General features: G+C 42.9%; 16 protein-coding genes, 1 long non-coding RNA gene and 2 pseudogenes across 31 annotated transcripts; 14 read left to right on the forward strand and 5 right to left on the reverse strand.

The window, feature by feature from the left end:
• Positions 1 to 4528: 4528 nt before the first annotated feature.
• On the forward strand, positions 4529 to 10460 carry LOC146752575 (titin-like). Of its 4 annotated transcripts, XR_014940567.1 has the most exons (6): positions 4588 to 4913; positions 6193 to 6283; positions 7001 to 7115; positions 8409 to 8577; positions 9201 to 9295; positions 10193 to 10441. XR_014940567.1 is itself a non-coding variant. In XM_085531730.1 (4 exons), exons 1-3 carry the CDS (start codon positions 6143 to 6145, stop codon positions 9290 to 9292), a joined length of 402 nt encoding a protein of 133 aa, XP_085387856.1. In that variant the 5' UTR covers positions 5409 to 6142; the 3' UTR covers positions 9293 to 9295; positions 10193 to 10440. The 4 variants fall into 4 exon arrangements, 1 of the variants encoding a protein (XP_085387856.1); XR_014940566.1 differs by having other exon boundaries at positions 4529 to 4913; positions 7001 to 8577; positions 10193 to 10460; XR_014940568.1 differs by lacking the exon at positions 7001 to 7115 and having other exon boundaries at positions 4613 to 4913; positions 10193 to 10434.
• Positions 10461 to 11195: 735 nt separating this feature from the next.
• LOC146752576 (obscurin-like) lies at positions 11196 to 14227 on the forward strand. The gene is made up of 4 exons (XM_085531784.1): positions 11196 to 11446; positions 11657 to 11923; positions 12909 to 13175; positions 13811 to 14227. Exons 2-4 carry the CDS (start codon positions 11755 to 11757, stop codon positions 14143 to 14145), a joined length of 771 nt encoding a protein of 256 aa, XP_085387910.1. The 5' UTR covers positions 11196 to 11446; positions 11657 to 11754; the 3' UTR covers positions 14146 to 14227.
• A 496-nt stretch (positions 14228 to 14723) lies between these two features.
• Positions 14724 to 23832, forward strand: LOC146752577 (kinesin-like protein KIF20B). Its single transcript, XM_085531718.1, has 7 exons — positions 14724 to 14984; positions 15614 to 15880; positions 17644 to 17911; positions 18407 to 18468; positions 18672 to 18791; positions 20002 to 20197; positions 22638 to 23832. Exons 2-7 carry the CDS (start codon positions 15848 to 15850, stop codon positions 22997 to 22999), a joined length of 1041 nt encoding a protein of 346 aa, XP_085387844.1. The 5' UTR covers positions 14724 to 14984; positions 15614 to 15847; the 3' UTR covers positions 23000 to 23832.
• A 1407-nt stretch (positions 23833 to 25239) lies between these two features.
• On the forward strand, positions 25240 to 29272 carry LOC146752578 (kinesin-like protein KIF20B). Its single transcript, XM_085531773.1, has 6 exons — positions 25240 to 25417; positions 25661 to 25786; positions 26050 to 26189; positions 27386 to 27541; positions 28470 to 28660; positions 29101 to 29272. Exons 1-6 carry the CDS (start codon positions 25378 to 25380, stop codon positions 29270 to 29272), a joined length of 825 nt encoding a protein of 274 aa, XP_085387899.1. The 5' UTR covers positions 25240 to 25377.
• Positions 29273 to 31603: 2331 nt separating this feature from the next.
• Positions 31604 to 36502, forward strand: LOC146752579 (kinesin-like protein KIF20B). Its single transcript, XM_085531731.1, has 6 exons — positions 31604 to 31764; positions 32399 to 32518; positions 33461 to 33541; positions 34270 to 34396; positions 34934 to 35076; positions 36090 to 36502. Exons 3-6 carry the CDS (start codon positions 33503 to 33505, stop codon positions 36168 to 36170), a joined length of 390 nt encoding a protein of 129 aa, XP_085387857.1. The 5' UTR covers positions 31604 to 31764; positions 32399 to 32518; positions 33461 to 33502; the 3' UTR covers positions 36171 to 36502.
• Positions 36503 to 40153: 3651 nt separating this feature from the next.
• Positions 40154 to 57518, forward strand: LOC146752580 (pre-mRNA cleavage complex 2 protein Pcf11-like; annotated as a pseudogene). The gene is made up of 16 exons (XR_014940559.1): positions 40154 to 40379; positions 43566 to 43691; positions 45783 to 45971; positions 46388 to 46573; positions 47475 to 48583; positions 48855 to 49044; positions 49132 to 49771; positions 50265 to 51640; positions 52584 to 52671; positions 53349 to 53471; positions 53997 to 54102; positions 54400 to 54583; positions 54982 to 55104; positions 55603 to 55695; positions 56368 to 56403; positions 57102 to 57518. The product of XR_014940559.1 is annotated as a pre-mRNA cleavage complex 2 protein Pcf11-like (transcript).
• A 2186-nt stretch (positions 57519 to 59704) lies between these two features.
• On the reverse strand, positions 59705 to 86997 carry LOC146752581 (ankyrin repeat domain-containing protein 42-like). Of its 5 annotated transcripts, XR_014940560.1 has the most exons (9): positions 86577 to 86703; positions 85255 to 85294; positions 84876 to 85022; positions 84479 to 84588; positions 84052 to 84175; positions 72914 to 73040; positions 71843 to 71987; positions 61259 to 61393; positions 59705 to 60246 (listed from the first exon to the last, which is right to left on the reverse strand). XR_014940560.1 is itself a non-coding variant. In XM_085531727.1 (8 exons), the coding sequence occupies exons 5-8, from the start codon at positions 84095 to 84097 to the stop codon at positions 61346 to 61348; spliced, it is 366 nt and encodes a 121-aa protein (XP_085387853.1). In that variant the 5' UTR covers positions 84098 to 84175; positions 84479 to 84588; positions 84876 to 85022; positions 85255 to 85294; positions 86577 to 86703; the 3' UTR covers positions 60371 to 61345. The 5 variants fall into 5 exon arrangements, 4 of the variants coding, with proteins under 4 accessions (XP_085387853.1, XP_085387849.1, XP_085387852.1 ...); XM_085531727.1 differs by lacking the exon at positions 59705 to 60246 and having other exon boundaries at positions 60371 to 61393; XM_085531723.1 differs by lacking the exons at positions 59705 to 60246; positions 61259 to 61393 and having other exon boundaries at positions 70268 to 71987.
• On the forward strand, positions 61448 to 69143 carry LOC146752582 (ankyrin repeat domain-containing protein 42-like). The gene is made up of 4 exons (XM_085531728.1): positions 61448 to 63401; positions 63833 to 63968; positions 67056 to 67256; positions 68802 to 69143. Exons 1-4 carry the CDS (start codon positions 63339 to 63341, stop codon positions 68933 to 68935), a joined length of 534 nt encoding a protein of 177 aa, XP_085387854.1. The 5' UTR covers positions 61448 to 63338; the 3' UTR covers positions 68936 to 69143.
• A 2233-nt stretch (positions 86998 to 89230) lies between the features above and the next one.
• LOC146752583 (kinesin-like protein KIF20B) lies at positions 89231 to 95205 on the reverse strand. The gene is made up of 7 exons (XM_085531719.1): positions 95089 to 95205; positions 94531 to 94692; positions 93130 to 93249; positions 91421 to 91621; positions 91127 to 91253; positions 90447 to 90589; positions 89231 to 89434 (listed from the first exon to the last, which is right to left on the reverse strand). The coding sequence occupies exons 1-7, from the start codon at positions 95200 to 95202 to the stop codon at positions 89354 to 89356; spliced, it is 948 nt and encodes a 315-aa protein (XP_085387845.1). The 5' UTR covers positions 95203 to 95205; the 3' UTR covers positions 89231 to 89353.
• Positions 95206 to 95906: 701 nt separating this feature from the next.
• Positions 95907 to 104756, reverse strand: LOC146752584 (kinesin-like protein KIF20B). The gene is made up of 7 exons (XM_085531774.1): positions 104494 to 104756; positions 102471 to 102738; positions 101903 to 101964; positions 101581 to 101700; positions 100166 to 100361; positions 96519 to 97722; positions 95907 to 96078 (listed from the first exon to the last, which is right to left on the reverse strand). The coding sequence occupies exons 1-7, from the start codon at positions 104524 to 104526 to the stop codon at positions 95907 to 95909; spliced, it is 2055 nt and encodes a 684-aa protein (XP_085387900.1). The 5' UTR covers positions 104527 to 104756.
• A 633-nt stretch (positions 104757 to 105389) lies between these two features.
• LOC146752585 (obscurin-like) lies at positions 105390 to 109178 on the reverse strand. Its single transcript, XM_085531720.1, has 5 exons — positions 108928 to 109178; positions 108451 to 108717; positions 107199 to 107465; positions 106293 to 106562; positions 105390 to 105655 (listed from the first exon to the last, which is right to left on the reverse strand). The coding sequence occupies exons 2-5, from the start codon at positions 108617 to 108619 to the stop codon at positions 105477 to 105479; spliced, it is 885 nt and encodes a 294-aa protein (XP_085387846.1). The 5' UTR covers positions 108620 to 108717; positions 108928 to 109178; the 3' UTR covers positions 105390 to 105476.
• A 734-nt stretch (positions 109179 to 109912) lies between these two features.
• On the reverse strand, positions 109913 to 115539 carry LOC146752586 (titin-like). 6 transcript variants are annotated; one of them, XR_014940564.1, is made up of 6 exons: positions 115461 to 115534; positions 114091 to 114181; positions 113259 to 113373; positions 111797 to 111965; positions 111079 to 111173; positions 109932 to 110181 (listed from the first exon to the last, which is right to left on the reverse strand). XR_014940564.1 is itself a non-coding variant. In XM_085531729.1 (4 exons), exons 1-3 carry the CDS (start codon positions 114229 to 114231, stop codon positions 111082 to 111084), a joined length of 402 nt encoding a protein of 133 aa, XP_085387855.1. In that variant the 5' UTR covers positions 114232 to 114347; the 3' UTR covers positions 109934 to 110181; positions 111079 to 111081. The 6 variants fall into 6 exon arrangements, 1 of the variants encoding a protein (XP_085387855.1); XR_014940562.1 differs by having other exon boundaries at positions 109913 to 110181; positions 111797 to 113373; positions 115461 to 115539; XR_014940565.1 differs by lacking the exon at positions 113259 to 113373 and having other exon boundaries at positions 109936 to 110181; positions 115461 to 115531.
• Positions 115540 to 122865: 7326 nt separating this feature from the next.
• LOC146752587 (obscurin-like) lies at positions 122866 to 135322 on the forward strand (annotated as a pseudogene).
• Positions 135323 to 135914: 592 nt separating this feature from the next.
• On the forward strand, positions 135915 to 138786 carry LOC146752588 (uncharacterized). Its single transcript, XM_085531776.1, has 3 exons — positions 135915 to 136161; positions 136551 to 136720; positions 138481 to 138786. Exons 2-3 carry the CDS (start codon positions 136688 to 136690, stop codon positions 138784 to 138786), a joined length of 339 nt encoding a protein of 112 aa, XP_085387902.1. The 5' UTR covers positions 135915 to 136161; positions 136551 to 136687.
• Positions 138787 to 139496: 710 nt separating this feature from the next.
• Positions 139497 to 146088, forward strand: LOC146752589 (kinesin-like protein KIF20B). The gene is made up of 5 exons (XM_085531717.1): positions 139497 to 139628; positions 140846 to 141041; positions 143479 to 144680; positions 145121 to 145259; positions 145988 to 146088. The coding sequence occupies exons 1-3, from the start codon at positions 139512 to 139514 to the stop codon at positions 144171 to 144173; spliced, it is 1008 nt and encodes a 335-aa protein (XP_085387843.1). The 5' UTR covers positions 139497 to 139511; the 3' UTR covers positions 144174 to 144680; positions 145121 to 145259; positions 145988 to 146088.
• Positions 146089 to 146534: 446 nt separating this feature from the next.
• On the forward strand, positions 146535 to 151827 carry LOC146752590 (kinesin-like protein KIF20B). 2 transcript variants are annotated; one of them, XM_085531721.1, is made up of 6 exons: positions 146535 to 146926; positions 148435 to 148635; positions 149074 to 149154; positions 149883 to 150009; positions 150555 to 150697; positions 151712 to 151827. In XM_085531721.1, the coding sequence occupies exons 1-6, from the start codon at positions 146702 to 146704 to the stop codon at positions 151790 to 151792; spliced, it is 858 nt and encodes a 285-aa protein (XP_085387847.1). In that variant the 5' UTR covers positions 146535 to 146701; the 3' UTR covers positions 151793 to 151827. The 2 variants fall into 2 exon arrangements, with proteins under 2 accessions (XP_085387847.1, XP_085387848.1); XM_085531722.1 differs by lacking the exon at positions 149074 to 149154.
• A 6175-nt stretch (positions 151828 to 158002) lies between these two features.
• Positions 158003 to 162021, forward strand: LOC146752591 (kinesin-like protein KIF20B). The gene is made up of 6 exons (XM_085531777.1): positions 158003 to 158129; positions 159520 to 159606; positions 159729 to 159845; positions 160038 to 160176; positions 161481 to 161665; positions 161950 to 162021. The coding sequence occupies exons 3-6, from the start codon at positions 159795 to 159797 to the stop codon at positions 162019 to 162021; spliced, it is 447 nt and encodes a 148-aa protein (XP_085387903.1). The 5' UTR covers positions 158003 to 158129; positions 159520 to 159606; positions 159729 to 159794.
• A 5800-nt stretch (positions 162022 to 167821) lies between these two features.
• On the forward strand, positions 167822 to 169268 carry LOC146752592 (uncharacterized). The gene is made up of 3 exons (XR_014940583.1): positions 167822 to 168102; positions 168598 to 168659; positions 169245 to 169268. It is a non-coding gene; the product is annotated as an uncharacterized LOC146752592 (long non-coding RNA).
• LOC146752593 (kinesin-like protein KIF20B) lies at positions 169268 to 183156 on the forward strand. Its single transcript, XM_085531778.1, has 10 exons — positions 169268 to 169290; positions 174445 to 174583; positions 175310 to 175432; positions 175829 to 175990; positions 176941 to 177105; positions 177740 to 177859; positions 179369 to 179569; positions 180840 to 180966; positions 181512 to 181654; positions 182666 to 183156. Exons 1-10 carry the CDS (start codon positions 169268 to 169270, stop codon positions 182699 to 182701), a joined length of 1239 nt encoding a protein of 412 aa, XP_085387904.1. The 3' UTR covers positions 182702 to 183156.
• Positions 183157 to 279939: the final 96783 nt, after the last annotated feature.

The following is a 279939-nucleotide window of genomic DNA, read 5'->3' on the forward strand; positions in this document are numbered from 1 at the left end:
TTCTGCTGCCCTTTCACATTGCCCTGAAGGTGGGCCCGGGGGCCTGGGGAGGTGGGCTTTGTAACTGAAGGAGCGGCTGCAGGCAGGCAGAAATATAGCAAAGACATTTAATAATTGAACATAGCAAACAGTCAAGAAATGACAGTATTCCCAACCATTTCCCACCCTAACAATCCTTTCTGATCCCACCCTCTAAAACTCCCACCCCCAATCAACTTCCCTCCCTCTGCCAAAAACCTCCCAGCCCCCTGTTGTAATCCAAGAAGAATGGCAGCAGCCATGGATCAAGAGAAGGACTTGACAGAGCAGCAGCTGTGGAGCAGGATAAAGAGCAAACCGTGTTGGTGGTGGATGCGGCAGGCAGTGCCAGCAGGGCATCCCCTGCTTCAAAGTGCACCTTTCCTCTTTCACCCACCACACATTCTCTCCTGCATTCAGGGTCTGAGGGATTTCTTCCAGTTTTACTCCATATCCGCATGGCCAGTGCGTGATACAGAGCCCAAGTGGAACACCTGCTTGGAAAATGAAATCAACTCTCCCATTCAGTTCTATGAGCGTGCGCCTTCCTCTCAAGTGATGCGTGGTCATATTTGAAAAATCCAAATTAGTTGGATATAAGAGAGGTAATAGCATCATAACCGAGCATTGCTAATACATTCAATGATTATCCCGCAGATTCCAGCACCATTGGTAACATCAGACCCCATTGGATTCACATCCAATCTATTAACATAGTAGAAGCACAAGATAACCTGGATAATGCCTAATAACTCTGGTTCCTGAGACAGTAGTTGGCAAACCTGAAGGCAAAAGGTCAGCGTGCTAGGACAAACAGCCAGACAGCAGTATGGTTAAATATGGCTGCGTCCATCGACTGCCCGAAAAGCCATGCTTTTATAGCAGACAGACGAGGGTGTTTAAAAACCACAGACACCAATTGGAGGAAAGCTACCGCAATAACAACCCCTGGTCAAAGATCCCCCTTGAAAGCCACAAGCTACTCATTCTTTTCCTAGAGGTGTCCTTGGTTCTCATGCTGTTTCTCCCTCCACAGCTGCTGCTCTGTGAAGCCCTTCTCTTGATGCATGGCTGCTGCTCTGTAAAATTCTTCTGGTATTACAACGGCCCCCCAGATTCCCACCCCAATAATTCCTTCCTCCAAATTGCAACACTGAATTTCAGAGTGTAACATTATCAGAGTACAATTTCTCCCCCAGAATTGCCACTGCACCAAGTTCCTTCCTCATCTCCCTTTCTGCTCTTCTCGTCTGCGCGTCTTCCTTACTTTCATCCTGTCCTTTTTCTTCTGGTGATGGATATCTTCAGGCTGGAGGAGCTCTTGTCTTGCTGCAGCCACCCCAGCATCCCTTGCCAGCTGTGCTGTGCCCAAACTCATCCTCGCTGATCCATGCCAGCCGATCATCGATGTCAGCCATGTCCTCCGGGCTGCCTGCGCTTGTTGTCACTGCTGGAACAGCAGTCTGGAAAAGGCAATCTGGAAAAGTAAGTTCTTTGTACTTGAAAACTTCTCAGTTCTTTCTGATCTCGATATACAAAGAAGTTCCAAGTCCCTGTAGCTTTTGTGTTTTCTTTTGCAGAAGGATTCTGTGATTCTGTGTGATTCTGGATGATCTTTGAGATCCTTTTCAACCCAGGCCATTCTATGACTGTACAGTTCCATACTGGAACAAATATAAAATGCTAACTATGTAAAACATGGAGTCAAACCTGTGTGATTTGTCCACACCAGGAGGTGATTAGAAAACAATTTGTAAGCTACAAAGCTGCTTGCTGGAAAGGAAAAGAAAATAAAACTACAAGAATAAGGGAAAACATTTCTTCCTGAAAATAGGAAGAATAATGGACCTGCCATGAAATTTGGGTGAAGCTGCCTGATTTTATGAAGCTATTCACATTATTTTCTTGGTGCTGTGTTTCCCAAATGAGTGGTTTCTGGCTCTGCTTCAGCACCAGTCTGCATGTGAACATCAACTCTATTCACCATCTGGGAAGATTAGGACTTCCCTTCTCCCACCAGCACCACTGAATTACAGTTACTCAGTGGTTAAACAAAGGAATCCTTAAAGAAGGGTTTACAGCTGTCCTGTTATCTGAAGTGCTTGGGGCATTCTGATACTATTAAGCTCTATGTATTAACAAGTTAAAAATTAAAGGTAGGCATCTGATTGTTGTGACAGTTTCTAAGTTATTTGGAAAGCTGTACCACCCAACCACATCTATTTGATGGAGGTGACAAAGCTCAGTTTAATTTCTGACTGCTGTTTAAATTCTGAAGCTCGAGCTGGTTCCTGGAGCAGAAAAAGCTCGGAAGCTGTCCCTCCTACAAGCAGGCACCTCTGAGCAAAATATGACATCTCAGTTTCTGATGGTAAGGTCAGGAGATCTGATACCAGCGTCTAGCTTTCGGCTTCATGCTATGTTAGTGGGACCTTTGGCATCTAGCACTTAATGATCTTGAAGGTTTCTTCCAACCCAAGCCCTCCCATGATCCTATGATTCTGTGATTTCATTCAGGTTTATTAAGATGAGATGAGTTCTCCTAAATGTGCTGTTCTCCATATGATTATAATTGGAGTCTAGATGGGTGACTGAAACCAGACACCAAACTTTCTGATGGCCAAAATGAAATGAAATCAATCCTTTACTGTGTCAGTAGTCTGTAACTAGAGCCCATCAGGTAATTCCCAGCCTCCTGCCTGTATCAGTGGCTGCACACAGTGAAAAAGTCTGATGGGATTTTAACCTGTAAAATGTTCCAAAGCAACCAGAGGGTGAATATATTCACTATGCAAATACCTACAGGGATAAGCTTGTCATGTATGTCCTCAGGAAGCACAGTAGTTAATGGTGGGACTCAGTAGGTCATGCTGAAAGTTGAGTCTGCTGATCTTGAAGGTCTTTTCCAGCCTAAATGACCTTATGCTAATATTTCTGTATTTATTTCTGTTCAGCTCCCAGAAAACCTCCCACCCAGCCCCCAGCTGACCCCGTGGTGAAAAATAAAACAGAAACCTCAGTGACGCTGGCATGGTCCCCTCCGAAGATGCACCTCCCCATTCCAATCCATGGCTACATGTGGAACCCAATAAACTAACTGGCTTCACGTGGGTGAGGTGCCACGAGTCTCATGTCCCCGTCCCAGAGTTCACGGTGAGCAATCTGTCTGAAGAGGCTGATGATCAGTTCCGAGTGTCTGCAGTCAATGCGCATGGACAGAGCCCGTCTCTGGAATTCCCAGGGAGCGTGCACCTTGGTAAGAACAAAAACCCCAATGGAAATGGGTCAGTGTGTGCTGAGCAGCTGTGTTGGCTCCCTAAAGATGTTTCCTTTGACTTTAAGGATAGTAGTGCATTAACACACCAAAGGCTTTCCTTTATTCCTAGTTCTCCTATCTCATATCAACCTCCAGCTACCACTAAAGTGATACAAGTTATGTTTCTGTGACAGAGAGATGAATATCCTTATCTTTTGATATCTCACATGTGCAAGAGGCAGAACTTTCTGTAACAGACCTTAAGCACAGAAGTGCTTCTTCCAGCACTCATGCAAAGGGAGAAGTAGAAATGTACCTATGATTTAATCTTCCATCTCTAAATGAGATACCAGACTTGCATCTAAAGAGCATTAAGACAAACATGTTGTTCTTCCTCAGACCCAGTCCTGGCTGTGAAATCCCCCCTAACAACTGGTGAAGCTGTACCTGGAGGGGATGCCATGTTTACTATTGACCTTACAACAACGTGTTGCGGCACTTGGTACCTCAATGGTAAAGTCTTACAGGAAGGTGAGACCTGCATCATCAAGAGAACCCAAACTACTCACAGCCTAATCATAAAGAACGTCACCAAGAACGATGATGGAGCAGAAGTGAAATTTGTTGCCAAAAATGTTGATGTCAGCACCAAGATGAGAGTGAGAGGTATTTGCTTTGATCCTTCTCCTTTCCTCTTACAGTCAATGCATAGTTGCTGTGATCTGATGATTAGAACTGGGGCTGCAGGCATTCACTGACTGTACCAAATACCTGAAATTGCATCCCATGGACTGACGTGAGTCCTGGTAATGACCTAAACATGATAGCACTGAGTGTAGGGTAAGCCAGTCTACCCAGCTGCTTGGTATCTGAACCAGATTGCTTCATGCCAGCTGATGAATGTCTGCAGTTCACAGCTCTTGGCCAGTGCATTCAGTCAGCAGGTTTACCACTGCATCACCATGGAGCAGTACTTTCAGCTCCAGGTTCAGACAGCCTTTCTGATTGCACTGGAATAGTTTAGAAGTAGGGGAGCAATCATTCCAATAATAACTCTTTCAATCAGATTTGCGTGACCAAATAGAACAAATAAACATTCATGATGGGAGGAGCTGTTTGTCATTGGGTGGAAACCTCTGCAGAAGCATGTTTAGAGCATTCTTAATCAGTAGAAGGAGATGTTTGGTTGATTTTTACTTACTAAATCCTGCAAGAAGACCAAATGAAATATCTTGAATTGCTCAGCACTGACACAATGATGAGTGCAGGAACAAAAGGTGATACTTTTTCAGAGATGTTGCAGCAAACATTGACCACGTTAGCCTGATATCAATTGAAATAACGAGGCCTTTGCTCCTGACAGGTGCTGCAGTGAGATTTACCAATAAGGGCAAAGATGTAGAAAAGATCTCCGCTCAGCTGCGTGAGGAAGCCAAACTGCAGGCTGAGCTTTCAGACACAGGTGCTACTGTGGAGTGGATGAAGGATGGGAAGGAGCTCAAGGCCAGTGAAAAATATGAACTGCACATTGTGGGGAAGAAACACACCCTGAAAATTCACAATGACTCAATGGATGATGCTGCAAGTTATCAGTGCATCTGTGAGGGGGATAAAATGCTCTATCAGCTTTCAGTGAAAGGTATGTGACAGTCTGGGCTGTCCTCTTCCAGCCCAGGGCCAGCAGACTGCATTCACCTGACTCCCCGACAGTCCAGCTGTTGTCAGACAGCATCTGGGGTGTTTTCAGTGGCTGTTTTGACTTGAACTGGCCAATCTGCTTTGTAGAGCCATTTGATTTCTGTGTTCTGTCCTGTGATTCGTCCCTAAGATATAGAGGAAGTCAAGGGAAAGATAGGAAAAAGAACATCCCAGCCTTCCTGCTCTTCTGTCAGGGTGGCCATGAGAGATGATGTCAACAGCTCTTTTTGTAGCAGTGATCCCAAACGTAGAAGAGACCTGTGAAGAGTCACAGGGATGTTTACTTAGCTGTCATTCCATGGTGGGCTTTTTCTTACACAGATGTAGAGAGAAACTGAACTTTCCCACGCAGGGAAAGTCTGTTTTGCTTCAGGGTGTAGGTCTGATCTCTGAGATCCACACGCTTGGCCTTGATTGCAATAAATGAGAGCCCTTTGTTTGCTCCAGTGGAAGACTTTCCATTTCTGCAGTACCCTCTGCAGATGACACAAATGCAAATGAACCTTCTTCCCAGCAACAATTGCCTTTTTCTTTTTTACACTGAGTATGCATGAGGCTCTTCATCATATTCTCCTTGCTTGTCACACTTGTTGATCCATGGAGAAAAAACAAATCCCTAGAGTAGTGTATGCACTTTGACACTGGAGAGCTTACTTAATTGCTTCTTCTCAAAGACCAAACTCCAGAGAGGCATGGAGACAGCTCCAAACAGAATTGAATAATGGGACTAAATTTATGGAGAAAAGAATTTCCTGCCAAGGCTTGTCAGCTAGTCTTAATTTTGCTTTTCTTCTCTCTCTTTGTCATGTTAGCATAATATTTCATAATGGCAGGTCTGCCCCCAGAATTAACTGGCACAGGCTGCCCAGGGGTAACTATCACATGTTTATGTGTTTTGATGTTTCACAGTGGGTCTTAAGTAAAAGGAACTCAGGTTTTGGTTGCCTGCAGGTCAGATGTTCTTTTGGGTTCAATATGTTTGCATAGTGACTTGCAACCATGGGACTGGTGTTCAAGGACCCTCTTGGTTCCTTCAGTTCCTAGGTTCTTTCTTGCCTAGATTTGACACTTTGTTTCAACAGAATAGCTGATATTCTCTAGTGAAGGCTATTAGTTTGGGCACAAGTGGTAACCTAAACCTGTTCCAACCTGTGCATACAAAGCTGCAAGATGGTCTCATTTCAGTCCCTCAGTCAATACTTTTTCTTTTTTTCCCTCAGAGCCAAAACCTGTGTTTATAAACCAGTAGCAGGTGCTGAAAGAGGTGAGTGTCAGCTGTCCAGGCTCAACGTGGACGTCAAGTGGTTCAAGGTATGGCATGTAATGGTATTTTCCTTTCTGACTTCTCTGGAAATGAATGAGAGGCTTTAATTTCACTTCCAAGGGATGCGAGTCTGAGCTTTTGCTTGATAGCTTTTGCACTGCCCTCTTCTCTTTATGCTCTTTTACTTGCCCAGATCAGCACTCTTTGTTATTATGTCCTGAGTTCATTTATCAAGTTGAAATGGAAGTTTGTTTTGGGTTTCTTGTGAACTCCTGAGGTCTTGCTGCACAAAATATTGTTGGTTGGAGTACAGTCTTGAGCTTCAACTCTAACACAGAAATTCTCAGCCAGGATTTTGTAGCCTTGTTGTGAACTGGGTTTTTGGGTGAAATCTCAGTTTTCTTTGCACCTGACAGTGTGAGAATTTGCTCTGGCACTTTGTGTACCTCCCCGGTGCTCAGCTGTTCCTTCCCTTACTTGAGGATAACGTCATTTATTCAAGGTGATGTCCAAACGGGCTTGTTAACAGTCCTCCGCAGTGCTTTAAGCTGTCATAGGTCAGCCAGAATTTCTGCATGTTCTATAGCCATTCCTACATGTTGAAAACACTGCACTGTGCTTAAGCTTCAGCATATGTTCCAGTAAGCACAGTTCCATTAATTCTAGGGGAGTGGGTGAATTAAGCATTGATCTGAAGGCTGCATTTGCTCAGTGCAGAGATGGAAGGACTAATGTAGATCTGACTTTGATATTTTCCCTTCTAGGATGGGAAGGAGCTCCGTCAAAGTAAAAAAGTGAGCATTACTTCCCAGGGAAATAAGAGAAGTCTCATTATTCACAAGTGGTGAACTCTCATTTTCTCTCTCAGTCTGCAACCAGGTTGGTTTGCTGTTTCAGTCCTGGCTGTTTTATGCAGGAACTCTGCTCCTGAGGTTAATCCAAGTTGTATCCAGGCCCTTCAGAAGGAAAGGGAAATAGTAGAACAGAAATAAGTTCTGATTCTGACATAAATAAGTGCAGACCTGGAGAGTTAAAAGGGATTGTGTGATGTTCAAGGGATTTTGAAGCAAAGATGTCCCCTAGGTAAGATTTGTGGCTGACATTCCCCATACATTGTGGGCACACAAGCTAAGGAGAGACTAGTGATGAGCATGCAGAGAAGCCAATGGTTCAGACAGGTTTGTAGTGACACGACATTGTAGAGTTCTGTCTAGTTCTCCTTGGCATAGTTTGGAAAATAAAGATGAGGTGATTGGTGGTAACCAATATGGCTTCCTCAAATTCAAGCCATGCCTGACAAACTTGGTGGCCTTTCATGATGGAGTAACAGCATCAGTGGATAATGGGAGAGCAACTGACATAATCTACTTGGACTTGTGCAGAGCATTTGATCCCGTCCTGCATGACATCCTGGTCACCAAAGTGGAGAAAAATGGTTTTGATGGATGGACCAGTTGCAGGATAGGGAACTGTCTGGATGGTCACACTCAGAGAGTTGCAGTGAGTAGCTGAGTGTCCAGGTGGAGGGTGGTGTTGGGACCAGTGTTCTTTAACATTTTTGTAGGCAACATGGCCAGTGGAATCAAATGCAGCCTCAGCAAGTTTGCAGATGACACCAAGCTGAGCGGTGCTGTTGATGTGCTAGAGGGAAGGGATGCTACCCAGAGGGACCTGGACAGGCTGGAGAGGTGGGCCCTTGGCAGCCTCATGAACTTGAGTGTGGCCAAGTACAAGGCCCTGCACCTGGGTCAGGGCAATCCCAAGCACAGGCACAGGCTTAGAGGAGAATGATTTGAGAGAAGCCTTGACCCTGAGGAGAAGAGTTGGTCTGGAGGGAGGTGTCCCTGCCTATAGCAGGGGGATTGGAACTAAATGACCTTAAAGATTCAGTCAGTTCTATTGTTTTTCTACCCTTAATTTTGCTTGGAAGGTTTTAGAATAAATTAGATTCTGGTTTCCATGAAGACTGTTTGCAGGGAGCTCCGTTGTAGCTAGTAAGTCTGTCTTTAAGTTCAAGGGCAATAATGCATTGACTGTGTTGAAGACAGAAAAGACTCAGGAATGGATGATGGTTTAGAATAAAACAAAATCCTACTTATTTTCTATGCAAATATGTGTAAGGAAAAGATGCTGCACTCAGTTCTGGAAATACCCTGACAAATATATCTCTAGTGCTTCACAGCTGGAGATATCAAGATTGTTAAAGCACTGGAAGATGTGGAAGTGAATGAATATGGGAGTGCATCTTTTGTCTGTGAGATTTCACTCGATGAGGTTCAGAGCCAGTGGTACAAAGAGGACAAGCTGAAGGCTGATGACAACATCAGAATGCGGCAAGATGGTAGGGTGTAAGAGGGGGATTTTTCTCCTGAGTGGGGGGTGGGTTGGAGATCAAGCATATAAGACATCTGAAATGAAGTGAAGATTGTTCAGAAGGGAGTTCCCCTTTTGTTTTGGGACTGAGGTTAGGGTGGAACAAGTGACAGGTGGGAAGCTTAGTGTGGGAAGTGTGATGCTATCCCACCATCCCACACTGTCAGGAGCAGGTAGGAAATGAGTGCAGTTCTTTCCAAAGTGGGGGTGACCAGGGCAGTCAGTTCACCTCTCCAAAGAGGTTTTGTCTGACAGTGAGTGTGATCCTTCTGTCTCAGGTACTTTAATGGTGACGGTGGCCGCATTCGGTCAGTCCTTGTAGAAGCCATGTTTAGATTCCGCTTTGGTGGGGATGTGGATGTGGGGGAATGGGTGGTTTCATTGACATGAGAGAACAGGCAGTGATGCTGTGAAACCAGATGGATGATGCTCAGCCTGGCCATGTGCCTCAGAGCTCTTTGCTCAAGGAAGCCAAGTGTAGTTGTGGGTTTGCTCTCAAGAGCACAGTTTGGTAGGGATGAGTTGGAGGTTGGACTAGATGACCTTAGTGGTCTTTTCCAGCCTTAGTGACTCTGTGGTTCTCTGCTTCAGGAAAGACCTACTCGCTGACTTATACACGTGTCCAAGTCAAGGATGCAGCAGAAATGAAATCTGTAGCAGAAAAAGTGCCCATCTTACAGTGAAAGGTACTTATGCTTCTGATGACGATTTTGCTTAAATTATCTTATGTTATAAACCAGCCAACAACTTTTGCTTTAATGTCAAGGAGGTTAAACACCACCAGAACCTTTCACAGAAATTAAAACTCCTACCTACCTACCTTTCTGCCCACAAAATATGCAGCTTCTCTTTTGGAATTTACTTTTGCTAAGTAAAACAGATTATTTTCTTAGGTGGTGGATTTTCTACCTCTAGACTTCAGATTTGTGTTTGAACGTTGAGGGATAAAAACATAGCTTGACTTTTTCTTCATTTTCTCTGTATGTTTGAAAAGAGCACAGGGTTTGTTTTTTTTTTAATATATACAATGCTAGGTATATATATGATGTTAAGTGTGATAAAGAAAAGGGAGACATTTGAGTTAGCACACTACTCAAGAGTTCAGTCCCCACCTTTGCCACTGTTACAATTATAAGGGCAAGAAAATCCTGGAAAATGAATTTCTCCTAAGTAGAGTTATTACATTGGACCTACAGAGACCTTTACTAGGAGAAAACTTGTTGTTCAGAGCTAAGTTGCTGTATTTATCCAAAATAATTATCAACGTCCGTGTTTCATTGAACCTGTATTCCATTTCGTAATGCGAGGATTTTGATAGCGGTATGGGAAGGTCATGGTTTGATTTGGATGTTGGACTGGGAATCAGAAGATCTGGGCTCTCTTCAGGTTGTCAGTCTTATTGTCTGACTTCTTAACAACATTCCTTTCTTTCTATTATTTTTAATGACGTTTTAAGGCATTTTGTGCTGATAGGTGTAGTGTTCTTTTGCAGTAATGCTGACGTGAGTAAGTAGGGTGATAATGTAAGGGTATTTTACATTCCTTCTAAATCTCTGCTTTCTCTTGTTCCATCCTTCTTAAAGAGCAATCCATTAATCTAGTAAAGGAGCTGTGTGATGAGGATGTGACTGAGCCTGAAGAAGCCAAATTTGAATGCGAGATATCCATTCCTTCTGTGAAACCTCCCAAGTGGTATCTACGTGGGGAAGTCTTACAGGCTGGCAGAAACTTGATTATGCAGCAAGAAGGCACCATCCTCCAGCTGACCATACTGAAAACCACCACTGATATGACAGGCAGCATTCAGTTCTCAATTGGCAAATCAAAATCCACAGCAACTCTGCTCGTCAGAGGTAACATATCCAGGCTTGGTTTACATCATGAAGATGAAGAATTAATTAACGTACAGCCTTCCTTCACTGGGGTCTTTGAAATATTGTGTGTGTGTCTGGAGGGTCTGCTCCATTTCCAGTTCAAAGTCGTTGGACACTAAATGAGACAGCTGCATCTCAGTAAAAGATCTGTTTGAATAGCTGTGATGTGCTTACTATTCAGATCTACAGAGCTGAGGTTTTGTCCTTGGCTATACCAAAGAGGTCAAATCAGGTGAAATTAATTGTATTTCAGAACTAGACAAGTTGAAGTTTGGTAGGACATAAGTTTGATGCCATTTCTCATTGATTTCATCTGAAAGAAACTTCCAGGCTTTTTGTCCGCTGTTGTCCCCAGCGTAAGATTATCCATTCACATCCTAAAGTACTTGTTATATTTTTAACTCTCTCTTATTTGAATAAAAGCCTCAACAATTTGGAGCAATTTAATAAGCACAGAACAAGAGCTGGACCTTGCATTTGGTAGATAATATACAGTATTACTTTATAGAAATGTAGTCAATGGCATTCCCTATAGACAATCGTTTTTTTTATCTTTAGTTCAAATAGTTCAATATTCAATAATAGTTCAAAAAACCATTGTGAACATGAGATTAATTGAAATGGAGCAGACGCAAGAGACTTTCCTCTTCTTCCAATTGTCCTCATCCTTTCTTCTCTTCCATCCCTGCTTTGCAGATTACCATATACAAATCACCAGGAAGCTGGAGGACAAGACAGCTTTGGAACGTCATTCTGTCATCCTGTCCTGTGACTTCAGGCCTTCTCCAAAGGTTGTGAAATGGTTCAAGGGCCACACACCCATCGTGCCCTCTGAGAAGTACAAGATCAAGAGGGATAAGCATTCAGCAGAGCTCAAGATTCTGAAGCTGAAGCCCGATGATGCTGGTGTGTACAAGTGCAAGGCAGGAATTGCAGAGACTGAAACCACGCTGACAGCTGAAGGTAAGAGCAGGGGGGGTGGTCTCTTACATGTCCTATTTCACCTCAGATTTCTTTTCTTGAGGTTGATTTCTGCCGTTCTCTCCTGCTAACTTTATAAATGTATAATCTTCACTGAGAATACTACACAAAGATCGTCTAGTCCAACCATTCTACCACATCCCAGTATGATTTATAGTAACAGTGGTAACAGTTCACCTTGTTTCCCCACAGCCCGCAATGTAGAAGTAACGAAGCACTTGCAGGATGTAGAAATTGAAGAAGAGAGCTCTGCTGTCTTCTCCTGCGAGCTGTCCCATGATGACGAGGACATGGAATGGTTCCTGAATGGCAACCTCATTTACACCAACAATTACAAGGACATCAAGAACGTTGGCAATTGCTGCAAACTGACAATGAAGCAGGTTAAGCCTGAGGATGCTGGCACAGTGACAGTGAAGTCAGACAAGGTGTCAGAAAGCACGTGCCTGAAGGTGATAGGTGGGTCTGATCACACCCCTCCTGGATATAAGAGATGCTAAGGAGCCCCAGTTCATTCTATTGTGCAGCAGTCCTGCTTCTAAAGCTCACCTCTCTGGGGTGACAAGACATCAGGGGCTTTCTTCCAGTGGAAGGTTCCATTGCAGCAGATATCAAGGAAGGAGGATGGTTTTGGTGTCCTGCCATAGCATTCCATTGCTTTTTATCATCATTTTCCTTAACACAAGAAGAGTTACAAGAGCAATTTCTTTTACTGCTTCAGTGCCATGCAGTGTCAATGCTGTTGTCTCCAAGTATTTATGACTGCAGGGAGAGCTCATTCAGTGTGTGTTTTGCCTCTGGGATGACTAATGACCAGGCTGTGAGTAACCTGATCTAGCTGTGAATGTCCCTGTTTATTGCAGGGGAGCTGGGCTAGATGGCCTTTAAGGGTCTCTTCCAATTCTAAGGATACTATGATTCTAATCTGATCTCCCCAGCAATTAAGCTCTTTTACTCTATGCACTCCAGAGTTTGAAGGATTTCATTTTTCTCCTTTCTTTTGCATTTGGTGGGTGTTTTTTCCCCATTATAAACATCTGATGTGTGAAATAGAAGATAGATAAAAGGAGTCAATAAAACAGGAAAATCAAAATTGTTCAGCAGCTCATCCTCTTAATCCTGAGGCCTGCTGTATGAGCTCTGCTGTACGTGAGGGCAATGCCGGCTCTCCAGCTTTAGAAGAGCTGCATCCCAATTACTTCATATGATATCAGTCCCACCCAAGGCAATGCAGGCTGTCCCTCCTGTTCCCTGTATTCTCCTACTGATTAGTTCAGAATTCCATAAAGTGCATTCAGTCAACAGACATGAAACCGCTTTAGGTTCTATATTGGTGTCGTCAGTGCTGGTAAAGATTTATTTATCCCTCTTTAAAAATCTGAAAGCAACTGGAAATGTCTCAACTTCTGTATCACATTGTTCTGTTTTGCCCTTTTAATTGCAGAGAAGCCTGCTGTCTTCATGAAGTCCTTGGATGATGTTTTTGGTGAGGAGCGGGGTGTGATTAAATTGGAATGCGAAGTCTCTAAAGAGAAGGTCAAACCAGTGTGGAAGAAGGACGGTGTTGTGCTCACTTCTGGCAACAAGTATGAGCTGGTACAGTCTGGGAAGACCCTATGTCCCCTTATCCATGACTTCGAGAAGTCAGATGCAGGTTTCTATACCTGTGATATTGTCCGTGATGTTGCCAAATCAAAGGTCGGCATTCAGGGTAAGTACTGTGGAAAGTAAAGGAGTGCTGAAAGCACATTCAGTGTCTTACACCTATTCCCCCACGAGCCTTAATAGTTTCTACAATAGAAGTGTATTACTGCAATTTAGCACAGTGATGTCTGGAAAATTCCCATTGCTTTTGATGTAAATGTATCTCATTTTACCATGAAAATCACCAAACACATCAAGAATGTCCTGGAAATATTTCCTTTCTAAACATCCCTAAAATGGAGAAATGGTTTGAACACCAGTAGGGGTAGGATGGTAACAAATTAGCTAATAGAAACATTTAATTTCTTGTCATAGGCAAAACCCTTTTTCTCACGCAGCATCCTAGAGTTGTCCTCTCTGTTAGGTTGTTCCCTCTGTAGCTCATTGAATCTTCATTCTGCTCCATGGACTGAGCTGCTCTAATTGTAGTTCTTCCAGAGCAAAGACAAGAGATTCACGTCTCTTTTTTTTTTTATAGCTTTCTGGTAATTCTGAGTGGAGAATGTCTTAGAGAATACATCAGTAAGGAATGCAGCCATGTTCTGCAAATCCTGAGTTAAAACACCAGTACTGCTACTCATGTCAGTCACAAATGCCTTTTCTCCATATAAACCTCATACTAACCTATCTCTTACCTTCCAGAGCTGAATAGTGGCATTACCAAACGGCTGAAAAACACTGAAATCCAGGAGGGAGAAGATTGTACTTTTGAATGCATTCCGTCCCATGAAAGCATTGATGAGTTCAAGTGGACACTGAATGGAAGCAGAGTGGAAAGTGGTGGGCAATTTAAAGCTTCTAACGTGAGTCGGAAATATACTCTCCTTATCAAAAGTGTGACTCCTACTGACGCTGGGGAAGTCGTTTTTACTGCCCGTGGTCTAACCTCCAAAGCCTCTCTGTCTGTGAAAGGTAATGAGATGGGAGAGATTCTGGGGTCTGATTCCTTCAACTGTCTTCTGATAAGATTGTCATGAGAGCTAACTCATAATATGGTTAAAGTGAATAGCAACCTTCTACTTGAACCTCGAAGCACTGAGAATTTCTCTTAAAAATAAGTAAAAGGAGGAAACATTTTACACAAATGTGAGAACTACCCAAAGCACTGGGGTAGTGTTGGAAATGGGCATCTCACTACAGCTTGTTCCATTAACAGTAAATCAGGAATGCTCTGTTGAGGGAACTGTGGGAGCAAATATCCTCTAAGTATAAGCTGAAGGGATGGCCTTCACATCATCTAGCTGTACAACAAATTCCTATCTAGAACATGTGCATCTGAGAGCATCATCCGAGGCTCCCAGTGTGATGAGTGGAGAGAAGAAAGAGGCAGTTTTCAGACATGGTTCATCATCCTCAATTGGGTAGATTTAAGAGAGAATAAATGCTGCCTGGAATTCTATTGTCTGTACTTTGCAGATTACTGCTGGCTGTAGGATGGCGTCTGTTGCAAGTGCCTCTCTAACTTATCTCCAGCATGTAGATGCATGTATTTTGAGAGAGGCATCCTACCCTAACTGTATGTTACTCAAAAAGCAATGTTTTCTTCCAGGAAAACCTACTGAGGTTTCAAAAGAGCTGGAGGATAAGACAGCAGCAGCAGGACAGGACATCAGCCTGAGCTGTGAGCTGTCAAAACCGGATTTGAACATCAGGTGGTACAAGGATGGCAAAGCAATCAGAAAAAGCCAGAAGTACGACTTGCAGCAGGAGGGAACTGGGGCCATTCTGATCATCCATGACTCTACTGCCAAGGACAGTGGGGAGTACCCCTGTGAGACAGAGGACTCCATAACAAAAGCCAGGGTCACTGTGCAAGGTGAGTTGAAAAGCACACTGGGGATGGCATGTAGAGAAGTCGAGGTAAATATCTGCAGCCTGTGGGTGATGTTTTTCTCTTCTCTTTCCTTGAGCAGGATCAATTCTTAGTTTTCAGAAAATATGATGGATTAAAATCTTTTCCTTAAAATAATCTGGAAACCGAATGATTCTCCAGTGTGATGTGGATCTGGGCAGCCTGGTCTAGTGGTTGGTGGCCCCTTGACAGGGGGTTTAAAACTAGATGCTCTTTGAGGTCCTTTTCTTCTCAGGCCACTATATGATTCTGTGATCATTCTATGGTTCTATGATCTTGGTTGTTAGTGAGCCAAGAAAAGATGGCAATCTGAATTAGTCTATATTGAATATGTGTAATCAAAACTATATGCAGTTGATCAGATGAGATCCTACCAGCGCATGTATAATGGTATTGAACTTTCCAGATATCTACTGGAATTATCAAACCTATGTAAATGGGTGGACTCTGTGGTCTTCTTAGACTCTTTGCATCTCTATGTGATATTCTGAAATGAGGGCAAAGGAGATTCAAGACACCTCTGTATGCTTGGGACTTGTTGGGGTAACAAATCCCTTTGTCCTACACCCACATCCTTTTTTTTTTCCTTCCAGAAAAACCTAATTACTTTATCAAGGAACTTTCAGATGTGAAAATTGAAGAAAGTGGAAGTGCACTTTTTACATGTCAGAGCGAGAAAGCCGCATCCTTCGTCATATGGAGGAAAGGCATTGCTGAGCTCAGGCCTGGCAGGAAATACAAGAGGGCACAGAAAGGACGAAACCTGCAGCTGTGCATAAAAAATCTGGAGAAAAGTGACAGTGACGTGTACACCTGTGACATTGGTGATGCCCAGTCCAGAGCCAAGCTGGTTGTACAAGGTATGTGTGAGAGCCATATGACTGCGCATCCTGTTTCTCCACTACCAAGCCATTATCCTGGTAGAATTTGTACATTTATGGCAGGTCTTTGGGGCTGCAGCTGTCTGACCTGAATAGCGGTTCACAAGCCATGCACAGAGCAAGCTGCACGGAAAGGGAAAGAGCTACCGACTAGAGCAGTGCCATTGAGAACTTTATGTATCATTTAAAAACCAAAAATGCTGATGTACGGTGAGGCTGGTGACCCAGAAATCAGTGTGAACTTTCTATCTCTGACCTTTCTGAGTTACAAATAGTCCTCCAGAGTTCTAGGCAAAAATTCCCTTATGCTGCATTCTGGGTAGTTGTCACGGTTTAAACAAAAATCTACCTGTGTCCATGACAGGGGGGCCACAGGCAAGCGAGGTGCTAGAAGGAGCTGAACCTCTGTCCCAGCTACTTCAGAAGCAGCCCAAACCCCCTCATACACAGCTAAGATCTCCTTCTCAGTTGGAGTGTAGCACTCCTCAGACCCTTTATATGCTCGACTCCAAAGTCCCGGGGGTTGGCCTTGGGTTTCTCCTGAAGCTCTTTGCCACAAACTCCAAGTGGGACCTTTCTCTCCAGCAGCAGTGTAGAGGATGTTCTTCACATCCTGTCCCGTCCGTACTGGCCCCAAGGCCACGGCACGGGCTATCTCTTGTTTTACCTGCTCAAAAGCCTGCTGCTGCTCAGGACCCCATGAGAAATTATTCTTCTTCCGTGTTACCTGATAGTGGGGGCTCACTATGTGGCTGTAGTTTGGGACATGCATTCTCCAAAAGCCCACTACTCCCAGAAAAGATTGGGTCTCTGTCTTGTTGGTGGGAGGAGACATAGCAGTGATTTTGTCAGTCACATCTGCTGGGATGTGTCGATGCCCATCTTGCCATTTTACACCTAAGAACTGGATTTCCTGGGCAGACCCCTTCACCTTGCTGCGCTTAATGGCAAAACCAGCTTGCAAAAGAATTTGGATTATCTGTTTTCTTTTCTTGAAAATCTCTGCTGCTGTATGGCCCCACACGACAATATCATCAATATACTGCAAGTGTTCGGGAGCAGTAACATTGTTCATGCTTTATATGATGTTATGATGTGGAATACTGATAGCAAAATTACAAAATTATTAAACCATGACACCCTGGTATTTTTCTTTTTTTTTTTCTTCAATATTTTTCTTTTTTTTTTTCTTAAATATTTTCCTTTTTACTATTTAAATGTTATGGGCACATCTTATAGAAACACAAGGCTGTTTACAAAGAAGTGCATGCTGTGTTGCTGTATGATGAGCAAGATACATCTATTCTTCATCTAGCAGGAATAGTTGCTGAGCCTTAAGAACAGTTTCAGAAAGCTTTGGGAATTTGGGCATTTTCCTTGTTTCTGCAACACAAAATGAAAATTTACGCTGTATACAAAGAAAAGGGGAGTCCAAACTTGTACGTTAAATTTGAAGGAGATCAATCTGGGGTAATATTTAAAAAAAAAAAAAAAAAAAAAAAGGGGAGCGTGGTCATCAAATACTATAAAATATATTAGCTGTTACTAGAATGCCACTTATCTTCCCCCCATACGAATCACTGTCATGTTGTATGTGAATTTGTGAGGTGGGTTTTGAAGCTGAAATTAAAAACTTCTTGTATGGCTGTCTTCATAGTGGCTATCCAGACTATGTGTAGAAATAACAGCTATTATGTAGTCAGCTATTCACCAGTTTTAACTGATTATAAATTACGTTTCAGGGTGGAGAACATAGCATAGTGCCTGACACCTGTGTTGATCCTGAGGGCATTCTTGATTCTGTGCATTATGATGTCATGGATATTAAAGAGCAAGCTGAGGCAGCACATAGTTCCATTGTATCCCTGGAGGACCCGAAGGAAGGTATTGGCTGGTTTGAAAAGCATCTGGAGAAAACTAACTTTGAACTGATGGAGACCAAAGAAGAGCTAACAGAGAAAAACACCAAACTACTTAAAACTGAAGAAGAGCTGATGCAGAAGAACAGAGGTGAGTTATGTGATGTGAAAGGTAGAAGACAGAAATAGTTCATTAATCTAAAAGAGAAATAACCAGTTTGAGTAGGAATTAGAGGAGATGTTCTACCTTTGGAACCATAGCCTGTAGATAAGTGATAGTTTGTTCCTTGTGTATATTCAGGTTCAGCAATTCCACGGTTTTTGGTTATTTCTTTTCTTTTTTTCCCCCCCTCCTTTAAACTGCAACTAGCAGCTTTACGCTTTTGTAAGTATGGGGTTAAATGTCTATATCTTGATTTTTACTTTTATATTGTAATCTCTACTCTTCTTTATGTCTTGTTGATGCAATGTTTTCGTTCCAAGAAATATAGAAAACTTTTGAATCACTCCCAATAAGTGAAGACCACATGCAAATTAATTAATCTGTTCAAAAGCTACCTAAACGTTAGAATATCTGGAAAAATTGATTACTTAATAAACTATCTATTGGCTACTTATGTAATACAACCTTTTCTGTGTGTTACAGACTTTGAAATGCAGGTGATTAAATTGGATGAGTCTGTTGAGCAACTTAAAGAAGCAACTGAGGTAACTTTATCAAGAAGATGTTGTGTAAAATTGTTTTAATACCAACTTGTGGTAGCTTAAAATGCTATTCCAGTAGGCTCCATTAATAGATTTCTTACCGAGCTTAGCTTAACTGAATTTGCCTTTAATGCATTGTGTAATTCAGCTACTTAACACTACATTAGAAACTGATGACTGAATTTTTTTTATTTTTTATTTCCAAGAAAATGAATGCACAAAATGAAAGGATTCGAGAGCTAATGGACATCGTGGTGCAGAAAGATGACATTATTACAGAGCTACAAGACTTAAAATCTCATTTAGAAGAAAAAGTAAAAGATTATGTGAGTTTTACACATCTCCGTATCCTTATACAAAAAAAGGAAAACACTAATTCTATGCTTGTAATCAACACATTTTTGGAAAACTGATTTTCTGTATGTAGCTGGTACTCGCTTGAAATTGTAAACAATTCAAATTTATCTGAAGGTAGTTGTTGTTAACACAAACAACAAAAATATCAGTGTGTTCCACTATCTCCTGCCTCACACTCCTACATCAGAGGAAGAGCAACAGTAAAAGTATGTTGAGTAGAGTTGGAAGTACAAGTATGAATGGTCAGGATATCTCCACGTTCTATGCAGTCCATAAAACTTTATCCTGACTAATGTACTGCGAGCTACTGAATATGTGAAGACTAGCTTGATTAAGTATGTGTGCATACCACTTCTGGTGGTTTTTGTTCATTTTTTGATGTTTGGTAGCCTGAAGTAACATTTATAGTTAATTCTGTCACTCAGATCTCTAACCTTGTAAGCTTAGCAACTTGACCCTTCTTAGTCTTTGACTGTCTGCATCACTGCAACTTAGTATTTCCATGGTGTTAAAGCTGACTGTGATGAGTAGTCATGTCCTCACCTATTACTTCTTCCAAGAACAAGGCTCCAACTCTATCTGTGAGATTGTGTGGCCTGAACACTTCTGGGGCTTTTCTTTTCATAAGTTACTAAAGATGAATAATCAGTCCTTGGCAGTGCCAGCATGGCTTAACAATTGTCATCTTGTAAGTAAGGAAGCTTCACTTGTGGTCAAGGACACAATCTAAAATATGCGTGACAGAGCTGACTAAGCTTTAAGGTTGGATTCTATCTGTCACGATGAAAGTGATTTTAGCAGCTTAGCAGAAGTGTGATGTGATGAACTTGTATGAGAGCTGACCATTTGCTCTTTGACCGTGTTTGTAATTTTGTTGACTTCTTGGAAACAGGAAATTCTTTGATAAACTGGTAAACTCTTGATTGTGTGCAAGTCTTTTACTTTGTAACCTGCTAGGCTCTTGCTTTCCCTTGTATACTCTACCGAGTATTGCACTTGTCATTATCTGAAGGTGTACTTGTTCTGTCTGCTATTGAAATTTGTAACTGATGTCTATAGAGTCACCGGGTAAATATTTTAGCTGTATGGTTTTGTGTAAATATTTGCCTACAGAAGATTACTGAGACTTAAGTGCTCCTTTTGTTAAGCTTCAATGTAACTGATCTTATATCAATACAGGAAAAGACTACCTACCATTTAACTACCATTAAAGCAGAACCGGCAGAAGAGAACACTAATAAAGGAACTGAAAGCAGCCAATTTTCAGTGCTTTCAGTTAAAGCACTGAAACAAGAGAAAACTGAGTTGGAAGTGGGAAGAAAGCGCAGTAATGATGAAGATAAGCCTACTGTGGAAGAGCCACCTCCAAAGAAAGGTACAGTTTCTTCCATCGTTGAACAGGGTGTCTTCCAAAACAATAAATTGCTTCCTATTCCGAATCGGAAGCAAAAGGCTGTGAAGCACGTTACCTTATGGTATAAGGAGAAAAGCCACTGTGTTAAACTGTAAATAGAAGTAACTGTTATGTAAATATCCCTTTTTCAGAAGGTCCTATGCTGTTCATTTTTGAATGCTTAAGAATAAAAGTTTTTTGCACTATTTTTTTACTTTTTTGCTGCTTTTTCCTCATCTGTTGATGAACTTGCAGATTTGGTAATAGTTTTAAAGCAGTTTCTTTAGGATTGTTTCAACTGCTGTTGCTGATCTTCTGAGTAGCATTAGCTGCTCAAGTGCTTTTGTTTGTTTGTTTGTTTTGTTTTTCCTGAAGCAACTATCAAAATTGTTGACGACCTGCTAATTGCTCGCTCATGGGCAATATTTGAGCAAAATGGTTTGGATAAGCTCTGATGCATTTAACTTCACTTCTGGGCACAGCTGAGCATCAGTGTTCCTAGAATTACGGAAGGCATATACAATGTAGAAGGGAAAATCTAAAACTTAGCTGTAGTCCCTTCCTTTCTTGTATTCCTCTTGCAAAATATGTGCAAGGGAGAAAGTCAAGGCCTTCTTTGGATGAGATGCTGTTCTTGGATGATTTGTCCCTGCTGCCTTTATTTGGCATAAATATTGAATCCTAATGTGACCACTGAATGGCATCACATATAAGCATCTTACCAGAGACTGAGGGAGGGATGTGGACTCCTCCATACTCCAAATAGTAGTGGGTTTGTTCTAATCATATGACCAAAGCTCTCATTTAAAAATTAATGACAGCAATGCTCCACATAGGAATTAAAATGGGTAGCTGATAGTCACAATGTCAGCATGAAGTTTTCGGTTAAGAAGTACTGAGTATTCAATCATGTTAAAATTTTCTTCTATTTGTGAGTATTAATAGCGTCCAATTTCAAAAAACTCTTAATATATATTCTTTAGCTGTGTTAAATATACACAGTAGAACAATGAGCACAGGTATGTTGTGCTGGTTCTTTTGTAGAATTAGTTATATAAGTAGCACGAGCAAAAGTGTTTTAGGAGATGCTAGGTTATCTCAGCTTCAAGTTCAGGGTATTTACACCATTCTCTGAGCTTTTAGGTCTTGTTTCCTATGCTCTGTAATAATGCTTTTTCCCTACTTCCTGTGTAAGGTGCTTCTAGACTGAACATTACAAATCTTCTCCCTAGTCTTATTTATCTTGCTTTAGTGCTTGCTTGTTGTTTTCAGCATAAAGTGTTTAGATTACTTATAAATCATATTCCCCTCACTAGTGTTGCTGGGAGCAGCAATCAAAACCAAAACCTGGTTTGGGGTGGAATATGCCACTGCTGTTTCTTCATTATGACTTTTAAATCAGTTGAGGGCTGTATATAAAACTCCTTAGATGAGTTAAGAGGCTGTTTCCATGCAGTACATGTGAATCTGTATGTAATGCAGGCTGCACGTGGGCACTATAAAATTCTGCATTGTAGTAATAAAAGGACTGTACAAGAATCACCATTGAATATATTGTTGTGGTGACCCAATCCCTAGTAAGTCTTGACTTATATTTATTTTTTTTAATACTTAAAGTATGCATATTATGGAATGGACATAACTGGATTCTAAAGCAATGATGAAATACAGCAGAAGTCGCTTTTGATAGAAAGAAAATGCATGTGATTTTAGCTAATTGCTCACCAGTTAAAGAAAAAAACAGCCCCAAGCTAATGGAATATTTATGGAAACTTGAATCTGCAAATTTGTACAACTTTATGCGTGAACTTTATATGCAAAAGAGTAAGTGTGGACAGAAGTAGGAATCCTCATATTTTGTTTAGAGATCAACTGAATAAGAGAGACAGATATCAACACTTAAGTGATCAACTTGTCCAGGGTTTTATCTTTCTTTTGAAAGTAAGAGGACTGTGAGTTGGAATGAAATTTCTTAGAGAACTGTTTATCTACCATTTAGATGTAGATGGAGTGATTCCTGGCTGCCTTATAGGGATTGCTGAAGCAGGGAAGATAGAAAGAATATAGCTGTGAATTATCTATCTCGTTCCCATGTTTCTTAAATCTAATTAGATTTTCTACTGGTGTGGAGTGGAAGGTTTGAGTAGTGCCATGGTAAAAGTGATCTTACAGACTGAAAACCTTTTGCTGTTAATTCTGTATAGAAATCTGAGGCACCTGATTACGTGTTCAGAGGACTTTAATTCCTTCACTAGTATCAAATACTATGTGATGTGAGGGCATAGCTTGCATATTACGACAGTGTTTCACTTAGAAGTTGCTACTTGGTGTTGTGAACTGCTATGTAATAATGATTTTAATCAATCTGAGCTACATTCCTTTTCCCTTTTTTTTTTGGTTTGTTTGTTTGTTTGTTTTACAGTAGTTGTAAATGAGAGAAAGAAAAAGAACACTGTAGAGCAAAAGAAAATTGAACACATGAAACAAAAGTGCTCCGCGTACCGAAAGGAAGTACTAGCACTGAGGGAAAGAACTGAAATCTTGGAACATCATTTAACTGTGCTTGAAGAACAATGCAGAAGAGTAAAAAATAAAAAAGAAGATTTCAGTAAGCAGGTAACAAGCCTGCGTATTGAGCTTTCTTTTTCTGAAGAAACAGCTGATGCCCTCCGTGAACAAATTCTGCAGGGTCAAGCTGACTATCGGGAAATTGCTTCTGAACTGGATGAACAGAAATCTATAAATATGACACTAGAAGACAAAAATGCCCAACTAACAACATAGAAGTTGCCAAAGAATGTATAATTGATAAAGTGTCACAAGTAAAAGAAATGCGGACCAAATTAGATGAATTATACAAATGTCACTTAGAGTTTCACGCCATCGGTACTGACTTTGTCAGTGTAAAGGATTCCTCAGACTCTGAAAAAGATGAGACAGGGACATCTCAAATTAGTTCTGCATGCATTCAGTCACAGACTTCTTCCATCTCAGATCTTGTGCAGGACCTCTCCTTTAACTATAGTCTTGAAAGGATTTGGGAAGTATGCAGAAGTATTGTTGATGTTTCCTCACAAAAAAGTCAGCACATCAAAGCACTGCTTCAAGACAATGAAAACCTAAAGGCGGGACTGAATAATGCTGAAAATCATAATCGTCAACTTGTAATGAAGCTATGTGAGATTACAACTCACACTAGTCAGGAAGAAGATCTTGTGAATCAGTTACATGAGCAAATAGAAAAGAAAACTCAGGAGTTTGAAGAAAAGACTGCAGAAGATCAGAGAGTGATTGCAAAACTTCAGGAGGAAGTTGCCAACTGTGAGGTAAAAATAAGAGAGCTTGAATATCGCCTGGAGGCTTCCAAGACAATTGAAGACAATGTGTCAAAACTCAATGAATTACTTAAAGAAAAAGAATCTATTATTGTTAATCTAGAGACAGTTACAGCAACTCTGCAGGAGAAGTCTGCAAATGCAGACAAAAAGTTTGAAGAGTTAAGTAGCAAAGAAGCAAATCTGATTCAAGAAGTTCTGCAGCTTAAAAACAGATTGGAGCAGATGAAACACTCTCTTCGGGAAAAGGAAAAGAGTGAAATGGAGAAAGTGCAACGTATAGAATCGTAAGTAACCACTGAGTTAACTTAGAGCCCTTTGAGAATGAACTAGAGTTAAAAATAGTTAATGGGAACATCCCTTCGACTTAATGCATCTGCATGCTTATCAATGGCCAAACTACTACTTTAGGATGCTTTGGTATGCTACTTGAGTTCCAAGGGAAAACAGGAGTGTGCAAGGAAATAAAGAATAATATGGGGATTTCTGGTGGTTTTGTTGTCCATCCCTCAGAATAGCATCTGAATAATTTATTGCTTCAGCATCTGATTATGAGAAGCAAGCTGAAATTCAAAAGTAATTGTTTAAATCTTGTCACTGGTCTAGATAGATTTAAGAGTCTATTTACAAATAGAAACCAACAGGCAGGGCATGGATTAAGCTGTAATTGATGTTTCCATGAGATGTGTAACAGTAATGTTCTTTGTCTCTTTATTTTTAACATAAGGCTAGAAAATATTCTTTCTGAGAGTTCTGCCCTTGTACTGAATTTGAAAAAAGATTTGCAGAGGAAAGAAGAAGAGTATGCAGATCTAAAAGACAAACATTCTGATGCCAAGAAACAAATTCAGCAAGTACAAAGCGAGGTTTGTAACTCCAAAGCCTAAAACCTAAGTCTTGTGAAAAAACGCTGATAACTGGGAAGAAGAATGCTATTTACTTGAAGAGAAATAGACTAATTTCCAGAGGCTCTTTAATATAAGCATGTATATTTTTTTTCTTCAATTTCAGCTTCAGTGATGTTAATAGTTAAAATTTAATTATTAAACAAGAAGATATCTTAAAACCCATTTTTCAGGATCTTAGTCTGAAACTTTATTGGGTGTGCTTGGGGTGGAAAATTGAAGCTTAAAAATGAATTCATGTCTTCCTTGGTAACCTTGCACTTGCTGTCGTTTTCCTACTCAGCACTTGTTTGTGAATTCCTCTTTATTTAACAAAGAAGTATTTGGCCAGGTTGGATTACAGAAGTCTTTTAATGAACCGTGAGCTGTGCTTACATTACAGGTGTCCACGATGCGTTCTGTGGAGGAATCCCTCAGGAACAGGATGGATGAACTTGAAAGGATTAATAACCAGTTTAAGGATGAGCTGGATTATAAAGACTATACTATCCAACAACTTAAACAGGTATTTTTCATGCTCTTATTTTTTATTAAATGAATGATGCAGGTTTTCCAAGCAACAGGAAAAAGGTCAAAAAAAAAAAAAATTGGAGCAAAATGAAAGTGGCCAACTGAAATTAGCGGTAGACCATGAAAGATATTCAAATAATTAGTCACTACAGAGCATTGGCAGATTGCTTTAAATACAATAATCTGCATAGTAAATACATATGTAATACATGCATGTAACCTGATCTTGTTGAGTGACATCACGATATGTTAATTGAAATGTCTTACCATAAACTCTTTATATCAGCTTGAGTCCTTATTTATGCTATATGAAAAGCTTATTAATTCTAGGCTGTCTTAAAGATTCTGCTTGTTTTTACTGTGTATGCTTTTCTTTCAACATGAAATATAGGAGCTGGTGGAAACTGAGAGGATGGAAGATATCTCCAAAGACTATGACCAACTATGTGACGGTCAGCCATTATTTGTGTGTGTGTGTGTGTGTGTGTGGAATATCCGTGTAAATGTTGTCACATTGCTAATGACTTTGAGTCTTCTGTGTTTCGATTTTAAAACATGTCTGCATATATTTGTATGTAAATATTTCAATGGAGATGCTCTATTTCTTTTAAAAGAGCTTTTGGTCATGGGAGAATCTTGATTTGAGAATAATGGGAGCTAGTAGGGAGTTCATCTGTAAATTTTCAAACCTTCAGATCTGTGTGCAAGGGATAGAACAATTGAAGTTATGCGGATGACATTAGAAGAACAAGAGGAAATGCAGCTTGAACAAGATGAAATGCTTCAAGCTCAGTTAGAAGAGAACCAAAAATTAGCTTCAGGTAATCTTTCCAGGGAAAGGGAGCAGGGATGCAAAAGGGGTTTAGACGTACTGTGATAACCACTTCCATTTTCATGTGACTGTTACTTAGGCATTAACGTTCCATAGTAAACAACAAATCTCTTGTAGTTAAAGGCTTCTGTTATTTCTTTATGTCTGTAGCAGATAAAACTGAAGCAGCTTTAGTAAAAAGTCATTGGTGTGGTATTTCAAATATATATTTGAAATGATATGCTATCTAACCTCATTTTGTGTATTGAGTAGAACTGATTGCATGGAAACACAAATACAGTGAACTGGAATACCAGAGCAATAGTGACTGGCAGCAAAAGAACAACGAAAGTGATGAGGCAAATTTGAATGAAAACAATACAGAATTAATAAAGCTGCAAAAAGAGCTGGAGGTAACTTAACTTCAAAGTTGTAACTTGATAAAGTAAACTGTTATATTGATTACAGAAACTTCCTGTAAAAGCTGCAGTGCAACATGCAATAGGGACCAGGTGCAGCTTTTTTGTGGTACGTTAAGAATGGCATCACTGATGCCCCCATAGTATAGGAAGTGTAGCCTTCCCTACATTATGCTGCCATGAGCAGTGCTTCTTTTGCTGGCCTCTGAACAGTTAGTTGTCTTATCCCATCTGATCATATTTTTTGTTGTTGATGTTTGTTTGTTTTTTTAAATAAAAGTAATGGGCTGGCAGTGGGAGTTTTCTAAGTGAGTATACAATAGGTTACATTCACTCTGTTAGTGGAATGGTTCTGAACTTCTTTCCTCCTTCACCTTGAGTAAGCTTATTCATGATATTTTTTTTAATGCGCAGAGCCAATTCACTTTTTCAAGAAGAGGGGAAAGTTGAACATTCATTGCTTCATTCTATACCACGTCAATGTGCTATAAGCAGAGTATGCTTATACAATTGTTGTTTGCAAGAAAGGAATACTAACTCAAAGCAAATTGTAACTTACAATGTATTTGTCAAAACTGTTTTCTGTTAGTTGCTCGGGCAACTAATATAAGCTATCGAAATCATCATCTAACTTTATCACCAGGAAGCCTTTTTTGTTGGGCTGCGGGTCTACTAATTTTCCTTGGTTAAAAGACTTTTATTTTTTCCAAGCAGTTTCTCAGGTGCTCTGTCCTATATATGAGAATGTCTGCCAGTAGGTTTGATAGGAAAGGAGACTACTCCTACAGTGTAAACTGTGTTGCTTTTCTTTGTCTTTCAACCCTAAAGGAGCTGCAAGTTTTTCTACAACTGCTGCAAGGCAGCGTAAAGTGTTAGAAGTTTTTAAGTTAAAAGAGTTTTTCTTATACTGACTTTTGGTGTAAGTTCTGTAAAGCTTGTGTGAACATTTATAAAGAAAAAGAGATGTTTTATGGAGGCTCTCCAGTCTGAATAAGAAATACTGGAAATGATTATTTTTTAATGGAAAAGAACTAATGATTATCCAATACCTGCCTTTGGGAATATTCTGTAGTAAAAACTGCTAATGTTTCTGTTATCTTGCAGAAACAAGTCTATTTAATGATGACCTGGCTTTTAAGACTTTTATTCCTTAATGACTCACTATTTCATTTTTGGTTTCTTTGAAATAGGAAAGTGAGACTAAGTATCAAACTGATAGAAAAAAGTGGCTGGAGGAGAAAGAAGAGCTTCTAAATCAGATAAAAGAAGCAGAGAATCTTCGCAACAAAGAAATGAAACAATTTGCTGAGGACCGACAACATTATGGAAAGCAACAAGCAGAAATCGTAAGTGATGAGGTCCTGGCAGAGTTGTCTGGTGCCTGTAGTTTGGAGACAACTACATACCAAGTATTAACAGTAAGGGTGCATAAGAGCAGCTTGTCCAAGTCCCCTTGCTTTCTTATGTGGCAAAGCCCATATGAGAACTGCTTGATTTGGAAAAGGAAGGAATGGGGGGGCCACAAAAAGAAAGATCTTTCATAAGTGCATAATGAAATGTCACGTATGTGGGACATCAATAAGAAAATTACAGTTGAAAAATAGATCACTATTTAATGAGGCTAAGAAAGTATTTTGTACAATAGCTTTTGTTTGTTCTCTTTTCTGCAAAGCAGAAGGCCTTTAAGCCTTTATAAGGAAGAAAAGGCAATTGAGTTTCTAAAGAAACCCCACAAACTTCTCTCCAGATACTGAATAAAAATACTTGGTCAAACGGCCACAGTTTTGCTCCTTTATCACTTTCCAAATAGTGACTGATAACAAAGTCACTAGACTTACTTGAGCTGTTTGCTGGGCTCTTGTCATGTAACTTCTTAAACATGTGAATCTGTACATTCTGCAAAGCTTTTTTTACATCTGGAAGTAGTTAGTCCCGACTTTCTGGACCTGCAAGCAGCATAGAAGGATGTGAGGAGCTTAGTATTATTATCACTTTGTGACTTTATTTTCCTAAAGCTCATTAGTAATCATTAAATGAGCAAATTGAAGTTCTTAAATAATACTAATATTTTTTCACAAGGAGAGTAATGTAGGTTGTCTAATAGAAGCATGGTTTTGCTTCTGTAAGATTGTAGTGCAACTAGTTCTAGAGCTCCTGTGGATCTTGAAGAGATCATACATTTACTAAGACTGTAAAACGGTGCTAACTACCGAAGTGTTAGAACAGTTCAGTGTGTAGTAGGTGATGTTCACTGTTCATCTGTTCTTCTTTTAGGAAAGACTTGTTGCCCAGCTGGAGGAAAAGGACCATAATCTTCAAAAGTGGCGTGAGGAGAGAGATCAGTTAGTAGAAGCTTTGGAAGAACAGCTCAAAAGTTTGGCTTTAAATGAAAGCTTGGAGCAGATGAAACATTCTCTTCGGGAAAAGGAAAAGAGTGAAATGGAGAAAGTGCAACGTATAGAATCGTAAGTAACCACTGAGTTAACTTAGAGCCCTTTGAGAATGAACTAGAGTTAAAAATAGTTAATGGGAACATCCCTTTGACTTAATGCATTTGCATGCTTATCAATGGCCAAACTACTACTTTAGGATGCTTTGGTATGCTACTTGAGTTCCAAGGGAAAACAGGAGTGTGCAAGGAAATAAAGAATAATATGGGGATTGCTGGTGGTTTTGTTGTCCATCCCTCAGAATAGCATCTGAATAATTTATTGCTTCAGCATCTGATTATGAGAAGCAAGCTGAAATTCAAAAGTAATTGTTTAAATCTTGTCACTGGTCTAGATAGATTTAAGAGTCTATTTACAAATAGAAACCAACAGGCAGGGCATGGATTAAGCTGTAATTGCTGTTTCCATGAGATGTGTAACAGTAATGTTCTTTGTCTCTTTATTTTTAACATAAGGCTAGAAAATATTCTTTCTGAGAGTTCTGCCCTTGTACTGAATTTGAAAAAAGATTTGCAGAGGAAAGAAGAAGAGTATGCAGATCTAAAAGACAAACATTCTGATGCCGAGAAACAAATTCAGCAAGTACAAAGCGAGGTTTGTAGTCAACTGAGATATTTTTTTCTGTAAGATTATGCTTGGCTTTCTGCTGTTAAAACTTCTCAAACTTTAACTATGAAGCTGGAAATTTCACACTAGTGTGGCTAGCAGCAAATCTTAGGTAAAGTTGCCATTGAAGCTCTAGAGGGGACCAGAAGTTAAAACATGGTTTCGCATAGATAATGAACAGAGGAAAGTAAAGTTGGTTGGTAGTCTGGAATAAGGTTTGTGAAGAGAATAGCTAATCTGCCTCTGGAGGGGACTTGTTATTATCTCTACGTTACTGGTGACTTGCCATTGGTATCCGTGGTAACTCCAAAGCCTAAAACCTAAGTCTTGTGAAAAAACGCTGATAACTGGGAAGAAGAATGCTATTTACTTGAAGAGAAATAGACTAATTTCCAGAGGCTCTTTAATATAAGCATGTATATTTTTTTCTTCAATTTCAGCTTCAGTGATGTTAATAGTTAAAATTTAATTATTAAACAAGTAGATATTTTAAAACCCATTTTGCAGGATCTTAGTCTGCAAGTTTATTGGGTGTGCTTGGGGTGGAAAATTGAAGCTTAAAAATGAATTCATGTCTTCCTTGGTAACCTTGCACTTGCTGTCGTTTTCCTACTCAGCACTTGTTTGTGAATTCCTCTTTATTTAACAAAGAAGTATTTGGCCAGGTTGGATTACAGAAGTCTTTTAATGAACCGTGAGCTGTGCTTACATTACAGGTGTCCACGATGCGTTCTGTGGAGGAATCCCTCAGGAACAGGATGGATGAACTTGAAAGGATTAATAACCAGTTTAAGGATGAGCTGGATTATAAAGACTATACTATCCAACAACTTAAACAGGTATTTTTCATGCTCTTATTTTTTATTAAATGAATGATGCAGGTTTTCCAAGCAACAGGAAAAAGGTCAAAAAAAAAAAAAATTGGAGCAAAATGAAAGTGGCCAACTGAAATTAGTGGTAGACCATGAAAGATATTCAAATAATTAGTCACTACAGAGCATTGGCAGATTGCTTTAAATACAATAATCTGCATAGTAAATACATATATAATACATGCATATAACCTGATCTTGTTGAGTGACATCACAATATGTTAATTGAAATGTCTTACCATAAACTCTTTTTATCAGCTTGAGTCCTAATTTATGCTATATTGAAAAACTTATTAATTCTAATCTGTCTTAAAGATTCTGCTTGTTTCTACTGTGTATGCTTTTCTTTCAAAATGAAATATATGAGCTGGAGGAAAAGGACCATAATATTCAAAAGTGGCGTGAGGAGAGAGATCAGTTAGTAGAAGCTTTGGAAGAACAGCTCAAAACTTTGGCTTCTATTGCCATACAAAAAGAGACAGAAATAGCAGAACTGAGACAATCTGCCTTAAAGGATTCAAGCAAGGTCAGCTCTCCTTTCCTCCTACCTGATTAGCTACCCATAAATTCTGTAAAACTCCTGTACCTGCTCTTTGTATTCTGGGTGTGGTTCTGTTCTTGAACACTGTCGTATTGACATCATGTGCAACTAACCAAAAAAAGCACCAGCTTTTATTTTTGTTCTTCAGAAACAGAATTTCTGTTAATTACTAAAATTTCAATTTTTTCAGTAGTTCAGATAAGCAGATGTCAGTTTGATGCTTATGATCCTACAATCATACTGGACATCTGTAGCTTTTTCTGATAATTCCCAGCATTTCCGGATCCCAAGCTAGGCTCAATACTCAGACAGTAGTTCTGTCTCAGGTTTCTTACTTTCTTTGCTTTCTCTGAGGTAGTATCTACAATGGCATGAAAAGACAGAAGGGGACGTGGAGAGAGATTAAGGGAAGCATCAAAAAGCAGAGGGGGGATGATCTCTGGAAGTTGCATTTCTTATTTCAACATCCAGCTTTTAATCAGGATAGCCAATCTAAGCCGTAGCATAGAATTTCAGAAGCTAAACAGAAGACTAAATGAGTTGTGCTCTTTTGAGAATGTTTGGATTCACTTTCTCTGAGAAGAAAGATGTTCTCATAGCAAAACTTCCCCTACAACTGCTGACTTTCTCACAGTACCGAGGATTTGGGAACAAATAAAAGCTTGGATTATTATATCTTAAGAGAGATGAAGGCTGAAGCACATAAGTAAAATAGAAGAATCAAAATATATTGTATTACAACTTCCCAGGCAATTCTGTGACTACTGCACTTGTAACAGTGACCGTACAAATCCGTGAAATGTTACTGTTCTTGAATAGTTAAGTGTTCTAGCCTGCAATTCTAAAACTGATGCTACTAAGTAATTGCAATACTGCTTGTGTGTGTTAATTCCTTTTGCCAATCCCATAACTCAGCAGTTTTTACTGTTTATTAGGATAATGCAACTGTGATAGAAGAGTTAAGAAAAGAACTGGCTGACAAAGATGACTTTATAAAGGAATTAAAACAACGCATTAACCACAGTAGCCCTCAGTGTTTGCCAGAAATACCTTTACTTGAAGAAAGACAAAGTAGAAGGAATGACTCTGTAAATGAAAAGGTATGATTATATTTATAGAAAGTCAGTACTTAACATCTTGTTAACCCCTTTTTGTTCTTCTGTTTTCCTAGGAGATACTGGAGCTAGAATCATTTTTCTTAGCATATAGTCCTTTAACTACATATTCAGTGATGAGTACTTGTTGGTTCTTTTTGTCTTCCACTCAAACATGAGCTCTCATCTTCTCAAAACTATTTTATTTACTAGAACACCATCTCTCTGTGTACATTATGGAACTTTTCCATGCAGTTTTCCATGTATTCGTATGTGGATGCTGAAGATTAGGCAGAGGTTTAGCCTTTGGTGTTCTAACATAGCAGCTGTGAGCGTGCAGAGTATGGGGGGAATGGATGACAAAACGACCAGCGTTACAGATTTTGTCCCTAAATAATGTCTCGCTTTCTCTCTTTTGGAGGCAGAATACTGCCTGAGACTGTTAGTGAGACCCAGTAGGGTGTATCTGAAGATCACACAATGAATAGATGTTACTACCTTCCCACACTTGTGCTGTGTTTCAGCTTACGTGTTCATGTGGCGTCTGAGCTTGAGGTTTTACACTGTAACTTTAGAAACCTCGAGATATTTTGGAGGTCTAATGCATAGCCTAATCTTTACTCCTTTTAAATATTTACAGCCTAGGAAACAACAAAGCAAAACTAAAACTGGAGAAAGTATTCCATTAAGATGCAAAGCTGAAGACAATTATTTGTCACGTCGATGTACTAGGAGCCTCACTTCATTAAATGAATCTGAGGTTAGTATGAAACTTCAGATCTGAAAATGTTGTGATTGTATTGCTTTTGATAAGGAATGAGTAGGAAAAGATCTCATGTTCTCTAAACAATTCCCAAGTTTTAATTTATTTATCCCTTTCAAGGTGATCAGATCACCTGTTTTTATAGCCTTTGATAGGAATAAAAGCTGTTGAAACAATTGTGTGATGCATTTTTGTCAGGTGCTGTTGAAAACTCTCCTCATGTTAATGCTTATGAAGTGGCTCATGATTAGATAAGTTACTTGGAAAAAATTCATAGAGCCACTGAAACGGGCACAGCAAATTGAACTTATTTTCTTCCTCTGCAGGATTTCTGGATATTGTTTTGTTAGCAGATGATGTTAATCATTCCTATATAAGTTTTTAATTGCTAACTTTCATAAAATAGCAGTTACATATATTTTAAAAACAAAGTATTTATTAACCAACTTAATTCTTGGAAATACAGTGGGTGGTGATACTCCATTCAGATTCTTAGCAGAGCCTGATAAAGTGGCTCTGACTACTTTTTGTCTTTCTACAATTAAAAAAAGCATTAAAAACAAGCATTAAAAATGCTATTTCTACCTCAGTAAAGTAGCTGAAGAATTTAATTAATGAACTGCTTTAATGAACAAAACTAATAGCCAAGCTCAGTGATAATGGTTTAAGAGAAGGGAATTTCTCTTAACTCCATTGTGTATTTTCTTTGAAACCTGTAGACATAAATCAGCTTTTTAGACATCATGAGATGTCTAATACTGATATCTTCATGTCCTGTTTTTATAATTGAATGCTTATTTATTATTTGATTTACAGTGGAATAGTTACTACTAGCAAATACTTCCCTACTATTAGCAAAAGTGTTTAAAGTGTTCACTTTTGTGACATCAATTGTTCTTTCCAAAAGAATCATGGCTGAAACTTGTCTTATTTTCCCAGGATTCTGTGAAAAGTGAGAACACGAAAAATACAAAATCTGTCATGGCTTTTAATTCACCCTCTGCAAGTGACGAGAAAATGGTTGTTTTTTGTTCAAGTTTTGAAGCTAGCTTGGGACTTCCTGTAATTGTGTGGTCACACGAAAGAAGCAGTGTCTTATCCTTATGTGTATACCTGAATGGGAATCTTACATGCTTATGAGCTCTTCCTATTAAATTCCATAAGCTAACCAAAGGGCAAGTCAGTCTGTCCCCAGAGCGTGTAATGGCTGTACTGTGTAATGATTTGGAGGGAAGGATATTGCACACTGAATAGTTGGGAAGAGAAGCTTTAGTGTATTATCGTGTGCTTTTGTAAGTGAAGCCCTTGTATTAAACTAAGGTTCATATCATTAATATGCATGGCAGTTATTAAAAACAGATGCTCACATGTGATAGCAGTATCCTTGGCATGGTCAGAGTATGAGTAGTAGATTTTTCCCATCTGTTGTCTTCTGTTTTGTATGTTTGTTTATTTTATGTAATTAGAACAGCTTATGTAAGAAACAACTCCACAGCTTGGGAGCTACTATAAAAGAAACTACTGCCTTATTAAGAAACTTTAAGAAACGTATGCCTTGAAATAGCTGAGATTTTGACAACTCCCTAAAGGGTATAAAATTGTCTACATTACTTGCCATTGTGGTATCATCAGCATAATGAACAGAGGTGTCAGTAGTAAAGCTCAAAATGTCAACTTAAAATAACGTTGATCTAAAATGAAGTTTAAACAATGCTCTTGTTTCACATGTTCACATCTCTGTTGAACAGAAATCCGGAAAAGACTACTTCCTGAGAAAGCGAGTACATGCTTCAAGACTGACTAAAAAGAAGGATGAAACACTGCAAAAAGTTGGAGATTTTATTCAAAGCTCTCCTTCTATTATACACTCTAAAGGTTGGTGTAGAATAAGTTTTATTCCATGTTTTCTAGACATTGTAGAATGGCTTGTTTCTGCTGTAGGCTATTAATGTATGTGTTCTTAGACTTGTCTGCCATGTTAAGTTGTCCTTTGATTTATGAAGTAAATGCATTTATTCGTCTCTTCAGAGATTCATTATTACATTTGTGAAAACCTACAAGTATACAGAGAAAGTTGGTTCTGTCTTGTGCTTCTGTCAGCACGAAAGTTAGGCCTGTTGTTTAACTCCTGCTGAAGTTTCTGACTTCCAGCGACTTCTGAGCCATGATTGTCTTTCATACTCCATTTTAACGCGTGCTTTAAGCTGCCGTACCTGAAACTATAAACTGTTTCAGCTATAGAAGCAATAAAGAACCTCGACGAACAAATACAATTTCTGAGTATTTTCACTTAAATGTTACATGTCATTTATAAACCAAGTTTGTTACGATGCTTTTTTTGCATTCATTGATTTAAAGACTCACAAAACCAGTAAGTTGATTGGTTTATGTATCAAAACAAATTTATTCTAGCCAAGAAGCTGATGTCAGCAGTAAGTTCTCCTAAATCAAATGAACCTGAAAGTCTCGAAGAAGGAGAGACCAAGCCAAAACGATCCAAAAGGAAGCTGTATTCCACTGTCGTTTCTGGCCCTCTAGATATACCTGCTTATTCGGTAAGCGATTATACTGTAGTCTTGGCTTAAAATAAACTACTAAGGAGTCCAAACAGACTGGAGGTTTCATCTATTTGCAGGAGGAGGTTGAAAGTACTGAGGTATTTCTTTATTCTACCAAGTCATTCTTGTTGGTCTTCCTGCTGTTCTGTTTTAGTTTGTCCTCAAAGATCTCTGTGTTTGGCTGGCTTACAGTTTACTAAGTAGGTGATGTAGCAATCACGGAGATGTCTTCTAATTTGGAATCATAGATAATTTCAATGTGTTGGAGTGGGATTATTCTACTACACGCTTTTCTAGAGCACAACGTAGACAGCTTTTTAGGTATGCTTAAACTATGATCTCCTGTCTAAGCCAACTTGCAAAGGATCTGATGTGCCAGTTTCATGACTCTGTCGGCAGCTATTGTGCTAAGAACATTCTTGCTCTGTTGGAACTGCATCTTTTAATTATATTAGAGTCCTTTTTCTGTTCAGCATAGTGATCATTTGCCCATACTGTAATATCCTTCTGAATTCTTTGATGATTTGACGAATGATAGGGGCAGAAACCAAAATGTTATTTTTTTTTGTTAGAGGATGAAGAAGATGAGACAATTTCTTCTCTCACTGTAGTTCTGAGAACATGGAACTGAACCGAGAACTGAAATTCTGGGCAAGTCATAGCTACAGGGATTGAGGCTAAAAATGTTTTCTGAACGCTTCATGTTTCACAAAACAAGTATTATAATACTCTTTTGAAAACAAGTATTTCAAAATGAAAGCTGCCTTCAGGCTTTCCTCAGATGTGTGTGCTTTTTTAAGATAAACAGGATTTTGTACATTCTCCATATTTGTTCCTTGTGATTAAGCTGCATTAAAATGATCTCGGTATCCCATAGTTTTCTGAATAAAATATAATAAGCAAATTCCATTCTGAAATCCATTTAGGGGAAGAAATATGTTTGCGTGTGTCAAGAAGAGCTTGTCAGTCTTGTGTGAAAAGATGAGTAACTTTTGAAATGTTTTCTTCAGGAATCTGAGGAACAAAAGAAGGAAAGTGATCATCTGATCATCAAGCGACGGCTGAGATCCAGAACAGCTAAAAAACCTTGAAGAAGCGTGTTTGTTCCCCTTTCTCAGGACATACTTTTTCGTAGTATTAAAACTGGTTGTTAATAAACAGTAACAGTTACTCCGTTGTGTTCTTAAATTTGTATATAGGTGTTTGTTGCAGAACGGCGGGAGAAAAGCAGACGACCACACCTGTCATTGACATATGATCAGCTATTCTCGTTTATTCCTTGGCTGCGTGTACCTTTATAATACGGATAATTAGCTCATACATATTACAAATGTGGAGCTCATCATTGGTTCCCAATTACATACCATCCCCGAGTATCTTAACAGCTTGTTGTTATCAACTGAAAGCTACTCCCTTGCTGAGTTCCCAGAACCATGGCTAGTTTCTCACCATCCCAGGGCATCCTGTTGTTCTTGCTGTCCTTGCAGGTGTTATGGCTGCTTGCTTAGCTGCGCCGTGTTTACGACCCTTCTCAGCTAACTAGCTGTAAAAAAAACACTCTACATTTCCCCTGTTTTCTTTTAGGCTGAAAAAGGGTTTGATTTAACGACCGATTAATCATATTTAACAAGCAGTTCAGTTCATTTGTTCAATCAGTTCTCATGTAGTTTTATCCTGCTTCGTAGCTGCTGTTCTGTGAACTTCTCATCTGGATCCATGACGGACGCTCCGTAGAATTTTTCTTACAATACTGCCTATAGAATAGCAACACTACTTAAATTAATAACATAACTATTATAACTCAATCAAGGCCTCGATTGACAATACTCTAAAAGTGAAAAAAGAGACAAGTCAAATACAACATAACAACATTACTGTTAAACCCACTAAAAAGAACAAACATGTTTGTACTGCAACCTAAGTTTCTGTAACCTGAAAATAAATCCATGAGGGTCCCATTGTGTTAATCTGTAACTGATCAGGAAAAGTCTTCAATTTTCATATACTCTGATATATTGATTTTAATGACCACTAAAATTTGTGCAATAAATGCTTTTAAGATGCTCATAACCATGCTCTACTGACTGAGTTATCCGGGCTAATAATTGATTAATGATCGTGCAATTTTATGAAGTAGCATGTCAAATAGAACCAATTTTAGAGGACAAACGTACTAGAGTATCACTAGGGGCATTATTACTTATTGACCCTTGAGAAACAGCAAGCCATGTTGGTGGTGGATGCGACAGGTAGTGCCAGCAGGGCATCCCCTGCTTCAAGGTGCACATTTCCTCTCTCACCCATCACAGATTCTCTCCTGCATTCAGGGTCTGAAGGATTTCTTCCAGTTGTACACCATATCCGCATGGCCAGTGCGTGATATAGAGCCCAAGTGGAACACCTGCTTGGAAAACAGAATAAACTATCAAATTTAGTTCTATTAGCATGCACTTTTGTCTAAAACGATGCATGGTTATATTTCAAAAATCCCAATTAGTTGGATGTAAGAGAGATATCTATTCTATGTTACAGGGTCATCTCTTTGTCTGGGATTCCTTTCCAGGTTTTGTCTTTGCAAATTAAGAAAAGCTAACTAATAGGCTAATAACATCATAACCAAACAGTACTAAAACATTAAAAGAGCTATTCCTGTAGATTCTAGTATTGATTAGATCAAATCCTGTTTAATATACATCTGATCTATTACTAAAATAGAAGAAGCACACAACATCCTAGCTAATGCCTTAAACTCTAAATCTTGAGACTGCATTGGTAAAACAGAAAATCACACACTATGTCAAACTATTACTAATATTATCTATAACACAGCAAGTTACAAAGCAATATCACTAAGTAAGAAACACACAATTACAATTACTATGAAAGCTGGATGCTATTTTCTGCCTTCAGATGAGACCGAAGATATCATGCTGGAACCCACATAGGGCCAGTCCCTGTGGAAATATGAGCATATTCACAACCCCAAGTTGTCAGTGGTAGGGAACAGTCCCAAAGTCCTGTGGCCATATTCCAAACATTAACCATAGGCTGTTCCTTGAGCACTGGGGAAGCCTCAAAATGACAATCCACATAAGGCGGGAGAAAAGCAGACGACCACACCTGTCATTGACATATGATCAGCTATTCTCGTTTATTCCTTGGCTGCGTGTACCTTTATAATACGGATAATTAGCTCATACATATTGCAAATGTGGAGCTCTTCATTGGTTCCCAATTACATACCATCCCCGAGTATCTTTGCAGCTTGTTGTTATCATCCTGAAAGTTACTCCCTTGCCGAGTTCACAAAACCATGGTTAGTTTCTCACCATCCCAGGGCATCCTGTTGATCTCACTGTCCTTGCAGGTGGCATGGCTGCTTGATTAACTGCACTGTGTTTACGACACTTCTCAGCTAGCTGTAAAAAACACTCTCTACACAGGGCTCCTTTTCCAATTCTGTAATGCTTTTCTCTTTCAGGGCTGCTTTTCCTTGCTCTTTTCCCCTTGCAGGGCTCCTTTTCCCCTTGCAGGGCTCCTTTTCCCCTTTGGGGAAAACAGTATTTCCTCCTTTGGGAGGAAATTTTACTACTCGGAAAGGGTAGTCAGGCATTGGAATGCACTGCCCAGGGAGGTGGTGGAGTCACCGACCATGGGAGTGTTCAAGAAACGCTTGGATGTGGTGTTGAGGAATATGATTTAGCCAGGAAGTATCGGTGATGGTTGGACTGGATGATCTTCCAGGTCTTTTCCAGCCTTGATAATTCTGTGATTCTGTGAACCACAGAGAAACACCGTCTGCTTCCTTAAGTGAATCTGGGCTGGAGAACAAAGGACTTGTACATGTACAGTGAGGTGATCTACATGTAATTAAACTGATGTTCAAAAACCTACAGTACAGTGAGGTAATCTACATGTAATTAAACTGATGTTTGAAAACCTACGGTGTTTTACTCTGGTAGTATCTGCAACCTTAGATGTTTGGGAAAGTACTTAATTCTTGAATGGCTTCTTACCACGGTTTAGTGGGCAAATACTGGTGGTAGGTGGATGGACTGGATGATGCTTTAGGTCTTTTCCAACCTTGGTGATTCTATGATAGTATTTCTATCTACCTATCAGGCCTGGCTGCCCTGCCTGTCTCATAGAGGCATCAAGTTCAGTTTTGTTTCCTCATAAAGGAGCAGCATTTTGGAAGGGCTGTGGAGAAAACACTTCGCCACTGAGTTTATTTCCACAAGCTTTATTATTATCTTTGGGAGAATATCATGAGCAGGCTTTGTTACTACGACTACGGAAAGCCGCGTTACCACAACAACGGCTGGCCAATAGCGAACCTGTTCTAGTAAAGATCTATGTTTGATCTAGTAAATGTGTATGTTTGATCTAGTAAAGGTTTATGTTTGGTGGCCCTGCTAGGCAGGGGGTTGGCACTACATGATCCTTGAGGTCCCTTCCAACCCGGGTCATTCTGTGACTGATTCTGTGTGACTCTGTGGAGGGTGAGGAGGAAAGGCGGGATCGCAGCGGAGCACCAATCAGAACTGAGGGCTGAAGGGGAAGGCGGGAGGGATTGGCCCGGGGAGTTAGAGGAGGGGAGTGGGGAAAAACAACCAATCGTAAGTCTGAACGCAGAGGTGAGGGCGGGTTTTTGGCCATAGCAACCAATCATCTGTAGATTGAGATGGTCCAGCGAATCACATTCACGTTCTTCAGGTCGAGCCAATCGCATGCGGAGCGGTTGAGCGTCACCCAATGGGGACGCGCTGAGCGAACAAAAGGGGCATTCCAAGCTGCCGGCCCCTTTTTTCCCTCAGCCCAATTTCACATGACGCAACGGTTGGAGGAAGCGGTTCACGAGCCGTAGCCGCCGCCGCCATTTTGTGAGCGTTGAGACTTGAGCTGGCGGTGGTCGGAAGCGCATCGGCGATCTGGACGGCACTAGCAGCGTCATTAAGCAGCGGAGCCGCAGCTCGGAGGATGCGGTAGAGGAGCCCAGCAGCAGCGGAGGGGGGGAAGCGTCGCTCGGCGGCGGAGGCGGCAGGGGAATCGCGGAGAGGGGGCCGTTGGTCGGTGGGTCGGGTCCTGGTGCGGGCCCCGGTCGGAGGAACATGTCGGCCCCGGAGAGCAGCGCTGGTAGCAGCGAGGCCCGGGAGGACACGTGCCGCGATTACCAGTCATTGTTGGAGGACCTGACGTTCAACAGCAAACCTCACATCAACATGCTGACCATCCTGGCCAAGGAGAACGTGCCCTTCGCCAAGGACATCGTCTCCCTGATCGAGGCGCAAATCGCCAAGGTTTTATATTCAACCGCCTACTACTCCTACCTATACTGCTGGGGGGACTGGCCGGTGTCAGGAGAAAGGGCTGAGGGACGGAGGAGGCAGGGAGAGAAGGAGGGCCCGAGAGAGGGAGGCAGCGGGGCCGAGGCTGGGAGGGGGAGGGAAGGGGAGCAGGGCTCGGGGCCTCGAGTGAGGTGCTCCCAGGGTCAGAGATGGCAATGGGGGGAGCAGGGAGAGCTGAGGGAGGGGGTGTGGGGGCAGCAGGCCCGAGGGTCGTCGTTGGGAGCAAGCGGAGGACAGCGTGGCTCGGCAGGGAGCATGGCCCTCCCCTAAGCGGCCTTTTACCCCTCCCTTCCTGGCCAGGCTGAGGGCTGCCCCTTATTCCCACACCCCGTAGGGAACAGGGGACCCGAGGGCACCCGGACGGGTTGGGGTCCCTTGGGTTCGGTAACAGATGCAACATGGCGGCCCGGCCGTGACTGGGCAGAGCCTCGCCCTTGGAACTGAGTTTTCCCCTTTAAACTGGTGTCGAAACCGTTGAATTTAGCAATTTCTAACGTAGATAACGATTTTATAAGTCTCGTTAGCGAGAGCCTGACCTTGTGCAGGTTTGTTGTTTCCCCCCCCCCAATTTATATCCAGGTAGCGTGAAGGAATATAAATAAGGTTGAGTTTATAGCACAGAAATCATCTGCTTTAGAAAGGCTAATTATAATGATTTATTTTAAAGTATTGTTTGTAGTTTGAAAGATAAGGTTATTTTCCCAGTGAGATATTAACTGGAGGAGTAAGGGTGGGGGACTGATCTTGCAGGGAAGTTTTGAGGTGAAAGGCGATCATCTGCTCTTAGTAGGGAAGTGTGTGTGTTGCTGGTCGGGTGATTCTTGTGTTTTCTGCTTAGAGAAAGCGATGTGGGCTTGGGGTAACCCATTTGGCTTGCAGGTGGCTGTTTGCCCTAAGTAAAGCAAGTGCTGTGTTATCTTCACGTGTCTTGGTTAGCGAGTTTGATTTGGTGAGGATGGGAAGAAGAAATTCTCCCCGACTGTGTAGAAAAGCCTGTAGGATCCTAACATGGCGTCTGAAAGGCACGTGATAGAAAAGGAAGGGAAAGAGGAGGCTCCCTCTGAGCCCAACCCAGGCAGTTGCTGACATCAGTCAGCCTCAGAACACGGATGGGGGCGGGGTGGGGGGTTACTGTACCTTTCTATTGCAGCTTTCTGTAAGAAAAGGGTTATTTCTTCAATCCACTGTGTGTTCTTGCCAGTCACCCCTTCCCCATTGTCTCCCTTGCTCCCTCTAATACCAGGCTCCCTCTAATATAGGCCTTTTTTTCCCCCCTTTGGCTTTAAATCACTGTTTATAATGGTGAGAATTGTATTGTCTTAATGCTGGGGAGGGAAAGATCTCTTACATTATTTAATCTGTCTTTCTACCAATGCAGGATGGCTCTTTAGCGTTCCACAGACCTCTTCCAGTCTAGTTTTAAATGCTACCAGTGGCCAAGCTTTGCCATTCCTTGGGGAGGTGACATCATAATCGAATAGATCTCACCATTATATCTCCTAAAGGGCAGTGGTGGATGTATATAACATGTGATAAATATCAATGCTGTCAAATTTCTTCATTTCTGGGTGTTTTAGAGCCTGCCCTGAAGTGTGTTTTTAATTTTTTTTTCCTCCTTCTTTTGAAAGCTGTCTTTAATCTTGTATCAATGGTTAGTTTTGCCTTAGTTACTATTTGTGACTGTGGTTTATTCAAGGCAAGTTTTCTTACTTGTTTTTTTGGGGGGAAAGTGCTCTCCTTTGCGTAAGCCACTTTTAAAAAGTGTTGCCTGGAGGCAGTTTTGTTTAGTGTAAAACTGGAGTGCTCTGCTTTACGACTGAATTAATGGCTCTGAGATGCGTGACTGCTATGATAAAAAAATATGTAAATAAAAAGTGTGAAATATGTATTTGTCTTTTTATTTACCATTGTATAGTGCAGAGTTTGTTTCTGAGACCCATTTTGTGTACAAAGTTGGTTTTTAAAGTCTTTTTTTTCTTTGCAAGTTTGTGACTCGGGGTTTGATTATGGTTTGATTTTCAGTTGTTTTTTTTTTTTAAGTTTTTTTTAGGAAACTAATAAAAAAAAAACCAAAGCCGCACATTTCCAACAATAGCTTTCATACGTTATTTGAAAGAAGAGTGGGAATTCTGTGGTGATGAGCTCAGCGTTAGCATTCTGTGTGTTCTGGTGGTATGCGGAGCCTCCCTGCTGTTGGTTTAGCTCTGTGTGGGTCTCTTTCTTTGCTTAGGGGGTACTGTCTAGATCACCTGAAAACAAGAGGTTCAAATCTGGGATTCCATTTGTGTGGTTATTGGAACGTGGGCTAGAGAACATAATAAACATTACCAAAAAATGAAGACTTAAATAACCCAACTCTTTTGAAGTCACGGTTCTTAGACTGTGCCACCTGAGTAGCTGATGTTGGAAGGAGGGCACTGCTAAACTAATGCTGTCACATTTTGAAGTAGGCTTCCTTAATTTCTGTGTGATTACTTCTAACTACTCCCAAACACATGAAGTGCCAACAGAGACTGGGACTGCTTGCTCCGTTCCCTTGGATTACAGTGATATAGTTGTGACCTTTTCTGCGTGTGGCTTGTGAAAGGACTGTGATGTTCAACGTATAATCTGCTACTACCGAAGTTCTCTAACTCGGGCTGTTCGCAGGAAGTCTGATTTGTGTTCCGTGAGATGGAGAAAAGCAGCATTCGGGAGGTCCAAGTGATAAAATATTTTTTAGAAGTTCCTTGAAGTGCTAGCGATGGCTTCCTGCTCATTTCAAGTTACTTTCTCCAGTGGGTTTTGAAAGGCTGCACTCAGTACACTAGCAGTAATACTGTCTTGTGGGCTTCTTTTTTCTTTTTTTTTTCCCCTTTTTTCACCCCAAAGCTTTGAGACAAACAGGATTAACCCAAGTTGTTCCTTTTCTCTGTGGTAGACCCACCGCATTATACTTTGAACTGAGTATTGATTTTCCAGATTTAAGTTTTTAAGTTTTTGTATAAACCAAAACCAAAATCCCAAGCAAATCCCTTGGTGTGGATAGTGGCAACCCAAAAGAGAGGTCTGTATTTCTGGGATTGGTAATCCCTTTATATATAGTTTAACGTATGTCTTTGTTGTACTAAACTTCTCAGTTTCTTCTTATTACTCCAGGCTCCTGCGTCAGAGAAGCTTCCTGTTATGTACCTTATGGATTCAATTGTCAAGAAAGTTGGAAGAGAGTATCTTACTGCATTTACTAAAAACCTAGTTGCAACATTTATTTGTGTATTTGAAAAGGTATATATACACTTTCAGAAAAGTTCTGTATTTAAGCAAAGTTGTTCCTGGTAAAATAAATACATGCTCTCAGCTTTGGGTTTTCTTGGGTACCGAACCAGAAGAACTAATTGCTTTTTATGAATGGCAAATACTGTATCTATAATGTGGAAGGGCATTCCTGCTGTTGTCAAGCCTGTAAGTTAAGTTAGTAGAACAGTTAATTATGAATTGCTGATTTATTTTTTAAGGAAGTAGTTAGTCTTTGTGTCAGGAATATATTGAGAATCAGTTTCTTAGAGGTTTTCTGAGCTCTCTGAGTTAGATTTGTCTGATTCACTTAATTTTTGGTGTGAAAAATGGGTGCTTAAATTGCAACAAATACCACTAGCAGCTGATATTCTTCAAGTGGTCTGTGATTAAAAAACATGATGGGCGAGGGGGGGAGGTTGTGAGAGTATATTATTGCTTTGTTACGTTAAAGATACCCATTTTAATTTCATTCAGTGTTGAAAATTGCTGCCAAATGTATTCACTTTTTTTTTTTTTTTCCTAAGTCTTTAAACCCAGTGAAGTAATTGTGCTTATTCCTCAATGAGAATGGCAAATCCAAGTCCGGCTTTTGAAAGACTGGACTTGAGTGGGTTTAAGTTGAATTAATGGTTAATTTCTGTGGTTTCCTGTATGCCCTAACATAACAAAGTGGCACTGCATCTGAATGAGATAAGTGGAGCTTTGGTGTATTTGTTATTGCATAGCAGCGAGGATCTGTGATCCCAGAATGTTTTATATCTGTTTTTCAGGTGTACAATGAGTGACTAAATAAGGGGTAGATTGTAATAGTGAGCTCAGAGATATTGAACTCCTTTGTATAGAGTAGATAGGCAGGCATTTACTTATTTTTCCAATATTGGTTTGTGTTCTTTCACATAGTTGCATTTAAACTTGCAGCTGAAGCTCTGGGTAATTCATTTGCTGAGTTTTGTAGCTAACTGTCCAATAAGCTAACTAGAACTATTAAATTGATATTAAATATGTAAAGTGTCAGTCACTTTAGATAACTCATGATATCGCAAGATGAAATTCTCACCCTGACATTGCTAGAGATTCTGTTTTATCAGTAAATGATCACTGAAGGTATCTTTAAACACTTAGCGATGTCAGAAACTGGCTCAGTCATGGCAGCGGTGAACTTGATACCCTCACACTGAAAGTTGTGTAGAGGCACCTCCCACCCATATTAGCTAAGTATGAGTTACTTTTATTGAAGTTCCTGCCCTCTTTTTCAAAGAACTTCTGAACTTTCTGGACAACGTGTCTTAATGTGACACCTAAAATAAAACTGTAGCCCGAAAAAGGTTGAAAAGCCAAAAAAAAAGGGTCAATGTGTAATGGTTGAGCTAGCAGCAGCATGTGTTTTGTCAGCAGATGTTTTCCATTTGTTTAAATTAACTACTTGAGTTATGAGATTAATTGAATTTTTTCTTTAATGTGAGTTTTGAGCTTAATTGCTACATCTGATTGCAAAGAGAAAATGGGTTGTAGCACTATTAGTGCTTGATTTATGGGTCTGATTTTGCAGTTGAACGGAAATGTACTTGAGTTCGTTTTGACTCATACACCTTTTGTTGGATTTATTAGGGGGAAAAAAACCTTCAGTGATTAAACAGCTCAACAAAACACTGTCTCTGTTCAGAAAGTTTGTTGTTCTCTGATTTGGTTGTTGTTGCTGTGTGCCGCTCAGCACGAACATTTGAGTTACTGTATTGTTTCAGAGGCATTTTCTTTGGATATTTTTGTCGCTGTATTTTTTTTGACAGAAATTGGCCAAGTAAAATGAGAATTTTGGTAATGGAAAAGCTGAAAGAAAATTCTCAGAGAACGGTAATACACAATTAAACCTTCACATGTCCGCATTTGAACTTCTGTTACCGATTCTGTTGGTGTAGATGTATCAATCTACACCACTTACAAGTTCTTTGTAGCCAGTTCGTTGTGTTAAAATGATAACTTTGGTAAGAATATAAAGCATATGAGATCTTAAGTTCTACAGAAAAGTATAGGTTGTTTTATATTAACTTAACAAGCCATAGAATTGTTTTATTGTTTTAGGTGGATGCAAATACTAGGAAAAGTTTATTTAAATTACGCTCCACATGGGACGATATTTTTCCTTTGAAGAAACTGTATGCACTTGACGTCAGAGTCAACTCATTAGATCCTGCTTGGCCAATTAAACCTCTGCCCCCAAATGTGAATACTTCTAGCATCCATGTGAATCCTAAGTTTTTAAATAAATCGGTAAGTCTCTATACCTACTGTATGAACAGATGGCAGTACGTGTTGTTTTTGTTGTTTGTATGCTGCTTTTGACAAACGTAGTGTGATAAGAATAAAGCATCTGATCTCTGGAGACAGGCAAGAGGAATTTATGGACTCAGTATTTAAGGGGCTTATTGAAAGTATTTATAACTTGAATTCTAGATTTCCAAACATTTATGTTAAATGCCATATTCTGTCATGGTGGCACAGTTAATCCTATGACAGTAGGCAATTCCTAGAGGAGCAGAAATTGTTTTGTTTGTATTTTGCATAAAAAATGCAGTCATTAACTTGTGCAAGCTAAGTCCCAGTTTTGTATCACACTAGCAGTTAAGAGAGATGGAGTTAGCTGGATCCATTAAGATGTTGAATGTAACCTTATGTTCTATTTTTAGCCAGAGGAATCTACTGCATCTACCTCTGCTGTCACTTCTGGTGCCTCTACTCCTCCAGCTGTTCCAGAAATACAAAAGAATTTGACACAGGAGCAACTGATAAGGCAGCAATTGCTTGCGAAGCAAAAACAGTTGTTAGAACTTCAGCAAAAAATGCTGGAGTTGGAACAGACTAAAGCACAGTTGGTGAGTAGGATAGTTGGTGAATGGTCCATAGTTCGGTCTCACTTTGTTTGGTCGTACCTTAGCGTCTATACTGGTAACTGCAGTTAAGTTTAGACAAGAGGAGCTGTTTTAGGACTAGAGTAGTGCAAGTTGATCTGGTCCTCTAGACCAGTAATTGTTACATAAAAATCTTAAGGATTACATTCAGAACAGGTTAAAAAAGGTTTGTGGTCTTTTGTTCTCATCTTGAAAATTATGTCTGCCTGTGATGTGTCTTCCACCTCTTTTTGTGGCTCACCATAAACAAGGCTTTTTTTGAATACATTTGCGCTTAGAAAATTGAGTATTTCCATAAGGAACGGGGAATCCTGATTGTTGGAAATGTCAAGGCAGTTTCTGTCTTCATTACGTCAGGTTGGTTTGATGTCACAATCTGAGGGTGACATTGAGGGTGGTGGCTGTCACAATCTGAAGGCGGTGGCAGTTAAACCTGTTTTGTTTTTACATTCATAATTGAAAGTCATCTTGTGTTGAAAGTTGATGATACTAAAGTGAAATATCGTAGAAGTGTAGAAATGAAAATATATAAACATGCTTGGCCGTTTAGTTGTCTTGGAAATGAGGAATGTATAGAAAAACTAAAGCTGTATTGAGGTGTGCTTTTGTTGATTTTTTTGCTGCGTTGACCTTGTAGTATTGACTTTGTACTTGATCTTCGCCTTTTGTGTTGGTACTATGTTATTTTAATTGCTGCGATGAGGAATGAATGGGTCATTTTCAGTTAAATGGATTAGTCTGATAACTACTTCAAAACATTTCTATTTTCATCTTTCTTTTCAAAACAGAACACGATCATCTCTGTGCAGGTGTTGTATCACACAGATTAATGCTAGGTTTTTTTTTTCTTGTCACCTTATTTCAGGCTGTTTCTCTTAGTGTTCAGCAAGGATCATCTTCTATACCTTCAGTTCCAGCGCCTTCCAAGCCACATGTGTCCCAGACACCTCACGTGGCCGTTAAGACGCCTACTCAGGCTTCGTTACAGTCTGAGAAGATCAAACCATCCTCAAGTCCTCCACTTCACGATGTCAAAATAGTAAATAGAGATCCTCGACTTAATAGAATGTCACAACATTCTTCTCATGCTAAAGATCAGTCCCATAGGAAAGAATTTCCACCAAGCGCATCTGGTCAGTCTGATACCAAGGCGAGCAAAACATCCCAGTCTGAAAAACAAAGCTCAACAAAGCCAGAGAAAATGAAAGCAGGTGAAAAACCACAAAAGAAAGAACCTGATCAGTTGGAAACAAAGTCTAAATCTCCATCTCCTTTGAAAAACAAGCTTCCCAATACTAAAGATACTAAAACCCAAGAATCTGAAAGCACAAAAGTATCTGAAATGAGTAAACGGGATCCAAGACTGAAAAAACATCTTCAAGAAAAGCCAGAGAGCAAAGGGGATGAGGTGAAAGAAAAGAGGAGAAATACAGAGAAAAAAGAAAAAGATGAGCATAAGACATCTGAGCATAGACCAGTAGGCAGCAGGAATAAAACAATTAATGGTGTTGTCCAGAAACAAGACGTGACTACAGAAGAATCAGAAAAACAGGGTGGAAAACAAGGGAGATCCAGTAATAGAAAACGGTCACGATCCCGTTCTCCTAAGTCACGGTCACCATCTACACATTCTCCAAAACGAAGAGAGAGGAGACCACCCAAAAGAAGACTCAGGAGTTTATCTCCCACTTCTTCAACTCCTAAAATTGGAAAGATATGCCTGATTGGCGCTAAACAGTCTCATGCTGAAGAAGCCTCACAAGGGGCAAGAGATGAAAGAAATTCTAATAAGTGAAATGTTAAACAAGAGGTGCAAGATCCAAGGAGGGTGAAAAAAAGCCAAGAAGACAGGCCCCAAGAAACAGCAAGCCAGCATTCTACAAAAGGTTCTCCTGATCCAAAGGAGAATGCAGAGAATTGGCAGGGATCCAAAGCAGGCAAGAGGTGGAAACCTGGTTGGGAGGAAAATAAAAAGTAAGTTACCATATTTCGAACAAATTCTCTCTGAAGTAAGTGGAAATTCTGCTCTTGGCTGAAGTACAGTTAGGTTTGGGAGGAAACATTCAGACAGCCCATGCTGACAGAAGTTCTTGATTGAGATTCATAATTTGCTTGTAGTAAAAAATGGCAATTATGCATACTTTCTAAATCGATAGTGATGTTTTACCATGATCGGTTCTGATAGAGATGTAATACATCCTGAATAAATAACTAACTTGTGTTTTAAACGTGTTCCTATTCACAGCTCTCAGCAGACTGAAGAACACCAAGCAGTTGGTAAATCCCCTCACCAACAACACCGAGAAAACTGGCCTGCTGCTAAAGGAATTCTGTCACCCCGAGCACCGAAACAGCAACACCGGTTAAGTGTGGATGCCAATTTGCAAATTCCCAAAGAACTGACGTCTGCAAGCAAGAGAGAATTACTTAAAAAGGTAATACTGATTGATTGATTTGTAGAGGTGTCTTGGATATAGTTGTGCTTTGCTTTTCTTCTTAGAAATCCAAACTTTATGTTACAGGCCAATGACCGCTTAGCATCTGGTGAAATAACACAAGACGAGTTCCTTGTGGTAGCTCATCAGATTCGACAGCTGTTCCAGTACCAGGAAGGAAAGCACAGATGTAATGTGTGGGATAGCCCTACAGATGAAAAAGGCTCTTTGAAAAGGAAGCCTCTTCTGTCGGATGCGGAGTTAACATACTATGAGCATAAAACTAAACTGAAGAGGACACAAGTTCAGCATTCATTGTCAAGACTTGATCTCTTGGATCCTGATGATATTTTGGATTATCATGTACCTGATGCATTGCTCTCTGTGGACTGTGAGCAAGCGAAAGCAAAGTGTGGAGTGCAGTTTGAAAGAAAAGAACCCTTTGGAGAAAGATCAAGACGGCACTCTCCTGTAAGTGGCACCAGCAGACCCTTTGCTGATAACCTTTCACCTCTGGAGGGTCGACAAAGGCTTGAGGAACAAAATGCTACTAAAGGAGGAAGAGGTTCAAAAAACTTCGACCCTTACGACAACTGGGGAGAATCAGATGAATTCAGAGATGCTCTCAGACAGCAGGGAAAAGGTACAACAGAGTTCCAGAAGATCGATGGTGATGCAGTCTGTAGGTTTGATAACCGTGAAGAAAGACAGCTGCTTGGGAAATCTGGTATGCATTTTTGCCTTATTTTACAGATGTCAAATAATTTGCAATCTTTTTGCAAGTAGTTATTGTTGAGTTGTAGGAGATACATAGTCCAACGCCCCAGTGCTAAAGCAAGTACCTTAGAGTAGGAAAGTGTCTGGGCAGATTATGATTATCTCTGGAGAAGGAATACCTTTCTGGGCAGTTCGTTCCAGTGCTCTTTAACCCTCAGAGTAAAGTGTTTTGTCTTTTTTATTTATGTTTTTATGGAACTTTCTATGTTACAGTTTGGTTCCCATTGCACCTTATCTTGTCGCTGAGCACTGCTGAAAAGAGCCTGACCTCATCTATTATTCCTTTGACCTGCTGGCCGTGCTCTTTTTAACGCACTCTAGGTTTATCATTGGTCTCGTTGGCCACAAGGGCCTACTGTTGATACATGGTCAACCTTTTGTCCACCAGGACACCTAGGTCCTTCTCTGTACAGTGCCTTATCTTTTATTTTCTCCTCTTTCAGGTGTTCGAGATGAACCAAGATCACCATTCAATGAACGTTTCAAAAGAGCTAGATACGAAGATCCAGATAAAGAACCATTTCCTGACAGTCCAGGGTCAAGATTTGGAGGCATAGAAGCAAAGCCGAGAATAAGTGCACTAATGGAAGACAGACCTTTATTTGATGGCTCATCTAGACCATCTGCTGCAAGAGTTGGGGCAGATGGACAAGGAAGTCCTTTTATCGATAGCCCTACTGCTGGTTCAAGTTCTAGAATTGATGGACCGACTGGACAAGCTGCTCTGAGATTTGAGGGCCCTTTGGTGGGGGCAGGTGCTTCTCAGTTTGATGGGCCCCTGGCAGGAGCAGGGGGAGCTGGATCCCTAAGATTTGATGGGCCACCAGGGCAGCTGGCAGGGGCTCTCAGGTTTGAAGGACCTCACGGACAGGTTGGTGGGGGAGGTCCTTTGAGGCTTGAGGGACCTCTTGGACCATTGCGGTTTGAGGGGCCTGCAGGCCAGCCTGTTGGTGGTCCTAGATTCAAAAGACCTGGAGTTGGTCTCAGGTTTGAGGGACCCCGTGGTCAGCCTTCAGGTGGTCTCAGGTTTGAGGGACCTCATGGTCAACCTCTGGGGCCTCGAGGTCAGCCAGGAGGTGGTCTCAGGTTTGAGGGAGGACCACATGGTCATCCCTTGGGGCCTCATGGTCAAGGTGGTCTCAGGTTTGAGGGTCCGCATTTACAGCCATTGGGGCCCCATGGTCAACCTGGAAGCGGCCTCAGATTTGAGGGGCCACATGGGCAGCCAGGTGTAGGGCCCAGGTTGATTGATGGACCAGTGCACCAGGGCGTTGGTGGACTTAGATTTGATGGTCCTATGGGACGGACCGGTCCGAGATTTGATGGCTGTCATGCTGGCTTTGATGGTCAACCTGGACAACTGTCTCTTTTGCAAAGATTTTATGGAATTCATGGACAGCCCGGCCCAAGATTTGAAAGGGCTCCTGGCCAGCCCGCACAGCCACGATTTGATGCAGCCATACCTCAAAGATTTGATGGCCCTCACCAGCCTGCCTCAAGATTTGACCTGCCCCTTGGCCTTCATGGTTCACGTTTTGAAAATATAGCTAGCCATCCTGCCTCACGATTAGAGATGTCACCATATGGACAAAGTGGTCCGTTTGTTGACCATCCCGGACAGGGCTACAGCGGACCAGCTCATGGAATGCAGTTCCAAAGGCCTGAAATGTTTGACAGTTCACTAGGACCAAATTTCAGTGGGCCAGCTGGCCCAGGAGCACAGAATTTTGCATTGAGAGCATCCGGACATTACTTTGACGACAAACTTCAAGGTTCACAATACGGAAACTTCAATATTATGTCAATGGGAGGTCATCAGGTAATAACTGATTCTAGTAAATAATTTACTTTGAGGAGTATTCTTGTGTAGAAAATTAGCAGTTTTTCCTCTAAAAGCATTTTTTTTGCAGACTAAAAATACCCTTAAGTAGTATCTGGATGATTCAAGGAAAAAGGGGCAGGCATTGCTATTTGTTAAGTCTTTGTTTTTAGAAATTAAAAGCCAGTTCTTTGCAACCATTTTATAGCTGAGGATATTGCACTGACATCAGTATCTTTTATTTGAAAATGAATTAAGTAATAGGAAGAATGCAATGTTTTCTCTTACACAAAGCATGTTACCTACAAATCATGACAGATTATTGAAGCGAATATATGTAATTACTTTTTCTGAGAGGTTTAGAATTAAAAAGAACCAAAATAATTGCAGTCTTTTTGGAGACAACCATAACTTGGGAGCAGCTGAGAAAGATGCAGACTTTTAAGCTATAGCTTCTGAAGAATGATCATGGCACTGGCAGGCTTTATGGTGTCAGTTGTCCTTGCTGTTGCTTCTTGGAAGCGCTCTCTTCTAAAGGAGAAAGTAATTGTAAATCAGTGAAAACAATGTCTGTTCTCCCAGTAGATTGGAGGTTGTAGGGGACATACTACAAGCGTGCTGTAAAAATTTATTTTCTTTCTGAAGTTTCTTGCAGCTGGCTTGCTGAAAATCCATCTTTCAGGATGCATTTCATGTCATGGGTACTATCTCAGTTATTAGATAAAACCTCATTGTGATCTTGGTGAACGTTTACCAGTTTCTTTTGTTATTAGCCCTTTTTTTTTGGTGAAAAGGATTGCTTTGAAATACTTTAAGTGGAAAATGTGCTTGAAGGATGCGCAAGTAGAAGAAAAGTTTGTACTGAGAAGTGTGTAGAGGTTAATGATGGAATAATTAAAAACAAATTGCCTTGCCAAGATTGCATAAATGCTTAATTTTACAGGTTTCGCACATGTCTGCTCAGACAGGACCTTATGGCCAAGGTCAACAGTATCTACCAAATCCTGGAAGCTTTGTTCAGAACCCTGCAGGTACTGTAATAGTTAACTTCCTTCTGTGTCCTTTGGACTGTTCTCTGTTCATGACAACAAAAATTAGTGCTGTACGGTGATGGTGCCGTGGGTCCTTGTACACTAAAGGGCATCCTTCTCTGTGAGATGGCAGTAGGTGGGGTTTCAGGAGTACTGTCATCTCTCCAGGGGTTTCTCTCAAGCAGTGAGTGCTTTAACTGCGTGGTTTTGGTATGTAGTTACACTTTAAAACAAAACAAAACCACTGAAACCAATTTTTGGATTGCTTTTCACATAGCAGAAGGGCACCTCAATTGGCCAGGCTGAATACACATTCCCACTATATTAATTGTTAGTAATAAAAGTCTTGTATCAAGTTGTAAATGATACAAGTAGATGGATTCTCATGAGATCTTTAAGCACAGAACAAGAAAATACTACGTTTTCCATGGGAATTTCAGTAGAAAACAGGTAGATGGCATTTCAAAACACATTAGGAAGGAAGTTGTAGGGGCAGAAATGAGGCAAAGGCTGCGTATGAGGCAAACTGAAGTGGATGAGTAGATTGAAGTTAAAAAATGGAAGTAAAAAGGGGTAGAAGGAAAAGAGTGTTGTGAAATGCTGATGGAGGTGATTATTTTTTTTTATGCTAACCTTTGGTTTCCTTGAGTGTTGTGACCTTATTTCCCCTCTCCTAGGAGGAGCAGTTCCACATTCATATCCTGATAACCACGTTGGTCAGCTCGATGTCAACGAATTGTTTGCTAAACTGTTGTCGACAGGAATCCTCAAACTGTCAAAAACGGATTCCACTTCAGCACGTATGTAGCTTTCATTACATTCTGACTCTCCAGTTTACGCGTAGCTAAAGTGTAAAGTGAAATGTAAGAACTATGTGAACTATTGCATTCTTTTTTCTTAAATGGATCTTTGTGGGAAACCATTTGGTGCGTGTGATAAAGTGAATTATTAACTTTCTAAATGTATCTTTTAAGCTATTTAGAGCCTCCATTTCTTTTTTTTTTTTTTTTGGTGCCCCACCTCAATAACTTGTCAGTGATTCTAATCAGATTCCTGTCAGTCTCTGAAATATTTGTCTCTCTCTAAATACTGAATTTTAGTGCCAGAAGCTTAGATGAAGTAGAGTCATGTTAAATTGCCATTTGGAGTTGCATACTGTCTTTTGTACGCTTTTTAAAGCTATGAGACTGACTCAGCTCTTATACACATTCAGGTTAACGTAGTCAGGTTATATTTATTAGTATTTGAATAAAAATAATATCCAGGTGCACCTTATTTTGTTCTGAAAATGAGCTGAAATTTTGATGAAATTCTTTCTTTTAAAGAAGCGAATGAAACATCGGCACAGCCAGCAGCTGAAGAGGAGGATGATGACCAGGGTGATCACGATGTCCCAGACCTCACGAACTTTAAAGTTGAAGAACTCAGTCAGTGCGTATTGCAGCATGAGCTTACTCTGCACTAGGAATAATGGCATGGTGGTATCTAGGCGGTTAATCCAAGGCGATTGAGTAGGTGTGATATAACAATGCTAGTGTGTTCACTGTGAGTAGTTCATGCTTATTTGAATGCTTTTTAATGTACTTACATGAATGCTTTGACTGTCAAATGCTTTAACCTTATAGGACAATCATGCTTTTCTTCTACTCCTGAGGTCACTTGAAACAACTTACTGAGAAACTTCCAATTTCTTTCCAAAGAAATGTTAACTTCTTTTTGTTTTTCTAGGCGTTATGATAGTGTTATAAATCAACTATACACTGGAATTCAGTGCTGCTCGTGTGGAATGAGATTTACTACTTCAAAGACAGACGTTTATGCAGACCATTTAGATTGGCACTATCGCCAGAACCGTTCGAAAAAAGACGTTCGCCGAAAAATTACACACAGAAGGTGGTACTACAGCGTAACGGTGAGCAATGCAGGACCTGGGCCTTGTTAATTAGGGCTGGGTTTGGTGTTTCACATACATGGAGTGGGATTGAGATTGAAGTTGTATTACCATTGGAGTTTGGTGATCAGTGATGTATGAAAACTACTTGATATATCAGAAATACTTGCCAAAAGAAAAGGCTGTTATGTGGTGAACAATAAGCAGCTTGGAGTTATCCGTACTGCTTTGGTTGGACTAAGAATGAAATGGAAGTTGAAGTATAATGGCCTTTCGCAGACTGTTTCAGTTTAACAAACTAAGGCTGATTATATCTGTTACTTCAGGGATTCCATTTTTCTTTTCTTTTTTTTTTTTTTCAAACGTATTTTTTAATGATTTCTGGCTGTTTGTGATTGTGATTGAATTATTGTCCTTAGGATTGGATTGAGTTTGAAGAAATAGCTGACCTAGAGGAGCGTGCAAAAAGCCAGTTCTTTGAAAAAGCTGCAAAAGAAAAGCAGTTTCAGAGTGTGCCTGCTGGACCAGCTGGAGCAGTTGAGGTGAGTTCCAGTTTTCCTGCTGTAACCCATATGGTCTGTAAGTAGATTCAAGTCTTGTGCCTTGTTCTCAGAGGTCGCTGTTTATTTTGCAGAGGAGTGTGAAGGGTGTTAATGCTTTGTGCAGTTCTCACTCTAACTCAGAGTTGAGTTTTGGAAGATGCCATGAAATAAACTAAATCCCTGCACCAGATTGTCTTAATTGACAGTAAAACAGCATTAGATTGTTACAGAGTGTCTTGCTGAGACTTCCTTGTTAAAGGGAAAAGACTTAACTTTTTCAATTGACAAATGTTGTTGCTCATTCTACCAACTGTACTCAAATAATTTCTATTAACATTTTCTTAAAGATATTTTGGAAGCGTGGAGGTAAAATGTAGTTTTCGTGTTATCTTAATGTATATATATTTGTGACTGTTACTAGCCAAGTTCTTGATGTTGGTGTTCAGTAATGGCTTTAATAACACCATGTATCTATCATGTTACTTCAATAACTTTCAGAGGTGTGAAATCTGCCGGGAGCAGTTTGAGCAGTACTGGGATGAGGAAGAGGAAGAGTGGCATCTAAAGAATGCTATCAGAATGCATGAGAAGGTAATCCAATCTTGTTACGTGGCACTCATTTATATTAAAAAGCAAAACAAAAGCGTAAGAGAAGAATTACAGAAATAGATCACAGTGACCCATCTTTTCTGAAGGACTCCCCTGTTAGTTTTCCTGCTTCTAGTTGTATAAATATCTCAACCTTTGGACATGCTTGAAGTCCTGGGATCATTAGTACAGGCTCAATAGGCTTCCATCGTAATATGTTGCTAAAAGATAAATGAAGGTGATCTTCTCTACTTAGCATTGTTGAGTCTGCCTGGATTACTGGGTCCACTTCTGGGCCCCTCATTACAAGAGAGACCGTGCTGGAAAGAGCCCAGTGGTGGAGCCTGTTTCTCTTTGGAGGCCTTCAAAAGCCAAAGGATGTAGTGCTGGGCAGCTTGGCTCCAGATGTCCCTTCCACCCATTCTGTTCTGTGAATGTTCTGTGAGTGTAGGTGTTGGTTTTGGTCCAGTTATTTCCCTGTGCTAAACAAGGTTTTTATATGATGGCTTTTCCTAACTAAGCATACACCAGATATCTTCCCAGTCACATTTGACACCATACTTGTTCTACACATTGTTGTCCTGGAGGAATAGTGTGATTTGGATTTGTTCTGTTTATGACTGGTGCTTTTACTGTATCCCTAATGTATTTAAATGGTTAACAATTATTTTGCAGATTTACCATCCATCCTGCTATGAAGATTACCAAAACGTAAGAAAACCTTTACTTTCATATATATATATTTTTAAACTATTTTGCTTTCAGTTTGTTTGCTTGATCACTGTCTTTATATAGAGCAGGTCTGCAGAATCAGTTCCTCTTGCATGTGCCTAGGCAAAGAATCAGAGGGAATGCCTTGGGAATGGCAAGTTTGTAATGTATAGTTAGAGTTAGCTATGATGTATCCATGACAGCTTTCGTGTTATATAGGTGAGACTAAAGTGAAGCCATTATGATTTTATTGTTAACATGTGTAATCTTAAGAATTTTAAGAAACGGAAAAAATGAGTGTTAGTATATGTTAAATTTGTTATGACTTGGGAGCTAACAGTGGGGGGAATAGTTGGGAATATTTTACAGTAACATATTAAGCATTTCATCACTGTGAGGATAATACCGTTTGATAGTAATTATGGAAAAGTAATGCTATGATATAGTAACTTTGTATTATTAGATAAAGTAGAAAGTAATAAGTGGAAGTTTGGATTTTGAGTGCTCTGCTTGCCCACATGTTTGCGCTTTGAAAGAGACAGAAAGGAAAAGAAGGTAAAAAAAAATGGTTGTTTGAACAATGTGTTAATGCTGTGTGAATGTTTGTTTTATAGACATCATCATCTGATTGCACACCCTCTCCCAGCAAGACCCCTGTAGAAAATCCCCTACATATTATGTTGAACATTGTTAAACAGGAAACGGATGAGTCCTGTGACTCACCTCAAGTGAAAGAAGAACCTGATGGCACCCCTGCTGCCTGTGCAGAAGAGAGCACACCTGCCTCTATAGATGTTAAAACAGAACCAGATGAGTCTGTTTAGAATGAGGTTTGATTTTTTTTTTTTACAGAAGAGCTCCTGTGTTAATTCTGGAAAGCAGATACTTTTTATAGGAAATAAAAGCACTCAAATTGAGGCAGGGCCTCAGCGACTGTTTGGTTAATAAATACATTTTTGTATTTAAATTTCTTATTGCCTGCACTGTTTCAGGTGTCATTGTGTGAAAATTCTGTAGATGCGTGAAAATTTAATGGAATGAAATTGTATATGTAAAAAATGTACAATTTTCACTTGTGGAAATGTAAATTATAAATAAAACCTATTTTTGCTATATACGGGGAGTGTAATGTTTATGCACACCATCAAACAAAGACAGCGTTTCTGTACTTTTTTCAGTTTAAATGGAAATAAAAAGACCTCAGTTTTAAACCTGTTGCTGAATCAGATTCAGAAAAGTAAAAGCAAGCAACTTCCTTCAGTTATTTCATAAGCGGGTGATCAAGGGAAGCAACGCTGGGACTTCTCAAGATAAAATCCTAGATTTCTTCTTAACCTTAACTTGAACAATCTTTTACATATCCAGATGTTAAAACAAGTAACCATAAGACCGTTTTGGGTAGAAATGCCAGAATTTAACAAAGCAACCAGAGTTGCTCAGTTGTGAACACAAGTGCCAACAGACCATTAACAAACCAGGATGCCTGGTAGCTGAGACATCTTCAATGATATATTTTCCCATTAGTCACACATAAGAGTTTAATACAGCTGGACAAACTTTTCTTTACAGGGGAGGTATGAATCTAAGAATGCTCATTTGAAGTTTTTTTAAAATTTTTTTTTTTTAATTTTTTCGTTGCTTATGACTGAATTTAGGTGATAAACCAGATATCCTGAGATGTTAATACTTCTTAAATGTAATAAATAAAATTGAAGCATATGTTTGTGTCAGTCTCTTTCCTTTCTGTAGTGGGTTTGTGTGGTTGGGTGTGTTTGTGGGATGGGCAGTAAGCTGCATAGGTATGTATGCATGGAAGTGTAAGTGTGCATAAGTCATAGGGTGTTTGTCTTGGGATAAAAATGCATTTTGCCAGGTGTGGATTTCAGGGGCAGGGGTGGATTTCATCTAAAAGTCAGAGGAAATGTCACTGTCTTAGGATAGATGGCTCTTGCAAGGTCGGGTACTCAGAAAATCCAAATTCATCCCAGTGCATGTTGTAAGTATCAGCTGTGAACTTTGACAACCAGACCTCAAGCAATAACCCACACCTTTATGTAAGGCTGCAGTGAGAGGTTTGATATAGGGAAAATCTGGTCTAAAAGCAGTGATGCATTGGCACAGGCTGCTGGGGAAGTGCTGTGGCACTGAGGGATGTGGCCTTCATGATTCTGAGAGGAGCCACAGCAACCTCCCGCATCACTGTGGGGCAGGGCCCGTCCCCCTGAGCCGCCATGGCCGCCCGCCATTTTCCTCCCGCGAGGACTGCGCCCATAGCAACCCTGCTGCGGTGTGGGGGAAGGACTGGAAGAAGAGGAGAACGCGGCTCCAGCCCTATTCCGGCCAGTGAGACTGCTCCGCCCGCAGCCTTATCCCCGCGTCCTCCCCTGACGGCCGGGCCGGGCTGTGCTGCTCCTTGTCCCGCTTCCCCCCATCGGCCGTGAGGGGGACGCCCGTGGGGCGGCTGTGCCCGCGCTTTCCGGCTCTCCTCAGTTGTTTTGCCCGTTAGTTAACTTCATATTTCGTATTGGGCCCACCTAAAATACCCCAGACTAATCGATATTTGCCAAACACGTGGAGAAAGGTGGCATAACCCCCACGGGCACTGCCGGGATGGGGTTATAACCCCACACAGGGCTCAGGATCTCGGTCTTTGCCCACTGTGTGGTTTTGTGCCTCATCCCCTTCAACTGCTGCCAAAAAGCACCACAATGGCTTATTTTTGTGTGTTATGGAGATGTAGGGAAAACCTAACACTGTCTCCTTCCCTCAGGCTGAGTAATTTCTTGGGTGAATTCTGGCTAAGTACCATTGTAACACTTACTCTCTTATCTACTTCTTTCTACAGGGCAACTAGGGAACAAGCATTTGATAACAAAGTGCACTGAAGTTATGGAAAATATCACTTGCTCTCAAAACTGGTTGTGTTTTGTAGTGAGTTTGTGTTAACAGCTGTTCATTAAACTCCAGTCCCAGCTGTGCTCGTGGTGCCTGAGCCATGGGGCTGCAGCTTGGCACCCACCTGCACACAGCTGTAGTTCATTGCCCCTTCTGGAAGAAAAAAGAGGGCAAAATTGTTCTGGATTAAAAAACAGTAAATATTACCTTGAACCCATTGCACTGGTACGTGGTGTTAAGCACATTTGTGCTCTGGCAAGCAGTCTGGTTGGCTAGATATGCTTCTGATGTCAGCCTGCATCACCGTGCTGAAGTCTGTAACCCTCACCTGGCATCGTGAGAAGTCTCTCCCTTGGGGGAAAATCAGGTCCTAGTGATGCTTTGTTTAGAAAACACAACACGAGAATGCTGCATGTACTTAAGTTCTATTTAAAAACATGGACCCCAGGAGGTCCCTTCCAACATGAGCTGTTCTGAGTTGCAGCTGGTGTTGGTTCATGCACTGTTTTGCTGCCTCTGTGCAGGGCAGTGGTACAGCCTGGCGCTGGGGGGAGTGGGAGTGAAGTGATGGTACACCAGGGTGTGATACAACACTCAGCTTTGCTTAATGAAACAGTTTAACCCCCTCTTTTCCTCTCTGTGGCAGTGCTGAATCTGGCCAAGCATTACTTTCATGCTACAGACTACATGGGAACAGGTATAAGTACTGGTAAACAACGTCAGCTGTTTTCATCATAATTTCTGCTTTTATGTACGCCAGGCACCTTTGAGCAGCAACTCATTGATATGCTTTAACATTTTTGATCTCACATTTATAACTATTTGAACTGTTGCCTCAATTTCTTCTCCACGGGCAGGAAAACTGAGGCTCTAATAACTTAAGACCAATATTTCTGTGTATGCTTGACTTGCAGAACAACAACCTGCCTCTTCAAGACTTCTTAGAGCCTGAAATTTAATCAAAGAGTGTTGGTGCGTTTTGGTTCCAGAATGATGACTACTCCAGAAGGTGATTATCAATTGTTTTGGCTTACTCATATGCTTAGCTATCTCAAGTTAGCCATCCCAGCCATTAAAACTACTTACATCACTTATTTTTATTGGCAAATATAGGCAAAATGCCAAAATGTTGCAAGAGGATTTAGATATCCAGCTCCCATTGTTTACAGTTACAGTGTCAAACAGTAACTAGGCCTGAAGGAAAATACAGACTATTTGATCCCATGGCCTGGTGATGGTTTTGTTTTTTTTTTTGGACCACGCTGTGTCTACATTCAGAGTTTGATTCTGAGCCACTGAAGTCCACGAAAACACTATTGACTTTGGTGGGAGAAAAATACTAGGTTTCTAACAAAGTAACCTGTGCCAGAGCAGTGCTATGGGTATAGCAGCAGAACAGAGCAGGATGACTAACACATTGTATAAAGCATTGCTTTTATGTAGCAGCTTTAACTGATAGGTTCAGCTCAGTCAAGAGCATCTGCATGACCTTATGTCCTATTAGCAAGGTTTGCCTACTTAGCGAAGGGCCCTTGGTGTGCCGTGTCCTTGGGTGGCAGTAAGGAGTGTGGCCATGCAGAGCCCCTGAGGAGCAATGGCTGAACACCTGAAGGCGTGATTGATGAAACAGTTTAGGAAGAGAGCCAGCATTGGGTTGGACTTGATCCAGCATCTGTATACATAGATGGAGTTTCTCTGCTGTCCTGTTCTTTATCTGTGGCTGCAGGGGACGTGGCTCTTTCAGGTTCTTGAATATTGGTTTGCTTCTGGGAAACACAAAGGGCTAAAGACTTGTGCTGATACAAGTTACCCTCTCATAGGTTACACTATTGTCTGGTTCTTATAAACTGTCACCCTGATGCTTATTTGATTCATCACTTCTTTCATCTCTCTGAAATGTGACTGAGCTGGCTAATGCTTTTATTATCCCTCACTAGATGTCAGGAAGAAGCAAACTTACACCAGTGTACATGAGGCAGTGAAAGCTGGTGATGTAGAACAGCTTGCATTAATGATAAAACGTGGAGCCTCTATCGACGAGGTGGATTTAGTCCACAAGTTCACACCATTGCACTGTGCTGCACACTCTGGAAGCCTGGAGGTAAAATCATAAAATCATAGAATAACCTGGGTTGAAAAGGACCACAATGATCATCCAGTTTCAACCACCTGCAGGGTTGGCAACAACCAGACCAGGCTGCCCAGAGTCACATCCAGCCTGGCCTTGAATGCCTGCAGGGATGGGGCATCCACAGCCTCCTTGGGCAACCTGTCACCACCCTCTGTGTGAAAAACTTCCCTCTAATCTCTAACCTAAACCTCCCCTGTCTCAGTTTAAATTCATCCCCCCTTGTCCTAAAAATATCTACCCTTGAAAACAGCCATTCCTCCCCTGTTTATGTTAGTGTTTGGACACAGCAAGGTTTTATGGGTTAACGTTTTCCTCTGGGGAGAGGCTGAACACAACATTGCTAGCTTTGATCAAGCTAGATCTATAATCTCTGCCTGCTCTTTTTTTCTGATTTAAGGTATTCACTAAGGAAAGATGTGCAGTTTGTTAGGACTACATTTTACCTTTCTGAAGCCCCAGGCAGTTTATGTAATCAGTGTCCTCAGATTTTACAAAATCAGAGCTTTTCTAACACCAAACAAGGTGTGCCTTCTGGTCTCCCCTTCTAGCCTCATTACCTTCTTTTGTCCTTGTGTTTTCCCCTTCACTCAGAACACTTGGAAAATCCATAAGGATATGTTTAATATTCTGAAAGTGACTGAGCCAAGCGAGAAGTGACACAGAAATGTTTGTTCATTTCCCAGTGTTCTGTCCCATGCCTCATTCTCTACAGAAACAGTTCAAATACAGTTCATTTTCATAAGCAAGAACACTGACTGTTGATGCAGAAATGATTTGATTTCCAGAAGGACTGAGCTGCTGCATTCAGCACAACATTCACCTTCCTGTTACAGCCTCCTTGTGCAATGTTTATAGCGATCTTACTTTGAAACAGCAAGGCTGTAAATAACCGTATAAAAAATGAAGTCCCAAAGGAAAGAGAGCTGGAGACTAGCCTAAAAGAAGACAGTAAATAGTAATGATGTGTAACAAAAAGCTTTAACTAGTTTTGTAGTTTATTATTTTCTTAATTGTTCTTTAAGCTTTCCATGGAAAGCAATAACACCTGCTGAAAAAAAGGTGAATAAAGTTAAAATAATCTGTGATGGGTGAGAGGAGAGATGGGATTACATATACTCAAGAAAGCCTAATAAATGAACTGAGGCTTTACATTTGATTCATGGCATCTTTCCTGCTGTTCATTTTAGCTGGACTTCAAATGAGCATCTTTGCACCATTTTTCCCCAGTGTTTTTACCTCATGCCACATGAACGCTCTCACAGTCTGCATTTTAAGTATGGAATTGTAAGATAAAGAAGGCACACTGCAAGTCATTGCAATTAGTAGGTTGGTTGTGCTTTTTGTGCCCTTGGATGAAGCCTTGAGACCATGTCATTTCCTAACACTGTTTGAAATGTAACATCTACTGTTGATTTATAGTTAGCATTTGCCTCAGATGAGTTATAAGAATTGTTATGGAATAAGAGTTTATTAAATGAATAAGAGCTTGTTTTTGGTTGTGCAGTGCCTTCACTGGTTGCTCTGGCATGGAGCTGATGTGACACGTGTGACAGTCAGAGGCTGGACAGCAGCTCACCTTGCGGCAATCTGTGGGCAGGATGCTTGCGTGCAGGTATGTAGAGATATTCACTCTCCAGCAAAAGGAAGGCAGGCCTTTGGTTTGGACACTTCCTCATGAAGATCAGCTGAAAGTGTTCCTACTGGAGCTGGCTCTGTGTCTTTACAGCTGAAACCAAGTCACTGGTAAAATGACTGCACTCGTTTGTTCCCTCTGTGCTATCAGATTTATCAGAGGAACCCAGCTGACCATCTCAAGTCACCCTGTGAGACAGTGTTTGCTCTTTCAGCCTGTGAGCTTTGCATTTCTTGTAGGCTTTGTTAATAAATGGAGCAAACCTAGAAGCTCGAGATGACCGCGGGTGCAGCCCATGGGCAGTCGTACACATTGCAAACCATACTGCGAAGTGGAGCGGTGAGAGCCTTCTACCTGCAATTCCCTAATGCAGAGCCAGAGTCTGGTATCCTTTTCCATACCAAACCCCTCACTAACTGAGGTTTGGGACTATAGATTAACCTCTGTTGGTACATTCTCATTGGTGACGCTGTGAATTTATTTGTAGTGTAAATTTGCATTTTTTTAATCGTAAGATGTTAAAAAAATCCAGTTGTGTATTATATAACGACTAACACGGTGGTAGATGTCTGAAAACACAACTTTTATGTGTGTTTTATTTCAATGAAGCCACGAACCTGTGAGAAATACGTCTTATGCCGCTTTCGTGGCTTGAATTTGGAGAAATATTTGATTTTGTTTAAATAAAGTAGCACAATGAACTGTTGATACTTATTTATAGAATGTCTCATGTCTAAGCTTCATAAACTAACCTGCAGCTTTTGTTTTAGAATGTAAACGCAGCAGACAGGAATGACTGGAAGCCTGTTCATTATGCTGCTTTTCATGGTCGCTTGGGCTGTTTGCAGCTTCTTGTTAGATGGGGAGCATGCATAGGTGATGTGGATACTGATGGAAACCTTCCAGGTATGTCAGGAATAATCATTTGGTTTTTCAGCCCTTGTTGTGGATGTGATAACTCTAGCACATCATATATAAAACACACCAGCAGCACTGATAGGACAATAGATAATGGTTTGGTAGGACAGAAGGGAACCACTTAAAACTAAAAAAGGAGATTAAATGGTAGGAATAAATTCTTTACTCACAGGGTGCTGAGGCCCTGGCATGGCTGCCCAGAGAGCTGTGGGTGCCCCATCCCTGGAGGTTCTCAGGGTCAGGTTGGATGGACCCTGGGCAGCCTGAGTTGTTGGGGGGCAGGCAGCCCATGGCAGGAGGTAGGAACTGGGTGATCTTTGAGGTCCCTTCCAACTGAACATGTCATTCTGTGATTCCAAGTCTCTGGAGCTGTTCAAGGCCAGGTCAGGTGGCATTTTGGGCAGCCTGGTCTAGTGGGAAGCATCACTGCCTCCCTGCCCATGGATGGTCTCTAAAGTCCTTTCCAAACCTAACCGATGACTGTATGATTTGTTCCATGCTATCAACCTCGTTATTCTATTTTTATAATGATGGGGGAATACATAAATCCCAAAGTACTTGTTGGTTGGCAGCAGTATCCTGTTCAGCTCCCACTGCTGCTGGCAAGGCTCAGAGCTCCTGGGAGCTGGCATAACTCACATCAGAAGCAGGCACAGCCTGACTGAGTGCTGTGTAGGTGGGCATTCCCTGTGCCTGTGCCAATGGAGATCATAGGAGGAGAAGGGCAGGTGGGGCAGCAGGCAGGTTCTGCTGCTATCTGCTCCTTTTTGAATGTATGCCAAGCTTGAACAGCTGTGCCAGTGTGATCAGATTCTGGCATGTTCATATGCAAGCTTTTGCATCCAACTACTTCTTAACTGGCTTGGTAAAACCCTTGTTCTCATTTACCTCTGATTTCTCCATCTTGATTTATGGCATACCAGTATTTCTGTGTTATCTATAGTCTGTACTCTCTTCAAAATCCTGTGTGTAGCCACTTTAGCACAAAAAATGAGCACTCTTTGTTTCTTGCCCTTCATAGTTTCTCCACTGTCCCTTTGCTTACCACGCTACTGCCTCAAATTACTCTGTAAGGTGAATGCTGTCTTTCAACCCTTTATTCTTGTTACATCGTTTCCCCTTTAACATTTGCCTTCTTAAGGTTTGTCATATTATTTGTTCTAAATAGCCTATTTTCTTACCTCTATAACTTGTTTGCAGGTTTAGATTTATTCTTTAAATCCATTTTAAAATATTTTATCCTCTGCCGAGTGCCATTTACCCAGAAAACTGATGTCTATGTTCTGTTCTGCAAACCCAGGCTTTGTTAAAGGACCTGGGGCTCTTACATCCCAGCAGGACATCTGGTGTAGTGGCTCAGGCAATAAAGAATCATGATGCTAGGTGCTCTGGTGACAACATAGAAGGTAGCTCAGTTTGCACTTGCTTCTGTTATCATCCAGAAGAAAGAAAATGCATTGTAACACTGTTAATAAAAGATTAACAGAAGTGCTGTGCTCTACATACCACTGTCAATTTAAATCATCTCTATATAATTCAGCTTCAAGATTAGCTGGCCAGTGCTATAATTTAATCTGAAAGTACTGACAGGAATTTACTGAGGTTGCAAATCTATGCTCCTAAAGCTCAAGAATTGTAACACTGCAACTTTTGCATGTTCAGCCTGGAGAAGAGGAGGCTCAGGGGAGACCTTATTGCTCTCTTTAACTTCCTGAAGGGGGGTTGTAGTGAGCTGGGGGTTGGCCTCTTCTCTCGTGTAATCAGTGATAGAACTAGAGGGAATGGTTTTAAGCTGCGCCAGGGGAGGTTCAGGCTGGACATTAGGAAGTATTACTTTCTCGGAAAGGGTGATGAGGCATTGGAATGCACTGCCCAGGGAGGTGGTGGAGTCACCAACCATGGGAGTGTTCAAGGAATGTTTGGATGTTGTGCTGAGGAATATGATTTAGCCAGGAAGTATTGGTAATGGTTGGACTAGATGATCTTCTAGGTCTTTTCCAACCTTGATAATTCTGTGATTCTGTGATTCTGTGATGTGCCAGAAGTTAGCTTAGGGGACTTGTCCTGGATACATCATTAGCAACTATGAAGATAATCAGAAATACATAACTCTTTTGCCCACAGAATGTCAGTCAGAGCATTTTGATGGAGTGATAATGCATACTGAGTTAATACGTGGGGTGATAATCTATATTATGTTAATACATGGGGTGATAATACGTTGCATAATAACTGTGTTTATTTTGCAACTTCTTCCCATTGATGGGACTGGAGACTATGATTTATTACATAATAACAAACATATATTTTGTACCTCTTACTTTGCTACAGGCCCGGCACTCTACTGGTGTTGAATAACTAAAGCTCAGAGTAGCCTAAAGGACAGGGGAGGGAGCACTTCTGCCATATAGGGAAGCAGTCAGTGCTGCGCTGGGTCAGAACAGCTCCTGCTCACACAACTCTCCACAACTGTAAATGTTAAAATTGTAATAGAAGTGCATTGAATACATCTACATATTAATGGGAATATCAGGGGACGTACCTCCAAAGCTCTTCCCAATAAAGTGAATGTCACTGTCATTTTATAAGGTGAAGTAATGGAGCTGCAGAGGTGTGATGCAGTTTGTTGGGAGTGGTGCAATGGATGTGGGACTGAAACAGGTGCCCTAACTCCTAACCAAAGACTCCTCTTTCAATCCCTCTGTTGTCTTATCTAGGAGAGAGAGGCCAGATCACAGCTGCTAAGGAGTAAACATTCCATGGGAAACAGAAGACCCCACCAGTGCATCCCTAGTTGTTGCTCTGGGGTCTCTTGGCAGTGTCATGATGTGTTGGCTGCAGTCAGCTCTGACAGGGCATTTTCTTTTCAGATCCTGTTTTTGACAGCTTTCTTTTACCTCCTTTGCCTATAGCTGAACTCTGTCCTGGATAGGAGCTGAGCATTCCGTATCCAGCTGCCTGCTCCCTCCCACTGTGCAGTGTTGGACACTAGATCTAACAGTTGGTGGAAACACTGCCTTCCTGGTGGTCAGCAATACCCTGCTCTAACATACTTGGTTTCCCCTTGTTCCATAGCTCATTTGGCAGCAGTGGAAGGACACCTGCATTGCTTTAAGTTCCTGGTCAGTAAAATGGCCAGTGTTATGCACACTTTAAAAGCAAGGAATGACCATGGAGAGACTCCAAGGGACTTGGCTGAGAGGTTCTATAAAGACAATATTCTGCAATATATTGACAGTGTGGAAAAAGAGGGGGAGCATCCAGAGACACAGGAAGGTGAGTAGGTATCAAATCTTAAAAGTTGATTAAAATTTACTGTTAAAATAGACATAGTAATTCTATGAAGCACTCGATTCTGAAATCTTGTATGAGCAGAACTATAACCTTTATATATTGCTATTGTAAGGTATGACTGTTGCTTAGGATGCTTGTGGCTCTTACTGACAGCTAGACTGGGATACTCTGCTCAACTTCATAAATAGTATTTACAATAATCAGAATAAAGCTTCTCACATTGTGTTGCAATATGAGTTGTTGTACCAAGTTGCCCATGTTCTGCCTAGACTCCAGCAGAGATCCAGAATCAATGAGTTTGCAGATTTGCCTGTTCATGATTCTCAATAACTGCTTAGCCTGGAAAGATCCCACTGAAATTAAGGTTACTTGCTAACCAGGAATACTACTGCAGTCAGCATAGCAAAGGACACGAGGGTGGTGAGGTTTCAGAGGAGGACGCTGAACAGAACAAGGATATGAGCACTGCACCTTCACCTCTCTACTATTCCCAGACACATGATTTCCCTATCTGCTAGTCTTTTGTCATTGTGCTTACAGGTATAAACACTAACACGCTCCACCTATAAAAAATAACCAGAAAAATCAAATGGCCTGCATGAATAGTTTTTAAACAAGAATCGTAGAATCATAGAATGGCCTGGATTGAAAAGGACTGCAGTGATCATCCAGTTTCAACCCCACTGCTATGTGCAGGGTCACCAGCCACCGGACCAGGCTGCCCAGAGCCACATCCAGCCTGGCCTTGAATGCCTGCAGGGATGGGGCATCCACAGCCTCCTTGGGCAACCTGTTCAGTGCGTCACCACCCTCTGTGTGAAAAATATCCTCCTAATATCTAACCTAAATCTGCCCTGCCTCAGTTTAAAACCATTCCCCTTTGTCCTATCACTGTCCACCCTCATAAACAGCCATTTCCCCTCCAGTTTATATGCTCCTTTCAAGGACTGGAAGGCCACAACAAGGTCTCCCCTGAGCCTTCTCTTCTCCAATCTAAACAAGCCCAGTTCCCTCAACCTTTCCTCATAGGACAGATGCTCCAGCCCTCTGATCATCTTAGTGGCCGTCCTCTGGACCCGCACCAAGAGCTCCATGTCCTTCCTGTACTGGGGACCCCAGGTCTGGATGCAGTACTGCAGATGGGGCCTCACAAGAGCTGAGTAGAGGGGGAGAAGTAGTATAGTTTATGTATTTGTTTAGACTATGGAAATCTGAATAGGTAGATGACTACTGTTACCGCCAGTAATAAACATTAGCTATAAAATAAAGGTATACTTCTTAGTTCAGATTTGTGAAATTAATCACTCAGCTGTATAAGATGCCTGTAGACGTAACCAAGTGAAGTTTAGTCAAGTCTGTGATGAACAATCCTAGATATGCAGCTGCATTTTAGCTAATTAAAGGTGCATTAACCTTGCTATGGAATGCCTGTGAGTGAGTTGTTATCAAAGATGCAAATTGAGACAAATATGAGCAGGTTTTGTGGAATTACTGGCATCTGCTCAGAAACATGCATTTCATTTTCAGTTTTAGATTTCCCAGCTCATGACGCTGCTTTCAGAGGGGACTTGTTAGAACTCAGAAGATTAGTGAGTTGTGGAGCAATCAATATTAATGAGCGGGATGATAAGGGATCCACTCTCATGCACAAAGGTAAGTAATTATGATCAGTGTTTGAGCTTTTTACTGTTTATTGCTGGCTTCTTTACTTAAATTTTCAACTGGCTGCTCATTAGATAAACTTAATGAAAACCAGCATCTCATTTTCTGAAGGCCTGAAGGAGCAACCTTGAAAAACATTTAATGACATATGCATATGCAGGGGTCACTTTAACAACAAAATAACCAAGCTGAAGTCAAGATAGAACACAGAATCACAGAATCACAGAATCACAGAATGACCCGGGTTGGAAGGGACCTCAAGGATCATGTAGTTCCAACCCTCTGCCTGGCAGGGCCACCAAACATACACCTTTACTAGATCAGGTTGCCTAGGGCCCTGTCCAACCTGGTCTTGAACACCTCCAAGGACGGGGCATCCACAACCTCACTGGGCAGCCTGTTCCAGGCCCTAACCACTCTCCTAGTGAAGAACTTCACCCTAACATCCAACCTAAATCTTCCCTCTTTTAACTTAAAACCATTTCCCCTAGTCCTGCTATTAACAGTTTGTTTTAAAAAGAAAACAATTTGTATCCAAATAGAAATGGCAAAGAAAAGATAGAGGTATTCCTGTAATATACTTTTAACACAATTTCCCATAATTCGTTTTGCTCAGAGAAAAAATGGCAGAATTTTTTAAAACATGTAGAGAAAAACTTTACATTCCTTCACATTTCTTCCCACTACCTTTTCTTGGATAGTTTCTAGCCAACAATTGTTTCACCCCCAAACTTCACCTCCAGTGTTTCCGTTACGGAGAACTTTTATGGCTGATTATCAGTACATTTCCTTGTTTTAGTCTGACACATCTCCCAATGGGGTGCTGTCAGAGGCAGATCTGTTTTACCTTAAGAAAAAGGCTCGCTGGTTTCAGACAGACATGCCAAGGACAATCTTCCATATGTGAGACATCATTACTGGGGACCATGCAGTGTGGGCAGTAGCCGTGCTGATGCATGGGACTGAGAACATTTAGTACAGAAAGCTCACGTACAGAAAGAGTTGCACGTACATTTCAGGGACCAGAAAAAGGTTCAAACCCACTCCGTGTGATATTCCCTAAAAATCAATATACTCACATATTCTCTGAAATAGCATCTCTCCTTTGTGGTCTTAATGAACCCAAATTATGTCATGTTAAACCATGACAGAAAGGGGAAGTAGGAAGTTCAAAACGCTGCTGTACATGGCTGACTTGTGTTTACCTTTCTTCCCCCAGCTGCAGGACAAAGGCATATCCATTGCTTGCAGTGGTTGATTGAAATGGGGGCTGACTGTGACATTACAGATGATGCTGGAGAGACTCCAAAGGACGTAGCCAAGAGGTAGCAGTACATGCCACAGCTCTTTTGTTCAACATTTATTTTACTATTTAAATATCAAGTCAGCTTTGTTGTAATTACTCCTGATTTTTGGTGATGAAGCAAGAACTAATCAAGCCCTTGAACTACACTGATAAGCAAAGCCACATCGTAGCTGTAAAAGTCTGAACGTTTATTTTTTACTTATTTATTTTGAGCAAGGTCAGGCATGAAAGATGAAAACTATTGGATCTGCAAAAGGAAAATTGCGAGCCTGTGTGCTCCAGCTGTACAGAGCAAATGGGAGCTAGAGAAGGCTGGTTGATTTTTATTTGATAAAAGTAATGTAGTTGCTGATGAGATTCAGTTAAGAAATCCTACAAAGCAAAACATGTTTCTGAAGTGGGAGTCGCTGTAATAAGATTTCAGTGAGGCAGAGCGCTGTGGAAAGGAGATTGCTGCTCATGGTTTGTGCACTAATGCTTCCTCAGATCCTGAAACACTGTCCTCTGGACAGGAACACAAAGTGTTTTAGAGTTTCTATCTCATGTGGGGGGCATGGCTGTGTGCTTATAGGTTACAGGGTTATATCAGTGTAGGTTAACTGTTCTCTGTGCAGATTTGCCCAGCTAGCAGCTGTGGAACTTTTGACCCAAAGAACTGGAGATGGTAACTCTAGTGATGAAGAACTGGATGCAAGCAACATAGCATTTTTTGAAAGACATGGTGTGGAAGGGAGTACAGATAGCAAAGAAGACTTAATCCTGGATAAAGAAGAGAAAAAGAATGCACGCAGTAAGCACTGTCTTTCTTCACTCCTTATTCCAACAGGCAGAAGAATTAGTTCTGTTTTCTAAGTAAGTCAACCTATCTGCACCTGCTTTGCTGTCAGTGGGTTTGATAATTAAGATGACATGAGACCAGTTGTTGAATTCAGCCACTGCACACAGCAATGCTGTAATACAGGCCTCCACTAACTCTATTTCCAGCCTGGGACAAAAGGGGGGAGAATAAACCCATTCTGAAGGAGAGTTCTGATGCAAAAGAGTGATCCTGCAATATGCGTGGTAGCTGCTATGACCTGTGGCAGCTGGGGAATGGGGGGACAACTCCTAAAGTCCCCAGTCCAGTCTGAACTGGGCATCAGCTACCCAGCAAGATGAACAGCCAGCAGCCAGTCACCATGGAAGCATTCAAGGACCATTTCACTCCCTTTTCTAAATACAGAGAATTCATATTCTCTGTCCGGGACAAACTGATAACCTCTCAGTTCAGAATGTAGCAAAGGCTGCAGCTCACTTCAGTGTCCCAAGCTGAAAGCTGTTAACATACTCACTCCAGAATTTCCTTGCACCACACCTCACAATCTTAGCGAGATCAAGCAGCAGGGCTGCCATCTATCCCACTAACCGGAGGCAGAGCAGCAGGGCTGCCATCCATCCCACTAACCGGAGGCAGAGCAGCAGGGCTGCCATCCATCCCACTAACCGGAGGCAGAGCAGCAGGGCTGCCATCCATCCCACTAACCGGAGGCAGAGCAGCAGGGCTGCCATCCATCCCACTAACCAGAGGCAAAGCAGCAGGGCTGCCATCCATCCCACTAACCGGAGGCAGAGCAGCAGGGCTGCGGGCTCTATCCCGGCTCTCCCTGAGGCGGCCGATCTCGGCTCGGCAGCCATCCAGCTGGCTCTCCAGGTTTTCCCTCCTGACTCGCTCGGATTCCAGCTGAGCCTCCAGCTCCCTCACGGTCCTGCAAAACACAAAGGGGACAAACAGCATCAAGAACAGCCAGCCGTGCCCAGTCCGCTCCAAGAGTGTTTTAAGGAGCAGGCTAGTGAGAGCAGAAAACAGCTCAAATGCAGCGTACTCCTGGCTCGGGACCCTTTGTAAAAGCTCCTGCGTCGACTGCTTTGACTACCATAGAGTCAGCTGTGCTTGACTCTTCTGACCGCGAGATGGAGACGTCTCCCTGCGCAGCGAACCAGCGCCGGGCTCCGGATGGGACGAAACCCAGCTCCGCCCCCAGCAGCAGCTGGCTCCTGTGCACACTTTCCGAAGTGATTTGGAACAATCAAATGAGAGACTGCATGACACTTCTAAAAGGAAGCTGAAGCACTGGTTGAGCCAGTTGCACAGGTCACATCAGTCACATTCACAGTGGCTATTAAATTAACTATTAAATTCCCGAAACTGCTTAGCTGAGACCTAATTCTGATCTATACCTATATATAACAGCAACTGACCACCTGAGAACCACTACTTCAGTTTCAGAAGGTCCTAGGGATGGACCTAGAGATGATGCTCTCTGGCCTCCACTAATTGCACATCACTTGTGACATGGGTTTGAGGAGGCCCAAGCACGTTAAGGACATGTTCATCTACAGTGACTAAGAACAGCACATAGCCAAATGTTTGACAGGCAGAGGTAGAGTTAGGGATGTCTTCTTGTGCAGGCTGTCATCCTGCACAAGCACAAGAAGAATGGAGCCATCAGTCATTTGTGTTGTACTGCAGTGTTGATCCTCATGGCAGGAGCCCACAAATGGCCTGAAGTCCTTTTCTTTTAAGCCTGGCTAAATTCACTAAGTGAAAAAGGCAGAATGGCCAAAGCAATCTGAGTGTAAAGTACCCTTAAAAAATGCACTAAAATGGAACACATTATAATGTTGGCCTTACTTCTTAAACTCCTTTTCCTCTTTTTTCATCTTCCTCTCCTCCTCAGTTATTCCTCCCAGCTGTCTGTAGTTGCTGTAGGAAATTTCCAGAAGTTGCTGAAGTTCCTGAATCCTGCGATAGGCCCTTACTGTAAGACAGGATTCAACAGGTAAGTAAAATGCATGGAAATAGCTGAAGACATTCATGCTGATGTTCAGCATGACAAAGAGTCACACAAAGAGCAGTAACCACGCTCAGCAGATGCTGAGATACACCTGCACAGTACACTGCGCTCAGAAAAAAAGAGCATTCAACTGTGGTTTCACTGCAGGGATTATAACAGTCTAACAGTCAGAATGTCCTGTGCCACAATTCTCTAGAATTTACTGAAGGGAGGATGTAGTGAGCTGGGGGTTGGCCTCATCTCAGTGCTTACACTGAGCAAGTGCAAAAAAGGAAAAGCAAGACTGAAAGTGAAAAGCAAGACTGAAGGGGAAAAGCAGCAGTGAAACGGAAAAGCAAGACTAAAAGGGAAAAGCAGCATTGAAAAAGAAAAGAAAGACTAAAATGGAAAAGCAGCAGTGACAGGGAAAAGCAAGAATAAAAAGGGAAAAGCAGCAGTGAAAGGGAAAAGCAAGAATAAAAAGGGAAAAGCAGCAGTAAAAGGGAAAAGCAGCAGTGAAAGGGAAAATCAGCAGTGAAAGAGGAAAGGAAGACTAAATGGTAAAAGGAGCAGTGAAAGGGAAAAGCAAGACTAAAAGGGAAAAGCAGCAGTGAAAGGGAAAAGCAAGACTAAAAGGGAAAATCAGCAGTGAAAGGGAAAATAAGTAGTGAAAGAGAAAATCAGCAGTGAAATGGAAAACCAGCAGTGAATGGAAAAGCAGCAGTGAAAGGGAAAAGCAGCAGTGAAAGAAAAAAGCAGCAGAGAAAGGGAAAAGCGGCAGTTACAGGGAAAAGAAAGACTGAAAGGGAAAAGCAAGACTAAAATGGAAAAGCAAGACTAAAATGGAAAAGCAAGACCAAAAGTGAAAAGCAAGAATAAAAGGGAAAAGCAAGAATAAAAGGGAAAAGCAAGACTAAAAGAAAAAAGCAAGACTAAAAGGGAAAAGCAAGACTAAAAGGGGAAAGCAGCAGAGAAAGGGAAAAGCAGCAGTGAAAGGGAAAAGCAAGACTAAAGGGAAAAGCAAGACTGAAGGGGAAAAGCAGCAGTGAAACGGACAAGAAGCAGTGAAAGGGAAAAGCAAGACTAAAAGGGAAAATCAGCAGTGAAAGGGAAAAGCAGCAGAGAAACGGAAAAGCATCAGTGAAATGGAAAAGCAAGACAGAAATGGAAAAGCAGCAGTGAAACGGAAAAGCAAGACTAAAAGGGAAAGGCAGCAGTGAAAGGGAAATACAGCAGTGAAAGGGAAAAGCAGCAGTGAAAGGGAAAAGCAAGACTGATAGGGAAAAGCAAGATTGAAAGGGAAAAGCAAGACTGAAAGGGAAAAGAAAGACTAAAAGGAAAAAGCAAGAGTAAAAGGGAAAAGCAAGACTGAAAGGGAAAAGCAGCAGTGAAAAGAGAAAAGCAAGACTAAAAGGGAAAAGCAGCAATGAAAGAGGAAAAGCAGAAGTGAAATGGAAAAGCAAGAGTAAAAGGGAAAAGCAAGAATAAATGGGAAAAGCAGCAGTGAAATGGAAAAGCAGCAGTGAAATGGAAAAGCAGCAGTGAAAGGGAAAAGCAGCAGTGAAAGGGAAAAGCAGCAGTGAAAGGGAAAAGCAGCAGTGAAAGAAAAAAGCAGCAGTGAAAGGGAAAAGCAGCAGTGAAAGGGAAAAGCAAGACTGAAATGGAAAAGCAGCAGTGAAATGGAAAAGCAGCAGTGAAAGGGAAAAGCAGCAGTGAAAGGGAAAAGCAGCAGTGAATGGGAAAAGCAGCAGTGAAAGGGAAAAGCAAGACTGAAAGGGAAAAGCAGCAGTGAAAGGGAAAAAGCAAGACTGATATGGAAAAGCAGACTGAATGGGAAAAGCAAGACTAAAAGGGAAAAGAAAGACAAAAGCGGCAGTGAAAACGAAAAGTAGCAGTGAAATGGAAAAGCAAGACTGAAATGGAAAGGCAAGACTGAAAGGGAAAAGCAAGATTAAAGGGAAAAGCAGAAGTGAATGGGAAAAGCAGCAGTGAAAGGGAAAAGCAGCAGTGAAAGGGAAAAGCAGCAGAGAAAGGGAAAAGCGGCAGTTACAGGGAAAAGAAAGACTGAAAGGGAAAAGCAAGACTGAAAGGGAAAAGCAGCAGTGAAAGGGAAAAGCAGCAGAGAAAGGGAAAAGCGGCAGTTACAGGGAAAAGAAAGACTGAAAGGGAAAAGCAAGACTAAAATGGAAAAGCAAGACTAAAATGGAAAAGCAAGACCAAAAGTGAAAAGCAAGAATAAAAGGGAAAAGCAAGAATAAAAGGGAAAAGCAAGACTAAAAGAAAAAAGCAAGACTAAAAGGGAAAAGCAAGACTAAAAGGGGAAAGCAGCAGAGAAAGGGAAAAGCAGCAGTGAAAGGGAAAAGCAAGACTAAAGGGAAAAGCAAGACTGAAGGGGAAAAGCAGCAGTGAAACGGACAAGAAGCAGTGAAAGGGAAAAGCAAGACTAAAAGGGAAAATCAGCAGTGAAAGGGAAAATCAGCAGTGAAATGGAAAAGCAGCAGTGAAAGGGAAAAGTAGCAGTGAAAGGGAAAAGCAGAAGTGAAAGGGAAAAGCAAGACTAAAAGGGAAAAGCGGCAGTGAAAGGGAAAAGCAGCAGTGAAAGGGAAAAGCAGCAGTGAAAGGGAAAAGCATGACTAAAAGGGAAAGGCAAGACTAAAAGGGAAAAGCAAGACAAAAAGGAAAAAGCAGCAGTGAAAGGGAAAAGCAGCAGTGAAAGGGAAAAGCAGCAGAGAAAGGGAAAAGCATCAGTGAAATGGAAAAGCAAGACTGAAATGGAAAAGCAGCAGTGAAACGGAAAAGCAAGACTAAAAGGGAAAGGCAGCAGTGAAAGGGAAATACAGCAGTGAAAGGGAAAAGCAGCAGTGAAAGGGAAAAGCAAGACTGATAGGGAAAAGCAAGACTGAAAGGGAAAAGAAAGACTAAAAGGAAAAAGCAAGAGTAAAAGGGAAAAGCAAGACTGAAAGGGAAAAGCAGCAGTGAAAAGAGAAAAGCAAGACTAAAAGGGAAAAGCAGCAATGAAAGAGGAAAAGCAGAAGTGAAATGGAAAAGCAAGACTAAAAGGGAAAAGCAAGAACAAAACTGAAAAGCAGCAGTGAAAGGGAAAAGCAGCAGTGAAATGGAAAAGCAGCAGTGAAAGGGAAAAGCAGCAGTGAAAGGGAAAAGCAAGACTGAAATGGAAAAGCAGCAGTGAAATGGAAAAGCAGCAGTGAAAGGGAAAAGCAGCAGTGAAAGGGAAAAGCAGCAGTGAATGGGAAAAGCAGCAGTGAAAGGGAAAAGCAAGACTGAAAGGGAAAAGCAGCAGTGAAAGGGAAAAAGCAAGACTGATATGGAAAAGCAGACTGAATGGGAAAAGCAAGACTAAAAGGGAAAAGCAAGACAAAAGCGGCAGTGAAAACGAAAAGTAGCAGTGAAATGGAAAAGCAAGACTGAAATGGAAAGGCAAGACTGAAAGGGAAAAGCAAGATTTAAGGGAAAAGCAGCAGTGGATGGGAAAAGCAGCAGTGAAAGGGAAAAGCAGCAGTGAAAGGGAAAAGCAAGACTGTAAGGGAAAAGCAAGACTGAAAGGGAAAAGCAGCAGTGAAAGGGAAAAGCAAGATTAAAAGGGAAAGGCAAGACTAAAAGGGAAAGGCAAGACTAAAAGTGAAAAGCAAGAATAAAAGTGAAAAGCAAAAATAAAAGGGAAAAGCAAGACAAAGAGAAAAAAGAAAGACTAAAAGGGAAAAGCAAGACTAAAAGGGAAAAGCAGCAGTGAAAGGGAAAAGCAGCAGTGAAAGGGAAAAGCAAGACTGATACGGAAAAGCAAGACTGAATGGAAAAAGCAAGACTGAAAGGGAAAAGCAACAGTGACAGGGAAAAGCAAGACTAAAAGGGAAAAGCAGCAGTGAAAGTGAAAAGATTGACTAAAAGGGAAAAGCAGCAGTGAAAGGGAAAAGCAAGACTAAAAGAGAAAGGCAAGACTAAAAGGGGAAAGCAAGAATAAAAGGGAAAATCAAGACTAAAAAGAAAAAGCAGCAGTGAAAGGGAAAAGAAGCAGTGAAAAGGAAAAGCAGCAGTGAATGTGAAAAGCAGCAGTGAAAGGGAAAAGCAAGACGAAAAGGGAAAGGAAAAATTAAAAGGGAAAGGCAAGACTATAAGGGAAAAGCAGCAGTGAAAAGGAAAAGCAGCAGCGAAAGGGAAAAGCAGCAGCGAAAGGGAAAAGCAGCAGCGAAAGGGAAAAGCAGCAGCGAAAGGGAAGAGCAGCAGTGAAAGGGAAAAGCAAGACTAAAAGAGAAAGGCAAGACTAAAAGGGAAAAGCAAGTATAAAAGTGAAAAGCAAGAATAAAAGGGAAAAGCAAGAGTAAAAGAAAAAAGCAAGTCTAAAAGGGAAAAGCAAGACTAAAAGGGAAAAGCAAGACTAAAAGGGAAAAGCAGCAGTGAAAGGGAAAAGCAGCAGTGAAAGGGAAAAGCAGCAGTGAAAAGGAAAAGAAGCAGTGGAAGGGAAAAGCAGAAGGTAAAGGTAAAAGCAGCAGTGAAAGGGAAAAGCAGCAGTGAAAGGGAAAAGCAGCAGTGAAAGGGAAAAGCAGCAGTGAAAGGGAAAAGCAGCAGTGAAAGGGAAAGGCTAGACTAAAAGGGAAAGGCAAGGCTAAAAGGGAAAGGCAAGACTAAAAGGGAAAGGCAAGACTAAAAGGGAAAGGCAAGAACAAAAGGGAAAAGCAGCAGTGAAAGGGAAAAGCAGCAGTGAAAAGGAAAAGAAGCAGTGGAAGGGAAAAGCAGAAGGTAAAGGTAAAAGCAGCAGTGAAAGGGAAAAGCAGCAGTGAAAGGGAAAAGCAGCAGTGAAAGGGAAAAGCAGCAGTGAAAGGGTAAAGCAGTAGTGAAAGGGAAAACCAGCACAGAAAGGGAAAATCAAGACTAAAAGGGAAAAGCAAGATTAAAAGGGAAAAGCAAGACTAAAAAGGAAAAGCAAGACTAAAAGGGAAAAGCAGCAGTGAAAGGGAAAATCAGCAGTGAAAGGGAAAAGCATCAGAAAGGGAAATGGAAAAGCAGCAGTGAATGGGAAAAGCAAGACTAAAAGGGAAAGGCAAGACTAAAAGGGAAAGGCAAGAGTAAAAGGGAAAGGCAAGACTAAAAGGGAAAAGCAAGACTAAAAGGGAAAAGCAAGAATAAAAGGGAAAAGCAGCAGTGAAAGAGAAAAGCAGCAGTGAAAGTGAAAAGCAGCAGTGAAAAGGAAAAGAAGCAGTGAAAGGGAAAAGCAGCAATGAAAGGAAAAAGCAACAGTGAAAGGGACAAGCAAGACTAAAAGAAAAAAGAAGCAGTGAAAGGGAAAAGCAGCAATGAAAGGGAAAAGCAGCAGTGAAAGGGAAAAGCAGCAGTGAAAGGGAAGAGCATCAGTGAATGGGAAGAACAGCAGTGAAAGGGAAGGGCAGCAGTGAAAGGGAAGAGCAGCAGGGAAAGGGAAGAGCAGCAGGGAAAGGGAAGAGCAGCAGGGAAAGGGAAGAGCAGCAGGGAAAGGGAAGAGCAGAAGGGAAAGGGAAGAGCAGCAGGGAAAGGGAAGAGCAGCAGGGAAAGGGAAGAGCAGCAGTGAAAGTGAAAAGCAGCAGTGAAAGGGAAAAGCAGCAGGGAAAGGAAAAAGCAAGACTAAAAGGGAAAAGCAGCAATGGAAGGGAAAATCAGCAGTGAAAGGGAAGAGCAGCAGTGAAAGGGAAGAGCAGCAGTGAAAGGGAAAAGGAAGACTAAAAGGGAAAAGGAAGATTAAAAGTGAAAAGGAAGACTAAAAGGTAAAATCAGCAAGGAAAGGGAAAAGCAGCAGCGAAAGGGAAAAGCAGCAGCGAAAGGGAAAAGCAGCAGCGAAAGGGAAAAGCAGCAGCGAAAGGGAAGAGCAGCAGTGAAAGGGAAAAGCAAGACTAAAAGAGAAAGGCAAGACTAAAAGGGAAAAGCAAGTATAAAAGTGAAAAGCAAGAATAAAAGGGAAAAGCAAGACTAAAAGAAAAAAGCAAGTCTAAAAGGGAAAAGCAAGACTAAAAGGGAAAAGCAAGACTAAAAGGGAAAAGCAAGAGTAAAAGTGAAAAGCAGCAGTGAAAGGGAAAAGCAACAGTGAAAGGGAAAAGCAAGACTAAAAGGTAAAAGCAGCAGTGAAAGGGAAAAGCAAGACTAAAAGGTAAAAGCAGCAGTGAAATGGAAAAGCAGCAGTGAAAGGGAAAAGCAGGACTAAAAGGGAAAAGCAAGACTAAAAGGGAAAAGCAAGACTAAAGGGAAAAGCAAGACTAAAAGGGAAAAGCACGACTAAAAGAGAAAAGCAAGACTATTAGGGAAAAGCAAGAATCAAAGGGAAAAGCAAGACTAAAAGGGAAAAGCAATACCAAAAGGGAAAAGCAGCAGTGAAAGGGAAAAGCAGCAGTGAAAGGGAAAAGCAGGAGTAAAAGGGAAAAGCAAGACTAAAAGGGAAAAGCAGCAGTGAAAGGCAAAAGCAGCAGTGAAACAGAAAAGCAGCAGTGAAAGGGAAAAAAGACTAAAAGGTAAAAGCAGCGGTGAAAGGGAAAAGCAAGAATAAAATGGAAAAGCAGCAGTGAAAGGGAAAAGCAGCAGTGAAAGGTAAAAGCAGCAGTAAAAAGAAAGGCAATACTAAAAGGGAAATCAGCAGTGAAAGGGAAAAGCAGGAGTAAAAGGGAAAAGCAAGACTAAAAGGGAAAAGCGACACTAAAAGGGAAAAGCAACACTAAATGAGAAAGGCAAGACTATTAGGGAAAACCAAGAATAAAAGGGAAAAGCAAGACTAAAAGGGAAAAGCAAGAGTAAAAGTGAAAAGCAGCAGTGAAAGGGAAAAGCAGCAGTGAAAGGGAAAAGCAAGACTAAAAGGTAAAAGCAGCAGTGAAAGGGAAAAGCAAGACTAAAAGGTAAAAGCAGCAGTGAAAGGGAAAAGCAGCAGTGAAAGGGAAAAGCAAGACTAAAAGGTAAAAGCAGCAGTGAAAGGGAAAAGCAGCAGTGAAAGGGAAAAGCAGCAGTGAAATGGAAAATCAGCAGTGAAAGGGAAAAGCAGCAGTGATAGGGAAAAGCAAGACAAAAAGGGAAAATCAGCAGTGAATGGGAAAAGCAAGACTAAAAGGTTAAAGCAGCAGTGAAAGGGAAAAGCAGCAGTGAAAGGGAAAAGCAAGATTAAAAGGGAAAAGCAGCAGTGAAATGGAAAAGCAGCAGTGAAAGGGAAAAGCAGCAGTGAAAGGGAAAAGCAGCAGTGAAAGGGAAAAGCAAAACTAAAAGAAAAAGGCAAGACTATAAGGGAAAAGCAAGACTAAAAGGGAAAAGCAAGAATAAAAGGGAAAATCAAGACTAAAAAGAAAAAGCAGCAGTGAAATGGAAAAGCAGCAGTGAAAGGGAAAAGCAGCAGTGAAATGGAAAAGCAGCAGTGAAAGGGAAAAGCAGCAGTGAAAGGGAAAAGCAGCAGTGAAAGGGAAAAGCAAGACTAAAAGGGAAAGGCAAGACTAAAAGGGAAAGCCAAAACTAAAGGGGAAAAGCAAGACTAAAAGGTAAAAGCAGCAGTGAAAAGGAAAAGCAGCAGTGAAAGGGAAAAGCAGCAGTGAAGGGTAAATGCAAGAGTAAAAGAATAAAGCAGCAGTGAAAGGGAAAAGCAGCAGTGAAAGGGAAAAGCAAGACTAAAAAGGAAAAGCAAGACGAAAAGGGAAAATCAAGACTAAAAGGGAAAAGCAGCAGTGAAACGGAAAAGAAGCAGTGAAAGGAAAAACAGAATTGAAAAGGAAAAGCAGCAGTGAAAGGGAAATGCAGCAGTGAAAGGGAAAAGCAGAAGGGAAAGGGAAAAGCAGCATTGAAAGGGAAAGGCTAGACTAAAAGGGAAAGGCAAGATTAAAAGGGAAAGGCAAGACTAAAAGGGAAAGGCAAGACTAAAAGGGAAAGGCAAGACTAAAAGGGAAAGGCAAGAACAAAAGGGAAAAGCAGCAGTGAAAGGGAAAAGCAGCAGTGAAAAGGAAAAGAAGCAGTGGAAGGGAAAAGCAGAAGGTAAAGGTAAAAGCAGCAGTGAAAGGGAAAAGCAGCAGTGAAAGGGAAAAGCAGCAGTGAAAGGGAAAAGCAGCAGTGAAAGGGAAAAGCAGCACAGAAAGGGAAAACCAGCACAGAAAGGGAAAATCAAGACTAAAAGGGAAAAGCAAGATTAAAAGGGAAAAGCAAGACTAAAAGGGAAAAGCAGCAGTGAAAGGGAAAATCAGCAGTGAAAGGGAAAAGCATCAGAAGGGAAATGGAAAAGCAGCAGTGAATGGGAAAAGCAAGACTAAAAGGGAAAGGCAAGACTAAAAGGGAAAGGCAAGACTAAAAGGGAAAGGCAAGAGTAAAAGGGAAAAGCAAGACTAAAAGGGAAAAGCAAGAATAAAAGGGAAAAGCAGCAGTGAAAGAGAAAAGCAGCAGTGAAAGTGAAAAGCAGCAGTGAAAAGGAAAAGAAGCAGTGAAAGGGAAAAGCAGCAATGAAAGGAAAAAGCAACAGTGAAAGGGACAAGCAAGACTAAAAGAAAAAAGAGGCAGTGAAAGGGAAAAGCAGCAATGAAAGGGAAAAGCAGCAGTGAAAGGGAAAAGCAGCAGTGAAAGGGAAGAGCATCAGTGAATGGGAAGAACAGCAGTGAAAGGGAAGGGCAGCAGTGAAAGGTAAGAGCAGCAGTGAAAGGGAAGAGCAGCAGGGAAAGGGAAGAGCAGCAGGGAAAGGGAAGAGCAGCAGGGAAAGGGAAGAGCAGCAGGGAAAGGGAAGAGCAGCAGGGAAAGGGAAGAGCAGCAGGGAAAGGGAAGAGCAGCAGGGAAAGGGAAAAGCAGCAGGGAAAGGAAAAAGCAAGACTAAAAGGGAAAAGCAGCAATGGAAGGGAAAATCAGCAGTGAAAGGGAAGAGCAGCAGTGAAAGGGAAGAGCAGCAGTGAAAGGGAAAAGGAAGACTAAAAGGGAAAAGCAAGATTAAAAGTGAAAAGGAAGACTAAAAGGTAAAATCAGCAAGGAAAGGGAAAAGCAGCTTTGAAAGGGAAAAGCAGCAGTGAAAAGGAAAAACAGCAGTGAAAGGGAAAAGCAAGACTGAAAGGGAAAAGCAGCAGTGAAAGGGAAAAGCAAGACTGAAAGGGAAAAGCAGCAGTGAAAGGGAAAGCAGGATTGAAAGGGAAAAGCAGCAGTTAAAGGGAAAATCAGCAGGGAAAGGGAAAAGCAGCATGAAAGGGAAAAGGAAGACTAAAAATGAAAAGTAGCACTAAAAGGGAAAAGCAAGACTAAAAGGGGAAAAGCAAGACTAAGAAGGAAAAGCAGGAGTGAAAGGGGAAAGCAGCAGTGAAAGGGAAAAGCAAGACTAAAAGGGAAAAGCAGCATTGAAAGGGAAAAGCGAGACTAAAAGGGAAAAGCAGCAGAGAAAGGGAAAAGCAGCAGTGAAAGGGAAGAGCAGCAGTGAAAGGGAAGAGCAGCAGGAAAAAGGAAAAGCAGCAGGGAAAAGGAAAAGCAGCAGGGAAGGGGAAAAGCAGCAGGGAAGGGGAAAAGCAGCAGGGAAGGGGAAAAGCAGCAGGGAAGGGGAAAAGCAGCAGTGAAAGGGAAAAGCAGCAATGGAAGGAAAAAGCAAGACTAAAAGGGAAAAGCAAGACTAAAAGGGAAAGGCGAGACTAAAAGGGAAAAGCAGCAATGGAAGGGAAAATCAGCAGTGAAAGGGAAGAGCAGCCCTGAAAGGGAAAAGCAGTAGTGAAACGGAAAAGCAGCAGGGAAACGGAAAGGCAGCATGAAAGGGAAAAGGAAGACTAAAAGGGAAAAGCAAGATTAAAAGTGAAAAGGAAGACTAAAAGGGAAAAACAAGATTAAAAGTGAAAAGGAAGACCAAAAGGGAAAATCAGCAAGGAAAGGGAAAAGCAGCAGTGAAAAGGAAAAAGAGCAGTGAAAGGGAAAAGCAAGACTGAAAGGGAAAAGCAGCAGTGAAAGGGAAAAGCAGCAGTGAACGGGAAGAGCAGCAGTTACAGGGAAAAGCAGCATGAAAGGGAAAAGTAAGACTAAAAGGTTAAAGCAAGATTAAAAGTGAAAAGGAAGACTAAAAGGGAAAATCAGCAAGGAAAGGGAAAAGCGGCAGTGAAAGGGAAAAGCAGCGGTGAAAACGAAAAGCAGCAGTGAAAGGGAAAAGCAAGACTAAAAGGGAAAAGCAGCATTGAAAGGGAAAAGCAAGACCTAAAGGCGAAAGCGAGACTAAAAGGGAAAAGCAGCAGTGAAAGGGAAAAGCAGCAGTGAAAGGGAAGAGCAGCAGGAAAAAGGAAAAGCAGCATGAAAGGGAAAAGGAAAAGCAGCAGGGAAAAGGAAAAGCAGCAGGGAAAGGGAAAAGCAGCAGTGAAAGGGAAAAGCAGCAGGGAAAGGGAAAAGCAGCAGGGAAAGGGAAAAGCAGCAGGGAAGGGAAAAGGAGCAGGGAAAGGGAAAAGCAGCAGGGAAAGGGAAAAGCAGCAGGGAAAGGGAAAAGCAGCAGGGAAAGGGAAATGCAGCAATGGAAGGAAAAAGCAAGACTAAAAGGGAAAGGCAAGACTAAAAGGGAAAGGCAAGACTAAGGGAAAAGCAAGACTAAAAGGGAAAAGCAGCAGTGAAAGGGAAAAGCGGCAGTGAAAGGGAAAAGGAGCACAGAAAAGCAGCACTGAAAGGGAAAAGGAACAAGAAAATGCAGCACTGAAAGGGAGAAGGAGCCGTGAAAGTGAGAAGCAGAACTGATAAAGAAAATGAGCCCTGAAATGGAAAAGGAGCCGTGAGAGGGAAAAGGAGAACTGATAAAGAAAAGCAGCCCTGAAAGGGAAAAGCAGCCTTGAAAGGGAAAAGGAGCCCCGAAAGGGAAAGGAACAGCATAAAGTAACACTGATAGGGAAAAGGAGTACATAAAGGGCAAAGGCAATACTGAAAGAGAAAAGGAGCCCTGAAAGGGAAAAGCATCAAAGCAAGGGAAAAGAAGCACTGAAAGGTAAAAGGAACAAGCACAGGGAGCAGGCAGGTAGGCACAGCAATCAAAATTATATCATTCATGACATAAGAAACTCACTTTTGCCTGGTGGCAACGACAGTCCATTCCCATCCTGTCCCTCCATGTAATGAACATTGCATTTGGCCTTCTAACAGCCTCCTGGATGAATCCACCAAAAGCAAGGAAGCACCCTGCCCTTACTCTGAAGAGAGAAAGAAAGCAAAGTTCATGGAAACAGGCACACAAGGCTCGCAACAAGACACGGTGCTCCAGATCATGACAGAGATAGGGCTACCACAGTGCCAGAACATGATTTACCACTAAAGGAAACATCTGGGGGCACATTCACAACTTCAGCACAAGCTGTAACGGCTCAGCATGTTTAGCTTTATCGTTCAGCTGGAGAACGAGATACTTCGAAGTATCAGTCAGCAAGCACTCGGATGAGCCTGCCCTCTGGTTTTAACGATGACAGACATCATTACTGCCACCTCTGACACCTTACCAGGAGATGCTTCCATTTATTAGCTTGGTTTTGATTCCTTCCATCAGCAGCTGCTCCTAAACTGACCTCCATTCATACAGTGATACCATCAACTTCCAGCACGAGCTGACCTGCAAGACAGAGAAGAGAAAGAAGGATGGCAACAAACACTGACATAGCACAATCTAATATTCTTGAACAGCCACAAAAGAGACAAAACAGGAGATAAGTGCATCTGCAGCAACACCCCAGTTCATAAAGAAACGCAACTCCAGCCTGGCCTCAGCAGCCCTTATATATTTCTTACACATTTGATTAAGCCAACTGCAGTTTGAACCAGGAGAATTCACAATCTCTTGCAAATGAGCAATACAAAGAAATATAAAAAAAAAAAAAAAAGGAAAACACACAAACACACCTCCCTGACATGACATCTTGCCTCCTGAGCAGGTCACAGTGTCCCTCACTCAGATGTAGAGCAGGGAGGAAGATGAGACCCCATGTGTTCCTTGCTGCGCACTCCCATCTAAAAGGTCCATATGCTCCTTGGGAAGCACAATGCCACCTGGGGAAAAGAGAAAGCAAGAACAGGACATGCAGGCGGCTATCACCCAGCAGAAGGCCAGATCCTTCCATCTGTTATCCGCTCCTCTTTTTAGTCCTAATAGGGCCCCGAGGATACAGAAATAGCAGTGCTTAGCAGAAGGACTCGGAGAAGGACCGGTAGAAACTGTCAGGAGGACAACTGGCATCGTGTGGACACAAACAGGCTGTTGGTGCAAGGAAGGAAACAGCACCTGAGCATTTCACCAGACAGGTTCCATCCTCTCTGTCTTCCTGCAAAGATACAAGGATAAAAACTTCATTTCCTCTGAGCAACAATTGGAAACAAGACCAGAAAATTATTCATTCAAAGGCACTTTTAGGAGATGTATAACAGAGTCCTTCCCAGTTACACGAGCTTACGCTGTGGCCTTTGGAGAAACAAGCTGCCTTTGTGGTCCTGAGGACTCCTTTTTGTCATCTGTTGGGCACAGCTAGAGAGCTTTTCTTGTACAAACCTATGCCCTGTGTACCTTTCTCCATCCCAAAACCTAGAGTTGCGGTGCAGACACTGGAGGCTGACCAGAGCAGTAAAAGAACAGAAGAGGGGAAAAGCAGATACAGGTAAGACACCTAAAAGAAAGGAAAAGAGCAGAAGAGAAGGAAGGATACGGTTAAGAACAAAGGACAGAAGATGGAAAGTGCTATAGAGGATTGGACTGGACATGAGCAGATCAGAGCTACACCAAGGTGTGGCTTCTCCCTGTGTCCCTATCCACCACTGGCAACATCCCCCAATGACAGGGATGATGCTGCTCCAGCAGCTGATGGGGTTGTGGTCTGGGGTTACGTTCTATGCAGAGCCTCCACAACCTGCTACAGACCTCCAGTTCCCTGCCACTTCTTTTTTTTCCAGGTGTCTGCACACAAGGAACAGGTGTTCTCTATGCCCTGCATACTGGTAATTAGTGTGGGCAATTACTGTGTGGGAATTGGGGGAGGGAAATTCAGGGGTGAGATAGTGAGGAGGAATTGGAGGGGGCTGGGAAATTGTTTGGGTGGGATTGTAGAGATCAGATATGACTGTGAGGATGGGGGATATTTGGTTGGAAATACTGTCATTTCTATTACTCATTGCTTTGTGTGATAAGTTATTAAATGCTTTATGTTCCCTCTGCTACATCTCTGCTTGCAGTCATTTGTGCAGTGACAAAGGTCCTCAGCTCTACATGCCCCTCCAGGGTAGGATGGAGCACCACAGATGGCAGTGTTCCACAGCTGCCACCAGCAGCCCCAGCTCGTCCCTCCACACCTGAGGTGTGAGTGGCTGTGAGAGGAATGTCTCTGTGGAAGTGCAGCTCATTCCTCCCCTCTGATGGGGGCAGAAGGCATCTGCATTTCCCTCATGGCTCTTATTTCCTGCGTTACTGTGGGAAATGAGCTGAGCCACTGTGGCTCTCTACTATGGCAAGCTCTGCAGCTCTGCCACTGTCTTTATACTCAGCTGTTCCTGTGTGTAATGCTCCACACTTGGACCCTGCAGAGCCCAAAGGCCTCCTTGGCTGCTGTTACTCACCTGGACATTGAGGGTGCTGTGTCTCCAGTCTGTACCTGCTTCCAGGTGTCACTTGCAAGACACTGCGAGTCCACCTGGTTGGAACTGCAGTCAACAAACACAAATGTGAAAGAAATAAGAAAGGATTCTTTCATTTCACAGGCTTTCATCTCCATTGAAAGATGTTCTGCTGTGCAGCACAGCTGGGAGCATTTCATATGTGCAAAAAAGGGGGATAGGCCCTGGCTGTGCCGGGCCCCCTTCCGGCCCAGGCCCCAAAGCAGCCCCGACTGTGCTGGGTTCCCCTCTCACCTGGGCCCTGCAGTGGCCTCAGCTGTGCCTGGTCCCCCTCTGCTCTGGGCCCTGAGCTGGCCCCAGCTGTGCCTGGTCCTCCTCCATCCTGGGCCCCAAGGCCCTGCCTCTGCCTGCTCCCCCTCTGCTCTGGGCCCTGAGCTGGCCCTAACTGTGCCAGGCCCCCCTCTGGCACAGGCCCTGCCTCAAGCCCCGCCCCCTGTGGGCAGCAGTGCTAGTGCCTGTTGGTTTTGCTCTCTTCCCTCTTCTTTCCCTGTTCTCTTCACAAATGCTTTCAGATCCCCCAGGATGACATGCACTGACACTGCTGCCTTCTTCCTGCACAAACTTTCTGGGCAGCTCAGCTTTTTCTACAGAGCAGCGTGCCTTTGGAAGTGCTTGGAGGATGTAAACTAACAGCAAGAGAACACTGAGCTCTTCTGGGTCTTCCTAGGCATGGCAAAGAGACAGGAGAGTGTGCTCAGCCTCGAGTGGTTGCTTGTATGCAGAAATCACAGTTGTCAACATCTGTGCTGTTTTGCTGTAGGCAGTAGTGTGTGACAAGAAGCCTACAATTACCAATTTAGTGAACGTAATTAATTGTAACAGTTCCCCTTTCTTCTTCCCTTGACACTTGGGTTATGGAGTTCTCCTATGCTATGTGCTGGTGTAATACCTCTGAGCCACAGCACTGTTGCGTTTACCAAAGCTCATGGCAACAGGCTTTGGCCAACCTCAGAGCTACGTAGATGATGATAAGATATCCAATGATAGGAGGGAAAATGAACAAGCTCCAAGGTAAGTGTTGTTTTTTCCTTCTAGTCAGCATGCCTTCGCTAAATCTTCCATGCTATGACTTTTATCGTGACAGTGATGATCCCTTAACTTCACACCTTTAGCACTGCACTTTCTATGGCTGTACGATTGTATCAGACCTCAGGGAAGTCACGTGGAAGAGACAAGCCTTTGAAATTAAGCTTGATTCGCTTTGCCCCTCATACACCTGATCACTGCATCCCTTACTTGGCAAATGGTCTTTCTGCGGGGTGTAGATGAGGAAAGGGGAGGAGGAAAATAAAGCAGCTGCTTTGTTTTAGAGCTCTTGTTTCGTTGGGGTCTGGCCATATTTTCTGAAACTAAAAGACGATGTGTGAAAGAAGGACAGGAAAAGGCACAAGGAGGTTTTGGGTTTGGTGCTGACTCCAGCTCGCTGCTTGCTGCTGGGAAAGGCACACTTAGCTCCAAGGAAGGATGCATGCGGGGAAATCCAGTGGCCAGGGGCAAGGGGTACCCAGCAATAGAGGGCAACAAGAGCTGGGGTGATTTGCTATTAAACTGCAGCCAGTGAAGTCCTGTCCCATTGGATCTGACATATGTCTCCCCATTCCTTTCCAGTTTGTGCAGAGATGGCATGAGACAGAGGGCATTGCTTTCTGCCAGACTGCAGGAGCAGAAGCATTTCAGGTGCCTAAATGGTTTGGTTTCCTCATTGTGGTGGAATGGGGTACGCATAGAAGGAAGACTTCCATTCTTGGGGTGGATATGCACATGGGAGGCTGCACAGGGAAGGCTCCATCCTGGCCAGTTCAGCCAGCAGCTGTATCCAGCTGGCAGAAGCCCCAGCCCATGAGGCCGGCACTGGCCCTGGGCCATAAAGCCACAGTAAGGGAAGCCAACATCAACTCTGGAGCCTAAAGCCACAGTCAGAGAGGCGAGCACCAGCCTCGGGGCATACAGATGTGAACCCCTATTCATTCCCACTATCTCCCCTGGGACTCCATTGAGCGCTATGAGGCCACATTAGTCTTCACTGGTTTTTAATGAAAATTACAAAACCATGACATCTGCACAAGAGTCACCTTCACTTCCCTGTTGTCTTTTAGTCTTGCTTTTCCCTTTCACTGCTGCTTTTCCCATTCACTGCCGCTTTTCCCTTTCACTGCCGCTTTTCCCTTTCACTGCTGCTTTTCCCTTTTAGTCTTGCTTTTCCCTTTCACTGCTGCTTTTCTCTTTTAGTGTTGCTTTATCCTTTCTCCTGAGAGTGTTTTTTACAGCTAGTTAGCTGAGAAGGGTCGTAAACACGGTGCAGCTAAGCAAGCAGCCATAACACCTGCAAGGAGAGCAAGAACAACAGGATGCCCTGGGATGGTGAGAAACTAGCCATGGTTCTGGGAACTCAGCAAGGGAGTAGCTTTCAGTTGATAACAACAAGCTGTTAAGATACTCGGGGATAGTATGTTATTGGGAACCAATGATGAGCTCCACTTTTGCAATATGTATGAGCTAATTATCCGTATTATAAAGGTACATGCAGGCAAGGAATAAATGAGATTCGCTGATCATATGTCAATGACAGGTGTGGTCGTCTGCTTTTCTCCCGCCGTTCTGCAACAAACACCTATATACAAATTTAAGAACACAACGGAGTAACTGTTACTGTTTATTAACAACCAGTTTTAATAATACGATAAAAGTATGTCCTGAGAAAGGGGAACAAACACGCTTCTTCAAGGTTTTTTAGCTGTTCTGGATCTTAGCCGTCGCTTGATGATCAGATGATCACTTTCCTTCTTTTGTTCCTCAGATTCCTGAAGAAAACATTTCAAAAGTTACTCATGTTTTCACACAAGACTGACAAGCTCTTCTTGACACACGCAAACATATTTCTTCCCCTAAATGGATTTCAGAATGGCATTTGCTTATTATATTTTATTCAGAAAACTATGGGATACCGAGATCATTTTAATGCAGCTTAATCACAAGGAACAAATATGGAGAATGTACAAAATCCTGTTTATCTTAAAAAAGCACACACGTCTGAGGAAAGCCTGAAGGCAGCTTTCATTTTGAAATACTTGTTTTCAAAAGAGTATTATAATACTTGTTTTGTGAAACATGAAGCGTTCAGAAAACATTTTTAGCCTCAATCCCTGTAGCTATGACTTGCCCAGAATTTCAGTTCTCGGTTCAGTTCCATGTTCTCAGAACTACAGTGAGAGAAGGAATTGTCTCATCTTCTTCATCCTCTAACAAAAAAAATAACATTTTGGTTTCTGCCCCTATCATTCGTCAAATCATCAAAAAATTCAGAGGGATATTACAGTATGGGCAAAAGATCACTTTGCGGAAAAGAAAAAGGACTCTAATATAATTAAAAGATGCAGTTCCAACAGAGCAAGAATGTTCTTAGCACAATAGCTGCCGACAGAGTCATGAAACTGGCACATCAGATCCTTTGCAAGTTGGCTTAGACAGGAGATCATAGTTTAAGCATACCTAAAAAGCTGTCTAAGTTGTGCTCTAGAAAAGCGTGTAATAGAATAATCCCACACCGACACACTGAAATTATCTATGATTCCAAATTAGAAGACATCTCCGTGATTGCTACATCACCTACTTAGTAAACTGTAAGCCAGCCAAACACAGAGATCTTTGAGGACAAAATAAAACAGAACAGCGGGAAGACCAACAAGAATGACTTGGTAGAATAAAGAAATACCTCAGTACTTTCAACGTCCCCCTGCAAATAGATGAAACCTCCAGTCTGTTTGGACTCCTTAGTAGTTTATTTTAAGCCAAGACTACAGTATAATCGCTTACCGAAGAAGCAGGTATATCTAGAGGGCCAGAAACGACAGTTGAATACAGCTTCCTTTTGGATCGTTTTGGCTTGGTCTCTCCTTCTTCGAGACTTTCAGGTTCGTTTGATTTAGGAGAACTTACTGCTGACATCAGCTTCTTGGCTAGAAGAAATTTGTTTTGATACATAAACCAATCAACTTACTGGTTTTGTGAGTCTTTAAATCAATGAATGCAAAAAAAGCTTCGTAACAAACTTGGTTTATAAATGACACGTAAAATTTAAGTGAAAATACTCAGAAATTGTATTTGTTCATCGAGGTTCTTTATTGCTTCTATAGCTGAAACTGTTTATAGGTTCAGGTACGGCAGCTTAAAGCACGCATTAAAATGGAGTATGAAAGACAATCATGGCTCAGAAGTCGCTGGAAGTCAGAAACTTCAGCAGGAGTTAAACAACAGGCCTAACTTTCGTGCTGACAGAAGCACAAGACAGAACCAACTTTCTCTGTATACTTGTAGGTTTTCACAAATGTAATAATGAATCTCTGAAGAGACGAATAAATGCATTTACTTCATAAATCAAAGGACAACTTAACATGGCAGACAAGTCTAAGAACACATACATTAATAGCCTACAGCAGAAACAAGCCATTCTACAATGTCTAGAAAACATGGAATAAAACTTATTCTACACCAACCTTTAGAGTGTATAATAGAAGGAGAGCTTTGAATAAAATCTCCAACTTTTTGCAGTGTTTCATCCTTCTTTTTAGTCAGTCTTGAAGCATGTACTCGCTTTCTCAGGAAGTAGTCTTTTCCGGATTTCTGTTCAACAGAGATGTGAACATGTGAAACAACAGATGGGAAAAATCTACTACTCATACTCTGACCATGCCAAGGATACTGCTATCACATGTGAACATCTGTTTTTAATAACTGCCATGCATATTTTTTTTTTTATTATTTTGTTTTCTGTTGGGTCTAGGTCATACCTCATCCATGTCATCACTTCTTTTCTTTTTTGCCTTAGGCATTTTCACTCCTAAAGGTATCATGCTGCCGTGCTGCTTTATCTCCGTCTTATCAGGTTGCAGAAGTGTCAGTGGGATTTCCAGCTCCGGTTTTGGGAACCGACTAGTTTTGCCATTTTCTGCGGACACTCCAGAAGAGTCGAGGACAGTTTCCAAATGCTCCTGATAGCACAGAAGAATTTTAAGTGCAAGTGTTAAGGTAGCCATGAGATTAAAAAGCTATAAAGCATCTGGAAAAGGATATGTAAGCATTCGATTTTCCTGCTCTAAGAACACTTGTAACAGAAGGAGTCTATTTCAGTTTCAGCAGAGTTTTACCCCTCTTTCCTAGAACTTGTTACATTTAAAATTATTTCCAATCTATGATCACAAAAAAAGTTCTCCATGTTAAACTGAGCCTGATACTTTACAAGTCATTTTTTCTCAAGGGCACAGACAACTACACTTTTTTTTAATAGAGAATGGTGGTAGAACTGACACGATTTTCTTCATCTCAACTCTGCTGCGTCAGAACTGGGCAGGAACAGGAGCATTTGATTCAAGTGTTCGATTAACTTCCAGCTTAATCTTAGGGAATTTGCCCTTCCTCTTCTACACTAGAGATGTTATTTACATAAGTAAGGTCCAGCTGGCAAGGTGCAAGCCCAGTACAAGTCATTAAAGAACTCCATTGCTATCTTTTCCCTGGAGAGAATACAGACATTCAAGCAATGACACCGTACTTAAGCTGAAGGCTATCATGTACCTGCTCATGGTCAAATGGCAGCAAATGCACAGCTAAGTGACAGAGAAATGTCAGTATGCATTTCCCCAGCAGCACTTACTGTCCACAATCCACCCAATCCTGTTTTTCTCAACAGGAACAACAAAGTCAGAACTGAGATCACCTGGACTCCTCCTTCTCTATGGCAGGAATTCAGCTAGCATATCAAAAATGAGTTCAGATGCTGGTTGAACACATGGAAGACAGGCTGCTGGGGACATCAGAAAATGGTAGATGGCTGCTTCTACTGCTGCTAGTAACTAGCAAACTCCAGTGTCCCAAACACAGACTAGCAGCTTTTACTACTTACACTGTTCCGACCCCCTGAGGGGAGTCTTCTTCCTCTCAAAAAGTTACCAAAGATTGTAGAAAGACAAAAAGTAGTCAGAGCCACTTTATCAGGCTCTGCTAAGAATCTGAATGGAGTATCACCACCCACTGTATTTCCAAGAATTAAGTTGGTTAATAAATACTTTGTTTTTAAAATATATGTAACTGCTATTTTATGAAAGTTAGCAATTAAAAACTTATATAGGAATGATTAACATCATCTGCTAACAAAACAATATCCAGAAATCCTGCAGAGGAAGAAAATAAGTTCAATTTGCTGTGCCCGTTTCAGTGGCTCCATGAATTTTTTCCAAGTAACTTATCTAATCATGAGCCACTTCATAAGCATTAACATGAGGAGAGTTTTCAACAGCACCTGAAAAAAATTCATCACACAATTGTTTCAACAGCTTTTATTCCTATCAAAGGCTATAAAAACAGGTGATCTGATCACCTTGAAAGGGATAAATAAATTAAAACTTGGGAATTGTTTAGAGAACATGAGATCTTTTCCTACTCATTCCTTATCAAAAGCAATACAATCACAACATTTTCAGATCTGAAGTTTCATACTAACCTCAGATTCATTTAATGAAGTGAGGCTCCTAGTACATCGACGTGACAAATAATTGTCTTCAGCTTTGCATCTTAATGGAATACTTTCTCCAGTTTTAGTTTTGCTTTGTTGTTTCCTAGGCTGTAAATATTTAAAAGGAGTAAAGATTAGGCTATGCATTAGACCTCCAAAATATCTCGAGGTTTCTAAAGTTACAGTGTAAAACCTCAAGCTCAGACGCCACATGAACACGTAAGCTGAAACACAGCACAAGTGTGGGAAGGTAGTAACATCTATTCATTGTGTGATCTTCAGATACACCCTACTGGGTCTCACTAACAGTCTCAGGCAGTATTCTGCCTCCAAAAGAGAGAAAGCGAGACATTATTTAGGGACAAAATCTGTAACACTGGTCGTTTTGTCATCCATTCCCCCCATACTCTGCGCACTCACAGCTGCTATGTTAGAACACCAAAGGCTAAACCTCTGCCTAATCTTCAGCATCCACATACGAATACATGGAAAACTGCATGGAAAAGTTCCATAATGTACACAGAGAGATGGTGTTCTAGTAAATAAAATATTTTTGAGAAGATGAGAGCTCATGTTTGAGTGGAAGACAAAAAGAACCAACAAGTACTCATCACTGAATATGTAGTTAAAGGACTATATGCTAAGAAAAATGATTCCAGCTCCAGTATCTCCTAGGAAAACAGAAGAACAAAAAGGGGTTAACAAGATGTTAAGTACTTACTTTCTATAAATATAATCATACCTCATATAATCATACTTCATAGGGGAAGTTTTGCTATGAGAACATCTTTCTTCTCAGAGAAAGTGAATCCAAACATTCTCAAAACAGCACAACTCATTTAGCCTTCTGTTTAGCTTCTGAAATTCTATGCTACGGCTTAGATTGGCTATCCTGATTAAAAGCTGGATGTTGAAATAAGAAATGCAACTTCCAGAGATCATCCCCCCTCTGCTTTTTGATGCTTCCCTTAATCTCTCTCCACGTCCCCTTCTGTCTTTTCATGCCATTGTAGATACTACCTCAGAGAAAGCAAAGAAAGTAAGAAACCTGAGACAGAACTACTGTCTGAGTATTGAGCCTAGCTTGGGATCCGGAAATGCTGGGAATTATCAGAAAAAGCTACAGATGTCCAGTATGATTGTAGGATCATAAGCATCAAACTGACATCTGCTTATCTGAACTACTGAAAAAATTGAAATTTTAGTAATTAACAGAAATTCTGTTTCTGAAGAACAAAAATAAAAGCTGGTGCTTTTTTTGGTTAGTTGCACATGATGTCAATACGACAGTGTTCAAGAACAGAAGCACACCCAGAATACAAAGAGCAGGTACAGGAGTTTTACAGAATTTATGGGTAGCTAATCAGGTAGGAGGAAAGGAGAGCTGACCTTGCTTGAATCCTTTAAGGCAGATTGTCTCAGTTCTGCTATTTCTGTCTCTTTTTGTATGACATTAGAAGCCAAAGTTTTGAGCTGTTCTTCCAAAGCTTCTACTAACTGATCTCTCTCCTCACGCCACTTTTGAAGATTATGGTCCTTTTCCTCCAGCTCCTATATTTCATGATGAAAGAAAAGCATACACAGTAGAAACAAGCAGAATCTTTAAGACAGCCTAGAATTAATAAGGTTTTCATATAGCATAAATAAGGACTCAAGCTGATAAAAAGAGTTTATGGTAAGACATTTCAATTAACATATCGTGATGTCACTCAACAAGATCAGGTTACATGCATGTATTACATATGTATTTACTATGCAGATTATTGTATTTAAAGCAATCTGCCAGTGCTCTGTAGTGACTAATTATTTGAATATCTTTCATGGTCTACCGCTAATTTCAGTTGGCCACTTTCATTTTGCTCCAATTTTTTTTTTTTTTGACCTTTTTCCTGTTGCTTGGAAAACCTGCATCATTCATGTAATAAAAATTAAGAGCAAGAATAATACCTGTTTAAGTTGTTGGATAGTATAGTCTTTATAATCCAGCTCATCCTTAAACTGGTTATTAATCCTTTCAAGTTCATCCATCCTGTTCCTGAGGGATTCCTCCACAGAACGCATCGTGGACACCTGTAATGTAAGCACAGCTCACGGTTCATTAAAAGACTTCTGTAATCCAACCTGGCCAAATACTTCTTTGTTAAATAAAGAGGAATTCACAAACAAGTGCTGAGTAGGAAAACGACAGCAAGTGCAAGGTTACCAAGGAAGACATGAATTCATTTTTAAGCTTCAATTTTCCACCCCAAGCACACCCAATAAACTTGCAGACTAAGATCCTGCAAAATGGGTTTTAAAATATCTACTTGTTTAATAATTAAATTTTAACTATTAACATCACTGAAGCTGAAATTGAAGAAAAAAATATACATGCTTATATTAAAGAGCCTCTGGAAATTAGTCTATTTCTCTTCAAGTAAATAGCATTCTTCTTCCCAGTTATCAGCGTTTTTTCACAAGACTTAGGTTTTAGGCTTTGGAGTTACCACGGATACCAATGGCAAGTCACCAGTAACGTAGAGATAATAACAAGTCCCCTCCAGAGGCAGATTAGCTATTCTCTTCACAAACCTTATTCCAGACTACCAACCAACTTTACTTTCCTCTGTTCATTATCTATGCGAAACCATGTTTTAACTTCTGGTCCCCTCTAGAGCTTCAATGGCAACTTTACCTAAGATTTGCTGCTAGCCACACTAGTGTGAAATTTCCAGCTTCATAGTTAAAGTTTGAGAAGTTTTAACAGCAGAAAGCCAAGCATAATCTTACAGAAAAAAATATCTCAGTTGACTACAAACCTCGCTTTGTACTTGCTGAATTTGTTTCTCGGCATCAGAATGTTTGTCTTTTAGATCTGCATACTCTTCTTCTTTCCTCTGCAAATCTTTTTTCAAATTCAGTACAAGGGCAGAACTCTCAGAAAGAATATTTTCTAGCCTTATGTTAAAAATAAAGAGACAAAGAACATTACTGTTACACATCTCATGGAAACAGCAATTACAGCTTAATCCATGCCCTGCCTGTTGGTTTCTATTTGTAAATAGACTCTTAAATCTATCTAGACCAGTGACAAGATTTAAACAATTACTTTTGAATTTCAGCTTGCTTCTCATAATCAGATGCTGAAGCAATAAATTATTCAGATGCTATTCTGAGGGATGTACAACAAAACCACCAGCAATCCCCATATTATTCTTTATTTCCTTGCACACTCCTGTTTTCCCTTGGAACTCAAGTAGCATACCAAAGCATCCTAAAGTAGTAGTTTGGCCATTGTTAAGCATGCAGATGCATTAAGTCGAAGGGATGTTCCCATTAACTATTTTTAACTCTATTTCCTTCTCAAAGGGCTCTAACTTAACTCAGTGGTTACTTACGATTCTATACGTTGCACTTTCTCCATTTCACTCTTTTCCTTTTCCCAAAGAGAGTGTTTCATCTGCTCCAAGCTGTTTTTAAGCTGCAGAACTTCTTGAATCAGATTTGCTTCTTTGCTACTTAACTCTTCAACCTTTTTGTCTGCATTAGCAGACTTCTCCTGCAGAGTTGCTGTAACTGTCTCCAGATTAACAATAATAGATTCTTTTTCTTTAAGTAATTCATTGAGTTTTGACACATTGTCTTCCATTATCTTGGAAGCCTCCAGGTGATATTCAAGCTCTCTTATTTTTACCTCACAGTTGGCAACTTCCTCCTGAAACTGTGCAATCATTCTCTGAGCTTCTGCAGTCTTTTCTTCAAACTCCTGAGTTTTCTTCTCTATTTGCTCATGTAACTGATTCACAAGATCTTCTTCCTGACTAGTGTGAGTTGTAATCTCACATAGCTTCATTACAAGTTGACGATTATGATTTTCAGCATTATTCAGTCCCGCCTTTAGGTTTTCATTGTCTTGAAGCAGTGCTTTGATGTGCTGACTTTTTTGTGAGGAAACATCAACAATACTTCTGCATACTTCCCAAATCCTTTCAAGACTATAGTTAAAGGAGAGGTCCTGCACAAGATCTGAGATGGAAGAAGTCTGTGACTGAATGCATGCAGAACTAATTTGAGATGTCCCTGGCTCATCTTTTTCAGAGTCTGAGGAATCCTTTACACTGACAAAGTCAGTACCGATGGCGTGAAACTCTAAGTGACATTTGTATAATTCATCTAATTTGGTCCGCATTTCTTTTACTTGTGACACTTTATCAATTATATATTCTTTGGCAACTTCTATGTTGTTAGTTAGTTGGGCATTTTTGTCTTCTAGTGTCATATTTATAGATTTCTGTTCATCCAGTTCAGAAGCAATTTCCCGATAGTCAGCTTGACCCTGCAGAATTTGTTCACGGAGGACATCAGCTGTTTCTTCAGAAAAAGAAAGCTCAATACGCAGGCTTGTTACCTGCTTACTGAAATCTTCTTTTTTATTTTTTTCTCTTCTGCATTGTTCTTCAAGCACAGTTAAATGATGTTCCAAGATTTCAGTTCTTTCCCTCAGTGCTAGTACTTCCTTTCGGTACGCGGAGCACTTTTGTTTCATGTGTTCAATTGTCCTTTGCTCTACAGTGTTCTTTTTCTTTCTCTCATTTACAACTACTGTAAAACAAACAAACAAACAAACAAAGAAAAAAGGGAAAAGGAATGTAGCTCAGATTGATTAAAATCATTATTACATAGCAGTTCACAACACCAAGTAGCAACTTCTAAGTGAAAAACTGTCACAAATATGCAAGCCATGCCCTCACATCACATAGTATTTGATACTAGTGAAGGAATTCAAGTCCTCTGAACACGTATTCAGGTGCCTCAGATTTCTATACAGAATTAACAGCAAAAGGTTTTCAGTCTGTAAGATCACTTTTACCATGGCACTACTCAAACCTTCCACTCCACACCAGTAGAAAATCTTATTAGATTTAAGAAACATGGGAACGAGATAGATAATTCACAGCTATATTCTTTCTATCTTCCGTGCTTCAGCAATCCCTATAAGGCAGCCAGGAATCACTCCATCTACATCTAAATGGTAGATAAACAGTTCTCTAAGAAATTTCATTCCAACTCACAGTCCTCTTACTTTCAAAAGAAAGATAAAATCCTGGACAAGTTGATCACTTAACTGTTGATATCTGTCTCTCTTATTCAGTTGATCTCTAAACAAAATATGAGGATTCCTACTTCTGTTCACACTTACTCTTTTGCATATAAAGTTCACTCATAAAGTTGTACAAATTTGCAGATTCAAGTTTCCATAAATATTCCATTAGCTTGGGGCTGTTTTTTTCTTTAACTGGTGAGCAATTAGCTAAAATCACATGCATTTTCTTTCTATCAAAAGCGACTTCTGCTGTATTTCATCATTGCTTTAGAATCCAGTTATGTCCATTCCATAATATGCATACTTTAAGTATTAAAAAAAATAAATATAAGTCAAGACTTACTAGGGATTGGGTCACCACAACAATATATTCCATGGTGATTCTTGTACAGTCCTTTTATTACTACAACTACAGAAATGCAGAATTTTATAGCACCCACGTGCAGCCTGCATTACATACAGATTCACATGTACTGCATGGGAACAGCCTCTTAACTCATCTAAGCAGTTTTATATACAGCCCTCAACTGATTTAAAAGTCATACTGAAGAAACAGCAGTGGCATATTCCACCCCAAACCAGGTTTTGGGTTTGATTGCTGCTCCCAGCAACACTAGTGAGGGGAATATGATTTATAAGTAATCTAAACACTTTATGCTGAAAACAACAAGCAAGCACTAAAGCAAGATAAATAAGACTAGGGAGAAGATGTGTAATGTTCAGTCTAGAAGCTCCTTACACAGGAAGTAGGGAAAAAGCATTATTACAGAGCATAGGGAACAAGACCTAAAAGCTCAGAGAATGGTGTAAATACCCTGAACTTGAAGCTGAGATAACCTAGCATCTCCTAAAACACTTTTGCTTGTGCTACTTATATAACTAATTCTACAAAAGAACCAGCACAACATACCTGTGCTCATTGTTCTACTGTGTATATTTAACATAGCTAAAGAATATATATTAAGCGGTTTTTTAAATTGGATGCTATTAATACTCACAAATAGAAGAAAATTTTAACATGATTGAATACTCAGTACTTCTTAACAGAAAACTTCATGCTGACATTGTGACTATCAGCTACCCATTTTAATTCCCATGTGGAGCATTGCTGTCATTAATTTTTAAATGAGAGCTTTGGTCATATGATTATAACAAACCCACTACTATTTGGAGTATGGAGGAGTCCACATCCCTCAGTCTCTGGTAAGATGCTTATATGTGATGCCATTCAGTGGTCACATTAGGATTCAATATTTATGCCAAATAAAGGCAGCAGGGACAAATCATCCAAGAACAGCATCTCATCCAAAGAAGGCCTTGACTTTCTCCCTTGCACATATTTTGCAAGAGGAATACAAGAAAGGAAGGGAATACAGCTAAGTTTTAGATTTTCCCTTCTACATTGTATATGCCTTCCGTAATTCTAGGAACACTGATGCTCAGCTGTGCCCAGAAGTGAAGTTAAATGCATCAGAGCTTATCCAAACCATTTTGCTCAAATATTGCCCATGAGCGAGCAATTAGCAGGTCATCAACAATTTTGATAGTTGCTTCAGGAAAAACAAAACAAACAAACAAAAAAAAACACTTGAGCAGCTGATGCTACTCAGAAAATCAGCAACAGCAGTTGAAACAATCCTACAGAAACTGCTTTAAAACTATTACCAAATCTGCAAGTGCATCAACAGATGAGGAAAAAGCAGCAAAAAGGAAAAAAATAGTGCAAAAAACTTTTATTCTTAAGCATTCAAAAATGAACAGCATAGGACCTTCTGAAAAAGGGATATTTACATAACAGTTACTTCTATTTACAGTTTAACACAGTGGCTTTTCTCCTTATACCATAAGGTACGCGCTTCACAGCCTTTTGCTTCCGATTCGGAATAGGAAGCAATTTATTGTTTTGGAAGACACCCTGTTCAACGATGGAAGAAACTGTACCTTTCTTTGGAGGTGGCTCTTCCACAGTAGGCTTATCTTCATCAGTACTGCGCTTTCTTCCCACTTCCAACTCAGTTTTCTCTTGTTTCAGTGCTTCAACTGAAAGCACTGAAAATTGGCTGCTTTCAGTTCCTTTATTAGTGTTCTCTTCTGCCGGTTCTGCTTTAATGGTAGTTAAATGGTAGGTAGTCTTTTCCTGTATTGATATAAGATCAGTTACATTGAAGCTTAACAAAAGGAGCACTTAAGTCTCAGTAATCTTCTGTAGGCAAATATTTACACAAAACCATACAGCTAAAATATTTACCCGGTGACTCTATAGACATCAGTTACAAATCTCAATAGCAGACAGAACAAGTACACCTTCAGATAATGACAAGTGCAATACTCGGTAGAGTATACAAGGGAAAGCAAGAGCCTAGCAGGTTACAAAGTAAAAGACTTGCACACAATCAAGAGTTTACCAGTTTATCAAAGAATTTCCTGTTTCCAAGAAGTCAACAAAATTACAAACATGGTCAAAGAGCAAATGGTCAGCTCTCATACAAGTTCATCACATCACACTTCTGCTAAGCTGCTAAAATCACTTTCATCGTGACAGATATAATCCAACCTTAAAGCTTAGTCAGCTCTGTCACGCATATTTTAGATTGTGTCCTTGACCACAAGTGAAGCTTCCTTACTTACAAGATGACGATTGTTAAGCCATGCTGGCACTGCCAAGGACTGATTATTCATCTTTAGTAACTTATGAAAAGAAAAGCCTCAGAAGTGTTCAGGCCACACAATCTCACAGATAGAGTTGGAGCCTTGTTCTTGGAAGAAGTAATAGGTGAGGGCATGACTATTCATCACAGTCAGCTTTAATACCATGGAAATACTAAGTTGCAGTGATGCAGACAGTCAAAGACTAAGGAGGGTCAAGTTGCTAAGCTTACAAGGTTAGAGATCTGAGTGACAGAATTAACTATAAATGTTTTCAGAGCTACTTCAGGCTACCAAACATCAAAAAATGCACAAAAACCACCAGAAGTTGTATGCACACATACTTAATCAAGCTAGTCTTCACATATTCAGTAGCTCGCGGTACATTAGTCAGGATAAAGTTTTATGGACTGCATAGAACGTGGAGATATCCTGACCATTCATACTCGTACTTCCAACTCTACTCAGCATACTTTTACTGTTGCTCTTCCTCTGATGTAGGAGTGTGAGGCAGGAGTTAGTGGAACACACTGATATTTTTGTTGTTTGTGTTAACAACAACTACCTTCAGATAAATTTGAATTGTTTACAATTTCAAGCGAGTACCAGCTACATACAGAAAATCAGTTTTCCAAAAATGTGTTGATTACAAGCATAGAATTAGTGTTTTCCTTTTTTTGTATAAGGCTATGGAGATGTGTAAAACTCACATAATCTTTTACTTTTTCTTCTGAATGAGATTTTAAGTCTTGTAGCTCTGTAATAATGTCATCTTTCTGCACCACGATGTCCATTAGCTCTCGAATCCTTTCATTTTGTGCATTCATTTTCTTAGAAAAAAAAATAAAAAAAAATCAGTCATCAGTTTCTAATGTAGTGTTAAGTAGCTGAATTACACAATGCATTAAAGGCAAATTCAGTTAAGCTAAGCTCGGTAAGAAATCTATTAATGGAGCCTACTGGAATAGCATTTTAAGCTACCACAAGTTGGTATTAAAACAATTTTACACAACATCTTCTTGATAAAGTTACCTCAGTTGCTTCTTTAAGTTGCTCATCAGACTCATCCAATTTAATCACCTGCATTTCAAAGTCTGTAACACACAGAAAAGGTTGTATTACATAAGTAGCCAATAGATAGTTTATTAAGTAATCAGTTTTTCCAGATATTCTAATGTTTAGGTAGCTTTTGAACAGATTAATTAATTTGCATGTGGTCTTCACTTATTGGGAGTGATTCAAAAGTTTTCTATATTTCTTGGAACGAAAACATTGCATCAACAAGACATAAAGAAGAGTAGAGATTACAATATAAAAGTAAAAATCAAGATATAGATATATAAGATATATTTAACCCCATACTTATGAAAGCGTAAAGCTGCTAGTTGCAGTTTAAAGGAGAGGGGGGAAAAAAGAAAAGAAATAACCAAAAACCGTGGAATTGCTGAACCTGAATATACACAAGGAACAAACTATCACTTATCTACAGGCTATGGTTCCAAAGGTAGAACATCTCCTCTAATTCCTACTCAAACTGGTTATTTCTCTTTTAGATTAATGAACTATTTCTGTCTTCTACCTTTCACATCGCATAACTCACCTCTGTTCTTCTGCATCAGCTCTTCTTCAGTTTTAAGTAGTTTGGTGTTTTTCTCTGTTAGCTCTTCTTTGGTCTCCATCAGTTCAAAGTTAGTTTTCTCCAGCTGCTTTTCAAACCAGCCAGTATCTTCCTTTGGGTCCTCCAGGGATACAATGGAACTATGTGCTGCCTCAGCTTGCTCTTTAATATCCATGACATCATAATGCACAGAATCAAGAATGCCCTCAGGATCAACACAGGTGTCAGGCACTATGCTATGTTCTCCACCCTGAAACGTAATTTATAACCAGTTAAAACTGGTGAATAGCTGACTACATAATAGCTGTTATTTCTACAGATAGTCTGGATAGCCACTATGAAGACAGCCATACAAGAAGTTTTTAATTTCAGCTTCAAAACCCACCTCACAAATTCACATACAACACGACAGTGATTCGTATGGGGGGAAGATAAGTGGCATTCTAGTAACAGCTAATATATTTTATAGTATTTGATGACCACACTCCCTTTTTTTTTTTTTTTTTTTTTTTTTAAATATTACCCCAGATTGATCTCCTTCAAATTTAACGTACAAGTTCGGACTCCCCTTTTCTTTGTATACAGCGTAAATTTTCATTTTGTGTTGCAGAAACAAGGAAAACGCCCAAATTCCCAAAGCTTTCTGAAACTGTTCTTAAGGCTCAGCAACTATTCCTGCTAGATGAAGAATAGATGTATCTTGCTCATCATACAGCAACACAGCATGCACTTCTTTGTAAACAGCCTTGTGTTTCTATAAGATGTGCCCATAACATTTAAATAGTAAAAAGGAAAATATTTAAGAAAAAAAAAAGGAAAATATTTAAGAAAAAAAAAAAGAAAAATACCAGGGTGTCATGGTTTAATAATTTTGTAATTTTGCTATCAGTATTCCACATCATATCATCATATAAAGCATGAATAATTTTACTGCTCCCGAACACTTGCAGTATATCGATGATATTGTCGTGTGGGGCCATACAGCAGCAGAGATTTTCAAGAAAAGAAAACAGATAATCCTAATTCTTTTGCAAGCTGGTTTTGCCATTAAGCGCAGCAAGGTGAAGGGGTCTGCCCAGGAAATCCAGTTCTTAAGTGTAAAATGGCAAGATGGGCATCGACACATCCCAGCAGATGTGATTGAAAAAATCACTGCTATGTCTCCTCCCACCAACAAGACAGAGACCCAATCTTTTCTGGGAGTAGTGGGCTTTTGGAGAATGCATGTCCCAAACTACAGCCACATAGTGAGCCCCCTCTATCAGGTAACACGGAAGAAGAATAATTTCTCATGGGGTCCTGAGCAGCAGCAGGCTTTTGAGCAGAGAAAACAAGAGATAGCCCGTGCCGTGGCCTTGGGGTCAGTACGGACGGGACAGGATGTAAAGAACATCCTCTACACTGCTGCTGGAGAGAAAGGTCCCACTTGGAGTTTGTGGCAAAGAGCTTTAGGAGAAACCCAAGGCCAACCCCCGGGACTTTGGAGTCGAGCATATAAAGGGTCTGAGGACTGCTACACTCCAACTGAGAAGGTGATCTTAGCCATGTACGAGGGGGTTTGGGCTGCTTCTGAAGTAGTTGGGACAGAGGTTCAGCTCCTTCTAGCACCTCGCTTGCCTGTGGCCCCCCTGTCACGGACACAGGTAGATTTTTGTTTAAACCATGACAACTACCCAGAATGCAGCATAAGGGAATTTTTGCCTAGAACTCCGGAGGACTATTTGTAACTCAGAAAGGTCAGAGATAGAAAGTTCACACTGATTTCTGGGTCACCAGCCTCACAGCATTTTTGGTTTTTAAATGATACATAAAGTTCTCAATAGCACTGCTCTAGTCGGTAGTTCTTTCCCTTTCCGTGCAGCTTGCTCTGTGCATGGCTTGTGAACCGCTATTCAGGTCAGACAGCTGCAGCCCCAAAGACCTGCCATAAATGTACAAATTCTACCAGGATAATGGCTTGGTAGTGGAGAAACAGGATGCGCAGTCATATGGCTCTCACACATACCTTGTACAACCAGCTTGGCTCTGGACTGGGCATCACCAATGTCACAGGTGTACACGTCACTGTCACTTTTCTCCAGATTTTTTATGCACAGCTGCAGGTTTCGTCCTTTCTGTGCCCTCTTGTATTTCCTGCCAGGCCTGAGCTCAGCAATGCCTTTCCTCCATATGACGAAGGATGCGGCTTTCTCGCTCTGACATGTAAAAAGTGCACTTCCACTTTCTTCAATTTTCACATCTGAAAGTTCCTTGATAAAGTAATTAGGTTTTTCTGGAAGGAAAAAAAAAAGGATGAGGGTGTAGGACAAAGGGATTTGTTACCCCAACAAGTCCCAAGCATACAGAGGTGTCCTGAATCTCCTTTGCCCTCATTTCAGAATATCACATAGAGATGCAAAGAGTCTAAGAAGACCACAGAGTCCACCCATTTACATAGGTTTGATAATTCCAGTAGATATCTGGAAAGTTCAATACCATTATACATGCGCTGGTAGGATCTCATCTGATCAACTGCATATAGTTTTGATTACACATATTCAATATAGACTAATTCAGATTGCCATCTTTTCTTGGCTCACTAACAACCAAGATCATAGAACCATAGAATGATCACAGAATCATATAGTGGCCTGAGAAGAAAAGGACCTCAAAGAGCATCTAGTTTCAAACCCCCTGTCAAGGGGCCACCAACCACTAGACCAGGCTGCCCAGATCCACATCACACTGGAGAATCATTCGGTTTCCAGATTATTTTAAGGAAAAGATTTTAATCCATCATATTTTCTGAAAACTAAGAATTGATCCTGCTCAAGGAAAGAGAAGAGAAAAACATCACCCACAGGCTGCAGATATTTACCTCGACTTCTCTACATGCCATCCCCAGTGTGCTTTTCAACTCACCTTGCACAGTGACCCTGGCTTTTGTTATGGAGTCCTCTGTCTCACAGGGGTACTCCCCACTGTCCTTGGCAGTAGAGTCATGGATGATCAGAATGGCCCACTTCCCTCCTGCTGCAAGTCGTACTTCTGGCTTTTTCTGATTGCTTTGCCATCCTTGTACCACCTGATGTTCAAATCCGGTTTCGACAGCTCACAGCTCAGGCTGATGTCCTGTCCTGCTGCTGCTGTCTTATCCTCCAGCTGTTTTGAAACCTCAGTAGGTTTTCCTGGAAGAAAACATTGCTTTTTGAGTAACATACAGTTAGGGTAGGATGCCTCTCTCAAAATACATGCATCTACATGCTGGAGATAAGTTAGAGAGGCACTTGCAACAGACGCCATCCTACAGCCAGCAGTAATCTGCAAAGTACAGACAATAGAATTCCAGGCAGCATTTATTCTCTCTTAAATCTACCCAATTGAGGATGATGAACCATGTCTGAAAACTGCCTCTTTCTTCTCTCCACTCATCACACTGGGAGCCTCGGATGATGCTCTCAGATGCACATGTTCTAGATAGGAATTTGTTGTACAGCTAGATGATGTGAAGGCCATCCCTTCAGCTTATACTTAGAGGATATTTGCTCCCACAGTTCCCTCAACAGAGCATTCCTGATTTACTGTTAATGGAACAAGCTGTAGTGAGATGCCCATTTCCAACACTACCCCAGTGCTTTGGGTAGTTCTCACATTTGTGTAAAATGTTTCCTCCTTTTACTTATTTTTAAGAGAAATTCTCAGTGCTTCGAGGTTCAAGTAGAAGGTTGCTATTCACTTTAACCATATTATGAGTTAGCTCTCATGACAATCTTATCAGAAGACAGTTGAAGGAATCAGACCCCAGAATCTCTCCCATCTCATTACCTTTCACAGACAGAGAGGCTTTGGAGGTTAGACCACGGGCAGTAAAAACGACTTCCCCAGCGTCAGTAGGAGTCACACTTTTGATAAGGAGAGTATATTTCCGACTCACGTTAGAAGCTTTAAATTGCCCACCACTTTCCACTCTGCTTCCATTCAGTGTCCACTTGAACTCATGAATGCTTTCATGGGACAGAATGCATTCAAAAGTACAATCTTCTCCCTCCTGGATTTCAGTGTTTTTCAGCCGTTTGGTAATGCCACTATTCAGCTCTGGAAGGTAAGAGATAGGTTAGTATGAGGTTTATATGGAGAAAAGGCATTCGTGACTGACATGAGTAGCAGTACTGGTGTTTTAACTCAGGATTTGCAGAACATGGCTGCATTCCTTACTGATGTATTCTCTAAGACATTCTCCACTCAGAATTACCAGAAAGCTATAAAAAAAAAAAAGAGACGTGAATCTCTTGTCTTTGCTCTGGAAGAACTACAATTAGAGCAGCTCAGTCCATGGAGCAGAATGAAGATTCAATGAGCTACAGAGGGAACAACCTAACAGAGAGGACAACTCTAGGATGCTGCGTGAGAAAAAGGGTTTTGCCTATGACAAGAAATTAAATGTTTCTATTAGCTAATTTGTTACCATCCTACCCCTACTGGTGTTCAAACCATTTCTCCATTTTAGGGATGTTTAGAAAGGAAATATTTCCAGGACATTCTTGATGTGTTTGGTGATTTTCATGGTAAAATGAGATACATTTACATCAAAAGCAATGGGAATTTTCCAGACATCACTGTGCTAAATTGCAGTAATACACTTCTATTGTAGAAACTATTAAGGCTCGTGGGGGAATAGGTGTAAGACACTGAATGTGCTTTCAGCACTCCTTTACTTTCCACAGTACTTACCCTGAATGCCGACCTTTGATTTGGCAACATCACGGACAATATCACAGGTATAGAAACCTGCATCTGACTTCTCGAAGTCATGGATAAGGGGACATAGGGTCTTCCCAGACTGTACCAGCTCATACTTGTTGCCAGAAGTGAGCACAACACCGTCCTTCTTCCACACTGGTTTGACCTTCTCTTTAGAGACTTCGCATTCCAATTTAATCACACCCCGCTCCTCACCAAAAACATCATCCAAGGACTTCATGAAGACAGCAGGCTTCTCTGCAATTAAAAGGGCAAAACAGAACAATGTGATACAGAAGTTGAGACATTTCCAGTTGCTTTCAGATTTTTAAAGAGGGATAAATAAATCTTTACCAGCACTGACGACACCAATATAGAACCTAAAGCGGTTTCATGTCTGTTGACTGAATGCACTTTATGGAATTCTGAACTAATCAGTAGGAGAATACAGGGAACAGGAGGGACAGCCTGCATTGCCTTGGGTGGGACTGATATCATATGAAGTAATTGGGATGCAGCTCTTCTAAAGCTGGAGAGCCGGCATTGCCCTCACGTACAGCAGAGCTCATACAGCAGGCCTCAGGATTAAGAGGATGAGCTGCTGAACAATTTTGATTTTCCTGTTTTATTGACTCCTTTTATCTATCTTCTATTTCACACATCAGATGTTTATAATGGGGAAAAAACACCCACCAAATGCAAAAGAAAGGAGAAAAATGAAATCCTTCAAACTCTGGAGTGCATAGAGTAAAAGAGCTTAATTGCTGGGGAGATCAGATTAGAATCATAGTATCCTTAGAATTGGAAGAGACCCTTAAAGGCCATCTAGCCCAGCTCCCCTGCAATAAACAGGGACATTCACAGCTAGATCAGGTTACTCACAGCCTGGTCATTAGTCATCCCAGAGGCAAAACACACACTGAATGAGCTCTCCCTGCAGTCATAAATACTTGGAGACAACAGCATTGACACTGCATGGCACTGAAGCAGTAAAAGAAATTGCTCTTGTAACTCTTCTTGTGTTAAGGAAAATGATGATAAAAAGCAATGGAATGCTATGGCAGGACACCAAAACCATCCTCCTTCCTTGATATCTGCTGCAATGGAACCTTCCACTGGAAGAAAGCCCCTGATGTCTTGTCACCCCAGAGAGGTGAGCTTTAGAAGCAGGACTGCTGCACAATAGAATGAACTGGGGCTCCTTAGCATCTCTTATATCCAGGAGGGGTGTGATCAGACCCACCTATCACCTTCAGGCACGTGCTTTCTGACACCTTGTCTGACTTCACTGTCACTGTGCCAGCATCCTCAGGCTTAACCTGCTTCATTGTCAGTTTGCAGCAATTGCCAACGTTCTTGATGTCCTTGTAATTGTTGGTGTAAATGAGGTTGCCATTCAGGAACCATTCCATGTCCTCGTCATCATGGGACAGCTCGCAGGAGAAGACAGCAGAGCTCTCTTCTTCAATTTCTACATCCTGCAAGTGCTTCGTTACTTCTACATTGCGGGCTGTGGGGAAACAAGGTGAACTGTTACCACTGTTACTATAAATCATACTGGGATGTGGTAGAATGGTTGGACTAGACGATCTTTGTGTAGTATTCTCAGTGAAGATTATACATTTATAAAGTTAGCAGGAGAGAACGGCAGAAATCAACCTCAAGAAAAGAAATCTGAGGTGAAATAGGACATGTAAGAGACCACCCCCCCTGCTCTTACCTTCAGCTGTCAGCGTGGTTTCAGTCTCTGCAATTCCTGCCTTGCACTTGTACACACCAGCATCATCGGGCTTCAGCTTCAGAATCTTGAGCTCTGCTGAATGCTTATCCCTCTTGATCTTGTACTTCTCAGAGGGCACGATGGGTGTGTGGCCCTTGAACCATTTCACAACCTTTGGAGAAGGCCTGAAGTCACAGGACAGGATGACAGAATGACGTTCCAAAGCTGTCTTGTCCTCCAGCTTCCTGGTGATTTGTATATGGTAATCTGCAAAGCAGGGATGGAAGAGAAGAAAGGATGAGGACAATTGGAAGAAGAGGAAAGTCTCTTGCGTCTGCTCCATTTCAATTAATCTCATGTTCACAATGGTTTTTTGAACTATTATTGAATATTGAACTATTTGAACTAAAGATAAAAAAAACGATTGTCTATAGGGAATGCCATTGACTACATTTCTATAAAGTAATACTGTATATTATCTACCAAATGCAAGGTCCAGCTCTTGTTCTGTGCTTATTAAATTGCTCCAAATTGTTGAGGCTTTTATTCAAATAAGAGAGAGTTAAAAATATAACAAGTACTTTAGGATGTGAATGGATAATCTTACGCTGGGGACAACAGCGGACAAAAAGCCTGGAAGTTTCTTTCAGATGAAATCAATGAGAAATGGCATCAAACTTATGTCCTACCAAACTTCAACTTGTCTAGTTCTGAAATACAATTAATTTCACCTGATTTGACCTCTTTGGTATAGCCAAGGACAAAACCTCAGCTCTGTAGATCTGAATAGTAAGCACATCACAGCTATTCAAACAGATCTTTTACTGAGATGCAGCTGTCTCATTTAGTGTCCAACGACTTTGAACTGGAAATGGAGCAGACCCTCCAGACACACACACAATATTTCAAAGACCCCAGTGAAGGAAGGCTGTACGTTAATTAATTCTTCATCTTCATGATGTAAACCAAGCCTGGATATGTTACCTCTGACGAGCAGAGTTGCTGTGGATTTTGATTTGCCAATTGAGAACTGAATGCTGCCTGTCATATCAGTGGTGGTTTTCAGTATGGTCAGCTGGAGGATGGTGCCTTCTTGCTGCATAATCAAGTTTCTGCCAGCCTGTAAGACTTCCCCACGTAGATACCACTTGGGAGGTTTCACAGAAGGAATGGATATCTCGCATTCAAATTTGGCTTCTTCAGGCTCAGTCACATCCTCATCACACAGCTCCTTTACTAGATTAATGGATTGCTCTTTAAGAAGGATGGAACAAGAGAAAGCAGAGATTTAGAAGGAATGTAAAATACCCTTACATTATCACCCTACTTACTCACGTCAGCATTACTGCAAAAGAACACTACACCTATCAGCACAAAATGCCTTAAAACGTCATTAAAAATAATAGAAAGAAAGGAATGTTGTTAAGAAGTCAGACAATAAGACTGACAACCTGAAGAGAGCCCAGATCTTCTGATTCCCAGTCCAACATCCAAATCAAACCATGACCTTCCCATACCGCTATCAAAATCCTCGCATTACGAAATGGAATACAGGTTCAATGAAACACGGACGTTGATAATTATTTTGGATAAATACAGCAACTTAGCTCTGAACAACAAGTTTTCTCCTAGTAAAGGTCTCTGTAGGTCCAATGTAATAACTCTACTTAGGAGAAATTCATTTTCCAGGATTTTCTTGCCCTTATAATTGTAACAGTGGCAAAGGTGGGGACTGAACTCTTGAGTAGTGTGCTAACTCAAATGTCTCCCTTTTCTTTATCACACTTAACATCATATATATACCTAGCATTGTATATATTAAAAAAAAAACAAACCCTGTGCTCTTTTCAAACATACAGAGAAAATGAAGAAAAAGTCAAGCTATGTTTTTATCCCTCAACGTTCAAACACAAATCTGAAGTCTAGAGGTAGAAAATCCACCACCTAAGAAAATAATCTGTTTTACTTAGCAAAAGTAAATTCCAAAAGAGAAGCTGCATATTTTGTGGGCAGAAAGGTAGGTAGGTAGGAGTTTTAATTTCTGTGAAAGGTTCTGGTGGTGTTTAACCTCCTTGACATTAAAGCAAAAGTTGTTGGCTGGTTTATAACATAAGATAATTTAAGCAAAATCGTCATCAGAAGCATAAGTACCTTTCACTGTAAGATGGGCACTTTTTCTGCTACAGATTTCATTTCTGCTGCATCCTTGACTTGGACACGTGTATAAGTCAGCGAGTAGGTCTTTCCTGAAGCAGAGAACCACAGAGTCACTAAGGCTGGAAAAGACCACTAAGGTCATCTAGTCCAACCTCCAACTCATCCCTACCAAACTGTGCTCTTGAGAGCAAACCCACAACTACACTTGGCTTCCTTGAGCAAAGAGCTCTGAGGCACATGGCCAGGCTGAGCATCATCCATCTGGTTTCACAGCATCACTGCCTGTTCTCTCATGTCAATGAAACCACCCATTCCCCCACATCCACATCCCCACCAAAGCGGAATCTAAACATGGCTTCTACAAGGACTGACCGAATGCGGCCACCGTCACCATTAAAGTACCTGAGACAGAAGGATCACACTCACTGTCAGACAAAACCTCTTTGGAGAGGTGAACTGACTGCCCTGGTCACCCCCACTTTGGAAAGAACTGCACTCATTTCCTACCTGCTCCTGGCAGTGTGGGATGGTGGGATAGCATCACACTTCCCACACTAAGCTTCCCACCTGTCACTTGTTCCACCCTAACCTCAGTCCCAAAACAAAAGGGGAACTCCCTTCTGAACAATCTTCACTTCATTTCAGATGTCTTATATGCTTGATCTCCAACCCACCCCCCACTCAGGAGAAAAATCCCCCTCTTACACCCTACCATCTTGCCGCATTCTGATGTTGTCATCAGCCTTCAGCTTGTCCTCTTTGTACCACTGGCTCTGAACCTCATCGAGTGAAATCTCACAGACAAAAGATGCACTCCCATATTCATTCACTTCCACATCTTCCAGTGCTTTAACAATCTTGATATCTCCAGCTGTGAAGCACTAGAGATATATTTGTCAGGGTATTTCCAGAACTGAGTGCAGCATCTTTTCCTTACACATATTTGCATAGAAAATAAGTAGGATTTTGTTTTATTCTAAACCATCATCCATTCCTGAGTCTTTTCTGTCTTCAACACAGTCAATGCATTATTGCCCTTGAACTTAAAGACAGACTTACTAGCTACAACGGAGCTCCCTGCAAACAGTCTTCATGGAAACCAGAATCTAATTTATTCTAAAACCTTCCAAGCAAAATTAAGGGTAGAAAAACAATAGAACTGACTGAATCTTTAAGGTCATTTAGTTCCAATCCCCCTGCTATAGGCAGGGACACCTCCCTCCAGACCAACTCTTCTCCTCAGGGTCAAGGCTTCTCTCAAATCATTCTCCTCTAAGCCTGTGCCTGTGCTTGGGATTGCCCTGACCCAGGTGCAGGGCCTTGTACTTGGCCACACTCAAGTTCATGAGGCTGCCAAGGGCCCACCTCTCCAGCCTGTCCAGGTCCCTCTGGGTAGCATCCCTTCCCTCTAGCACATCAACAGCACCGCTCAGCTTGGTGTCATCTGCAAACTTGCTGAGGCTGCATTTGATTCCACTGGCCATGTTGCCTACAAAAATGTTAAAGAACACTGGTCCCAACACCACCCTCCACCTGGACACTCAGCTACTCACTGCAACTCTCTGAGTGTGACCATCCAGACAGTTCCCTATCCTGCAACTGGTCCATCCATCAAAACCATTTTTCTCCACTTTGGTGACCAGGATGTCATGCAGGACGGGATCAAATGCTCTGCACAAGTCCAAGTAGATTATGTCAGTTGCTCTCCCATTATCCACTGATGCTGTTACTCCATCATGAAAGGCCACCAAGTTTGTCAGGCATGGCTTGAATTTGAGGAAGCCATATTGGTTACCACCAATCACCTCATCTTTATTTTCCAAACTATGCCAAGGAGAACTAGACAGAACTCTACAATGTCGTGTCACTACAAACCTGTCTGAACCATTGGCTTCTCTGCATGCTCATCACTAGTCTCTCCTTAGCTTGTGTGCCCACAATGTATGGGGAATGTCAGCCACAAATCTTACCTAGGGGACATCTTTGCTTCAAAATCCCTTGAACATCACACAATCCCTTTTAACTCTCCAGGTCTGCACTTATTTATGTCAGAATCAGAACTTATTTCTGTTCTACTATTTCCCTTTCCTTCTGAAGGGCCTGGATACAACTTGGATTAACCTCAGGAGCAGAGTTCCTGCATAAAACAGCCAGGACTGAAACAGCAAACCAACCTGGTTGCAGACTGAGAGAGAAAATGAGAGTTCACCACTTGTGAATAATGAGACTTCTCTTATTTCCCTGGGAAGTAATGCTCACTTTTTTACTTTGACGGAGCTCCTTCCCATCCTAGAAGGGAAAATATCAAAGTCAGATCTCCATTAGTCCTTCCATCTCTGCACTGAGCAAATGCAGCCTTCAGATCAATGCTTAATTCACCCACTCCCCTAGAATTAATGGAACTGTGCTTACTGGAACATATGCTGAAGCTTAAGCACAGTGCAGTGTTTTCAACATGTAGGAATGGCTATAGAACATGCAGAAATTCTGGCTGACCTATGACAGCTTAAAGCACTGCGGAGGACTGTTAACAAGCCCGTTTGGACATCACCTTGAATAAATGACGTTATCCTCAAGTAAGGGAAGGAACAGCTGAGCACTGGGGAGGTACACAAAGTGCCAGAGCAAATTCTCACACTGTCAGGTGCAAAGAAAACTGAGATTTCACCCAAAAACCCAGTTCACAACAAGGCTACAAAATCCTGGCTGAGAATTTCTGTGTTAGAGTTGAAGCTCAAGACTGTACTCCAACCAACAATATTTTGTGCAGCAAGACCTCAGGAGTTCACAAGAAACCCAAAACAAACTTCCATTTCAACTTGATAAATGAACTCAGGACATAATAACAAAGAGTGCTGATCTGGGCAAGTAAAAGAGCATAAAGAGAAGAGGGCAGTGCAAAAGCTATCAAGCAAAAGCTCAGACTCGCATCCCTTGGAAGTGAAATTAAAGCCTCTCATTCATTTCCAGAGAAGTCAGAAAGGAAAATACCATTACATGCCATACCTTGAACCACTTGACGTCCACGTTGAGCCTGGACAGCTGACACTCACCTCTTTCAGCACCTGCTACTGGTTTATAAACACAGGTTTTGGCTCTGAGGGAAAAAAAGAAAAAGTATTGACTGAGGGACTGAAATGAGACCATCTTGCAGCTTTGTATGCACAGGTTGGAACAGGTTTAGGTTACCACTTGTGCCCAAACTAATAGCCTTCACTAGAGAATATCAGCTATTCTGTTGAAACAAAGTGTCAAATCTAGGCAAGAAAGAACCTAGGAACTGAAGGAACCAAGAGGGTCCTTGAACACCAGTCCCATGTTTGCAAGTCACTATGCAAACATATTGAACCCAAAAGAACATCTGACCTGCAGGCAACCAAAACCTGAGTTCCTTTTACTTAAGACCCACTGTGAAACATCAAAACACATAAACATGTGATAGTTACCCCTGGGCAGCCTGTGCCAGTTAATTCTGGGGGCAGACCTGCCATTATGAAATATTATGCTAACATGACAAAGAGAGAGAAGAAAAGCAAAATTAAGACTAGCTGACAAGCCTTGGCAGGAAGTTCTTTTCTCCATAAATTTAGTCCCATTATTCAATTCTGTTTGGAGCTGTCTCCATGCCTCTCTGGAGTTTGGTCTTTGAGAAGAAGCAATTAAGTAAGCTCTCCAGTGTCAAAGTGCATACACTACTCTAGGGATTTGTTTTTTCTCCATGGATCAACAAGTGTGACAAGCAAGGAGAATATGATGAAGAGCCTCATGCATACTCAGTGTAAAAAAGAAAAAGGCAATTGTTGCTGGGAAGAAGGTTCATTTGCATTTGTGTCATCTGCAGAGGGTACTACAGAAATGGAAAGTCTTCCACTGGAGCATACAAAGGGCTCTCATTTATTGCAATCAAGGCCAAGCGTGTGGATCTCAGAGATCAGACCTACACCCTGAAGCAAAACAGACTTTCCCTGCGTGGGAAAGTTCAGTTTCTCTCTACATCTGTGTAAGAAAAAGCCCACCATGGAATGACAGCTAAGTAAACATCCCTGTGACTCTTCACAGGTCTCTTCTACGTTTGGGATCACTGCTACAAAAAGAGCTGTTGACATCATCTCTCATGGCCACCCTGACAGAAGAGCAGGAAGGCTGGGATGTTCTTTTTCCTATCTTTCCCTTGACTTCCTCTATATCTTAGGGACGAATCACAGGACAGAACACAGAAATCAAATGGCTCTACAAAGCAGATTGGCCAGTTCAAGTCAAAACAGCCACTGAAAACACCCCAGATGCTGTCTGACAACAGCTGGACTGTCGGGGAGTCAGGTGAATGCAGTCTGCTGGCCCTGGGCTGGAAGAGGACAGCCCAGACTGTCACATACCTTTCACTGAAAGCTGATAGAGCATTTTATCCCCCTCACAGATGCACTGACAACTTCCAGCATCATCCATGGAGACGCTGTGAATTTTCAGGGTGTGTTTTTTCCCCACAATTTGCAGTTCCTATTTTTCACTGGCCTTGAGCTCCTTCCCATCCTTCATCCACTCCACAGTAGCGCCTGTGTCTGAAAGCTCAGCCTGCAGTTTGGCTTCCTCACGCAGCCGAGCGCAGATCTTTTCTACATCTTTGCTCTTATTGGTAAATCTCACTGCAGCACCTGTCAGGAGCAAAGGCCTCGTTATTTCAATTGATATCAGGCTAACATGGTCAATATTTACTGCAAGATCTCTGAAAAAGTATCACCTTCTGTTCCTGCACTCATCATTGTGTCAGTGCTGAGCAATTCAAGATATTTCATTTGGTCTTCTTGCTGGATTTACTAAGTAAAAATCAACCAAACATCTCCTTCTACTGATTAATAATGCTCTAAACATGCTTCTGCAGAGGTTTCCACCCAATGACAAACAGCTCCTCCCATCATGAATGTTTATTTGTTCTATTTTGTCATGCAAAGCTGATTGATAGAGATATTATTGGAATGATTGCTCCCCTACTTCTAAACTATTCCAGTGCAATCAGAAAGGCTGTCTGAACCTGGAGCTGAAAGTACTGCTCTATGGTGATGCAGTGGTAAACCTGGTGACTGAAGGCACTGGCCAATAGCTGTGAACTGCAGACATTCATCAGCTGGCATGAAGCAATCTGGTTCAGATACCAAGCAGCTGGGTAGACTGGCTTACCCTACACTCAGTGCTATCATGTTTAGGTCATTACCAGGACTCACGTCAGTCCATGTGATGCAGTTTCAGGTATTTGGTACAGTCAGTGAATGCCTGCAGCCCCAGTTCTAATCATCAGATCACAGCAACTATGCCTTGACTGTAAGAGGAAAGGAGAAGGATCAAAGCAAATACCTCTCACTCTCATCTTGCTGCTGACATCAACATTTTTGGTAACAAATTTCACTTCTGCTCCATCATCGTTCTTGGTGATGTTCTTTATGATTAGGCTGTGAGTAGTTTGGGTTCTCTTGATGATGCAGGTCTCGCTTTCCTGTAAGACTTTACCATTGAGGTACCAAGTGCCGCAACACGTTGTTGTAAGGTCAATAGTAAACATGGCATCCCCTCCAGGTACAGCTTCACCAGTTGTTAGGGGGGATTTCACAGCCAGGACTGGTTCTGAGGAACAACAACATGGATGTCTTAATGCTCTTGAGATGCAAGTCTGGTATCTCATCTAAAGATGGAAGATTAAATCATAGGTACATTTCTACTTCTCCCTTTGCATGAGTGCTGGAAGAAGCACTTCTATGCTTCAGATCTGTTACAGAAAGTTCTGCCTCTTGCACATGTGAGATATCAAGAGATAAGGATTTTCATGTCTCTGTCACAGAAACAGAACTTGTATCACTTTAGTGGTAGCTGGAAGTTGATAGGAGATAGGAGAACTAGGAATAAGGGAAAGCCTTTGGTGTGTTAATGCACTACTATCCTTAAAGTCAAAGGAAACATCTTTAGGGAACCAACACAGCTGCTCAGCACACACTGACCCATTTCCATTGGGGTTTTTGTGCTTACCAAGGTGCACGCTCCCTGGGAATTCCAGAGACGGGCTCTGTCCATGCGCATTGACTGCAGACACTCGGAACTGATCATCAGCCTCTTCAGACAGATTGCTCACCGTGAACTCTGGGACAGGGACATGAGACTCGTGGCACCTCACCCAGGTGAAGCCAGTTAGTTTATTGGGTTCCACAATGTAGCCATCGATTGGAATGGGGCGTTGCATCTTTGGAGGGGACCATGCCAGCGTCACTGAGGTTTCTGTTTTATTTTTCACCACGGGGTCAGCTGGGGGCTGGGTGGGAGGTTTTCGGGGAGCTGAACAGAAATAAATACAGAAATATTAGCATAAGGTCATGTAGGCTGGAAAAGACCTTCAAGATCAGCAGACTCAACTTTCAGCATGACCTACTGAGTCCCACCATTAACTACTGTGGTACCTGAGGACATACATGAAGCTTATTCCTGCAGGTATTTGCACAGTGAATATATTCACCCTCTGGTAGCTTTGGAACATTTTAGAGGTTAAAATCCCATCAGACTTTTTCACTGTGTGCAGCCACTGATACAGGCAGGAGGCTGGGAATTACCTGATGGGCTCTGGTTACAGACTACTGACACAGTAAAGGATTGATTTCATTTCATTTTGGCCATCAGAAAGTTTGGTGTCTGGTTTAAGTCACCCAATTATAATTTAAAACTCCAAGTATAATCCTATGGAGAGCAGCGCATTCAGGAGAACTCATCTCATCTTCATAAACCTGAATGAAATCACAGAATCATAGGATCACGGGAGGGCTTGTGTTTGAAGAAACCTTCAAGATCATCCAGTTCTAAACACCCTGCCATGGGCTTGCTGCCCACTAACCAGCTCAGGCTGCCCATCACCCATCCAGCCTCGCCTTCAACACCAAGGACAGGCATCCACAGCTTCTCTGGGCAGCCTGAAATGGAAGCAATGAGCCACATGTTGAAGATACTCAAACATTCATGACTGTAGAGAGAGCCAAATACTCCATACATATTGCCTGACTGGTAAATGGTATTAAAATGCCAACAACAGACTCATCCAGCTCACTGAAAATGGTGTGAACATGGCGAAAAACACCTTCCTAAGATCCAACCTAAACCTCCCCTGTCTCAGTTTAAAACCATTCCCCCTTCTCCTATCACTATCCACCCTCATACACAGCCATTCCCCCTCCTGTTTATATGCTCCCTTGAAGTACTGAAAGGCCACAATGAGGTCTCCCCGCAGCCTTCTCTTCTCCAGGCTAAACAAGCCCAGATCCCTCCACCTTTCCTCATAGGAGAGCTGCTCCAGCCCTCTGATCATCACAGTGGCCCTCCTCTGGACCCACCCCAACAGCTCCACATCCTTCCCAGGCCTGGACACATTGCTGCAAATATGGCCTCACAAGAGCTGAGCAGGAGGGGACAATCACCTCCCTCTCCTGCTGGCCACCCCTTTTTCAGTGCAGCCCAGAACACGCATGGATCTATCTTTTTCATACGGATATTCCCATAGATGTACATATATATACCACACCTACACACCCACAATCTGCTACAACTCCATAGAATTATCAAGGTTGGAAAAGACCTAATAAGATCATCCAGTCCAACCATCACCAATACTTCCCAGTTAAATCATAGCCCTCAACACAACATCCAAACTTTTCTTGAACTTCCCAGGGTCGGTGACTCTACATGAGAGAAAAGGGCACACAGATAAGGGATTCTGCATTTGCTATTAGCAGGGGTGGGATGAGACCGAGCACTGCCCCAGCTCCTGGGATAACGCAGAAGGGCTGAGACCTTCCAGCTGTTTCCACCCAGGGTCACACAGCAAAGCCGACCCTGCAGGAGTCTGCATCATTCTTTGCATGGCATTGCTAAGAGGAAGATCCCCCCCCTACCCTTGGCTCTACACTCCAGCTGCTGTCTGCCATCTGTAAAGCCACCACAGCTCTCCTACTGGAGTTCCCATCTGCACAGTGACAGCTTGGTTTCTTCTTACTGTCAAAGCAGCCACAGCCTCAGTGCTTCTCAAATCTCCCCTTTTCAGCTGATTTCCTCTTTCTAGTGGCTGGGCAATTCCTCCCTCTCACAGTCATCCCTCTGCCCCACTCTGTGCCCACAGACCCACAGAGGGCACACAGAGCCAGCCCTGTCCCAGCAGCTGCTGCTTCACATCTGACAGTCTCAGGAGCTGAGATCCAGGCCGAGACAGCACTGCCCAGACATGGTTTGTAGGACGTTTGTGAGAGGAAATAGGGAGGTTTGTGATTAAACCTGCCCCCTAAGGAGGAAGGCAATGCTGCCTGCAGCCCCAGCAGGCATTACAAAACATTCCCTAGAGTCCCCATAAACTCCCTTTACAGCCCCTGCACAGCTCTATAGAACAGTCTTACAGAACTACCTCTAGTAGAAGCAATCTCCACACAGAGATCCTTTCCCAGTGGCACTCAGCCCTTCAGTGGGGTCTAAGAGAGCTGCAGCCAGACTCAAACACAACTGCTCACACAGCTCAGCTGCCTTCACCTGTGCTCCAGACGCTGACACATTGCAGCCCCACATCCCCCTCTGCCCCCCCACAGCCCCACACCCCCCTGTCCTCCCCGCACTCCCCATCAGCCCATCCCACCTCAGTGCTGCCTCTGTCTCTTCTCTCCTCTCCCCGTCCCAGCGCCGGCCTCCCCCGGCCTCCCATTGGGCAGCGGCAGCTCCGCCGGCTCCGATTGGCTGAGCCGCAGTGCGCGGGAGTGGCCGTTGACAGTCTGTAAGACTGTTCTATAGAGCTGTGCAGGGGCTGTAAAGGGAGTTGAGGGGGAATCTAGGGGGCATATGGGGCTGTGGTGGGCCATAGGAGGACTAGGGGCTCTAGGGGGCTCTGAGGGTGTGTAGGGGTTGTGGGGAGCTATTGGAGGATATGGGCAGGTCTGGGGCTTGAAGGGGTGGTGTATAGACAGATAGAGGGTTGTGGGGGCCTTAGGGTGATATGGAGCTACTGGGGGCTGTCGGGGGCAAATATGGGGAGAATATGGAGTTGTAGCAGATTTGGGGGTGTAGGTGTGGTATATATATATCTATATATATAGATCTGTCATTGTCTTCATTCGAAGAAATCTGAAAATTAGGAGTCCCAGCTGATAGTAAAGACTACCCAGAGGGATGGGATGACCATATGGACTGTAATGAGGATGCATTAGAATGTGTGATAAACACTGTAAAGCAGTGTTGCTCCGGGAAATGGCCCAATACGACACAGAAGCAGCTTTAAATGTCTTCCAGTCACAAGCTGTTCATATCTAATGTCTGTTTTACCCAATGTTTTCCAGTTCCAGAAGCAGAGGATGCCTTTATCAACAAGCAGAAGGTGCAGAAGGAGGTGAAGGCTGCACCAACAGAAAATGCCACGCTGAGCTGCGAAGTGGCCCAGGAGAAGACGGAGGTGAAGTGGTACAAGGAGGGGAAACTGATCACCTGGAGCAAGATGTTCAAGGTGGAGTCAGAGGGCAAACAGCGTCGGCTGGTGGTGAGCCAGGTGGAGAAGAAAGATGCAGGGGAGTACAGCTGCGAGGCTGCTGGCCAGAAACTCACCTTCAAGATTCATGTCACAGGTAAGACAGGTGTTGTATGAAATACAGCAGAGAACAGTCAAGTAAAATCTAGTTTCTATTATACAGTGATCCAGTTGCAGTAGTCTGTGCTGAGGATTTTTCCCTATACTTGATTGCCTGGCTTTGTAGAAAGTATTTGGTTTTAGTATGGCACAACGACCTGTTTCAGTCTGTCTGTAGAATAATAATTACTGATATATGTACAATGGAAGCAATATTCAAGATATTATTCAAATCTCTCCAGTGCCTGAGATCCCAAACTGTAATTCCTGTTCACCGAAACATTTGACTAAGCTAAGTATGTGCAGTGAGGCTGGAGTGCATGTTGTACGTGCAGCCTTTCATGGCAGGAGAAGCAGGAACTTCTCCTAGTAGTACACTGCCTTTTTACTATGCCTTTATGTTGGAGGCTGCATCTGGATAGGTGAGTCTGCTACTCCCAGTAAGAGACCTGGTAGAGCTGACTATTCCCAGAGCTCAAAGTAAAATAGATATCTGGAAATCACACACAAAGAACAAAGGACTGCGTTGGTGAGCATATTTCCTTTGTGCCTTTGACAGTCACAGTTGTGGCAATGGTAGAGGCCATGAGGAGTCTGTTCAGGAAGCCAGGAGTACTGTTCTGGGTCATGAAAAGGCAGCCAGTGGTTTGACTATCGCATGTTTATGTGTTTTGATGTTTCACAGTGGGTCTTAAGTAAAAGGAACTCAGGTTTTGGTTGCCTGAAGGTCAGATGTTCTTTTGGGTTCAATATGTTTGCATAGTGACTTGCAACCATGGGACTGGTGTTCAAGGACCCTCTTGGTTGCTTCAGTTCCTAGGTTCTTTCTTGCCTAGATTTGACACTTAGTTTCAACAGAAGAGCTGATATTCTCTAGTGAAGGCTATTAGTTTGGGCACAAGTGGTAACCTAAACCTGTTCCAACCGGTATAAAAAGACCTGCAAGATGCTCACATGTCAGTCCATCAGTCAATACTTTTTCTTTTCTTCCCTCAGAGCCAAAACCTGTGTTTATAAACCAGGAGCAGGTGCAGAAAGAGGTGAGTGCTGCCCTGACAGCAAGTGCCTCCCTCAGCTGTGAAGTAGCACAGGATCCAACCGAAGTAAAATGGTACAAGGATGGAAGACTGCTTGCCTCCTCCAGAAAGTTCAGAATGGAATCTGTGGGCAAAACACGGCATCTGGTTGTGGAGCAGCTGGAGAAGAAAGATGCTGGAGAATACATCTGCGAGGCTGCTGGCCAGAAGATGACCTTCAAGTTGGAAACAACTGGTGAGCATTCGCTTTGGGAGCACTAAGCAGCTGTTTATGTGGCTTAGAGGAAGAGGAAGTGAGCCATGCCAAAGGGAAGGTGTTGTGGTGCAGGAATGCAGTTGAGATCAAACCCAGCAAACGTTTCCAGATTGATGAGGAAGGGGTCAGAAGAACTCTGGCAATAAGAGGGATCCAGGCTGAGGACGAGGGAGAGTACTTCTGTGAGTCCAGAGATGACAAGAGCAGCATTAGCATCACCCCCAAAGGTATGTCTCTGGAAATGAAGGCTGACAGTGTGGAAGGATCCTTGGCTTCCCTCATCAGCCATTACAACACTGCAAAGCTGAGTTCATTTGTGTGTTTATGCTGTTCTCTGTGTTAAGAGCCAAGTACAAAATTTCTTTCTCTCAAAATAACTGTGGAACAACTGCTTCTGAAGAGCACAGCAGTTAAGTGGGCAAATCAGCCTTCAAGGCTGGAATTAAGCATCCCAAATGTAAGATGGGATTTTTTTTACCCCTTCTTTGCCTCTTTTCTTCTTGCATCTTTGTAGATGCAAGGAGGATCTCCTCTACAGACAGGGGATGTGAGTGTAAGTTATGGTGATCACTTCCTGCGAGTCATAAAATCTGATGCTTCCAATAAAATCATTGACTCTGTTGGCTCTTTGAAGGTGCTCAAACATAAACGAGCTCATACACTTAGGGACACATCTTTTATGTGCTCCTAAGTGGTTTCTTCTTCTCCATCAGCTCCCAGGGTGGTGAAATTTGTTACGAGCCTCAACCACGTGGCTTCTGAAGAAGGCAAAGAGGCTGTGTTCAAGTGCACTGTTTCTCCCAGTGATGCTGTGGTCACCTGGTTCAGGAATGGTGTCAAGATTGAAGCCAGTAAGAAACTCGTGATCTCACAGAAGGACACCAACCACAGCCTCACCATCACCGATCTGACACTGGAAGATGCAGCTGAAATCTCTGCCAGTGCTGAGGGCGTAGAAAGCACAGCCAATCTCAGAGTCCGAGGTAAGGGGCTGTAATGCCCCATTGATAGGCTGTCACTGGTGCTGTGGTTTGTGGGTTTCATATTGCCTTTCCTCTGGTTATGGTGACGATATGGAATTTTGCTTCCTTAAGTAGGGTTCCCCTGAATGCACTGGCACTGGAACCACCATTTAAATTCTTTATAAAAAAACTGTTTTGTGGATTCTCTGTGTTCTTACTGTTATTTCTTCACATTGATCAGAGGCCTCAGTCTCATTCAAGAAGAAACTGGAGCCTAAAACTGTTGAAGAGAGAGAGACACAGTGACCCTGGAGGTAGAGCTGAGCAAGCCTGCAGAAGTCAAGTGGATGAGGAACAGCATTGTATTGAAGGCCAGTGAAAAAACAGAGATCAAAGCTGAGGGAACAAAGCATATCTTGATAGTTAAGGACATCTCCTTTGCAGACAGGGGCTTTTACTGCTGCAAGAGTCCTGACGACAAGAGGCAAGCCAAGATCAATGTGGAAAGTAAGTGGAATGATTGCAAGGTCTGTAAAGACACTGGATGTGATTTGAACTTGGATTCAGGTCTTCTCTATTATCACAGTGGCTACTGCCAGCCCTACATGCCATGGGGGCAGGGAGACACAGCCCTGGGCTTGGACACCATTGTAATGCTTGAAATAAGGTGAAAGAGAGGGCGGTCTTCCCAGCAGCCCTCAGCCATGTCATTGACATAAGCTCTTAGCTGATTCTCCTCTGGAATTTCTCACTCTGGTGCAGTCTGTTTTTCTTCATCTGTAAGGCTATTAGCAACCTATTCCCTGCTTATCCATCTGTTCTTCTCTACAAAGCATGTCTTTCAAAGCATCTCTTTATAAGCAGTCAGAGTTAAATGAAAAAATAAAAATAAAAACACAACAGTGCATCTATCTATGGATGCTTTCCTTTCAAGTAAGCTAACGGTGTCTCAGCTGTAGCCCTGTACTTCTGTCCTATTTCCTGCATCCTTTAGTCATGTTTGCTACGGAATGGACAAGGACAGAATTGAAGGTCTATCTGATTTTTGTCTACAAAGCCCCTGCCACCAATTGCTGCTGTGTAGGTCATCAACAGGTACTGAAAGGCTTGATAGCAGGCTTTGAGTACATAAAAGGCTCTTAGAAAGTGGAAGCAAACAATCTGTTCTCTGTGCAGAAATAATGGACTTCAATAGCAATAACAAAGATGCAAGTTCTACAACAAAAAAGCTTTTTAATGGTTGGATGAGTGGATAAGTCATTTGGAGGGGCTTTGAAGCCTTCACTGTGGGTTTCAGGAAAGGTTAGTGAAATATCTGGGGCACAAAGAGCTGAGCATGTCCTGGAGCAATGGAGAAGGGCTGGATGATTTTTGCGGGTATTTTCAGCCGTAGAATTTTGTGTTCTGGTGGTGTCAGTACATTCTGTCGTACAACATGGACGGGTTGGTTTGTTGCATTGGTTCAGACTTTTGTACTAGGAGCTCAGCAGTGGTTAAAGCTCACACTTCTGCAAAGTAAACAAGCTCCTGCAATTCGTCTCTACTCTGTTTTAGCTGTGGATTAGCTTGACAGTTCCCTTCCATAAGCTTTATGGTTCCCTTCTGTAAGTCTACTTACACAGACTGAGTTGCTTAACTTGAAGTCTTGCTCCAGGATTTTGAGCATATTATTACCAAAAATATCACAAATAATTTCACCAACAATTCTCCCCACCTATATGTAGCTTTCCTTTTTTTCACTGGCAGGTTTTACACTGGCAGGTAGGGTGGGCATGTAGAAACAACCTCACCTTAATTCTGACGAAGCTCTGATTTCTCTGACTGGCCTTTGTTTTGTGATTCTGCATGCATGCCCTGTACCTAAAGCCTGGATGTCTTCCCCAACACCTTCAGTCTCCCATCCTTACTTCAGTTACTCCATTGCAAATCTCTCTGCTAGTCCAAGAGAGTTTTTATTTTACCCCTGACCTTTAACTGAGTTAGTTCCATTAAGTGGCTGAAGCCCTAAGTGATCCAAGGTGAAGCATGATCCAAACTGGAATTTAGCTAATTGTAGTAGGGAATCCAAGCCTTAATGAGACGAGTTATTTAAAATATGTGTCCTCCATCTAAAACAGCATTGAACTCTTGCCCTGGTTTATGATAGAAGTGAGAGTTTAACAGCAGAAGTCTGAAGTTATGCTCCATATTTCTCATCACTCAAGAGAATATTTGAATATATTAATTTCTTTGGCTGTGTTAGAGCTCATAATGAGGTAAGCTGATGTTCTTTAAATGCTCGGAGTCTAGCAATGTGGGGAAGTGGACTGCTATTTGCTGTTGAGCTTTAGGCTAAGAAGCCTGATATTAGAGAACCGTGGACTTCCCCTTTCACTTCCCCTCTCCTCTCCTTCTTCCTGGACTGATCCCTCATGGTTTGAGAATGATTTCAGAGCAAGGTAAATGAGGAATAGCCATGTGAAAACCTGTTGTTTTATTGCACTATAAAAGACACTTATTCAAAAGACAAGTGTGTGTTCCAAGCTTAAGTTTGCAGGAGATCCTAGAAACAACTCAGATGCTCAAACCTGTAGTCTGGCTGAATATTTTATTGTCAGTTCTGGTCAGGAGGAGATGCTTGAGTAAGACAAATAAAAGGTCATGGGTAAGTTGGTCCTTCTTGTGATATACTTCTAGGCTTTCATCAGGGAAAAGCTTAATTAGTCCAAATAATTATAGGAGAAACCACACCAAGAACATGAGAGTGAAATTTCAAATGACGTGAAGGTAAATTTTACCTCGTTCTGCCATTCCCCAAATGTTTGTTTCCTTATGACAAGAAGAACTTTGCAAAAGTAATTTTTTTTTCAGTCTTGTGTGCAACACAAAAAGGGGTAAAATCTAGGAGACCACCTGAAATCTTTTTTCCATCTGGAAGGATCGATTTAAGAGCACCCATGGACCTGGTTATGAACAAGATTTCTTCTTTGCAAAGGCTGTTGCTTAATTGGCAGATAGTGTACCTGGGAGAGGAAGAGGGAAGTAACTTGTTTTGGAAGTCCTGATGCTATTCAAGCATTCAAGGCCAGGCTGGATGGGGCTTTGTGCAATCTGGTGTAGAGGGAAGCATCCCTGCCTACAGCAGGGGGTTTGGAACTGGATGATCTCAAAGGTCCCTTCCAACCTAAACCTTTCTCTGATTCCTTTGATGATTCTATTTCTCAGATGCTGGTGTGAGATCTCCAACCTCTCCCCATTGTCTTTCAGTGCGGCAGATGAAGCTGGTGAAAGGTCTGCAGCCCCTGGAATTCCCTGAGAAGGGAACTGTCACCTTTTCGGTGGAGGTGTCCCATGAGGATGTGGAAGGGACTTGGCAGAAGGACGGCGTGCGGCTGAAGCCTGCACCAAATATCACAATGGGTGTCCAGGGGAAGAAACATTCCTTGACACTTTCTTCTGTGACCCTTGAAGATGCAGGACTCATTTCCTTTAAAGCAGAAGGCATTAATTCATCGGGGAGGCTCACTGTGACAGGTATTGGTTGGTGCAAGGTGTGATTATCTGCTCCTGTCCCAGATGACTTGAACAGCAGAACCAGCTTTCCTTCCAGCTGCAAAGAATGTTATGCACTGGGCCATTGCCACCAGAGTATCCCTCAGATATCAAGAGGATTGTTGTAACATGATTGTCCCTAGCACAAGTAATGATAATGTGCTCAAAACAATAGGTTTTTTTGTTGTTAATGACATGTTCTAGTAAGCATGGAGAGTAGGCACTGCCTTTCATTATTCCTTATGCCAGATGCTCCTAGAGACCTAATTCCCAACTAAATCCACATCCTTCTTTCTCCTTCTCAGAACTGCCTGTGAAAATCAGCAAACCATTGGCAGACATTAGCGTCACTCAGAAGGACAAGGTCACATTTGAGTGTGAGCTGTCCAGGCCCAAGGTAGACGTCAAGTGGTTCAAGGTATGGCATGTAATGGTATTTTCCTTTCTGACTTCTCTGGAAATGAATGAGAGCCTTTAATTTCACTTCCAAGGGATGCAAGTCTGAGCTTTTGCTTGATAGCTTTTGCACTGCTCTCTTTTCTTTATGCTCTTTTACTTGCCCAGATCAGCCCTCTTTGATATTATGTCCTGAGTTCATTTATCAAGTTGAAATGGAAGTTTGTTTTGGGTTTCATGTGAACTCCTGAGGTCTTGCTGCACAAAATATTGTTGGTTGGAGCACAGTCTTGAGCTTCAATTCTAACACAGAAATTCTCAGCCGGGATTTTGTAGCCTTGTTGTGAACTTGGTTTTAGGGTGAAATTTCAGTTTTCTTTGCACGTGACAGTGTGAGAATTTGCTCTGGCCCTTTGTGTACCACCCCGGTGCTCAGCTGTTCCTTCCCTTACTTGGGGATAATGTCATTTATTCAAGGTGATGTCCAAACGAGCTTGTTAACAGTCCTCCGCAGTGCTTTAAGCTGTCATAGGTCAGCCAGAATTTCTGCATGTTCTATAGCCATTCCTACATGTTGAAAACACTGCACTGTGCTTAAGCTTCAACATATGTTCCAGTAAGCACAGTTCCATTAATTCTAGGGGAGTGGGTGAATTAAGCATAGATCTGAAGGCTCCCTTTGCTCAGTGCAGAGATGGAAGGACTCATGGAGATCTGACTTGATATTTTCCCTTGTAGGATGGGAAGGAGCTCCATCAAAGTAAAAAAGTGGGCATTACTTCCCAGGGAAATAAGAGAAGTCTCATTTTTCACAAGTGTGAATATGAAGATCAGGGAACATGCACGTGCCAAGCAGCTGAAGACAAGACATCAGCTACCCTAAAGGTTCATGGTATGTTTACCTGAATGAGCAAATAAACTGTGTTTTGCACCACAGGAAAAAATGCTTCCTGGGCAGTTTGAGCATTTCTTCGTTAGTCCTTTTGGATACCTTTCTCTTTCTTCTTTATGCTCAAGACAGATTTTCCCTCCTTGTGTTGCACTGGTTAAACCCCAGTTTGTAGCTCATCACCAGGCTCTGAAGCATCAGACTAGTTACTGAACACACGGGTCTGCTGTGCCCTGGTAAATGTCACCTGCCAAAGGGACTTCTGAAAGGATGCTTTTTTCTGATTTCCTACTAGATGCTGTCCTCATGTGGCCACTTGGGTTCAGTGTTAGCATGAACATGAACATGTGTCCTGTCCCATGACTTTGGTGAACTCTCATTTTCTCTCTCAGTCTGCAACCAGGTTGCGTTGCAGTTTCAGTACTGGCTGTTTTATGCAGCCATTCCATTTGTTCTGGTTTAGGTTCTTTTTTTTTTTTTTTTCTTTTCTTTTTTCAGGCATCATTTCTATACAGTAGACAAAGCCAGCTTATTACATTTGATTTACAGTTTTTAGCTTTTGCTGGTAAGCATTTCAGCTCTCAGGCAGTTTTACCGACAGGTTTGAAGAGCTGAAATGGACCAGCCTGGACACGATGGTCTGTTTTTGGTGGTGTAATGAATTTCTGAGGTTAAACTGATAGACCCTGTAAGGTTTTACAGTGTATGACTCACGTCTGGCAGAGCTATCACTGCAAGGAGTGTTTATGTATTTAGCATTTGGGGAGGCAAATGGTTGGGGATACTCTTTCATTTGCTTGCGTCTCAGAGTGAATCACCAGTATGTGAACCATCCTTCATCTCCTTTGTATTGCTTTTGTGTGTGTCTGTGTGTGGTTTCCCCTGTGAATTTCATCCTTTCCAGTTATATGGAAGTTCTCTTTTGAGCAGTGAAATTAGATGTTCCATCAGCAGTCATAATGGTAAAGCTGAGTTGCCACGTTATCTGTGTCCTTTCTGTCTGGCGTCTCAATAACTGCTGCCCCACCACAATATCTGCCTAATACTTCAGCTCCATGGATGCCTCCTTGTGCAAACTGAGAGCCTGGATTTGGTGTGCATAGATCTGGGCTTACATCTGTGCTGGTAAATGCACTAGTGCATGGGCTAAGCAGTCCTGCCTCCTGTGCTGTGGGCATTGAGATGGGGCTCCTACAAGCTGCCCATTGCAAGATATTTAGAAACTAATTTCTGCGGAGGTTTCCATCCTCTTTTCAGACTAACTAAAATTTGGTTAGTGGGATCAAAACAGAAGGGGCAGGGAGGGAGAGCTGACCAAGGACTACTGATGGAACAACTATGAATCCTTGGTTCCTCAGGATTCCCTGCATCAGCAGTTGGCAACAGGAGTAAGGGGGCTCAGGAGGACACTGTAGAGTAGTGTGAAAAATGAGCGAAGGGAGTTACTAATTGATGCCTCTTGGAAAGCAGTCCAAGAGTGGTCCTCTTCATAAACTCTCCCCTTGTGTGTGGTTTTATCTTTATGAGGTGTTCATAACGAGTGATGTGTAGATCTCCCTTATCTCATAATGTCTTTGCCTGCCTGCAGTGAATATGCAGGATACAGGATCATATACGAGCTTCTTTGAATTACTGCTCATGTCAGGAGATAAAATCTGCCTATTCTTTGAACTAACACTGGCGAGGGTTAGTTATTCTGGCTACCAAGAGAATGACACAGCAGACTAAACTTTTTCTTTTCCTTCTTTGTCAAATGCCTTTTCATCCAACGACGTGTCCCATAGAAATTCAGAGCAGTGTTGGCTGAGGGAAGTGGAAATATTTATCTCCTGCGTGTATCTGCCACCCTATTTAGACATGTCCCTCCTGGCAGAGCACAGAGATTGGAGGAGTTGTATTAGGCACAGGAAAAGAGCACAGGGTTGTTTTTTTTTAATATATACAATGTTAAGGTATATATATGATGTTAAGTGTGATGAAGAAAAGGGAGACATTTGAGTTAGCACACTACTCAAGAGTTCAGTCCCCAGCTTTGCCACTTCACTGCTGTACAGTGCTGAGAAAATTACTCCTTACCTCTGAAATTTAGCCATCCAAGTGGTAAAATAGGGATAACAGGTCTTCTTTTAATTAGCTCTTTATTTGCTGTGCGTTAGATCAAGTGCTTAACAAAGCGTCACCATCTAAGTAATCATTCATAGAAGAACTATCACTACTGAGTTAGCCTCTCTCACAGAAACTGTGCTGATCATTATATATATATATAACATATATATATATATAAAATATATTGATCAATATATATATAGATAATATACATATGTATATATATACATATGTATATATATAATGTGTATATATGTATGTATATATATAATGTGTGTATATACATACATACATACATACATACACACATATATTTGTTTGTTTGTTTTCCTCTTTTTAGAGCTGCCTGAGAGAACTGTGAAGCCTCTGCAAGATAAGATTGCACTTGAAAAGCATCGGGGATTCCTGGAGTGCCAGGTGTCTCGTGCCAATGCTAAAGTGAAGTGGTACAAAAAGGATCTTGAAATTCATCCCAGTGACAAATATGAAATTTTGAGCGATGGCGTGTATCAGAAACTCATCATCAACGATGCGAATTATGAAGATGAGGATACATACACTTGTGATGTTTTTGATGATAAAAGCAGTGCTCATTTCTTTGTTGAAGGTAAAAATAGTAATAATAATAAAATAAAATAAAGGCAGTGGAATGCAGATAGATTTATACAAAAGCCATTCTTGCTTACTTTGAAAACAAAGTGCAGATTAAATGAATATTTAAATTCAGAGGGTTTTTTGTTTTCCCAAAGTCCACCGATATTTTTCTTGTTACAATTATAAGGGCAAGAACATCCTGGAAAATGAATTTCTCCTAAGTAGAGCCATTACATTTGAGCTACAGGGACCTTTACTAGGAGAAAACTTGTTGTTCAGAGCTAAGTTGCTGTATTTAACCAAAGTAATTATCAATGTCCGTGTTTCATTGAACCTCTATTCCACTTCGTAATGCGAGGAGTTTGATATCGGGATGGGAAGGTCATGGTTTGATTTGGATGTTGGACTGGGAATCAGAAGATCTGGGCTCTCTTCAGGTTGTCAATCTTATTGACTGACTTCATAACAACATTCCTTTGTTTCTACTATTTTTTTAATGATGTTTTAAGGCATTTTGAGCTGATAGGTGTAGTGTTCATGTGCAGTAATGCTGACGTGAGTAAGTAGGGTGATAATGTAAGGGTTTTTTACATTCCTTCTAAATCTCTGCTTTCTCTTGTTCCATCCTTCTTAAAGAGCAATCCATTAATCTAGTAAAGGAGCTGTGTGATGAGGATGGGACTGAGCCTGAAGAAGCCAAATTTGAATGCGAGATATCCATTCCTTCTGTGAAACTTCCCAAGTGGTATTCCTACGTGGGGAAGTCTTACAGGCTGGCATAACTTTTATTATGCAGCAAGAAGGCACCATCCACCAGCTGACCATACCGAAAACCACCACTGATATGACAGGCACCATTCAGTTCGCAATTGGCAAATCCAAATCCACAGCCAATCTGCTCGTCAGAGGTAACATATCCTGGCTTGGTTTACATCATGAAGATGAAGAATTAATTAACATACAGTCTTCCTTCACTGGGGTCGTTGAAATATTGTGTGTGTGTCTGGAGGGTCTGCTCCATTTCCAGTTCAAAGTCGTTGGACACTAAATGAGACAGCTGCATCTCAGTAAAATATGTGTTTGAATAGTTGTGATGTGCTTACTATTCAGATCTAAAGAGCTGTGGTTTTGTCCTTGGCTATAGCAAAGAAGTCAAATCAGGTGAAATTAATTGTATTTCTGAAGTAGACAAGTTTAAGTTTGGTAGCACCTAAATTTGATGCAGTTTGTCATTGATTTCATCTGAAAGAAACTTCCAGGCTTTTTATCAGCTGTTTTCCCGTTGCAGCGTAAGAGTCTCCATTCACATCCTAAAGTACTTGTTATATTTTCAACTCACTCTTATTTGAATAAAAGCCTTAACTGGGAGCAGTTTAATAAGCACAGAACAAGAGCTGGACCTTGCATTTGGTAGATAATATACAGTATTACTTTATAGAAATGTAGTCAATGGCATTCCCTATAGGCAATCGTTTGTTTTATCTTTAGAGTGGTTCAAACAACCATTGTGAAGATGAAATTAATTGGGATGGAATACACACAAGAGACTTTCCTCTTCTTCCAATTGTCCTCATCCTTTCTTCTCTTCCACCCCTGTTTTGCAGATTACCATATACAAATCACCAGGAAGTTGGAGGACAAGACAGCTTTGGAACATCATTCTGTCATCCTGTCCTGTGACTTCAGGCCTTCTCCAAAGGTTGTGAAATGGTTCAAGGGCCACACACCCATCGAGCCCTCTGAGAAGTACAAGATCAAGAGGGATAAGCATTCAGCAGAGCTCAAGATTCTGATGCTGAAGCCCGATGATGCTGGTGTGTACAAGTGCAAGGCGGGAATTGCAGAGACTGAGGCCACGCTGACAGCTGAAGGTATGAGCAGGGAGGGTAGCCTCTTCCATGTCCTATTTGACCTCAGATATCTCTTCTCTTGGTTGATTTCTGCCGTTCTCTCCTGCTAACTTTATAAATGTATAATCTTCACTGAGAAGATTACACAAAGATCATCTAGTCTAACCATTCTACCACATCCCAGTATGCGTTAGTAGTGTCACATACATAGTGACAGCGCTGCTTCTAGCCTCAAAATACGAAGAGATGTACTCTCCTGATGTAGCAGACTTTGTTTATATTACTGATAATACCTACAGCAGTGCTGATGTTAGAGAAATGCAGATCACGATTCTGAAAGAACTGAACTTTGATTTGGGACGGCCTCTTCCACTTCACTTCTTAAGAAGAGCATCAAAAGCTGGGGAGGCGGATGTTGAGCAACATACACTAGCAAAATACCTCATGGAACTGACGCTGATAGACTAGTGGTAACAGTTCACCTTGTTTCCCCACAGCCCGCAATGTAGAAGTAACGAAGCACCTGCAGGATGTGGAAATTGAAGAAGAGAGCTCTGCTGTCTTCTCCTGCGAGCTGTCCCATGATGACGAGGACGTGGAATGGTTCCTGAATGGCAACCACCTTTAGACCAACAATTACAATGAAATCAAGAACGCTGGCAATTGCTGCACACTGACAATGAAGCAGGTTAAGCCTGAGGATGCTGGCACAGTGACAGTGAAGTCAGACAAGGTGTCAGAAGGCGCGCGCCTGAAGGTGAGAGGTGGGTCTGATCACAGCCCTCCTGGATGCAAGAGATGCTAAGGAGCTCCAGTTCATTCTGTTGTGCAGCAGTCCTGCTTCTAAAGCTCACCTCTCTGGGGTGACAAGTCATCAGGGGCTTTCTTCCAGTGGAAGGTTCCATTGCAGCAGATATCAACGAAGGAGGATGGTTTTGGTGTCCTGCCAAAGCATTCCATTGCTTTTTATCATCGTTTTACTTAACACAAGGAGAGTTACAAGAGCAATTTCTTTTACTGCTTCAGTAACATGCAGTGTCAATGCTGTTGCCCCAAGGATTTATGACTGCAGGGAGAGATCATTCAGTGTGTGTTTTGCCTCTGGAATGACTAATGACCAGGCTGTGAACAACCTGATCTAGCTGTGAATGTCCCTGTTTATTGCAGGGGAGCTGGGCTAGATGGCCTTTAAGGGTCTCTTCCAATTCTAAGGATACTGTGATTCTAATCTGCTCTCCCCAGCAATTAAGCTCTTTTATTCTATGCGCTCAGAGTTTGAAGGATTTCCTCTTTCTCCTTTCCTTTGCATTTGGTGGATGTTTTTTCCCCAGTATAAACATCTGATGTGTGAAATAGAAGATAGATAAAAGGAGTCAATAAAAGAGGAAAATCAAAAGTGTTCAGCAGCTTATCCTCTTAATCCTGTGGCCTGCTGTATGAGCTCTGCTCCATGTGAGGGCAATGCCAGCTCTCCAGCTTTAGAAGAGTTGCATCCCAATAACTTCATATGATATCAGTCCCACCCAAGGCAATGCAGGCTGTCCCTCCTGTTCCCTGTATTCTCCTACTGATTAGTTCAGAATTCCTTAAAGCGCATTCTGTCAAGAGACATGAAACCGCTTTAGGTTCTATATTGGTGTTGTCAGTACTGGTAAAGATTTATTGATCTCTCCTTAAAAAGCTGAAAGCATCTGGAAATGTCTCAACTTCTGTATCACGTTGTTCTGTTTTGGCTGTTTAATTGCAGAGAAGCCTGCTGTCTTCATGAAGTCCTTGGATGATGTTTTTGGTGAGGAGCGGGGTGTGATTAAATTGGAATGTGAAGTCTCTAAAGAGAAGGTCAAACCAGTGAGGAAAAAGGACGGTGATGTGCTCACTTCTGGCAACAAGTATGAGCTGGTACAGTCTGGGAAGACCCTATGTCTCCTTCTCCATGACCTTGAGAAGCCAGATGCAGGTTTCTATACCTGTGATATTGGCACTGATGTTGCCAAGTCAAAGGTCAGCGTTCAGGGTAAGTACTGTGGAAAGTAAAGGAGTGCTGAAAGCACATTCAGTGTGGTCACTATGTCTTACACCTATTCCCCCACGAGCCTTAATAGTTTCTACAATAGAAGTGTATTACTGCAATGTAGCGCAGTGATGTCTGGAAAATTCCCATTGCTTTTGATGTAAATGTATCTCCTTTTGCCATGAAAATCACCAAACATGTCAAGAATGTCCTGGAAATGTTTCCTTTCTAAACATCCCTAAAATGGAGAAATGGTTTGAACACCAGTAGGGGTAGGATGGTAACAAAAGAGCTAATAGAAACAGTTAATTTCTTGTCATAGGCAAAACCCTTTTTCTCACCCAGCTTCCTAGAGTTGTCCTCTCTGTTAGGTTTTTCCCTCTGTAGCTCATTGAATCTTCATTCTGCTCCATGGACTGAGCTGCTCTCCTTGTAGTTCTTCCAGAGCAAAGCCAAGAGATTCACGTGTCTTTTTTTTATAGCTTTCTGGTAATTCTGAGTGGAGAATGTCTTAGAGAATACATCAGTGAGGAACGCAGCCATGTTCTGCAAATCCTGAGTTAAAACACCAGTCCTGCTACTCACGTCAGTCACAAATGCCTTTTCTCCATATAAACCTCATACTAACCTATCTCTTACCTTCCAGAGCTGAATATTGGCATTAGCAAACGGCTGAAAAACACTGAAATCCAGGAGGGAGAAGATTGTACTTTTGAATGCATTCTGTCCCATGAAAGCATTGATGAGTTCAACTGGACACTGAACGGAAGCAGAGTGGAAAGCGGTGGGCGATTTAAAGCTTCTAACTTGGGTTGGAAATATACTCTCCTTATCAAAAGTGTGACTCCTACTGACGCTGGGGAAGTCATTTTTACTGCCCGTGGTCTAACCTCCAAAGCCTCTCTGTCTGTGAAAGGTAATGAGATGGGAGAGATTCTGGGGTCTGATTCCTTCAACTGTCTTCTGATAAGATTGTCGTGAGAGCTAACTCATAATATGGTTAAAGTGAATAGCAACCTTCTACTTGAACCTCGAAGCACTGAGAATTTCTCTTAAAAATAAGTAAAAGGAGGAACCATTTGACACAAATGTGAGAACTACCCAAAGCACTGGGGTAGTGTTGGAAATGGGCATCTCACTCCAGCTTGTTCCATTACCAGTATATCAGGAATGATCTGTTGAGGGAACTGTGGGAGCAAATATCCTCTAAGTATAAGCTGAAGGGATGGCCTTCACATCATCTAGCTGTACAACAAATTCCTATCTAGAACATGTGCATCTGAGAGCATCATCCGAGGCTCCCAGTGTGATGAGTGGAGAGAAGAAAGAGGCAGTTTTCAGACATGGTTCATCATCCTCAATTGGGTAGATTTAAGAGAGAATAAATGCTGCCTGGAATTCTATTGTCTGTACTTTGCAGATTACTGCTGGCTGTAGGATGGCGTCTGTTGCAAGTGCCTCTCTAACTTATCTCCAGCATGTAGATGCATGTATTTTGAGAGAGGCATCCTACCCTAAGTGTATGTTACTCAAAAAGCAATGTTTTCTTCCAGGAAAACCTACTGAGGTTTCAAAACAGCTGGAGGATAAGACAGCAGCAGCAGGGCAGGACATCAGCCTGAGCTGTGAGCTGTCAAAACCGGATTTGAACATCAGGTGGTACAAAGATGGCAAAGCAATCAGAAAAAGCCAGAAGTATGACTTGCAGCAGGAGGGAACTGGGGCCATTCTGATCATCCATGACTCTACTGCCAAGGACAGTGGGGAGTACCCCTGTGAGACAGAGGACTCCATAACAAAAGCCAGGGTCACTGTGCAAGGTGAGTTGAAAAGCACACTGGGGATGGCATGTAGAGAAGTCGAGGTAAATATCTGCAGCCTGTGGGTGATGTTTTTCTCTTCTGTTTCCTTGAGCAGGATCAATTCTTAGTTTTCAGAAAATATGATGGATTAAAATCTTTTCCTTAAAATAATCTGGAAACGGAATGATTCTCCAGTGTGATGTGGATCTGGGCAGCCTGGTCTGGTGGTTGGTAACCCCTTGGAGGGGGTTTGAAACTAGATGATCTTTGAGGTCCTTTCCTACTCAGGCCACTCTATGATTCTGTGATCATTCTATGATTCTATGATCTTGGGTGTTAGTGAGCCAAGAAAAGATGGCAATCTGAATTAGTCTATATTGAATATGTGTAATCAAAACTATATGCAGTTTATCAGATGAGATCCTACCTACTGAGCTCAGGCCTGGCAGGAAATACAAGAGGGCACAGAAAGGACAAGACCTGCAGCTGAGCATAAAAAATCTGGAGAAAAGTGACAGTGACGTGTACACCTGTGACATTGGTGATGCCCGGTCCAGAGCCAAGCTGGTTGTACAAGGTATGTGTGAGAGCCATATGACTGCGCATCCTGTTTCTCCACTACCAAGACATTATCCTGGTAGAATTTGTACATTTATGGCAGGTCTTTGGGGCTGCAGCTGTCTGGCCTGAATAGCGGTTCACAAGCCATGCACAGAGCAAGCTGCACGGAAAGGGAAAGAACTACCGACTAGAGCAGTGCCATTGAGAACTTTATGTATCATTTAAAAACCAAAAATGCTGATGTACGGTGAGGCTGGTGACCCAGAAATCAGTGTGAACTTTCTATCTCTGACCTTTCTGAGTTACAAATAGTCCTCCAGAGTTCTAGGCAAAAATTCCCTTATGCTGCATTCTGGGTAGTTGTCACGGTTTAGACAAAAATCTACCTGTGTCCGTGACAGGGGGGCCACAGGCAAGCGAGGTGCTAGAAGGAGCTGAACCTCTGTCCCAACTACTTCAGAAGCAGCCCAAACCCCCTCGTACATGGCTAAGATCTCCTTCTCAGTTGGAGTGTAGCACTCCTCAGACCCTTTATATGCTCGACTCCAAAGTCCCGGGGGTTGGCCTTGGGTTTCTCCTAAAGCTCTTTGCCACAAACTCCAAGTGGGACCTTTCTCTCCAGCAGCAGTGTAGAGGATGTTCTTTACATCCTGTCCCGTCCGTACTGGCCCCAAGGCCACGGCACGGGCTATCTCTTGTTTTCTCTGCTCAAAAGCCTGCTGCTGCTCAGGACCCCATGAGAAATTATTCTTCTTCCGTGTTACCTGATAGGGGGGGCTCACTATGTGGCTGTAGTTTGGGACATGCATTCTCCAAAAGCCCACTACTCCCAGAAAAGATTGGGTCTCTGTCTTGTTGGTGGGAGGAGACATAGCAGTGATTTTTTCAATCACATCTGCTGGGATGTGTCGATGCCCATCTTGCCATTTTACACCTAAGAACTGGATTTCCTGGGCAGACCCCTTCACCTTGCTGCGCTTAATGGCAAAACCAGCTTGCAAAAGAATTTGGATTATCTGTTTTCTTTTCTTGAAAATCTCTGCTGCTGTATGGCCCCACACGACAATATCATCGATATACTGCAAGTGTTCGGGAGCAGTAAAATTATTCATGCTTTATATGATGATATGATGTGGAATACTGATAGCAAAATTACAAAATTATTAAACCATGACACCCTGGTATTTTTCTTTTTTTTTTCTTAAATATTTTCCTTTTTTTTCTTAAATATTTTCCTTTTTACTATTTAAATGCTATGGGCACATCTTATAGAAACACAAGGCTGTTTACAAAGAAGTGCATGCTGTGTTGCTGTATGATGAGCAAGATACATCTATTCTTCATCTAGCAGGAATAGTTGCTGAGCCTTAAGAACAGTTTCAGAAAGCTTTGGGAATTTGGGCGTTTTCCTTGTTTCTGCAACACAAAATGAAAATTTACGCTGTATACAAAGAAAAGGGGAGTCCGAACTTGTACGTTAAATTTGAAGGAGATCAATCTGGGGTAATATTTAAAAAAAAAAAAAAAAAAAAAAAAAGGGAGTGTGGTCATCAAATACTATAAAATATATTAGCTGTTACTAGAATGCCACTTATCTTCCCCCCATACGAATCACTGTCATGTTGTATGTGAATTTGTGAGGTGGGTTTTGAAGCTGAAATTAAAAACTTCTTGTATGGCTGTCTTCATAGTGGCTATCCAGACTATGTGTAGAAATAACAGCTATTATGTAGTCAGCTATTCACCAGTTTTAACTGATTATAAATTACGTTTCAGGGTGGAGAACATAGCATAGTGCCTGACACCTGTGTTGATCCTGAGGGCATTCTTGATTCTGTGCATTATGATGTCATGGATATTAAAGAGCAAGCTGAGGCAGCACATAGTTCCATTGTATCCGTGGAGGACCCGAAGGAAGATACTGGCTGGTTTGAAAAGCAGCTGGAGAAAACTAACTTTGAACTGATGGAGACCAAAGAAGAGCTAACAGAGAAAAACACCAAACTACTTAAAACTGAAGAAGAGCTGATGCAGAAGAACAAAGGTGAGTTATGTGATGTGAAAGGTAGAAGACAGAAATAGTTCATTAATCTAAAATAGAAATAACCAGTTTGAGTAGGAATTAGAGGAGATGTTCTACCTTTGGAACCATAGCCTGTAGATAAGTGATAGTTTGTTCCTTGTGTATATTCAGGTTCAGCAATTCCACGGTTTTTGGTTATTTCTTTTCTTTTTTCCCCCCTCTCCTTTAAACTGCAACTAGCAGCTTTACGCTTTCGTAAGTATGGGGTTAAATGTCTATATCTTGATTTTTACTTTTATATTGTAATCTCTACTCTTCTTTATGTCTTGTTGATGCAATGTTTTCGTTCCAAGAAATATAGAAAACTTTTGAATCACTCCCAATAAGTGAAGACCACATGCAAATTAATTAATCTGTTCAAAAGCTACCTAAACATTAGAATATCTGGAAAAATTGATTACTTAATAAACTATCTATTGGCTACTTATGTAATACAACCTTTTCTGTGTGTAACAGACTTTGAAATGCAGATGATTAAATTGGATGAGTCTGTTGAGCAACTTAAAGAAGCAACTGAGGTAACTTTATCAAGAAGATGTTGTGTAAAATTGTTTTAATACCAACTTGTGGTAGCTTAAAATGCTATTCCAGTAGGCTCCATTAATAGATTTCTTACCGAGCTTAGCTTAACTGAATTTGCCTTTAATGCATTGTGTAATTCAGCTACTTAACACTACATTAGAAACTGATGACTGATTTTTTTTTATTTTTTATTTCTAAGAAAATGAATGCACAAAATGAAAGGATTCGAGAGCTAATGGACATCGTGGTGCAGAAAGATGACATTATTACAGAGCTACAAGACTTAAAATCTCATTTAGAAGAAAAAGTAAAAGATTATGTGAGTTTTACACATCTCCGTATCCTTATACAAAAAAAGAAAAACACTAATTCTATGCTTGTAATCAACACATTTTTGGAAAACTGATTTTCTGTATGTAGCTGGTACTCGCTTGAAATTGTAAACAATTCAAATTTATCTGAAGGTAGTTGTTGTTAACACAAACAACAAAAATATCAGTGTGTTCCACTAACTCCTGCCTCACACTCCTACATCAGAGGAAGAGCAACAGTAAAAGTATATTGAGTAGAGTTTGAAGTACGAGTATGAGTGGTCAGGATCTCCACGTTTTATGCAGTCCATAAAACTTTATCCTGACTAATGTACCGCGAGCTACTGAATATGTGAAGACTAGCTTGATTAAGTATGTGTGCATACCACTTCTGGTGGTTTTTGTTCATTTTTTGATGTTTGGTAGCCTGAAGTAGCTCTGAAAACATTTATAGTTAATTCTGTCACTCAGATCTCTAACCTTGTAAGCTTAGCAACTTGACCCTTCTTAGTCTTTGACTGTCTGCATCACTGCAACTTAGTATTTCCATGGTGTTAAAGCTGACTGTGATGAGTAGTCATGTCCTCACCTATTACTTCTTCCAAGAACAAAGCTCCAACTCTATCTGTGAGATTGTGTGGCCTGAACACTTCTGAGGCTTTTCTTTTCATAAGTTACTAAAGATGAATAATCAGTCCTTGGCAGTGCCAGCATGGCTTAACAATCGTCATCTTGTAAGTAAGGAAGCTTCACTTGTGGTCAAGGACACAATCTAAAATATGCGTGACAGAGCTGACTAAGCTTTAAGGTTGGATTATATCTGTCACGATGAAAGTGATTTTAGCAGCTTAGCAGAAGTGTGATGTGATGAACTTGTATGAGAGCTGACCATTTGCTCTTTGACCATGTTTGTAATTTTGTTGACTTCTTGGAAACAGGAAATTCTTTGATAAACTGGTAAACTCTTGATTGTGTGCAAGTCTTTTACTTTGTAACCTGCTAGGCTCTTGCTTTCCCTTGTATACTCTACCGAGTATTGCACTTGTCATTATCTGAAGGTGTACTTGTTCTGTCTGCTATTGAGATTTGTAACTGATGTCTATAGAGTCACCGGGTAAATATTTTAGCTGTATGGTTTTGTGTAAATATTTGCCTACAGAAGATTACTGAGACTTAAGTGCTCCTTTTGTTAAGCTTCAATGTAACTGATCTTATATCAATACAGGAAAAGACTACCTACCATTTAACTACCATTAAAGCAGAACCGGCAGAAGAGAACACTAATAAAGGAACTGAAAGCAGCCAATTTTCAGTGCTTTCAGTTAAAGCACTGAAACAAGAGAAAACTGAGTTGGAAGTGGGAAGAAAGCACAGTACTGACGAGGATAAGCCTACTGTGGAAGAGCCACCTCCAAAGAAAGGTACAGTTTCTTCCATCGTTGAACAGGGTGTCTTCCAAAACAATAAATTGCTTCCTATTCCGGATAGGAAGCAAAAGGCTGTGAAGCGCGTACCTTATGGTATAAGGAGAAAAGCCACTGTGTTAAACTGTAAATAGAAGTAACTGTTCTGTAAATATCCCTTTTTCAGAAGGTCCTATGCTGTTCATTTTTGAATGCTTAAGAATAAAAGTTTTTTGCACTATTTTTTTCCTTTTTGCTGCTTTTTCCTCATCTGTTGATGCACTTGCAGATTTGGTAATAGTTTTAAAGCAGTTTCTTTAGGATTGTTTCAACTGCTGTTGCTGATCTTCTGAGTAGCATCAGCTGCTCAAGTGCTTTTTTTTGTTTGTTTGTTTTGTTTTACCTGAAGCAACTATCAAAATTGTTGACGACCTGCCAATTGCTCGCTCATGGGCAATATTTGAGCAAAATGGTTTGGATAAGCTCTGATGCATTTAACTTCACTTCTGGGCACAGCTGAGCATCAGTGTTCCTAGAATTACGGAAGGCATATACAATGTAGAAGGGAAAAATCTAAAACTTAGCTGTATTCCCTTCCTTTCTTGTATTCCTCTTGCAAAATATGTGCAAGGGAGAAAGTCAAGGCCTTCTTTGGATGAGATGCTGTTCTTGGATGATTTGTCCCTGCTGCCTTTATTTGGCATAAATATTGAATCCTAATGTGACCACTGAATGGCATCACATATAAGCATCTTACCAGAGACTGAGGGAGGGATGTGGACTCCTCCATACTCCAAATAGTAGTGGGTTTGTTCTAATCATATGACCAAAGCTCTCATTTAAAAATTAATGACAGCAATGCTCCACATAGGAATTAAAATGGGTAGCTGATAGTCACAATGTCAGCATGAAGTTTTCTGTTAAGAAGTACTGAGTATTCAATCATGTTAAAATTTTCTTCTATTTGTGAGTATTAATAGCGTCCAATTTCAAAAACCGCTTAATATATATTCTTTAGCTATGTTAAATATACACAGTAGAACAATGAGCACAGGTATGTTGTGCTGGTTCTTTTGTAGAATTAGTTATATAAGTAGCACGAGCAAAAGTGTTTTAGGAGATGCTAGGTTATCTCAGCTTCAAGTTCAGGGTATTTACACCATTCTCTGAGCTTTTAGGTCTTGTTTCCTATGCTCTGTAATAATGCTTTTTCCCTACTTCCTGTGTAAGGAGCTTCTAGACTGAACATTACACATCTTCTCCCTAGTCTTATTTATCTTGCTTTAGTGCTTGCTTGTTGTTTTCAGCATAAAGTGTTTAGAATACTTATAAATCATATTCCCCTCACTAGTGTTGCTGGGTGAGCAGTCAAAACCCAAAACCTGGTTTGGGGTGGAATATGCCACTGCTGTTTCTTCAGTATGACTTTTAAATCAGTTGAGGGCTGTATATAAAACTCCTTAGATGAGTTAAGAGGCTGTTTCCATGCAGTACATGTGAATCTGTATGTAATGCAGGCTGCACGTGGGCACTATAAAATTCTGCATTGTAGTAATAAAAGGACTGTAAAAGAATCACAATTGAATATATTGTTGTGGTGACCGAATCCCTAGTAAGTCTTGACTTATATTTATTTTTTTTAATACTTAAAGTATGCATATTATGGAATGGACATAACTGGATTCTAAAGCAATGATGAAATACAGCAGAAGTCGCTTTTGATAGAAAGAAAATGCATGTGATTTTAGCTAATTGCTCACCAGTTAAAGAAAAAAACAGCCCCAAGCTAATGGAATATTTATGGAAACTTGAATCTGCAAATTTGTACAACTTTATGAGTGAACTTTATATGCAAAAGAGTAAGTGTGGACAGAAGTAGGAATACTCATATTTTGCTTAGAGATCAACTGAATAAGAGAGACAGATATCAACACTTAAGTGATCAACTTGTCCAGGGTTTTATCTTTCTTTTGAAAGTAAGAGGACTGTGAGTTGGAATGAAATTTCTTAGAGAACTGTTTATCTACCATTTAGATGTAGATGGAGTGATTCCTGGCTGCCTTATAGGGATTGCTGAAGCACGGAAGATAGAAAGAATATAGCTGTGAATTATCTATCTCGTTCCCATGTTTCTTAAATCTAATTAGATTTTCTACTGGTGTGGAGTGGAAGGTTTGAGTAGTGCCATGGTAAAAGTGATCTTCCAGACTGAAAACCTTTTGCTGTTAATTCTGTATAGAAATCTGAGGCACCTGATTACGTGTTCAGAGGACTTGAATTCCTTCACTAGTATCAAATACTATGTGATGTGAGGGCATGGCTTGCATATTTGTGACAGTTTTTCACTTAGAAGTTGCTACTTGGTGTTGTGAACTGCTATGTAATAATGATTTTAATCAATCTGAGCTACATTCCTTTTCCCTTTTTTTTGTTTGTTTGTTTGTTTGTTTTACAGTAGTTGTAAATGAGAGAAAGAAAAAGAACACTGTAGAGCAAAAGAAAATTGAACACATGAAACAAAAGTGCTCCGCGTACCGAAAGGAAGTACTAGCACTGAGGGAAAGAACTGAAATCTTGGAACGTCATTTAGCTGTGCTTGAAGAACAATGCAGAAGAGAAAAAAATAAAAAAGAAGATTTCATTAAGCAGGTAACAAGCCTGCGTATTGAGCTTTCTTTTTCTGAAGAAACAGCTGATGTCCTCCGTGAACAAATTCTGCAGGGTCAAGCTGACTATCGGGAAATTGCTTCTGAACTGGATGAACAGAAATCTATAAATATGACACTAGAAGACAAAAATGCCCAACTAACTAACAACATAGAAGTTGCCAAAGAATATATAATTGATAAAGTGTCACAAGTAAAAGAAATGTGGACCAAATTAGATGAATTATACAAATGTCACTTAGAGTTTCACGCCATCGGTACTGACTTTGTCAGTGTAAAGGATTCCTCAGACTGTGAAAAAGATGAGCCAGGGACATCTCAAATTAGTTCTGCATGCATTCAGTCACAGACTTCTTCCATCTCAGATCTTGTGCAGGACCTCTCCTTTAACTATAGTCTTGAAAGGATTTGGGAAGTATGCAGAAGTATTGTTGATGTTTCCTCACAACAAAGTGCACATCAAAGCACTGCTTCAAGACAATGAAAACCTAAAGGCGGGACTGAATAATGCTGAAAATCATAATCGTCAACTTGTAATGAAGCTATGTGAGATTACAACTCACACTAGTCAGGAAGATGATCTTGTGAATCAGTTACATGAGCAAATAGAAAAGAAAACTCAGGAGTTTGAAGAAAAGACTGCAGAAGATCAGAGAGTGATTGCACAATTTCAGGAGGAAGTTGCCAACTGTGAGGTAAAAATAAGAGAGCTTGAATATCGCCTGGAGGCTTCCAAGACAATGGAAGACAATGTGTCAAAACTCAATGAATTACTTAAAGAAAAAGAATCTATTATTGTTAATCTGGAGACAGTTACAGCAACTCTGCAGGAGAAGTCTGCAAATGCAGACAAAAAGTTTGAAGAGTTAAATAGCAAAGAAGCAAATCTGATTCAAGAAGTTATGCAGCTGAAAAACAGCTTGGAGCAGATGAAACACTCTCTTCGGGAAAAGGAAAAGAGTGAAATGGAGAAAGTGCAACGTATAGAATTGTAAGTAACCACTGAGTTAACTTAGAGCCCTTTGAGAATGAACTAGAGTTAAAAATAGTTAATGGGAACATCCCTTCGACTTAATGCATCTGCATGCTTATCAATGGCCAAACTACTACTTTAGGATGCTTTGGTATGCTACTTGAGTTCCAAGGGTAAACAGGAGTGTGCAAGGAAATAAAGAATAATATGGGGATTTCTGGTGGTTTTGTTGTACATCCCTCAGAATAGCATCTGAATAATTTATTGCTTCAGAATCTGATTATGAGAAGAAAGCTGAAATTCAAAAGTAATTGTTTAAATCTTGTCACTGGTCTAGATAGATTTAAGAGTCTATTTACAAATAGAAACCAACAGGCAGGGCATGGATTAAGCTGTAATTGCTGTTTCCATGAGATGTGTAACAGTAATGTTCTTTGTGTCTTTATTTTTAACATAAGGCTAGAAAATATTCTTTCTGAGAGTTCTGCCCTTGTACTGAATTTGAAAAAAGATTTGCAGAGGAAAGAAGAAGAGTATGCAGATCTAAAAGACAAACATTCTGATGCCGAGAAACAAATTCAGCAACTACAAAGCGAGGTTTGTAGTCAACTGAGCTATTTTTTTCTGTATGATTATGCTTGGCTTTCTGCTGTTAAAACTTCTCAAACTTTAACTATGAAGCTGGAAATTTCACACTAGTGTGGCTAGCAGCAAATCTTAGGTAAAGTTGCCATTGAAGCTCTAGAGGGGACCAGAAGTTAAAACATGGTTTCGCATAGATAATGAACAGAGGAAAGTAAAGTTGGTTGGTAGTCTGGAATAAGGTTTGTGAAGAGAATAGCTAATCTGCCTCTGGAGGGGACTTGTTATTATCTCTACGTTACTGGTGACTTGCCATTGGTATCCGTGGTAACTCCAAAGCCTAAAACCTAAGTCTTGTGAAAAAATGCTGATAACTGGGAAGAAGAATGCTATTTACTTGAAGAGAAATAGACTAATTTCCAGAGGCTCTTTAATATAAGCATGTATATTTTTTTCTTCAATTTCAGCTTCAGTGATGTTAATAGTTAAAATTTAATTATTAAACAAGTAGATATTTTAAAACCCATTTTGCAGGATCTTAGTCTGAAAGTTTATTGGGTGTGCTTGGGGTGGAAAATTGAAGCTTAAAAATGAATTCATGTCTTCCTTGGTAACCTTGCACTTGCTGTCGTTTTCCTACACAGCACTTGTTTGTGAATTCCTCTTTATTTAACAAAGAAGTATTTGGCCAGGTTGGATTACAGAAGTCTTTTAATGAACCGTGAGCTGTGCTTACATTACAGGTGTCCACGATGCGTTCTGTGGAGGAATCCCTCAGGAACAAGATGGAAGAACGTGAAAGGATTAATAACCAGTTTAAGGATGAGCGGGATTATAAAGACTTCTATATCCAACAAATTAATCAGGTATTTTACTTGCTCTTAATTTTTAATAAATGACTGATGCAGGTTTTCCAAGCAACAGGAAAAAGGTCAAAAAAAAAAAAATTGGAGCAAAATGAAAGTGGCCAACTGAAATTAGCGGTAGACCATGAAAGATATTCAAATAATTAGTCACTACAGAGCACTGGCACATTGCTTTAAATATACATATTCAGTGATGAGTACTTGTTGGTTCTTTTTGTCTTCCACTCAAACATGAGCTCTCATCTTCTCAAAAATATTTTATTTACTAGAACACCATCTCTCTGTGTACATTATGGAACTTTTCCATGCAGTTTTCCATGTATTCGTATGTGGATGCTGAAGATTAGGCAGAGGTTTAGCCTTTCGTGTTCTAACATAGCAGCTGTGAGCGTGCAGAGTATGGGGGGAATGGATGACAAAACGACCAGCGTTACAGATTTTGTCCCTAAATAATGTCTCGCTTTCTCTCTTTTGGAGGCAGAATACTGCCTGAGACTGTTAGTGAGACCCAGTAGGGGGTATCTGAAGATCACACAATGAATAGATGTTACTACCTTCCCACACTTGTGCTGTGTTTCAGCTTACGTGTTCATGTGGCGTCTGAGCTTGAGGTTTTACACTGTAACTTTAGAAAACTCGAGATATTTTGGAAGTCTAATGCATAGCCTAATCTTTACTCCTTTTAAATATTTACAGCCTAGGAAACAACAAAGCAAAACTAAAACTGGAGAAAGTATTCCATTAAGATGCAAAGCTGAAGACAATTATTTGTCACATCCATGTACTAGGAGCCTCACTTCATTAAATGAATCTGAGGTTAGTATGAAACTTCAGATCTGAAAATGTTGTGATTGTATTGCTTTTGATAAGGAATGAGTAGGAAAAGATCTCATGTTCTCTAAACAATTCCCAAGTTTTAATTTATTTATCCCTTTCAAGGTGATCAGATCACCTGTTTTTATAGCCTTTGATAGGAATAAAAGCTGTTGAAACAATTGTGTGATGAATTTTTTTCAGGTGCTGTTGAAAACTCTCCTCATGTTAATGCTTATGAAGTGGCTCATGATTAGATAAGTTACTTGGAAAAAATTCATGGAGCCACTGAAACGGGCACAGCAAATTGAACTTATTTTCTTCCTCTGCAGGATTTCTGGATATTGTTTTGTTAGCAGATGATGTTAATCATTCCTATATAAGTTTTTAATTGCTAACTTTCATAAAATAGCAGTTACATATATTTTAAAAACAAAGTATTTATTAACCAACTTAATTCTTGGAAATACAGTGGGTGGTGATACTCCATTCAGATTCTTAGCAGAGCCTGATAAAGTGGCTCTGACTACTTTTTGTCTTTCTACAATCTTTGGTAACTTTTTGAGAGGAAGAAGACTCCCCTCAGGGGGTCGGAACAGTGTAAGTAGTAAAAGCTGCTAGTCTGTGTTTGGGACACTGGAGTTTGCTAGTTACTAGCAGCAGTAGAAGCAGCCATCTACCATTTTCTGATGTCCCCAGCAGCCTGTCTTCCATGTGTTCAACCAGCATCTGAACTCATTTTTGATATGCTAGCTGAATTCCTGCCATAGAGAAGGAGGAGTCCAGGTGATCTCAGTTCTGACTTTGTTGTTCCTGTTGAGAAAAACAGGATTGGGTGGATTGTGGACAGTAAGTGCTGCTGGGGAAATGCATACTGACATTTCCCTGTCACTTAGCTGTGCATTTGCTGCCATTTGACCATGAGCAGGTACATGATAGCCTTCAGCTTAAGTACGGTGTCATTGCTTGAATGTCTGTATTCTCTCCAGGGAAAAGATAGCAATGGAGTTCTTTAATGACTTGTACAGGGCTTGCACCTTGCCAGCTGGACCTTACTTATGTAAATAACATCTCTAGTGTAGAAGAGGAAGGGCAAATTCCCTAAGATTAAGCTGGAAGTTAATCGAACACTTGAATCAAATGCTCCTGTTCCTGCCCAGTTCTGACACAGCAGAGTTGAGATGAAGAAAATCGTGTCAGTTCTACCACCATTCTCTATTAAAAAAAAGTGTAGTTGTCTGTGCCCTTGAGAAAAAATGACTTGTAAAGTATCAGGCTCAGTTTAACATGGAGAACTTTTTTTGTGATCATAGATTGGAAATAATTTTAAATGTAACAAGTTCTAGGAAAGAAGGGTAAAACTCTGCTGTAACTGAAATAGACTCCTTCTGTTACAAGTGTTCTTAGAGCAGGAAAATCGAATGCTTACATATCCTTTTCCAGATGCTTTATAGCTTTTTAATCTCATGGCTACCTTAACACTTGCACTTAAAATTCTTCTGTGCTATCAGGAGCATTTGGAAACTGTCCTCGACTCTTCTGGAGTGTCTGCAGAAAATGGCAAAACTAGTCGGTTCCCAAAACCGGAGCTGGAAATCCCACTGACACCTCTGCAACCTGATAAGACGGAGATAAAGCAGCACGGCAGCATGATACCTTTAGGAGTGAAAATGCCTAAGGCAAAAAAGAAAAGAAGTGATGACATGGATGAGGTATGACCTAGACCCAACAGAAAACAAAATATCTGATGCCTTTTTACCATTCTCATTTAAGCATTAAAAAAATGCTATTTCTACCTCAGTAAAGTAGTTGAAGAATTTAATCAATGAACTGCTTTAATGAACAAAACTAATAGCCAAGCTCAGTGATAATGGTTTAAGAGAAGGGAATTTCTCTTAACTCCATTGTGTATTTTCTTTGAAACATGTAGACATAAATCAGCTTTTTAGACATCATGAGATGTCTAATACTGATATCTTAATGTCCTGTTTTTATAATTGAATGCTTATTTATTATTTGATTTACAGTGGAATAGTTACCACTAGCAAATACTTCCCTACTATTAGCAAAAGTGTTTAAAGTGTTCACTTTTGTGACATCAATTGTTCTTTCCAAAAGAATCATGGCTGAAACTTGTCTTATTTTCCCAGGATTGTGTGAAAAGTGAGAACACGAAAAATACAAAATGTGTCATGGCTTTTAATTCACCCTCTGCAAGTGACGAGAAAATGGTTGTTTTTTGTTCTAGTTTTGAAGCTAGCTTGGGACTTCCTGTAATTGTGTGGTCACACGAAAGAAGCAGTGTCTTATCCTTATGTGTATACCTGAATGGGAATCTTACATGCTTATGAGCTCTTCCTATTAAATTCCATAAGCTAACCAAAGGGCAAGTCAGTCTGTCCCCAGAGCGTGTAATGGCTGTACTGTGTAATGATTTGGAGGGAAGGATATTGCACACTGAATAGTTGGGAAGAGAAGCTTTAGTGTATTATCGTGTGCTTTTGTAAGTGAAGCCCTTGTATTAAACTAAGGTTCATATCATTAATATGCATGGCAGTTATTAAAAACAGATGTTCACATGTGATAGCAGTATCCTTGGCATGGTCAGAGTATGAGTAGTAGATTTTTCCCATTTGTTGTCTTCTGTTTTGTATGTTTGTTTATTTTATGTAATTAGAAAAGCTTATGTAAGAAACAACTCCACAGCTTGGGAGCTACTTTTAAAGAAACTACTGCCTTATTAAGAAACTTTAAGAAACGTATGCCTTGAAATAGCTGAGATTTTGACAACTCCCTAAAGGGTATAAAATTGTCTACATTACTTGCCGTTGTGGTATCATCAGCATAATGAACAGAGGTGTCAGTGGTAAAGCTCAAAATGTCAACTTAAAATAACGTTGAACTAAAATGAAGTTTAAACAATGCTCTTGTTTCACATGTTCACATCTCTGTTGAACAGAAATCCGGAAAAGACTACTTCCTGAGAAAGCAAGTACATGCTTCAAGACTGACTAAAAAGAAGGATGAAACACTGCAAAAAGTTGGAGATTTTATTCAAAGCTCTCCTTCTATTATACACTCTAAAGGTTGGTGTAGAATAAGTTTTATTCCATGTTTTCTAGACATTGTAGAATGGCTTGTTTCTGCTGTAGGCTATTAATGTATGTGTTCTTAGAGAACTTGTCTGCCATGTTAAGTTGTCTTGTCCTTTGATTTATGAAGTAAATGCATTTATTCGTCTCTTCAGAGATTCATTATTACATTTGTGAAAACCTACAAGTATGCAGAGAAAGTTGGTTCTGTCTTGTGCTTCTGTCAGCACGAAAGTTAGGCCAGTTGTTTAACTCCTGCTGAAGTTTCTGACTTCCAGCGACTTCTGAGCCATGATTGTCTTTCATACTCCATTTTAATGCATGCTTTAAGCTGCCGTACCTGAAGCTATAAACTGTTTCAGCTATAGAAGCAATAAAGAACCTCGATGAACAAATACAATTTCTGAGTATTTTCACTTAAATTTTAGGTGTCATTTATAAACCAAGTTTGTTACGAAGCATTTTTTGCATTCAGTGATTTAAAGACTCACAAAACCAGTAAGTTGATTGGTTTACGTATCAAAACAAATTTCTTCTAGCCAAGAAGCTGATGTCAGCAGTAAGTTCTCCTAAATCAAACGAACCTGAAAGTCTCGAAGAAGGAGAGACCAAGCCAAAACGATGCAAAAGGAAGCTGTATTCCACTGCCGTTTCTGGTCCTCTAGATATACCTGCTTCTTCGGTAAGCAATTATACTGTAGTCTTGGCTTAAAATAAACTACTAAGGAGTCCAAACAGACTGGAGGTTTCATCTATTTGCAGGGGGAGGTTGAAAGTACTGAGGTATTTCTTTATTCTACCAAGTCATTCTTGTTGGTCTTCCTGCTGTTCTGTTTTAGTTTGTCCTCAAAGATCTCTGTGTTTGGCTGGCTTACAGTTTACTAAGTAGGTGATGTAGCAATCACGGAGATGTCTTCTAATTTGGAATCATAGATAATTTCAGTGTGTCGGAGTGGGATTATTCTACTATACGCTTTTCTAGAGCACAACTTAGACAGCTTTTTAGGTATGCTTAAACTATGATCTCCTGTCTAAGCCAACTTGCAAAGGATCTGATGTGCCAGTTTCATGACTCTGTCGGCAGCTATTGTGCTAAGACCATTCTTGCTCTGTTGGAACTGCATCTTTTAATTATATTAGAGTCCTTTTTCTGTTCAGCATAGTGATCATTTGCCCATACTGTAATATCCCTCTGAATTTTTTGATGATTTGACGAATGATAGGGGCAGAAACCAAAATGTTATATTTTTTTTCTTAGAGGATGAAGAAGATGAGACAATTTCTTCTCTCACTGTAGTTCTGAGAACATGGAACTGAACTGAGAACTGAAATTCTGGGCAAGTCATAGCTACAGGGATTGAGGCTAAAAATGTTTTCTGAACGCTTCATGTTTCACAAAACAAGTATTATAATACTCTTTTGAAAACAAGTATTTCAAAATGAAAGCTGCCTTCAGGCTTTCCTCAGATGTGTGTGCTTTTTTAAGATAAACAGGATTTTGTACATTCTCCATATTTGTTCCTTGTGATTAAGCTGCATTAAAATGATCTCGGTATCCCATAGTTTTCTGAATAAAATATAATAAGCAAATGCCATTCTGAAATCCATTTAGGGGAAGAAATATGTTTGCGTGGGTCAAGAAGAGCTTGTCAGTCTTGTGTGAAAAGATGAGTAACTTTTGAAATGTTTTCTTCAGGAATCTGAGGAACAAAAGAAGGAAAGTGATCATCTGATCATCAAGCGACGGCTGAGATCCAGAACAGCTAAAAAACCTTGAAGAAGCATGTTTGTTCCCCTTTCTCAGGACATACTTTTATCGTATTATTAAAACTGGTTGTTAATAAACAGTAACAGTTACTCCGTTGTGTTCTTAAATTTATATATAGGTGTTTGTTGCAGAACGGCCGGAGAAAAGCAGACGACCACACCTGTCATTGACATATGATCAGCGAATCTCATTTATTCCTTGGCTGCGTGTACCTTTATAATACGGATAATTAGCTCATACATATTGCAACATATCTCTGTTTCGTTCGATTTGTTAGCCTCAATTATATTGTGTTATCTTGTATTTCGATATCATATTTAGTGAAATAAGTTTTTCCTCCTTAGATTGCCGCTGTTTTATCCCATTCCCCTTTTCCCCCTCCTTTCCGGGCCCCGGGGGGGGGGGGGCATGGGGTGGCTTCCCCTGTCACGGGCATAGGTAAATCTAAGTAACCCGTGACACCATCCAAAGCCAATCTTCCCTCTTTCTGCCTGAAACTGTTTCCCCTCCTCCTATCCCAACTGACCCTGCTAACAGCTTTAGAAAGCCTTCATGCAGCATGAAAACGTGCCTGTGAGCAAACAAGCAGAGAGAGCAGCAAGGATTGCTGTTGCACTGCGTCACGCCGCTCACTGCCCTCTCCTCCCTTACAGGTTTCAAATGGAATTGGTCCCCAAACTGCCGCCCCTGATACACCGCAAGTCCTCCGGGAGCTTCTCTGGGGCACGGAAGCCAAAAAAAGATGAGACTTTGCCACCTCTTTCCAAGGGCAGGAAAGGTAAAGTGGCTTCCAGCTCCTTTCCACGGCACAGGCAACCAACTGGAGGTGGGCAGTCTCTTGCTGACCATCATCCCAGGGCTCTCACTTGTTTCAAACCTTCCTGCCGGCTCAGCTTGGCTTCTTCCCCTTAGATAATGGTTGGCCTGTCCAAAAGGGAAGTGCTGGGTGTGATGTACCCCCATCCCTGGCTATGGCAGGAGGATGTGGGGATCTCAGGCCCTGCCCTCCCCCAGTGGAAGGGCAGGGACCCCAAAAGTCATTCTGCTGCCTTCTTGTCACCAGCCAGGTCCTCTTTCCCATAGCCAACGTCCCTCCTGCAGCCCCAAAACAGAGCTGAGCTGCAGAGAGGAGGAGTGGGGACAGAGATGGTTTCAGGGCTGGCTCTGGGAACAGGCCTTAGTGCTGCTAGTGAACGAGCCAGAGGCTTGATGGCGAATCTCCTCTTCCTTCCCAACTGCAGTGAGATTTGACATGACTCCAACCTACACCAGAAGCCTGAGCACTGCAAGTGTTGACAGCGGGCAGTTGCGAAGGAGACGGAGCTCTCTGCAGAGGGAGAGCATTGCCTACAGGTGAGGCTGGAGGCTGTGGGCTGGGATGTGCATGGGGGTGACCCAACGAGAGCCCAGTCCCTAACGCCAAAGGGTCGCTGCTTGTTTGTGGCTGCCCGAGAGAGGGATGGGGAGGCCAGGAGCCCCCCAGTTCACAGGGCTGGTCCCTCTCCACGTCTCCAGAGAGCCATGGGACAGCCCATCAGCTGTCTGTGGGGAAGGCTGCATTACAGCCCAGGCTCCTGGCTCAGGCTGGCGGGATGCGGCCCCAAAGCCATCAGCCACTCAGGCAGACCCCTCCCGCTCTGTCCTTTCAGTCTTCTGCCACCCATCGGGGCTGTGCTTGAAGCCCCAAAGCAGCCGATGAGCTGCCAGCTGCAAGGCCAGGAGGGAACAGAGAGCCAAGAAGAGCTGGGCCCAACAGGATGGGTGGACGTATCCAATCTGTTCAATCTGTTCAGACGTGTCCAATCTGTTGATGTTGTTGCTGCAGCCCCTTTGCTGTGTCTGCGGCGGTCTGTAGGGAAAAGGGGGATCAGGTCAGATGAAAGCCCCTTTAGGGCTTATGGCGGGGGCAGTCCCGCTTTGGGTTGGGGGTTGTTGTTGATTATGGGACGGGGGTCTGCTCACATCCCCTGTGAGCCCCTCCCCCCCCAACCGCATCCCATAACCCCTGTGACCCCCCCAACCCCATCCCATTCCAGCTCCCTGCAGGTCACACAATGGAGCTGCTGCTGCTGGTCCTGTAGGAGGATGGTCCTATGCCCACATCCCCAGCATCCTCAGCTTCACCCCGTGAGGTTTTTGGGGTCCACATCCTCAGCTTCACCCCAAGGTTTTGGGGTCCACATCCCCACTGGGTGTCCCCAATGTGTCCACAAGGATTTGGGGTCTCACGTCCCCATAGAACCCCAAGTGTCCCCCCAAGGTTTTGGGGCTCACAACCCTGTTGGATATTGGGGAGGTGGTGCCTGCATGCAGCAGGGCTGGAGTCAGGGAGGTCACAAGTGTCTGACAGGGGCGGTCACCTGTACCACAATATAGGGTTATACACCCCCCATAGCCCCCCACCCTTCTTTTGTGTATATGTTGATGTTATTTAATGGGGGGTTGGGGGTCTTCACTCACCACTGCCCCCCCCCCCCCCGAGCAGCACTTCCTCCAGCTCCGCTTTGAATCGCACATTTCCCCACATGCTGCAGTCGTTTCCACACCGACCCCATCGCGAACCCCCCAAAATAAAGCCCCCCCCCCCCCCCCCTTCAATATATACTCATTAATAACACACACACACACACCCTTTATATAGAAACCCGGAACGCAGCGTTGGGTGCGGCACAGCCCCGGGGCAGGAAGCGCTGATGATGGGAGGGGGCCGGGCCATATACACTCATATGGGCCCGCCCCTAAGCTCTGCCCCCCTGCACGGAAGGACACAAAGTTCCCCTGTCGTGGCTGTGGGTGACCACTAGGGGGCGCCGTAGGCATAAAGATTGCCCCCCACGACCCTTCCCCTTCAACCCAATTTGGTTCCAAAGAGACCCCCCCGCCCCCCCCATTAAACTGGGGTCTTAGAGTGCCCCCACTGACTCAAAATACCTCTCCCAACCCACCCTATAGACCCCAAACCCACCCCACTGCACCCTAATCCCACCCCACAGCCCCCTAACGCCCCCCCAAGCCCACCTTAAAACCCCCAAAGGCCACCCCATAACCCCCAGATACCCCCCAAACCCACCCTATGGACCCGAAATCCACCCCTCAGCCCCCAAATACCCCCAAAACCCACCCTATGGACCCCAAATCCAGCCCTTAGCCCCAAAATACCCCCTTAAACCATGCTGGGGCCTTGGGGGCGGCTGTTGCCGGCCCTCAGCCCACAAACCTCTTCCGCTCCCTCTGCCGTTCCCCCCCCTCCGCCTCACGCAACCAGGTCAGGCCTCTTTGGTCTCCACTCCCCCTTCCCCCCATTATCCCTAATGGGTCCGTGCCGTAACCCGCTCCCCCGGAGGGAACGCGTGCTCTGCGGAAATGAGTCCCCTGGGAAACGCGATCCGCTTCACTAGCGTTCCGTCCTCGCTTTGGTTCCTACGGCCTACAGAGCCGGAGGAAGGCGATCCCGGGAAGGGGGGGGGGTGTCCTCAGAGGGGTGGGGACGTGTCAGCTGTGTCTCCACGGAGGGCTGTGTGTCCCCCCACTACAGGTGGAGCTGCTGCTGCTGCTGCTCGAGTACCCCCGTGGGCGCCCCCCCACCACCACCCAAAACGAAGGGGGGCTGCGGGGATACCTGAGAGTATTGGCTCGGGCGCCCGGCCCCCCCCGGCCCAAAGCGTGCAGCCGCTACCTGCGGCGTTTGGCCGCCCGGAGCCTGGGGGGGTTACGGGAGGGCTTTGGCACGATGGGGAGCCCCGGAGGGGGGTTACGGCTTTGCCTCCGTTTGGAGCCCTACGACGCGACCCCCCCTCATCGCCTCCACATCCTGGCGCTGCTGCTGCAGTTGGGGGGGGGGCTCAGGGCTGATCGGTGCGGTTGGAGTCGGGGGGAGCAGAATTAAGGCTCACCCTGCGCCCCTCCCGCTTTCCCCCACACACACACTCCTCCCGGTCAATGCCCTATTCAGCTCCTAAGGCCCCGGGCGATGGGGGGTGTCTCCGACTCCTCTTTGCCCCCCCTTCCTTTACCCATAGCAGCTCAATTGCGACCCTCCCCCCCCCCCTTGGGATGCCTCCAGGTGACGCCGCATGTTTGACACCATGTGGGAAACACTGGGGGTGGGACCCGAAAGCCAGTTGGTGTGGGAAAGGGCTCGGTCCCCCGCCGCCATCACCCCCTTCGTGTTGGATGAAGGGGACGGAGATGGGGGGTGGGTGGCGGCCGCCTCGTTGCCCCCCCCGCGGTCTGGCCATAGGAAATAATTCATCTCGATGGTTTTCTTATGGATTCATTTGCTTCCTCGAGGTTGTCCTGACATTCGGCAATTTCCTTCAGTAGCGTTTCGAGCCTTTTCACTTCTGCATCCTTCTGCTGTAGAAATATCACATTCAAAACAGGACGAACCAGATCATTTTAGAAACAATTACAAGCCAAGTTGCATTTTGGTGTTAAAAACAGCCATAGACTCATAGAATAGCCTGGGTTGAAAAGGACCACAGTGTGCAGGGTCTCCAACCAGCAGACCAGGCTGCCCAGAGCCACATCCAGCCTGGCCTGAAATGCCTCCAGGGATGGAGCATCCACAACCTCCCTGGGCAACCTGTTCCAGTGTGTCACCACCCTCTGTGTGAAAAACATCAACCTAATATCCAACCTAAACTTCCCCGTATAACTTTAAAACCATTCCCCTTGTCCTATCACTATCCACCCTCATAAACAGCCATTCTCCTGCCTGTTTATATGCTCCTTTCAAATCTAGAAGGCCACAGTGAGGTTTCCCTGGAGCCTTCTCTTTTCCAAGCACAACAAGCCCAGTTCCCTCAACCTGTCTTCATAGGAAAGGTGCTCCAGCCCTCTGATCATCTTACTGGACCCCCTTAGCATTATTTGCAATTCTCTTTTGCCTTCCTGCAAGCACACCTGCTTCAGGGCACATTTCATCCCACTGTTAGGCCTTGTAAGAAGCACTATGGCAAGTCCACATGCAGAAAACATTGGCATTCCATTCACTAACAGAGAAACTATTCTGCCCTTGCTCCTGACTCTTGTCCCTGCCTCCTCCTGCACTGGGCAGTGTTTGTGGGCAATGAAAGAAATACCCACATTCTGGAAAATACAGACAAAAAAGAAACAGGCAGAAAAGCGGCACTAATACTTTGTCACTGGTGGGAATCTCCACAGAAAGTGCTGTGCTAAAGGTGTGAGGTTAAGGGATCATCACTGTCAAGATAAAAGTCATAGCATGGAGGATTTAGCGATGGCGTGCTGACTAGAAGGAAAAAACAACACTTACCTTGGAGCTTGTTCATTTTCTCTCCTATCATCAGATATCTTATCATCATCTACGTAGCTCTGAGGTTGGCCAAAGCCTGTTGCCATGAGCTTTGCTAAACGCAACAGTGCTGTGGCTCAGAGGTATTACACCGGCACATAGCATAGGAGAACTCCATAACCCAAGTGTCAAGGGAAGAAGGAAGGGGAACTGTTACAATTAATTACGTTCACTAAATTGATAATTGTAGGCTTCTTGTCACACACTACTGCCTACAGCAAAACAGCACAGATGTTGACAGCTGTGATTTCTGCATACAAGCAACCACTCAAGGCTGAGCACACTCTCCTGTCCCTTTGCCATGTCTAGAAAGACCCAGAAGAGCTCAGTGTTCTCTTGCTGTTAGTTTACATCCTCCAAGCACTTCCAAAGGCACGCTGCTCTGTAGAAAAAGCTGAGCTGCCCAGAAAGTTTGTGCAGGAAGAAGGCAGCAGTATCAGTGCACGTCATCCTGGGGGATCTGAAAGCATTTGTGAAGAGAACAGGGAAAGGAGAGGGAAGAGAGCAAAACCAACAGGCACTAGCACTGCTGCCCACAGGGGGCGGGGCTTGAGGCAGGGCCTGTGCCAGAGGGGGGCCTGGCACAGTTAGGGCCAGCTCAGGGCCCAGAGCAGAGGGGGAGCAGGCAGAGGCAGGGCCTTGGGGCCCAGGATGGAGGAGGACCAGGCACAGCTGGGGCCAGCTCAGGGCCCTGAGCAGAGGGGGACCAGGCACAGCTGAGGCCACTGCAGGGCCCAGGTGAGAGGGGAACCCAGCACAGTCGGGGCTGCTTTGGGACCTGGGCCGGAAGGGGGCCCGGCACAGCCAGGGCCTATCCCCCTTTTTTGCACATATGAAATGCTCCCAGCTGTGCTGCACAGCAGAACATCTTTCAATGGAGATGAAAGCCTGTGAAATGAAAGAATCCTTTCTTATTTCTTTCACATTTGTGTTTGTTGACTGCAGTTCCAACCAGGTGGACTCGCAGTGTCTTGCAAGTGACACCTGGAAGCAGGTACAGACTGGAGACACAGCACCCTCAATGTCCAGGTGAGTAACAGCAGCCAAGGAGGCCTTTGGGCTCTGCAGGGTCCAAGTGTGGAGCATTACACACAGGAACAGCTGAGTATAAAGACAGTGGCAGAGCTGCAGAGCTTGCCATAGTAGGGAGGCACAGTGGCTCAGCTCATTTCCCACAGTAACACAGGAAATAAGAGCCATGAGGGAAATGCAGATGCCTTCTGCCCCCATCAGAGGGGAGGAATGAGCTGCACTTCCACAGAGACATTCCTCTCACAGCCACTCACACCTCAGGTGTGGAGGGACGAGCTGGGGCTGCTGGTGGCAGCTGTGGAACACTGCCATCTGTGGTGCTCCATCCTACCTTGGAGGTGGGCATGTAGAGCTGAGGACCTTTGTCACTGCACAGATCCTTCCCACAGTTCCCACCCAGTAATTACCCACACTAATTACCAGCATGCAGGGCATAGAGAACACCTGTTCCTTGTGTGCAGACACCTGAAAAAAAGAAGTAGCAGGGAACTGGAGGTCTGTAGCAGGTTCTGGAGGCTCTGCATAGAGCATAACCCCAGACCACAACCCCATCAGCTGCTGGGGCAGCATCATCCCTGTCATTGGGGGATGTTGCCAGTGGTGGACAGGGACACAGGGAGAAGCCACACCTTGGTGTAGCTCTGATCTTCTCATGTCCAGTCCAATCCTCTATAGCACTTTCCGTCTTCTGTCCTTTGTTCTTAACCGTATCCTTCCTTCTCTTCTGCTCTTTTCCTTTCTTTTAGGTGTCTTACCTGTATCTGCTTTTCCCCTCTTCTGTTCTTTTACTGCTCTGGTCAGCATCCAGTGTCTGCACCGCAACTCTAGGTTTTGGGATGGAGAAAGGTACACAGGGCATAGATTTGTACAAGAAAAGCTCTCTTGCTATGCCCAACAGGTGACAAAAAGGGGCCCTCAGGACCACAAAGGCAGCTTGTTTCTCCAAAAAAAATAAACTTAATTCTTTTCTTTATAAGAATCATTAGAATCTTACAGAGGAGATGAAAATCATCTTCACTATGCTTTTAGACTGTGCATAGACTAGACCAAGATGTGTGGTGTTGCTTTGATACCTTATGAGGAGCACCGGTATCAGTGGATGAAGCTAACATTGTCTCAGAAGCACAATAATGGAGTACTTTTGTTTATAGTTGGCCTGAATGCAGTACAGAAGTGTGTTGCAGTAGTACTTGTTCTGAAATTCTAGGCTCTGACAAAGAAATTTAGCAGGGTCCAAAGCACTTGTGAAAACAGTAAAATATTGTTACTTCCTGTGTTAACAAATGAGTCTGTTACAATAAGATGATGAAAATAATACTGCTTTAATGTGCTAATCATCAAACAGAGGATCTAGTCAGATTTCTAACTTCCAGCTCTTTAATTTTAGAGGTCTAGTTTGGAGCCTAGGGGACGCATACAAGTTTGCGTGCGTATTAAACCCTTTACGGCACGGGAGAGAGCAAATGGATCGCAGGTAAGGCATTTATTTAATCATAAACAAAAAAACAACCCTTAAAGTATATATGTTTTCTTTCCTGTAAGATGACCTTTTAAAACTTTTTTCATGCCTGCATTACTTGTGCTTCCTTGTAATAGGGATGTGTTTCACTTGAGGACTCAACAAGCATTATACTGAAGTCTCCTAAGAGCTCATTGGGAGGAATGAGCGATAAAACTTTAGGACAGACAACACAGAAGTTCACCTTTTCACGGGTAAATTAATTGTCTTTAAATGATATTAAGTTATTTGTGGAAAAAGTTGCTTGTCTTCTGTTACTTCATATAAAGCAAACAAGTTTTTCTTAACTGTCTTTAGAATTATCAACGTGTATCTGACTCCTTACAAGTACCTAAATATTGCTTAAACAAAATAAAGAGATTAACCAGCTTCTTGGTAACATTCAGGTGTTTGGACCTGAAGCAACTCAAGAAGAATTCTTTGAAGGTACTGTGAAGCAACCAGTGAAAGAGTTCTTAGAAGGATGTAATTGCCTTGTTTTTACGTATGGCGTTACAAATGCTGGGAAAACTTACACATTCCAAGGTATGAGCAGAAATGCTTTTTCCTTGAATTAATTTCTTAAAGTGAGAACTACTTCTAGAAGAGAGAGATGTTATGACTTCTTACCTAGTTACTCAACAGGCCTTGTACGTTGCCTTCTTTTGAATACTAGTAGCCTTGAAAAGTCGTCTTCTTCCATAACAAATATTACTAAATTTACAAGTGTGTAAGACAGTCTACACTACAATAGCTTTGGTTTTTGTTCCTACTATAAATGCGTGCATCTTAAATGCTGTTCTTTATTTGAAGGCAAAGTATGTCTGAGTTTGTTTGATTTATTGTAGGCAGAAATTAAACATTCTGAAACATTTGATCAAGGTATTTCAATCTTTTTTCAAATTTCTGATTTTAGTAATAACAGCAGCATAGAAGATTGTGTTCCCTGAGCTTTAGTAGTACAGAAATAATACATCAATGTCCTTTCTGGCTGGGAGCAGTTGTTTTTTATGTTTAATATTGTCATAACAAATGAAACGATTGGGTTCACAGGAAACAAATTCCCCTTATTTCTGTTATTTAGTGTTCTGTTACTATGTATTTCCAATAGTTTTATATGCGTGGAGCTGAAGACTTTCCCACAGTAATACCTTTTTAGGACTTAAATATTAAGAATCAACAGGGTAGTATGTTCAAAAATTATCTTTCTATGCACCTTCCATACAGCACTATAGAAATTCTTCTGCGTATTGTCCTCTCTCGTGTTCATGACTGACTTTAAAACACTGAAGCTTGCTTGGTATTTAGTGACAGTGGAAAAACTAAGGCGTGAAGTAGGCAAGATGTGGAGGTAGTTGTGTGCTCCAAGAAAAGGCAATGGGAAAGGAGCTGAGTTACTTTAACAGTTTTTATGAGACTTGTAGATATTTCTAAATAGGGTTTGTGGGACGAACAGAATGTTGTAGCAGAGACATCACTCTGGTTGTTATTTCAGGGTTGTTTCAGAGCGGGAAGGGAGCCTGGTAAACAGTTGAAAATCTGCACGTCTGTTAAATGTGGGAGTTTGCTGTGGGTTATTTTTTCTTCTTAAGGCTAAGCTTATGCAGAATATTCTGGCTGTTTTAAAGTGATGCCCTGTAATGTCTAAGGAATGGGATGTGAGCTGTTGCTTAAAGCCAGTATTTTTCAGGGAACAGTCTAGTAACACTGCAAACATTGCTTCAGACTGTAACTGGCCTCTAAATTCTTTGTGTATACTTTGAGATTAGAATCAGTTATCTTTGTCTTCATTTATGTTTATATGTTGCTTACAATAGTGACCTGGCCCTTCTTTTGTGTATTGCTTACAGGGACAGAAGATGATGTTGGTATTTTGCCAAGGACGATGGATATGTTGTTTAAAACTGTTGGAGGAAGGCTATATACAAAAATGGATCTGAAACCTATTCGGTGGAGAGATTACGTAAAACTGACTAATGACAAAGTGAGAGAAGAAATTGCTCTTAAAAATTCGTTGCTTCGTCTGACAAAAGAGGTAGGAAACTCTCCCTATTTGTTCTTTTTCTTTCTGAATCAGGAAGCTGAAGTGAATCAGATCTTATAGTAAAGGAATTGTCAGAAATGAGTAGTAAGGTGAAACCAGTCAAAATGTGTAGCCAGGATTTTTGTGTTGGCACCTTGGAACTATACTGTATTGTTTTGTGGTAGAGCAATACAGCTGCTTTAAATAAATAAATAAATAAATAAATAAAAGCAACCAGTGGTGTATTGGTGCTGTACATCAATAATAAATCCTAAAGTCTCTGTTTTCTTTCGTAGGTAGACCATCACAACAGCACTAATGACAAATCCCCAGCTGATTCTAAGGGTATGTTTTATATTAAACAGTAGCAATTAGAAAAGCTTCTGTAAGGTCAACGACTGGCTTTTTTGGCTAATGCTGATAATAAAAGGATTATTTAGCTTTTATTTGTAACAGAACGGAATAATGGGCAGGACATCTGGGCAGAAAACAGAAGGAATAAAATGGCTGGGAGACTACTGGGACATCTATCATAACCTGGTTTTATGAGGTGAAAGTAAAACAAAGAAAAAGAGTATGATTTGTGATAAGATCCCTAGTGGTTTTCTGACAGGCCTTTAGGGCACTTAAGAACTCACTAAATACTTTTTTTCCCAAAAAAGTCAGAACAAAGTGTCCTTACTAGTTCAGTTCTCTATATTGTAAAGACTGAAGAGTTCAGAATATTTCTAACCCAACTATAGATGTTAGATTGGGTTTTGGAAGTGAAAAAGCAAGCTTTATAGCAGGCGTGTCTTTGCAAATGTGTAGGGCAAGCGTCTTGACTTCCAGATACTTGGTGTTTGTATGAGAGGTGGGGATTCTCTGTGTTTATGTTCTGGGAAAAGTTTTAAGCTGTAAGCTTAACTATTACTTATTTTTAAATGCAGCTAGTTTTACTGTCTCTACATTGACTTGTAATATTTTCTACTTTGCAGGTGCAGAAAATCTCTCAGAAGGATCAGACCAACTTAGCAGATTATCTATAGATGATTTTGTGAAGTTCTCTGGGTTTCATTTTTTGAGATTTACAATGAATGTTTTTATGATTTACTGGCTCCTTTATCAAATGACAGAAAAAAAAGGACACTTTGCCTTGCTCAAGACATCAAGGGATATTCTTACGTAAAAGGTAACTAGAATACTTTGCAAACTGCCAAGCTTGTCATGGAATAGTGTAACATGTTTCTTCTGAGATAGAAAACTCTTAAATGTGTTCAGTGTAGCTCTAGAAGTGTCTGCTTGAATGCGAAGGCAACAAGCTACATGTATGTATCTGCATCTTCAACAGTATTCTCCTTATTCCTGTACTTTGCCATAAAGCCTGCGTGAACTCCACTGCCTTCATCATCCTTGAAAATGAGAGCCATACAGTCGTTATAATGCAGACAGAATCCAGATAACCCATCCCCAATAAAAACTACGAGGTAAAACAAAAAACTTCTCAGACTGACTTCTGCACCAGTGAATACAAACTTTGGGCTTCTGTAGTTTAAGAACTTAGCTTTTGTACTTTCAGTACTAAGGCTGCTTGCTTAATTTGGATGGAACATACTTTAGTATACTGGTAGGATAAACTGTTGTGCTATACTATACCTTGCCCTTTTCTGTGGGAGGAAGAATCTTAGTCTTATCTGCCATCAGCTTGTCGTATGTTTGAGGCAGAGTTAATGAAGTATTTTATTGTCTTAACTAAATGTTCTTAGTTTGTATACCTTATTTCTTGTTCACTTTCTCTTTTGCTAGCGAAGCTTGCAAAAATCACTTTTCCTTCTTTTGAAAGGTTTGCAGTGGGTTCAGATTTCTGATTCTAAAGAAGCTTTCAGACTTTTTAAACTGGGACAGAAACACCAGAGTTTTGCAAGCACAAAGCTAAATACTTGCTCCAGCTGAAGGTGGGAAACTTTCACTAACATTGGGTGTAACATAGTGTGGGGAAGAGGGATGAATGAAAATATTGTTTATGGCTTTTTTTCGGGGAAGAGGCTTTAAAAAGGCTTGATATCTAGTGTTCCATGTGATATTTTGTGACAGTTTGTGATTCTAGTGCTTTGAACTAGAAGGATTAGTCCTTCAAGCAGATAAGTGCATACAAAAGCTAAGTGTTTTATCAAAAACTCTCAACAAAACAACTAAGCCTTCTTCCATGTAAGTAATGGTGGTTCATGAGGGGGAAGAAAAGCAAAATAAACCAAGACGGAATGTGTCTTTAAAAGGTTTAATGCATCTAGTAGAATTATTGTTAATTGAATCTGGAATAAATCCAGCAGTGTTTTGAACAGATGCTACAGATTTTAGAAAATGTGTGTATTTCTGGCTATTGACCTTGCTTCATTTCTCCTTTTAGCCACAGTATATTTACAATTAAGGTACTAAGAATTGAAGACCTTGAAATGCCACGAGTGACACGAGTCAATGAGTAAGTTCAGAGCAGAGTTCCCTTCTTCTTTTAGGATGAAATTGTCAGTTACTTTCAGTATTGATGTATTGATATTAGGCTACGGACACTAGGTTCCCTGATACAGCCTCCTGTATGAGTGGTGGTTCCCCATTTCCTGTCATTATGCAGTACTAAACCATCAAGTTGTAATGCTGTTCTATATCTTGTGCCCACTGTTCCACACAGTGTTCCTTTATCCTTCTCACTCAACTTCTGAACTAATGTAAATCCTCAGAAGGAAGAATATGGCAGAAAAATGGAAGCTGTGTTGGAAAAGAGTTTGGCAGGAAGTAGTGTGCAACTTCACTAGGAAAGCAACATTAAAAAGCATGAAAGGGTTCAAGAAATTGTTCCTCTAGGAGGAGTGGTTGTGTTGGAAATGATAAATAATCAATGTACATTCAAAGGCAAGAAAACTTAATTTTCCTTATCTGCCTTCAGATTATCACTGTGTGATCTTGCTGGTTCAGAAAGGAATACCAAGACGTGCAATGAAGGTGACAGACTGAAGGAGAGTGGAAATATCAGTGCATCTCTCCTAACTCTAAGCAAGTGTTTTAGTGCACTCAAGATCAGTCAGCAGTCAAAGTAAGTCCTTGTACAAACTGTAAACTAGTTGTAGATTTCAGATATCATGTACAATGTTTAAACTATTGTTTAAAATGCAGAGTACGAAAATATGTTATGAGTGAAAACTATCTGTAGGCTTCTGCAGATGTGTGAAGACTTAATGATCTAAGAAAGTGATCTATAAACTTGCCTTCTTTTTGTTGTTTGTTTGTTTGTTTTTTCAAATAAAACCATTCTAGTTCTAAATTTCTGAATGTGTTATCATAGACTTAAGCAAATTAGCGTTGTGGTTTTGTTTTTTTTTTTTCTGGCCTTGCCTTCTCAAACAAGTCCTGGGGCAGATTATAAAATTTGTTTTCACTATTTTCACTTTAAATGTGTGAAATGTTAGACCTTTTCCTCCTTTGTTAGTTAGTTGCATTTATCATTTAGTTCTGCTGTAACAGTTTTCCTCAGGGATATTGCTGTGCTTTGTCCTAGCCAAGAGACATGGTCAGAATATATATATATTATATATATAATTTGGAAAAGAAAAATTATATATAGATATATATAATTACATATATACATATAGATATATATAATTACATATATACATATATATATATTTTTTTCCAAACCTTGATGCAACTTCATCATTCTTTCTGATCTAGCTAACCAAATTCAGAGAGAAGAAAGCGTGCTTGCTACTTCTGTCTGAGGTTGTGCTCTAAATGAGTGCAGACAGAGCTTTCTGTATTTTAAACAATGTAGTATTTATTTACAGTCACAGCTGGATATAATTGCAGAATTCTCTGCTGATTCTCATTTGAAGGTGTCTTTCTGTCCCAAAGATTAGGTGAGCTCTGTGTTCATGAAATGCCACACTGTGCCTGGTAGCCTATTCAAATTCTGTTATGCTTAAAAGTAGATGAAAATAGGCCTTGCTACTGGATTAGTCTCTTATCTGTCTGTCCTTTCTAGGGAAGAAGGATTCCTTAAAATTAGCTGCTGCTTAAAGTGCTTTGATTTATTCAGAACTGTTTTATTTGTTGGTCCTGATCACTTGAAATTTTAACAATATGGGGGAAATGTAGTGATGACTTTGATAGTAATTTTCTTTAAAATAAGAACTCATTTACCACTCCTGCACTAAAGCTACTTATGGGTCACGTGTGTTGTGACAGGAGCGTAGCTATGTGAAGCTTTTAGCTCTGTTGGCAGAATTCAGTAGCTGTAAAGAGTCCAGCAGGTAACCTCACTAGAGAACAGTGTGTTTAGTCACGCTTTAGGAGTTCTCTCCTAATTTTCTGTACATCACCAGCTGTTTGATTCAGAGGCTTAACCTTGGTTTAGGAAACACCAGAGATGTTGTGATAAGTATATGCTTCTTTATTTCCAAAGTATTTACTATTGTCCTTTCCTAGAGACAATATACTGAGAGAGTGGTTATCTCTGATTTTGTTGGGTACTGTTTTCTTAGAAGTAGATAGGTCAGTTTGCCAGATGTGGTAAGGGAAAGAGAAAGGTGAGAGAGAATTTAAGCTAACGTGAGGCTGTATGACCTATCTTAGGCTGGATGTTGAATGTACTTTTTGTTTTAAATGTTCTCGTGGGTTGTCTAAGAAGATAATGGCTGCATAGTAGCTGGAACAATCATACAACCTGACTGCAAACTAGCAAAAAGATTGAATTCAAAACAACCCACAACTCAAAATGATTTAAAGACTGGTGCAGTTATTAATGTGTTGTCTTCCACTTGGATAGCTCTCACATTGAAATGAAGCTGTTAACTTCTGCTAATGGGATTTGTTGTGGTTTTTGTCTTCAAAGGGTGCAGCAGCACATACCATTTGGTGAAAGTAAGTTAACACACTTTCTTCAGGGATTCTTCAGTGGAAAAGGGAAGATACACATGTTAGCAAACATCAGCCAGTGTGCTTCAACCTATGATGAAACACTCAATGTGCTAAGATTCTCAGCTATTGCACAAAAAGTGAGTATGTTGTAGTCTATTTTGTTGATCAGTACTTATGATTTGCACTTAAAGAAAAAATTCTGTTCTTCTAAAGAGTATGAATCTATTTGTGTAGTATCTGTAGTGAATCTGGGTGTTTGTCTCCATACAGCAGTCAGGTTTTTTAATTTAGTGTTTTAGTTGAGCTTAATTTTCCTACAGAGTTTTCTAAAAATCTCTACTGGGGTCTTTGTGTTTCTTTGGGGTGTGAGGGCAGAAGCATCTTCTGAAAATCTCATTCCTAAAAAGTATTCAACCTAACAAGAAGCAACTTGTTACATCTGGAGGAGATTTTATGCTATTTACTTAATTTTTCTCTCTTCTCAAAATATGATCCCATGTAGGAAAGCAAATCCAGCTACCCCATATGTTGCTGCTGTTGTAATTTTGAATATTGTCCAGTTCAAGTGTTGACAAAAGAAGTGGAGCAGTAAAGAGTTTGAAAAGCTGTGTTATGGCCATCAGATGCTTCAGTGGGAAAGTGGGGGTTAAGCGGAATGGGTAGGAGTGAGTGCTATGATATAACACTGAAGAAGTTAAGCTGTCAGATCAGTGCTACAGTCTTGATGGAAAACTTTGAAGTGCTGAGAGTTTGTGTTTGAAGCACAATTGATGGATGTTTGCCCTTGGATTGTGGCCTTATCTGAAAGAGGTTAAGTGTGAAAGTAGAGGGAGCAGCCTATGAGGGTGATGTGGCGCTGCAAGACAAAGAACTGAAAAGATGATGATCAGTTGCATTGAATGCAACTGGAAAGTCAAAACATAAAAAAAGCAGAAATCTATGGCTGCATGAAGTGGCAGTTCTTGTACATTGTTGGCCTAGTGAAACTCTTGAGGTTAAAAGCAGGATTGGAGTCTGCAATAACTCCTTTGTAATTTCTTGAAAACTGGTTTAAGTAGTGATCAAACATCAAATACTATAAAATATATTAGCTGTTACTAGAATGCCACTTATCTTCCCCCCATATGAATCACTGTCATGTTGTATGTGAATTTGTGAGGTGGGTTTTGAAGCTGAAATTAAAAACTTCTTGTATGGCTGTGTTCATAGTGGCTATCCAGACTATGTGTAGAAATAACAGCTATTATGTAGTCAGCTATTCACAAGTTTTAACTGATTATAAATTACGTTTCGGGGTGGAGAACATAGCATAGTGCCTGACACCTGTGTTGATCCTGAGGGCATTCTTGATTCTGTGCATTATGATGTCATGGGTATTAAAGAGCAAGCTGAGGCAGCACATAGTTCCATTGTATCCCTGGGGGACCCGAAGGAAGATACTGGCTGGTTTGAAAAGCAGCTGGAGAAAACTAACTTTGAACTGATGGAGACCAAAGAAGAGCTAACAGAGAAAAACACCAAACTACTTAAAACTGAAGAAGAGCTGATGCAGAAGAACAGAGGTGAGTTATGCGATGTGAAAGGTAGAAGACAGAAATAGTTCATTAATCTAAAAGAGAAATAACCAGTTTGAGTAGGAATTAGAGGAGATGTTCTACCTTTGGAACCATAGCCTGTAGATAAGTGATAGTTTCTTCCTTGTGTATATTCAGGTTCAGCAATTCCACGGTTTTTGGTTATTTCTTTTCTTTTTTCCCCCCTCTCCTTTAAACTGCAACTAGCAGCTTTACGCTTTCGTAAGTATGGGGTTAAATGTCTATATCTTGATTTTTACTTTTATATTGTAATCTCTACTCTTCTTTATGTCTTGTTGATGCAATGTTTTCGTTACAAGAAATATAGAAAACTTTTGAATCACTCCCAATAAGTGAAGACCACATGCAAATTAATTAATCTGTTCAAAAGCTACCTAAACATTAGAATATCTGGAAAAATTGATTACTTAATAAACTATCTATTGGCTACTTATGTAATACAACCTTTTCTGTGTGTTACAGACTTTGAAATGCAGATGATTAAATTGGATGAGTCTGTTGAGCAACTTAAAGAAGCAACTGAGGTAACTTTATCAAGAAGATGTTGTGTAAAATTGTTTTAATACCAACTTGTGGTAGCTTAAAATGCTATTCCAGTAGGCTCCATTAATAGATTTCTTACCGAGCTTAGCTTAACTGAATTTGCCTTTAATGCATTGTGTAATTCAGCTACTTAACACTCCATTAGAAACTGATGACTGAATTTTTTTTATTTTTTATTTCCAATCTCAATCAAGGTGCAGAAAGATGACATTATTACAGAGCTACAAGACTTAAAATCTCATTTAGAAGAAAAAGTAAAAGATTATGTGAGTTTTACACATCTCCGTATCCTTATACAAAAAAAGAAAAACACTAATTCTATGCTTGTAATCAACACATTTTTGGAAAACTGATTTTCTGTATGTAGCTGGAACTCGCTTGAAATTGTAAACAATTCAAATTTATCTGAAGGTAGTTGTTGTTAACACAAACAACAAAAATATCAGCGTGTTCCACTAACTCCTGCCTCACACTCCTACATCAGAGGAAGAGCAACAGTAAAAGTATGTTGAGTAGAGTTGGAAGTACAAGTATGAATGGTCAGGATATCTCCACGTTCTATGCAGTCCATAAAACTTTATCCGGACTAATGTACTGTGAGCTACTGAATATGTGAAGACTAGCTTGATTAAGTATGTGTGCATACCACTTCTGGTGGTTTTTGTTCATTTTTTGATGTTTGGTAGCCTGAAGTAGCTCTGAAAACATTTATAGTTAATTCTGTCACTCAGATCTCTAACCTTGTAAGCTTAGCAACTTGACCCTTCTTAGTCTTTGACTGTCTGCATCACTGCAACTTAGTATTTCCATGGTATTAAAGCTGACTGTGATGAGTAGTCATGTCCTCACCTATTACTTCTTCCAAGAACAAGGCTCCAACTCTATCTGTGAGATTGTGTGGCCTGAACACTTCTGAAGCTTTTCTTTTCATAAGCTACTAAAGATGAATAATCAGTCCTTGGCAGTGCCAGCATGGCTTAACAATCGTCATCTTGTAAGTAAGGAAGCTTCACTTGTGGTCAAGGACACAATCTAAAATATGCGTGACAGAGCTGACTAAGCTTTAAGGTTGGATTATATCTGTCACGATGAAAGTGATTTTAGCAGCTTAGCAGAAGTGTGATGTGATGAACTTGTGTGAGAGCTGACCATTTGCTCTTTGACCATGTTTGTAATTTTGTTGACTTCTTGGAAACAGGAAATTCTTTGATAAACCGGTAAACTCTTGATTGTGTGCAAGTCTTTTACTTTGTAACCTGCTAGGCTCTTGCTTTCCCTTGTATACTCTACCAAGTATTGCACTTGTCATTATCTGAAGGTGTACTTGTTCTGTCTGCTATTGAGATTTGTAACTGATGTCTATAGAGTCACTGGGTAAATATTTTAGCTGTATGGTTTTGTGTAAATATTTGCCTACAGAAGATTACTGAGACTTAAGTGCTCCTTTTGTTAAGCTTCAATGTAACTGATCTTATATCAATACAGGAAAAGACTACCTACCATTTAACTACCATTAAAGCAGAACCGGCAGAAGAGAACACTAATAAAGGAACTGAAAGCAGCCAATTTTCAGTGCTTTCAGTTAAAGCACTGAAACAAGAGAAAACTGAGTTGGAAGTGGGAAGAAAGCGCAGTACTGATGAAGATAAGCCTACTGTGGAAGAGCCACCTCCAAAGAAAGGTACAGTTTCTTCCATCGTTGAACAGGGTGTCTTCCAAAACAATAAACTGCTTCCTATTCCGGATAGGAAGCAAAAGGCTGTGAGGCGCGTACCTTATGGTATAAGGAGAAAAGCCACTGTGTTAAACTGTAAATAGAAGTAACTGTTATGTAAATATCCCTTTTTCAGAAGGTCCTATGCTGTTCATCTTTGAATGCTTAAGAATAAAAGTTTTTTGCACTATTTTTTTCCTTTTTGCTGCTTTTTCCTCATCTGTTGATGCACTTGCAGATTTGGTAATAGTTTTAAAGCAGTTTCTTTAGGATTGTTTCAACTGCTGTTGCTGATCTTCTGAGTAGCATCAGCTGCTCAAGTGCTTTTTTTTGTTTGTTTGTTTTGTTTTTCCTGAAGCAACTATCAAAATTGTTGACGACCTGCTAATTGCTCGCTCATGGGCAATATTTGAGCAAAATGGTTTGGATAAGCTCTGATGCATTTAACTTCACTTCTGGGCACAGCTGAGCATCAGTGTTCCTAGAATTACGGAAGGCATATACAATGTAGAAGGGAAAATCTAAAACTTAGCTGTAGTCCCTTCCTTTCTTGTATTCCTCTTGCAAAATATGTGCAAGGGAGAAAGTCAAGGCCTTCTTTGGATGATATGCTGTTCTTGGATGATTTGTCCCTGCTGCCTTTATTTGGCATAAATATTGAATCCTAATGTGACCACTGAATGGCATCACATATAAGCATCTTACCAGAGACTGAGGGAGGGATGTGGACTCCTCCATACTCCAAATAGTAGTGGGTTTGTTCTAATCATATGACCAAAGCTCTCATTTAACAATTAATGACAGCAATGCTCCACATAGGAATTAAAATGGGTAGCTGATAATCACAATGTCAGCATGACGTTTTCTGTTAAGAAGTACTGAGTATTCAATCATGTTAAAATTTTCTTCTATTTGTGAGTATTAATAGCATCCAATTTCAAAAACTGCTTAATATATATTCTTTAGCTATGTTAAATATACACAGTAGAACAATGAGCACAGGTATGTTGTGCTGGTTCTTTTGTAGAATTAGTTATATAAGTAGCACGAGCAAAAGTGTTTTAGGAGATGCTAGGTTATCTCAGCTTCAAGTTCAGGGTATTTACACCATTCTCTGAGCTTTTAGGTCTTGTTTCCTATGCTCTGTAATAATGCTTTTTCCTTACTTCCTGTGTAAGGAGCTTCTAGACTGAACATTACACATCTTCTCCCTAGTCTTATTTATCTTGCTTTAGTGCTTGCTTGTTGTTTTCAGCATAAAGTGTTTAGAATACTTATAAATCATATTCCCCTCACTAGTGTTGCTGGGTGAGCAGTCAAAACCCAAAACCTGGTTTGGGGTGGAATATGCCACTGCTGTTTCTTCAGTATGACTTTTAAATCAGTTGGGGGCTGTATATAAAACTCCTTAGATGAGTTAAGAGGCTGTTTCCATGCAGTACATATGAATCTGTATGTAATGCAGGCTGCACGTGGGCGCTATAAAATTCTGCATTTCTGTAGTTGTAGTAATAAAAGGACTGTACAAGAATCACCATGGAATATATTGTTGTGGTGACACAATCCCTAGTAAGTCTTGACTTATATTTATTTTTCTAATACTTAAAGTATGCATATTATGGAATGGACATAACTGGATTCTAGAGCAATGATGAAATACAGCAGAAGTCGCTTTTGATAGAAAGAAAATGCATGTGATTTTAGCTAATTGCTCACCAGTTAAAGAAAAAAACAGCCCCAAGCTAATGGAATATTTATGGAAACTTGAATCTGCAAATTTGTACAACTTTATGAGTGAACTTTATATGCAAAAGAGTAAGTGTGGACAGAAGTAGGAATCCTCATATTTTGTTTAGAGATCAACTGAATAAGAGAGACAGATATCAACACTTAAGTGATCAACTTGTCCAGGGTTTTATCTTTCTTTTGAAAGTAAGAGGACTGTGAGTTGGAATGAAATTTCTTAGAGAACTGTTTATCTACCATTTAGATGTAGATGGAGTGATTCCTGGCTGCCTTATAGGGATTGCTGAAGCACGGAAGATAGAAAGAATATAGCTGTGAATTATCTATCTTGTTCCCATGTTTCTTAAATCTAATTAGATTTTCTACTGGTGTGGAGTGGAAGGTTTGAGTAGTGCCATGGTAAAAGTGTTCTTCCAGACTAAAAACCTTTTGCTGTGAATTCTGTATAGAAATCTGAGGCACCTGATTACGTGTTCAGAGGACTTTAATTCCTTCACTAGTATCAAATACTATGTGGTGTGAGGGTATGGCTTGCATATTATGACAGTTTTTCACTTAGAAGTTGCTACTTGGTGTTGTGAACTGCTATGTAATAATGATTTTAATCAATCTGAGCTACATTCCTTTTCCCTTTTTTTTGTTTGTTTGTTTGTTTGTTTTACAGTAGTTGTAAATGAGAGAAAGAAAAAGAACACTGTAGAGCAAAAGAAAATTGAACACATGAAACAAAAGTGCTCCGCGTACCGAAAGGAAGTACTAGCACTGAGGGAAAGAACTGAAATCTTGGAACGTCATTTAGCTGTGCTTGAAGAACAATGCAGAAGAGAAAAAAATAAAAAAGAAGATTTCAGTAAGCAGGTAACAAGCCTGCGTATTGAGCTTTCTTTTTCTGAAGAAACAGCTGATGCCCTCCGTGAACAAATTCTGCAGGGTCAAGCTGACTATCGGGAAATTGCTTCTGAACTGGATGAACAGAAATCTATAAATATGACACTAGAAGACAAAAATGCCCAACTAACTAACAACATAGAAGTTGCCAAAGAATATATAATTGATAAAGTGTCACAAGTAAAAGAAATGCGGACCAAATTAGATGAATTATACAAATGTCACTTAGAGTTTCACGCCATCGGTACTGACTTTGTCAGTGTAAAGGATTCCTCAGACTGTGAAAAAGATGAGCCAGGGACATCTCAAATTAGTTCTGCATGCACTCTGTCACAGACTTCTTCCATCTCAGATCTTGTGCAGGGCCTCTCCTTTAACTATAGTCTTGAAAGGATTTGGGAAGTATGCAGAAGTATTGTTGATGTTTCCTCACAACAAAGTGCACATCAAAGCACTGCTTCAAGACAATGAAAACCTAAAGGCGGGACTGAATAATGCTGAAAATCATAATCGTCAACTTGTAATGAAGCTATGTGAGATTACAACTCACACTAGACAGGAAGATGATCTTGTGAATCAGTTACATGAGCAAATAGAAAAGAAAACTCAGGACTTTGAAGAAAAGACTGCAGAAGATCAGAGAGTGATTGCACAATTTCAGGAGGAAGTTGCCAACTGTGAGGTAAAAATAAGAGAGCTTGAATATCGCCTGGAGGCTTCCAAGACAATGGAAGACAATGTGTCAAAACTCAATGAATTACTTAAAGAAAAAGAATCTATTATTGTTAATCTGGAGACAGTTACAGCAACTCTGCAGGAGAAGTCTGCTAATGCAGACAAAAAGGTTGAAGACTTAAGTAGCAAAGAAGCAAATCTGATTCAAGAAGTTATGGAGCTTAAAAACAGCTTGGAGCAGATGAAACACTCTCTTCGGGAAAAGGAAAAGAGTGAAATGGAGAAAGTGCAACGTATAGAATCGTAAGTAACCACTGAGTTAACTTAGAGCCCTTTGAGAATGAACTAGAGTTAAAAATAGTTAATGGGAACATCCCTTTGACTTAATGCATTTGCATGCTTATCAATGGCCAAACTACTACTTTAGGATGCTTTGGTATGCTACTTGAGTTCCAAGGGAAAACAGGAGTGTGCAAGGAAATAAAGAATAATATGGGGATTTCTGGTGGTTTTGTTGTCCATCCCTCAGAATAGCATCTGAATAATTTATTGCTTCAGAATCTGATTATGAGAAGCAAGCTGAAATTCAAAAGTAATTGTTTAAATCTTTTCACTGGTCTAGATAGATTTAAGAGTCTATTTACAAATAGAAACCAACAGGCAGGGCATGGATTAAGCTGTAATTGCTGTTTCCATGAGATGTGTAACAGTAATGTTCTTTGTGTCTTTATTTTTAACATAAGGCTAGAAAATATTCTTTCTGAGAGTTCTGCCCTTGTACTGAATTTGAAAAAAGATTTGCAGAGGAAAGAAGAAGAGTATGCAGATCTAAAAGACAAACATTCTGATGCCGAGAAACAAATTCAGCAAGTACAAAGCGAGGTTTGTAGTCAACTGAGCTATTTTTTTCTGTAAGATTATGCTTGGCTTTCAGCTGTTAAAACTTCTCAAACTTTAACTATGAAGCTGGAAATTTCACACTAGTGTGACTAGCAGCAAATCTTAGGTAAAGTTGCCATTGAAGCTCTAGAGGGGACCAGAAGTTAAAACATGGTTTCACATAGATAATGAACAGAGGAAAGTAAAGTTGGTTGGTAGTCTGGAATAAGGTTTGTGAAGAGAATAGCTAATCTGCCTCTGGAGGGGACTTGTTATTATCTGTACGTTACTGGTGACTTGCCATTGGTATCCGTGGTAACTCCAAAGCCTAAAACCTAAGTCTTGTGAAAAAACGCTGATAACTGGGAAGAAGAATGCTATTTACTTGAAGAGAAATAGACTAATTTCCAGAGGCTCTTTAATATAAGCATGTATATTTTTTTTCTTCAATTTCAGCTTCAGTGATGTTAATAGTTAAAATTTAATTATTAAACAAGAAGATATCTTAAAACCCATTTTGCAGGATCTTAGTCTGAAAGATTATTGGGTGTGCTTGGGGTGGAAAATTGAAGCTTAAAAATGAATTCATGTCTTCCTTGGTAACCTTGCACTTGCTGTCGTTTTCCTACTCAGCACTTGTTTGTGAATTCCTCTTTATTTAACAAATAATTTGGCCAGGTTGGATTACAGAAGTCTTTTAATGAACCGTGAGCTGTGCTTACATTACAGGTGTCCACGATGCATTCTGTGGAGGAATACCTCAGGAATAAGATGGATGAACTTGAAAGGATTAATAACCAGTTTAAGGATGAGCTGGATTATAAAGACTATACTATCCAACAACTTAAACAGGTATTTTACTTGCTCTTAATTTTTATTACATGAATGATGCAGGTTTTCCAAGCAACAGGGAAAAGGTGAAAAAAGAAAAAAAATAGAGCAAAATGAAAGTGGCCAACTGAAATTAGTGGTAGACCATGAAAGATATTCAAATAATTAGTCACTACAGAGCACTGGCAGATTGCTTTAAATACAATAATCTGCATAGTAAATACATATGTAATACATGCATGTAACCTGATCTTGTTGAGTGACATCACGATATGTTAATTGAAATGTCTTACCATAAACTCTTTTTATCAGCTTGAGTCCTTATTTATGCTATATGAAAAACTTATTAATTCTAGGCTGTCTTAAAGATTCTGCTTGTTTCTACTGTGTATGCTTTTCTTTCAACATGAAATATAGGAGCTGGAGGAAAAGGACCATAATCTTCAAAAGTGGCGTGAGGAGAGAGATCAGTTAGTTGAAGCTTTGGAAGAGCAGCTCAAAACTTTGGCTTCTATTGCCATACAAAAAGAGACAGAAATAGCAGAACTGAGACAATCTGCCTTAAAGGATTCAAGCAAGGTCAGCTCTCCTTTCCTCCTACCTGATTAGCTACCCATAAATTCTGTAAAACTCCTGTACCTGCTCTTTGTATTCTGGGTGTGGTTCTGTTCTTGAACACTGTCGTATTGACATCATGTGCAACTAACCAAAAAAAGCACCAGCTTTTATTTTTGTTCTTCAGAAACAGAATTTCTGTTAATTACTAAAATTTCAATTTTTTCAGTAGTTCAGATAAGCAGATGTCAGTTTGATGCTTATGATCCTACAATCATACTGGACATCTGTAGCTTTTTCTGATAATTCACAGCATTTCCGGATCCCAAGCTAGGCTCAATACTCAGACAGTAGTTCTGTCTCAGGTTTCTTACTTTCTTTGCTTTCTCTGAGGTAGTATCTACAATGGCTTGAAAAGACAGAAGGGGACGTGGAGAGAGATTAAGGGAAGCATCAAAAAGCAGAGGGGGGATGATCTCTGGAAGTTGCATTTCTTATTTCAACATCCAGCTTTTAATCAGGATAGCCAATCTAAGCCGTAGCATAGAATTTCAGAAGCTAAACAGAAGACTAAATGAGTTGTGCTGTTTTGAGAATGTTTGGATTCACTTTCTCTGAGAAGAAAGATGTTCTCATAGCAAAACTTCCCCTACAACTGCCGACTTTCTCACAGTACCGAGGATTTGGGAACAAATAAAAGCTCGGGTTATTATATCTTAAGAGAGATGAAGGCTGAAGCACATAAGTAAAATAGAAGAATCAAAATATATTGTATTACAACTTCCCAGGCAATTCTGTGACTACTGCACTTGTAACAGTGACCGTACAAATCCGTGAAATGTTACTGTTCTTGAATAGTTAAGTGTTCTAGCCTGCAATTCTAAAACTGATGCTACTAAGTAATTGCAATACTGCTTGTGTGTGTTGATTCCTTTTGCCAATCCCACAACTCAGCAGTTTTTACTGTTTATTAGGATAATGCAACTGTGATAGAAGAGTTAAGAAAAGAACTGGCTGACAAAGATGACTTTATAAAGGAATTAAAACAGCGCATTAACCACAGTAGCCCTCAGTGTTTGCCAGAAATACCTTTACTTGAAGAAAGACAAAGTAGAAGGAATGACTCTGTAAATGAAAAGGTATGATTATATTTATAGAAAGTCAGTACTTAACATCTTGTTAACCCCTTTTTGTTCTTCTGTTTTCCTAGGAGATACTGGAGCTGGAATCATTTTTCTTAGCATATAGTCCTTTAACTACATATTCAGTGATGAGTACTTGTTGGTTCTTTTTGTCTTCCACTCAAACATGAGCTCTCATCTTCTCAAAACTATTTTATTTACTAGAACACCATCTCTCTGTGTACATTATGGAACTTTTCCATGCAGTTTTCCATGTATTCGTATGTGGATGCTGAAGATTAGGCAGAGGTTTAGCCTTTGGTGTTCTAACATAGCAGCTGTGAGCGTGCAGAGTATGGGGGGAATGGATGACAAAACGACCAGCGTTACAGATTTTGTCCCTAAATAATGTCTCGCTTTCTCTCTTTTGGAGGCAGAATACTGCCTGAGACTGTTAGTGAGACCCAGTAGGGGGTATCTGAAGATCACACAATGAATAGATGTTACTACCTTCCCACACTTGTGCTGTGTTTCAGCTTACGTGTTCATGTGGCGTCTGAGCTTGAGGTTTTACACTGTAACTTTAGAAAACTCGAGATATTTTGGAAGTCTAATGCATAGCCTAATCTTTACTCCTTTTAAATATTTACAGCCTAGGAAACAACAAAGCAAAACTAAAACTAGAGAAAGTATTCCATTAAGATGCAAAGCTGAAGACAATTATTTGTCACGTCCATGTACTAGGAGCCTCACTTCATTAAATGAATCTGAGGTTAGTATGAAACTTCAGATCTGAAAATGTTGTGATTGTATTGCTTTTGATAAGGAATGAGTAGGAAAAGATCTCATGTTCTCTAAACAATTCCCAAGTTTTAATTTATTTATCCCTTTCAAGGTGATCAGATCACCTGTTTTTATAGCCTTTGATAGGAATAAAAGCTGTTGAAACAATTGTGTGATGAATTTTTGTCAGGTGCTGTTGAAAACTTTCCTCGTGTTAATGCTTATGAAGTGGCTCATGATTAGATAAGTTACTTGGAAAAAATTCATGGAGCCACTGAAACGGGCACAGCAAATTGAACTTGTTTTCTTCCTCTGCAGGATTTCCGGATATTGTTTTGTTAGCAGATGATGTTAATCATTCCTATATAAGTTTTTAATTGCTAACTTTCATAAAATAGCAGTTACATATATTTTAAAAACAAAGTATTTATTAACCAACTTAATTCTTGGAAATACAGTGGGTGGTGATACTCCATTCAGATTCTTAGCAGAGCCTGATAAAGTGGCTCTGACTACTTTTTGTCTTTCTACAATCTTTGGTAACTTTTTGAGAGGAAGAAGACTCCCCTCAGGGGGTTGGAACAGTGTAAGTAGTAAAAGCTGCTAGTCTGTGTTTGGGACACTGGAGTTTGCTAGTTACTAGCAGCAGTAGAAGCAGCCATCTACCATTTTCTGATGCCCCCAGCAGCCTGTCTTCCATGTGTTCAACCAGCATCTGAACTCATTTTTGATATGCTAGCTGAATTCCTGCCATAGAGAAGGAGGAGTCCAGGTGATCTCAGTTCTGACTTTGTTGTTCCTGTTGAGAAAACAGGATTGGGTGGATTGTGGACAGTAAGTGCTGCTGGGGAAATGCATACTGACATTTCCCTGTCACTTAGCTGTGCATTTGCTGCCATTTGACCATGAGCAGGTACATGATAGCCTTCAGCTTAAGTACGGTGTCATTGCTTGAATGTCTGTATTCTCTCCAGGAAAAAGATAGCAATGGAGTTCTTTAATGACTTGTACTGGGCTTGCACCTTGCCAGCTGGACCTTACTTATGTAAATAACATCTCTAGTGTAGAAGAGGAAGGGCAAATTCCCTAAGATTAAGCTGGAAGTTAATCGAACACTTGAATCAAATGCTCCTGTTCCTGCCCAGTTCTGACGCAGCAGAGTTGAGAAGAAGAAAATCGTGTCAGTTCTACCACCATCCTCTATTAAAAAAAAAAGTGTAGTTGTCTGTGCCCTTGAGAAAAAATGACTTGTAAAGTATCAGGCTCAGTTTAACATGGAGAACTTTTTTTGTGATCATAGATTGGAAATAATTTTAAATGTAACAAGTTCTAGGAAAGAGGGGTAAAACTCTGCTGTAACTGAAATAGACTCCTTCTGTTACAAGTGTTCTTAGAGCAGGAAAATCGAATGCTTACATATCCTTTTCCAGATGCTTTATAGCTTTTTAATCTCATGGCTACCTTAACACTTGCACTTAAAATTCTTCTGTGCTATCAGGAGCATTTGGAAACTGTCCTCGACTCTTCTGGAGTGTCCGCAGAAAATGGCAAAACTAGTCGGTTCCCAAAACCGGAGCTGGAAATCCCACTGACACCTCTGCAACCTGATAAGATGGAGATAAAGCAGCACGGCAGCATGATACCTTTAGGAGTGAAAATGCCTAAGGCAAAAAAGAAAAAAAGTGATGACATGGATGAGGTATGACCTAGACCCAACAGAAAACAAAATATCTGGTGCCTTTTTACCATTCTCATTCAAGCATTAAAAAAATGCTATTTCTACCTCAGTAAAGTAGTTGAAGAATTTAATCAATGAACTGCTTTAATGAACTAAACTAATAGCCAAGCTCAGTGATAATGGTTTAAGAGAAGGGAAATTCTCTTAACTCCATTGTGTATTTTCTTTGAAACCTGTAGACATAAATCAGCTTTTTAGACATCATGAGATGTCTAATACTGATATCTTAATGTCCTGTTTTTATAATTGAATGCTTATTTATTATTTGATTTACAGTGGAATAGTTACCACTAGCAGATACTTCCCTACAATTAGCAAAAGTGTTTAAAGTGTTCACTTTTGTGACATCAATTGTTCTTTCCAAAAGAATCATGGCTGAAACGTGTCTTATTTTCCCAGGATTTGGTAAAAAAAGAGAACACGAAAAATACAAAATCTGTCATGGCTTTTAATTCACCCTCTGCAAGTGACGAGAAAATGGTTGGTTTTTGTTCTAGTTTTGAAGCTAGCTTGGCACTTCCTGTAATTGTTAATTAATTATTAATTAATTGATCCTGTAACACGAAAGAAGCAGTGTCTTATCCTTATGTGTACACCTGAATGGGAATCTTACATGCTTATGAGCTCTTCCTATTAAATTCCATAAGCTAACCAAAGGGCAAGTCAGTCTGTCCCCAGAGCGTGTAATGGCTGTACTGTGTAATGATTTGGAGGGAAGGATATTGCACACTGAATAGTTGGGAAGAGAAGGTTTAATGTATTATCGTGTGCTTTTGTAAGTGAAGCCCTTGTATTAAACTAAGGTTCATATCATTAATATGCATGGCAGGTATTAAAAACAGATGTTCACATGTGATAGCAGTATCCTTGGCATGGTCAGAGTATGAGTAGTAGATTTTTCCCATCTGTTGTCTTCTGTTTTGTATGTTTGTTTATTTTATGTAATTAGAACAGCTTATGTAAGAAACAACTCCACAGCTTGGGAGCTACTTTTAAAGAAACTACTGCCTTATTAAGAAACTTTAAGAAACGTATGCCTTGAAATAGCTGAGATTTTGACAACTCCCTAAAGGATGTAAAATTGTCTACATTACTTGCCGTTGTGGTATCATCAGCAGAATGAACAGAGGTGTCAGTAGTAAAGCTCAAAATGTCAACTTAAAATAACGTTGAACTAAAATGAAGTTTAAACAATGCTCTTGTTTCACATGTTCACATCTCTGTTGAACAGAAATCCGGAAAAGACTACTTCCTGAGAAAGCGAGTACATGCTTCAAGACTGACTAAAAAGAAGGATGAAACACTGCAAAAAGTTGGAGATTTTATTCAAAGCTCTCCTTCTATTATACACTCTAAAGGTTGGTGTAGAATAAGTTTTATTCCATGTTTTCTAGACATTGTAGAATGGCTTGTTTCTGCTGTAGGCTATTAATGTATGTGTTCTTAGAGAACTTGTCTGCCATGTTAAGTTGTCTTGTCCTTTGATTTATGAAGTAAATGCATTTATTCGTCTCTTCAGAGATTCATTATTACATTTGTGAAAACCTACAAGTATACAGAGAAAGTTGGTTCTGTCTTGTGCTTCTGTCAGCACGAAAGTTAGGCCTGTTGTTTAACTCCTGCTGAAGTTTCTGACTTCCAGCGACTTCTGAGCCATGATTGTCTTTCATGCTCCATTTTAATGCGTGCTTTAAGCTGCCGTACCTGAAGCTATAAACTGTTTCAGCTGTAGAAGCAATAAAGAACCTTGATGAACAAATACAATTTCTGAGTATTTTCACTTAAATTTTAGGTGTCATTTATAAACCAAGTTTGTTACGAAGCTTTTTTTGCATTCAGTGATTTAAAGACTCACAAAACCAGTAAGTTGATTAGTTTATGTATCAAAACAAATTTCTTCTAGCCAAGAAGCTGATGTCAGCAGTAAGTTCTTCTAAATCAAACGAACCTGAAAGTCTCGAAGAAGGAGAGACCAAGCCAAAACGATGCAAAAGGAAGCTGTATTCCACTGCCGTTTCTGGCCCTCTAGATATACCTGCTTCTTCGGTAAGTGATTATACTGTAGTCTTGCCTTAAAATAAACTACTAAGGAGTCCAAACAGACTGGAGGTTTCATCTATTTGCAGGGGGAGGTTGAAAGTACTGAGGTATTTCTTTATTCTACCAAGTCATTCTTGTTGGTCTTCCTGCTGTTCTGTTTTATTTTGTCCTCAAAGAACTCTGTGTTTGGCTGGCTTACAGTTTACTAAGTAGGTGATGTAGCAATCACGGAGATGTCTTCTAATTTGGAATCATAGATAATTTCAGTGTGTCGGAGTGGGATTATTCTACTACACGCTTTTCTAGAGCACAACTTAGACAGCTTTTTAGGTATGCTTAAACTATGATCTCCTGTCTAAGCCAACTTGCAAAGGATCTGATGTGCCAGTTTCATGACTCTGTCGGCAGCTATTGTGCTAAGAACATTCTTGCTCTGTTGGAACTGCATCTTTTAATTATATTAGAGTCCTTTTTCTGTTCAGCATAGTGATCATTTGCCCATACTGTAATATCCCTCTGAATTTTTTGATGATTTGACGAATGATAGGGGCAGAAACAAAAATGTTATTTTTTTTTCTTAGAGGATGAAGAAGATGAGAATTTCTTTTCTCACTGTAGTTCTGAGAACATGGAACTGAACCGAGAACTGAAATTCTGGGCAAGTCATAGCTACAGGAATTGAGGCTAAAAATGTTTTCTGAACGCTTCATGTTTCACAAAACAAGTATTATAATACTCTTTTGAAAACAAGTATTTCAAAATGAAAGCTGCCTTCAGGCTTTCCTCAGATGTGTGTGCTTTTTTAAGATAAACAGGATTTTGTACATTCTCCATATTTGTTCCTTGTGATTAAGCTGCATTAAAATGATCTCGGTATCCCATAGTTTTCTGAATAAAATATAATAAGCAAATGCCATTCTGAAATCCATTTAGGGGAAGAAATATGTTTGCGTGGGTCAAGAAGAGCTTGTCAGTCTTGTGTGAAAAGATGAGTAACTTTTGAAATGTTTTCTTCAGGAATCTGAGGAACAAAGAAGGAAAGTGATCATCTGATCATCAAGCGACGGCTGAGATCCGGAACAGCTAAAAAACCTTGAAGAAGCATGTTTGTTCCCCTTTCTCAGGACATACTTTTATCGTATTATTAAAACTGGTTGTTAATAAACAGTAACAGTTACTCCGTTGTGTTCTTAAATTTGTATATAGGTGTTTGTTGCAGAATGGCGGGAGAAAAGCAGACGACCACACCTGTCATTGACATATGATCAGCGAATCTCATTTATTCCTTGGCTGCGTGTACCTTTATAATACGGATAATTAGCTCATACATATTGCAAAAGTGGAGCTCATCATTGGTTCCCAATTACATACTATCCCCGAGTATCTTAACAGCTTGTTGTTATCAACTGAAAGCTACTCCCTTGCTGAGTTCCCAGAACCATGGCTAGTTTCTCACCATCCCAGGGCATCCTGTTGTTCTTGCTGTCCTTGCAGGTGTTATGGCTGCTTGCTTAGCTGCACCATGTTTACAACCCTTCTCAGCTAACTAGCTGTAAAAAACACTCTCTACATTTCCCCCGTTTTCTTTTAGGCTGAAAAAGGGTTTGATTTAACGACCGATCAATCATATTTAACAAGCCGTTCAGTTCATTTGTTCAATCAGTTCTCATGTAGTTTTATCCTGCTTCGTAGCTGCTGTTCTGTGAACTTCTCATCTGGATCCATGACGGACGCTCCGTAGAATTCTTCTTACAATACTGCCTATAGAATAGCAACACTACTTAAATTAATAACATAACTATTATAACTCAATCAAGACCTCGATTGACAATACTCTAAAAGTGAAAAAAGAGACAAGTCAAATACAACATAACAACATTACTGTTAAACCCACTAAAAAGAACAAACATGTTTGTACTGCAACCTAAGTTTCTGTAACCTGAAAATAAATCCATGAGGGTCACATTGTGTTAATCTGTAACTGATCAGGAAAAGTCTTCAATTTTCATATACTCTGATATATTGATTTTAATGACCACTAAAATTTGTACAATAAATGCTTTTAAGATGCTCATAACCATGCTCTACCGACTGAGTTATCCGGGCTAATAATTGATTAATGATCATGCAATTTTATGAAGTAGCATGTCAAATAGAACCAATTTTAGAGGACAAACGTACTAGAGTATCACTAGGGGCATTATTACTTATTGACCCTTGAGAAACAGCAAGCCATGTTGGTGGTGGATGTGACAAGTAGTGCCAGCAGGGCGTCCCCTGCTTCAAGGTGCACATTTCCTCTCTCACCCATTACAGATTCTCTCCTGCATTCAGGGTCTGAAGGATTTCTTCCAGTTGTACACCACATCCGCATGGCCAGTGCGTGATATAGAGCCCAAGTGGAACACCTGCTTGGAAAACAGAATAAACTATCAAATTTAGTTCTATTAGCGTGCACTTTCCTCTAAAATGATGCATGGTTATATTTTCAGATCCCAATTAGTTGGATGTAAGAGAGGTATCTATTCTATGATACAGGGTCATCTCTTTGTCTGGGATTCCTTTCCAGGTTTTGTCTTTGCAAATTAAGAAAAGCTAATTAATAGGCTAATAACATCATAACCAAACAGTACTAAAACATTAAAAGAGCTATTCCTGTAGATTCTAGCATTGATTAGATCAAATCCTGTTTAATATACATCTGATCTATTACTAAAATAGAAGAAGCACACAACATCCTAGCTAATGCCTTAAACTCTAAATCTTGAGACTGCATTGGTAAAACAGAAAATCACACACTATGTCAAACTATTACTAATATTATCTATAACACAGCAAGTTACAAAGCAATACCACTAAGTAAGAAACACACAATTACAATTACTATAAAGGTTGGATGCTATTTTCTGCCTTCAGATGAGACCGAAGATATCATGCTGGAACCCACATAGGGCCAGTCCCTGTGGAAATAGGACTATATTCACGACCCCAAGTTGTCAGTGGTAGGGAACAGTCCCAAAGTCCTATGGCCATATTCCAAGCATTAACCATAGGCTGTTCCTTTAGCACTGGGGAAGCCTCAAAATGACGATCCACATAAGCTGTATCTCTGTGAACACGATTCAAAAACTTCAGCACAAACAAAACAAGCAAAACCTTACATAATATTTTCAAAAAATTCAGCACAAGCAAAACAAGCAAAACCTTGCATAATATTTCTTGTAGTGTGTCTCCCATATTCCCCCTTTTTTGTTTAATAATAAGAATGGATTTCAATGTTTGATAAATGTGATCAGTGATAGCTTGTTCAGTGGGAGAATGAGCAATGGCTGTAGTACGTTTAACACCCTCTTCTTGGAGGGAAGTTTGAGTGGCCTTAGAGGTATATGCAGGCCCATTATCTGTTTTTGTAGTATGTGGGATTCCCATAGCAGCATAAGCAGATAACCAGTGTTTACGGGTGTCATGACTGCGTTCACCTGTATGTGCTGTGGCAAATACGTAAGAAGAATGAGTATCTATTGTTATATGTGCATATTTTAGACAGCCAAATTCAGGAACGTGAGTGACATCTGTCTGACACAGTTGAAGAGGTGCTGTGCCACATGGATTTGTCCCAATTTGAGGCAAAGAGGTATCAGTCAAATTATGTAGCTGGTATTCAGTCATAAAGATGGTGTATTGCATAAGAGAGAGGATCATTCTTAACACAATTTTCCAATCATGAGGGGTCATAGCGTAACTGTCACTGTTTGCAACCAAAAGATTGTATGTAACGGCTGACTGAGCTCCGTATGTTCTCACTGACTCCCTTAGCTCCTTCACTGCCTCACAAGGCAGGGATTCCCAACGGGGGACCTGATTCGGCTGATACAGCACAGGAAAGGCTTGTAACGTGTCAGCATCACCCCTTAATATTGCTTCTTTTCTGCACTGCTCTAAGACATCACAGTACGCTGTAGGGAAATTTGTCATTCCTGCTCCAAACAAAGTATCATCAGGAGGAAATGCGTCCGATTCTCTTTCTGGATCTATTGGACCGGGGTCACAACGATCCCCTGCTTTCGGTCCGTCCGTGTCTTTAACCACGTTACACGCGGGCTGCACAGACGCAGCCGCGCACGACGAGGGCGGGGCAGCACAGCGAGGCGCAGAGAACGACGTGGGCGGAGCAGAGGGCGGGGGCGCGACGAGCGACGTAGGCGGACTGAAAGGCGGGGGGGCTGTAGAGGCCGACAACGCGGCCAGCGACGTGGGGGGGGGGGGCAGGCGGCTGCTGGCTGGGAACGGCTGGTTGTGTCGGAGCGCGGCCGCTGTTCTTTCTCCCGCTGGGCTGGAGGTTTCTTGACCGGCGACGGCAGGTGACGGTGTTGTGGTTGTCTGAGCGGCAGTTCTGGCACCACACACCGACAGCTTGGCAATTCCGTCGCAAATGTCCCTTAACGCCGCACCGGAAACATTTAAAAGAGGTGCTTGGGCCTGCACTGGTTACTGCAGATGCTTGTAAGGGTGCAAGAGCTGCTGACACTTGATTCTGAGAAGCCTCAGCCTGTGCCTTTAATCCTGCCCCTAGCTCTTTAATAGCCTCAACTATGAAAGCCTGAGCCCCTGTGGGAACGCTTGATAATCTGTGTAACGCCTCCTCTATTGTCCAGTTACTCCTCAAAGTACTTAGAATGTCACGAACTGTAGCATTACAATTCTGAAGTGCACAATGTTTTAGCATTATTTCCCTCATGTACTCTGGTACTCCAGCCTTCTCTATGGCTCCGGCTACCTTATCTAGAGGTGCTCCAAAATCCTCATTTCTTCCCTGCTGGGAAGAAACTTGTTTAGCTGTATCTTCACCCTGTTCATCAATATACCATGAGAAAAGACCGTTCATCTCATCTCATTTGATGTATGTATGTTGCAGAACAGTGGGAGAAAAGCAGACAACCACACCTGTCATTGACATATGATCAGCTAATCTCGTTTATTCCTTGGCTGCGTGTACATTTATAATACGGATAATTAGCTCATACATATTGCAAAAGTGGAGCTCATCATTGGTTCCCAATTACATACCATCCCCGAGTATCTTAACAGCTTGTTGTTATCATCCTGAAAGATACTCCCTTGCTGAGTTCCCAGAACCATGGCTAGTTTCTCACCATCCCAGGGCATCCTGTTGTTCTCACTGTCCTTGCAGGTGTTATGGCTGCTTGATTAACCGCACCGTGTTTACGACCCTTCTCAGCTAACTAGCTGTAAAAAACACTCTCTACAGGACCCCACAGATTACCTTCAGAATCCAACAGTTAGTTCTGTTTCCTTTCTGAGTGCATAACAACCTGAGTAAATGAATTGAATGACGTGGCTTGTTAGTCTGGTAAAAACTCTGCTGTACACTGGAACTTGGTCCATTTGTAAGCAGGACTTTCTCCATCTCTGCAGGACAGCAGAAAACCCTTTGTGCTAATCATGATGCCAAGAAGCAGAATGCAGCAAATGGCAGATGATCCAACTGCTTCAGGTGTTCATTTCCTCAAAACTGCGAATAATTTTGGACTGAGAGTTTGTAAGCAGAACGGAGCTCTTAAAGCTGTCAGAGATTATTTCTGCACTGTTCAATTCTATCTGCCTAACATACACAGGATCTCAGAACTGCGTTGCTTGAACTGGTGGAACTTGTTGAAGTGAACTGGGATGAGCAAGTTTTAGAACTTAGTCAGAGTGCTGTAAAAAATGGATAATCTCATGGGTATTAAGGTACAGGATTGCTATTTCTGCACTGAATTTGTTTTTATTTTACATGGCTGTGATCTGAAAGTTGCTTGAAACGCAGGCACCTAGGCACTGTTGTGTAACTGAATTTCACACATGATAGGTCCTGAAATATCCTGGAATCTAAAACTCTGACTTGTTTTAAGTCTGCTGCTTGAGTATAATCAGGGTCATAGTGTCTGTGTGCAGTGTTTCTTTCCCTGTAATGCTCCACATCATTTCATTTTGGGAATATTGAAGGAAATGGACTATATGCCATAACTATTGTTAGAACAAAGTATGTCTGGTGTGATCTTATGCATAGGTTCTGTAACTGCTCTTCACAGCTCAGGTGTTTGACCTTCCTTTTCGTGAAGTGATGAAATACTGCTGGTTTCTATTTGTGCTTCTAGGCACCTTGAAGCTCTTAGGAACAGAACAATTGTCTCCAGTTCTTTTCAATGATATCAGTAACAGCTCGAGTGTTGCTGCCCACTAGGTAGACCCAAAGAAGCAGATTACAGTGAAACAACACACGAGCTGGACCTGCACGAGGATCACTTTCAAGACAGTGGCTCTGTTGCTTGAAGCCTATTTGCTTCTTCCTGACGCCACTCTATTACCAAATATCAACAACCTTTCATGATTCAACTTGCAAACGTTTGACACTAACCCTTGTGTTTCTATGCCTTCCTAGGTGATTCGAGCCCTTGTCAACCCCAAAGATCCAAACCAAGTAGTGATGTGCAGTGTGTTTCCATCAATGGAGAGTTCTTATTAAGCACAGATCGCTGCAATTTGGATGACAGCCTTCCACATGGTAACAGTGATGGACACAAGGGGCTCATCCACGTTCATGCTCTCATATCTCTTGGCTCTGCTGAAGATGCTGACCTGAGCCTGCCAGACACCACAGTCACCTGCCTGGATTGTGACCCAGCGCCTTTGCAGTGCTGCCCATCCCAAGCACAGCCCGAGTGCCCCAGCAGCAGCACCACCATGCAGGAGCAGGTCAGCATCAGTGAGGTGAAGCTGAGCATCTTAGATGGGGACTTGGAGTCAGGCTGCCAGTCCCAGGCACCAGGCAGCAGCACCAGCTCTGAGCCACTCTCATCTTGACAAGAGGAGTCCCATCTTCACCCTTGACCTCTCAAGCCCTCCTGTCTTTTATTGAATAAAGTCACTCTCATGCTCAGTCATCGCCTTGACTGCATTCTGAGTCTTCATTCACAGGGATTGGGATGAATGCAACAAACAGCAAGGCAGCTCAGCTTGCAATGCTCTGGCTGTGGGGTTCGTGCAGGCAGAGCTCTGGGTTCCCATTTTGCCTGGCTTTGGGATGTCTGCAGCAAGATCTCTACCATTTTGTATGGCAGCAAATAATCTCTAGCATCCAGGTTGCTGCTCATGATAATCCCAGTCTTCCTGGCTGTTGCTTTGTGATACCTTTCAAAGCCTTCTGATACTCTTTGATGCCTTGGCTGCTCCCTAACACCTCTGTCCTCCTGCCATGTTGACTCACGTCTCCCACTTTTAAGCTGGCTTTGCAGATCATCTCCAGCCCTGTCATCATCACGCTGCAGCAGGAGGTGCTCACCTGGCCCAATGTCTGGCAGTGCTGCTTGTTCTGCAGATGAGCAGCTGCCTCCTCATCTCTTCAGCTACAGTAGTTTTTCTCAGGGCAGTTAGATGCAGTCGTGCTCCTCTGGATTTGGTGTGTTAAATCCATGCTGCATGGCAGCAGTCAGTGCAATACAAAGGTGTTCTGTGTGCCACAGCATTTCTCCAGGGGCTGCCAAAGGTAGAAGCACAACACAGCACCATCCTTCTGACAGTAATGTCTGTGAGTGTTAGACATGTGAGCACTACATCATCCCCAGCGTGTCAGTGCTTTTCCACACCAACCTGACTCTCACACTCTGCACTGAATGTAACTATGCTCTTGTGGAGACAAATGCTTTCTGTCACATCCTCCATCCCTGCAACCATTTGCCGGTAGGCAGCTCTTGCAGAAGAATCAAGCAGCAGAACCTTTTGCTCACCCTACAGCATGCAAATGCTATGAAAGCAGAAATAACCTGGCATGCTCTGGGTCTGCAAGGCTGCACAGATGGGAGAGGTAGATTGTGTTTTTGCAGTGGAGGTTTCCAGTATTTTCAGTACATAGTGTAGGCCCTAACTGAATGTATAACCCTCTTGTAAAACAGCTGTATAAGTAGTTTTTCCACCAAGAAAGTTGCTGAACAGAGTTAAGTTCAGACTGGGGGCATTCTGACATGGGGAGAATTGAGACAAGCACAAGATAAATACACAGGGTGGGTAGAGCCCAGCACAGGACAGAATGAATGTACTGACTTTTGGAAACATCGCCCTTCTCTCTCCACAGAAAAGTACAAGGCAGACCTAAAAACAAGAGGTTGGTAATTGACCTTATATGGAAATGAATCCTAGCAACAGTCTCGAGGAGTCTGTGAGCCTGAGATGCTCAACCAATGAGAGCCATGAGAGCATTACCTGCATTGGGTTTAGGGCATAGAATAGAATTAATTTCACTGACTGGTGTGCAATTTCTCCCTTGCCAATAGGGGATGTGCGCGCAGTATTGTAATAATGAATAAGCACTGCTGCTATCGCTGCCATCTTTGCCTAACTAGAAATCTTTGACTTTGAGAGTTTCTCACAAAGGGGAGAGGGTAAGAAAGTAAAGAGGCACAGAAAACTAAGGAAAACTGCTCTTTTTATCTATCAAAATTGATACAATTGATGCTGTCGTGCATTTATTTATTTATTTTTAATTTTTACCCAATGTCATTTAGATTGTTTTAAAATATCCACACACCAAAATCTGACTACCAAGCAAATTTAATGAAAATGAAATGAAGGTGAGTTAGCGGAAAGCACAAGGCCATATTATATTGGGCTCTAGCAAATTTACAGGCAGTCACTGCACGAAGAGGTAGATCTGAGTTGCACATTATATGATTTCCACAAAGATTAAGGAAATCTGAAGCTTTCAATATATTTTTTTTATTCTTTTTTCATTTCATTTTTTAAACACCTGACCCAGACCCCAACCCTCACAAGAGCTGTAAAGATAACAGCATTAACCCGCAATGTAACTCTAATCCTAACCCTTACCCTGATTCTAAAGTCGTCCCTAACTCCAAATGTAACAACAAAAATGATGCTAGAAGTTTGTAGCAAAAGGAACCTTAACCCTGATCATAATCCAAAAACAATCATTAAGGTAACAATAATTTTTACCTTAAAACTAATATTAATCAGAGCCCAGATGATGCCTGCATCCAATCAGAAGCATGCTTTGCATTATGTAAGAGTTGTATTTTTTCCAATGAACTCTCTCTATTATCACTTTTATAAAGTAACAGAGTCTGTTCTTTTTCTCCTGACACTGTGCCTTACTCCTGACATCCCCTGGAAATGACCAAGATAGGGCACCATCAAAGTAATGCTAATAGTAATGTCAATCCTAAGGGTATCTCTAGCCTCAGTGCTAATGGGACGCTAACAACAATCCCAACAGCCTTAAACATTCTGGTGGTGTGAAAGAGGTGCTGCCTTGCACATGCTGGGCAGTCCCATTGCCTGTTAAATGCAGGCGGCAGCGTAGAAACATGATGCCCGTGGTCAGAATGCCCTGTGGCAGATCCTGGCACCGGAGAACTGACCGGAGAACCATGAGAGAACTGACAACAAATCACTCGACATCAGAACCGACCCAGTGGTTATTTACAAGCCCTGGGTGACCCAGACAGGATCTCAGAGTGGTGAATGTAGGTACAGAAGTTGTTACTACTCTGTTTCCTTCTAAAAGCTGCTCAGCTGCTTTGCGTTTCAGACCATCCCTGGCTTCACTGTCTGCATCTGTCCAATTGATACCAGGTGTTTTTTCATCTCAGAAGTTGGGGGGGGGGGGGGGGGGGGGGAAGGGGAAATGGACATCAATTCAATTACTCATTTATTTATTGACAGAGATTCACGTTTGCTACGTTTGGAGAAGTTTTTATTTGTTTGCTGTGGTTTGGTTTTTTCTTTTTTTCTTTTTTTTTTCCCCCTTCCCTCCTCTTCCATCTTTGTGTTCTTCCCCTATAATCAAAAGAGAACGGATCCCCAGGGTCTGTCCCGCAGACGTTCTTTCTGTGGTCTCTGCTGTCACCTGCTGGCCAATACACGGAACTGCCACTGGTGGGCGTTTGGTGCCGCAGGAAGCACAACGCAGATCTGAGTTCTGACCGGTCTACGCAGCAAATCTGCCAATCTTTATTGCGATAAGCCCTCCACATGGCATTGCGCATGCACTCGAACACGCAACAGGAACAGATTTCTCCTAACTCCTTGAGGAGCAGGCAAGCAGAACAACTGAGCGCACCACTGCTTGTGATTGGGCCACCCCCATCATAGAGATGTGTGTTAGATCTTTTACCCACCCCTGGACTGGCCTTGTTGTTTAACGATAACCTCTGAAATCTGAGTTACTGGTTCTACCACCTGTAGTGTAGAATAGGTAGCCAATAAATGCTTTTCAACTGTGATGTATCTTTATTCTGCTCCATGCCAAACCTGTGACCAAAACCTCATAGGGGTTCACAAAGAACTCTGGTTCTGCCAGAGCCCCCATCCAGACCCTTCTTGAGTTACATTCACATCTAGTTTGGCTGAAAAGGTTGGACTGAAAATACTCAGTGCTTGGGCCTGTTTAACAGATATTTATTTCCTGATTATGCTGTCCATCAATCTTTTTAAACTGAACTCCTGCTCTAATCTGGTCTTTAAACATTTGTTGTCTCAAGACTCTAATGGGTCCAGACTGGATTACCTTAGGGGCTGGACGCCTAAGTCATGGCAGCAGATGGTTCTCTGACCTTTTCACCACCATTCAGAGCCTGCATCTGGCCATAGGCACTCTTGTCTCTCCATCAATTGGGCAGCCTGTTGTATTACAGCACCTGAGGGCCACTGGGGGGTTCAGTATGGATAACATAGACCCATACTGATGTAAAGGTAATGGCTGTAGGATGAGATCCCTCGTTCCTGATGAAAAATTTATTGACTGGGCTCTCAAAATCATCTTCATAGATTGCCTCTTTCATGCCTAATTCTCTAATATAATTTTGTTAGTCCTCCATAGAGTACCACAGGCTGATATTTAATGGTATGTCATTCTTATTTGGCCATGTTATATGACACACAGCCATAAATCATTCACTGATCAAATGTCTATCCTCATTATGTTGGACAGAGCATACAGTCTTTGCCTGAGGGCAGGGTGAGTAGTAATGGATGTCAGTTTTGAAATTTCCAGTCCGTTCACCACAGTGCTTTCTGTCTCCATGTCCCATAACCAGAGCAGCTATGCTGGCATGCTCTCTTGGTTTCTGTCTAAACCACTGTACTATATCCATCAGTTCAGCTGCTGTATTATGGGCAGCAGGGTTTGGGGGGTTGGACACCGGTCATGGCACTCCCACCAGCCTATCCTGCATTTATTTTTTTTTTTTTCATTTTTTCATTTCAGTCAGATCTCAAATAGATCTAGTCTAAATGGAACCTCAAAATCTGACCTTTTAGTGCCTTCATTTACAGAGTCCATTTTATACAGATTCCCTTGTACAGGGTCCCCATGGTCCTCCAGAGAGTTGTTACTGATCTTCCATAGGAGAATGATTGAATTAGGTTTTTTCCCCATCAAAACTGCCACCTGTCTTTCCAGTTTTTCAACACTGTCATTCAGTAGCTGATTTGCATCAGCCTGAGCCTCTTCAGTTATGTTCAGACAGTTCAAGGCCATCAGCAGTGGCCATGCCACCATGAACGCAGCTAACTGTCATTCTCAAGTTGTAAGTATGTCTTTGCTAAGACCATGGAAATACTCAGTCAGGTGGGCCAGGGACTCATGGACCCTCCCTCCGTCCCACACAGGGCCCCATTTTTCAGTGACAGAAGCAATGCTGCATTTTAAGGATCCTAGGAATCCCAGGACATGCCCTGACAAAAGGTCATTCAAAGGGGTAGTCTTTCCCCATCCAAACCACCCCATGATATTCACAGAATCACAGAATTGTAGGGGTTGGAAGGGACCTCCAGAGACCATTGAGTCCAACCCCCCTGCCAAAGCAGGTTCCCTACACCACGTTGCACAGCTCGGCATCCAGGCAGGTCTTGAATATCTCCAGAGAAGGAGATTCCACAACCACCCTGGGCAGCCTGTTCCAGTGCTCTGTCACCCTCACCATAAAGAAGTTATTGCACACATTAGTGCAGAACTTCCTATGGTCCAGTTTCTGTCTGTTTCCCCTTGTCCCGTCTCTACACACTGCTGAAAAGAGTCTGGCCTCACCACTATGACCCCCACACCTCAAATATTTATAGACCTGGATCAGGTCCCCTCTCAGCCTTCTTTTCTCAAGGCTAAACAGACCCAGTTCCCTAAGTCTCTCCTCATAGGTGAGATGCTCCAGGCCCTTCACCATCTTTGTGACCCTCCGCTGGCCTCTTTCCAAGAGATCCCTGTCTTTTTTGTACTGGGGAGCCCAGAACTGGACACAATATTCCAGACGAGGCCTCACCAGGGCAGAGTAGAGGGGGAGGATCACCTCCTTCGACCTGCTGGACACGCTCTTTTTAATGTACCCCAGGATGCCATTGGCTTTTTTGGCTACAAGGGCACACTGCTGGCTCATGGTCAATCTGTCATCCACCAGGAGGCCCAGGTCCCTCTCAGCAGAGCTCCTCTCCAGCAGCTCTTCCCCCAGCCTGTACTGGTGCATGCAATTATTTCTACCCAGGTGCAAGACTCTACACTTGCTTTTGTTAAACCTCATCCGGTTTCTTACTGCCCAGCTCTCCAGCCTGTCCAGGTCTCGCTGAATGGCAGCACAGCCTTCAGGTGTGTCAGCCAATCCTCCCAACTTCGTGTCTTCAGCAAACTTGCTGAGGGTGGTCATTGATGAAGATGTTGAACAAGACCGGACCCAGCACAGACCCCTGGGGGACGCCGTTAGTTACAGCCCTGCAGCCAGACACTGCACCGCCAACGACAACCCTCTGCACTCTGCCAGTCAGCCAATTCTCGACCCACTTCACTGTCCACTCACCTATCCCATACTTCCTCAACTTTGGTATAAGTATGTCATGGGAGACTGTATCAGTTATAGAGGTTATAGAGTTCAATTCCTGTAGTCAATTTGGCGGCCCAGGTGGGACCAGCTCTGTTTGCTGCAGGACCAGCTGAGAGGGAGACACTTTTGGCGCACCCTGAGATTTCTCTGAAGGACTCCCTTCCTCACCTGATCACTGCAGGGACAGACAAGGACCACCCGTAGGTGGACCAGGTATGTGTATGGTAAGTGGAGCCCATATGTCTTGAGGAGACATCCTACACAGTTTACAGCCATACGTGCTGCTCCCAGGGAGGTGAGCTCATGGCTTTGGTTGCCAGCTGGGGTAGGAAGACTCCTTGGGTGAGTTCCTATGAAAGGGAACTGTATGTCGTATGAATGGAAACAAGAACAAATACTCTCTCCCAGGTAGTTGACAATAGGAGGGACCTAGGTTGGTCTCTCCTACAGGTATGGGATATAGTGGATAGCCTGTCAAATGGTAGCCTGGGTTCTCCAAGGTGTAATCATGGGGCTTATAGGTTGTATGTTCAATATTATCATCTGCTTTAAGTGTTTGGTACCGTGTGTCAAGCCGACTCTGGGAAAAACATTAACGTTTGCAACTGGTCGACCAGAGTATGAGTGTTATTAAGATTCCAGCTAGAAAACATTGTCAGCATTGTGTAGTATGAATAAACCATGGTTTTTGATCTAAATGTCAGAGTGAGTGTGGTGTGAGTGAGACACAGAACAGCTGCAGGGTGAGTGCCGAGTCCCGATCCATGTTTCCTTCCTCCTGTGAGGGAAATGGCCAGACACGGACAAAGTGAAAGACTGTGTTGTCTGTCCACTCATATGTACTTTCTGCTTGTATGTAAGAAGATGGGAGTTTGTACTCTGTAGATTAGTAAGATTGTCCTGAGGAGAGGTGTACATTCCACCCGACCAATGAGTGTCAACCCATTTATGTAATACTATGTACTGCTTGTGAGGAAGTGTGTGAGGGAGGTGGTTCAATCAGTGCTGGTTCTGTGGCACAGTGTTTATAGCTGAAGAATACAGACTGTATTAAGGGAGTTTATGTGAACTGAAGAACTGTACTGTTTGACAAACTGTTTTGATGGTATAAGAAAGTGTAATTGTTAATTATACATGAAAGTGTACTTGAGGTGTCACGGGTTACTTAGATTTACCTATGCCCGTGACAGGGGAAGCCACCCCACGCCCCCCCCCCGGGACCCGGAAAGGAGGGGGAAAAGGGGAGTGGGATAAAACAGCGACAATCTAAGGAGGAAAAACTTATTTTACTAAATATGATATCGAAATACAAGATAACACAATATAATATAATTAAGGCTAACAAAATCGAACGAAACAGAGAGAGAGAGAGTCTCCGAAAACCGAGAGGCCTACTGTGAACTCTAGGCGACACGGCTGGAACGCTTCCCACTCTCCGAGAAGTTCGAGAGAAGAAGGAGGGCACTCCAGCCTGGGAACGAGATTATATAGAGTCCTGGTCCCGTGACTTATTGTTACTCCTGTTGTTCTCTGGGATATGTAGTCTTCTTCTGTGGACTGCACATTCAACAGAAGTATCCATACTTGACATGATGTTATGATGTGGAATACTGATAGCAAAATTACAAAACCATGACATTCCACCCCTTATTCTACATTATTACATCATGGTTAATATATACATATATATACATATATATACACGTATGTAAAATTGTGATAGCTAAATAGTAGAATTGCATGTAACATAACTAAATGTACAACTATAATAACTAAAATACACTACACATGCAAACATATATATATATATATAGATACATAAAATTATTGACTGTACTCCCCCAGCATCAAATTCCCTTGTGGCACACATTGAACATCCCCATCCTTCTGCATTACCCACCAAGTGCACCCAGGTCCCTGGGCAAAGACAGTTCCACGGATAGGTTTGCCCTTTCCAGAAGCTGGAAGGACTCAAACAGCTTTTCCCAACATGTTCTTTACATGTATAACAGGGACCTTATCTCCTTCTACAGTGTGTAGGGGGCTAGATTGACTAGGACCATCACGATTGACAGATCCTCTAATATTGACCAACCAAGTGGCTTCTGCCAGATTCTTCTCCCAGTGGTTAAATGTTCCACCACCCATTGCTTTCAACATAGTTTTCAACAACCCATTATATCGTTCAATTTTACCAGAAGCTGGTGCATGATAGGGAATATGATAAATCCACTCAATGCCATGATCTTTGGCCCAAGTATTTATAAGAGAATTTTTGAAATGTGTCCCATTATCAGATTCAATTCTTTCTGGGGTGCCATGTCGCCACAGGACTTGTTTCTCAAGACCTAATATGGTGTTTCGAGCAGTTGCATGGGGTACTGCGTATGTTTCAAGCCACCCAGTGGTTGCCTCTACCATAGTGAGTACATAACACTTACCACTGCGAGATCGTGGCAAGGTGATATAATCAACCTGCCACGCCTCCCCATATTTATACTTTTGCCATCGCCCTTCCTCCCAGAGAGGTTTCATCCTTCTGGCTTGTTTAATTATGGCACATGTTTCACAATCATGAATAATCTGCGCAATAGCGTCCATGGTTAAGTCCACCCCTCGGTCTCTGGCCCACTTATATGTTGCGTCTCTTCCTTGATGGCCTGAGGTCTCATGAGCCCATCGAGCTAGAAATAATTCGCCCTTATTCTGCCAATCCAAGTCGATTTGAGCCACTTCAATTCTAGCAGCTTTATCTACCTGATGGTTGTTTTGTTGTTCTTCAGTAGCCCGACTTTTGGGCACATGTGCATCCACATGACGCACCTTTACAACCATATTCTTTGTTCGGGAAGCAATGTCCTTCCATAGTTCAGCGGCCCAAACAGATTTTCCCCTCCGTCGCCAGTTATTTTGTTCCCACCGCTGTAACCACCCCCATAAGGCATTTGCCACCATCCATGAGTCAGTATAAAGATACAGCATTGGCCACCTCTCCCGTTCAGCAACATCTAAGGCCAGCTGGACAGCTTTTACCTCTGCAAACTGACTTGATTCTCCCTTACCTTCAGTGGCCTCTGCAACCTGTCTTGTGGGGCTCCACACAGCAGCTTTCCATTTGCGATGCTTCCCTACAATGCGACATGATCCGTCAGTGAATAGGGCATATTTCTTTTCATTTTCTGGTAATTCGTTGTATGGTGGGGCCTCTTTAGCACGTGATACCTCTTCTGCTGGTGATGTTCCAAACTTTTTATCTTCAGGCCAGTCCATGATTACCTCTAGGATTCCTGGACGATTGAGGTTTCCCATTCGCGCTCGCTGTGTAATCAGCGTAATCCACTTGCTCCAGGTGACATCGGTAGCATGATGGGTGGAGGGAACCTGTCCTTTGAACATCCAGTTCAGCACTGGCAGTCGAGGTGCCAAAAGGAGCTGTGTTTCAGTCCCGACTACTTCGGAAGCAGCCCGAACCCCCTCATACGCGGCTAAGATCTCCTTCTCAGTTGGAGTGTAGCACTCTTCAGACCCCTTATATGATCGACTCCAGAATCCCAGGGGTCGGCCTCGGGTCTCTCCTGAGGCTCTTTGCCACAAACTCCAAGTGGGGCCTTTCTCTCCAGCAGCAGTATAGAGGATGTTCTTTACATCCTGTCCAGTCCGTACTGGCCCCAGGGCTACAGCACGGGCTATCTCTTGTTTAATCTGTTCAAAAGCCTGCTGCTGCTCAGGGCCCCATGCAAAATCATTCTTCTTCCGCGTTACCTGATAAAGGGGGCTTACAATGAGGCTGTAGTTTGGAATGTGCATCCTCCAAAAGCCCACTGCGCCCAGGAAAGATTGTGTCTCTTTCTTGCTAGTTGGTGGAGACATGGCAGTGATTTTGTCGATCACATCTGTTGGGATGTGACGACGTCCATCCTGCCACTTTATACCTAAGAACTGAATTTCCTGGGCAGGTCCTTTTACTTTGCTTTGCTTAACAGCAAAAACGGCTTGTAGAAGAATCTGGATTATCTGCTCTCCTTGTGTGAAAACCTCTTCTACAGTATCACCCCACACAACAATGTCATCAATGTACTGCAGGTGTTCAGGAGCACCACCCTGTTCCAGTACAGTTTGGACCAACCCATGGCAAATGGTTGGGCTGTGTTTCCACCCCTGGGGCAAACGGTTCCAAGTATACTGAATGCCCCTCCAGGTGAAGGCAAACTGTGGCCTACATTCTGAGGCCAAAGGAATAGAGAAGAAGGCACTGGCAATGTCAATGGTGGCATACCATTTGTCTGCTTTTGACTCCAGCTCATACTAGAGTTCTAACATGTCCGGCACAGCAGCGCTCAATGGGGGTGTGACCTCATTCATACCACGGTAGTCCACTATCAGCCTCCATTCCCCACTGGCTTTATGCACTGGCCATATGATGCTGTTAAAAGGGGAGTGAGTTTTACTGATTGCTCCCTGATTCTCCAACTGGCGAATCAAATCATGAATGGGGAGCAAGGAATCCCTGTTGGTGCGATACTGCCGTCTGTGCACTGTCTTTGTAGCAATCGGTACCTGCTGCTCTTTTACTCGTAGCAGCCCCACAACAGACGGGTCCTCTGACAGGCCAGGCAAAACAGACAGCTGCTTAATGTTGTCCATGTCTACAGCAGCTATCCCAAAGGCCCATCGATACCCCTTAGGATCCTTGAAATGCCCCCTTCTGAGGTAATCAATACCCAGTATACATGGAGCCCCGGGCCAGTCACAATAGGATGTTTTTGCCAGGCTTTGCCAGTGAGGCTTATTTCAGCCTCCAGCACAGTCAATTCTTGAGAGCCCCCAGTCACTCCAGAAATATGGATTGATTCTGTCCCTTCATGACTGGAGGGCATTAGGGTGCACTGTGCACCGGTATCCACCAGCGCCTTATATTCCTGTTGTTCTGATGTGCCAGGCCATCGAATCCACACAGTCCAATAAACTCTATTATCCCTTTCCCTCCCCTGACTGAGGGCAGGGCCCCTCTATTGGTTACCTGTGATGACTGGAGCAACTCCACTGGTGGTTGGTATGTCTAGTAGTTCTTTCAACCGTGCTCGTAGTGCAGAAGTGGGCTGATCATGCCACTTCCTCATGTCTTCTCCATGGTCACGTAGGTAGCGCCACATGGAAACACGCGGTGCAATCGTACTGTTGTTCTTTGCTCGAGCTGGGAAGCGTGTGCGTTTAACAGCTGAGACTTTTGATGATGCAGGTGGGGAGTAGGACTGGACTAGTTTGATCAGATCCTTCATTAGACCTGGTGGCCCGTACGAGGATTGACCTTCATCAGTTGTTTCTGATACTATTACGGGATCATTACAATTAGTTGATGGAAACAATTTCTTGCACATTTCATCTACTCGGTTTTCTAGCCGTGAGATGGCAGAAACTGCGGCATGCAGTTGGGGGAGCTGCTGATCGGTGGTTTGAAGCATTATAATCAGCTCAACAACTCGGGGCCATCTGTCCACGAATCCTTTAGATCCTGATACCAATGACTGTGCAATTCTCTCTGGTGCTGTACTTGTGATTTTCTGCCACATGTCAGGATCGGCCCTCACTCTCTCAGGGTCAAGTTCGCTTGGATCAGGGCTGTACAACATTTTCGCCATGGCCAATTCCCTCAGGCGCTGAATACCTTTTTGGACGGTATTCCAACTATCAAATTTAGGCTTCAAAGCATCCTTATAGGGGTACCTTTCTCTCACAGCTTCTAACAGCCGCAACCAGAGAGTGGCAGCTCCATCCGAACATCTGCTAATCCCTCTGTCGATACCTGCATCTTGGGCAATGCTTCCTAGTTGGCGAGCTTCATTACCATCTAGAGACAAGCTGTTGGCCCCGTTGTCCCAGCAGCGAAGCAACCAAGCAAGGATACCTTCATCTTGACGCCGTGTGAACTCCTTTCTTGAGCCTTGGATTTCAGTCAGCTTCAGAGGTCGACAATAGGTGATTTCCTCCTCATCATCAGTCTCTTCTTCATGCCTCTTGGTTTTTGCCTTTGCTTTTTTCGGTACTGCTCCATGCCCGGCACCTGGGTCTTCTGCTGCCCCCCCCTGTGCTTCTCCTTCTTTTCGTTCTAGACGCATGGACACCCGTTTCCATTTCTTGCCTTCCACAGGGGCAACTGATATTGCTACTGATGCCTCCTGTGACTGATCAGAATTAACTTGGGCTTGAATCTCAGATCGGAAACTCTCTCTCTCCAGAACAGTATGATACAAAGCACGGTATGCATAAGCCAAACCCCACATAAGTTTTACCTCCTTAGATCTCTGACCCAAATACTCACTTAATTTCTTAGGGTCCCTTAGGTGTTCAAGAGTGAAATCCCATGACACTGCGGGTCCCCATGCTTCTAAGACTTTTCCTAAACCTTTCCATATTCCCTGCCAGTCATCATTCTCTGGTTCTGGAGGAGACTTCCGCATAGAACGAATGCATAGGAACATATATGCATGCATTGATAGTGATAACATGAATGCAAGTATGAACCCTATCTCAGTTATTGAAAAGCGTGTGGAAATCTGAGAGTACAACCTAAATAAAAAGGGTTTTTTTAGCCTGTACAATGAATTAAACATGGTGGTGTTTGTAAAATTGCCTGTTCCATCTGGGATGCAAGTATTTGTAAAATTGCCTGTTCCATCTGGGATGCAAGTGTTTGTAAGATTAACAATTCCATCTGGGGTGTAGATGCCAAAATTCTGACCATACCACATCTCGTAAAAGTACCAGGCAGGTGTCTCCATCAGTATCCACCTTATTAGGCTATATATCTGCACAATTCCACAACATCAAATTATGGTGTTAATAGTTGACCAATACTTTAAGAAGATCATAATTGCTTTCAATCCCTTAAACAGAGCAACTGGGATGAAGAGTGGATTCATAGCTGGCAGGCTCTGTAAAAGTCAGAGCTAGCTAGCTTTGCTCTAAGGGAGAAAGAAATCCCTTTGTTTTCTACACAAAAGTTAGATAGCAATGCTGAGAATGTGCAGCAGCCCTTAATATTGACAATTTGTCTGGTATTTCAAGGTCACGTTCTCCGTGAGCAGCTACGGAAAGATAACACTCCCAACACTCCCGTAACGAAGCTCTTTAAGAGCAAAGAGAGAGTTGTTCTAAAAGCTAAAAAGCTCTATGCCCGCATTCTCCACCAAAAAATCTGTCACGGGTTACTTAGATTTACCTATGCCCGTGACAGGGGAAGCCACCCCACGCCCCCCCCCCCGGGGCCCGGAAAGGAGGGGGAAAAGGGGAGTGGGATAAAACAGCGACAATCTAAGGAGGAAAAACTTATTTTACTAAATATGATATCGAAATACAAGATAACACAATATAATATAATTAAGGCTAACAAAATCGAACGAAACAGAGAGAGAGAGAGTCTCCGAAAACCGAGAGGCCTACTGTGAACTCTAGGCGACACGGCTGGAACGCTTCCCACTCTCCGAGAAGTTTGAGAGAAGAAGGAGGGCACTCCAGCCTGGGAACGAGATTATATAGAGTCCTGGTCCCGTGACTTATTGTTACTCCTGTTGTTCTCTGGGATATGTAGTCTTCTTCTGTGGACTGCACATTCCACAGAAGTATCCATACTTGACATGATGTTATGATGTGGAATACTGATAGCAAAATTACAAAACCATGACATGAGGGAATGTGGAAGTGTATCTGAGCATAGAAACAGAGGAAGTATTTACAGAGGAAAAAGGGTTAAAGCAAGTTTACCTGCACTGACATGAGAGCAACACCCTGTACCGCTGCCCTGTGAGCTGAGCAGAGCAGAGCAGAGACACAGTCCCCATGTATCAGGTAGTGTTATTCTGCTTACCAAATGAATGAGTTCACTACAGAAGAGGCAAATCTTCCCCTCTGCTCCATTTGTGGCATACTCTGGAGTTCAAGGCATTGCAAAGCTATGGCACATCTACTTTCTTTCAATGATAACACCTTAGTGTGCTCTGGGCTCTCATTTCAATTGCATCTATAGAAGTCTAGGGTCATGCCAGCTGACAGGAAGCTGGCAAATGTTGTCTCATTGTAAGGAAGAGCAAGAAAGATGACATGGGCAATTATGGACCTGTCAGTCCAGAGCCTGGTAAAATTATGGAGAAAATGATGGTGGGAGTTATGGAAAAACAGCTGAAGGACAATTCTGTCATTGGTCGCAGCCAACACAAGTTTGTGAGGCGAAGGTCCTGTTTAATTTAAGCTCATTTTGTGACACAGTTATCCGTTTAGTTGACCAAGGGAAGCCAGTTGATGTAATCCTTGAGGATTTCAGTGGAAATTTTGATACTGTTTCTCACAACAACCTTCTGGACAGAATATTCTGCATATGGCTAGACAGAAACACAACGTGGTGGGTGAGCAGTTGGCCAGTAGGTCAGTCCCACTGGATTATAGTCAGTGGGTTCCATTGGGCTGGTAGATGTTCACTTCCAGAGTTCCCCAGGGTTCCATTTGGGGGCCACTTTCCTTTCATGTTTATGCAGATGACTTGAATGCAGGACTAGAAGATGTTCTGAGCAAGTTTGCTGATAAGACCAGATGAGGAGGTGCTGTTGCCTCCACTGAGGGTGGAGAGGACTTGCAGAGAGATGTGGACAAGTCAGAAATCTGGGTACCAGTTGTTACTAAGCACCAAGTGCATAAAGTATAACAAGAACAAGTGCCTGATTGTGCACCTGGGTAGGGGCAATGCTGGACATACACACTGACTGGATATGGGACACCTGAGAGGAGTCTGACTGGAAAGGATTGGGGTGCTGGTCAGCATCACACTGAATGTGAGTCAGCAGTGTGCCCAGGCAGCCAGGAAAGCCAACGGTCCCCTGGAGTGCATGAAGCAACTTATTGCCAGCTGGGTGAGGGAAAGGATCGTCCCTCTCTGCTCTGCATTGCTACAGGCTCACTAGCAGCACTAGGTGCACTTCTGGGCACCGCAGAACATAAAGGACATCAAACTCTGGGAGAATGTGCAAAGGAGGGCACTGGAACTGAGAGATCTGAAGTTCAGTTTCACAGGGATTGACTGCTTGTTCAGACTGGGCCCTTCTCACATCCCTTCTCAGATCCTGCAATGAAACATAGGTCTCATATGGGACATGAACCTCACAGCGTCCTTGCACCACATGTAGAGCCTGGGATCTTCTGTCCCCATGTCTATCATTTAACATCATACAAAATTCCAATCCATTGCCCCAGGAAATGCACGGAGCCAACATGAGAGACAGGATCTCTCTACCACTGGTCTTGTAATCAGGGCTTGACCTGTCTGCTTTGTAAGGCAAAGGAGAGGTTTCTTAGCATGCCAGTGCCATTGCCTGCCTGTAGTCATGGCTTCCAGTTATCTTCTCTAACAAGTCCCTTGGGAAGCTTGCTTGGTAATGGCCCTCACTGGGCCCATTAATACTCCAAGAAACTTCACTGTTACTTCTGACTTTGTCTTGTTGAGCACTTTGTGCAAACTTCTCTCTGCACTAGAGGCTGATGAACTCAGCATCAAATGCGCCCTGGGACAATTATAACCTAAAGAATCTCCTGTGCCTTATGCCATCTTGTTATCTTCTTCAGGTTATCAGAACTTGTTCAGCAAAAAGGAGGGATATCTGGAGAGAGCTTAAAGAGAAAGAATCCATTATAAATTTATTGCCTCTTTATTTATAGCTGGGTTTAAAGCAGCACTGTGCAACTGATACCAATCCAGGATGTCCCAATGAGTTCTGTACTGTTACTGTGTTGACAAAGGTCCTTCTCAACCTCCCCACCCAATTTCTGCTCACAATGGACCTATGGGACTTGCATCACTTTTCTTCACATCACTCTTCTCCTCTGCATTCATCCGCTCAGTGTTAAAACTGCTTTGCGCCAACTCCCACTGGCTTTCCTCAGAGAACCAGCTGCACATGGAAAAGGAAAGATTTCTCTTTTTTATCTGGCCAGCAAATGGAAGGAAAGGTGATGCAATTGAATGAACAGTAAAACACAGTGATCAACTGCATGCCATGTTCAAGCTGCATCTATTGAAGTTTGTCTTTCATATGAAATATTTTTAAAAGAAATGATTTTTACTGAGGTAGGATAGGATAGATTGAATCACAGTGAAGTAGTTGACAACAGAGTCCATCAGACTCTGGGAGATGGAGCAAATTCCAGTAATCTCCCTGGGATAGATCAGCCAGGTAGTTGAGAGGTATCAACTTAAAACTGAACAGGACTTGTGAGTATTTCACACATTGAGAATGCTTAACACATTCTCATTGATTTATATCTTTGTCTTCAACTCTTTTTTTCCCTCTTTTACTGACATTAATGAACATCTTTTAGACATTGTGCTTAAAAAGAAAAACAATAAGAAAAAGAAGGAAAAGAAGGAAAAGAAAAAAGAAGAAAAAGAAAAAGAAAGGTAAAAGAAAAAGAAAAAAAGAGAAAGTAAAAAAAAGAAAAAGAAAAAGGAAAAGAAAAAGAAAAAGAAAAAGAGAAAGAAAAAGAAAAAGGAAAAGAAAAAGAAAAAGAGAAAGAAAAAGAAAAAGAAAAAGAAAAAGAAAAAGAAAAAGAATAAGAAAAAGAAAAGGAAAAAGAAAAAGAAAAAGAAAAAGAAAAAGAAAAAGAAAAAGAAAAAGAAAAAGAAAAAGAAAAAGAAAAAGAAAAAGAAAAAGAAAAAGAAAAAGAAAAAGAAAAAGAAAAAGAAAAAGAAAAAGAAAAAGAAAGAGATAAAGAAAGAGAAAAAGAAAAGATAGGAAGGGATAGATAGAATTATGGCGAAGGATTTGACAACACAGTCATTCAGACTTTGGAGAGATGGAGCAAATTCAAGTAATCTCCTTGAAAGTCAGAAATCAGACAGATAATCGGGAGGTATCTGACTGAACAAAGATGGGGAAATATGGCAGGCAGTGGGAGGAGTGTGTGTCCAAATGGTCTGCTGAAAACATGCCCTTAACCACGGCCATTTATTTAGGACAGCTGGAGACACCAGAAAAATGAGGGACATCAAATAGGCAGCAGGGAAGAGCAGCGGCAGACGCCAGGCTTTAGTCGCAGGGCAATGATGGCACTGGCATCGCTGTCTGTGTCTCTGTACCTGAAAGCATCTGAATTATAGGGAAAAAAAAAAAAGAGACACAAAATCCCTACAAATTCTCATATTTACAACTAAAAATGGAACAAGACTCATGAGAATTTCTCATGTTGAAAAGGGTTAACACATTTTCATTGATTTCTATCTTTGTCTTCAATTCTTTGTTTCAGTTTTATTGACATATATGTTCATCTTTTAAGCTTACAGCCTCAAAACAAACAAACAAACAAATAAATAAAATTAGATCCATTTGTCTTTTGCACGTGGCCTGATGCCCCTTTCACCTTCATAATTCCCACCAGACCTTCATTGATGGAGAGTATGAGATCCAGCAGAGCACCTCTCCTCTTTGGTTCCTCCATGGCTTGGTCAAGAAGCTGCCATCTGTGCTCTCCACGGATCTGCTGGATGGCACATGCCCTGCTGTGCTGTCCCTGCAGCACATACTGGAGTGAAAAAGGCTCCCAAAGGGGACAATGGCCAGACAACATGAGACTCCCATCTGTCTGCAGAGGGCACCTTCCACTTGCTCTCCCTGATCAGGAAGACAGGAAAAGACACTGATGGTCTCCTCTGTTGGCCATTTCCATTAGCTCTGACCTGTCTGCTCTGCCATCCCCAGGCAGAGCTCAGTGCACTCTCACAGAGGGCAGTCGCTCTTCCTTGTCTTCTCGCCCATCCATCCTAAAGACTCTGTATCCCCCTTGTGCTACAGTGCAGTTGTGGAAGCCATTAAACTGTGTCCCCATGGTCCAAACAGGAGCTCAGGCCTGCAGCTCTACCAAGATTTCTAGCTTCTTGTGTGTTGGTGTTTGCATTAGTTCAAAAATACAGGAGTAAACATCCTCACTGGAAAGCATCACTGGACATAGCCTGACTGGATAGCTCATCCATGGTATCAGTGTGCAGAAGGTGGCACACAGGCATTAGAGCAATTGTGGGTCTTGGAGGTGACGCAGCAACATGGTCACACCATGGGCATGGCTTTGCTGAAGGCCCTGTGCTGCACTTGCAGCTGCATGTGAATTCACCAGACAGCCGGTGCTATCCCCTCTCTGGCCCTCAGTTCATGCCCAGGAAGGAGGTGTCTATCTCAGGGATTTCCCACACGGTTTACAAGCACTGGCACACATCAGGAGCAGCCCAGGCACCTTGGGCATCACCCAGTGTCTGTGTGTGAACAACTGCCTCCCTGCTCAAGGACCGAGGACTCAGAGCAGGAGCTCACATGCAGGCAACTCCTTGTGCACTTCTGAGCTGAACCAGAAGAATCCCAATGATACTGTGTGTCCATGGGGAGCTGAATCCCATTTCAGCCCCAGGGTTTCCAATTAGGGATGTGACGCCTGCACTGCCTCAACTAAATCACTGCCCTGCACAGGGGAAGTCCACCTCTCTCTGTCCTTGCCTGTATGTCCATTTTGTTTCATCACAGGATCTCAGTTATCAGGTCTGGAATCAGTCACTGACCACTGTACATCTGGTGTTTAATTCATCAGATAATTCAGTTAATTCATCAGTACAATCATGATGCTGTTGTTTTCAGGATCTGTTGGCCAAGAGGACGCAGGGACATCTCAGGGGAGAAGAGTGGGAAGGATAAACATGACATCCTCTGATGCTGAGCTGTGCCGGGCTCCTGGGACACAGGGAGCTCATACAAATGGGCAGTGCTGCAGAGAGACAGCTGTGCCCAGGAGCAGCTCTTGTGCACAGCACAGTCAGCAGCTCCCAAAAGGAGAGAAGAGAAAGGGGAAAGAGCTTCCAGGATGTGTATGGTGTGAGCAGGCTGGGAGCACACAGCAGGAGCGTTACTCACAGAGCATGACATAGTAAGTCTCACTACAGACCATGCAGATGCTTTTCATAGAGGGTTAACCAAATCAGGGACGTCCCGTAGCAGATCTGGCTTCAGGCACTACATGTTTCTTTACTGTGTTAAAAGCCTTCTGCTCCAGATGAGGGCTTTCGTGCTGCAGCATCAGAGCACAGCCCTGAGGGCTGCGTGTCACAGCACCGCTGCAGGCGAGTGCCCAGGGCTGTCCTGCAGAGCAGGGTCCCTGCTGTGCCCCAGGGGCTGTGTGCCGGGTATGGGACTCTGCCGCCTGCCAGGCTCAGCACTCAGCCTGCCCGGGGAGCTGCCCAGGGCGCTGCGGGGAGACGGGTGGGGGGAAGGAGCCCCCGGCAGGGCTTGTGCTGCCACAGCTGCTGCCTGGGGCAGGGGATCACAGCTCCACTGCATAACAGTATGTTTCTGAGGGCCCTTTGCAAGAGGAGAGCCAAGGCAGGGGGTTTCCATTTCCTGTTCCGAGGCAAAGAGGATTGGAAACAGAAATCTAAAAGGGGCAATAAGAGTTCTGAGAATTTTTCGTCAATCATTTGCTTGTTTTGTGACTAGCCACACCGGTTGGTCTTTCAGTCTCCTCATTCTCGAAGGATGGAAACAATTGTAATTTTCATCATTTTCTGTAGGCATGAATAATTCACTTATCCTGCAAACAGTCAGCGTTTTCTAACAAACTGAATAGCACAGAGTCTGCGGTTGAGGGCTCTAAGAGCAGTGGGGGTAAAGATATGAGACATGAAACAGATGAATATATCCAAGGAGGCGGGATAAGAAAATAAGAGGAAGGTTAGAGCTCCATATGCTGCTTCTGCTTAAGGAATGCTGAACTACATGAAATTAAATGCAAGTAATGGTGCTAAATGTACACTGTTGTAGGAGAATGAAAACATTTCATATTATAGCAGGAGGAGTGTGTCTGAAAATGGTCTGGACTTGTCATTATCTTCTGCACTCTGAGCAGGACTCCAAGCACAACAACAGCAGATGCCCAACAGCAGCTCCATCAGTGAGTTCCTCCTGCTGCCGTTGGCAGACACGCAGCAGCTGCAGCTCCTGCACTTCTGGCTCTTCCTGGGCATCTACCTGGCTGCCCTCCTGGGCAATGGCCTCATCAGCACAGCCGTAGCCTGCGACCGCCGCCTGCACACCCCCATGTACTTCTTCCTCCTCAACCTGGCCCTCCTTGACCTGGGCTGCATCTCCACCACTCTCCCCAAAGCCATGGCCAACGCCCTCTGGGACACCAGGGCCATCTCCTACTCAGGATGTGCTGCACAGCTCTTTTTCTTTGTCCTCTTACTCTCAGCAGAGTATTCCCTTCTCACCATCATGTCCTATGACTGCTACGTTGCCATCTGCAAGCCCCTGCACTACGGGACCTTGATGGACAGCAGAGCTTGTGCCACCATGGCAGCAGCTGCCTGGGGCACTGGGGTTCTCAATTCCCTGCTGCACACTGCCAGTACATTTTCACTGCCTCTCTGCCAAGGCAATGTTGTCAACCAGTTTTTCTGTGAAATCCCCCAGATCCTCAAGCTCTCCTGCTCTGGCTCCTACCTCAGGGAATTTGTGTTTCTCATTTTTACTGTCAGTTTAGACGTAGGCTGCTTTGTTTTCATAGTGTTGTCCTATGTGCAGATCTTCATGGCTGTGCTGAGGATGCCCTCTGAGCAGGGACGGCACAAAGCCTTCTCCACATGCCTCCCTCACATGGCTGTGGTCTCCCTATTTCTCAGCACTGCCTTTTTTGCCTACCTGAAACCCCCCTCCATTTCTTCCCCACTCCTGGATCTGACAGTGGCAGTTCTGTATGCAGTGGTTCCTCCAACACTGAACCCTATTATCTACAGTGTGAGGAACAGGGAGATCAAGCACGCTCTCAGGTAGGTGTTGCAATACGCACTATTCCAGCTTCAATAAAATGCACATCTTCCTCACAGGATTCCCAGTGATGGTTCTTTATATTTTATGCATATATACTTTTTTGATCATGTATGATACAGAAATCTGGAGAAAAATGTTGCAAATTATTTCTCTTCTTTCCGGCCTACTTTCCATTTTCTCACTCCAAGAGCTCAAGTAAACATTGAACCAGATTTCCTGATTAGGTTAAGAGATAAATAAAAAGTTTTCAAAATTGACTTTTCTTTATCTCTTCTCTCTTCCTACCTTGTTCGGGTCTGGGTCGGGGGGACAGTAACAGACAGCTGCACAACATTCTCTTTTCAATCCTGCTCTCTTTACACTGCCACAGTGCTCTCAACTCCTCTCATTTGTGCAGGCTCAAGGACTTGTGTGTCTCACAACAGTCCTGTTGTCTCTACAGCAGCACTCTGGGGCTGCAGTCAGTAGCCGGCAACATGAATGGCTGTGTCAGGGCTGGTCTCCTTGCTGGCACTGCCATAACAAGAGGGCTGCTTCAGAGCAGGACCAGAGAACTGGAGGCCTCTTCCAAAGCTGGTGTAAGGAATATACCTCAGCAGCTGCTCCCTGAGAAGACCTCAAGATCTTCTGGTGCTCTTCACTGTGTGACCAGATCAGATTGTATAATCCCAATGAGATCAGTAAGAGACTCGGGGCAGTGCTGTGGTTTAAGGTTTATGGGTTGAGATAAAAAGAAAAGGATAATAATTATGACAATATATATATACATATATAATATATTTAGTATATTTTCACACATATACGACATAAGCAGTTGCAAACATATACGAACTAATCCCTATGTGTATCTGTTTGCAAGTCCAGGACTAGTTGCAGGGGTTTTAAGAGCCATAGGGTTCACTGTAGGAGCTGAAGAGACTGTCAGGCTGTTGCAGGAGTTGAAGCAACCTCAGAGCTCATTGTCAGAGCTGGAATCACCACAGGACCTGTGAGTAAGTTGGAGCAGCCACTGGGCTCATTGGAGGGGTTGGAGTGACCACAGGGCTGAACCTCCTGGCACAGTGCACCTCCCTTGGGCAGCATTTGTTTCATTTTCTTATAGCGATACATGGAACAGCTACAGGACCTGCAGCAAGAGTGACCGCAGAGGGGCAGAGTGACAGTGGGATCTGTCCAGAGCTTGGAGCAACCGCAGGACGTGTAGCAAAATCTTGGATCTACTGCATTGTCTGTACCAGGAGTTGCAGAGGCTGCAGCACTGTCAGCAGATCCAGCTCTCTGGATCTGGCACACTGCAGTCATTTGTGCCTGTTTGGGATTACCAGTGCCACAGCAGACCTGCACCCAATATTCTACCTGTTTCTCAGGATCCTGCAGTTGCTCGGAGATGAAGTTCCAAAGCCCTGGGGGTGCCCACCGCTCCAGGCAGCTGCCCAGACTGTCCCTCACCCCCTGCCATGCAGAGCCTTCTCACCTTGGGGCAGATCTCTCAGTGATATTCCTGAATAATTGTTTAATCTCAATCCTAGAATCATAGAATCACCAAGGCTGGAAAAGGCCTGAAAGATCATCCAATCCAACCGTTCACCTATTACCAATAGCTCCCACTTAACCATGTCCCTCAACACAATATCCAGTCTCTCCTTGAATACCCCTGGGCTCCCAGAGACGACAGTGTAAATTGTGTAATTCCTAATCATATGGACAATATTACTTCCAAAACCCAAAGATGTCCAAAGAGCTGAATGTGCACAAAACTTCACTTTGCCAATTTTATCGTGGTACAAACCAAGGTCAAACAGCATAGCAAAATAAATATCCTAATCCAGCATCCAGAGTTGACAAATAATGCAGCAGGGAAAACAAGCAGCAAGCAAGGAGCTGTGCAATGCAGCTTCATGAGAAGACTCAGCAAGCTTCAAAAATAGGGAAACTATCAGCACCATGGCCTGCACATCTCCAACTCCCACAAAGCCCTGTCCACTCTGGACAGATGTGCTGTTACCACAACCCTTGAAGCCTCACATCAGGCACCAAAATGATGGTGGTTGTTGAACCCAACATGTGGCTCAGCAGCACACAGTGCTTTGTGCACTGCCCCATTCCCAGTGGGATGGGGATGAGAACTGGGAAAAAAATACAACTTCTGGGTTGTAACAAAACAGTTTACTAAGAGAGATAAAAGGAGAGGAGTAATAGCTATCACTATATATCCGTTGATATGGAATCGTATGTAACAACTGATGCACAAGCACTTGCTCAGCACCACCAGACTGATGCTCAGCTGGGCCCTGGGCAGTGAAGAGACTGAGATGAACTCCCACCCCTTTCAATACAATTTCTGCTTGCTGTCAGGTGATAGAGAACGTCCCTTTGGCCACTTTCAGTCTGCTGTCCTCACTCTGTTCCCTCCCAGCTCCATGTGCCCTTTACTGACCATGGCCTTGGCTCTGTACAACACTGCTTAGCAGCAGCTGTAAACATCAGAGTGTTATCGATGATTTTCTCCTAGAACCAAAACACTGCACCATAGCAGGCAGTCTGAAGAAAAAAAATTCATCTGAGCTGTAACTCAGATTCCTGCCTGTCCCCCTCCTCTTGTTCTTCCTGATCAGGAAGCAAGGAACAGAATCTGCTGCTCTTCTTTTTGAAACCTTTCCATCAGTATTCAGGTGGCTCCTCTGCCATCCCCAGGCAGAGCTCACTGCACTCTCACAGATGGCAGCAGCCTTTCTTCATCATCATTGCCTAATAGTAATGAAGAGTCTGTACCTACTTTGCTACAGTTCAGAGGTGGGAACCATCCCACCATGTCTCCGTGAGACAAACAAGACCCTAGGCCTGCAAAGGCACAGAGATTTGGAGTTCGCTGAGTGAATGTTTGTGGTCTTCTCATTAGTGTAAGGATTCTTCAGAAAGCATCCCCTTCCAGAAGCATGCTTTGATTTAGCCTGTCTGGGTCTTGCATCTACACTGTGGTACTGATGTTCAGGGCCTTGCTCAGAAGCAGCAGCCTGCATGAAAGGAAATTCTCTGTGGTTTTCTCTTGTGTTGTCCCATTTATTTCTCATGCTACCCTCACTGGTCTACAGGCACTTTAGGGCAGCAGCAGGTTGGGGTTACCCCCAGAGGGTACACAGTAAGATTTAGGACGGGGTATTGGCAACAAGACTTTCTCTGAGGAATCCTCACACAATCCTATGGAACAACTCAGAGGCTTTCCATTCAATCTCCAACAGCAACAACATCCCTCAGCCCTTCTCTGTCACATCCAATTCCCCTCCCTTCCCCATTTGGACCTGGTTTAAATCCCTTTAATCAATCAGTGCAGGAGCATTTCAGATGGGGTCATGGAGGAGGCAGACTGCCATTCTTGGGGTGGCCATTTTCCCAGGAGGGCATGGTGGGAGGGCTTTGTCCCATCTGGTTCCACCAACACTTGCATCCACCCAGCAGAAGGCTGTGCCCTCTGTGTCCCACTTGAACTCTGCATGGAGCTTACAGTTGGCAGTGACATGGCTGAGAAGCTCTGGGCATGGATTAAGGGACAGGGAAGTAATGTGCCTTCCTAACTTCCTCCCTTCATACCTTAGCAACTTCCTTGTAATCTCCCCAAGTACCCAGCCCCTTCTTCCAGAGGGCGTAGATTCTCTTTTTCTTCCTGAGTCTCAATAGTTTTTCCCAGTTCATCTGCACTGGTCTTCTTCCCCTATGGCTCACCTTATGGCATTCAGGGACAGCCTGATCTCGTGCCTTTAAGATTTCCATCTTGAGGAGTGTCCAGGCTTCCTGGACCCCTTTACCCATAAGGAGCGACTCCCAAGGGACCTGTGCTACAAGTGTCCTGAACAGGTCAAAGTCCGCCCTCTAGAAGTTCAGGATAGTAGTTTTGCTAGTCACCCTTCTGACATCTCCAAGAATAGAGAATTCTACCATTTCATGGCCACTCTGCCCAAGACAGTCCCCAACCTTCTCAACTCCTACCAGTCCTTCACTGTTAGTGAAGAGCAGGTCTAGCAAGGAATCACCCCTGGTAGGACTTCATACCAACTGCGTAAGGAAGCTGTCTTCTATACAATCTAGAAACCTCTTGGACTGATTCCTCTGCTCTTTATTATATTCCCAGTATATATCAGGGAAGTTGAAGTCTCCCAAGAGAATGCGTGCTGGCGATCGTGTGACTTCAGTAAGCTGCTCATAGAATGCCTCACCCATCAATTCACCTTGATTAGGCGGTCTATAAGAGACTTTTAGCAAGATGTCACACCTACAGGTCTTTCCCCTGATCCTTACAAACATGCACACATCTTGATGGTTCTGAAGCCCAAGCTCTTCAACATCAAAACTCTCTTTAATATAAAGAGCCACACCACCAACCTTCCTTCCTCATCTATCCCTTCTGAAGAGCTTGTAACCATCCATCACAGCACTCCAGTCATGGCAGTGGTCCCACCATGGGTCGGTAATAGCAACTAGGTCATGGTTTGTCAGATGCACAGTTGCTTCCAGCTCCTCCTGCTTGTTGACCAAGCTGCGTGCGTTGGCGTAGACGCACTTCAGCTGAGGCATCGGCCTCTCTCCCAGATCAAACAGCATTTCCCTAGGCTTATCTCTGGTAAGCCCTGTTTTGTCCCCTCCCCCATCGTAGCTAGTTTAAAGCTCTTTCAATAAGCCCCGCTACCATCTCTGCTAGGATTCACTTCCCCCTTTGAGACAGTTGGGTTCCATTCATGGATAACAGGCCATGGGCCAAGTAAACTGTCCTGTGATCAAAGAACTTAAAGTTTCTGGCTCAGTACCAACCTCTGAGACAACTGTTCATTGCTTTGCTTTCCAAGCCTGCTCCGTGTCCCTCACTGCCCCTGAAGGTATAGAATAAAAAATCACTTGATCTCCCACTTTGTGAACTAAATGGCCTAAGGTCCTGAAATCTCTTTTTATAGTTTGTAGTCTTATCTAAGAAATTTCATCACTGCCCACCTAAACTATGAGTAGTGGAAAATAATCAGTGGACCTAACCAGCATTGGGAGTTTCCTCATTATGTCCCTGACCTGAAGCCAAGAAGGCAGCAGACTTCCTGACAACTCGGGTCCAGTCTGCAAATGGGGTCCTCTATTCCTCTGAGAAGGGAGTCACCCACCACGACCACCCTTCTTTCTTTCATGGCAGAGGAAGTCACAAGGCATGGTAGTGACTGCCTTGCATTAGGTTCCCTCCTAGGCAGATCCTCCATTGCCTCCCCATTCTTATCTCCTTCAGATTTCAGAGTGTCAAACCTGTTGCTTAGATGGATCAGGGGTCGAGGGCTAGGCAGGCATGGGGGGGCTCCTGTGACGTTGAGTTGGGACTCTCTTCCAACCCTCCTCATCAGTCAGGTCTGTCTGACTGTGACAGGGCAGGGAGTCAACCACTTTTCTGGGGGTATCTGCCTGGCAGCCTTCCCTCGGTGATGCCAGCAAGTCACTCCACCAGCACATCTCCCGATCACACACCCTGATGGTGAATTGTGAGTAAAACCTTGAGTAAAGTGAGAGTTCACCTAGAGAAAAGTATGAGTAGAAACCTGGATTGATGTGAGGGTAAACCCAGAGTAAACCCATGATCCCATCCATCATCATGCTCAGCCTCTAAGGGGAACATTTTCCAGTGTTGCTGTGTAAAAAAATAGGTTCCTCACATCTAACCTATGTCTCCCCTTTTTAATTTAAATCCATTTCCATTTGTCCTGTTATCAACAGACCATCCCATCCTTATTCTAGCGTTAGGCATCTCATCCTCAGATGGAAACCCTGGGGCTGAATTGGGATCAGTTTTTCAAAGAACCACGGGGGCTGCAAGTTCACCTAGCTGAGTTCAGATGTGCACAGTGAGGTGTCTGTGTGTGAGTCCCTCATCTGAATCCTTGGTTTTTATTCCACAGTGACTGCACTGCTCGTACACAGACTCTCAGTGATGCCCAAGATGCCTTGGGTGATCCTAGTTTTGTGCTAGTGCTTGTAAACTGTGACGGAAAATCTATGAGATAGACACCTCCTTCTGGAGCATCAGCTGAGGGCCAGAATGGAGGTATTCTTGGCCATCCTAAATACCACTGCAGCCCCGTGCTTAGGGCACCCATTGTGTCTTTTGCACCTGACCCCATGGAGTACGTAGTGATATTCAGCTTATCAAAAGGATGAGCTCAGAACAGAAGAGGCAGATTTTCCTCTCTGCTCCATCTGTGGCATAGTCTGGATTTCAAGGCATTGCAAAGCTATGGCACATCTACGTTCTTGCACTGATGACACTTTAGCATGCTCTGGGCTCGCATTTCAATGGCATCTAATAAATCTAGGGTCATACCAGTTGACAGGAAGCTGGCAAATGTTGTCACATTGTAAGGAAGAGCAAGAAAGATGACACGGGGAACTATGGACCTGTCAGACTCAATACAGTGCTTGGTAAAATTATGGAGAAAATGATGGTGGGAGTTATGGAAAAACCACTGAAGGACAATTCGGTCATTGGTCACAGACAACACAAGATACAGAGGGGAAGGTCCTATTTAATTTCAGGTCTTTTTATGACACCTTTATCCATTGAGCTGAACAAGGGAAGGCAGTTGATGTAATCCTTGAGGATTTCAGCAGAGCTTTTGATACTATTTCTCCAGCACCCTTCTGGACAGAAATTCCTGCATACAGCTAGACAGAAACAGAACGTGGTGTGTTGTAATACAAGAAGAATTTTACAGAGCAGCAGCCATGGATTGAGATAAGGAGTTCACAGAGCAGCAGCTGCGGAGCAGGATAAACAGCATGAGAACAAAGGACATCTCTAGGAAAAGAATGAATGGCTCGTGGCTTTGAAGGGGGGTTATAGGGTTGTTATTGCAGTAGCTTTCCTCCAATTAGCGTGTGTGATTTTTGGACACCCTTGCCTGTCTCCTTTAAAATCATGGCTTTTCGGGCAATAAATTGATGCAGCTATATGTAACTATATTGGTGTTTGTCTGTTTGTCCCAGCACGCTGACATTTTGCCTTTCAGGTTCACCAGCAGTGGTGGGTGAGCAGTTGGCCAGTAGTTCTGTCCCAAAGGATTATAGTCAGTGGGTTCCATCGGGCTGGTAGATGGTCACTGTCAGAGTTCCCCAGGGTTCCATTTTAGGGCCACTTTCCTTTAATGTTTATGCAGATGACTTGTGTGCAGGACTAGAAGATGTTCTGAGCAAGTTTGCTGGTGAGACCAGATGAGGAGGTGCTGTTGCCTCCACTGAGGGTGGAGAGGACTTGCAGAGAGATGTGCACAAGTCAGAGAAGTGGGTACCAGTTGGTACTAAGCACCAAGTGCATAAAGTATAACAAGAACAAATGCCTGATTGTGCACCTGGGTATGGGCAACCGTGGACATAAACACTGTCTGTATATTGGACACATGAGAGACGTCTGACTGAAAAGCATTGGGGGTCCTGCTCAACATAAAATTTTAAGTGAGTCAGCAGTGTGCCCAGCCAGCCAAGAAGGCCAACAGTCCCCTAAAGTGCATCAAGCAATTTATTGCCAGCTGGGTGGGAGAAAGGTTTGTCCCTCTCTGCTCTGCATTGCTACAGCCTCACCTGGAGCACTGGGTGCACTTTTGGGCAATGCAGAACATAAAGGACATGAAACTCTGGGACAATGTGCAAAGGAGGGCACTGGAACTGAGAGATGTGAAGTTCAGAGTTTCACAGGGATTGACTGCTTGTTCGGACTGGGCCCTTCTCACACCCCACATCCTGTGATGAGACACAGGGCACATGTGGGATATGAACTTTAACAGCATCCTTGCACCACATGCAAATGCTTTTCCCAGTGCTTCAGTGTTCCACCACCCATTGCTTTCAACATAGTTTTCAACACCCCATTGTATCTTTTAATTTTACCAGAAGCTGGTGCATGGTAGGGGATATGATAAATCCACTCAATGCCGTGAACTTTGGCCCAAGTATTTATTAAGGGAATTTTTGAAATGTGTCCCATTATGAGACTCAGTTCTTTCTGAGGCGTCATGTCTCTACTGCGTATGGCAGTATGGGGTACTGCGTATGTTTCAAACCACCCAGTGGTTGCTTCTACCATGGTAAGCACAAAACGCTTATCACTATGAGATCCTGGCAAGGTGACATCATTCACCTGTCACTCCTCCCCATATTTATACTTTTGCCTTGGCCTTCCCCCCAGAGAGGCTTCATATTCTTGGCTTGTTTAATTATGGCACATGATTCACAGTCATGAATAACCAGTGCAATAGCATCCATAGTTAAGTCCACCCCTCAGTCTCTAGCCCAGTTATATGTTATGTCCATTCCTTGATGGCCTGAGGTCTCATGGAACCATCAAGCTTGAAATAATTCACTCTTGTTCTGCCAGTCCAAGTCTATCTGAGCCACCTCAATTCTGGCAGCTCGATCTACCTGATGGTTGTTTTGTTGTTCTGCAATAGCCCGACTCTTGGGCAAGTGTGCATCCACGTGACACACCTTTACAATCATATCTTTTTTTTGAGCAGTTATGTTTTTCTACAGTTCAGCAGCCCAAATAGGTTTACACCTCCGTTGCAAGTTATTTTGTTCCCACTGATGTAACAACCCCCATAAGGCATTTGCCACCATCCATGAGTCAGTATAAAGATAAAGCATTGGCCACCTCTCCTGTTCAGCCACATCTAAGGTCAGCTGGACAGCTTTTACCTCTGCAAACTGACTTGATTCTCCTTTACCTTCAGTGGCCTCTGCGACCTGTCGTGTGGGGCTCCAAACAGCAGCTTTCCATCTCCGATGCTTCCCTACAATATGAAATGATCCATCAGTGAAAAGAGCATATTTCTTTTCATTTTCTGGTAGTTCGATGTATGGTGGGGCCGCTTTAGCACATGACACCTCTTCTCCTGGTGATGTTCCAAACTTTTTATCTTCAGGCCAGTTCATGATCACTTCTAAAATTCCTGGACGATTGAGGTTCCCCATCCGCGCTTGTTGTCTAATCAGTGCAATCCACTTGCTCCAGGTGGCATCGGTAGCATGATGGGTGGAGGGAACCTCCCCTTTCAACATCCGGTTCATCATTGACAGTCGAGGTGCCAGAAAGAGCTGCATTTCAGTACCAGCTACTTCGGAAGCAGCCCGAGCCCCCTTATACGTGGCTAAGATCTCCTTCTCAGTTGGAGTGTAGCACTCTTCAGACCCCTTGTACGTTCAGCTCCAAAATCCAAGGGGTCAGCCTTGGGTCCCTCCTGAGGCTCTTTGCCACAAACTCCAAGTGGGACCTTTCTCTCCAGCAGCAGTATAGAGGATGTTCTTTACATCCTGTCCAGTCCATACTGGCCCGAGGTCCACGGCACAGGCTATCTCCTGTTTAATCTGTTCAAAAGCCTGCTGCTGCTCTGGGCCCTATGCAAAATCAATCTTCTTCTGCATCACCTGATAAAGGGGGCTTACAATGAGGCTGTAGTTTGGAATGTGCATCCTCCAAAAGCCCACTGCACCCAGGAAAGATTGTGTCTCTTTCTTGCTAGTTGGTGGAGACATGGCAGTGATTTTGTCAATCACTGTTGGGATGTGATGACATCCATCCTGCCACTTTATACCTAAGAACTGAATTTCCTGGGCAGGTCCAATAAACTCTATTATCCCTTCCACTCCCTTGACTGAGGGCAGGGTCCCTCTATTTGTTACCTGTGATAACTGGAGCAGCTGTACTCGTGGTTGATCTGTTTTGTAGTTCCCTCACCCGTGCTCATAGTACAGGAGTAGGCTGGTCATGCCACTTCCTCATGTCTTCTCTGTGGTCACGTAGGTAACGCCACAAGGAAACACGCAGTGCAATTTACCATTGTTCCTTGCTCGATCTGGAAAGCGCTTGTGTCTAATAGCTGAGATTTTTAATGATACACATGAAGGCTTTATGGTCGTTAATTTCTTTACGATCTCTCGCCTTCAACTGAAGCAGCAGCTAGGCCAATTACCAAGTGACACCAAGGTGATGAAGTGGCAAAATGGGAATTTATTGAAACAGACTCATCCTTATATAACCTACGCCTTTTCGTCTACACCCACTGTATTACACGTCACTAAGATTCTTCCAGAATATGGGGAAGGGCCTGTCATGTCACAACAAGCTACCGTCCCAGCTGTCCCAACAGCGAAGCAACCAGGTAACAAGAGATTCATTCTGGTGCCGTGTGAACTCCTTTCTTACGCCTTGGATTTCAGTCATCTTCAGGGGTCGACAAATAGTAATAGAGATTTCTTCCTCATCACTCTCTTCTTCATGCCTCTTAACTTTTCCTTTTGCCTTTCTCGGTGCTGATCCAAACCTGTCAGCTGGATCTTCTGTTGCCTCCTCCTCCACTTCTTTTTTCCGTTCTAGACGTGAGGACATCCATTTACATTTCTTGCCTTCCACAAGGGCAACTGATATTGTTACTGGTGCCTCCTGTGACTGATCAAAATTGACTTGGGGATTTCCCTTTTTGGCTTGAACCTCAGCTCTGAAACTCTCTTTTCGGAACAGTGTTATATAGAGCACGGTAAGCACAAGCCAAGCCCCAAATAAGTCGTACCCCCCTAGATCTATCTAGGCTGCACCATCCCTGACTCAAATACTGGCTTAGTTTCTCGGGATCCCACAGGTGTTCAAGAGTTAAATCCCATGACATTGCGGGCCCCCACGTCTTGGCGAACCTGAAGGCAAAAGTCAGCGTTCTAGGACAAACAACCACACACCAATATAGTTAATTATAGCTGTGTCCATCTATTGCCTGAAAAGCCGTAATTTATAGCAAACAAACATCGGTGTTCAAAAATCACACGTACTAATTGTAAGAAAGCTTCTGCAATAAGAACCCTAAAACCCCGCTTCAAATCCACGAGCCTTTTACTCTTTTGCTAGAGGTATCCTTGGTTCTCATGCTGTTTATCCTGCTCCGCAGCTGCTGCTCTGTAAAGTGCTTATCTTGATCCATGGCAGCTGCTCTGTAAAATTCTTCTTGTATTACAACAGAATGGCAGTTCCCTGGGGTCTCCAGCACACCCCCAGCCAGCTGGCAAATGCTGCTGAGGACCTTCAGGAAAGAAATGCCCTGGGTAGTGACAATGTTCACTGGACAACTGTGAGCCCCACAATGGGTCTGGTACCTGTGTGCCATCTTCTGAACACCAGCAGTACGGTGTAGATGCAAGGCCCAGCCAGGCAAAATCAAAACATGCTTCTGGAAGGGGATGCATTCTGAAGAGTCGTTACACTAATGAGAGGGCCACAAACATTCACTCAGCGAACTCCAAATCTCTGTGCCTTTGCAGGCCTAGGGTCTTGTTTGGTTCACAGAGACATGGTGGGTTGATTCTCAGCTCTGTACTGTAGCAAATGGGGTACAGATTCTGCGTGACGGATGGGCAAGGAAGAAGAGAAAAGGCTGCTGCCATCCATGAGAGGGCACTGAGCTCTGCCTGGGGATGGCAGAGGAGCCAGCTGAGAACTGATGGAAAGGGCTCAGAGAGGAGAGCGGCAGATTCTGTTCCTTGCTTCCTGATCAGGAAGAACAAGAAGAGGGGACAGGCAGGAATCTGAGTTACAGCTGGGATGGAATTGTTTTCTTCAGACTGTCTGCTGTGGTGCAGTGTTTTGGTTCTTGGAGAAAACCATTGATAACACTCTGATGTTTACAGCTGCTGCTAAGCAGTGTTGTACAGAGCCAAGGCCATGGTCAGTGGAGGGCACATGGAGCTGGGAGGGAACAGAGTGAGGACAGCTGACTGAAAGTGGCCAAAGGGACGTTCTCTATCACCTGACAGCAAGCAGAAATTGTATTGAAAGGGGTGGGAGTTCATCTCAGTCTCTTCACTGCCCAGGGTCCAGCTGAGCATCAGTCTGGTGGTGCTGTGCAAGTGCTTGTGCATCAGTTGTTACATACAATTCCATATCAACGGATATATAGTGATAACTATTACTCCTCTCCTTTTATCTCTCTTAGTAAACTGCTTTGTTACAACCCAGAAGTTGTACTTTTTTTCCCAGCTCTCATCCCCATCCCACTGGGAATTGGGCAGTGCACGAAGAACTGTGTGCTGCTGATCCACATGTTTGGTTCATCAACCACTGTCATTTTGGTGCCTGATGTGAGACTCCAAGGGTTGAGATAACGGCACATCTGTCCTGAGCAGATAGGGCTTTGTGGGAGCTGGAGAAGTGCAGGCCATGGTGCTGATATGTGTGGATGTGCTCCCTATGTGTGGAGCTTGTTGAGTCTTCTCATGAAGCTTCACTGCACAGCTCCTTACTTGGTGCTTGGATGCTTGATTAGGGTATTTATTTTGCTATGCTGTTTGACCTCAGTTTGTACCATGTTAAAATTGGCAGCTTACAAAATGAAGTTTTGTGCACATTCAGCTCTGCGGTCATCTTTGGGTTTTGGAAGTAATATTGTCCATATGATTAGGAATTACACAATTTACATTGTCGCCTCTGTGAGTCCGGGGGTGTACTGGATATTGTGTTGAGGGACATGGTTAAGTGGGAGCTATTGGTAATAGGTGAACGGTTGGACTGGATGATCTTTTAGGCCTTTTCCAGCCTTGGTGATTCTATGAATCTATGATTGAGGTTAAACAATTATTCAGGAATATCAGTGAGAGATCTGCCCCAAGGTGAGAAGGCTCTGCATGGCAGGGGGTGTGGGACGGTCTGGGCAGCTGCCTGGAGTGGTGGGCACCCCCAGGGCTTTGGAACTTCATCTCTGAGCAACTGCAGGATCCTGAGAAACTGGTAGAATAGTGGGGGCAGGTCTGCTGTGGCTCTGGTAACCCCCAAGAGGCACAAATGACTGCAGTGTGCCAGATCCAGAGAGCTGGAAATGCTGACAGTGCTGCAGCCTCTGCAACTCCTGGCACAGACCCTGCAGCAGCTCCAAGGTTTTGCTACAAGTCCTGCAGTTGCTCCAAGCTCTGGGACAGATCCTGCTGTCACTCCATCCCTCATAATGAGCTCTGCAGTTACTCGTGCTACGGGTCCTGTAGCTGTTCCAAGTATGGTAATAAGAAAATGGTACAAATTCCTCCCAAGGGAGGAAGTACAGCCCTGCGGTGGCTCCAACCCCTCCAATGAGCCCAGTGGCTGCTCCAACATAGTCACATGTCCTGTGGTGGTTTCAGCTCTGGCAATGAACTCTGAGGTCACTTCAACTCCTGCAACAGCCCAACAGCCACTTCAGCTCCTACAGTGAACCCTGTAGCTGTTAAAACCCCTGCAACTAGTCCTGGACTTGCAAACAGATGCGCATAGGGATTAGTTCATATATGTTTGCAACTGCATATGTTGTATATGTGTGAAAATACACTAAATATATTATATATGTATAAATACATTTGTCATAATTATTATCCTTTTCTTTTTCTCTTTGTCTCAACCCATAAACCTTAAACCACAGCACTGCCCCGAGATGCTTACGGATCTCCTTGGGACTATTCAATCTGATCTGGTCACACAGTGAAGAGCATCAGAAGATCTCAAGGTTTTCTCAGGGAGCAGCTCCTGAGGTATATTCCTTACACCAGCTTTGGAAGAGGCCTCCCTCCAGTTCTCTGGTCCTGCAATAAAAGGGCCCTCTTGTTATGGCAGTGCCAGCAAGGAGACCTGCTCTGACACAGCCGTTCGTATTGCTGGCTACTGACTGCAGCCCTGGATTGCTGCTGTAAAGGCAACAGGACGGTCGTGAGACACACAAGACGTTCAGGACTGCACAAATGAGAGGACTTGAGAGCACTGTGGTGGTGTAAAAAGATCAGAAATGAAAAGAGCACGTTGAGCTGATGTCTGCGGCTGTACCTCCCCAAATCCAGAAAAAGTAGGAAAAAAGAAAAGCTAAGTAAAATCTATTTTGAAACATTTTTAGGTATCTTTTAACGTATTCGGGGAATCTGGATACATGTTTACATGAGCTCTTGGAGTGAAAGAATGGAAATTAGTTTGGAAAGAGGTGTAATACAATTTTATTTATAAGTTCAATAAAATTCTTTTTTGCAAGTTGCTATGTCTCACATAATCAAACAATAAAAGATGCATAAAACATAAAGAACCACCACTGGGAATCCTATGAGGAAGTTGTGCATTTTATAGAAGCTGGAATAGTGCTTATTGCAAGATCTTACTGAGAGCGTGCTTGATCTCCCTGTTCCTCATGCTGTAGATAATAGGGTTCAGGGTTGGAGGAACCACTGTGTACAGAAGTGCCACTGTCAGATCAAGGAGTGGATAGGTAATAGTTGGGGGCTTCAGGTGGGCAAAAATGCCAGTGCTGACAACCAGGGAGACCACGGCCAGGTGAGGGAGGCACGTGGAGAAGGCTTTGTGCCGTCCCTGCTCAGAGGGCATCCTCAGCACAGCCACGAAGATCTGCACATAGGACACAACTATGAAAACAAAGCAACCAAAGCCTAAACTCACACCAAAAAAGAGAAACACAACTTCCCTGAGGTAGGAGTCTGAGCAGGAGAGCTTGAGGATCTGGGGGATTTCACAGAAAAATTGGTTGACAACATTGCCTTGGCAGAGAGGCAGTGAAAACGTACTGGCAGTGTGCAGCAGGGAATTGAGAACCCCAGCGCCCCAGGCAGCTGCTGCCATGGTGGCACAAGCTCTGCTGTCCATCAAGGTCCCGTAGTGCAGGGGCTTGCAGATGGCAACGTAGCGGTCATAGGACATGATGGTGAGAAGGGAATACTCTGCTGAGATGAAGAAGAGAAAGAAAAAGAGCTGTGCAGCACATCCTGTGTAGGAGATGGCTCTGGTGTCCCAGAGGGTGTTGGCCATGGCTTTGGGGATTGTGGTGGAGATGCAGCCCAGGTCGAAGAGGGCCAGGTTGAGGAGGAAGAAGTACATGGGGGTGTGCAGGCGCCGGTCGCAGGCTACGGCTGTGCTGATGAGGCCGTTGCCCAGGAGGGCAGCCAGGTAGATGCCCAGGAAGAGCCAGAAGTGCAGGAGCTGCAGCTGCCGCGTGTCTGCCAACGGCAGCAGGAGGAACTCGCTGATGGAGCTGCTGTTGGGCATCTGCTTTTGTTCCTGGGCTTGGAGTCCTGTTCAGAGTGCAGAAGATAACGACAAGTCCAGAACATTCTCAGAGACACTCCTCCTGCTATAACATAAAATATTTTCATTCTCCTACAATAGTGTACATTTAGCAACATTACTTGCATTTAATTTCATGTTGTTCAGCATTCCTAAATCAGATGCAGCATTTGGAGCTGTAACCTTCCACTTCTTTTCTTATCCCTTCTCCCTGGATATTTTCATCTGTTTCATGTCTCATATCTTTACTCCAGGTTCTCTTAGAGCCCCAAAAACAGCCTCTGTGCCATTCAGTGTGAATTCTAAAAGACTGCCTGTTTGCATTTTAAGTGAATTATTCATATCTACTGAAAATGAGGATATTTTCTGTTGGTTCCATCCTTCAGGAAATAGGAGACTGAGAGCACATCATGTGTGACTGTTCTGAAAACAATCATTTGAGTGAAGAAAAATTCTCAGAGCTGTGACAGCCTCTTTTACATTTCTGCCTCCAATCCTTTCTACGTTCCCCCAGAACAGGAAATGGAAACCCTCTACTTGGCTCTCCTCCGGCAAAGAAACCTCAGAATCATACTGTTGTGCAGTGGAGCTGTGATCCCCCTGCCCCAGGCATCAGCTGTAGCAGCACAAGCCCTGCCGGGGGGCTCCTTCCCCCCACCCGTCTCCCCGCAGCGCCCTGGGCAGCTCCCCGGGCAGGCTGAGTGCTGAGCCTGGCAGGCGGCAGAGTCCCATACCCGGCACACAGCCCCTGGGGCACAGCAGGGACCCTGCTCTGCAGGACAGCCCTGGGCACCCGCCTCCAGCCCTGGCTGCACAGCCTGCAGCCGTGCTGGGATATGCAGCTCTGCCCCCCAGCTCTTATGCTGCAGCACAGAAGCCCTCAGGTGAAGCAGAAGTCTTTTTTCCACTGTAACGAACATGCATTACCCGCAGCCAATCTGCTATGGAATGTCCCAGATTTAGTTAACCCTCAATTAAAAGCAGCTACATTGCCTACTGCGTGAGGCTTACCGTGTCGTGGTCTGTGAGCAATGCTCCTGCAGAGAGCTCGCAGCCTGCTCACACAGTACATATCTTGTAAGCTCACTCCAATTTCTCTCCTCTCCTTCTGTCACCTGCAGGCTGTGCTGTGCACAAGAGCTGCTCCTGGGCACAGCTGTCTCTGTGCAGCACTGCCCACTTTTATGAGCTCCCTGTGTCCCAGGAGCCCGGACAAGCAAGCAGCAGGTGATGACATTTTTGACCTTCTTACTCATCTCCCATGACATGTCCCTGGGTCCTCATGGCCAACAGCTCCTGAAAGACAACAGCGTCATAACTGTGCTTTGAAATCCGCTCAATTAACCACCACATGTCCAGTGGTCAGTGACTGATTGGAGACATATAGAGAGTGCTACCAGAGTTCATTTGATGAAGCACAAAGGGCACCCAGACAAGGACGAGGAGGTTTGGAATTTCCCTGTGCAGGGCAGTGATCCAGTTGAGGCAGTGCTGGAGTGTCATCTGTTGACAGAAATCCTGGAGCTGAAATGGGATTCAGCTCCCTACACACCCACAGGAGCTGGGATTCCTCTGGTTCAGTTCAGAAGAGCACAAGGAGTTGCCTGCATGTGAGCTCCTGCTCTGTATCCTCGGCCCTTCAGCAGGGAGGCAGCTGCTCACACACAGACACTGGGTGATGCCCAAGGTGCCTGGGCTGCTCCTGATGTGTGCCAGTGCTTATAAAATGTGTGGGAAATCCCTGGGACAGAAACCTCTTTCCTGAACATCAGCTGCGGGGCAGAGAGGGAACAGAGGTATTATCGACCATCCTGAATGACAGCAGACCCCAGCGTTTAGGGCACTTCATGGTGCCTTTGTCTCCAACTCCACTGAGAATGCAGAGTTACACAGCTGACTAAATGGATGAGCTCACAAAGGAAGAGCCAGATCTTTTTCTGTTCTCCATCTGAGGCATATTCTGGAGCTCAAGGGAATACAAAGAAAACATACGTCTTTATTCTTCAACAGACATAACCTCAGTTTTCGGTGGGCTCTCAAGTGAATGGCTTCAGAAGCAGCCTAGTGTCTCCGGGCTCCACCACACACTCACATGCAACTGTAAATGCAGCACAGGGCCTTCAGGAAAGCCATGCCCATGGTGTATCTGTGCTGCTGTGTCAACTCCAAGATCCACAATGGATCTAATGTCTGTGTGCCACCTTCTTCACAGTAATACCATAGATGAGCTATCCAGTCAGGCTCTGTCCAGTGATGCTTTCCAATGCGTATGTTTACTTCTGTATTATTGCACTAATGAGAACAACAAAACTTGAGGAGCTAGAAATCTTTGTAGAGTTACATGCCTGAGCTCTTGTTTGGACCACAGTGGTACAGTTGAATGGCTTCTACAACTGCACTGTAGCACAAGGGGCATACAGGGGTAGCACTGGGGTATACATTCTTAATGATGGATTGGTGAGGAGACAAGGAAAAGAGAGTGCACTGAGCTCTGCCTGGGGGTGGCTGAGCAGCCAGGCCAGAGCTAATGGAAATGGCCAATGGATAGCACCGGCTGTCTGGTGAATTCACATGCAGCTGCAAGAGCAGCACAGGGCCTTCAGGAAAGCCATGCCCTAGGAGTGTCCGTGTTGCTTTGTCAACTCCAAGACCCATGATCGTTCTAATGTCTGCGTGCCACCTTCTTCACACTGATACCATTGATGAGCTGCGGGCCTGAGCTCCTGTTTGGACCATGGGGACACAGTTAAATGGCTTTCACAACTGCACTGTAACGAAAGAGGAATACAGACATTTTACAATGGTTGGGCGAGGAGTCAAAGAAGGCTGACTGCCCACTGTGAGAGTGCACTGAGTTCTGCCTGGGGATGGAAGAGCAGCCAGGTCAGAGCTAATGGAAATGGCCAACAGAGTAGAACATCAGTGTCTGTTCCTGGCTTCTTGATCATGGAGAGCAAAGGAAAGGTGCCCTCTGCAGACACATGGGAGCCTGACGTTTTCAGGCCATTGTCCCCTTTTGGAGCCTTTTTCACTCCAGTATCTGCTGCAGGGACAGCACAGCAGGGCATGTGCCATCCAGCAGATCCCTGGAGAGCACAGATGGCAGCTTCTTGACCAAGCCATGGAGGAACCAAAGAGCAGAGTTTCTCTGCTGGATCTCATACTCTCCGGCAATGAAGGTCTGGTGGGAACTGTGAAGATCAAAGGGGCATCAGGCCAAGTACAAGACGCAAATGGATCTGTTTTTTATTTATTTATTTATTTATTTATTTATTTATTTATTTAGAGGCTACAAGCGTAAAAGATGTTCACTAATGTCAATAAAATTGAGACAAATAATTGAAGACAAAGATCGAAATCCATGAAAATGTATTAACCCTTCTCAACATGAGAAATTCTCATGAATTTTGTTCCATTTTAAGTTGTAAATATGAATCTTTGGCATGATATGATGACTTTTTTTTTTTTTTTTTTTTTTTAAATTCTTTTTCTTAAACTACTATGTTTTCCAGAACTGTGTTTGCTGGACACAAATGCCTTCAGGTTCAGGGACACAGTCAGTGGTGCCAGTGCCAATGCCCTGAGACTAAATCCTGGCGTCACTGCTGCTCTTCCCTGCTGCCTATTTGATGTCCCTCATCCTCCAGGTGTCTCCAGCTCTCCTCAATAAATGGCCATGGTTAAGGGTATGTTTTCAGCAGGCCATTTAGACACATGCTCCTGCCATAGCCTGCCAGATTTCCCCATCCCATGCTCTTTGTTCAGTCAGATACCTCCCAATTATCTGATTTCTGATTTTTAGGGGGATGACTCAAATCTGCTCCATCTCGCCAAAGTCTGATCGACTGTGTTGTCAGTTCCTTCACCGTGATTCTATCTATCCCTTCCTATCTGTGTCTAACTCATTTATTGTGCAAATATTCCCTATGAAAGATAAACCTCAATAGAAGCAGCTTGGACACGGCATGCAGTTGAACATTGTGTTTTACTGTTCATTCAATTGCATCACCTTTCCTTCTGTTTGTTGGACATAAATAAAGAGAATTCTTTTCTTTTCCATGTGCAGCTGGTTCTCTGTGGAAAGCCAGTGAGTGTTGGTACAAAGTAGGTATAATACTGAGTGGGTGACTGCAGAGGAGAAGAGTGATGTGAGGAAAAGTGATGGAAGTCCCACGGGGCCAATGTGAGTAGATGTGGGGTGGAGAGGTTAAGGAGGAACTTTCTCCACACAGAAACAGAATAGAACTCACTGGGGACATCCCGGATTGACAAAGTGCTTATTTAACTTCTTTTATAAACCCAAATATAAATAAATAGACAATAAATGCATTTTGGATTCTTGCTCTTTGAGATCTCTCCAGATGTCTCTCCATTTCCCTGAACATATTCTGAAAACCTGAAGAAGATGACAGGATGGCACAAGGCACAGGAGGCTCTTTAGGTTATAATGGGCCCCCGGGCACATTTGATGCTGAGTTCATCAACCTCCAGTGCAGAGAGAAGTTTGCACAGAGTACTCAGCAAGACAAAGTCAGAGGTAACAGTGAAGTTTCTTGGAGTATTAATGGGCCCACTGAGGGCCATTAGCAAGCAAGCTTCCCAAGGGACTTGTTAGAGCAGATAATTGGAAGCCAAGACTACAGGCAGGAAGAGGCACTGGCATGGTGGCTCTGATGCTAAAAAACCCCTCCTTTGTCTTATGAAGCAGAAAGGCCAAACCCTGATCCCCAGACCCTTGGTAGGGAAGACCTCATGCTAACTAAGGATCCTTACTGGAACAATGAGTTGGAAGTCCGTATGATGTTAAATGAAAGACATGGGGACAGAAGATCCCAGGCTGTGCATGGGGTGCAAGGACAGTGGGAAGTTCATGTCCCCTATGTGCCCTGTGTTTCATTGCAGGATGTGGGATGTGAGAAGGGCCCCGTCTGAACAAGCAATCAGTTCCAATGAAACTCTGAACATCAGATCTCTCAGTTCCAGTGCCCTCCTGTGCACACCCTCCCATAGTTTGATGTTTTCTATGTTCTGCATTGCCCAGTAGTGCACCCAGTCCTCCAGGTGAGGCTGCAGCAGCTCAGAGCAGACAGGGACGATCCTTTCCCTCACCCAGCTGACAATAAATTGCTTGATGCACTCCAGGGTACCGTTGGCTTTCCTGGCTGCCTGGGCACACTGCTGACTCATGTTCAATTTGATGCTGACCGGGACCCCCAATCCTTTTCAGTCAGACTTCTCTCCAGTGTCCTGTATGCAGTCAGTGTGTATGTCCACTGTTGCCCCTGCCCAGATACACAATCAGGCACTTGTTATATTTTAGGCACTTGGTGCTTAGTACCAACTGGTACCCACTTCTCTGACTTGTCCACATCACTCTGCAAGTCCTCTCCACCCTCAGTGGAGGCCACAGCACTTCCTCATCTGCTGTCATCAGCAAACATGCTCAGAACATCTTCTAGTCCAGCATGCAAGTCATCCACAAAAACATGAAAGAGAAGTGGCCCTAAAATGGAGCCATGGGGACCTCTGATAGTGATCATCTAACAGCCTGATGGAGCCCAATGACTATAGTCCTTTGGGCTTGACCTATTGGCCAACTGTTCACGCACTATGTTCTGGAGTGCATGCGGCTGGGCTGCCACACAGCGTTGTTAGAGAGGGGAGGTACTTTGTTCCTTCTCTCCCCGGGTTTGTTCCCACTGTCACGGAGTGAGCTCTAGAGAGAACTCCATGGCAAAACGCAACAATTGTGTCTCAGCTTCAACTATGACACTTAGGACTATTGGTTTGCAAGAAGCACGTACTGTGTGGCCATCACCTGCCTCCTGATGAGGCCTTGGAAGAGCAGGAGAATAGTTAGTGCAAAGCATAAGAACACAGAGCCAATTCCCAGCCACGTGAGCACAGTGCCATGAATACCGCCGAATCACAGCCAATTCCAGAAGTCAGAGATACCCAGCTTGCTGCCCCATCAGTCGTGATTGATGAACCCTTTCTTTTCTCAGAGCCTCTGCACAGCATTCTTCACTCCCTGCAGGGCAGTAGTGGTGTTCTTTTCCCCATTGGAGTTTCTATTCCTTTAGAGTGTTTTAAGAACCTCAGTCATTACCACTATCCCAGTGAACTTGGATAGTGGCCAATGGAGGTTGCAGCTCCTCTGAAGCTCCTCCTCTTCCTCATCCTCTTCATCTGCCAGTACTCGAACCATACCTGGAATGTTGCACAACACGGCCATTGATTAGGTGCAAATGAGGGCTCACGCTCACCATGTGTCATGGCATGTCAGGTAGTCAGTGGTGTTTTGCGACGCACTTAAAGTCATAACTGAGATATTAAGTCTCTTGCTCTAGTTCCCTGGCTTGAAGAAATACCCAGGGAGGTATTTCTTTTTGTGTGCCCTTTGTGTGCCCCGGTGGTGCAAGTGGTAGGAATGCCGCCTTGCAATCCCCCCTGTGGTGCAAGTGCCGCTCTGCAGCACAGAGGCTCGAATCCCGGGAGTTGGACTCGATGATCTCTAAGGTCCCTTCCAACCCGCACGAGACTATTACTATTACTATTACTATTACTATTACTATTACTATTACTATTACTATTACTATTACTATAACCCAAAATGAGCAGAGTGAGAAAGGGTCCCCTACAGATGATAAGGCCAGGCATATCACACAATTCTCCTGGTGGGAAGTCAGAGTGGCCAACTCTTTCCAGAAATTAGATGCCACTTGGTTGAGCAGAAATGAAAGAAGCAAGGACAGGCACTGTACAGGTCTTATCCTAGAGTTTCTGGAAGAGTGTATTTCAGGACATAACAAATCTAGTCTTGAAATGAAACATCTTTATCTGGAGAATATGACTCCCCGGTTGTCCAATCTGACCTAATTCTGCAAACACAATGACAATGCAAAGCGCCAGCAAGTCACTGCTATCCTTGCTAAGCCTGTAACAGTGACAATAAATGAAAAGCAGATGTATCCTTCTATTCAGGCTAAAATATGGGGAAGTCTCGAAGAGATCACAGGTCTCCCTGACGTAATGCTGGACAGTTTCATCAAAACAGGTACCACAGGGGATTTAGGATCCATTAAGGCTGAGGTTACAGCAACCACCGCGGCCCTTCTTGAACCATTCTCGTTCGACTTCTTTGACTTCCATTCATGGATAACAGGCCATGGGCCAAGTAAACTGTCCTGTGATCAAAGAAACCAAAGTTTCAGGCTCAATACCAGTCTCTGAGAAAACTGTTCATTGCTTTGCTTTCCAAGCCTGCTCCATGTCCCTCACTGCCACTGAAGGTATAGAACAAAAAATCACTTGATCTCCCACTTTGTGAACTAAATGGCCTAAAGTCCTGAAATCTCTTTTCATAGTTTGTAGTCTTATCTAAGAAATTTCATTACTGCCCACATAAACTATGAGTAGTGGAAAATAATCAGTGGACCTAACCAGCATGGGGAGTTTCCTCATTATGTCCCTGACCTGAAGCCAAGAAGGCAGCAGACTTCCTGACAACTCGGGTCCAGTCTGCAAATGGGGCCCTCTATTCCTCTGAGAAGGGAGTCACCCACCACGACCACCCTTCTTTCTTTCATGGCAGAGAAAGTCACAAGGCTTGGTAGTGACTGCCTTGCATTAGGCTCCCTCCTAGGCAGATCCTCCATTGACTCCCCATTCTTATCTCCTTCAGATTTCAGAGTGTCAAACCTGTTGCTTAGATGGATCAGGGGTCGAGGGCTAGGCAGGCATGGGGGGGCTCCTGTGACGTTGAGTTGGGACTCTCTTCCAACCCTCCTCATCAGTCAGGTCTGTCCGACTGTGACAGGGCAGGGAGTCAACCACTTTTCTGGGGGTATCTGCCTGGCAGCCTTCCCTCGGGGATGCCAGCAAGTCACTCCACCAGCCCATCTCCAGATCACACTCCCTGATGGTAAACTGTGAGTAAGACCTTGAGTAAAGTGAGAGTTCACCTAGAGAAAAGTATGAGCAGAAACATGGACTGATGTGAGAGTAAACCCAGAGTAAACCCATGATCCCATCCATCATCATGCTCAGCCTCTGAGGGCAACATTTTCCAGTGTTGCTGTGTAAAAAAATAGGTTCCTCACATCTAACCTATGTCTCCCCTTTTTAATTTAAATCCATTTCCATTTGTCCTGTTATCATCAGACCATCCCATCCTTATTCTAGCGTTAGGCATCTCATCCTCAGTTGGAAACCCTGGGGCTGAATTGGGATCAGTTTTTCAAAGAACCACGGGGGCTGCAAGTTCACCTAGCTGAGTTCAGATGTGCACAGTGAGGTGTCTGTGTGTGAGTCCCTCATCTGAATCCTTGGTTTTTATTCCACAGGGACTGCACTGCTCGTACACAGACTCTCAGCGATGCCCAAGGTGCCTTGGGTGATCCTAGTTTTGTGCTAGTGCTTGTAAACTGTGACGGAAAATCTATGAGATAGACACCTCCTTCTGGAGCATCAGCTGAGGGCCAGAAGGGAGGTATTCTTGGCCATCCTAAATACCACCTCAGCCACGTGCTTAGGGCACCCATTGTGTCTTCTGCACCTGTCCCCATGGAGTACGTAGTGATATTCAGCTTATCAAAAGGATGAGCTCAGAAGAGGCAGATTTTCCTCTCTGCTCCATCTGTGGCATAGTCTGGATTTCAAGGCATAGCAAAGCTATGGCACATCTACGTTCTTGCACTGATGACACTTTAGTATGCTCTGGGCTCGCATTTCAATGGCATCTAATAAATCTAGGGTCATACCTGTTGACAGGAAGCTGGCAAATGTTGTCACATTGTAAGGAAGAACAAGAAAGATGACACGGGCAATTATGGACCTGTCAGTCTCACTACAGTGCTTGGTAAAATTATGGAGAAAATGATGGTGGGAGTTATGGAAAAACACCTGAAGGGCAATTCGGTCATTGGTCACAGACAACACAAGATACAGAGAAGAAGGTCCTATTTAATTTCAGGTCTTTTTATGATACCTTTATCCATTGAGCTGAACAAGGGAAGGCAGTTGATGTAATCCTTGAGGATTTCAGTAGAGCTTTTGATACTATTTCTCCGGCACCCTTCTGGACAGAAATTCCTGCATACAGCTAGACAGAAACAGAATGTGGTGTTTTGTAATACAAGAAGAATTTTACAGAGCAGCAGCCATGGATTGAGATAAGGAGTTCACAGAGCAGCAGCTGTGGAGCAGGATAAACAGCATGAGAACAAAGGACATCTCTAGGAAAAGAATGAATGGCTCGTGGCTTTGAAGGGGGGTTATAGGGTTGTTATTGCAGTAGCTTTCCTCCAATTAGCGTGTGTGATTTTTGGACACCCTTGTCTGTCTCTTATAAAAGTCTGGCTTTTTGGGCAATAAATTGACGCAGCTATATGTAACTATATTGGTGTTTGTCTGTTTGTCCCAACATGCTGACATTTTGCCTTTCAGGTTCACCAGCAGTGGTGGGTGAGCAGTTGGCCAGTAGTTCTGTCCCAAAGGATTATAGTCAGTGTATTCCATCTGGCTGGTAGATGGTCACTGTCAGAGTTCCCCAGGGTTCCATTTTAGGCCCACTTTCCTTTCATGTTTATGCAGATGACTTGCATGCAGGACTAGAAGATGTTCTGAGCAAGTTTGCTGATGAGACCAGATGAGGAGGTGCTGTTGCCTCCACTGAGGGTGGAGAGGACTTGCAGAGAGATGTGCACAAGTCAGAGAAGTGGGTACCAGTTGGTACTAAGCACCAAGTGCATAACACATAAGAAGAACAAGTGCCTGATTGTTCACCTGGGTATGGGCAACCCTGGACATACACACTGACTGGATATGGGACACATGAGAGAGGTCTGACTGAAAAGCATTGGGGGTCCTTCTGAACATAAAATTGGAAGTGAGTCAGCAGTGTGCCCAGGCAGCCAGGAAGGCCAACGGTACCCTGGAGCACATAAAGCAATTTATTGCCAGCTGGGTGAGAGAAAGGGTTGTCCCTCTTTGCTCTGCATTGCTACAGCCTCACCTGGAGCACTGGGTGCACTTCTGGGCACCGCATAACATAAAGGACATAAAACTATGGGAGAGTGTGCACTGGAGGGCATTGGAACTGAGAGATCTGAAGTTCAGAGTTTCACAGGGATTGACTTCTTGTTCAGACTGGGCCCTTCTCACATCCCACATCCTGCAATGAGACACAGGGCACATGTGTGATAGGAACTTCACAGCATCCTTGCACCACATGCAGAGCCTGGGATCTTCCGTTCCTATGTCTTTCACTTAACATCATACAGACTTCCAACTCACTGCCACAGGAAGTGTCCTGAGCCAACATGAGAGACAGGATCTCCCTACTTCTGGTCTTGCAATCGGGGCTTGACCTGTCTGCTTCGTAAGGCAAAGGAGATGTTTCTTAGCATGCCAGTGCCTTTGCCTGCCTGTAGTCATGGCTTCCAGTTATCTTCTCTAACTAGTCTGTTGGGAAGCTTACTTGGTAATGGCCCTCAGTGGGACCATTAATACTCCAAGAAACTTCACTGTTACTTCTGACTTTGTCTTCTTGAGCACTTTGTGCAAACTTCTCTCTGCACTGGAGGTTGATGGACTCAGCACCAAATGCTCACTGGGGCCCATTATAACCTAAAGAGCCTCTTGTGCCTTGTACCTTCCTGTTCTCTTCTTCAGGTTTTCAGAATGTGTTCAGCAAAATGGAGAGAGCTTAAAGAGCAAGAATCCAAAATGCATTTATTGTCTATTTATTTATAGTTTGTTTTATACAAGAAGTTAAAGAAGCACTTTGCAACTGATATCAATCCAGGATGCCCCAATGAGTTCTGTACTGTTACTGTGTTGACAAAGTTCCTCCTCAACCTCCCCATCCCACTCCTACTCACACTGGCCCCATGGGACTTGCATCACTTTTCCTCACATCACTCTTCTCCTCTACTGTCACCCACTCAGTGTTAAACCTCCTTTGTACCAACTCCCACTGGCTTTCCACAGAGAACCAGCTGCACACAGAAAAAGAAAGAATTCTCTTTATTTACGGCCAACAAACAGAAGGAAAGGTGATGCAATTGAATGAACAGTAAAACACAGTGATCAACTGCATGCCATGTCCAAGCAGATTCTATTGAGGTTTATTTTTCTTAGGGAATATTTGCACAAGAAATGAGTTAGAAACAGATAGGATGGGATAGATAGAATCATGGTGAAGGATTTGACAACAGACTTTTAAGGAATGGAGAAAATTCCAGTAATCTCCCTTGGATAGATCAGCCAGGGAGTTGGGAGGTATCAACTTAGAATTGAACAGGACTCGTGAGTATTTCACACACTGAGACGGGTTAACACTTTCTTCTTGATTTCTATCTTTGTCTTCAACTCTTTTTTTCACTTTTACTGACATTAGTGAACATCTTTCAGAATTCATGCTTTCTTTAAAGCATGAAAAAATGAAAGAGAGAAAGAGAAATAAAAAGAAATTAAAATAGAAAAAGGAAAAAAGAAAGGATATGGAAAGAGAAAAGGAAAAAGAAAAGGAAAAAGAAAAGGAAAAGGAGAAGGAAAAGGAAAAGGAAAAGGAGAAGGAAAAGGAAAAGGAAAAGGAAAAGGAAAAGGAAAAGGAAAAGGAAAAGGAAAAGGAAAAGGAGAAGAAAATGACATAGAAAAAGAAAAAGTAAGAGAAAAAGAAAAGATAGGAAGGGATAGATAGAATCACAGTGAAGGAGTTGACAACACAGTCCATCAGTCTTTGGCAAGATGGAGCAAATTTTAGTCATCCCCCTAAAAGTCACAAATCAGACAGATAATTGGGAGGTATCTGACTGAACAATAAGAAAATGATGGGGAAATCTGGCAGGCTGTGGCAGGAGCATGTGTCTAAATGGCCTGCTGAAAACATGCCTTTAACCACGACCATTTATTTAGGACAGCTGGAGACACCTGGAGGATGAGGGATCAAATAGGCAGCAGGGAAGAGCAGCGGTGGGCACAGGGATTTAGTCACAGGGCAATGATGGCACTGGCATCGCTGTCTGTGTCTCTGTACCTGAAAGCATCTGAATTAAAGGAAAAAAATAAATAAATAAATAAAAGACACAAAATCCCTACAAAGACTCATATTTACAACTAAAAATGGAACAAGACTCATGAGAATTTCTCATGTTGAAAAGGGTTAACACATTTTCATTGATTTCTATCTTTGTCTTCAATTCTTTGTTTCAGTTTTATTGACATATATGTTCATCTTTTAAGCTTACAGCCTCAAAATAAATAAATAAATACATAAATAAAATTAGATCCTTTTGTCTTTTGCACGTGGCCTGATGCCCCTTTCACCTTCACAATTCCCACCAGACCTTCCATGCTGGAGAGTATGAGATCCAGCAGAGCACCTCTCCTCTTTGGTTCCTCCATGGCTTGGTCAAGAAGCTGCCATCTGTGCTCTCCATGGATCTGCTGGATGGCACATGCCCTGCTGTGCTGTCCCTGCAGCACATACTGGAGTGAAAAAGGCTCCCAAAAGGGACAATGGCCAGACAACATGAGACTCCCATCTGTCTGCAGAGGGCACCTTCCACTTGTTCTCCCTGATCAGGAAACCAGGTACAGACACTGATGGTCTCCTCTGTTGGCCATTTCCATTAGCTCTGACCTGTCTGTTCTTCCATCCCCAGGCAGAGCTCAGTGCACTCTCACAGAGGGCAGTTGCCCTTCCTTGTCTCCTCACCCACCCATCCTAAAGTCTCTGTATCCTCCTTGTGCTACAGTGCAGTTGTGGAAGCCATTCAACTGTGTCCCATGGTCCAAACAGGAGCTCAGGCCTGCAGCTCTACCAAGATTTCTAGCTTCTTGTGTGTTGGTGTTTGCATTAGTTCAAAAATACAGGAGTAAACATCCTCACTGGAAAGCATCACTGGACTTAGCCGGACTGGAGAGCTCATCCATGGTATTAGTGCGCAGAAGGTGGCACACAGGCATTAGACCGATTGTGGGCCTTGGAGTTGACATAGCAACATGGTCACAGCATGGGCATGGCTTTGCTGAAGGCCCTGTGCTGCACTTGCAGCTGCATGTGAATTCACCAGACAGCCAGTACTATCCCCTCTCTGGCCCTCAGCTCATGCCCAGGAAGGAGGTGTCTATCTCAGGGATTTCCCACACAGTTTACAAGCAGTGGCACACATCAGGAGCAGCCCAGGCACCTTGGGCATCACCCAGTGTCTGTGTGTGAGCAGCTGCCTCCCTGCTGAAGGACTGAGGACTCAGAGCAGGAGCTCACATGCAGGCAACTCCTTGTGCACTTCTGAACTGAACCAGAGGAATCTCAGTGTTACTGTGTGTCCATCGGGAGCTGAATCCCATTTCAGCCCCAGGGTTTCCAATTAGGGATCAGACGCCTGCACTGCCTCAACTAAATCACTGCCCTGCACAGGCGAAGTCCACCTCTCTCTGTCCTTGCCTGTATGCCCATTTTGTTTCATCACAGGATCTCAGTTATCAGGTCTGGAATCAGTCACTGACCACTGTACACTTGGTATTTAATTCATCAGATTTCAAAGTACAATCATGATGCTGTTGTTTCTCAGGATCTGTTGGCCAAGAGGACGCAGGGACATCTCAGGGGAGAAGAGTGGGAAGGATAAAACACGACATCCTCTGATGCTGAGCTGGGCGGGGCTCCTGGGACACAGGGAGCTCATACAAGTGGGCAGTGCTGCAGAGAGACAGCTGTGCCCAGGAGCAGCTCTTGTGCACAGCACAGTCAGCAGCTCCCAAAAGGAGAGGAGAGAAAGGGGAAAGAGCTTCCAGGATGTGTATGGTGTGAGCAGGCTGGGAGCACACAGCAGGAGCATTACTCACAGAACATGACATAGTAAGTCTCACTACAGACCATGCAGAAGCTTTTCATAGAGGGTTAACCAAATCAGGGACATCCCGTAGCAGATCTGGCTTCAGGCACTACATGTTTCTTTACTGTGTTAAAAGCCTTCTGCTCCAGATGAGGGCTTTCGTGCTGCAGCATCAGAGCACAGCCCTGAGGGCTGCGTGTCACAGCACCGCTGCAGGCGAGTGCCCAGGGCTGTCCTGCAGAGCAGGGTCCCTGCTGTGCCCCAGGGGCTGTGTGCCGGGTATGGGACTCTGCCGCCTGCCAGGCTCAGCACTCAGCCTGCAAGGGGAGCTGCCCAGGGCACTGCGGGGAGACGGGTGGGGGGAAGGAGCCCCCCGGCAGGGCTTGTGCTGCCACAGCTGCTGCCTGGGGCAGGGGATCACAGCTCCACTGCACAACTGAATGTTTCTGAGGGCACTTTGCAAGAGGAGAGCCAAGGCAGGGGGTTTCCATTTCCTGTTCCGAGGCAAAGAGGTTTGGAGTCAGAAATCTAAAAGGGGCTAACAGAGTTCTGAGAATTTTTCGTCAATCATTTGCTTGTTTTGTGACCAGCCACACAGGCTGGTCTTTCAGTCTCCTCATTCTCGAAGGATGGAAACAATTGTAATTTTCATCATTTTCTGTAGGCATGAATAATTCACTTATCCTGCAAACAGGCAGCGTTTTCTAACAAACTGAATAGCACAGAGTCTGCGGTTGAGGGCTCTAAGAGCAATGGGGGTAAAGATATGAGACATGAAACAGATGAAAATATCCAAGGAGGTGGGATAAGAAAATAAGAGGAAGGTTAGAGCTCCATATGCTGCTTCTGCTTAAGGAATGCTGAACTACATGAAATTAAATGCAAGTAATGGTGCTAAATGTACACTGTTGTAGGAGAATGAAAACATTTCATATTATAGCAGGAGGAGTGTGTCTGAAAATGGTCTGGACTTGTCATTATCTTCTGCACTCTGAGCAGGACTCCAAGCACAAGAACAGCAGATGCCCAACAGCAGCTCCATCAGCGAGTTCCTCCTGCTGCCGTTGGCAGACACGCGGCAGCTGCAGCTCCTGCACTTCTGGCTCTTCCTGGGCATCTACCTGGCTGCCCTCCTGGGCAACGGCCTCATCAGCACAGCCGTAGCCTGCGACCGCCGCCTGCACACCCCCATGTACTTCTTCCTCCTCAACCTGGCCCTCCTTGACCTGGGCTGCATCTCCACCACTCTCCCCAAAGCCTTGGCCAACGCCCTCTGGGACACCAGGGCCATCTCCTACACAGGATGTGCTGCACAGCTCTTTTTCTTTGTCCTCTTACTCTCAGCAGAGTATTCCCTTCTCACCATCATGTCCTATGACCGCTAGGTTGCCATCTGCAAGCCCCTTCACTACGGGACCTTGATGGACAGCAGAGCTTGTGCCACCATGGCAGCAGCTGCCTGGGGCACTGGGGTTCTCAATTCCCTGCTGCACACTGCCAGTACGTTTTCACTGCCTCTCTGCCAAGGCAATGTTGTCAACCAGTTTTTCTGTGAAATCCCCCAGATCCTCAAGCTCTCCTGCTCTGGCTCCTACCTCAGGGAATTTGTGTTTCTCATTTTTAATGCCAGTTTAGTCTTTGGTTGCTTCGTTTTCATAGTTGTGTCCTATGTGCACATCTTCATGGCTGTGCTGAGGATGCCCTCTGAGCAGGGACGGCGCAAAGCCTTCTCCACATGCCTCCCTCACCTGGCCGTGGTCTCCCTATTTCTCAGCACTGCCTTTTTTGCCTACCTGAAACCCCCCTCCATTTCTTCCCCTCTTCTGGATCTGACAGTCGCAGTTCTGTATGCAGTGGTTCCTCCAACACTGAACCCTATTATCTACAGTGTGAGGAACAGGGAGATCAAGCACGCTCTCAGGAAGGTTTTGCAATACGCACTATTCCAGCTTCAATAAAATGCACATTTTCCTCACAGGATTCCCAGTGATGGTTCTTTATATTTTATGCATATATACTTTTTTGATCATGTATGATACAGAAATCTGGAGAAAAATGTTGCAAATTATTTCTCTTCTTTCTGGCCTACTTTCCATTTTCTCACTCCAAGAGCTCAAGTAAACATTGAACCAGATTTCCTGATTAGCTTAAGAGATAAATAAAAAGTTTTCAAAATTGACTTTTCTTTATCTCTTCCCTCTTCTTACCTTGTTCGGGTCTGGGTCGGGGGGACAGTAACAGACAGCTGCACAACATTCTCTTTTCAATCCTGCTCTCTTTACACTGCCACAGTGCTCTCAACTCCTCTCATTTGTGCAGGCTTAAGGACTTGTGTGTCTCACAACAGTCCTGTTGTCTCTACAGCAGCACTCTGGGGCTGCAGTCAGTAGCCGGCAACATGAATGGCTGTGTCAGGGCTGGTCTCCTTGCTGGCACTGCCATAACAAGAGGGCTGCTTCAGAGCAGGACCAGAGAACTGGAGGCCTCTTCCAAAGCTGGTGTAAGGAATATACCTCAGCAGCTGCTCCCTGAGAAGACCTCAAGATCTTCTGGTGCTCTTCACTGTGTGACCAGATCAGATTGTATAATCCCAATGAGATCAGTAAGAGACTCGGGGCAGTCCTGTGGTTTAAGGTTTATGGGTTGAGATAAAAAGAAAAGGATAATAATTATGACAATATATATATACATATATAATATATTTAGTATATTTTCACACATATACAACATATGCAGTTGCAAACATATATGAACTAATCCCTATGCGCATCTGTTTGCAAGTCCAGGACTAGTTGCAGGGGTTTTAACAGCCACAGGGTTCACTGTAGGAGCTGAAGTGGCTGTTGGGCTGTTGCAGGAGTTGAAGTGACCTCAGAGTTCATTGCCAGAGCTGGAGCCACCACAGGACATGTGACTATGTTGGAGCAGCCACTGGGCTCATTGGAGGGGTTGGAGCCACCGCAGGGCTGTACTTCCTCCCTTGGGAGGAATTTGTTGCATTTTCTTATTACCATACTTGGAACAGCTACAGGACCCGTAGCAGGAGTGACTGCTGAGCTCATTATGAGGGATGGAGAGATTCAAATTCTTCTATGAGCCAGTTTTGCTATTAAGTAAAGCAAAGTAAAAGGGCCTGCCCAGGAAATTCAGTTCTTAGGTATAAAGTGGCAGGATGGATGTCATCACATCCCAACAGTGATCGACAAAATCACTGCCGTGTCTCCACCAACTAGCAAGAAAGAGACACAATCTTTCCTGGGTGCAGTGGGCTTTTGGAGGATGCACATTCCAAACTACAGCCTCATTGTAAGCCCCCTTTATCAGGTGATGCAGAAGAAGAATGATTTTGCATAGGGCCCAGAGCAGCAGCAGGCTTTTGAACAGATTAAACAGGAGATAGCCTGTGCCGTGGTCCTGGGGCCAGTACGGACTGGACAGGATGTAAAGAACATCCTCTATACTGCTGCTGGAGAGAAAGGTCCCACTTGGAGTTTGTGGCAAAGAGCCTTAGGAGGGACCCAAGGCTGACCCCTGGGATTTTGGAGCTGAGCGTACAAGGGGTCTGAAGAGTGCTACACTCCATCTGAGAAGGAGATCTTAGCCACGTATAAGGGGGCTCGGGCTGCTTCCGAAGTAGCTGGTACTGAAATGCAGCTCTTTCTGGCACCTCGACTGTCAATGATGAACCGGATGTTGAAAGGGGAGGTTCCCTCCACCCATCATGCTACCGATGCCACCTGGAGCAAGTGGATTGCACTGATTAGACAACAAGCGCGGATGGGGAACCTCAATCGTCCAGGAATTTTAGAAGTGATCATGAACTGGCCTGAAGATAAAAAGTTTGGAACATCACCAGGAGAAGAGGAGTCATGTGCTAAAGCGGCCCCACCATACATCGAACTACCAGAAAATGAAAAGAAATATGCTCTTTTCACTGATGGATCATTTCATATTGTAGGGAAGCATCGGAGATGGAAAGCTGCTGTTTGGAGCCCCACACGACAGGTTGCAGAGGCCACTGAAGTTAAAGGAGAATCAAGTCAGTTTGCAGAGGTAAAAGCTGTCCAGCTGACCTTAGATGTGGCTGAACAGGAGAGGTGGCCAATGCTTTATCTTTATACTGACTCATGGATGGTGGCAAATGCCTTATGGGGGTTGTTACATCAGTGGGAACAAAATAACTTGCAACGGAGGTGTAAACCTATTTGGGCTGCTGAACTGTAGAAAAACATAACTGCTCAAAAAAAAGATATGATTGTAAAGGTGTGTCACGTGGATGCACACTTGCCCAAGAGTCGGGCTATTGCAGAACAACAAAACAACCATCAGGTAGATCGAGCTGCCAGAATTGAGGTGGCTCAAATAGACTTGGACTGGCAGAACAAGAGTGAATTATTTCAAGCTTGATGGTTCCATGAGACCTCAGGCCATCAAGGAATGGACATAACATATAATTGGGCTAGAGACTGAGGGGTGGACTTAACTATGGATGCTATTGCACTGGTTATTCATGACTGTGAATCATGTGCCATAATTAAACAAGCCAAGAATATGAAGCCTCTCCGGGGGGAAGGCCAAGGCAAAAGTATAAATATGGGGAGGAGTGACAGGTGAATGATGTCACCTTGCCAGGATCTCATAATGATAAGCGTTTTGTTCTTACCATGGTGGAAGCAACCACTGGGTGGCTTGAAACATACGCAGTACCCCATGCTACTGCCAGAAACACAATATTGGGTTGTTAGAAACAAGTCCTATAGAGACATGACACCTCAGAAAGAACCGAGTCTCATAATGGGACACATTTCAAAAATTCCCTTAATGAATACTTGGGCCAAAGTTCACGGCATTGAGTGGATTTATTATATCCCCTACCATGCACCAGCTTCTGGTAAAATTAAAAGATACAATGGGGTGTTGAAAACTATGTTGAAAGCAATGGGTGGTGGAACACTGAAGCACTGGGAAAAGCATTTGCATGTGGTGCAAGGATGCTGTTAAAGTTCATATCCCACATGTGCCCTGTGTCTCATCACAGGATGTGGGGTGTGAGAAGGGCCCAGTCTGAACAAGCAGTCAATCCCAGTGAAACTCTGAACTTCAGATCTCTCAGTTCCAATGCCCTCCTGTGCACACTCTCCCATACTTTGATGTTCTTTATGTTCTGCGGTGCCCAGAAGTGCACCCAGTGCTCCAGGTGAGGCTGTAGCAATGCAGAGCAAAGAGGGACAACCCTTTCTCCCACTCAGCTGGCAATAAATTGCTTGATGCACTATAGGGGACTGTTGGCCTTCTTGGCTGGCTGGGCACAATGCTGACTCACTTAAAATTTTATGTTGAGCAGGACCCCCAGTGCTTTTCAGTCAGACGTCTCTCATGTGTCCAATATACAGACAGTGTTTATGTCCAGGGTTGCCCATACCCAGGTGCACAATCAGGCATTTGTTCTTGTTATACTTTATGCACTTGGTGCTTAGTACCAACTGGTACCCAGTTTTCTGACTTGTCCACATCTCTCTGCAAGTCCTCTCCACCCTCAGTGGAGGCAACAGCACCTCCTCATCTGGTCTCACCAGCAAACTTGCTCAGATCATCTTCTAGTCCTGCATGCAAGTCATCTGCATAAACATTAAAGGAAAGTGGGCCTAAAATGGAACCCTGGGGAACTCTGGAAGTGACCATCTACCAGGCTGATGGAATCCACTGACTATAATCCTTTGGGACAGAACTACTGGCCAACTGCTCACCCACCACTGCTGGTGAACCTGAAAGGCAAAATGTCAGCGTGCTGGGACAAACAGACAAACACCAATATAGTTACATATAGCTGCATCAATTTATTGCCCGAAAAGCCATGATTTTAAAGGAGAAAGACAAGGGCGTCCAAAAATCACACACGCTAATTGGAGGAAAGCTACTGCAATAACAACCCTATAACCCCCCTTCAAAGCCACGAGCCATTCATTCTTTTCCTAGAGATGTCCTTTGTTCTCATGCTGTTTATCCTGCTCCACAGCTGCTGCTCTGTGAACTCCTTATCTCAATCCATGGCTGCTGCTCTGTAAAATTCTTCTTGTATTACAAAACACCACATTCTGTTTCTGTCTAGCTGTATGCAGGAATTTCTGTCCAGAAGGGTGCCGGAGAAATAGTATCAAAAGCTCTACTGAAATCCTCAAGGATTACATCAACTGCCTTCCCTTGTTCAGCTCAATGGATAAAAAGACCTGAAATTAAATAGGACCTTCCCCTCTGTATCTTGTGTTGTCTGTGACCTGTCCTTCAGGTGTTTTTCCATAACTCCCACCATCATTTTCTCCATAATTTTACCAAGCACTGTAGTGAGACTGACAGGTCCATAGTGGCCCGTGTCATCTTTCTTGCTCTTCCTTACAATGTGACAATATTTGCCAGCTTCCTGTCAACTGGTATGACCCTAGATTTATTAGATGCCATTGAAATGCGAGCCCAGAGCATGCTAAAGTGTCATCAGTGCAAGAACGTAGATGTGCCATAGCTTTGCTATGCCTTGAAATCCAGACTATGCCACAGATGGAGCAGAGAGGAAAATCTGCCTCTTCTGAGCTCATCCTTTTGATAAGCTGAATATCACTACGTACTCCATGGGGTCAGGTGCAAAAGACACAATGGGTGCCCTAAGCACGTGGCTGAGGTGGTATTTAGGATGGCCAAGAATACCTCCCTTCTGGCCCTGAGCTGATGCTCCAGAAGGAGGTGTCTATCTCATAGATTTTCCGTCACAGTTTACAAGCACTAGCACAAAACTAGGATCACCCAAGGCACCTTGGGCATCACTGAGAGACTGTGTACGAGCAGTGCAGTCCCTGTGGAATAAAAACCAAGGATCCAGATGAGGGACTCACACACAGACACCTCACTGTGCACATCTGAACTCAGCTAGGTGAACTTGCAGCCCCCGTGGTTCTTTGAAAAACTGATCCCAATTCAGCCCCAGGGTTTCCATCTGAGGATGAGATGCCTAACGCTAGAATAAGGATGGGATGGTCTGATGATAACAGGACAAATGGAAATGGATTTAAATTAAAAAGGGGAGACATAGGTTAGATGTGAGGAACCTATTTTTTTACACAGCAACACTGGAAAATGTTCCCCTTAGAGGCTGAGCATGATGATGGATGGGATCATGGGTTTACTCTGGGTTTACCCTCACATCAGTCCAGGTTTCTACTCATACTTTTCTCTAGGTGAACTCTCACTTTACTCAAGGTTTTACTCACAATTTACCATCAGGGAGTGTGATCTGGAGATGGGCTGGTGGAGTGACTTGCTGGCATCCCCGAGGGAAGGCTGCCAGGCAGATACCCCCAGAAAAGTGGTTGACTCCCTGCCCTGTCACAGTCAGACAGACCTGACTGATGAGGAGGGTTGGAAGAGAGTCCCAACTCAATGTCACAGGAGCCCCCCCATGCCTGCCTAGCCCTCGACCTTTGATCCCTCTAAGCAACAGGTTTGACACTCTGAAATCTGAAGGAGATAAGAATGGGGAGTCAATGGAGGATCTGCCTAGGAGAGAACCTAATGCAAGGCAGTCACTACCAAGCCTTGTGACTTTCTCTGCCATGAAAGAAAGAAGGGTGGTCATGGTGAGTGACTTCCTTCTCAGAGGAATAGAGGGTCCCATTTGCAGACTGGACCCGAGTTGTCAGGAAGTCTGCTGCCTTCTTGGCTTCAGGTCAGGGACATAACGAGGAAACTCCCCATGCTGGTTAGGTCCACTGATTATTTTCCACTACTCATAGTTTATGTGGGCAGTGATGAAATTTCTTAGATAAGACTACAAACTATAAAGAGATTTCAGGACTTTAGGCCATTTAGTTCACAAAGTGGGAGATCAAGTGATTTTTTGTTCTATACCTTCAGTGGCAGTGAGGGACACGGAGCAGGCTTGGAAAGCAAAGCAATGAACAATTGTCTCAGAGGTTGGTACTGAGCCAGAAACTTTGAGTTCTTTGATCACAGGACAGTTTTCTTGGCCCATGGCCTGTTATCCATGAATGGAACCCAACTGTCTCAAAGGGGGAAGTGAATCCTAGCACAGAAGGTAGCGGGGCTTATGGAAAGAGCTTTAAACTAGCTACGATGGGGGAGGGGACAAAACAGGGCTTACCAGAGATAAGCCTAGGGAAATGCTGTTTGATCTGGGAGAGAGGCCGATGCCTCAGCTGAAGTGCGTCTACACCAACGCACGCAGCTTGGTCAACAAGCAGGAGGAGCTGGAAGCAACTGTGCATCTGACAAACCATGACCTAGTTGCTATTACCGACCCATGGTGGGACCACTGCCATGACTGGAGTGCTGTGATGGATGGTTACAAGCTCTTCAGAAGGGATAGAGGAGGAAGGAAGGGTGGTGGTGTGGCCCTTTATATTAAAGAGAGTTTTGATGTTGAAGAGCTTGGGCTTCAGAATGAAGTGCATGTTTGTAAGGATCAGGGGAAAGGCCTGTAACTGTGACATCTTGCTAAAGGTTTCTTATAGACCGCCTAATTGATGGGTGAGGCATTCTATGAGCAGCTTACTGAAGTCGCAAGATTGCCAGCACTCATTTTCTTGGGAGACTACAACTTCTCTGATATATGCTGGGAATATAATAAATAGCAGAGGAATCAGTCCAAGAGGTTTATAGATTGCATGCAAGACAGCTTCCTTACACAGCTGGTATGAAGGCCTACCAGGGGGGGTTCCTTGCTAGACCTGCTCTTCACTAACAGTGAAGGACTGGTTGGAGTTGAGAAGGTTGGGGACTGTCTTGGGCAGAGTGGCCATGAAATGGTAGAATTCTCTATTCTTGCAGATGTCAGAAGGGTGACTAGCAAAACTACTATCCTGAACTTCTAGAGGGCAGACTTTGACCTGTTCAGGACACTTGTAGCACAGGTCCCTTGGGAGTCGCTCCTTATGGGTAAAGGGGTCCAGGAAGCCTGGACACTCCTCAAGATGGAAATCATAAAGGCACGAGATCAGGCTATCCCTGAATGCCATAAGGTGAGCCATAGGGGAAGAAGACCAGTGCAGTTGAACTGGGAAAAACTATTGAGACTCAGGAAGAAAAAGAGAATCTACGCCCTCTGGAAGAAGGGACAGGATACTTGGTGAGATTACAAGGAAGTTGCTAAGGTATGAAGGGAGGAAGTTAGGAAGGCACATTATTTCCCTATCCCTTAATCCATGCCCAGAGCTTCTCAGCCACGTCACTGCCAACTGTAAGCTCCATGCAGAGTTCAAGTGGGACACAGAGGGCACAGCCTTCTGCTGGGTGGATGCAAGTGTTGGTGGAACCAGATGGGACAAAGCCCTCCCACCATGCCCTCCTGGGAAAATGGCCACCCCAAGAATGGCAGTCTGCCTCCTCCATGACCCCATCTGAAATGCTCCTGCACTGATTGATTAAAGGGCTTTAAACCATGTCCGAAGTGGGAAGGGAGGGGAATTGGATGTGACAGAGAAGGGCTGAGGGATGTTGTTGCTGTTGGAGATTGCAGAGAAAGCCTCTGAGTTGTTCCATAGGATTGTGTGAGGATTCCTCAGAGAAGGTCTTATTGCCAATACCTCGTCCTAAATCTTACTGTGTACCCTCTGGGGGTAACCCCAACCTGCTGCTGCCCTATAGCGCCTGTAGACCAGTGCGGGTAGCATGGGAAATAAACGGGACAACACAAGAGAAAACCACAGAGAATTTCCTTTCATGCAGGCTGCTGCTTCTGAGCAAGGCCCTGAACATCAGTACCACAGTGTAGATGCAAGACCCAGACAGGCTAAATCAAAGCATGCTTCTGGAAGGGGATGCTTTCTGAAGAATCCTTACACTAATGAGAGGACCACAAACATTCACTCAGCTAACTCCAAATCTCTGTGCCTTTGCAGGCCTAGGGTCTTGTTTGTCTCACAGAGACATGGTGGGATGGTTCCCACCTCTGAACTGTAGCAAAGTAGGTACAGACTCTTCATTACGATTAGGCAGTGAAGATGAAGAAAGGCTGCTGCCATCTGTGAGAGTGCACTGAGCTCTGCCTGGGGATGGCACAGGAGCCACCTGAATACTGATGGAAAGGTTTCAAAAAGAAGAGCAGCAGATTCTGTTCCTTGCTTCCTGATCAGGAAGAACAAGAAGAGGGGACAGGCAGGAACCTGAGTTACAGCTGGGATGGAATTGTTTTCTTCAGACTGCCTGCTATGGTGCAGTGTTTTGGTTCTAGGAGAAAATCATTGATAACACTCTGATGTTTACAGCTGCTGCTAAGCAGTGTTGTACGGAGCCAAGGCCATGGTCAGTAAAGGGCACATGGAGCTGGGAGGGAACAGAGTGAGGACAGCTGACTGAAAGTGGCCAAAGGGACGTTCTCTATCAGCTGACAGCAAGCAGAAATTGTATTGAAAGGGGTGGGAGTTCATCTCAGTCTCTTGACTGCCCAGGGCCCAGCTGAGCATCAGTCTGGTGGTGCTGAGCAAGTGCTTGTGCATCAGTTGTTACATACAACTTTGTTACAACCCAGAAGTTGTACTTTTTTTCCCAGTTCTCATCCTCATCCCACTGGGAATTGGGCAGTGCACAAAGCACTGTGTGCTGCTGAGCCACATGTTGGGTTCAACAACCACCATCATTTTGGTGCCTGATGTAAGGCTCCAAGGGTAGAGATAACAGCACAACTGTCCAGAGCGAGATAACTCAGGGCTTTGTGGGAGCTGGAGAAGTGCAGGCCATGGTGCTGATATGTGTGGATGTGCTCCCTATGTGTGGAGCTTGTTGAGTCTTCTCATGAAGCTTCACTGCACAGCTCCTTACTTGGTGCTTGGATGCTTGATTAGGGTATTTATTTTGCTATGCTGTTTGACCTCAGTTTGTACCACGATAAAATTGGCAGCTGACAAAGTGAAGTTTTGTGCACATTCAGCTCTGCGGTCATCTTTGGGTTTTGGAAGTAATATTGTCCATATGATTAGGAATTACACAATTTACATTGTCGCCTCTGTGAGTCCGGGGGTGTACTGGATATTGTGTTGAGGGACATGGTTTAGTGGGAGCTATTGGTAATAGGTGAACGGTTGGACTGGATGATCTTTTAGGCCTTTTCCAGCCTTGGTGATTCTATGATTCTAGGACTGAGGTTAAACAATTATTCAGGAATATCACTGAGAGATCTGCCCCAAGGTGAGAAGGCTCTGCATGGCAGAGGGTGTGGGACAGTCTGTGCAGCTGCCTGGAGCGGTGGGCACCCCCAGGGCTTTGGAACTTCATCTCTGAGCAACTGCAGGATCCTGAGAAACTGGTAGAATATTGGGGGCAGGTCTGCTGTGGCTCTGGTAACCCCCAAGATACACACATTACTGCAGTGTGCCAGATCCAGAGAGCTGGATCTGCTGACAGTGCTGCAGCCTCTGCAACTCCTGGCACAGACCCTGCAGTATAACCAAGTTTTCTACACATCCTGTGGCTGCTCCAAGCTCTGGGACAGATCCCACTGTCACTCCATCCCTCATAATGAGCTCTGCAGTCAATCCTGCTACGGGTCCTGTAGCTTTTCCAAGTATTTTGATAAGAAAGTGAAACTAATTCCTCTCAAGGGAGGTGCACTGTGCCAGGAGGTTCAGCCCTGTGGTCACTCCAACCCCTCCAATGAGCCCAGTGGCTGCTCCAACATAATCACATGTCCTGTGGTGGTTCCAGCTCTGGCAATGAACTCTGAGGTCCTTCAACTCCTGCAACAGCCTGAAAGTTAGTGCAGCTCCTACAGTTAACCCTCTGGCTGTTAAAACCCCAGCAACTAGTCCTGGACTTGCAAACAGGTGTGCATTGGGATTAGTTCATATATGTTTGCAACTGCATATGTTGTATATGTGTGAAAATACACTAAATATATTATATATGTATAAATACATTTGTCATGATTATTATCTTTTTCTTTTTCTCTTTATCTCAACCCAAAAACCTTAAACCACAGCACTGCCCCAAGTCTCTTACTGATCACATTGGGATTATTCTCTCTGATCCGGTCACTCACTGAAGAGCACCAGAAGATCTTGAGGACTTCTCAGGGAGCAGCTCCTGAGGTATATTCCTTACACCAGCTTTGGAAGAGGCCTCCAGTTCTCTGGTCCTGACCTGAAGGGGCCCTCTTGTTATGGCAGTACCAGCAAGGAGACCAGCTCTGACAGACCTTTTCATATTGCTAACAACTGACTGCAGCCCCAGAGTGCTGCTGTAGAGACAACTGGACTGTTGTGAGACACACAGGACCTTCAGGCCTGCACAAATGAGAGGACTTGAGAGCACTGTGACACTGTAAATGAAGCAGGAATGAAAACAGCACGTTGTGCTGCTGTCTGCGGCTCTACCTCCCCCAGACCCAGAGAAGGTAGGAAGACAGAAGAGCTAAGGAAAAGTTTACTTTGAAAGTATTTATTTATCTCTTAACCTATTGAGGGAATCTGGTTCCACATTTACACGAGTTATTGGAGTGCAAAAATGGAAAGGAGGTAGGAAGGAAGTGAAATAATTTGCAACATTATTTGCAGAATGCTGTATAAAACACAATCAAACAATCAAAGATGCATAAAACATAAATAGCCATCACTGGGAATCCTGTGAGAAAGTTGTGCATTTTATGGAAGCTGGAATAGTGCTTATGGCAACACCTTCCTGAGAGCGTTCTTGATCTCCCGGTTCCTCATGCTGTAGATAATAGGGTTCAGTGTTGGAGGCACCACCGAGTACAGAACTGCCATCATCTGGTCTATGGGTGGGGATGAGAGTGAGGGGGGCTTCAGGTAGGCAAAAGCAGCAGTGCTGACAAACAAGGAGACCACAGCCAGGTGAGGGAGGCATGTGGAGAAGGATTTGTGCTGTCCCTGCTCAGAGGGCATCCTCAGCACGGCCATGAAGATCTGCACAAATGATGCCACTATGAATAAAAAACACCCAAAGAATAAACTCCTACTTCCCTGAGGTAGGAGGCTGAGCAGGAGAGTTTGAGGATCTGGGGGATTTCACAGAAAAACAGGTTGACAACATTGCCTTGGCAGAGAGGCAGTGAAAATGTACTGGCAGTGTGCAGCAGGGAATTGAGAACCCCAGCGCCCCAGGCAGCTGCTGCCATGGTGGCACAAGCTCTGCTGTCCATCAAGGTCCCGTAGTGCAGGGGCTTGCAGATGGCAACGTAGCGGTCATAGGACATGATGGTGAGAAGGGAATACTCTGCTGAGATGAAGAAGACAAAGAAGAAGACCTGTGCAGCACATCCTGTGTAGGAGATGGCCCTGGTGTCCCAGAGGGTGTTGGCCAAGGCTTTGGGGAGAGTGGTGGAGATGCAGCCCAGGTCAAGGAGGGCCAGGTTGAGGAGGAAGAAGTACATGGGGGTGTGCAGGCGGCGGTCGCAGGCTACGGCTGTGCTGATGAGGCCGTTGCCCAGGAGGGCAGCCAGGTAGATGCCCAGGAAGAGCCAGAAGTGCAGGAGCTGCAGCTGCCGCGTGTCTGCCAACGGCAGCAGGAGGAACTCACTGATGGAGCTGCTGTTGGACATCTGCTGTTGTTGGGCTTGGAGTCCTGCTCAGAGTGCAGAAGATAATGACAAGTCCAGACCATTCTCAAAGACACTACTCCTGGTATACTATGAAATGTTTTTATTCTCTTACAACAGTGTACATTTAGCACCATTACTTGCATTTAATTTCATGTATTTCAGCATTCCTTAAGCAGAAGCAGCATATGGAGCTCTAACCTTCCTCTTATTTTCTTATCCCTTCTCCCTGGGTATTTTCATCTGTTTCAAGTCTCATATCTCTACCCCAAGTGCTCTTAGAGCTTCTGTGGCATTCAGTTTCAGTTAGAAAATGATGCTTGTTTATAGGATAAGTGAATTATTCATGCCTATTGTTCACAAAACAAGCAATTGATTGACGAAAAATACTCAGAACTCTTATTGCCCCTTTTAGATTTCTGACTCCAAAACTCTTTGCCTCAGAACAGGAAATGGAAACCCCCTGCCTTGGCTCTCCTCTTGCAAAGTGCCCTCAGAAACATACTGTTGTGCAGTGGAGCTGTGATCCCCCTGCCCCAGGCAGCAGCTGTGGCAGCACAAGCCCTGCCGGGGGGCTCCTTCCCCCCACCCGTCTCCCCGCAGCGCCCTGGGCAGCTCCCCGGGCAGGCTGAGTGCTGAGCCTGGCAGGCGGCAGAGTCCCATACCCGGCACACAGCACCTGGGGCACAGCAGGGACCCTGCTCTGCAGGACAGCCCTGGGCACCCACCTGCAGCCCCGGCTGCTGGGACACGCAGCCCTCAGGGCTGTGCTCTGACACTGCAGTATGGAAGCCCTCAGCTGGAGCAGAAGGCTTTTTCCACAGTAAAGAAACGTGCAGTGCCTGCATCCAGATCTGCTATGGGATATCCCAAATTAAGTTGACCCTCTATGAAAAGCAGCTCATGGTCCGCAGTGAGACTTACCCTGTCATGGTCTGTGAGCAATGCTCCTGCAGAGAGCTCGCAGCCTGCTCACACCATACACATCCTGCAAGCTCTCTCCAATTTCTCTCCTCTCCTTCTGTCACCTGCAGGCTGTGCTGTGCACAAGAGCTGCTCCTGGGCACAGCTGTCTCTCTGCAGCTCTGCCCACTTTTATGAGCTCCCTGTGTCCCAGGAGCCTGGGCAAGCAAGCAGCAGATTATGTCATTTTTATCCTTCCCACTCGTCTCCCCTGACACATCCCTGGGTCCTCATGGCCAACAGCTCCTGAAAGACAACAGCATCATGACTGTGCTTTGAAATTCGCTCAATTAACCACCACATGTCCAGTGGTCAGTGACTGATTGGAGACATATGGGGAGTGCTACCAGAGTTCATTTGATGAATCACAAAGGGCACCCAGACAAGGAAGGCGAGGTTTGGACTTTCCCTGTGCAGGACAGTGATCCAGCTGAGGCAGTGCAGGAGTCTCATCCCTTGACAGAAATCCTGGAGCTGAAATGGGATTCAGCTCCCTACACACCCACAGGAGCTGGGATTCCTCTGGTTCAGTTCAGAAGTGCACAAGGAGTTGCCTGCATGTGAGCTCCTGCTCTGAGTCCTCGGTCCTTCAGCTGGGAGGCAGCTGCTCACACACAGACACTGGGTGATGCCCAAGGTGCCTGGGCTGCTCCTGATGTGTGCCAGTGCTTGTAAACCGTGTGGGAAATCCCTGAGATAGAAAGCTCCTTCCTAGGCTTCCGCTGAGGGCCAGAGAGGGGATAGCACCGGCTGTCTGGTGAATTCACATGCAGCTGCAAGTGCAGCACAGGGCCTTCAGCAAAGTCATGCCCTAGGAGTGTTTGTGCTGCTATGTCACCTCCAAGACCCACGATCGGTCTAATGTTTGTGTGCCACCTTCTGCACACTGATACCATAGATGAGCTATCCAGTCAGGCTATGTCCAGTGATGCTTTTCAATTAGGATGTTTACTTCTGTGTTTTTGCACTAATGCAAACACCAACACACAAGAAGCTAGAAATCTTGGTAGAGCTGCTGGCCTGAGCTCCTGTTTGGACCACGGGGACACAGTTTAATGGCTTCCACAACTGCACTGTAGCACAAGGAGGATACTGAGTCTTTAGGATGGATGGGCGAGGAGACAAAGAAGGGTGAATGCCCTCTGTGAGAGTGCACTGAGCTCTGCCTGGGGATGGAAGAGCAGACAGGTCAGAGCTAATGGAAATGGCAAACAGAGGAGACCATCAGTGTCTTTTCCTGTCTTCCTGATCAGAGAGAGTCAATGGAAGGTGCCCTCTGCAGACAGATGGGAATCTGATGTTCTCTGTCCCTTGTCCCATTTGGGGGCCTTTGTCACTCCATTATCTGCGGCAGGGACAGCACACAGGGCATGTGGCATCCAGCAGATCCCTGGAGAGCACAGATGGCAGGTTCTTGACCAAGCCATGGAGGAACCAAAGAGGAGAGGTGCTCTGCTGGATCTCATACTTTCTGGCATGGAAGGACTTGTGGGAACTGTGAAGGTCAAAGGGGCATCAGGCCATGTGCAAGATGCAAATGTATCTCTTTTAATTTATTTATTTATTTTGAGGCTGTAAGCTTAATAGCTGATCATAAATGTCAATAAAACTGAAACAAATAATTGAAGACAAAGATGGAAATCAATGAAAATGTGTTAACCCTTCTCAACATGAGAAATTCTCATGAGTCTTGTTCCATTTTAAGTTGTAAATCTGAATCTTTGAGGTGATTTGATGTCTTTTTTTTTCTTTTACTGAAACTACAATGTTTTCCAGAACTGTGTTCGCTGGACACAAATGCTTTCAGGTTCAGAGACACAGACAGCAGTGCCAGTGGCAATGCCCTGTGACTATAGCCCGGTGCCCAGCACTACTCTTCCCTGCTGCCTATTTGATGTGTCTCATCCTCCAGGTGTTTTCAACTCTCCTAAAGAAATGGCCATGGTTAAGGGCATGTTTTCAGCAGGCCATTTGGGCACACACTACTCCCACTGCCCTCCAGATTTCTCCATCCCTTGCTCTTTGTTCAGTCAGATACCTCCCAATTATCTGTCTAATTTCTGACTTTCAGGGGGATTACTGGAATTTGTTCCATCTCCCCAAAGTCTGATGGAATGTGTTGTCAACTCCTTCACTTTGATTTGATCTATCCCTTCCTATCTTTTCTTTTTCTTTTTCTTCTTATACTTTTTCTTTTTCTCAAACACTGTCTCTTTTTTATTAAGGCACGAAGTCTGAAAGATGTTCATTAATGTCAGTAAAAGTGAAAAACAGAGTTGGAGACAAAGATATAAATCAATGAGAATGTGTTAACCCATCTCAATGTGTGAAATACTCACAAGTCCTGATCAATTTTAAGTTGGTACCTCTCAACTACCTGGCTGATCTATTCCAGGAAGATTACTGGAATTTGCTCCATCTCCCAGAGTCTGATGGCCTCTGTTGTCAACTACTTCACTGTGATTCAATCTATCCTATGCTACCTCAGCATAAATCATTTCTTTTAAAAGTATTGCATATGAAAGACAAACTTCAATAGATGCCGCTTGAACATGGCATGCAGTTGATCACTGTGTTTTACTGTTCATTCAATTGCATCACCTTTCTTTCCATTTGCTGGCCAGATAAAAAAGAGAAATCTTTCCTTTTCCATGTGTAGCTGGTTCTCTGAGGAAAGCCAGTGGGAGTTGGTGCAAAGCAGTTTTAACACTGAGCGGATGAATGCAGAGGAGAAGAGTGATGTGAAGAAAAGTGATGCAAGTCCCATAGGTCCATTGTGAGCAGAAATTGTGTGGGGAGGTTGAGAAGGACCTTTGTCAACACAGTAACAGTACAGAACTCATTGGGACATCCTGGATTGGTATCAGTTGCACAGTGCTGCTTTAAACCCAGCTATAAATAAAGAGACAATAAATTTATAATGGATTCTTTCTCTTTAAGCTCTCTCCAGATATCCCTCCTTTTTGCTGAACAAGTTCTGATAACCTGAAGAAGATAACAAGATGGCATAAGGCACAGGAGATTCTTTAGGTTATAATGGGCCCCAGGGCGCATTTGATGCTGAGTCGATCAACCTCCAGTGCAGAGAGAAGTTTGCACAAAGTGCTCAACAAGACAAAGTCAGAAGTAACAGTGAAGTTTCTTGGAGTATTAATGGGCCCACTGAGGAACATTAACAAGCAAGCTTCCCAAGGGACTTGTTAGAGAAGATAACTGGAAGCCATGACTAAAGACAGGCAAAGGCACTGGCATGCTAAGAAACCTCTCCTTTGCCTTACAAAGCAGACAGGTCAAGCCCTGATTGCAAGACCAGTGGTAGAGAGATCCTGTCTCTCATGTTGGCTCCGTGCATTTCCTGGGGCAATGGGTTGGAATTTTGTATGATGTTAAATGAAAGACATGGGGACAGAAGATCCCAGGCTCTACATGTTGTGCAAGGACGCTGTGAGGTTCATGTCCCATATGAGACCTATGTTTCATTGCAGGATGTGAGCAGGGATGTGAGAAGGGCGCCGTGTGAACAAGCAGTCAATCCCTGTGAAACTTTGAACTTCAGATCTCTCAGTTTCAGTGCCCTCCTTTGCACATTCTCCCAGAGTTTGATGTCCTTTATGTTCTGCGGTGCCCAGAAGTGCACCTAGTGCTGCTAGTGAGGCAGTAGCAATGCAGAGAAGAGAGGGATGATCCTTTCCCTCACCCAGCTGGCAATAAGTTGCTTCATGCACTCCAGGGGACCTTGGCTTTCCTGGCTGCCTGGGCACACTGCTGACTTATATTCAGTGTGATGCTGACCAGCACCCCAACCCTTTCCAGTCAGAATCCTCTCCAGTGTCCCATATCCAGTCAGTGTGTATGTCCAGCATTGCCCCTACCCAGGTGCACAATCAGGCACTTGTTCTTGTTATACGTTATGCACTTGGTGCTTAGTACCAATTGGTGCCCACTTCTCTGACTTGTCCACATCTCTCTGCAAGTCCTCTCCACCCGCAGTGGAGGCAACAGCACCTCCTCATCTGGTCTCATCAGCAAACTTGCTCAGAACGTCTTCTAGTCCTGCATTCAAGTCATCTGCATAAACATGAAAGGAAAGTGGCCCCAAAATGGAACCCTGGGGACCCCGACAGTGACCATCTACAATCCTGATGGAACCCACTGACTATAATCCTTTGGGACTGACCTACTGGCCAACTGCTCACCCACCACATTGTGTTTCTGTCTAGCCATATGCAGAACATTCTGTCCAGAAGGTTGTTGTGAGAAACACTGTCAAAATCTCCACTGAAATCCTCAAGGATTACATCAACTGGCTTCCCTTGGTCAACTAAACAGATAACTGTGTCACAGAATGAGCTTAAATTTAACAGGACCTTCGCCTCACAAACTTGTGTTGGCTGCGACCAATGACAGAATTGTCCTTCAGCTGTTTTTCCATAACTCCCACCATCATTTTCTCCATAATTTTACCAGGCACTGGAGTGAGACTGACAGGTCCATAATTGCCCATGTCATCTTTCTTGCTCTTCCTTACAATGAGACAACATTTGCCAGCTTCCTGTCAGCTGGTATGACCCTAGACTTCTATAGATGCAATTGAAATGAGAGCCCAGAGCACACTAAGGTGTCATCATTGAAAGAAAGTAGATGTGCCATAGCTTTGCAATGCCTTGAACTCCAGAGTATGCCACAGATGGAGCAGAGGGGAAGATTTGCCTCTTCTGTAGTGAACTCATTCATTTGGTAAGCAGAATAACACTACCTGATTCACGGGGACTGTGTCTCCACTATTCTCTGCTCAGCTCACAGGGCAGCGGTGCAGGGTGTTGCTCTCATGTCAGTGCAGGTAAACTCACTTTAATCCTTTTTCCTCTGTAAATGCTTCCTATGTTTGTATGCTCAGATACACTTCCACATTCCCTCAAGTACACTTCCATATATCATTAACAATTACACTTTCTTATACCATCAAAACAGTTTGTCAAACAGTACAGTTCTTCAGTGCACATAAACTCCCTTAATACAGTCTGTATTCTTCAGTTATAAACACTGTGCCACAGAACCAGCACTGATTGAACCACCTCCCTCACACACTTCCTCACAGGCAGTACATAGTATTACATAAATGGGTTGACACTCATTGGTGGTGGAATGTACACCTCTCCTCAGGACAATCTTACTAATCTACAGAGTGCAAACCCCCATCTTCTTACATACAAGCAGAAAGTACTTATGAGTGGACAGACAACACAGTCTTTCACTTTGTCCGTGTCCGGCCATTTCCCTCACAGGAGGAAGGAAACATGGGTCGGGACTCGGCACTCACCCTGCAGCTGTTCTGTGTCTCACTCACACCACAGTCACTCTGACATTTAGATCAAAAACTATGGTTTATTCATACTACACAATGCTGACAACGTTTTCTAGCTGGAATCTTAATAACACTCATACACTGGTCGACCAGTTGCAAACATTAATGTTTTTCCCAGAGTCGGCTTGACACACGGTACCAAACACTTAAAGCAGATGATAATATTGAACATACAACCTATAAGCCCCATGATTCCACCTTGGAGAACCCAGGCTACCATTTGACAGGCTATCCACTATATCCCATACCCGTAGGAGAGACCAACCTAGGTCCCTCCTATTGTCAGCTACCTGGGAGAGAGTATTTGTTCTTGTTTCCATTCATATGACATACAGTTCCCTTTCATAGGAACTCACCCAAGGAGTCTTCCTACCCCAGCTGGCAACCAAAGCCATGAGCTCACCTCCCTGGGAGCAGCACGTATGGCTGTAAACTGTGTAGGATGTCTCCTCAAGACATATGGGCTCCACTTACCATACACATACCTGGTCCACCTATGGGTGGTCCTTGTCTGTCCCTGCAGTGATCAGGTGAGGAAGGGAGTCCTTCAGAGAAATCTCAGGGTGCGCCAAAAGTGTCTCCCTCTCAGCTGGTCCTGCAGCAAACAGAGCTGGTCCCACCTGGGCCGCGAAATTGACTACAGGAATTGAACTCTATAACCTCTATAACTGATACAGTCTCCCATGACATACTTATACCAAAGTTGAGGAAGTATGGGATAGGTGAGTGGACAGTGAAGTGGGTTGAGAATTGGCTGACTGGCAGAGTGCAGAGGGTTGTCGTTGGCAGTGCAGTGTCTGGCTGCAGGGCTGTAACTAGCGGCGTTTCCCAGGGGTCTGTGCTGGGTCCAGTCTTGTTCAACATCTTCATCAACGACCACCCTCAGCAAGTTTGCTGATGACACGAAGTTGGGAGGATTGGCTGACACACCTGAAGGCTGTGATGCCATTCAGCGAGACCTGGACAGGCTTGAGAGCTGGGCAGTAAGAAACCAGATGAGGTTTAACAAAAGCAAATGTAGAGTCTTGCACCTAAGTAGAAATAATTGCATGCACCAGTACAGGCTGGGGGAAGAGCTGCTGGAGAGGAGCTCTGCTGAGAGGGACCTGGGCGTCCTGGTGGACGACAGATTGACCATGAGCCAGCAGTGTGCCCTTGTAGCCAAAAAAGCCAATGGCATCCTGGGGTGTATTAAAAAGAGCGTGTCCAGCAGGTCGAAGGAGGTGATCCTCCCCCTCTACTCTGCCCTGGTGAGGCCTCATCTGGAATATTGTGTCCAGTTCTGGGCTCCCCAGTACAAAAAAGACAGGGATCTCTTGGAAAGAGTCCAGCGGAGGGCCACAAATATGGTGAAGGGCCTGGAGCATCTCACCTATGAGGAGAGACTTAGGGAACTGGGTCTGTTTAGCCTTGAGAAAAGAAGGCTGAGAGGGGACAGGATCCAGGTTTATAAATACCTGAGGTGTGGGGGTCATAGTGGTGAGGCTGGTGTCTTTTCAGTAATGCCTGGGGACAGGATTAGGGGTAATGGGATGAAAGTACAGCATAGGAAGTTCTGCACTAATGTGTGCAATAACTTCTTTATGGTGAGAGTGACAGAGCACTGGAACAGGCTGCCCAGGGTGGTTGTGGAATCTCCTTCTCTGGAGATATTCAAGACCTGCCTGGATGCCGAGCTGTGCGACGTGGTGTAGGGAACCTGCTTTGGCAGGGGGGTTGGACTCAATGGTCTCTGGAGGTCCCTTCCAACCCCTACAATTCTGTGATTCTGTGAATATCATGGGGTGGTTTGGATGGGGAAAGACTACCCCTTTGAATGACCTTTTGTCAGGGCATGTCCTGGGATTCCTAGGATCCTTAAAATGCAGCATTGCTTCTGTCACTGAAAAATGGGGCCCTGTGTGGGACGGAGGGAGGGTCCATGAGTCCCTGGCCCACCTGACTGAGTATTTCCATGGTCTTAGCAAAGACATACTTACAACTTGAGAATGACAGTTAGCTGCGTTCATGGTGGCATGGCCACTGCTGATGGCCTTGAACTGTCTGAACATAACTGAAGAGGCTCAGGCTGATGCAAATCAGCTACTGAATGACAGTGTTGAAAAACTGGAAAGACAGGTGGCAGTTTTGATGGGAAAAAAACCTAATTCAATCATTCTCCTATGGAAGATCAGTAACAACTCTCTGGAGGACTATGGGGACCCTGTACAAGGGAATCTGTATAAAATGGACTCTGTAAATGAAGGCACTAAAAGGTCAGATTTTGAGGTTCCATTTAGACTAGATCTATTTGAGATCTGACTGAAATGAAAAAATGAAAAAAAAAAAAAATAAATGCAGGATAGGCTGGTGGGAGTGCCATGACCAGTGTCCAACCCCCCAAACCCTGCTGCCCATAATACAGCAGCTGAACTGATGGATATAGTACAGTGGTTTAGACAGAAACCAAGAGAGCATGCCAGCATAGCTGCTCTGGTTATGGGACATGGAGACAGAAAGCACTGTGGTGAACGGACTGGAAATTTCAAAACTGACATCCATTACTACTCACCCTGCCCTCAGGCAAAGACTGTATGCTCTGTCCAACATAATGAGGATAGACATTTGATCAGTGAATGATTTATGGCTGTGTGTCATATAACATGGCCAAATAAGAATGACATACCATTAAATATCAGCCTGTGGTACTCTATGGAGGACTAACAAAATTATATTAGAGAATTAGGCATGAAAGAGGCAATCTATGAAGATGATTTTGAGAGCCCAGTCAATAAATTTTTCATCAGGAACGAGGGATCTCATCCTACAGCCATTACCTTTACATCAGTATGGGTCTATGTTATCCATACTGAACCCCCCAGTGGCCCTCAGGTGCTGTAATACAACAGGCTGCCCAATTGATGGAGAGACAAGAGTGCCTATGGCCAGATGCAGGCTCTGAATGGTGGTGAAAAGGTCAGAGAACCATCTGCTGCCATGACTTAGGCGTCCAGCCCCTAAGGTAATCCAGTCTGGACCCATTAGAGTCTTGAGACAACAAATGTTTAAAGACCAGATTAGAGCAGGAGTTCAGTTTAAAAAGATTGATGGACAGCATAATCAGGAAATAAATATCTGTTAAACAGGCCCAAGCACTGAGTATTTTCAGTCCAACCTTTTCAGCCAAACTAGATGTGAATGTAACTCAAGAAGGGTCTGGATGGGGGCTCTGGCAGAACCAGAGTTCTTTGTGAACCCCTATGAGGTTTTGGTCACAGGTTTGGCATGGAGCAGAATAAAGATACATCACAGTTGAAAAGCATTTATTGGCTACCTATTCTACACTACAGGTGGTAGAACCAGTAACTCAGATTTCAGAGGTTATCGTTAAACAACAAGGCCAGTCCAGGGGTGGGTAAAAGATCTAACACACATCTCTATGATACGGGTGGCCCAATCACAAGCAGTGGTGCGCTCAGTTGTTCTGCTTGCCTGCTCCTCAAGGAGTTAGGAGAAATCTACGCCTGTTGCGTGTTCGAGTGCATGCGCAATGCCATGTGGAGGGCTTATCGCAATAAAGATTGGCGGATTTGCTGCGTAGACCAGTCAGAACTCAGATCTGCGTTGTGCTTCCTGCGGCACCAAACGCCCAACAGTGGCAGTTCCGTGTATTGGCCAGCAGGTGGCAGCAGAGACCACGGAAAGAACGTCTGCGGGACAGACCCTGGGGATCCATTCTCTTTTGATTATAGGGGAAGAACACAAAGATGGAAGAGGAGGGAAGGGGGAAAAAAAAAAGAAAAAAAGAAAAAACCAAACCACAGCAAACAAATAAAAACTTCTCCAAACGTAGCAAATGTGAATCTCTGTCAATAAATAAATGAGTAATTGAATTGATGTCCATTTCCCCTCCCCCCCCCCCCCCCCCCCCCCCGCCCCGCAACTTCTGAGATGAAAAAAAACACCTGGTATCAATTGGACAGATGCACACAGTGAAGCCAGGGATGGTCTGAAACGCAAAGCAGCTGAGCAGCTTTTAGAAGAAAACAGAGTAGTAACAACTTCTGTACCTACATTCACCACTCTGAGATCCTGTCTGAGTCACCCAAGGCTTGTAAATAACCACTGGGTCGGTTCTGATGTCGAGTGATTTGTTGTCAGTTCTCTCATGGTTCTCCGGTCAGTTCTCCGGTGCCAGGATCTGCCACAGGGCATTCTGACCACGGGCATCATGTTTCTACGCTGCCGCCTGCATTTAACAGGCAATGGGACTGCCCAGCATGTGCAAGGCAGCACCTCTTTCACACCACCAGAATGTTTAAGGCTGTTGGGATTGTTGTTAGCGTCCCATTAACACTGAGGCTAGAGATACCCTTAGGATTGACATTACTATTAGCATTACTTTGATGGTGCCCTATCTGGGTCATTTCCAGGACCCAGGAAATGTCAGGAGTAAGGCACAGTGTCAGGAGAAAAAGAACAGACTCTGTTACTTTATAAACGTGATAATAGATAGAGTTCATTGGAAAAAATACAACTCTTAAATAATGCAAAGCATGCTTCTGATTGGATGCAGGCATCATCTGGGCTCTGATTAATATTACTTCTAAGGTAAAGATTATTGTTACCTTAATGATTGTTTTTTGGATTATGATCAGGGTTAAGGTTCCTTTTGCTACAAACTTGTAGCATCATTTTTGTTGTTACATTTGGAGTTAGGGACGATTTTAGAATCAGGGTAAGGGTTAGGATTAGAGTTACATTGCGGGTTATTGCTGTTATCTTTACAGCTCCTGTGAGGGTTGGGGTCTGGGTCAGGTGTTTAAAAAATGAAATGAAAAAAGAATAAAAAAAAAATATTTTGAAAGCTTCAGATTTCCTTAATCTTTGTGGAAATCATATAATGTGCAACTCAGATCTACCTCTTCGTGCAGTGACTGCCTGTAAATTTGCTAGAGCCTAATATAATATGGCCTTGTGCTTTCCGCTAACTCACCTTCATTTCATTTTCATTACATTTGCTTGGTAGTCAGATTTTGGTGTGTGGATATTTTAAAACAATCTGACACTGGCAAAAAATTAAAAATAATAATTAAAAAAATGCACGACAGCATCAATTGTATCAATTTTTATAGATAAGAAGAGCAGTTTCCCTGAGTTTTCTGTGCCTCTTTACTTTCTTACCCTCTGCCCTTGTGTGAGAAACTCTCAAAGTCAAAGATTTCTAGTTAGGCAAAGATGGCAGCGATAGCAGCAGTGCTTATTCATTATTGCAATACTGCGCGCACATCCCCTTTTGGCAAGGGAGAAACTGCACACCAGTCAGTGAAATCAATTCTGTTCTATGCCCTAAACCCAATGCAGGTGATGCTCTCATGGCTCTCATTGGTTGAGCATCTCAGGCTCACAGACTCCTCGAGACTGTTGCTAGGATTCATTTCCATATAAGGTCAATTACCAACCTCTTGTTTTTAGGTCTGCCTTGTACTTTTCTGCGGAGAGAGAAGGGCGATGTTTCCAAAAGTCAGTACATTCATTCTGTCCTGTGCTGGGCTCTACCCACCCTGTGTATTTATCTTGTGCTTGTCTCAATTCTCCCCATGTCAGAATGCCCCCAGTCTGAACTTAACTCTGTTCAGCAACTTTCTTGGTGGAAAAACTACTTATACAGCTGTTTTACAAGAGGGTTATACATTCAGTTAGGGCCTACACTATGTACTGAAAATACTGGAAACTTCCACTGCAAAAACACAATCTACCTCTCCCATCTGTGCAGCCTTGCAGACCCAGAGCATGCCAGGTTATTTCTGCTTTCATAGCATTTGCATGCTGTAGGGTGAGCAAAAGGTTCTGCTGCTTGATTCTTCTGCAAGAGCTGCCTACCGGCAAATGGTTGCAGGGATGGAGGATGTGACAGAAAGCATTTGTCTCCACAAGAGCATAGTTACATTCAGTGCAGAGTGTGAGAGTCAGGTTGGTGTGGAAAAGCACTGACACGCTGGGGATGATGCAGTGCTCACATGTCTAACACTCACAGACATTACTGTCAGAAGGATGGTGCTGTGTTGTGCTTCTACCTTTGGCAGCCCCTGGAGAAATGCTGTGGCACACAGAACACCTTTGTATTGCACTGACTGCTGCCATGCAGCATGGATTTAACACACCAAATCCAGAGGAGCATGACTGCATCTAACTGCCCTGAGAAAAACTACTGTAGCTGAAGAGATGAGGAGGCAGCTGCTCATCTGCAGAACAAGCAGCACTGCCAGACACTGGGCCAGGTGAGCACCTCCTGCTGCAGCGTGATGATGACAGGGCTGGAGATGATCTGCAAAGCCAGCTTAAAAGTGGGAGACGTGAGTCAACATGGCAGGAGGACAGAGGTGTTAGGGAGCAGCCAAGGCATCAAAGAGTATCAGAAGGCTTTGAAAGGTATCACAAAGCAACAGCCAGGAAGACTGGGATTATCATGAGCAGCAACCTGGATGCTAGAGATTATTTGCTCCCATACAAAATGGTAGAGATCTTGCTGCAGACATCCCAAAGCCAGGCAAAATGGGAACCCAGAGCTCTGCCTGCACGGACCCCACAGCCATAGCATTGCAAGCTGAGCTGCCTTGCTGTTTGTTGCATTCATCCCTGTGAATGAAGACTCGGAATGCAGTCAAGGCGATGACTGAGCATGAGAGTGACTTTATTCAATAAAAGACAGGAGGGCTTGAGAGGTCAAGGGTGAAGATGGGACTCCTCTTGTCAAGATGAGAGTGGCTCAGAGCTTGTGCTGCTGCCTGGTGCCTGGGACTGGCAGCCTGACTCTAAGTCCCCATCTAAGATGCTCAGCTTCACCTCACTGATGCTGACCTGCTCCTGCATGGTGGTCATGCTGTTGGGGCACTCGGGCTGTGCTTGGGATGGGCAGCACTGCAAAGGCGCTGGGTCACAATCCAGGCAGGTGACTGCTGTGTCTGGCAGGCTCAGGTCAGCATCTTCCGCAGAGCCAGGAGATATGAGAGCATGAACGTGGATGAGCCCCTTGTGTCCATCACTGTTACCATGTGGAAGGCTGTCATCCGAATTGCAGCGATTCATGCTTAATAAGAACTTTCCATTGATGGAAACACACTGCACATCACTACTTGGTTTGGATCTCTGGGGTTGACAAGGGCTCGAATAACCTAGGAAGGCATAGAAACACAAGGGTTAGTGTCAAACCTTTGCAAGTTGAATCATGAAAGGTTGTTGATATTTGGTAATAGAGTGGCGTCAGGAAGAAGCAAATAGGCTTCAAGCAACAGAGCCACTGTCTTGAAAGTGATCCTCATGCAAGTCCAGCTCGTGTGTTGTTTCACTGTAATCTGCTTCTTTGGGTCTACCTAGTGGGCAGCAGCACTCGAGCTGTTACTGATATCATTGAAAAGAACTGGAGACAATTGTTCTATTCCTAAGAGCTTCAAGGTGCCTAGAAGCACAAACAGAAACCAGCAGTATTTCATCACTTCACCAAAAGGAAGGTCAAACACCTGAGCTGTGAAGAGCAGTTACAGAACCTATGCATAAGATCACACCAGACATACTTTGTTCTAACAACAGTTATGGCACATAGTCCATTTCCTTCAATATTCCCAAAATGAAATGATGTGGAGCATTACAGGGAAAGAAACACTGCACACAGACACTATGACCCTGATTAGACTCAAGCAGCAGACTTAAAACAAGTCAGAGTTTTAGATTCCAGGATATTTCAGGACCTATCATGTGTGAAATTCAGTTACACAACAGTGCCTAGGTGCCTGCGTTTCAAGCAACTTTCAGATCACAGCCATGTAAAATAAAAACAAATTCAGTGCAGTAATAGCAAGCCTGTACCTTAATACCCATGAGATTATCCATTTTTTACTGCATTCTGACTAAGTTCTAAAACTTGCTCATCCCAGTTCACTTTAACAAGTTCCACCAGTTCAAGCAACGCAGTTCTGAGATCCTATGTATGTTATGCAGATAGAATTGAACAGTGCAGAAATAGTCTCTGACAGCTTTAAGAGCTCCGTTCTGCTTACAAACTCTCAGTCCAAAACTATTCTCAGTTTTAAGGAAATGAACACCTGAAGCAGTTGGATCATCTGCCATTTGCTGCATTCTGCTTCTTGGCATCATGATTAGCACAAAGGGTTTTCTGCTGTCCTGCAGAGATGGACAAAGTCCTGCTTACAAATGGACCAAGTTTCAGTGTACAGCAGAGTTTGTACCAGACTAAAAAGCCACGTCATTCAATTCATGTGCTCAGGTTGTTATGCACTCCGAAAGGAAACAGAACTAACTGTTGGATTCTGAAGGCAATCTGTGGGGTCCTACATTACCTCCTGATTCTGGAAGAGGAAATTCTAATAGCAAATGCAGAACTTTGCTCTTCGTAGACATGAGAAGAGATGACATATAGGAACATTGATTTCTGGGAAATCAAATGATGTGTCTGTATTTTTACTACAGATAGTATAGGGAGCAGCCAGTTGAAGAACCAGATACAAAAAATCCAGCTCACTGGCAAGAAAATACTTCTCCTTAAATTCTGTATGCTATCGTGGTATAGAATCAAGCTACAGTGCCACATAGGCCAACCAAGTGTAGAACCAAATCCACAAAATACTGGCAGACAAAGCAGCAAAAACAGGGACAATATTCAGCAGACAGGCCTTTCTACCCACAGCTCAGCATGTTCTTCCATCCGAAAAGCAAGGCCTCTTGTCAAGCTCAGCTATTTCCCTTCTCAGTGTATTCTAGCACCACTGATACCCACTGGTATCCTCCTGTAGAGTGCCATCATATTGTCATCATCCAAAGGGAAAACCCACACAGCAGAGCATACAGCACTACACCCATGCTCCAAATATCTGCCTGAAAAACAAAAAGACAAGCTTACAAACCTGAAGCACCTCAAATGGCTTCCTGACAGACTGGATTGTCTGCCCTTGCCAAAGCCCACATATAGCCCATGAAAAGCTGGCTCTTTCCCTCAGGAAAAAAAAAACCTTATCGTCCCAGAGAAAGCATATAACCCTTATTCAATAGCCCTTCCACTCAGCTTAGAGCACTACTAAAACCAGCATCTTCACCTTAGCTCATCACACTGCTGCAGTTCCTTTTACAAGGATTTCACTGGCAAAAATTAAATCAAAGCCATCACAAGGGATTTAGCACAGTTACATGTTACTGGATATGAGAGCTGTCAGCACAGTCACCTGTCAGGCTTTGCTGCTATTCTATTTATGTATAGGCACAACAAGGTTCAGACACCTCACGGTGCAATTCTCACTTTGACTGTAAAGAAAAAGGAGGCTTGAAAAGCAGTGTGTGGAAAACAAAGAAACAAGAATTAGAACAACAGTGGGGCCATGACACTTGTAGGAAATGCTCTGCCTTTAACAGCAGAGCGATTCAAGAAGTACGAGGGCATCCCAAACCAGACCAGTTTGGACAGATTAACAACTGCAAGTAGTGGGTTCCAAAATTCCAGACATGAAATCAAAGCTGGAAAAACTCTTCACATTTTCATCTCTCAATTTTTAGTACATTGTACATTACAGTGCAAACTACTCTTCACATACACCTTGGAATCTAGAGACAAGTCTGACAAAACAGACTGCACAAAAATGATGGATAATTAACAGAGCAAATTGCTCTTTCAAAAACTTAGTAATAGAAAGAGATCTCTGAAGCTGCTGTTCTGTAGAGCCCCAAAGCAGTCGCTTGAGGCAGTTCAGGATTAGCCAGAGACAAACCAGCCAGCTGTGTGAACTGAGACCAATTGCACTTTTCTAGTCTGTGGCCACTGACAGCTTCTGAGAGCTACCAAGCAATGCAACCTAGCAGAATTCAGAAGGGAAACCAAGAGAGCCTACCTGAGCTCCACTGCCTTTAAATGCTCTGTGGAGAGGGAAGGGAAAGAGGGGAAAACAAACACCGCTCTACATCCCTCTGAGCCAATAGACACTTTGCCCTGGATTAGCTCTGGTGCTGCATAAGCTGGGCTTCCACAGCATGTGTTCAGGCGGTAATCAAGGCCTCCCTGGAAGAACACAAAAAAGAGAGAGAAACGTTTGCTTTAACAGAGTTTATGTCTTCTGGTCATAACACTTCTCTGAAGTGAAGAAGGAGGCTTCTTCTCCTCTGTATATTTTCATTCATCTTAGATTTTGCTTTCATTCAATGTGACCTCACTAAGCAAATATTGTCTAAGACCATGAGCATCACATGAATGTGCAGATCTCAAGCTGCTCACTTATCTAGCACCCTTGGCATGATGCTTTCTTTTCCTCAGCTGATCATCTCAATTGTGCCTGTTGATTGTGCAACAACAGCCTGTTGGTCTCGATTACCTGTGAGAGGCTCTAAATTTGGCCAGGAAAAATCATTTGATGATAAATAATTCTCTTGGAATCAGTAAGGCAGTCTTCCCATTCTTTCTTACCAGCACCCATCTTACATGTTAATAAAGGCTTCTGGAAATCAGTTTGAAGATCAAGAAACAATTCAGTTCAAGCATATGCAATCACAGGATTTGTACGTCACCTGCAAAAGTCATTTTATTCTATCCACAATCTCATCCTACATACAGATCCTTAGAAGGTTCCTTAGGCACACCAACCCCATGCTCCTATTACAGACCCTTGCATAACACAGGTGATATACCTACAAGATTATCTACAGCTTAGACTACAAAAACAGGGAGTCTAGCTAGAGAAAATAATCTACCTGTGCTTCTGAGCAAACTGTTAACCACTCTCACACAGTTCAGGCCATTCCAAACAAGATGCAATGACATGTCAGCCACAAAAACAGCTTGATTTTAGGGTGTTTGTTTGGACAAGCCCCTGTTGCATACGGTGGTCAAACATGCATTACTTGGGGGCACATTGTATTTGATTTAACAGATACTCTTACCTCTGGCTTTGCACAGAGTCCAAAGTCTATCAGCTTCAAATTGTCAATCAGCAGATTTTCCCAGTGGATGAGAAAGCAGTCAGGAATGATTTCCACCCAAGTGCCCAAGGAAACATCTTTTCTCTTCTTTTATTTCCTGCTGTAGACAGTGGTTCCCAGTCTACTCAAAGCTCGCTCGCTCTCGCTGTCTCAGAGATCTTCACTGACTGTAGGCAAGTTCCCATCTTCCAATATCCCAGGTGGGAAATACTAGCTTGTATCTGTTGGAAAGGACCTGGGGACTAGGAGGACAAGTGGTGAGAGACCACAGGCTGAATGCAAGCCAGCAGTGTGCTCTGACAGAAAAGAAGTACAACAAGATCATCAGCTGCATTAAAAAGCAGCACAACCAGACCAGGACAAGTCATTCCTGCTTCAACACTCACTGGACCACATCTACAATACTGTATCTGGTTTTTGGCCAGGAAGGATAACAACCTGAAACAAACTCTGAAGCAAGTTCTATGGATGACCTCCAGCCTGTGCAGGGGGCTGAAGCTCCCACTCAGAGAAGAGAAGCTGGGGAGAATGATCTTTGTTCAGAGTGCCTTCCAGTAGCCTTAGATAGAGGGATTTCATAAGATGCCTAGGAAAATGCTCATGCTGTAATGATTTGCTTTACTCCGATATACCAGCAGCTTACAAAATGCAAAGCTCTAACCTACTGGTGAGGAAATATTCAAGCCTTCCAGTACCTAACCTGTGCTTCAAGTCTTCAGTGACAGAAAATCCATTGGATGGGGCCAGAGGAATGCATCTCACCCCACACCCTCTGTATAGCCACCATTTGTTTAAAGGATCACTCTTCCTTGAGGCACAAAACTAGAGCAGGTTACACAACAGACTGACACCACAAGGGCTTCTCTCGAGATACAAACTGCAGCAAAGAGCATCACAAAAATGTGAAACCAACACTCAGATCAGATCTGTGTCTCTGCTCCGCTCATTAGGAGCATCATGTTTTACTCCCCTTTCAGAGGAAGATACTTCTTCAAGGATAACAAAATCCAGCTCAGCTACAGAACACAGTACCAAATAGCAATAATTATCTCACATTTCCTGTAGGGAAAGAATCCTAAGCACAAGATAATGAAGGATGTCTGAGCTTCAGCTGGGACTGAATTATTTTCTTCAGTGTCTGATACAACACAACGTTTTCATTCTAGAGAAACAATGGAGATAGCGCAGTGATGCTTACAGCTGCTGCCAGGCAGCGTTGTACAGAGCCACAGTCAATCTCAGCTGAGAGCCCAAGGAAGTGAGAAGAAACAGAACTAGGACAGCTGACTTAAACTGGCCAAAGGATATTCCATACTATATGACATATTGTGGAAGGAGTTTTGAAGGGGGTAGAACTTCATGTAAATCTCTTCCACTACTAGGAGGCTAACTGGACACTGATTGGTAGGTGGTGAGCAATTGCTTTGGCATTCATCATAACTCTGAGGGAAGAAAAGACACATTGCTGACACATTGCAGCCCCACATCCCCCTCTGCCCCCCCACAGCCCCACACCCCCCTGTCCTCCCCGCACTCCCCATCAGCCCATCCCACCTCAGTGCTGCCTCTGTCTCTTCTCTCCTCTCCCGTCCCAGCGCCGGCCTCCCCCGGCCTCCCATTGGGCAGCGGCAGCTCCGCCGGCTCCGATTGGCTGAGCCGCAGTGCGCGGGAGTGGCCGTTGTGGGGAGGGCAGAGGGGGATGTGGGGCTGCAATGTGTCAGCGTCAGGAGCGCAGGTGAAGGCAGCTGAGCTGTGTGAGCAGTTGTGTTTGAGTCTGGCTGCAGCTCTCTTAGACCCCACTGAAGGGCTGAGTGCCACTGGGAAAGGATCTCTGTGTGGAGATTGCTTCTATTAGAGGTAGTTCTGTAAGACTGTTCTATAGAGCTGTGCAGGGGCTGTAAAGGGAGCTGAGGGGGACTGTAGGGGGGATATGGGGTTGTGGTGGGCCATAGGAGGACTAGGGGCTCTAGGGGGCTCTGAGGGTGTGTAGGGGTTGTGGGGAGCTATTGGAGGATATGGGCAGGTATGGGGCTTTAAGGGGTGGTGTATGGAGAGATAGAGGGTTGTGGGGGCCTTAGGGTGATATGGGACTACTGGGGGCTGTCGGGGGCAAATATGGGGAGGAATATGGAGTTGTAACAGATTGTGGGGGTGTAGGTGTGGTATATATATATCTATATATATAGAACTGTCATTGTCTTCATTCGAAGAAATCTGAAAATAAAGAGTCCCAGCTGATAGTAAAGACTGCCCAGAGGGATGGGATGACCATATGGACTGTGCTGAGGATGCTTTATAATGTGTGATAAACACTGTGAAACAGTGTTGCTCCAGGAAATGGCCCAATACGACACAAGCAACTTTAAATATCTTCCAGTCACAAGCTGTTCATATCTAATGTCTATTTTACCCAATGTTTTCCAGTTCCAGAAGCAGAGGATGCCTTTATCAACAAGCAGAAGGTGCAGAAGGAGGTGAAGGCTGCACCAACAGAAAATGCCACACTGAGCTGCGAGGTGGCCCAGGAGAAGACGGAGGTGAAGTGGTTCAAGGAGGGGAAACTGATCACCTGGTGCAAGAAGTTCAGGGTGGAGTCAGAGGGCAAACAGCGTCGGCTGGTGCTGAGCCAGGTGGAGAAGAAAGATGCAGGGGAGTACAGCTGCGAGTCTGCTGGCCAGAAACTCACCTTCAAGATTCATGTCACAGGTAAGACAGGTGTTGTCTGAAATACAGCAGAGAACAGTAAAGTAAAATCTAGTTTCTATTATACAGTGATCCAGTTGCAGTAGTCTGTGCTGAGGTTTTTTCCCTAGACTTGATTGCCTGGGTTTGTAGAAAGTATTTGGTTTTAGTATGGCACAAAGACCTGTTTCAGTCTGTCTGTAGAATAATAATTACTGATATATGTACAATGGAAGCAATATTCAAGATATTATTCAAATCTCTCCTGTGCCTGAGATCCCAAACTGTAATTCTTGTTCACCTAAACATTTGACTAAGCTAAGTATGTGCAGTGAGGCTGGAGTGCATGTTCTACGTGCAGCCTTTCATGGCAGGAGAAGCAGGAACTTCTCCTAGTAGTACACTGACTTTTTACTATGCCTTTATGTTGGAGGCTGCATCTGGATAGGTGAGTCTGCTCCTCACAGTAAGAGACCTGGTAGAGCTGACTATTCCCAGAGCTCAAAGCAAAATAGATAGCTGCAAATCACACACAAAGAAGAAAGGACTGCGTTGGTGAGCATATTTCCTTTGTGCCTTTGACAGTCACAGTTGTGGCAATGGTAGAGGCCATGAGGAGTCTGTTCAGGAAGCCAGGAGTACTGTTCTGGGTCATGAAAAGGCAGCCAGTGATTTGACTATCACACGTTTATGTGTTTTGATGTTTCACAGTGGGTCTTAAGTAAAAGGAACTCAGGTTTTGGTTGCCTGCAGGACAGATGTTCTTTTGGGTTCAATATGTTTGCATAGTGACTTGCAACCATGGGACTGGTGTTCAAGGACCCTCTTGGTTCCTTCAGTTCCTCGGTTCTTTCTTGCCTAGATTTGACACTTAGTTTTAACAGAAGAGCTGATATTCTCTAGTGAAGGCTATTAGTTTGGGCACAAGTGGTAACCTAAACCTGTTCCAACCTGTACATACAAACCTGCAAGATGGTCTCATTTCAGTCCCTCAGTCAATACTTTTTCTTTTCTTCCCTCAGAGCCAAAACCTGTGTTTATAAACCAGGAGCAGGTGCAGAAAGAGGTGAGTGCTGCCCTGGCAGCAAGTGCCTCCCTGAGCTGTGAAGTAGCACAGGATCCAAGCGAAGTAAAATGGTACAAGGATGGAAGACTGCTTGCCTCCTCCAGAAAGTTCAGAATGGAATCTGTGGGCAAAACACGGCGTCTGGTTGTGGAGCAGCTGGAGAAGAAAGATGCTGGAGAATACATCTGCGAGGCTGCTGGCCAGAAGATGACCTTCAAGTTGGAAACAACTGGTGAGCATTCGCTTTGGGAGCACTAAGCAGCTTTGGTGGGATGTGGTTGGGGTGGAATGGGTGGTTTCATTGACATGAGAGAACAGGCAGTGATGCTGTGAAACCAGTTGGATGATGCTCAGCCTGGCCATGTGCCTCAGAGCTCTTTGCTCAAGGAAGCCAAGTGTAGTTGTGGGTTTGCTCTCAAGAGCACAGTTTGGTAGGGATGAGTTGGCGGTTGGACTAGATGACCTTAGTGGTCTTTTCCAGCCTTAGTGACTCTGTGGTTCTCTGCTTCAGGAAAGACCTACTCGCTGACTTACACACGCGTCCAAGTCAAGGATGCAGCAGAAATAAAATCTATAGCAGAAAAGGCAGAATCTCGTGCCCATCTTAACGTTAAAGGTAATTATGCTTCTGATGATCATTTTGCTTAAATTGTCTTATGTTATAAACCAGCTAACATCCTTTGCTTGAATGTCAAGGAAGTTAAACACCACCAGGACCTTTCACAGAAATAAATACTCCTACCTACCTACCTTTCTGCCCTCAAAATATCCAGCTTGTCTTTTGGGATTTACTTTTGCTAAGTAAAACAGATTATTTTCTTAGGAGGTTGATTTTCTACCGCTAGACTTCAGATTTATGTTTGAACGTTGAGGGATAAAAAATATAGCTTGTCTTTTTCTTCACTTTCTCATGCTGTTTGAAAAGAGCACAGAGTTTGTTTGTTTTTTTTACTATATACAATGTTAGGGTATATATATGATGTTAAGTGTGATAAAGAAAAGGGAGACATTTGAGTTAGCACACTACTCAAGAGTTCAGTCCCCAGCTTCGTAATGCGAGGAGTTTGATATCGGGGTGGGAAGGTCATGTTTTGATTTGGATGTTGGACTGGGAATCAGAAGATCTGGGCTCTCTTCAGGTTGTCAGTCATATTGTCTGACTTCTTAAAAACATTCCTTTCTTTCTAGTATTTTTTAATGATGTTTTAAGGCATTTTGAGGTGATAGGTGTAGTGTTCATGTGCAGTAATGCTGACGTGAGTAAGTAGGGTGATAATGTAAGGGTTTTTTACATTCCTTCTAAATCTCTGCTTTCTCTCCTTCCATCCTTCTTAAAGAGCAATCCATTAATCTAGTAAAGGAGCTGTGTGATGAGGATGTGACTGAGCCTGAAGAAGCCAAATTTGAATGCGAGATATCCATTCCTTCTGTGAAACCTCCCAAGTAGTATCTATGTGGGGAAGTCTTACAGGCTGGCAGAAACTTGATTATGCAGCAAGAAGGCACCATCCACCGGCTGACCATACTGAAAACCACCACTGATATGACAGGCACCATTCAGTTCTCAATTGGCAAATCAAAATCCACAGCCAATCTGCTCGTCAGAGGTAACATATCCTGGCTTGGTTTACATCATGAAGATGGAGAATTAATTAATGTCCAGTCTTCCTTCACTGGGGTCTTTGAAATATTGTGTGTGTGTCTGGAGGTTCTGCTCCATTTCCAGTTCAAAGTCATTGGACACTAAATGAGACAGCTGCGTCTCAGTAAAAGATCTGTATGAATAGTTGTGATGTGCTTACTATTCAGATCTACAGAGCTGAGGTTTTGTCCTTGGCTATACCAAAGAAGTCAAATCAGGTGAAATTAATTGTATTTCTGAAGTAGACAAGTTTAAGTTTGGTAGCACCTAAATTTGATGCAGTTTGTCATTGATTTTATCTGAAAGAAATTTGCAGGCTTTTTATCTCCTGTTGTCCCCAGTGTAAGAGTCTCCATTCACATCCTAAAGTACTTATTATATTTTCAAGTCACTCTTATTTGAATAAAAGCCTCAACTGGGAGCAATTTAATAAGCACAGAGCAAGAGCTGGAGCTTGCATTTGGTAGATACTATACAGTATTACTTTATAGAAATGTAATCAATGGCCTTCCCTATAGACAATCATTTGTTTTATCTTTAGAGTTGTTCAAAGAACCATTGTGAACATGAAATTAATTGGAATGGAATAGATGCAAGAGACTTTCCTCTTCTTCCAATTGTCCTCATCCTTTCTTCTCTTCCACCCCTGCTTTTCAGATTACCATATACAAATCACCAGGAAGTTGGAGGACAAGACAGCTTTGGAATGTCATTCTGTCATCCTGTCCTGTGACTTCAGGCCTTCTCCAAAGGTTGTGAAATGGTTCAAGGGCCACACACCCATCGAGCCCTCTGAGAAGTACAAGATCAAGAGGGATAAGCATTCAGCAGAGCTCCAGATTCTGAAGCTGAAGCCCGATGATGCTGGTGTGTACAAGTGCAAGGCGGGAATTGCAGAGACTGAGGCCACGCTGACAGCTGAAGGTATGAGCAGGGAGGGTGGCCTCTTCCATGTCCTATTTCACCTCAGATTTCTCTTCTTGAGGTTGATTTCTGCCGTTCTCTCCTGCTAACTTTGCAAATGTATAAACTTCACTGAGAAGATTACACAAAGATTATCTAGTCCAGCCATTCTACCACATCCCAGTATGCTTTATAGTAAGAGTGGTAACAGTTCACCTTGTTTCCCTACAGCCCACGATGTAGAAGTAAGGAAGCACCTGCAGGATGTGGAAATTGAAGAAGAGAGCTCTGCTGTCTTCTCCTGCGAGCTGTCCCATGATGACGAGGATGTGGAATGGTTTCTGAATGGCAACCTCCTTTACACCAACAATTACAATGACATCAAGAACGTTGGCAACTGCTGCACACTGACAGTGAAGCAGGTTAAGCCTGAGGATGCTGGCCCAGTGACAGTGAAGTCAGACAAGGTGTCAGAAAGCGCGCGCCTGAAGGTGATAGGTGGGTCTGATCACAGCCCTCCTGGATGTAAGAGATGCTAAGGAGCTCCAGTTCATTCCATTGTGCAGCAATCCTGCTTCTAAAGCTCACCTCTCTGGGGTGACAAGTCATCAGGGGCTTTCTTCCAGTGGAAGGTTCCATTGCAGCAGATATCAACGAAGGAGGATGGTTTTGGTGTCCTGCCAAAGCATTCAATTGCTTTTTATCATCATTTTACTTAACACAAGGAGAGTTACAGGAGCAAATTTTTTTACTGCTTCAGTGCCATGCAGTGTCAATGCTGTTGTCTCCAAGGATTTATGACTGCAGGGAGAGATCATTCAGTGTGTGTTTTGCCTCTGGAATGACTAATGACCAGGCTGTGAGCAACCCGATCTAGCTGTGAATGTCCCTGTTTATTGCAGGGGAGCTGGGCTAGATGGCCTTTAAGGGTCTCTTCCAATTCTAAGGATACTGTGATTCTAATCTGCTCTCCCCAGTAATTAAGCTCTTTTACTCTACGCGCTCAGAGTTTGAAGGATTTCCTCTTTCTCCTTTCTTTTGCATTTGGTGGATCTTTTTTCCCCAGTGTAAACCTCTGATGTGTGAAATAGAAGATAGATAAAAGGAGTCAATAAAGAGGAAAATCAAAAGTGTTCAGCAGCTTATCCTCTTAATACTGTGGCCTGCTGTATGAGCTCTGCTCCACGTGAGGGCAATGCCAGCTCTCCAGCTTTAGAAGAGCTACATCCCAATTTTTTCATATATCAGTCCCACCCACGGCAATGCAGGCTGTCCCTCCTGTTCCCTGTATTCTCCTACTGAATACTTGAGAATTCCATAAAGCGTATTCAGTCAACAGACATGAAACCACTTTAGGTTCTATATTGGTGTCGTCAATAATGGTAAGATTTATTGATACCTCTTTAAAAATCTGAACACAACTGGAAATATCTCAACTTCTGTATCACGTTGTTCTGTTTTGCCTGTTTAATTGCAGAGAAGCCTGCTGTCTTTATGAAGTGTTTGAATGATGCTTTTGTTGAGGAGTGGGGTGTGATTAAATTGGAATGCGAAGTCTCTAAAGAGAAGGTCAAACCAGTGTGGAAAAAGGACGGTGTTGTGCTCACTTCTGGCAACAAGTTTGAGCTGCTACAGTCTGGGAAGACCCTATGTCTCCTTCTCCATGACCTCGAGAAGTCAGATGCAGGTTTATATACCTGTGATATTGGCACTGATGTTGCCAAGTCAAATGTTGGCGTTCAGGGTAAGTACTGTGGAAAGTGAAGGAGTGCTAAAAGCACATTCAGTGTGGTCACTATGTCTTACACCTATTCCCCCACGAGCCTTAATAGTTTCTACAATAGAACTGTATTTCTGCAATTTAGCGCAGTGATGTCTGGAAAATTCCCATTGCTTTTGAAGTAAATGTATCTCCTTTTGCCATGAAAATCACAAAACACGTCAAGAATGTCCTGGAAATGTTTCCTTTCTAAACATCCCTAAAATGGAGAAATGGTTTGAACACCAGTAGGGGTAGGATGGTAACAAATTAGCTAATAGAAACATTTAATGTCTTGTCGTAGGCAAAACCCTTTTTCTCACGCAGCATCCTAGAGTTGTCCTCTCTGTTAGGTTTTTCCCTCTGTAGCTCATTGAATCTTCATTGTGCTCCATGGACTGAGCTGCTCTCCTTGTAGTTCTTCCAGAGCAAAGACAAGAGATTCACGTCTCTTTTTTTTTATAGCTTTCTGGTAATTCTGAGAGGAGAATGTCTTAGAGAATACATCAGTGAGGAACGCAGCCATGATCTGCAAATCCTGAGTTCAAACACCAGTACTGCTACTCACATTGGTCACGAATGCCTTTTCTCCATCTAAACCTCATACTAACCTATCTCTTATCTTCCAGAGCTGAATATTGGCATTAGCAAACGGCTGAAAAACAATGAAATCCAGGAGGTAGAAGATGGCACTTTTGAATGCATTCTGTCCCATGAAAGCATTGATGAGTTCAAGTGGACACTGAATGGAAGCAGAGTGGAAAGTGGTGGGCGATTTAAAGCTTCTAACGTGGGTTGGTAAGAGACTCTCCTTATCAAAAGTGTGACTCCTACTGACGCTGGGGAAGTCGTTTTTATTGCCCGTGGTCTAACCTCCAAAGCCTCTCTGTCTGTGAAAGGTAATGAGATGGGAGAGATTCTGGGGTCTGATTCCTTCAACTGTCTTCTGATAAGATTGTCATGAGAGCTAACTCATAATATGGTTAAAGTGAATAGCAACCTTCTACTTGAACCTTGAAGCACTGAGAATTTCTCTTAAAAATAAGTAAAAGGAGGAAACATTTTACACAAATGTGAGAACTACCCAAAGCACTGGGGTAGTGTTGGAAATGGGCATCTCACTACAGCTTGTTCCATTAACAGTAAATCAGGAATGATCTGTTGAGGGAACTGTGGGAGCAAATATCCTCTAAGTATAAGCTGAAGGGATGGCCTTCACATCATCTAGCTGTACAACAAATTCCTATCTAGAACATGTGCATCTGAGAGCATCATCTGAGGCTCCCAGTGTGATCAGTGGAGAGAAGGAAGAGGCAGTTTTCAGACATGGTTCATCATCCTCAATGGGGTAGATTTAAGAGAGAATTAATGGTGCCTGGAATTCTATTGTCTGTACTTTACAGATTACTGCTGGCTGTAGGATGGCTTCTGTTGCAAGTGCCTCTCTAACTTATCTCCAGCATGTAGATGCGTGTATTTTGAGAGAGGCATCCTACCCTAAGTGTATGTTACTCAAAAAGCATGTTTTCTTTCAGAAAAACCTACTGAGGTAACAAAACAGCTGGAGGATAAGACAGCAGCAGCAGGGCAGGACATCAGCCTGAGCCGTGAGCTGTCGAAACCAGATGTGAACATCAGGTGGTACAAGGATGGCAAAGCAATCAGAAAAAGCCAGAAGTACGACTTGCAGCAGGAGGGAACTGGGGCCATTCTGATCATCCATGACTCTACCGCCAAGGACAGCGGGGAGTACACCTGTGAGACAGAGGACTCTGAAACAAAAGCCAGGGTCACTGTGCAAGGTGAGTTGAAAAGCACACTGGGGAAGGCATGTAGAGAAGTCGAGGTAAATATCTGCAGCCTGTGGGTGATGTTTTTCTCTTCTGTTTCCTTGAGCGGGATCAATTCTTAGTTTTCAGAAAATATGGTGGATTAAAATATTTTAGTTAAAATAATCTCTAAACTGAATGATAAATGGCATGAGAAAGCAAAGCTGAGAACTAAGCTCCAGAAGAGAAAACAAAGTCAAGTATGGCATATTTAGAGACAGGTGAAGAACCCTTGAGCGCACTGAGGAGTACTAGCATACTCTGGAATGTTTCTTGGGCTCCCTACAGCACACATACTTGCACTGGGGCATGTCTGGATGTCTGTAGAGCTAATTGCAGGGCCCTGAGAAACCTCTGGGGCACATTAGGGGGCACTGGTTTCCATGTGAGTGTTTCCAGGTTCCCAGAAGTCAACAGGGAAGCCTTTGGAGACCCCTTGGGAAGACTCAGTGGGGCCCTAGAGTGATGTAGCAGCTTGTGTTGGTTGCATCTGCTTGGCAGGGAAGCGAGTTCCCTGGTGGGAGCTGACTGACTGGAAGGTGATTCCCTTGGTTTAATTAATTTAATTACCTGGATTATAATTAAATAACACTGTTCAGCGTTCAATCAAGATTATATTTTTCCAAAGTACTGCAGTCGTGCATCTGTAGCAGCTTTCCTAAAATATATCGAGTTTATTCAAAATTCCAGTGATGCTCCTAAAGCACTTGAAGTGCATTGGAGGTGGTGAGTGACAAAACAGCTCTGAGAGAATCATCATCAAATCAGAACATTGGAACGGTAACTAATAGCAGAGATTCTGATAAGAATATTTAAATTTTCAAATTACCTTTTTCTAAAGTTGTATTTCACCAAGTTTCATCAATATGCACACTGAAGAGCTGACTTGCTATGTTTCTTTTTATAAAAAATCGTGTG

Source organism: Coturnix japonica, unplaced genomic scaffold (assembly GCF_054131305.1).
Source record: "Coturnix japonica strain WE unplaced genomic scaffold, WE-NBRP24 Scf044, whole genome shotgun sequence".
Taxonomy (NCBI): domain Eukaryota; kingdom Metazoa; phylum Chordata; class Aves; order Galliformes; family Phasianidae; genus Coturnix; species Coturnix japonica.

What these genes read in the sequence shown, in the direction of transcription:
- LOC146752575 (XM_085531730.1), top strand. Translation starts at nt 6,143, where the DNA reads ATGGTCTCATTTCAGTCCCTCAGTCAATACTTTTTCTTTTTTTCCCTC. An exon ending in TGGACGTCAAGTGGTTCAAG is followed by an intron (nt 6,284 to 8,408) that starts GTATGGCATGTA and finishes ATATATCTCTAG; the next exon opens with TGCTTCACAGCTGGAGATAT. An exon ending in CATCAGAATGCGGCAAGATG is followed by an intron (nt 8,578 to 9,200) that starts GTAGGGTGTAAG and finishes TCTCTGCTTCAG; the next exon opens with GAAAGACCTACTCGCTGACT.
- LOC146752576 (XM_085531784.1), top strand. Translation starts at nt 11,755, where the DNA reads ATGGAATGGTTCCTGAATGGCAACCTCATTTACACCAACAATTACAAG. An exon ending in CACGTGCCTGAAGGTGATAG is followed by an intron (nt 11,924 to 12,908) that starts GTGGGTCTGATC and finishes TTTTAATTGCAG; the next exon opens with AGAAGCCTGCTGTCTTCATG. An exon ending in ATCAAAGGTCGGCATTCAGG is followed by an intron (nt 13,176 to 13,810) that starts GTAAGTACTGTG and finishes CTTACCTTCCAG; the next exon opens with AGCTGAATAGTGGCATTACC.
- LOC146752577 (XM_085531718.1), top strand. Translation starts at nt 15,848, where the DNA reads ATGCCCAGTCCAGAGCCAAGCTGGTTGTACAAG. An exon ending in AGCCAAGCTGGTTGTACAAG is followed by an intron (nt 15,881 to 17,643) that starts GTATGTGTGAGA and finishes ATTACGTTTCAG; the next exon opens with GGTGGAGAACATAGCATAGT. An exon ending in AGAGCCACCTCCAAAGAAAG is followed by an intron (nt 20,198 to 22,637) that starts GTACAGTTTCTT and finishes TTTGTTTTACAG; the next exon opens with TAGTTGTAAATGAGAGAAAG.
- LOC146752578 (XM_085531773.1), top strand. Translation starts at nt 25,378, where the DNA reads ATGGAAGATATCTCCAAAGACTATGACCAACTATGTGACG. An exon ending in AGCTGCAAAAAGAGCTGGAG is followed by an intron (nt 26,190 to 27,385) that starts GTAACTTAACTT and finishes TCTTTGAAATAG; the next exon opens with GAAAGTGAGACTAAGTATCA. An exon ending in AAAGTGCAACGTATAGAATC is followed by an intron (nt 28,661 to 29,100) that starts GTAAGTAACCAC and finishes TTTTAACATAAG; the next exon opens with GCTAGAAAATATTCTTTCTG.
- LOC146752579 (XM_085531731.1), top strand. Translation starts at nt 33,503, where the DNA reads ATGGCTTTTAATTCACCCTCTGCAAGTGACGAGAAAATG. An exon ending in TTCTATTATACACTCTAAAG is followed by an intron (nt 34,397 to 34,933) that starts GTTGGTGTAGAA and finishes AATTTATTCTAG; the next exon opens with CCAAGAAGCTGATGTCAGCA. An exon ending in TAGATATACCTGCTTATTCG is followed by an intron (nt 35,077 to 36,089) that starts GTAAGCGATTAT and finishes TGTTTTCTTCAG; the next exon opens with GAATCTGAGGAACAAAAGAA.
- LOC146752582 (XM_085531728.1), top strand. Translation starts at nt 63,339, where the DNA reads ATGACCGCGGGTGCAGCCCATGGGCAGTCGTACACATTGCAAACCATA. An exon ending in TACTGATGGAAACCTTCCAG is followed by an intron (nt 63,969 to 67,055) that starts GTATGTCAGGAA and finishes CTTGTTCCATAG; the next exon opens with CTCATTTGGCAGCAGTGGAA. An exon ending in GCATCCAGAGACACAGGAAG is followed by an intron (nt 67,257 to 68,801) that starts GTGAGTAGGTAT and finishes TTTCATTTTCAG; the next exon opens with TTTTAGATTTCCCAGCTCAT.
- LOC146752581 (XM_085531726.1), bottom strand. Translation starts at nt 84,097, where the DNA reads ATGGAGGGACAGGATGGGAATGGACTGTCGTTGCCACCAGGCAAAA. An exon ending in GTCGTTGCCACCAGGCAAAA is followed by an intron (nt 73,041 to 84,051) that starts GTGAGTTTCTTA and finishes CCTGTCTTACAG; the next exon opens with TAAGGGCCTATCGCAGGATT. An exon ending in GAGGAAAAGGAGTTTAAGAA is followed by an intron (nt 71,988 to 72,913) that starts GTAAGGCCAACA and finishes TGTGTTTTGCAG; the next exon opens with GACCGTGAGGGAGCTGGAGG.
- LOC146752583 (XM_085531719.1), bottom strand. Translation starts at nt 95,202, where the DNA reads ATGCGTTCTGTGGAGGAATCCCTCAGGAACAGGATGGATGAACTTGAA. An exon ending in CTTCATTAAATGAATCTGAG is followed by an intron (nt 91,622 to 93,129) that starts GTTAGTATGAAA and finishes CTGTGCTATCAG; the next exon opens with GAGCATTTGGAAACTGTCCT. An exon ending in TAGATATACCTGCTTCTTCG is followed by an intron (nt 89,435 to 90,446) that starts GTAAGCGATTAT and finishes TGTTTTCTTCAG; the next exon opens with GAATCTGAGGAACAAAAGAA.
- LOC146752584 (XM_085531774.1), bottom strand. Translation starts at nt 104,526, where the DNA reads ATGCCCAGTCCAGAGCCAAGCTGGTTGTACAAG. An exon ending in AGCCAAGCTGGTTGTACAAG is followed by an intron (nt 102,739 to 104,493) that starts GTATGTGTGAGA and finishes ATTACGTTTCAG; the next exon opens with GGTGGAGAACATAGCATAGT. An exon ending in AGAGCCACCTCCAAAGAAAG is followed by an intron (nt 97,723 to 100,165) that starts GTACAGTTTCTT and finishes TTTGTTTTACAG; the next exon opens with TAGTTGTAAATGAGAGAAAG.
- LOC146752585 (XM_085531720.1), bottom strand. Translation starts at nt 108,619, where the DNA reads ATGGAATGGTTCCTGAATGGCAACCTCATTTACACCAACAATTACAAG. An exon ending in CACGTGCCTGAAGGTGATAG is followed by an intron (nt 107,466 to 108,450) that starts GTGGGTCTGATC and finishes TTTTAATTGCAG; the next exon opens with AGAAGCCTGCTGTCTTCATG. An exon ending in ATCAAAGGTCGGCATTCAGG is followed by an intron (nt 106,563 to 107,198) that starts GTAAGTACTGTG and finishes CTTACCTTCCAG; the next exon opens with AGCTGAATAGTGGCATTACC.
- LOC146752586 (XM_085531729.1), bottom strand. Translation starts at nt 114,231, where the DNA reads ATGGTCTCATTTCAGTCCCTCAGTCAATACTTTTTCTTTTTTTCCCTC. An exon ending in TGGACGTCAAGTGGTTCAAG is followed by an intron (nt 111,966 to 114,090) that starts GTATGGCATGTA and finishes ATATATCTCTAG; the next exon opens with TGCTTCACAGCTGGAGATAT. An exon ending in CATCAGAATGCGGCAAGATG is followed by an intron (nt 111,174 to 111,796) that starts GTAGGGTGTAAG and finishes TCTCTGCTTCAG; the next exon opens with GAAAGACCTACTCGCTGACT.
- LOC146752588 (XM_085531776.1), top strand. Translation starts at nt 136,688, where the DNA reads ATGCCCGGTCCAGAGCCAAGCTGGTTGTACAAG. An exon ending in AGCCAAGCTGGTTGTACAAG is followed by an intron (nt 136,721 to 138,480) that starts GTATGTGTGAGA and finishes ATTACGTTTCAG; the next exon opens with GGTGGAGAACATAGCATAGT.
- LOC146752589 (XM_085531717.1), top strand. Translation starts at nt 139,512, where the DNA reads ATGAATGCACAAAATGAAAGGATTCGAGAGCTAATGGACATCGTGGTG. An exon ending in AAGAAAAAGTAAAAGATTAT is followed by an intron (nt 139,629 to 140,845) that starts GTGAGTTTTACA and finishes ATATCAATACAG; the next exon opens with GAAAAGACTACCTACCATTT. An exon ending in AGAGCCACCTCCAAAGAAAG is followed by an intron (nt 141,042 to 143,478) that starts GTACAGTTTCTT and finishes TTTGTTTTACAG; the next exon opens with TAGTTGTAAATGAGAGAAAG.
- LOC146752590 (XM_085531721.1), top strand. Translation starts at nt 146,702, where the DNA reads ATGTGGCGTCTGAGCTTGAGGTTTTACACTGTAACTTTAGAAAACTCG. An exon ending in GAAGTGATGACATGGATGAG is followed by an intron (nt 148,636 to 149,073) that starts GTATGACCTAGA and finishes TTATTTTCCCAG; the next exon opens with GATTGTGTGAAAAGTGAGAA. An exon ending in TTCTATTATACACTCTAAAG is followed by an intron (nt 150,010 to 150,554) that starts GTTGGTGTAGAA and finishes AATTTCTTCTAG; the next exon opens with CCAAGAAGCTGATGTCAGCA.
- LOC146752591 (XM_085531777.1), top strand. Translation starts at nt 159,795, where the DNA reads ATGAGCGATAAAACTTTAGGACAGACAACACAGAAGTTCACCTTTTCA. An exon ending in GAAAACTTACACATTCCAAG is followed by an intron (nt 160,177 to 161,480) that starts GTATGAGCAGAA and finishes TATTGCTTACAG; the next exon opens with GGACAGAAGATGATGTTGGT. An exon ending in TGCTTCGTCTGACAAAAGAG is followed by an intron (nt 161,666 to 161,949) that starts GTAGGAAACTCT and finishes TTTCTTTCGTAG; the next exon opens with GTAGACCATCACAACAGCAC.
- LOC146752593 (XM_085531778.1), top strand. Translation starts at nt 169,268, where the DNA reads ATGTACTGTGAGCTACTGAATAT. An exon ending in CTATCCAACAACTTAAACAG is followed by an intron (nt 175,433 to 175,828) that starts GTATTTTACTTG and finishes CATGAAATATAG; the next exon opens with GAGCTGGAGGAAAAGGACCA. An exon ending in ATGACTCTGTAAATGAAAAG is followed by an intron (nt 177,106 to 177,739) that starts GTATGATTATAT and finishes AAATATTTACAG; the next exon opens with CCTAGGAAACAACAAAGCAA.